Source organism: Geotrypetes seraphini, chromosome 7, assembly GCF_902459505.1.
Source record: "Geotrypetes seraphini chromosome 7, aGeoSer1.1, whole genome shotgun sequence".
NCBI lineage: Eukaryota > Metazoa > Chordata > Amphibia > Gymnophiona > Dermophiidae > Geotrypetes > Geotrypetes seraphini.
The window spans coordinates 75,759,897-75,972,929 of NC_047090.1; the positions used below are offsets into that span (position 1 = coordinate 75,759,897).

At 43.5% G+C, this 213,033-nt stretch overlaps 2 protein-coding genes across 2 annotated transcripts; one reads left to right on the plus strand and one right to left on the minus strand.

Moving 5' to 3' along the window:
* Positions 1–311: 311 nt before the first annotated feature.
* INTS13 (integrator complex subunit 13) lies at positions 312–152,229 on the minus strand. Its single transcript, XM_033951172.1, has 17 exons — positions 151,944–152,229; positions 141,714–141,945; positions 126,661–126,735; positions 119,699–119,901; positions 111,212–111,292; positions 108,932–109,022; positions 98,146–98,274; positions 69,706–69,790; positions 52,661–52,750; positions 47,812–47,901; positions 47,337–47,515; positions 35,506–35,676; positions 33,155–33,309; positions 14,594–14,824; positions 14,354–14,493; positions 7,011–7,146; positions 312–637 (listed from the first exon to the last, which is right to left on the minus strand). The coding sequence occupies exons 2-17, from the start codon at positions 141,936–141,938 to the stop codon at positions 598–600; spliced, it is 2,121 nt and encodes a 706-aa protein (XP_033807063.1). The 5' UTR covers positions 141,939–141,945; positions 151,944–152,229; the 3' UTR covers positions 312–597.
* A 72-nt stretch (positions 152,230–152,301) lies between these two features.
* Positions 152,302–203,400, plus strand: FGFR1OP2 (FGFR1 oncogene partner 2). The gene is made up of 6 exons (XM_033951173.1): positions 152,302–152,500; positions 164,259–164,395; positions 177,981–178,098; positions 190,437–190,579; positions 196,115–196,228; positions 202,344–203,400. Exons 2-6 carry the CDS (start codon positions 164,261–164,263, stop codon positions 202,479–202,481), a joined length of 648 nt encoding a protein of 215 aa, XP_033807064.1. The 5' UTR covers positions 152,302–152,500; positions 164,259–164,260; the 3' UTR covers positions 202,482–203,400.
* Positions 203,401–213,033: the final 9,633 nt, after the last annotated feature.

Genomic DNA, 213,033 nt, shown 5'->3' on the forward strand with positions numbered 1-213,033 from the left:
AAATATTTTGCATCAATTTAAACAGCTGCAGTATACAGTACCTCACAGAAAATGGGATCACAGGGTCATACCATTTCTTCACATTAGATCACTACTACGTACTTTTTGTATAATTAATTTATAAAACATGTATCAATGTTTCCTTCTTTCCTCTCTAACTGCATTTCCTCTTCTAAGTATGATGGTCCACAGACATGAGCTGATATTGTTCAATATATCTTCCAAGCTCTCAAAGGATTATTTTGTCGGCTTAGTCTAATAGTCCGAATAGAGAAATATGAAGACTTAAAAAAACAAAACAAAACCCAAAACACTTTTTCAATCTTAATTTATTTCTGGGAAATAAACGTATTGCAATACATTAGAAGAGTATCTGCTTTATCCTAAAGTAGGTTTGTGGAGAAGAATCCAGCTGAATTCAATTCACCAACGGCACTTTGTGTATATTTGATAGAAAAGACTAAAAGTGGCTTAAAACTAGAAAAATGTAAAAACAAATCCAAGAGAACAACTATACAACCATATTGTGATGTACTAAATGTAAAGTTCAGCATAAGTACTTATTTAATTTGCTAAATCAAGCCCAGGAATTTCTATTTACTGTCTGCTAGCCTTTCCATTTTCTGTTGTTTCCATCCTGAAATATTAAAAAAAAAAAAAGAACAAATTGATTATTTGGCATCAGTGGAGCCACGACACAACTGTAAGACATAACGGTTACTGCAGTTATATTATCTGAAAACAAAATCCCCTATGCCATCATAAACACTGCAAAGTCTCCAATAAGCATCACACTGGACAAGGATCAGAAAGCTCATAATAACATTGGGATAGATATCCAGCCAGTGACAGTCAGTGTTTTGCTGACTGACGATGGCTTTAAAGGCTGACCAAAACAACTTTTTTTCAGTTCCGGCTGGAGTATAGTGCGCTCTTCAGTTTGTACCAAAGTAATTGATATCCACTATAACAGAAGAAAGCAGAAGGAGTGGTATAGGGAACTTCCTCAAAACAATAGTACATTTCTGTTCTGTTCTGTGCACTAACTAACAACATAGGTGTACAAACGAACTACCTTGCTATGTGCAACAAAACACATGGAGCTCAGGCACTCAACAAACTTATGGCTTTATTAGTCATATATGATTATATGTACTTCTAACTGAGAGGAGAAAAATTCCAGTTCTGAAGCATAAGTTTAGTCAAGGAAGAAAGCAGGTGCATTGAAAACTGACAGGGCAGGCCGGACAGACTGTGGAAGATTATCCAGGTAAGAACCTAATCTTCCATTTTGTTACATAAACATATAGTATTTTTTGCTCCATAAAACGCACCCTAAATTTAGAGGAGGAAAACAAGAAAAAACAAATTCTGAACCAAATTCTCCCTGCCAAGCTCTGCACCCAACCCCACACTCATTGCCAGGCTCTGCACCCTGTCCCCCCTCTCTGCCAGGCTCTGCACCCTATCCCCCCTCTGGTGGTCTAGTGGTAGGCTGAGAAAGGGCACAGATGTCAAGGCAGATGAATTTTTTAAATATGCAATGTCATCTCAGTAACAACTATAGAAAAATAGACAAATATAGGACAAAATATAGGCAGCAGATATAAAATTCTCCAAACTGACACATTTTGATTATTAAATTGCAAATAAAATCATCTTTCCTACCTTTGTTGTGTGGTGATTTCTTTCTTTCTATCTTTACTTCCATCCTCAGGCCCAACTATTGTCCCTTATTCCCTCCCTCCTATGTTCCCCTCACTGCCTTGAGGCAGAGGCGGGAGGCGGGAAATTTCATAGCGACATCAGGAAGTATTTCTTCACAGAAAGAGTGGTTGACCGTTGGAATGAGCTTCCAGCGCAGGTGATCGAGGCCAGCAGCGTGCTGGACTTTAAGAATAAATGGGATACCTATGTGGGATCCCTTCGAGGGTCGAACTGGAATATCGGTCGCTAGGTATAGACTTAAGAGGATGGGTCAGTAGGGTTGGCAGACTTGATGGGCTATAGCCCTTTTCTGCCGTCATCTTCTATGTTTCTATGTTTCTATGCCTTTGTCATCTTCCTCCCCCCCTCAGGCCCAACAATTGTCCTTTCCTCCCTCCTATGTTCTTCTCACTGCCTTCCGCCAGCAGTATGATTAGGCATATCTTTGAAATAGTTTATGAAAGTCTTGCCATTCCGGCTTGTCAAATGTGGACCAACATAGGTCTGCATGAACTCCTTCTTCTTTAGAGTTAGAATAAAAGTCCATATTCAATGAGCAAGGTGAACAGGAAGATCTCAGGGATAGTACCTTGGAACTAAAGAAATTAGCAAAGTCATCAGAAGATGGAAGGGGTAACCAAGAAGATTGCATCTTTTTTGTCACATTAAATACATTGTTAACTAACTGAAATAGTTTTTTAACATTAGTACTTGTGACTCCTACTTTAGCTGAATAATATGTTTTTCGTTTGTCCCTTAACATTTGTTTGTAAATTCTAACTTCATGTCTCCATTTTACTTTATCCTCAACTAATTTTGATTTCATCCATTTTTTTCTCAAGGCGACGTACTGAGCGTTTCATTCCAAGCAGTTCAGAATCTTACCATTTTTTAGAGTCATCTAATTGCCTTTTTATGGCATGTTTGGGAGCAATTTCATCTAAAATTGTATTATAGTTGTTTTCCAGTTGAGTAGAAAATCAAGAATATTGTCTACTAAAAATGAATTGGCACGTTTACAGAATTCAATTGGATTGGGAGATTTTCTAAAAAATTTCTTGTTTTTGCTGTAATGAATTTAAGTTTAATTGCTTAGGCCATTCTAAAATGAAGTAGTAAATATAGTGATCAGACCAAGGAATTTGTGACCATCTTCCTCCCTGTAGCTCGAGTTTTGGTGAAAAATCTGATTTAGTAGTTAAGGATACCAAGTCAAGATGGTGACCATCCTTATGAGTTTGTGAAGGTTGTAATGTAGAAAAATCTAAGGAAGCTAAAAAAGTAGTAAGATCAACCACATCATGATTGGATTCTATTTCCAAATGTAAGTTAATATTGCCTAGCAGCAGGCAATGAGGTGCTATAAGTGAATTGTTAAAAATAAATTCATAAAAATGCTGTTTGGCCTGGGGCCAAAATCCAGGAGGCCGATAAAAAATTATGCAGTTTAAGGAATCTATTAGATCTGATCGATTGGGAGTGCAAGAAATTATATCTAAACTATTTTTTATCAAAGAATCTTGTACTGTAAAATTGAAACTCTCGGCAGAGAGGAATGATTTTATAGTGAGGGGGAAGTAAATCATTAATGATAGGATCTTCTTCAGAATGGAGCAAGGTTTTGGAAAGAAATACACAGGTTAAATTCTGATCAGTTATCTAATCCTTAATAATTTGAGCTTTGCCTCTGATGGATCGAGTATTTACCTATGCACAATTGATTTTAATTAGTTCACTGAGTGAAGAAAGATTTAAGTTCTTGGTAATAATTGGTCTTAATAACCGCTCTCTTTTAGGAAAGAATCTTGGGAATCTAAATGAAGTAATGTGGATTTTAATAGAATAGGATGGAAGATCCTCTGAGTTAGAGGATTTTAAGGTTAATTGCTGATTAAGACTGACCTTATCTGTCATTGTTAGCTCTAATGGTAGTGTGTTAACATCCTTTAGTCTACCTAAAAGAGCAATAATATGATAACATTAAAAAAATGCATTTTGCTGTACAAAAATTTTTAAAAGAGTTTTAAAATGTTAAAATAATAATAAAATCTAATTCTAAAAAGATTAGGACCTGAGATGTAAACACCGATGTCATTCAATAGTTTAGCAATCTCTACGGAATGTTTAAAGATATAAAGTTCTGATTCAAATGGCGATCAGATTTGAACAGTTACAAACAGTCCGTTTTAAGCAAGTCTCCTAAGTTCTAAATATCTTAGGTCTTACGTTCTTGGTATTAAATAAGTAAACATTGTCCTCAAAATTTCTAATGTAAGAGGAAATATTTAGCTGCAGTGCTCAAATCCGGTGCTCAAAGCCGCGCTCTCAGGTTTGTGCCTTTAGCATACGCCTTTGGCAGCGCACCGTTGGGTGCTTGGACTTTAAGAAGCCCAGCACTGACGTAAGCAGAGAGGAGCAGGCTCCCACGCTGATTTGGCAGGCAGGCAGTAGTGGATGTTTCAAAAGTTATCCCGCGCTGGGCTTTAACAAGCCCAGCAACTGATGTAGGCAGAGCAGAGCAGGCTCCCACGCTGATTCGGCACAAACTATCTCCCTTCTGTGTTCCTATTTTCCCCATTTCTAATATCTCCCCTCTGTACCTGTATACTCCCTCCTGTGTCCGGCATTGCCCCCCCATGTCCATATACCATTCCCATGTGTCTTCCCTTTATGTCTCTGTCCCTATGCCCCCATGTAAATAATTTCCCCTCTGTTTCTGTTACCTTCCTGTGTCCAGATTTCCCCTCTCTTCCTCTTCCACACCAATGTGTCTCTCTCCTCTCCAACCTCATCTAGCTTCGTTCCCTTTTTCTCCTTCCACTTCCTCTGGCTCACCTGTCTGTCCTTCTCCCCTTTCTCTTTCCTGCTGTAGGTTCAATATTTGTCACTCTCTTACTTCATCCCCTTGGCCCAGCATCTCTTTCCCTTTCACTCACTCCTTCCTAATGTGAGAGAGCAAGCGAGGTCAAGGATCACGTGGTCCAACAGCCCCCACCCAATCACTGCAGTCCCATCTCCCTCCCTTCCCTTCACCTTATGTGGCGAATTTCATTTTTCTTCTCCCAGCGGCACGCTTTCAACAAGTCACGCATGGTTGCTTGAGCTGAATCTTCTCCTCTGATGCAACTTCCTGTTTCCGGTTGCGTCAGAGGAGAAGATTCAACCAAGCAACTGCATGTGACTTATTGAAAGCATGCTGCTGGGAGAAGAAAAATGAAATTCACCACATAAGGTGAGGAGAAGGGAGGGAGATGGCGGGACAGTGGCAATTGGGTGGGAGGGGGCTGCTGGACCGTGAGATCTGTGACCGTGTGTGTTCCCTTATTTCACTGCGGAGACAAGACTATTCACTACTCCACGGGGCGGTGAATGGCCTTGTCCCTGGCCCTGTGGCGACCACTATTTTTATCTCCCTGTTTCGGCGGGTTAGCCACAGGTAACAGCCACCATGTCATTCTCTAGTTCTAACCACTGCACTACACTAATCTCTAGCAGTAACCCCTTATTGCAGGATCCGCTGCTGAATGGCAGGTTTTAGTCACTGTATCATTTAAAGCATGAAGCTCTTGATTTATTCAAAACTTCCTTGTGGATCTCCAGAATGATTTCCAAAGGGTTACACTTACTCTCCCCATCCCAGGACCAGTTTATCTGAACTTTGCTGTATACATGTGGTACTCATTAAAGCTTTGACACAGTTCCACTGTACAGACCCCATCGCTCTCACCCTCTGAAGCAATTTTTACTTTAGAATGAAACTCTGGAAACAGACAATTAGATCCCATGGTCTTTCCAAGCTTCCAAGGGCCCAATACTCTGTGTCTCATCCTGCAAGAGCCAGATTGCCAGGCTTGTCAATATGTCCTCAGCATTTTTACAATCCACTGTTCCAGGCATCTCTTGTACTCTCAGGTTATTCCATCCAGTATAATAAGATGGAAGATATTGAGAATCTAATGGACCAGAATGTAAACTTAGACCTCCTTGAGATTTCACAGTCTACAACCCTCCTTGTCTTATGGCCACAATGATCAAGTACAGTGTCTGCATCTGGAAGTGAGAAACCTCAATGAATCATTTATGTTATTCAGATACAAATTTGGATGAAAGGTGTCAAATGCTTCCAAAATGTTCTGAAGAGGCTTATCCATTAGAAGTCTGTGGGATGACATCATCTAGTTGCAAGGACTTAGGGCTAGATTCTCAACAATCCACGTTAAAAACCGATGGGCCTCTGTCGCAGGCATTATTGTAGGGATTTTTAAAAAGCGAGTCATTCTCCAAACAATGCTCATACAAATGAGGTTAATGGAAGCTACACCAAAGATTTGCTAAATATGCATGTTCCCATCGCTGGTGACATGCACAGAATAAACACACAAAAAAACAAAACCAAATTGAGCCGCTGAAGTCAAGCAACCCCCCACCTGACACCTCCCGGACAGCGGGAGAGATGCCCACACCCTTCCCACTGCCAAGCAACGACCCCCTGAACCCCACCCAGCAGCAGGAGAGATGCCCACTCTTTCCTACCACCAAGCAATGACCCCTCTGACACCCCACCCGGCAGGAGAGATGCCCACTCTCTCCTACCACCAAGCAATGACACCCCTGACACCCCACCCGGCAGCAGGAGAGATGCCCACTCTCTCCTACCACCAAGCAATAACCCCCCTGACACCCCACCTGGCAGTCTCTCCTGCCAAACTTCAATTTGGGTTGGTTTTTTAAAATTATTTTAATTTGTGTGGGGGGTAGCAGTGTCGGGTGATGTGGCAGGAGAGAGTAGGCATCTCTCCTGCTGATCTTCAATTTTTTATTAGCGTTGGGGGGGGTTCTGAGCTGATCAGAATGTAAGGCAACAACAGCTCAGACCTGTCAGTAAATTTTGGCTGCAAATGTGGCAAACGTGCAAATGTGTGCAAACGAGGTTAGAGAAGCACTCGGTGATTATAGAGAATCACTTGGAGAGATCATTTTAATATTAATGACCTCCTTGTATATTACATTTGCACAGCAGTATCGGAGACTGCTAGAAAACTTGGAAAAGACCTCAGTAAGATGTTTTAATAATTTGCCGCTAAAATACATGCATGGTAAACTGGCTGGATTTTAGTTTTGAGAATCTGCCCCTTAATATCCTGTTTGTCTTTAAGAAAACTAAGACTCCTGTTTAAAATAAAACTTAAGCTATTTTGCATTTGTTAATTGTAGGTTGTATGCTTCTCATGACACAATTACTTCCAAGCTCTATATTAAAATCAATGACAAATAAACCAAGGTATAAATTCAGCAATACAAACCCATTTTCTTCCTTAAGATGTTGGTATAAATCAGCTTTATTGTTCACAGAATTCAAACGTCCAACAAATTCTTGGTGCTTTCTTGAATTAGCAGTATTAATTCGAGCACTCCATAAGGAAAGCAAGGACATGGGGCCTGGTGAAAACATTTCAAGATAAAAAGACAAAGATTTGTCAATTCTATTACTATTATGAGTACAGAAGAACATAAAAGGGTCTAATTGAATATTCCAGTGGATTGATATTGTTTAAAGCAAAGAATGCATTGTTTCTTATTTTTAATACAAATAAATAATAAAACACAAATATAAACAAACACATAGATGCTTATTTTAGAGGTGCCAATCACATTTTGGATGTCCATAAACCAACACTTAAAATATCTATCATGCATAGATAGTGTGACCATATGGCTCCAGAAAAAAGGGGACGGATTGAGACATCCGGGTTTTACTTCCATTGAAAGCAACCAAGATGTCTCAATCTGTTCTCCTTACTTCCATTGCTTTCAATGGAAGTAAAACCCAGATGTCTCAATCCGTCCCCTTTTTTCTGGAGCCATAAGGTCACACTATGCATAGACCTCTAAGATCTAATTTTTCAAAGCTGCCCTATGGACATCTAGGAAATGGGGTATGGTCTAGTTATGTTTCTGATGGGACTAGGGCAGGTCCAAAAATAGGTGTTTATTCTCCATTTCAGAAGGAGAATGAACATCTGTCCAAAATGATGGATGTCAAGTTTCAAGTTTATTTTTAACTTATTGAATCGCTTAATTTAATTTGCTAAGCGATTTACAAATAAAAATTAAAACATTAGCTTATTTATAATAGATTACATAAATTTGACATACTGACATATAAACTAACAGATACATAAGGGAAAAAGGGCAGAACTACAATTGTATTTATAAAGCATAAAGGAAACATGAATGGTAAAAACAACAGGTAAGGGAAATAAGATAAAAAAGGAAGGTAATCATTAAGTATGATTATAAATTAAAAGCGTCTTCAAAAAGGAAACTCTTCAGAATGCCTTTAAAATGTTTTAGGTCATTTTCCTCTCTTAGATACTGAGGTAAGGTGTTCCATAATTGTGGGGCCATTACAGAGAAAATATCATGATGACGAGTTCCGATAACTTTCAGTGATGGAACTGTTAAGAGTTTTTGATTAGTGGTACTTAAAGAACGTGATGTACTATGGGGAATAAGTAATTTGTTAATGAATTGGGGTTCGTTTGAGGACAGAGTTTTGAAAACTAAAAGTAAAATTTTAAAGGTAATGCGATGAGCAACAGGAAGCCAATGTGATTCAATCAGGAGCGGAGTAACATGATCAAATTTTTTGCGATTGTGTATTAATTTGATGGCAGTATTTTGAACTATCTGAAAAGTTAATCTGCTACCCCGGATGCCCAGGTTACAGAAAAGTGCTCCACTCGAAGTGATTAGGGGAGGTCACATCCTTCATTGCCCAATTGATCGGTGCCCCTGAAAGTGAATGGGATTATTGGGTTTTTACAAAAGCTTCAGGAGAAATAGCTTCAGGAGAAATACTGTTTTTAAAATAATTGATATGACCTTTTATGTTCCAGCACACAAACATCTATGTGGCCACTTTACAACCCAGATGTTTATATGCTGCCACAGAGTTGTTTGTTTCTGTGTTGCTCCACTGATATTTTAGACATCTATTTTTCTAATAAAACAGATATTCTTGCTGCATGTCACCAGCAAATGAATTATTTCACCATGTATTTTAGAGCAGGCTCTACATCAGCAGATCTTGTTCTAAGATATTAGTAGAACTTCAGACATCCAGGCTTCGATGTCTAAATTCCAATTTGGGTGGCTTCTCTAAAATGTCCCCCGAGGACTTCGAGGTCGAGGGAGACTTGCCCGGGACCGAGGTCATCAAGGCCGATGTCAAGACCGGGGTCGAGGCGTTACCAGCTTCCATGGCGAAGAGGTCAAGGATCTTTGCCCAACGCCAATGGAGAGCCCGAGGCTGAAGGGTGGCACAACGAGGACAAGAGTCCGAAGGGTGATCGACATTGAGGCAAAGGATACACCAACGGTGCGGGTCAGTGATAGAGATAACCCGACCACACTGTGTGCACTTTTTAAACCCGATGAGAGGCCGGGACATAAGTAAGGAGAGAGAGCCGTGGCGCAGACGAGGCCAAGCGGCCACAAAAAGACCGGGGCGCCCCGGTCACGGAGAAACGAAAACAAAAATTTTTTTATTTTTATTTTTTTACTGAAAAAGAAAACAACAAAAGGACAGAGCACAGCGACTTCCTACTCGAAAACGAGAAAGAAGACGCAGTGCAAGAAAGGCACAGGATCGTAGAGAAGAGAGACAGGGCTTTCTGGCTCCGTGGAAAACTAAGAACTGAGGACCACGTTGAGGAGACGTGCCCTCTAGCTGAGCGGGAAGGCACACGCATGCGCGGTGCAGCACTAGCAAACTTGAGATCTTCAATCAAGTTTGCTTGAAAAGCTGTCCGCGACGGGGCTCCGTGGATGACGTCACCCACATGTCGAGAATATGCTGCCTACTTGTCCTGGGATAAGGGGTGCTTCCTGTCCTCTTCTTTGCCCCCCTCTGCCGCACACATGCCTTCCCTTCCCACCACCAGTCCCTCTTTAACTCTTAATTGACATGGGCAGCATCTCCAACCTGCTGCCTGCACCAGCCTCGGCTCTTGCTCTGAGATTACTTCCTGGTCCTGCAACCCAGAAGTGACTTCAGATGGAGAGGCGAGGCTAGTGCGAGCAGCAGGTTGGAGATATTGCTCATGCTGGCAAAAAGCCAAGGAGATTTGGGGGGGGGGGTCAGAAAGAAGGAGAGATGCTGATGCCCCCATCAAGACAGCACCAGGGGCGGAATTAAGTAGGAATTGGTATGTTTAGGTCAGGACAGGCATGATTTCCTGTGTATTTTTGTGAAAGCTTGCTGAACAGAGCCTTTTATAAAACAGGTGTAAGGATGTGAGAAATACACACTTAGGGATGGATTCTGTATAGGACGCCCAGTCTCAGAAGCTGCCAAAGCGGCTTTTGAGAATCGCACATGGGCGTTGTTTAGAGAATCACGTCTAAGCCTGCCTAATTACTTGATTCTCTAACCGACGTTTATTTCACAGGCGTGGTTAGAGAATAGGGTTGCCGCTGAGTTTATCATGGCAAGGGATCTCCCTGCCATAAGTTTAGCAGCAACCTGTCCCCCCCCCCCCTGCAAAGACAACCAGCAGAAGGGATGACCAGTCCCTCTTGCCGGAACACCCCCATACATCATGCGGCAGGAGGGATGCCCAGTCCCTACTGCTGGACACTCCCCTCCCGGTATATCGCACGGCAGGAGGAATGCCCCATCCCTCCTGCCGGAACCCCATGGGAGGTGGGTCTAAGGAATCTGGCCAATTGGAGTATAAGCCCACTCCCAGTGCATCCCAGAATGCACTGCGAATGGGGCCTAAGATTCCAGTTGGCCCAGGTGCCTAAGGCCCCTCCTATGGAAGGGGCCTTAAGCACTTGGGCCAATCAGGGCCTTCCCAGTGCATTCCACGATGCACCGGGAAGGGGTAGGCTCGCCATTCGTGAGATGGTGGGCCAGCCGGCTGGAGGCAGGAAGGATGCCTCCGGCCGGCCAACAATTTAAGGTAGGGGTGGAGGGGGGTCCGAAGGGGTGGACTGGGATGACCGGCGGGTGGATGCCCACGATGTTCAGAGGGATGGGGAGTTCCGGTAGGAGGGACTGGGCATCCCACCTGCCAGCGATGTACAGGGGAACAGGTGGCCACGGCCACTAAACTTATTGCAGCAGGGAGATCCCTTGATGCGATAAGCTCAGTGGCTGTGTCTGCTTAAAATGGAACTTATTGCAGCAGGGAGATCCCTTGTTGCGATAAGCTCAGTGGCTGTGTCTGCTTAAAATGTAGGCCAGCATTTTGCTGGCCTACATTATGCGTGTCTACCGTGGGCCTAGGGAGGCACATACAGGCGCCTAATGCTACTTCCGGGCCAAGGCATGCCCATGCTTAGCCTTAGGCGAGCTTACACGTCTCCCTAGGTTCCCGGAGGCACTTACAATGTAGGCAGCCTGCCTCGGGATGTTTTAAAAAAAAAAAAAAACATGTGTCCCGATTGGCTGGTTAGGCAGCAGTTTGCCACCTACATTCGGAACACCGTTTATAGAATCCAGGCCTTAGTAGCACAGGGAAGCCCCTGTAAATTCTGAGTTGTACTCAGAAATGCCAAATGATAACTATACACCACCCATAGCTAAGCCTAGGCATTTGTCAAAAGATAAACCAGAAGCTGACAGCTTCTATTTCATATCTTTCTAAAGAAGCACTGCAGGCAGGAAAAGTTAAGTCACCAAGTGTGAGACAGAAAGGAGAGGTTAAACCAGACTATTTAGTTCCAAAAGGGAATACAAACTTTAGGCAGAAAACCCTGAAAAGCCAGGTAAACACACCTCCTAGCACTGCACCAATCAGAGGCAAGCAGACCCCTGAGGCTGGCCATAAATATCCCAGCACTACAAGCCAGAAGGGAGGAGTTACAACCAGGTCAGCAGTTTCTAACAGAAGTTGCCAAGCCACACTCCTGAGTTTATGGAGTGCTCTAGCAATGGAGTAGGGTGTGACTGTGGAAATTTAGGAGGCTGAAGACTTGGAGTATACTGGATTGAAATGGGGTTTGAAAAGGCTGTTTAATTGTTATGCTGCATTGCAGTTAAAGCTGCAGGTCAAACCCAGGCAGGACTGAGAGAAAAGCTGCAGCTGTGGAAACTGCTAGAAAGTACAAAAGTTTGATTCAACTTGAAACCAAAAGCTGCCTGGCAGTACCTCCAAAAGGTAACTTTTTTTTTTTTTTTTACAAAAGCAGCTCAGGAAGTTAGCTGAATCTTCTTGGAGAGCTGTGAAGAAATGGAATGAGGTGGCAAAGAAAAGTTCAGCTATGAATTCTGATGAAACCCAGTGAAAGATATTTCTGTATAACCTGAAGGGTACTTGGGCAGGTACAAAAACACCAGAATTATTCTGGGAGACAGAACCCACTCCTTTGAGCTATGCAGTAAGGCTCAAAGGTAGTTTTATAAGGTTTTTTTCTTGCAGGTGAATGGATGGTGAAATTTCTTGAATGTTGACTATATCATTTACCGAAGTGTTGAAGGCCTATGAGTGAAGGCCCTGTATTAGGCCGCAGCCTAAATGTTAAAAGACTGTGAAAATTGAGGCCTGCTTTTAGAGCAGAGGAAGGGCCGGAGATTTTGAGACTGTGCAATTCCTGCCCAGGTGAATATAGGTGCTGGCTTGATAAAGCTATATATTTTGGAGAAAATAATTCTTTTGTTCTTCCTTCCATTTCTGGCTGAATTATTGGGAGCCAATATCCAAACGGATCAGAGACTGGAAGCTTGAGAAATAAGGACCAGTAAAAGGAACTGAAACTAAAAGCACCTAATTGAAGATAAGCAGTTTCACAATGAAAATAGAACTGTTGCATTGTTTGTTCCCTATAAACATACTGGTTTATAGTTTCAATAAAATACTTCATTATTCCAAAGCAGAAGTGAATGGGACTCTTCCTTTTATCTCTTGCATGCCAATTATACTCCACTTGCCTCTAGGACTAACTGCTTTGTCGTATTTACCTGTGGCTAAACCCTAGACTGGGCACCTACTTTGCCTATACCTAGCCACAGTAGATTGCCCTATAAGGATAAAGGTAGATTTCTAATTGTGCAAGGAGAATTTCAGGGGGTGGATATTACTTTGGCTATTGTGTATTCCCTGAATGAAAAAGTGTATTCTCCTTTTTCCATGACCGATTTTTTTTAAAAATTAAGCTATTTATTCACCTGCTGTGTGTTAATAGAAAAAAAAACCCACAGACCAGATATTCAAAAACACTTATCCAGATAGTGGCAGCTGCTATCCAGATGTGCTCTGCTTGAGCCCTATTCATGAATTTTAGCAGCACTACACAGTACCACTGAAAATTGCTATAGACAACCATGGCACTATTCAAATAGGCAAAATGCCTGCGTTCAGCTTTGGCACTAACTCTATGGATAGTTTGTGATATTCAGCTGCTATCTTGAGAGCTACAGTGGTTTAAGTTAGTCTAAGTTTGAACACACAAAGTAATCTTGGAGAGAGCCTGATATGTGTTTGTATAATAACTAAACAGTAAGGAAGTAATTTTATATCATCAAGTCAATGTAAAAAGTCCAAGGGATGTCTATTTTATTTTTTAAAAATTATCATCGCCTATATCTAGGCGGCATTACAATAATGACATGCACAAAATAAAACTAAAGACTTTTACAAACACTAATCTAATGTTTCTCAGCTCCTCAATTAGCTTTATCATGTCCAAAGTGTCCACAGGTAAGGGAGTCTTGGAAGGAGTGAGTTGATCTTCCTTTAATCTTTTTGCCTTCCTACCTGTTTTTGAAGCTGTTTCAGGCTTGGATTGCTTATTAGAAGCCATTATTTGATAAAATTTCAGGCTTTGTGCTTCTAAGGAAATAAATTTTAAAGCTGGAAAACGCCAAAAGAGTGCTTGGGAATGGGAGCTTCACAGCTGCACAGCCATTTCTGCTGCCTCCAAGTTCCGGAATCTCACTGCCTTCTTGGTATGCAAATCTCTCTCATGCATATTCATTGTGGATATCCTGAAAACCTGGCCTGCCAGTTGATCTTAAGGACCGGACTTGGGCAGCCCTGCCATAGAAGTCTGCCTGACACTGGCCTTGCTCTCCAACTACTGAAGATGAATCTGTCCAGCCGTGGTAAGGGCACAGATTGTAGAAGTCTGCTTAGCACTGGCTTTGCTTCTCAATTACTGGTGTTGCCATCTATTCACTGCTTAGCTTGTTTAGTTCCATGTCTTCCATAAAGGTTTCCTTTGCATTTATCTCATACATTTTTGAATTCCATTACTGCTTTCATCTTTACATAGGGAAAATGATTTAAAATACTACCCCCCCAAACAAATTAGGTCATGGGGAGTCAGCTGGCCAGGAATCCTGCTGGTACCATTACATAGTAACATAGTAGATGATGGCAGAAAAAGACCTCCATGGTCCATCCTGTCTGCCCAATAAGATAAACTTAAAGCATGTGTTACAATATAACATATATATTCTTGATCTTTATTTGTTCTTGTCATTTTCAGGGCACAGACTACAGAAATCTACCCAACTACTGGAGTTACCGTTGAAGTCCACTCCAGATGTGTCTAGTCATAATCATCAGGGCACAGACCTTACTAATTTTCTCGTTCATAAATTTAATATAAAAGTAATGTTGATGCTCCAACTTACCTTTGGACTTTTCTACTGGAGCTATTTCCTCCACGCTAACAAGGGGCTTTTTATTGGGTGGCTCTGGGGAATCTGGAGAATCTTTTATAACCTCTACTTCTACTAGTTCCTCCTTCTCACGATCTGTTGTACTTTTTAGTCTACAAAAAGAGAAAACATTTGATTCATGGACAAAAACGTACATATCATAATATAGAATGGGGGATAGGGAAGATGTGTGAACACCTGTAGAAAATGTACCTCTCTGATTCCTGCCATGGCTTCTCTGGCTCATAATCTTTTGCACCTTTCTCAGACTTGTCTTCTTTTTCTTCTCGTTTCCTCCCTCGTTTCTTTCGCTCTTCCTCCTCAGGAGGTTTGCTTCTACAAGCCATTAGGCATTCTAAGACTCGCTGATGTTTTTCAGAATTGCTAGTATGGGCTCTGACTAGCGTCTCCAGTTCATTCCACATAATTCGGTATTGTTCATCCCTGTACACAAGGCCAAAAAAACAAACAGAACTTATTTTTCTTGTGTCCTTTAAAGTACATGAACCACTTATAAGCACAGTTTGAAGGTATCTAGCCTCTGCTGAATTTTTTTAGGGAACACAAACCTATGCAATTTGATAACATCCAGCAGAAGATCAAAACTATATCATGGAGAGGACAAATGAATTCTGATTTATTTCAGACATCAAAAAATCCTATTGAGAGATTTTCTTTCCTCCAAAGTGTTCACAGCCCTATATTATGATGGCATACACACAATGGAATACGTCCCAAGTTTTAATATTGTTTTTTTAAGTTGAATTTAATGAGCGTTTTTCTTTTTTTTTTTTTTTTTAATTCCAATGTATTTTTAATAATATAAACAAACTGACAAACAGCTAATAAATGTGTTTACCAAGACCTCAAACACCCGAGACATTACTTGAACTGATTTTATGTCTTTACTGGGGTGATATATTCATCATTGGTCTTGTTTAATTTTTTTTGCAGACTATGATACCGTATTGTATCTATATGGTGCTGTACATAAAAATGAATAATTTAGAACAGCACTTAGCTTGTGGCCCCAAACGGTATCATAATCTGCAAAAAAATTAAACAAGACCGATGATTGATACGTCACCCCAGTAAAGACATGAAATCAGTTCAAGTAGTGTCTCGGGTGTTTGAGGTCTTGGTAAACACATTTATTAGCTGCTTGTCAGTTTGTTTATATCAAGTTACATGTGGTATGATTAGTTGATCAAGCTGTTTTTTCACTGATCCCTCAGGATTTTTAATAATATGCCATTTTTGTTATAAATGGCTTTAAAACTTCTAGTAAAACTTCTAGTTTCTCAAGCATGGATTCTACAGCAAGGGATATAAAATTCTTTGAGAGGTTTTTCGGTGTTATTTATACTCATTTACATAAGTGCCACCAGACTCAAAGGGGGCAAATCTATAAATGGTGTCCCGATTATAGGCGGCAGTAGCTATCCTACCACTGTCTAACCAGCCAATCGGAATGCATTAAAAAAAAAATAAAACCCTCGAGGCAGGCTGCCTACATTTTAGGCATGTTCGCAAGCCTAAGGAAGCACGTAGGGCTGCCTAAGCTTGCCCAAGGCTAGGCATGGGTGTGGTTTCACCCGGAAGTGTCCTTAGGTGAGCTTAGGCGGCCCTAGACCTACATTTCAAATAGACGTGGCTGCTGAACTGATCGTGGCAAGGGAATCTCCCTGCTGCAATCAGTTTAGCGGCCGCAGCAGGAAACCCATCCCACCGTGAAGTCGGCCGGCAGGAGGGATGCCCAATCCCTCCTGCTCCAAACCTCAAAATGGTCCCCAGCAGGAGCGATGCCCAATTCCTCCTGCCACAAACCCCAAAATAACCACCCCAATTCCCGAATGTCCGCGACAGGAGGAGTGCCCAATTCCTCCTGCCACCACTTCCCCCCCTCGACACATCCCTGATGGTCTGTGCCAGGCTGAAGGACCTTCTGCATCTGCTCAAGGCTTGCTGGACTCCCTTTGAGAATCCCGGAGAGGGCGGAAGCCAGCAGGCCTTGAGCATGCGCAGATGATCAAGACCCTTCAGCCCAACACAGAGCATCGTTGTGAGATGTGTCGAGGGGGGGAGGTGGCGGCAGGATGAATTGGGCACTCCTCCTGTCGTGGACATTTGGGGATTGCGGTGGTTATTTTGGGGTTTGTGGCAGGAGGAATTGGGCATCGCTCCTGCTGGGGACCGTCGGCTTCCCGAGCACTGGGACTGTGTGATGTCAGTCTGGGCAGGGGGAGCGGGTAGTGGAGAATAGGAGTGCCAGTCAATGGGGGGAGGGGGGATAGGAGTGTTGGTCATTGTGGTGGAGGAGGAGATAGCAATGGTCATTAGTGGGGAAAGCAGTGTGGTCACTGGGAAGGGGGAGAAATAGCAGTGCTGGTCATGGGAAAGGAGTGGAGGATAGCCATGCTGGGCATCTGGAGAGGCAGAATGTAACATTGTTGGTTAGCGGGTGGGGAAGGGAGGAAAAAAAGCACCATCACCCAAAGGAGGCTCGAATATAAACCGAGAACCCCATTTTTTGGCCCAAGAATCTCGGTTTATATTCGAGAATACTGTATATGGTAGATGAATGAATGCAATTTTCCTTGGGTAATTTTCTAAGTGAAAAGTATGCACATGCATTCTCTTTGAAACTCCAGCAGAGTTCACATAGTGAAAAGTACATGCATAATCTTGTAACTCCTTAGTGAAAATTATCTCCCCTCACTCCCAGCGCGATAATGTCTGTCATACTATTCATTATCTTTGATTTTGATCTGCAGTGCTGTTAAAAATTATCTTCCTAACTTTATTAGAGTCTCTTACAAGATTTCAACAAGGTTCATGGAAAGTGCCAGCATGAAGAGAGCAAATGCTGACCCTCTGGCAAGGCCTAGAAGAAAAAATACCTCAGTCAGCAACTGCACAGCTATAAGAAATCAGCAACATGCTTGGAACAAATAGTGCAGCTGTGCAGGATACTAAAGAACTCTGAGCATTCACAATGAGATCTCTATATTTTCAGCAAAAATTACTGTATATTCTCAAATATAAACCGAAATAACATTTTTCCTCCCCCCCCAAAAAAAAAAAGGGGGGGGGGGGAAGGTTGACTCGAATATAAACCAAACTCACGTCAGTCTTGTGAGATTACTGTGGGAGTGAGTGGCCTAGTGGTTAGAACTTCTTCCTGAGCATCCTGAGGTAGTGAGTTCAATCCCAGCTTACTCCTTGCAACTCTGGGCAAGTCACTTAATCTTTCCATTGTTCCAGGTAACACAGTTAGATTGTGAGCCTGCAGGGACAGATGGTGAATATACCTAAGAGTATCTGATTACTGTTCAGTGTATTGTAATCACTTTGGATGAATCTCTTCGTGAAAAGGCGGTAAATAAACATAGCAACCACTGTGGGAACTCACGTCAGCCAGTTTGAGTAGTGAGATTGCACGGAGCAGGAGCATAGGAGGAATGCTCATGGCCAGGCTCACCACTGGACCAGCAGGGCTTAAGGAAGGTCTCAGGAAGGGCCTGCGATGGATCTGAGATGGTGAAGACTAAAATATAAATTGATATCTTCATTTTTGGGCCTTTTTTTCACTCAAAAATCTAGGTTCATATTTGAGTATATACAGTAGTCACAAATAAGTGATCTTGAGGATAACCACTAACATGGAGAAGAAATTGAAAGCAGTACTCAAGGTAAGAATGATACTTGAAGAGCTAAGCATATACAATGCCAGAATAAGATTTTGCATTACTGGTCTCTGAGAAAGAGTGGAGAGAGACAACTATGGTTGATTTTATGAAGTGGTCTCTATTAGAGAATGACTCGGTGGTTGTTACCCGCAGCTAGCTGTGTGTAACCTGCCAAAACGGTGAGGGGGAAAAAGTGCTCACTGCGGGTACGGGGACAAGGCCATCCACTGCCCCGTGGAGCTGTGAATGGCCTTGTCCCCACAGTTAAAGGAGAGAACGAGCGTGGTCACCAATTGCGCGCGGCTCCCTCCCTCCTTCCTACCTACCCAAATCTATCTATCTCCCTCCCTCCCCTTACCTTCACGGCGCGTTTTGAGTAATTTCTTCACAAAGCCTTTGGAGCCTGCAAGCAGTAGTGTGCGTGTGTGAGCAGAAGCTTCTCTTCTGACGGAACTTCTGGTTGCATCAGAAGAGAAGCGTCTGCCCACACACGCACGCTACTGCTTGCAGGCTCAGACGGCTTAGAAAAAGTAACTCAAAACGCGCCACAAAGGTAAAAGGGAGGGAGAGAGATAGATAGTTTCGGGTAGGTAAGAAGGAGGGAGGGGGCTGCGCGAGGGGTGTGGAAGGGTGGTGGAGGAAAGGAACAGACGATGAAGGGGGGTGGAGAGAAACAGATACTGAAGGAAAATGGGGAACAGATAATGGGGAGAAGAAACTGAAGGGAAATGGGGAAGACAGAGTGGGGAAAAGACGCTGAAGGGACATGGGGAAGACAGAGTGGGGAGAAGACGCTGAAGGGACATGGGGAAGACAGAGTGTGGAGAAGACGCTGAAGGGACATGGGGAAGACAGAGTGTGGAGAAGACGCTGAAGGGACATGGGGAAGACAGAGTGTGGAGAAGGCGCTGAAGGGACATGGGGAAGACAGAGTGTGGAGAAGGCGCTGAAGGGACATGGGGAAGACAGAGTGTGGAGAAGACGCTGAAGGGACATGGGGAAGACAGAGTGTGGAGAAGACGCTGAAGGGACATGGGGAAGACAGAGTGTGGAGAAGACGCTGAAGGGACATGGGGAAGACAGAGTGTGGAGAAGACGCTGAAGGGACATGGGGAAGACAGAGTGTGGAGAAGACGCTGAAGGGACATGGGGAAGACAGAGTGTGGAGAAGACGCTGAAGGGACATGGGGAAGACAGAGTGTGGAGAAAACGCTGAAGGGACATGGGGAAGACAGAGTGTGGAGAAGACGCTGAAGGGACATGGGGAAGACAGAGTGTGGAGAAGACGCTGAAGGGACATGGGGAAGACAGAGTGTGGAGAAGACGCTGAAGGGACATGGGGAAGACAGAGTGTGGAGAAGACGCTGAAGGGACATGGGGAAGACAGAGTGGGGAGAAGACATTGAAGGGAAATGGGGAAGAGAGACTGGGAGAAGATGCTGAAGGGAAATTGGGAACAGAGAATTGGGAGAAGACGCTGAAGGGAAATGGGGAAGAGAGAGTGGGGAGAAGACGCTGGAAGGGAAGAAGACAGAGATGCCAGACTATGGGGGAAACATAGAAACAGAGTATGACGGCAGAAAAGGGCCAGCGGCCCAACAAGTCTGTCCACTCAAGAACCCTCCCTCAGCAAATTTGCCTCTCCCATGAGTCCGTTTTTTAAGCATGACTCTGTAGCAACCCCACTTGTTTGTCCCAACGTCTCTTGAAGTCAAGCACGTTACTAGCCTCGACCACTTGGCGTGGAAGACCATTCCATCGATCAATCACCCTTTCGGTGAAGAATTATTTCCTGGTGTCCCCATGAAATCTTCCCCCTTTAAGTTTTAGCGGATGCCCTCTTGTCGCCGTGGGACCCTTAAGAAAAAACATTTCCTCCTCCAGTTCAATGAGGGAAGAAGATGGGTGCCAGACCAATTGGGGGCGGGGTGAAGGGAGAGGCACAGTAACAGAACAAATGGAAGACGCATAGAGAAGACAGACAGTGGATGAAAGGAATTGAATGAGAAGATGAGGGTTTGATATAACGGCTAAAGTGGAGAGCGGCCGCACGATACTTAAAGTCCTAGATTTCAAACGTACGGACTTTAATGCAATGGGAAAGTACCTGAAGAAAGAGCTGTTAGGATGGGAGGACATAAGAGAAGTGGAAAGAGTGGTCTAAGCTGAAAGGAGCGATAAAAATGGCTACGGACCTTTATGTGAAGAAAATCAATAAAAACAAGAGAAAAAGGAAGCCGATATGGTTCTCCAACCTAGTGGCTGAGAAAATAAAGGCGAAAGAGTTGGCGTTCATGAAATATAAAAAAACCCAAGAAGAGGAGAGCAGAAAGGACTACAGAGTGAAACTAAAAGAAGCCAAGAGAGAGATACGTTTGGCGAAGGCACAGGCGGAAGAACAAATGGCTAAAAATGTAAAAAAGGGAGATAAAAATTTTTTCTGATATATTAGTGAAAGGAGGAAGATAAAAAATGGAATTGCTAGGCTAAAAGATGCTGGGAACAAATATGTGGAGAGTGATGAGGAGAAAGCAAATGTGCTAAACAAATACTTCTATTCTGTGTTCACAGAAGAAAATCCTGGAGAAGGACCGAGATTGTCTGGCAAAGTTACACGAGAAAATGGAGTAGATTCTGCGCCGTTCACGGAGGAGGGTGTTTATGAGCAACTTGAAAAACTGAATGTGGACAAAGCGATGGGACCAGACGGGATCCATCCCAGGATACTAAGGGAGCTCAGAGAGGTTCTGGCGAGTCCTATTAAAGACTTGTTCAACAAATCTCTGGAGACGGGAGTGATTCCTGGGGATTGGAGGAGAGCGGATGTGGTCCCTATTCATAAAAGTGGTCACAGGGATGAAGCAGGAAACTACAGGCCGGTGAGCCTCACTTCAGTTGTTGGAAAAATAATGGAAGTGTTGCTGAAAGAAAGGATAGTGTATTTCCTTGAATCTAATGGGTTACAGGATCCGAGGCAACATGGCTTTACAAAAGGTAAATCGTGCCAAACGAACTTGATTGAATTTTTTGATTGGGTGACCAGAGAGCTGGATCGAGGACATATGCTAGATGTAATTTACTTGGATTTCAGCAAAGCCTTTGATACAGTTCCTCATAGGAGGCTGATGAACAAACTTGAAGGGCTGAAGTTAGGACTCAAAGTGGTGAACTGGGTCAGAAACTGGCTGTCGGACAGACGCCAGAGGGTGGTGGTTAATGGAAGTCGCTCGAAGGAAGGAAAGGTGACTAGTGGAGTCCCTCAGGGTTCGGTGCTGGGGCCAATCCTGTTCAATATGTATGTAAGTGACATTGCTGAAGGGTTAGAAGGAAAAGTGTGCCTTTTTGCAGATGATACCAAGATTTGTAACAGAGTAGACACCGAAGAGGGAGTGGAAAATATGAAAAAGGATCTGCAAAAGTTAGAGGAATGGTCTAATGCCTGGCAACTAAAATTCAATGCAAAGAAATGCAGAGTAATGCATTTGGGGATTAATAATAGGAAGGAACCGTATATGCTGGGAGGAGAGAAGCTGATATGCACGGATGGGGAGAGGGACCTTGGGGTGATAGTGTCCGAAGATCTAAAGGCGAAAAAACAGTGTGACAAGGCAGTGGCTGCTGCCAGAAGGATTCTGGGCTGTATAAAGAGAGGCGTAGTCAGTAGAAGGAAGAAGGTGTTGATGCCCCTGTACAGGTCATTGGTGAGGCCCCACTTGGAGTACTGTGTTCAGTTTTGGAGACCGTATCTGGCGAAAGACGTAAGAAGACTTGAGGCGGTCCAGAGGAGGGCGACGAAAATGATTAGGAGGCTTGCGCCAGAAGACGTATGAGGAGAGACTGGAAGCCCTGAATATGTATACCCTAGAGGAAAGGAGAGACAGGGGAGATATGATTCAGACGTTCAAATACTTAAAGGGTATTAACGTAGAACAAAATCTTTTCCAGAGAAAGGAAAATGGTAAAACCAGAGGACATAATTTGAGGTTGAGGGGTGGTAGATTCAGGGGCAATGTTAGGAAATTCTACTTTACGGAGAGGGTGGTGGATGCCTGGAATGCGCTACCGAGAGAGGTGGTGGAGAGTAAAACTGTGACTGAGTTCAAAGAAGCGTGGGATGAACACAGAAGATTTAGAATCAGAAAATAATATTAAAGATTGAACTAGGCCAGTTACTGGGCAGACTTGTACGGTTTGCGTCTGTGTATGGCCGTTTGGAGGAGGATGGGCAGGGGAGGGCTTCAATGGCTGGGAGGGTGTAGATGGGCTGGAGTAAGTCTTAACAGAGATTTTGGCAGTTGGAACCCAAGCACAGTACCGGGTAAAGCTTTGGCTTCTCGCCCAGAAATAGCTAAGAAGAAAAAAAAAAAAAAAAAAAATTTAAATTGAATCAGGTTGGGCAGACTGGATGGACCATTCGGGTCTTTATTTGCCGTCATCTACTATGTTACTATGTTACTATGAGGGAAGCAGAAAACAGACAAAAAAGGTAGAAAAAAATATTTTCTATTTATTTATTTATTTTTTGCTTTAGGATAAAGTAGTATATTAGTTGTGTTTATAAAAATTAATAAACAAAGCCCTGCCAGCTGAACATCTCTTTCTTTAGTTCAGCAGCCAGAACTTTGATTTATAAGGAAGGAATAAGCTAAATATTGCAGTACAGAGGCTTGTATGGATGCTGCAGAGATAGTAGTTGCAGGGACGGGGCGGTAACAGTGGTCGCGGGGATAGGGTTGGGACAGTGGCTGCGGGAACGGGGCAGGGCAGGGATGGTGGTCACGGGGACGGGGCAGTGACGGGGACAAATTTTTTCCCCATGTCATTCTCTAGTGTCTATACCTTTTGAATCTTTTTGGTCACCTTTTTAAGCAGAAAGTGCCCACCAGATGTCATATCAGAAGGCAAGCCTCAAGTTGTCCTCTCAACAAGAAGGCAAAATAAATGAGTTTACGTAGCAATCTAATTCAGCAAAAACTATCATCTAAAAGCCTTACATTGATAAAGAGAGCTAAGAGATAATATGAAGAGAAACTTGCAAAAGAGGCAAAAACTCGTAACAATTTTATTAGGTACATCAGAAGCAGAAAACCTGTACTAAGCCAAATAGACAAGTTAAAAAGTGATAAATCACCTGTACATCCCAGGATGCTAAAAGAACACAAACACAAAATTGCTGACCTTCTGTTAGAGATCTGTAACCTGTCACTAAAATCGTCTGTAGTACCTGAAGATTGGAGGGTGGCCAATGTTACGCTGATTTTTAAAAAGGGTTCCAGGGGAGATCCGGGAAATTACAGACCAGTAAACCTGACTTCAGTGCCAGGCAAAATGGTGGAAACAATTATAAAAAATAAAATTGTGGAACACATAGACAAACATGATTTAATGAGACAGTTAGCATGGGTTCAGCCGAGGGAGATCTTGCCTCACCAATTTGCTCGATTTCTTTGAAGGTGTGCATAAACATGTGGATAAAGGTGAGCCAGCTGATGTGTATCCAGATTTTCAGAAAACTTTTGACAAAGTTCCTCATGAGAGACTCCTGAAAAAATTAAAGAATCATGGGCTAGGTGGCAAAGTTCAGCTGTGGATTAGGAATTGGTTATCGGATAGAAAACAGAGGGTAGGGTTAAATAGTCATTTTTCTCAATGGAGGAGAGTAAACAGTTGAGTGCTGCAAGGACCTGTACTGGGTCCGATGCTATTTAACTTAAGTATAAATGATCTGGAAATTGGAACAACGAGCAAGGTGATTAAATTTGCAGATGACACTAAACTGTTCAAAGTTGTTAAACCGCATGCGGATTGTGAAAAATTGCAGGCAGGCCTTAGGAAATTGAAGACTGGGCGTCCGGGGGGCGTGGCTTGGAGCGCGCACAACATGGCAGCTTAACCGCATCGCTCCTCACACCCAGGCAACAAACTCGAGAAAACTAACTGTTTTACTTTGCTCACCCGAGCTAAAAATAATAAAATATAACTAAGGAAATGGCTGCGACGAGACAGGGGAAGCCTGAAAAGCCGTGTACATCGGCGAAGAGGTCAAAGATCACCCCCGTGTCACCGTCGAGTGTGCCGATCCCACTGGAAGCTGAGGAATTAACTGAAACATCGGATATCATGGCTGAACTATTTAAAATTAAACTTATGTTGACAGATAACGCCTGCAAACTTTCAGAGGTCAAGGAAGAACTGCTTAGTCTGAAACAGGAATTTCAAACTGACAGGCAGAGAATATCTGTAATAGAAGAAAAAATCGGGCAGTTGGAAACTTTCACACAAAAGTGTGAAGAAGAAAAAAAAGATGTAACTGCTTTAAAAAATCAACTGATAGATATGGAGAACCGAGGGAAAAGAAAGAACATTAGAATACTAGGTATGGCTGAAAATCTTGAAGGGGGAGACCCTGTACAGTTTCTGGAAAATCTTTTACCTAAACTGCTTCAACTAAATTCTAAATGGCCGTTAGAAATAGAACGTGCCCACAGAATCCCCACAAGAAAATCAGCAAACCAGACTGCTCCTAGACCTTTAATCTTCAAAGTATTAAGATACCAACAAGCCTTGGAAATATTGAAAGTTGCAAAAGCAAATAAAAACCTAAATTATAAAGGATCTAAATTAATCTTGGTTCCAGATTTCGCCAAATACACTGCAAATATAAGGAAACAATTTCTTACATTCAGACAGCAACTAAAAGAAAAAGGCTACATATATGGACTATATTATCCATCTACAATGAGAGTGTCCACTGGGAATAAATCCATTTATTTTCAAGTCCCAGCAAAACTAAAAGAATTTTTGACACAAGATGAACCAATGTTAACATAAAAAACTGATTAAAAGACAACTTTCAACTAAAGAAGAAAGAGAAAATACAAGATAACATAAAAAATAAGAAGATGGATAAAAGAAGAAAAAGACAATGATTTTCAAGATCCTGGAAAACTGAAAAATAAAAGAGAAGATTCATCTGAAGATAAGAGATAAAAATGCAAGATATAAAAAAATGGTTAAAAAGAAAGAAGACAACAATGATTATTAACAAAATGAATTATTTTTAAAAATGTTTGAAAATCTTTGATTTAACAATTTTTAAAATATTTTGGATGTTATGAATTAAATTATTTATAAATTTTATTCCATCCAATTTTAAAACATTGATAAATTTTAATTAAGCTATTATTAATATACTGGATATTATTATATATATTATATTAATAATAGACATCAATTTATTTATAGAATTATTGTTTCTATATTTATTACTGCTAATATTAATTGAGGGGAAAAATTGATTAACTAAGTAGGAAATCACTATAATATAGACATTAAGTATAGAATCTTAAAGATATATTTTATATATTATCTATTTATATTACTATGAATGATATTTAAAAAAAAAAAAAATGGTTTAATAATGATTTTATTTTAATTCTGAATTAATAACAACAAATATATTTAATTATTTATATGAATATTTAATATATATGAATTAGAACTGTATACAAATATTGTATTATTGAAGGATTAACATAATAGTTATATTTAATGATTTCAAAATATTATATGATTTATTCAATTATAATTGATATGAATTATAATATATAATGGGATTATTAATGAAGGGAAAATGAATAATAGGGTGGGTAAAGAAACATAGAATATATTGAATTAGAACTTAATTTTTAAAATAATTTTTGAATGATTAGTTGCCTGGGGGAGGGTATATAGGTTTTGCATGTCCAATGTGTGTTCCAAGTCAAACATTGATAGTGGGAGGGTGGGGTGGGAAAATAAAGGGAGGGAATGGGGATCAATATACATTAATTGTGCTAAGATCTAATCATGTTTATTATCATAGAATATTGCTTAAAATTTTAATTATAAATAGATGGATATAAAAATTTATTCTATGAACGTCAATGGTTTAAATCATCCTATTAAGAAAAAGAAAATATTATCGTTCCTTAAAAATCAAAATGCGGACATCTACTTCATTCAAGAGACCCATCTTTCGGAAATTGAATCTAAAAAATTATCTGGGGGCTGGATTTCTAAATGTTTATTTGCACCGGCTTTAAAGAAAAAAGCTGGAGTGGCTATATTGATAAACAAAAAATGTAATGCAAATTTCAAATTAATAAATTATGACCCCTTAGGTAGATGGGTGCATATCAAAATGGATCTGGGAAATACTACCATGGATTTATTCAATTTATATGCTCCTAATACGAATCAAATGGAGTTTTTCAAACAAATTCAACAATTACTTTTACCACTGGCTACATCTAATTTAATAGTAGCAGGGGATTTCAATGCTGTAATGGATCCAATTTTGGATAAAAAACCAAGTAGAATTATGAAATCATTAGGCTTAGATAATTTGACTCAATCTTGTGATTTAGTAGATATATGGCGTATTCTTCATTTTAATGATCAAGAATTTTCTTTTTGTTCTCAGGTCCACAAATCCTTTTCACGAATTGATTATATATTTGTTTCCAATAACTTAGCGCAGCGTGTATTAAAAGCAGTAATAGATCCTATTATAATTTCGGATCATGCTGGTGTGTGGATTAATCTTCAAAATAATGATATTGAACATTTCAATTCAATTTAGAGATTTTATAATAAATTTTTAGCAGATTCAAATTTTCTGGAAGAATTTAAATTAAAAATACAAGAATTTTTTCAAATTAATGATTCGGATAATATTAATGCTGAAATCTTATGGGATGCTTTTAAAGCAACAATGAGAGGGAATATTATTTCATATTCAGCATATATTAACAAACAACATAAAAAACAGTTTCTTGAATTAGGAAAACAAATTAAAGTATTAGAAAATAAATTAATTGAAAAATGGGAAAATAATACATTACAAGATTTATTAAAACTAAAAGTTAAATATAATGAGATTTCTTCTCAATTTGTGAGGAAAGATTTATTTAATAGACAAGTTCAATTTTACGGAAATTCAAATAAAGCTGGGAAATTATTGGCAAATTTTCTTAAAGCAAAAAAAAGAAAATCCAAGATTATTGCAATAAAAGATATACAAGGTAATACACACACTAATAATAAAGACATTTTAATACAGTTTCTTGATTTTTATAAAGATTTATATTCTTCTGAATCTTATGAAAATAAAGAAAGAGATGGACTAAGTTTTTTAAATTCATTTATTGGACCAAATGTTCCAGATCATATAAAAAGAAGTTTAGAAGAACCTATATCTTTAAAAGAAATAGAATCAGCATTGAAGTCTCTTAGAGCTGGATCCGCTCCGGGTGGTGATGGTTATACGGTTGAATTTTATAAATCATTTCAAAACATTATTTTACCATATCTATTAAAGTTATATCAGTATCAAATGAATAATGGGAATATATCAGGTACAATGGCTGATTCACTAATTATTGTCTTACCAAAACCAAACAAAGATCCTACTTTGGTTTCAAACTACAGGCCTATTTCCTTACTAAATGTAGATGGTAAATTAATTTCTAAAGTACTAGCAATAAGATTGGCTAAAGCTCTTCCTTTCATTATTGATGTACATCAAACAGGATTTATTGCAAAAAGACATTCATCACACAACACTAGATTAGCATTTCATTCTTTAAACCTAGCAAAAACTATGAATGATCCAACTTTTATGCTATCTTTAGATGCAGAAAAAGCATTTGATAGAGTAGAATGGAAATTTATGTATCAAGCTCTAGAATGGTTTGGAATAGGACCCGATTTTATTAAAATGATTCAGACTTTGTATAGCTCTCCTGGTGCAAGATTATATATAAATAACAATTTATCAGATAGATTTAACTTGCAAAGGGGAGTTAGACAAGGATGTCCTTTGTCCCCATTACTGTTTGATATTGTTTTAGAACCCTTGTTAATTGCAATTAATCAAACTAAGGAGATAAAGGGAATCCCATTTTCTTACTGGGAATATAAACTTTCTGCATATGCAGATGATATCTTATTATATTTAAGAGAACCGGGGAATACTATTCCAAATTTACTTAATCTTCTAGAGGAATTTGGAAAATTTTCTGGATATAAAATTAATTGGAGTAAATCAGAAATTCTTCCTATTAATGTTCACTGCACCAAAGGATTATTTGATTCATATTCATTTATTTGGAAAGAGGAAGGAATAAAATATTTAGGAATTATGATCAAAAATACAATAGATGATACAGTCAAAGAAAATGAAAAACTTTTATTGAAAAAAATTACAGAAATGTGTGAACAATGGAATCCTTTACATCTTTCATGGTGGGGAAGAGTTCAAACAATTAAAATGATGATATTGCCTGTGGTTTGTTATCAAATGAGTATGATACCAATATTTTTTCAGGGGTCCTTTTATAAAAAATTAAATAATATTATTACAAAATTTGTTTGGTTTGGGAAAAGACCCAGAATAGCTTTAGTATCTTTACAAAGACCAATTGTGGAGGGAGGGGTAAATTTTCCAAATTTTTATAGGTACCATCAAGCCTATATTCTAAGACAGGGTATGTATTGGATCCTCCCAGATCTCATGGAGAATGTACCAGATTGGCTATATTTAGAAAATCATGTAGGACTCTCATATGACACCATACTATTTGGCACTGCAATGAGAACTCAGAGTCCGATCTCAGCAAATAATAATAAGCTGCTATTAATATTGACAGGAGTCGCCATGCAACAAATAACTCAAAACTGGAAGGACTACACCAAATTAAATTATACATTCTGGTGGAACTCTGTCTGTCATATCTATAAAATGGAAAAAGTAATAGCATTACAACATGGGAATCTTCATAATTTCATGAAAATTTGGCAACCATTGACAAATTATTCTACTGATTAGATTTCTTAGCACATTTATAATAGGTATATAGGAATGGGGAGGGACTTATATAATTTTTGGATTTACTATTTATGATATGATATATAGAATGTAATTACAAATGTTATGAAATAATTAATTATATTATATGTGAATTAATTGATGTAAGAATATAAAATTAATAAATAAATTATCACAAGAAGACTGGGCGTCCAAGATGAAATTTAATGTGGACAAATGCAAAGTGATGCACATTGAGAAGAATAACCCAAACCACAGTTACCGTATGCTAGGGTAAGCCTCACCTCAATAGTGTGTAAACTCATGGAGACACTAGTTAAGTATAGATTGGATACGATCCTAAACGAGGAAAATCTCCGGGATCCCAGTCAACATGGATTCACCAAGGGTAGGTCATGCCAGTCCAATCTTATCAGCTTCTTTGACTGGGTAACAAAAAGACTTGGACGTCGTGTACCTGGACTTCAGCAAAGCGTTTGACAGCGTCCCACACCGCAGGCTGCTGAACAAGATGAAATCAATGGGGTTGGGAGAGACTCTAACTACATGGGTCAAAGATTGGCTTAGTGGCAGACTTCAGAGGGTAGTGGTTAATGGTACTCTCTCTAAAATGTCGGAAGTGACTAGCGGAGTGCCACAGGGTTCAGTCCTGGGTCCTCTCCTCTTCAACATATTCATTAGGGATCTGACTCAAGGGCTTCAAGGCAAGGTAACCTTATTCGCTGATGATGCCAAACTATGCAATATAGTAAATGACTATAATCTAAAGGATGCTATGGAGCAAGACCTGCGTACTTTAGAAAGCTGGTCCTCGATCTGGCAGCTGGGCTTCAACGCCAAGAAATGTAAGGTCATGCATCTCGGAAACAGAAATCCTTGCAGAACTTACACCCTGAATGGAGAAACTTTAACCAGAACTACGGCAGAACGAGACTTAGGAGTAATCATCAGTGCTGATATGAAAGCTGCCACTCAAGTGGAGAAGGCTTCATCTAAAGCACGGCAGATGATAGGTTGTATCAGGAGAAGCTTCGTCAGCAGGAAGCCTGAAGTCATGATGCCATTGTACAGAGCCATGGTGAGACCTCATCTGGAATACTGTGTGCAATTTTGGAGGCCACACTACTGTAAAGATGTGCTCAGAGTTGAATCGGTTCAGCGGATGGCCACCAGGATGGTCTCGGGGCTAAAGGGTCTCCCGTACGAGGAAAGACTGAGCAAGTTACAGCTCTACTCTCTCGAGGAGCGTAGGGAGAGGGGAGACATGATTGAGACATTTAAGTACATCACGGGACGGGTTGAGGTGGAAGATGATATCTTTCTCCTGAAGGGACCCTCGACCACAAGAGGTCATCCGCTCAAACTCAGGGGAGGGAAGTTTCGTGGAGATGCCAGGAAGTACTTCTTCACGGAGAGAGTGATTGAACATTGGAACAAGCTTCCAATGCAGGTGATAGAGGCACACAGCGTCCCAGACTTCAAGAATAAATGGGATACCTATGTAGGATCCCTACGAGGGTCAGCCAAAGGATAGGATCACTAGGGTATAGACTTGAAAGAGCGGGTCAGTAGAATGGCATTCTTACAATTCTACTTAAATGGGACATTAGACTTAAAAGGGAGGGTCGATGGTGTGGGCAGACTTGATGGGCTGTAGCCCTTATCTGCCGTCATCTTTCTATGTTTCTATGTTTCTATGGGTCCGCCTTGGGGGTTAGCGACCAAGAAAAGGATCTGGGTGTCATCGTAGACAATACAATAAAACTTTCCACCCAACATGTGGTGGTGGCCAAAAAAGCAAACAGGATGCTAGGAATTAATTTAAAAGGGATGGTTAACAAGACTAAGAATGTTATAATGCTTGTGTATCACTACATGTTGCAACCTCACCTGGAGTACTGTGTTCAATTCTGGTCTTATCTCAAGAAAGATATAGCGGCACTAGAAAAGGTTCAAAGAATAGCGACCAATACTTATAAAAACTGAGATTCAAGAAGAAAAGAAGGACTTAAAAATGTTAAAGAGCAACCAAGATTTGATTGTGAAAGATAACCTTAATATGAGAAGAAAATTGGAAGTACTTGAAAATAATAGTCGGTTTAATAATTTGCGTTTGATTAATTTTCCGAAGGTTGCGTCAATTCCTCCAGGAGAAATGATAAAACGTTACTTTCTGGAAAATTTAAAAATTCCAGAGGGTTCATTTCCACCATTGTCAAGAGTGTACTATTTGCCTAATAGAAAAAAATCAGGACTCTCAAAAAAAAGATGGTGATGGCAGACCACAGGAAAGTCCTTTGGATGTTACAGCTTTATTGGAACAATCTGATAGAGAGGTGGCTAGTTCAGCCACTCTCTTACTGACTGTAGCTTTGGCTCCGGACAGAGATTGGATTCTTAAACTTTTCTTCAAAAATAGATCCAAGGATTTCCTTGGCTTCCATATTCAAGTTTATCCTGATGTTTCGAGAGAAACTCAGAAAAGAAGGAGGGCATTTTTATTGTTAAAACCTGGTGTGACCCAGATGGGGGGATTATTTTTTCTTAGATATCCTTGTAAGTGTGTAATTAGATATAATTCCCTTAAATATATTTTCTTTGAACCGTCTCATCTGACTGCTTTCCTCTCTATGAAACGCCTAGAAAAAGGAGAAACATCTGTGTCTTAATCAATTAATTAAGCTCTCTCTCAGCATCAGATGACGTGTTTTGGTTAAATTTCTTATTGTACTATATTTACTCCTAATTCCTTAATCTTGGATCCATTGTTGAGGACTAGTGTATGATTAAGTTGGACTTATTACCTTTTATGTAATCTTGATGTAATTTTGATTTATTTTCAAGTTTGAGAATAATCAATGATATGTTTTCTTGATCGTACTTTTCTGTACAAGATTGTAATGCTTGTTAAATTTTTAAAAATTCATAAATAAATAAATAAAAAAAAACCAAAGAATAGCGACCAAGATGATAAAGGAGATGGAACTCCTCTCATTTGAGAAAAGACTAAAAAAGTTGGGGCTCTTCAGCTTGGAAAAGAGATGGGTGAGGGGAGATATGATTGAAATTTACAAAATCCTGAATGGAGTAGAATGGGTACAGGTGGATCGACTTTTCACTCCATCAAAAATTACAAAGACTAGGGGACACTCAAAGTTACAGGGAAATACTTGGAACGCATTGGCAGAGGTTGTGGTAAGAGTGGATAGCATAGCTGGTTTTAAGAAAAGTTTGGACAATTTCCTAGAGGAAAATTCCATAGTCTGTTATTGAGAAAGACATGGGGGACGCCACTGCTTACCCTGGATAGGGTAGCATGGAATGTTGCTGCATCTTGGATTTTGGCTCGGTACTAGGGATCTGGATTGGCCACAGTGAGAATGGGCTACTGGGCTTGATATACCATTGGGTTGGCCCAGTATGGCTATTCTTATGATCTTATGAAGTAACCTCAGAAAACATATTTTTCATGGAAAGGGTAGTGAATACTTGGAATGGCCTCCTGGTAGAGGTGGTGGAGATAAAAAGTGTATCTGAATTTAAGAAAGCTTGGGACAAATACACTGGAACTCTAAGGGAAAGGAGGGAATAGTAGATGGCATAGTTAGGCAGACTATAGCATAATCCATATAATCTATAACGATATTTCCCCACTGCCCTCCAACCCAGCCAGCAGATTAACTGTTCCCCTTAACTGTATCCATGACATCCTATTTGTCTGTTTATATTGTAAGCTCTTTTGAGCAGGGACTGTCTTCTTTATGACTCTGTACAGAGCTGTAGACTTGATAGGCCATATGGTCTTTATCCGCCTTCATTTTTCTCTGTTTAATTTTATTGTGTATCTAACCATACAACTCGCACCACTTCTTCCTTTGTCTCTATAGCAGTAACTAACTGCTATCAGGTGTCCATGTCACAAATAACTATATTAGGGGTCATTAAACTTTATTAAATTGTAAAACACATTAGCAGCAAAATGATTTCCAAATATCCAAATTTAAAATATATCCATACAATTTAATTTTTAGCACCAATTTACTTAATGCTGTTTCTGAAGTTTCTACTACAAGAGACACAATGAGAGTCCTTAAAAACTATATTCAGGTCTTGCATCATAGTTTCAGTATCAATGAATTTCTGATCTCTGTTCTTCAGTGTGTTTCTGACATCTGCTTCTGTACTGAAATATATCAAACATGAACATTAATTTACCGTTTGGGGCCCTTTCCTCTTGTGCCCACTGTTGAAATAGGCAGTGGATCATTTTTTCTCTCCATATCCACTAGATTATATATTGTTTTCTGACAGTTCAGCACATCCTCATCAGTCATACATTCTTTTACAATAACACTGGCTAATGGCACTACCTGTAAAAAAAAAAAAAAAAGAAAAGAAAAAACCTTCAAAAAGCAGAAAGTAAAAGACTGTATGGTATGAAACATTTCTCTATAATCAACATACAAACTGAGGACTGTGGTTGAAATCTTTCTTTTTATCAGATAAGGATGAGCACTGTGGAGTGCTATAAACATATTACTTAGAAAACCTACTGAACTTGTTCTGTTCCTAATCTGTGCATTGGTCAAGTAGTATAGTTTTCCCTGCTTTAGTTCTATACTTCACATAAAGCTTGTCTATGAGAATTGCAAAAAATCTAAAACTGATCTTGGCTATTTGTATTACCGTATATACTCTAATATAAGCTGAGATTTTTGGCCCCAAAAATGGCTCAAAAATGGGGGTCTCAGCTTATATTCGGGTCAGCCCCCCCTGACGGACTTGTTGCAGGCCTCCATCAGGCCTGCTGTATGACCTGGTGGGTTGGGCCAGGACAGGAGGGATCCTTTCTGTGTTTCTACCCCCATGCTGAGCGGGACTCATAAGAACTTGCAGCAGCCATTCAGAGAGCAGCTCAGCACCGGGCAGGAGTACAGAAAGCTCGATCTTGCCCGGTACACTGATGGGCCGCAAGAACTTGAGGCAGCCATTCAGGAAGGGGCTCAGCATGGGACAGGAGCGCGGAAAGCTTGCTCCTGCCCTGTACACTGCTGGACCACCAGGGATTCAAAAAGGTATGCCTGGGAGGTGGGAGGGAGGTAAAAAAAATTATCAGAGTTGTACGAGACAGGAGACGAGAGGGATCCCTCCTGTCCTGGCCAAACAGGTCATACAGTAGGCCCGGTGGAGGCCTGCAGGACATTAGGAGAGAGGGGGTACAGGGTACAGGGCAGAGAGATGGGACAGAATTGAGAGCCTGACAGAAAGGGCGGAGACAGGGTGGAGAGCCTGGCAGGGAGGAACAGGGGCTGGGTGCAGAGCCGGGCAGGGTAGGGAGTAACAGCAGAGATCCTGGCAGGGCACATAAATATTAAACAACCCCCCCACACATCTTATATTCGAGTCAACCCTTTTTCTTCCTTTTTAGGGGGAAAAACGGTACCTCATCTTATACTCAGATCGACTTATACTCGAGTATGTACAGTACCTCTAAATGAATGCAGAGGTTTATTGCATATTTAAAGTACAGGCATAAAACAGCCTTACAGCTGAAGCTTTAGTGAACAGAGAACGTATCCCAAGCTATTAATAAGTCATTCAAAATGTATGCTACTCTGTGTATTTTTTTTTAAATGCTGGCCACCATGGGTTGATTTAGTCCCAGATATTAAGCACTGAGCCATATCCGGCTACCAGCGCTGATTATCAGGATCATCAATGGCCATCGGAAGTTATTTAGGTACCTCCAATATTCAGTGCTGGTAGGCACTGGCACTAAATGCTTGACTCCATAAATGGTGCCTTGGATAGGTGCTTGTAGGCGCCTAAATTGGCGGTGCCTGAATTCTGTGTGGAACTCAAAATTAAATAATGAGCTTAACTGGTATGGTAACTGACCACGCCATTATAAGCTTATTTAAAAAAAATTAAACACATTAAGAGTTCAGCGTAGAACTCAGAGAGACACCTACCTCAAAAGTAGGCATGGTAAGGGGGCGGAGAATAGGCAAGGTTTGACAGGCGCCTGTAAATTAGGCCAGGTAAACCCTGGCATAATATGCCAGTGTTTAAGTCAAGTTAGGCGCTGCTAAGCGCCAATTCTATAAAGGACGCCTAGCGGTTTATTGACAACCATGCTGAATGGTGCCTAGGAGTTAGGCACTGTTAGGCGCCATTTATAGAATCAGGCCCTAAATATTTGCGTTGCCTGGGTAACTCCCAGCTTTGCCTTTGTTCTGCCATTGGCATTAACTGGAGACTGAAGTAGTGGTCTGGGCAGATACCGAGTGGCATTCTGGAGTTAAGTGCTGCTGAAACTCTGTGGTAAACCTGGTCAGTGGGAATTAATCATGCAGAAGCTGCTCTTACCCAGTTAACTCCTGCTGATTATTGACTGGATGGGTGCTATCTACCATATTTTAACACAGGAGTTATGTCCAGTGCTTTACAAAAAAAAAAAGTATTACAATGAATTATCACATATTTGAAATGAAGGTGTGGTACAATAAGAGTATTTATATGATATCATTAACAAAAGTCAAGTTGAAAAAGCCACATAAACTTACAGCTTGCATGTTGAAGATAGTGGTCTGGGAGATAATCATGGGCCAGTAACGAGTATGCTTTTCTAGCTGATCTTTTGCTCGTTCCAGTGGAATCTCCGGGCTTCCGTCTATTTTATATCGTGGCTCTGAAAAAGGGGCCAGCCTATTTTCTCTCATAAACTCTCCAAAATCCTAATAAAAGAAAATAAAATTTGCTTTCTAATAAAGTGACTCAACATTTTAGGGCCTAATATTCAGCTGGCAGCAATCAGCATTTTGCTGACCACCACTGGTGTAAAACTCAGAAATTCAATGCTGGGCTATGTCTGGGCACCAGTATTGAATTTGCAAGTTTCTGGAATTGGCTAACACATATATAGTTAAATGCAATATTAAACACTTAACTTACTATGGATTAATGAATAAAGATAGGACTAATTTTTATGCAGCTCTATTTTTGCAGTTAATCCGGCCGGTTAAGTGCTGAATATCTCCACTTAAATGGCCAAGTGTTGACGCCACCCTGGAACACCCACAAAAGAGTTGTTTATTAGTTTAGTGCTAACTGGTTATTTTCAGCAGCACTAACTGGCTGCTGAAAATTTGCAGTTAGCCCTGAATAAGTGATTTACCTGACCCGAAGTCATTTCTGGCTGGCTAAATCACTTTCAAAATCAACTCCTTATATATTATTAAAGAAGGCAAATCAACAAAAATATATTTCAGATTATTTGGCTAATGGATAAACTTACTAAATCATTATGTTGTGCAATAAAAGGTCTACTGTAATATGGCATGGCATAGGTCATCTAATATAATAAAATGGTAGGACGCGCATGCGCACTAAAAAAAACGTGTTCCCTGATCCGTCGCGTTTTTTTTAGTGCGCATGCGCGGGTTTACGTCACCAAACTCGGCAACTTGGACAACAATCGCGCTTATGCTCAAGCCGCCGCCACGAATCCTCTCTCGAACCGCACCAGGATCGAGAGAGGAGCTGCGGCGGGGGCTTGAGCATAAGCGCCATTGTTGTCCCCCTACCTAGCTGCGAGGCTGCGGCGGCCTTCCTCACGGTTTCACGGTGCTTGGTCCGCCAAACAATTCCTGCCATTGACCAAATTTGCCCCACCGTTCCTTCCCTTCCTCCATCAGGTACAGTTCAGCTCTGCCTATGTTAAAAGCAGCTGCTTTGAAATTGGAGCCCTGCCGCCACCGTAACAAGTTCCCTCTGCCGCGGTCCCATATGTCAGAGAAGGGGCGGGACCAAGGCAGAGGGGAAAGTGCTACGGCAGTGGCAGGGCTCCGATTTCGACGCGGCTGCTTTCAACATTGGTGGAGCTGCACTGCACCTGATGGAGGGAGGGAAGGAAAGGTGGTTGTGCGCTGTTGAGCCCCTCTGTACGGGCCCAAACCAAAAAAGGAGCCAGGACTCTTCCCAACCTGGCGCCGCCAGACCCGACAAAACGGCCCTACACTCACAGACCCGCGAGCAGGGTTGCCATGGAAACCTAACCGGAATTACATGCAGTCGCGCAAGGGTCAGTGAGAGGGGATCAGGAGCTAAAGAGAGATTGAAAAAAACAAACAAACAACAGTGCACAAGTAGAGAGAGACACACAGACAGTCACAGAAGGACAGGGGGCTAAAGACACAGATTGAAAAAATAACAAAACACAGAGGACAAGGAGAGAGAGTGACACAGACACTCACAGAAGGACAGGGGGCTAAAGAGACAGATTGAAAAAATAACAAAACACAGAGGACAAGGAGAGAGAGACACAGGAAAAAAAATGACAAACAGACATACAGCAGCCAAGGAGACAGACATACTTACATACAGCGTCCAAGTAGACAGACAGAGAAACAGCAAAAAAATACAAACAGCCAAGGAGACAAACAGAAAAAAATAAAAATTACAATGCCCAAGGATAAATTCAGGAAAAAAAACCTTCCAGACATACAGTGGCCAAGGAGTTAGACTGAAAAAAAGGCATACAGACATACAGCAGCCAATGAGACAGACAGACTGATAGCGACCAAGTAGACAATCAGCAAAAAAACACAAACAAACACACAAAGCAAAAAATTAGAAACATACAGCGGCCAAGGAGACAGGCATGCAACAAATAGGAAAAATAAAAAAACTTTTAATAAATCAACCATACATGAAGAAGGAATAAAAAAAAAAAAAAAGGGAAAAGACACCTACAGGGAAACACAGGATCAAGAGCATACAGAGAAAACAGAAGTTTGCAGGAATCAGGAACATATAGAGAAAGGAGAGCAGAGACCCCTGCAAGACGAGAAAAATAGCAAAGAGACTGGGGATGAGAAAGAGAGCAGAGATGCTTGCAGGGAGAAAAAGCTAAGCAGTAATGTTACAGCTTGAGAGTGCAGACTGAGGAAGAAAGCAGAGACAGCGCTACACAGGGAAATGGAGGGAGGAAAGAGACAGAAAGAAAAATACAGACAGACATAAATTCTAGCACCCGTTAATGTAACGGGCTTAACGACTAGTAATATATATATAATAGAAAGATTAGGAAAGCAGATTTTCAAAAAATGGTACTGGGGCTAAGCTTGAATCGAGTCATCCCTTCCCCTGGATGGCTGAGGCTGAGGCGGCTGCAGAAGCAGCTCATTTGCCATCTGGGGAGGGGATTATAGTCGTAGTTCACCTTTATTTGATATTCCACCCATCAAAAATATCAAAGTGGTTTATAAGTAGTATTAAAAAGAGGGTAGAATTCAGAATAAACATTAGGACCTAGGATACAAGGCAATAAAATATAACAGAGCCATTATAAAACAATGTAATTAAGACACATTAGAGAGGCAGGATAGTGCCAGCCCAAGACAAAGACAGTGAAGACAAGATAAGTTGCACAGGGAATAAACCACCAGCTCCGCTTAGTCAGTGGAGAATGCTAGAGTGAAATTATCGGTTTTCAGTGTTGCTTTAAAATGTTGAAATGAAATGTCCTGTAAATCACCGATTCTGGTTGGCTGTAATTGGGTTCATGTCTACAGTGTTGGGGTGCAGGGCGAGTGGAACTATGGAGCAATTAGTGCTGGATCTTCCCAGTGACTTACGAGGGCAGAAAAATGTGTTTGGTGTCAAAAAAGTCTATTGCGCTCGTGGATGAGCCTTGATCCTCCCTCTTCATGGCAGTGAAGGATTCAGGTACATGCTCTGGTTCCTGGGAAGCCAGAAAGGCTCTGGGATTTCCTAGTCTTAATAAACATTTTTTTGCTGATTTGGGATGCATATCTACAACAAATGACCCCAAGAGGTAGAATACATTATAACTTACTAGCTGATGCCCTGGCGTTGCACGGGTATTTAATTATAGCAATAACACTGTAAATTGATTCAAATAAAGATACTTTATAGTGGTGAATGAATGCAAGTCTCACTGGAATTAGCAATCTCTTAAACTGAAAAGGAAGATCTGTTGGAATAAGTGGCATACAAAAGTTTCAGTATTGATTTAAACAACTCAATATGTGGAAACTCAGGTTGAAAAGAAACTCCATGCAGTTTTTTCCCGGTTCAAAATGGAACCTGTGTGCCTAGTTCAGCATATGTGAGTACTCATGTAATGTAATAACATTATGAACTGGGGTGCATGAAGGAAACAGTTACAAACACAGTTAGAACATACAAACTCTATATGTATGGTGTCCGTGGTAGAATAGAAAAGATGTCCCTAGTGGTTATAGTGTCATATAAAGTGTTTTATAGTTGGAATTACTGTGAGAATGGCAGCTTTTTACATCCTTTCCATTGACATGAATGGGTGAAATAAGATTTTCTGTTTGTAGCTCCGCCCACGTGTGCAGGTGGGCCGCGAGACCCACAGAACATATCACCCCAGGTAGTGAGGGATCTGCATACCAAGTTTCATTCAAATCGGTCAAGCAGTTTTTTTAAATACTGTGAGAATGGCAGCTGTTTACATTTTTTCCATCGACATGACTGGGTGAAATCTGATTTTCTGTTTGTAGCTCCGCCCACGTGTGCAGGTGGGCCACGAGACCCCCAGAACAAATCACCCCAGGTAGTGAGGGATCTGCATACCAAGTTTCGTTCAAATCGGTCAAGCCGTTTTTGAATTACTGTGAGAATGGCAGCTTTTTACATTTTTTCCATTGACATGAATGGGTGAAATCTGATTTTCTGTTTGTAGCTCCGCCCACGTGTGCAGGTGGGCTGCGAGACCCCCAGAACATATCACCCCAGGAAGTTGGAATTACTGTGAGAATGGCAGCTTTTTACATTTTTTCCATTGACATGAATGGGTGAACTCTGATGTTCTGTTTGTAGCTCCGCCCACGTGTGCAGGTGGGCCGCGAGACCCCCAGAACAAATCACCCCAGGTAGTGAGGGATCTGCATACCAAGTTTCGTTCAAATCGGTCAAGCCGTTTTTGAATTACTGTGAGAATGGCAGCTTTTTACATTTTTTCCATTGACATGAATGGGTGAAAACTGATTTTCTGTTTGTAGCTCCGCCCACGTGTGCAGGTGGGCCGCAAGACCCCCAGAACATATCACTCCAGGTAGTGAGGGATCTGCATACAAAGTTTCGTTCAAATCGGTCAAGCCGTTTGTGAATTACATTGAGAATGGCAGCTTTTTACATTATTTCCATTGACATGAATGGGTGAAATCTGATTTTCTGTTTGTAGCTCCGCCCACGTGTGCAGATGGGCCGCGAGACCCCCAGAACATATCACCCCAGGTAGTGAGGGATCAGCATACCAAGTTTCGGTCAAATCGGTCAAGCCATTTTTGAATTACTGTGAGAATGGCAGCTTTTTACATTTTTTCCATTGACATGAATGGGTGAAATCTGATTTTCTGTTTGTAGCTCCGCCCACGTGTGCAGGTGGGCCGCGAGACCCCCAGAGCATATCACCCCAGGTAGTGAGGGATTTGCATACCAAGTTTCGTTCAAATCGGTCAAGCCGGTTTTGATTTACTGTGAGAATGGCAGCTGTTTACATTTTTTCCATTGACATGACTGGGTGAAATCTGATTTTCTGTTTGTAGCTCCGCCCACGTGTGCAGGTGGGCCGCGAGACCCCCAGAACATATCACCCCAGGTAGTGAGGGATCTGCATACCAAGTTTCGTTCAAATCGGTCAAGCAGTTTTTTTAAATACTGTGAGAATGGCAATTTTTACATTTTTTCCATTGACATGAATGGGTGAAATCTGATTTTCTGTTTGTAGCTCCGCCCACGTGTGCAGGTGGGCCGCGAGACCCCCAGAACATATCATCCCAGGTAGTGAGGGATCTGCATACAAAGTTTTGTTCAAATCGGTCAAGCCGTTTTTGCATGATTGCGGCACATACACACATACATGCATACCTCCGATTTTATATATATAGATTATACTCTTCTAGGTAATGCTCACAGATCAGAAGCTGAACCAAGCTCTGGGTCAGGAAGGCAAAGGGGACAGGAAGCGAGGGGGGGGGAAGAGGTGTACTATGTTGCCATGTTTTTTGTAATGAACAAGAGTCCATTGAACCTTAGATACTTGTTTGGGAAGGTGTTATAATTTGTATTCATACAAAACTATGATTATAATTTTGGATTCTGTATTTTTTTCCTTTTGAAATATCTAATATAATGTTTGAATTAAAATGCTGAAATGAGGGTTCTGAGTGAATATATAAAAGAAGGTACTCATACTGAATAAGCTACTGTGTTGAAACACTGTGAACAGGCCGAAGTATAGGAAATTAGTGTATTGAAGAGGAACTGTAAGGATACAGAAGGAGAAATTAGGTCTTACCTGATAATTTTCCTTCCATTAGTCCCAACAGATCAATCCAGATACTTGTGGGTTGTACCTGTTTACCAGCAGGTGGAGATAAAAAGAATGCCAGAGCTCCGCCATATAGCCTCCCATGCAGCAGCTTCACTGTCAGTATTGTAGCTATCAGAGCAGTAAGACCAAACCATGGACAGAAAAACTTCTGCCTCTGAAAAAGAATAAGGTGAAGAACACCCCAAAAATTGGCATGCCAAAGCTGCAACCTGGATCTTCAAAGAACCACACGCCAAAATGCAGATACAGTAGGCAGGCAGTAGGGCAAGTACCCTCAACACAAACCGGATCACAGAGCTTCATAGAAACATAGAAACATAGAAAGATGACGGCAGAAAAGGGCTATAGCCCATCAAGTCTGCCCACTCTACTGACCCACCCCATTAAGTCCGAGTACTAATGACCTAGTTCCTTAACTCGACCTTCGTAAGGATCCTACTAGGGCATCCCATTTATTCTTAAAGTCAATAACGCTGGTGGCCTTGATCACCTGCTCTGGAAGCTTGTTCCAGTGATCTACAACCCTTTCTGTGAAGAAATACTTCCTTATGTCACTATCGAATTTCCCTCCTCTGAGTTTGAATGGATGCCCCCTTGTGACCGAGGGTCCCCTGAGAAAGAAGATGTCTTCCTCCACCTCGACACGTCCCGTGATGTATTTAAATGTCTCAATCATGTCCCCCCTCTCCCTGCGCTCCTCTAGAGTGTAGAGCTGCAATTTGTTTAGTCTTTCTTCATACGAGAGACCCTTGAGCCCCGAGATCATCCTAGTGGCCATCCGCTGAACCGACTCAACTCTAAGCACGTCTTTACGGTAATGTGGCCTCCAGAATTGCACACAGTACTCCAGATGAGGTCTCACCATGGTTCTGTACAGTGGCATTATGACTTCAGATTTGCGGCTAACGAAGCTTCTATTGATACATCCCATAAGTTGCCTTGCTTTGGATGAGGCCTTCTCTACTTGTTTGGTGGCCTTCATGTCTGCACTGATGATTACTCCCAAGTCTCTTTCCTCTGAAGTCCTAGCTAGTGTTTCTCCATTTAAGGTGTAAGGTTTGCATGGATTTCTGCTACCGAGATGCATAACCTTACATTTCTTAGCGTTGAAGCCCAGCTGCCATGTCGAGGACCAGTTTTCCAACGTAAGCAGATCCTGCGTCATACTATCCTGCAGATTGCTTTCACTTACTATATTACATAGTTTGGCGTCATCAGCGAATAGAGTTACTTTACCCTGAAGCCCTTGGGTCAAGTCTCTTATGAATATGTTAAAAAGGAGTGGACCCAGGACCGAGCCCTGTGGCACTCCGCTGGTCACCTCCGATGTCTCAGAGAGGGTGCCATTGACCACCACCCTCTGACGTCTTCCACTCAGCCAATCTTTGACCCATGCAATTAGTGTCTCACCATAGATTTCATCTTGTTTAATAGTCTCCGGTGTGGGACGCTGTCGAAAGCTTTACTGAAATCTAAGTACACTATGTCTAGAGACTCTCCCGAGTCCAGCTTTCCTGTTACCCAATCAAAGAAGCTGATAAGATTGGATTGGCATGACCTACCCCTAGTGAATCCATGTTGACTAGGATCCCTTAGATTCCCCTCATCCAAAATCGTGTCTAATTTACATTTAAGTAGTGTTTCCATGAGTTTACACACTATTGATGTGAGACTCACTGGTCTGTAATTTGCAGCCTCCGCTCTGCAACCCTTTTTGTGCAGAGGAACGATGTTAGCTGTTTTCCAGTCCAGGGGGACTCTCCCTGTACTCAGGGAGAGATTGAAGAGCATGGTTAACGGTTCCGCCAGGACATCGCACAGCTCCCTGAGTACTCGTGGGTGCAATTTGTCTGGTCCCATGGCTTTGCTCACCTTGAGTCTTGACAGTTCTCTATAAACATCAGCTGGTGAGAACCCAAAATTCTGAAATGGGTCTTCCATGCTTGGCTTTGCTTCCAGCTGTGGCCCGTGTCCAGGTGCCTCACAGGTAAAGACTGAGCAGAAGTAATCGTTCAGTAGTTTGGCTTTTTCGGAATCTGTTTCCACATAAATCCCATCTGCTGTTCTAAGACGTACTATCCCGTTTGTGTTCTTCTGTCTGTCACTAATATACCTGAAGAAGGATTTGTCCCCTTTCTTAATGTTCTTTGCTAGAGTTTCTTCCACTCGTAGTTTGGCCTCCCTGACTGCTGTTTTGACCGCTGCAGACCTTGTCTTGTATTCAATTTTAGCTTCTTTCTCCCCGGTGCGTTTGTATGAAAGAAATGCTCTTTTCTTGTCCTTGACTAGGTGTGAGATCTCATCAGTGAACCAACGGGGTTTCTTCTTTCTTTGTTGTTTATTTACCGATTTTATGTAGCGGATAGTTGCTTCGTGTAGTGTCCTTTTCAGTGTTGACCACATAGCTTCCACATCATCCGTTGTTTCTTGAGCCTGTAGCGTCTGATGGACGAAATCACCCATGCTTGCGAAGTCAGTGCCCCGGAAATTGAGTACCTTCGTTTTTGTTTGTGATCTAGGGAAGCCCTTTCTAAGGTTGAACCATACCATGTTATGGTCACTGGTTGCCAGCGTTTCTCCCACCAAGACTTCCGTGACGCTTTCCCCGTTCGTAAGTATCAGGTCCAGGATGGCCTGGGCCCTAGTGGGCTCTAGTACCATTTGTTTGAGCTGTACTCCCTTCATGGATGTTAATATCCTCTTGCTACTACAAGTTGTTGCTGAGAATGTGTTCCAGTCTACATCAGGCATGTTGAAGTCCCCTAACAGGACAACGTCCCCCCGTAAGGTGATATTCTCAATGTCTTCAATTAATTCTGTGTCTTTGTCCTCCGATTGTCTTGGAGGTCTGTATACCACACCGAGGTATAGGCATTTTTCTCCGCCTCTGGCCAGGTTTACCCAGATGGATTCCCCAGTGTACTTGACATCTGTGATCCTAGTTGTCTTGATGTTCTCTTTGATGTAAAGTGCTACCCCACCTCCCAACTTACCCTCTCTATCTTGGCGAAGCAGGTTATATCCTGGTATAGTTATATCCCACCCATGAGAGTCAGTGAACCATGTTTCGGATATTGCTACCACGTCTAGGTCTGCATTTACTATTTCTGTTTCTAGTTCTAGAAATTTATTCCCTAGGCTGTGTGCATTTACATACATAGCTCTCCACTCTTTGTGTCTAAACTCCTTTAGAGAGTTACCCATCTGAATTAGAGTGTCTCCTAGCGAATCTTTTGCAGCAAGGGTACTTACCTCTGACTTAGAAGTGGAGTTTTGGTTCACCTTATCAGGATTGTTACTTACTGCTCCGGTATATAAATGGGTACCCTCCCCCAACTTACCTAGTTTAAAGCCCTTCGAAGCAGGCGGGCTACTCGGTGTCCGAAGACGTTCTTACCTCTGTTGGTCAGGTGGAGTCCGTCTGATCCCTGGAGTCCCTGTAGTGCCTCCCCGTGATTCAGGAATCCGAAGTTCATTTCCCAGCACCATCGTTGTAGCCACTCATTTGTCTTCAGAATACGTTCATCCCTGTCTCTTCCCTTGCCCCTAACAGGAAGAATTGAAGAGAATACTACCTGTGCTCCTGTCTGCCTCAGCCTCTCCCCCAGAGCTCCGAAGTCTCTAGCTATGCCCTCCTGAGTGTTCTTGGCAGTGTCATTCGTTCCGACGTGGATGAGCAGCATTGGGAAGTGGTCCTTGGGCCTGAGAAGCCTATCAAGACAGGCTGTCACATCTCGTATTCTGGCTCCAGGCAGACAGCAGACCTCCCTCGACTGTCCCTCGACTCCCTTCCTCCAAGTCCTAGTGCTAACCTTTGCCCAAAAAACTCCTTTTTCAGAAACAGGAGAGAAGCATCTCTAAAAAGAACAAACTGAGGGACCAGGCGAGGATGGGGAGGAACCTGGCACCCCCAGGTTTGCACCCCAGGCTAATCTAGGTTCCCTAACTACCCTCAGGCTCAACTACACCTTATAGACAGGCCATGAGTGAAGTTTCAAGTTTATTAAAAACTTGATATACCGTCTATCAGAAAATCTCTAAACAGTTTACAATAAAATTAATAATATAAAAAAAATAAAAACAGCTCTAGTTAAAGATAAAGGGGGAGTACACAGACTAAATGAGACTAACACGAAACCAGGCGGGAAAGAGGGAATGGGAAATATAATTACATCAAAAAAATAGAAAGGAAGGGAAATGGGCAATCACAATGGGGTGGGAGTTGCTTCTTGGGAAAAGTTTGTCAATCCAGAACTGCACAGATTGTGATCATCCACCTGAGAGTGGGGCTGTTGCACAGGAGGCTATATGGCAGAGCTCTAGTGCTCTCTTTATGTCTACCTGCTCGCAGATGGGCGCAATTCACAAGTATCTGGATTGATCTGTGAGACACAGTGGAAAAGCATGGTTGGTTCACAATAATGAGGATCTTTAATAAAATACGAAAAGCCACTGGCTCATCATGAAGTAAAGAATTAACTCATCAAATCTTTTAGCACCACCTAATAGCTTAATTGAAGTACTTTGTACCAGCTCAAATCTAATACTACATACAGAGCGTCAGTCCATTATATGCAGAATTGCAGTTGTCCAAACAAGATTATTTATTTATTCAATTTTCTATACCGTTCTCCCAGGGGAGCTCAGAACGGTTTACATGAGTTTATTTAGGTACTCAAGCATTTTCCCTGTCTGTTCCGGAGGGTTCACAATCTAATGTACCTGGGGCAATGGGAGGATTAAGTGACTTACACAGGGTCACAAGAAGCAGCGTGGGTTTGAATAGAGGAGGAATCTTAGCAATTTTTTTTCATTAAAGGAATGATTGTAAAAATTTGTGTTAGTATGAAGTAGAATTTCTTATGGGAAAAACAGTCATCTTCTAATGTTCATCTTCTAATGTGGTGTATATCATCCAATAGAAAATGTGCAAAGAAGGATGTTACACTGGTGAAACAGACCAGATGAAAGTAAGGAATCTATCTAGAGTGACACCTAAAACTCTTACAGTTTGAAAACCAACTGAATCCCTTGAATCTTAAGTGAGTCTAGTACAGGAGAAAATTTTCCCCAGGTGAAGAGTACTGCTTTCATCTTGCAAAAACTGAGCTTAAATCTCATGCTTGGACACACGCCGAAGTTTACCTGAGTGTTCCTTTTTTCTTGCTATCTCTTTCTTCACGATATTCAGCTTATGGGGAAGCACCTGGCCTGGTTCTCCAGTGGCCAGAAACCCAAGGCGGTTAATTCAAACTACCATCATGGGAGTACCGACGTGCCAAGCGACAAGAGGTAACATCGGATCCGGATGGGACGTCGGATCCAACGGCGAACCTTAGTTCTGACAAGTCTTGCTGAGCTAGGATCAGGGACAGGCTCCTCTCCAACCCAAAAGTAGAAGCCCTGCAGAGACGGAGATAGCACAGTCCTCTCAAAAGGAAAGGATAGTGTCTAGCCCTGGAGGAGCAGCGGGAGAGCTGACAGCTGCTAGAACCCTGACATCAGCACTTTGCATGGAGGTTGGAGAGATTTCGGCCACCGGGGAAGAGAACTTGCAATTTGGAGAGATGGCAAAGTCTGCTATTGTTAATATGGATGCGTTGTAGAGGGCTATCGAAGTCATGGACTCCAATCTTAAAAAAGCAGCAACAATGTTACGAAATGATTGTGGTTGTATCAATTCCTTGGTGCCTTGTGGTTTACATTCAGGTACTCAAACATTTTTCCCTATCTGTCCTGGTGGGCTCAAACTATACCTGAGACAATGGGGGATTATGTGACTTCAAAAGAGAAAGTTTTGTGCACTTTCGTCCCGTTTAACTGATGTAACTTATAGTATGTAAGTATTTAGTGGACAAGTTAGGCAGTCCTTAATAAAATTACCCTCTTCTTAGCTTAAATTATAACATTATATGTTTTATAGCATTACAAATGTATCTTTAATATCACTTTGCAATAAAAACAATCAAAAGGCATAAGTACAAAAATTCAAGGAGTTGAGAATCTTACTGTAATTCTATAATCTGTGACTCTTCCTCCGCATCCTTCACTGATGGATGGGGGATCTTCTAAAATGGAACGGGAGGTGCTTAAGACATGTAGGAAAATCTCTCCTCCGTGACTACTAAGCATGTGGCTAATGACTTTAGAGCCTGATTTGCGAGGCTGCTCCAACAAAACTGAACGACCTGTATAAATTGAGATGAATTCTTTTAGTGGTTTAAAGCAACTAAATTTATGCAGAAAGAAGATGTGGTGTGTGTGTGTGTAAAAACATAATCTTTATTTTACCATATTATTAGGGTTTGTTCTTGATATTCAGACAAACTTACTAAATTGCTGCGATTACTAAAAGGATTTTTCAATTATCATTTTTTTTACATACTATGTACTCTCGTAGAAGTAAACCAATCACACTCAGGTCTGAAATGCAGCATTAAGTAAGAAGTAGATATTAAATGTTTCAAAGTAATATGTAAGTTACCATTTAGAAGAAAGTTTGTGAGACAGGAAGATGGTCTGCTATTTACATCTACTGGGGAGATTCGGTATGCTCCAGTGCAATAATGAAGTTCTGTAAGGAAATAAAATGTGTGTGAACATATATAACTTAGTTGCAAAGACACAGAAAAACCACCATAATGACAGATTAAAAGGACTTATCTGGTTAGAAGCACCTGCTACCGGGATAAGGCCCTACTGAGACAGATATTAAGTAGCACTCTGGCGAGAGCCACTAAATATTTTTAGATTGCCCAGCGTTATCTGGATAGTATAAGGGCAAACAGTGGTGTAGAAAGAGGGGGGGGGGGTGTCCACCCTGGGCGCTATCTTGGTGGGAGCGCCCACCCCCCACTACCGCATACACCCCTTCCCTTCCCCCATACCTCTATAACGATCCTGGCGTAAGCAGAAACCCCAATCAGCTGCTTGCGCCAACCCCAAACCCCAACCAGCTCTTCCTCTAATGTCACTTCCTAGGTGCAGGTCCAGGAAGTGATGTCATAGAAAAAGTCAGTGCTGGTGCGAGCAACAGGTTGAGATTGCTGCTCGTACTGGAAACGTTAAAGAGGTACTGGGGAAGGGAAGGGGGGGCATTTCTGAAAGTCTTCCTGAAATTTTTACAGTCTACATGTGTTTTAATAACTTTGAATAGTTTTGTGCCATCTGCAAATTTAACCACCTCATGTGTCGTCCTGATTTTCTGATCATTCATAAGTATGTTAAATAACATCAGTCCCAGTACAGACGCTTGCAGCACTTCACTATTCACTCTCCTCCACTAAGAAAAATAATCATTTTACTTAAAATATTATATGGCTCAAGTCCCAATTATCCCAATTATCTTAAGAACTTAGGCTGATTATGTCTTCCAAAAGGAACTTGTGGGTTGTGTGTCCATTGACCAGCAGCTAGAAATACAGAGTAGAGAATGACACGGGGACCGTTTACTGCGGTAAACCGTGGGTCACTACAGTAAATCCGCAGGAATGGAGACATTTGCAACTGGTTTACCACAGGAATGGGGACAAGACCTTTTACCATCCCGTAGGAGCGGCGAAAAGTCTTACTCCTGTGGTAAAAAAAATTGTGCCCGTGTCAGACACAGCATCTACTCCCCAGCTCCTCTTGTGCCTATTTTACCTTCAGGAGCCAGCCATGCCACGATGAAGACAGAAGGAACCTAAAACCAAAGCCTGAGACCAATAAAATTACCAGACAACAAAAACTAAAAAAATAAATTTATATTTTGTGATTAGAATATTTCAGATTTGAAATATGTATCCTGCTAGAGCTGGTATTAGACATAACTGGGGACCGCAAAGTCCAGGCTGTGCATCTTTAGCTTCTAGCTGGCTTAGAGCTCTCTCTCTGACCAGGGGGCAATTGCCCTAGTTGCACTCCCCTAACATTATTCTTGCCATGTGTGACTAAAGTATTCTGTTAGCTTGATTTTTCTATGTAGCATTCTGTAGTAATTTGGTTTGTTCAGTTTTCACAATAGTGAAGGGGATATTTGTGAAAGGGAGGGGAGATGGGTTTTGTTGAACCTTGTTCTGTTTTATTTGTGTTTATAAAATGACAAATGTCAGAGGAGAAGCTTCTGCCCACACACACGCGACTGCAGGGTGGCACAGGCAGGCTTCACCGGCATCAGTTTCTTTTCTAAAGCACTGCGAAGGTTGAGGGAGGGAGATAGATTTGGCCGGAGGTAGGAAAGGGACCGCCGCCTTCCCTCCCTTAAGTTTATTTACGCCGCGAAGGTAAGGGGGAGGGAAGGAGATTCTCAGGCCACTGAAGGGTGGTGAGATGGCGAGAGGGAAGGGTGGATGCTGCGGGGACGGGGCAGTGAAGGGGACGGCGGGGATGGGACCATGAAAGGGACAGTGGTCTGGTGACGGGACAGTGACGGGGACAGATTTTTTCCCCCATGTCTATCTCTAATATAGAGTAAAGAATTATGCAGTGCCTTATTAGGAACATGTGTAGCTCAAACAATTCAATATTCTTCTATCTCCAACAGGTGGTAGAGTTCTCACTGTACAGTTCCTGAACTGGTTGGTGACTGGTTCCAGTTGAGCTGGAGGAAGGATATTTTTCTGTATTACTATTAATCCTGAAGTAATACCTGCTGGTAAAAACAAAGTGGTGGAAAAAAGCCACAAAGTATCAGGAGGAGTCCAAGAGTCCATCATAAAAAAGTTTTTTTTATTAAATATAAAATATATATGGCAGCATAGTCCAGATGTTAATAGGTATATAGAGGACCCAATATGGTCCATGCTTCAGTAGTTTCTTCCTTTCTCAGGAGTCCTTATGTCCAATTGTAACCCATCCTGCATGTTCTCACTAAGCTGGTGAATTTAAGTTACTTAAAATAATTTAAAGTTTTCCTCAGAGTGTTAAAAGGTGTTCTCGCTGTGATGCATGAAAAGCAGCTTTGGGAATTTTGTTCTTACACAGTAACATAGATGATGATGGCAGATAAAGACCCGAAAGGTCCTTCCAGTCTGCCCAACCTTACCCACTCTTTAAATTACTGATTTAATTTAAATTTTCCTTCTTCTTAGCTATTTCTGGGCCAGAACCCAAAGTTCTGCCAGGTACTGTGCTTAAGTTCCATCTACTGAAGTCTCTGTTAAAGCTCACTCCAGCCCATCTAAACCATCCCAGCCATCGAAGCCCTCCCCAGCCCATTCTCAACCAAATGGTCATATGAAGACACAGACTGTGAAAGTCTGCCCAATACTGGCCTTAGTTATTCAATATTTACTATTATTTTCCAATTCAAGCAACCTGGTGCAGTCTCTGGCTGAGATCTATCACTGCAATGACTAATTAGTTGAAATGAGAGGAGGTGAGTGTGGAAAAAAATCCTCAGGCAACTGCAAATGATGATTCATGATTCCAATCAAGTTTGAAGTACAAAGAAGCAACAGGAAAATGCCAAGTCAAAAAACAAACCTACCTAGAAAACAAAAATTTGAGGTACACTGTGGTCAAATTATATGAAAAGCACCCCATTAAGTTTTAATTTATTTAGCTAAAGAGCACCGATAAAAAGTTTATAAAGATCTGGGGGCCATTAGAGAATTATTGTAATGAATGAACATCGTTTTCCTTTCTGATGGATGCATGTATTTTATTGGGGGGGGAATTGGATGATTAATATTTTTATTTAATGATTGGATTTCTGTTGTATTATGAAAATTTCATTGAAGAATTGTTGGGTGGGGGGAGAAAGGGTTATAATTTCTACTTTAATGGATTATATGTAGAAGAATGTCAAGTGCTGTATATTTTATTAGTAATGTAATGTTTTAATATTAATCACTTGTTTGTCAGTTTTAAAATGAATAAAGAATTTCAAGAAAAAAAAAAAAGTTTTAACATAACTCTAATTTCTAATCTCAATTTATATTCGAGTTAATATTTTTTTTCCTCCATTTTTGGAGGAAACAATGTTACTTTAGTTTATGTTCGGGCAAGTTTATATTCAAATATAGACAGTAAGTACTGCAAAACAAAAGTAATCTAAGAAGATTAGGTTTTAAAAGCATCTCCTTATGCAAATAATGATATTAGAATATGTAGGTTGTACACACAAATACGAGTAAATGGCAATTTAGAAAGCTTCTATTTACACATGGAGATTCACTAGGATGCAGAGAATTCAAGGTAGTATATCTTGGGTGTGGTTTTAAGCATATCTTAGCAAAAATTTGCAAGTGTATTGCCCATCTTTTAAAAACTTTCCCCATCAGATTTAGCACCATCCTAGAGATACATGTAAAATTTTTTAAAGTGCTTGTTTCATCAGAGCATTACATGAGGGATTAAGGTTCATATTCTATAAATGGCGCTTTAACTTAGGCGCCGGTAAGCGCACTACTTGTGTCTAATTTAAACCCTTGAAAACCCTGGCCTACATTTCCAGTGCCTACTTTTGCCAGAAGCATGATTTTCTAAAACAGTGGTCCCAACCCTGTCCTGGAGGACCACCAGGCCAATCGGGTTTTCAGGCTAGCCCTAATGAATTTGCATGAGAGAGATTTGCATATAATGGAAGTGACAGGCATGCAAATCTGCTCCATGCATATTCATTAGAGTTATCCTGAAAACCCGATTGGCCTGGTGGTCCTCCAGGACAGGGTTCAGAACCACTGCTCTAAACGGTGCCGCTGCATGAATGACATGCAATTGGCAGCAGCTTTTAAGGTGGTCTCCGACAACAGCACCATTTAGAGAATCTGGGCCTAAGTTAATAATTCTCTTTAATCATGATGCTTATTTCTTCCTCAAAAAAAAATAAAAAATTTCTGATCAGGACCAGCAATTTTACAGGGGTCTCAAAGTCCCTCCTTGAGGGCCGCAATCCAGTCGGGTTTTCAGGATTTCCCCAATGAATATGCATGAGATCTATGTGCATGCGCTGCTTTCAATGCATATTCATTCGGGAAATCCTGAAAACCCGACTGGACTGCGGCCTTCAAAGAGGAACTTTGAGATCCCTGAGCAATTACATAGGGAAATGGCAATTTTGCCATTTCCACATGTAACTGCTGGCATTTACATGCAGAAAATGCTGCGCTGATGCTACTCTTTTTGTGCACATGTAAATCTATAAGATGGCTGCTCCCCTTGTATGTGCTGACAAATACATGTGCACTCCTGTACTACTTTTAAGTACTGTATTTTACAGGCAGCTTCATACTCAGTAAAATATTTTTTTTAAATACCACTGGAACTGAGCATGTCCCAAGCTGTACACCTCAGTTCCAGTCTCAATGTCTACTTGAAATGGGTCTTTTCAAACAAGCCTATACACCTACCCACACTATTGGTCCTTGGTGTACACCATTTTAGCGTCACTGTTTCTTTTAGTGTTCCATCTCTGTTATTGCCAACATGAGCATCACCTGCTGCAAAAATGTAAGAAAAGGGGATTAAGCCAACATCTAGCAAACAAACTCACATAGCATTTTAAACTAGGTTGTTCAAGTAGTTGCACATCTTTACAACTGCTCACTTATGTGGCTATTTTTACTGTGTTAAACTACATGCATGCTATTGAAAATGCAAATGTATGTGTGGATGCAAACCCGTTCCTTGAAACTCTTCTCCTCACAGCTGGTAAATGAATACATTAAATAATGCAATTTTATAAGGAGGCGCATACTTTAAGCTTGAAAGCAGGCACCTGCTTAGGTGCTATTTTATAAAGAAAAGTAGGTGCCTATCTTTCTTCATAAAATGCTAGCTATGTAATACTGTATAACCTGCACCTACCTTGCAAGCATGAGCATTTACACCAACCCTAGAACTGATGCAAATGCTGATGCCTAGATTTCTAAAGAATGTGCATAAATTAAAGATGTTTTAATCTACATGCATAATTTTGCACTCTGTCCACATCTACCTGAGATGAAGTTTATATTTGTATTTTAACTTGGCTTTGTGATTTCTAGAATGTTTGTTTCTAGTTTGGTTTTTTATTATTATGCAATCCGCTCTGAACTAATTTTGGAATACAGGATAATGTAATATAATGTATGCACCATTGATTCTTACATGTGTATTTATAAAATCGCAGTGAGTGGAAAAGAGCCCAGTTATGTGTGTGTATGACCATATGCATGCATAGATGACTAGAATACTGCCATCTGTGCTTGTTCTTAGCACTAAAAATTAAACACCTCCTTATGTGTACATTTACTCGTGTATAAAGTGGATACGTTAATAAAATCCCATTTTTGCAGATAATGCACCAATTTACCTATGAAAACAGCATATAAAAATTGTGAATCCTACTATTATTAGATACCTGACAGCAAGTAAGACCTACTTGCAGTATTTTTTAAAAATTAAACCTTAAAAATTAAAAAACACTATGGGCTCCTTTTACTAAGCTGTGGTAGCGTTTTTACCGCACGCTGCAAATTAGCGCGCGCTACCCCCGCGCTACATGGAAAAACTAACACAAGCTCAATAGAGGCATTAGCGTCTAGCGCGCACTAAGACTGCTAGCACAGCTTAATAAAAGGAGCCCTATGTAACACGATTTTTGTTCCTGGGCAGTTAAGTGTAATTTCCCAATTGTTCATGCCTAAAAAGTATAGAAAATGTAGCTTTTATGACCAGGATATCAAAATTTCGTTCCTAATTGTTCTTGCCTAAAAAGTATAAAAAATGCCTTATATTTCCATAAAACTTTGCTTTTGTGACCAGGATAGTCAAACTTTGCAGTTTAATTAAAAAATAAAAATGCCAAATTTCCATCTTTTCATTCTTATAAAGTCATAAAAAGCAACATATGAATCACAATTAACATGTATTTATATTGAAGTTATACAAAGATGACCACAGAAGATTTAGAAGCGAGTAGTTTTTCAAGATTTGTGACTATATTGTAAGTCACTTTAACGAATCAGCCCCCAGATAAACAAGGTCTCCCGTCATGTTCTCATTATATTGTCCTTGGTAGAGGTGTTCAAAATTCAGTATATCCTGGTAGAAACACTCACCTTGCTCCTCTGAGTATGGTCCTATGTTCTCCTTGAATATCTCAAGATAAACATGGACTTTGAGAGAGACATCCCACAGACCATTTTATTGTAATTCTTCACTAGATTCTCAACCAATTCCATGTAGTTTTTGGCCTTGTGATTGCCCAGGAAGTCCCAAACCATTGCGACAAAGCTGTTACAAGCCAATTCTCCTTCCTAGTTAGTTTATTGCGAAATTCCTTGCACTCCAGGATCTTTGTTATCTGTGGTCCAACAAAGACACTAGCTTGCCTCAGACAGATTATGGAAGATGTCTTGAAAGTACCTGAAGGCTGCCGAATCCTTATCTTTAGCTCTGCCAAATTGTTTCATTGATGTGCAGTGGTGGCATCAGCACCTTCTGGGGGTTCACCAGTGGTTCCCATTTGATGTTCTTTCTTCCCACAGAGAACTTGGTCTGCTGTGGCCAGTCCTGCCTTTAGTAGTGTGCCTTTGTGCCCCTGCTGTCCCATAGTCAGAAATAACAAGGAAACTTGGCAAGATAATCTTTGAGACACATTAGGAATGCCACCATTTTGAAGTTGCCAATGACCTCACAGCCCTACTCATCATACTTCAAGGTGCCTTGTAAGATCTCGATGCTGTTGTAATCCTCTTTGAGGTGCTCTTGAGTGAGCCAGTGGAAGAGACGGGTACTTGGTTCCATTAAAGAGCAGCATGGCTTACAGAATGACACGGTGACAGAATTCATCACCGTTCCCATCCCCGTGGATAACCATGGGAAACCATCCCCATGCCATTCTTTAAGGAGAGGGAAGAATCAGAGTATGAATGGGCATAGCCAATGACCCTCAAGACTTGCACTGAAGAATGCTAGTATAGAAGGACTGAGGTGATGCTGCAGGATAGGCTGTCAATGAAGAGATGCCACTTTTCGTGTTACAGGCAATTCCAATTGCCTCAGACTGCTCACATTAAGGCAGAAGCAGAGCCCATCTTGATGGGTGAAGAAGGTGGAAAAAGCTTGGTGATGCTTCCTCTGATCTGTAACTTGCACATTTTCATGCAACAAGTTCCACTGCTTGAGTCTAGACATCAAAGCTCAGCACTGGACTTAGTGACCAAGATCTCTGATCAAGTCTTTGAGGTCTTTTTGGTTTGGATAGTATAGGTTTCTCTTATTGGATGATGTCACCATTGGTGTAGACCAGGGATCTCAAAGTCCTTTCTTGAGGGCCGCAATCCAGTCGGGTTTTCAGGATTTCCCCAATGAATATGCATTGAAAGCAGTGCATGCACATAGATCTCATGCATATTCATTGGGGAAATCCTGAAAACCTGACTGGATTGCGGCCCTCAAGGAGGGATTTTGAGACCCCTGGTGTAGACCAAATGAAAGGAGAAATCACTGTTGTGCATTAAACTCTAGACAAAAACTGTGTCAGTGTGCAAGTGTTAGATACTGAAGCTAGCTTAATCTTTTTACCTTTCCTGGGTGTGGACTAAAAACAGGCCATATGTTTGTGGCACAGAGCAAGGGACTGAAACTTAAGTCCCATGTTTCCTCAAAGTTTTGGGTCTTCTTTTTTGAAAAGGTTTTGCTCTGTGATAAAGCCTTGTGCAGGGACCATGGAACTCTGAAAGCCTCATATTTTTGGGTGGAAAGATCAGTGGGTTGGCTCTATCTCCTGAATGGGTTTGTGCTCTGACCTGACACAAAGCCCTGCCCTGCTAAGGTCAATGCTTTCAGAGAAGAGAAAATACTGTGTTACCTTTTTTTTTTTTAAGAAGCTGTGCTCCTCAGGAGGGGAGGTGCTGTGTGTACTGTGCTCTTACCAGAATTAGAAGAAGCTGAATTGACTGGAATATTTTTTCTTGCTTATTAATTGAACTCTAAAGAGAATAAACTTGTTGCCCTGAAATTCTGGTAAAGAGAAAGGAAGAATCCTAGTTTGTTTTTTTAAGTCAAAGTGGGCAACATTATTGTTTGCTGCAAGATCACTTGTGTTTGTTTTCTTTTCTTTTATGTGTTTTGAAGATCCTGACAATTGCTGTCTTTTGCAAAGGATGGAGAGAAAAATTGTTGTGGGGTTTTTTTGCATTCTCAAATAAGACCAGCCTGATTTTCCTGTCCAAGTGTGCTTTGGAGATTCTGTGGGAAGGGAAATCCTGAGAAAGACCACTTTAATATTCTTGCATTGTGCCCCTGTGACAGGCACTTTCTTTGTCTGTTGCAGAAGAGTGTGAGTGTGAGTGGGTGAGTGAGAGTGTGAGTGTGTGTATTTATCTATAATAATAAAATGCTAAGCGCACATGCGCACTCTCACTGCGTGCTTCCCTGATCCCTGTTCTGTTGCGCTGTGCCGGCAACAGTGCGCATGCGCGCTTACTACGTCACAATGGCAACTCGGAAAAGCAAGGGCCTGAGATGGTGGAAGAACAGCAGCAGCCCCCGAAGCTCCTCACCAGTCCAATCCCTCTCTAACCTCTCCTTCCTCACAGACGCCGAAGAAGCTGCAGCTGGGGCAGTTGGGGCCTCCCTCGCCGCGCCCAACCCGCCCAGGCCCCGCTCCCTCTTGCGGCGCTGGTGGCGGCTGCCGGGAGGAGGGCTCCGAGCCGCTGAAGACTGTCCCCAAAACACCGGCGGAGAGTCGGGTGCTGCCCCCGCACAGGGCTAGCGACCTAAACTTGTTCCGGGCGGTGGCTGGAACCTTCACCGAGGCCAAAGAAGCTGCAACTGGGACGGTCGAGGCCTCCCCCGCCGCGCCCAACACACCCAGGTTCCGCTCCCTCTCGCACTCCAAGCACTCACTCCAGGTAGCTGAGAGGAATGGCTGGAGGGTGTCGTGCCAGTGCTGCAGGTGAAAGGGGGCTGCTTTTGTTGGAGAGGTGTGCTGGGGGGCAGACAGCTTTGCTCGGGGGGGGGGGGGAAGACAGAAGGGGGCCACGGAAAACAGTCAGGGAGAGGGAAAGAGGGTTGATTTGGAGGGAGGGGTGTGCTGGGGGCAGACAGCTTTGCTTGGGGGGGGGAAGACAGTAGGGGCCACGGAAAAACAGTTAGGGAGAGGGAAAGAGGGTTGCTTTGGAGGGAGGGGTGTGCTGGGGGGCAGACAGCTTTGCTCGGGGGGAAGATAGAAGGGGGCCACGGAAAAACAGTCAGGGAGAGGAAAAGAGGCTTGCTTTGGAGGGGGTGTGTTGGGGGGCAGACAGCTTTGCTCGGGGGGGGAGACAGAAGGGGGCCACGGAAAAGCAGTCAGGGAGACAGAACGGGGCCAGGGAAAAACAGACAGCATCCAAGGAGAGAGAAACAAATAAAAATAGACAGACAGACAGCAGCCAAGGGGAGAGAGAAAGATAGACACACATCTATTCTAGCACCCGTTAATGTAACGGGCTTAAAGACTAGTATATATAGATAAATGTAAAAAGAAAAAAAAAAAGTTACAATCGTTCATACATGTAACTTTTTCAGACTACTTATGAACCCATGACATTAATCAACCACTCTCAACATCTTGGATCCACTACTTTAAAGGAAGATTAAGTTCTTACAGCAATAATCTTCTTTCTCGTAGAAAAAGGTATACGAGTCTTGAACCAGTGAGTTATTCTCCTTTACTCATGAGTTTGTAGAAAACATCCTCTACCTTTTCCTTTCAGTTTTGCCTCCTGTATCTCTGGCCTGTGCCCATCTCCTCAGTTCATTTCAAAGCAGTTGACAATTCCTATGAGGAGAGATAAGGAGGCAGGAAACAGGGTACTCCCCAACCAGCCAATTCTGTTCTGATCTGCAACAAATCAATGCCAATATAATTATAAGTGGGAACAAGGTGGAAATGAACAAGCCACCTACCTTAGTGCGATCAGCACTAGCACTTATATAGCTGTCAAGCCTCTTGTTTTTCTCATAGGGACAGAGAGATCAATCAGTACTCTTTGGGACTATCTAACAACAATCACCAAGATATGAAAATACATACATGTCTGTGACAGGAAGCAGGCTATTTGAAATCTGACAGGGCAGGCCTTCAAAACTCATATACCTTTCTACTAGAAAGAAGACTATCAAGGTAAAAACCTAATCTTTCCTTTTAGTGTAAAAGGCATGCAAGTCCTGAACCAGTGGGATGTATCAAAGCAGTCCCCTGAGTCTAGGGTGGGGCAGATGAGCCTGCTGTGAGCACCAAGGACCCAAAAGTGGTGTCCTTTCATGCTACTGTCCCCACTCTGTAAAATCTTGTAAAAGTATTAAAGGTGGACCATGTAGCCACCCTACAAATTTCATCAGGTGACAATGCCTGGGACTCTACCCATGAATCCACAACCCTCAGAATATGTGCTCTCTAATCAATTGGTGTTGATAACCACACCCAATATAGGCTAATCAATAGCTGTGCAAATCCACCTGGAACTTAGGCCTAGATTCACTAACCTGCCCGATTCACTCCGCTCTGTGTCCGATCAGACACAGGCCGACTGATTCACAACAGGCCTGTATTCAAATGGGGGTGATCGGAGGAACACCCCCCACCGACTATATGGATCACTCTCCAGCCATCTAGATGCATGCACAGACCATCTACTTTGCCTGTAGATCATATGTGTCAAACACAAGGCTTGGTGATGAGATGAGATGGGGGGCAGTTGGGAAGAGAAAGGGAGAGAAGTTGGATCTGGAGATGGAAGGGAGGGAGAAATGTTAGGCTTGGTGGTGAAAGGGAGAGAGAGATGCAGCATCTCTTTCTTTTTTTTTCCTTCCATCTCATTGTTCAGCATCAAGGGGGAGGGAAGAAGAACAACAGAAAAGATAGGGAGCAAAATGTTGGACCAAGAGAAGAGAGGAGGAGAGATAGAAAGAAATAGGAGGCTGGGAAAGGAGTGAGATGGGAAATGGAGAGTTACAGAATAAGAGAAGATGGAAAATTGATAGGTAGCTGAAAATTTAAAAAGGAGAAGGATGAGAAAGAGGGAGAGATTTGAGTGGACAGAGGAAGAAAAGAAAAAAGGAGAAAAGTTGAAAGGGAAAAATCAATATGTTGAAGACAGGGACTGGAGCAAGAGAGAAGAGGAGAAAAAAAATGGACAGCAGACACTGGAAAGAGAATTAGAAGACAGACAAAATCAGAAAGAGAACCTGGGACTAAAAGCAAAATGACCAGACAACAAAAGGTAGAAAAATAATTTTATTTTCTATTTTGTGATTACGATATGTCAAATTTAAAATGTATATCCTGCCAGAGCTGGTGTTAGACAGCAAGCGTGAACTAGGACCTAAAAGAGAGGAAAAGTCTTTTTATTTATTTTGTAGCCGGCGAGACTAACCCCCTTCCTTTTCTGGCGTGAGTTTTGGTGGCGGCAATTGATCCGATGTTCACAGAAGTCCTGTGAGCATCGAAGCCGCCACCGGCGCTGGGGTCCACGCTGTGCGTCAGCAAAGGAGGGGGTAAGTATCTTTAAAAAAATCCGGCCCACAACTTAGCCTGTGTTTTAGATTTCAGCCCCTTATGTGATTTCAGTTTGACACCCCTGCTGTAGATGGTCTGCACATGCGTTTGATGTCAGTGTTTTTTTAATTTTAATTTTACTTTTTACTTGCGAGCCCGTAATTTTAACCCGCAGATTTAAAGCAGGTTAAAACCACAGGCTCGTGCTGCAGAGAAAGGCGGAGAATCGGGGCAGGGAAGATCGGGGCAGGAAAGTCGGGGCAGAGCTCAAGGTAGAGAACAGGGCTGGAAAATTGAGGCAGAGCTCGGGGCAGAGAGCAGGGCTGGAAGTTGGCAGGGATTTCAGGGCAGCAATGGAGCAGGAGTCGGCAGGGACGTGTGCGACTGGTCCTCAGCAGTCGCTTGTTTTGGGATCGACCAGCCCAGTCAGCGCACCTCTTTTTTTTTTTTAGTGAATCGCTGCCTGTATACATTTGAATGTTGTTCCCCCTCATTTGCATGCGCAGATCGGAGGATGATTGGGACAGAGACTAGTGGATCGGGTCAGAGGGAAATTGGGTCGTAAAGGGGTCGCTAAGTGGTCGGAACTTGATCGGTGGGCTTAGTGAATCTAGCCCTAGGAGCCTTAGAGGCTGTCTTTCCCAGGCAGTTAGGGCTCGTTAGCACAAAAAGATGATCTTAGAGGTGAAAATCATTTGTCACCTTTAGGTAATGGAGAAAAAAAACTCTTAACACCCAGCAATGCAAAAACTTTGTGTGTGAGTATGTGTGTGAGGTTAAACCTGTGGGAAAGAATGTAGATAGTCAGACTTTCTGATTGATGTGGAAGGCTGAGACCACTTTAGCAGAAGGAAGGAACCATGCAGAGGGAGCCCGTCTCCATAAGCCTAAGGAAAGGCTCACTCCACAACACAGTTTGTAGCTTCAAAACCCTTCTTGCTAGAGCAATAGCTACTAGAAAAACTGTCTTAATGGTACGATCCCTCAGAGACACCTCTTGCAAAGGCTCATACAGAGCCCGAGGACTTACAAAACCAAGTTAAGATCCCACATTGGGAACAGCTGTCGCAGAGAAGGATGCAGCCCCAATCATTTCAAAAATCTGGCAACAACTGGATGAGAGGCCACATCTACTCAAGCCCTAAAACACAAAAGTCTTGCCACTTATACTCTGAAGGAGCCAACTGCCAAACTCCTCTCAAAACAATCCTGCAGAAACGCTAGAACTGCTGACATTAAAGTCTTCACCAGTTCCACATTCTCCTTAGCACATCAGCACTGAAAAGCATAGGCTGCAATAGTCACTGGTTTCTTAGATATGAGAAGAGCAGCAATAACCATCTCAGAGTAGCTCTTCCGCACTAAGGCCGCACACTCAAGAACTACACCAGAAGCCTAAAGCATTCAGGATCCTCCAGGGCAACAGGACCATGCGAAGCAGAGTCGGATGCAGTGGCAGTTTCAGACACTTGTCCCTCTATACACGAACCAGATTCACGTACCATAGCAGATGCGGCCAATCTGGAGCACCCATGATTACCAACCCACCATGACCCAACCCATCATGGGCCATGGGGGAAATATGTACAACAACCCTTTTTTGGGGCAATATTGTACTAGAAGATCCATGCTGGTGCTTTTGTGCTTGAATCATCAGCTGAAGAATCAAAAGACTTATGTGGAATGCTGAGGCCATCAAATCGAATGTTGGATGCCCCCATCAAAGCACAATGCTGTTGAAGGCCCTTTGAGCTAGGGACCACTCTCCTGGGGCCAGGGTCTGCAAGCTGAGATAGGCGGCCTGCACATTGTCCACTCCAGATATGTGTGCTGTTGACAGAGTTTGCGGGTGGGCTACTGCCTAGCGAAACAATAACTTGGTCTCCAGTTTCAAAGGAGCACTCTCAGTGCCTCCCTGCCTGATGACATAGGCCACTGCTGTGGCATTGTCTGAGAAAACCCTGCATCTTCCAAGACTGAGAATTCAGACTGGGGTATTAAGAGCACCGACTCTGATCTCAACTCCTTCCAGTCCTTCACAAACTGGACCGCTCTGTGTCCTGCAGATGACTCTTAGGCAGGAGGACCGCATTCCGAGAGGGCGAACCCACCTGTGCAATCACAGGCGTGACCCCAGAGGGTACCTGCAACTCCTGATAATTTAAATAAGCTACACACATTAAACTCACAAAATCTTGAGTAAACCCCTGAATAGGAAGTCCTGAGGACTCCTGCAGGAACTCACCTTGTCTCTTTGCAGGCCCTGAGGCATCTGCTTATCTGCACTTCACTAAATCTCTCAAGTCTCTATCTGAGGGCTCTAGGGGAGATTTTTGACCACCAAACTGAACCACCTATGAGTTAGATGCCCTAGAGCAGGGGTGCCCACACTTTTTGGGCTTGCGAGCTACTTTTAAAATTACCAAGTCAAAATGATCTACCAACAATAAAATTTTTAAAAAACACAACGCACACTGTACTCATAGAATTGTTAATTATCATTCCTATTCCAGGGTTTTTCAAAGAGGTCAAAGCAGATGACTCTATGCACTATCACCTCAGTAACAACCATACAAAAATAGTCAAATATATCCCCCTCCCTTTTTACTAAACCACGATAGCAGTTTTTAGAGCGCAGGGAGCTGCGCTGAATGCCCAGCGCTGCTCTCGACGCTCATAGGCTCCCTGCGCTAAAAAACTCTATTGCGGTTTAGTAAAAGGGGACCTTAGTGTAAAATATAGACAGCAGATATAAATTCAGACACATTTTGATCACTAAATTTAAAATAAAATCATTTTTCCTACCTTGTCTGGTGATTTCATGAGTCTCTGGTTGCACTTTCTTCTTCTGACTGTGCATCCAATCTTTCTTCCCTTTTAGCCTGTATGCTTCCTCTCCTCCACACCTCATTCCCTCCCCCAACTTTTCCTTCCTCTCTCCCTGCCCTTTCTTTCTCTCTGCCTCCCTTTCCTTTTTTTCTGTTTCTCTTCTTTCCTTCTGTCTCCCTGCCTGCCCTTTTTCTTTCTTTCTCCCTGCCCTCCCCCAAGACACTGCCACTGCGATCGGGGACCAGGACCCAAACTGCCATCGGGGACCAGGACCCAAACCGCCACCAATAACAGGCCCGAAAGCCGATGCCAATAACACGCCCAAAAGCCGACGCCGCCCCAACCTCTCCCTGCTTCGGCCGACCAGCATCGCAAGGAGCTGTTGGGGGAAATGCTGCCGGGTCCTGCCTTCGCGGAAACAGAAAGTAGGCAGGACCCGGCAGCAAGAAGAGGAAATGCTTCACTAACATGTCTCCCGCCTTAGCCCGTAGCGAACGCTTGCTTCAGGGTAGAGAATGACACGGGGAGCGATCCCCGCAGCGAACCGCTGCGTGGCTGCGGTTTGGCTGCGGGTTATGGTGACCTCATTAGCAAATCGCCGCAGACGCGGGGACAAATCCTTTCACCGCCCGCAAAAACGGTGAATAGATTTGTCCCCGCAGGCCAATGTCCCCCCTTCTAGGAACCGCTATTTACCTGTGTTTCACCTGCACGTTGCCGCATTGACTCCGCCCCCCAATATACTGGCTCCTCATTTGTCAGATCAACCCTTCCTGCCAATAGAACCCGCCCCCCCCCCGACGATCGCCGGCAGGAAGGTGCTCAGCCCTTCATGCCGACAGAACCAGCCCTCCCCAACGATCGCGGCAGGAGGGTACCCATCCCCTCCTGCCTACCCCACCCCCCCCCCCCAACGGCCCTCCCGACGATCGCAGCAGGAGGATACCCAACCCCTCCTGCCAGCTCCCCAACAGCCCCCCTATGATCACTGGTAGGAGGGTGCCCAACCCCTCCTGCCGGACCCTCCCCCAACAAACCCCGCCATCCCGAAACACCACCCTTAGTCTTACTTTCCAAGTTGGACCGGACAGCTCCTCGCTCGTCTGGCCAGCAGGCCTGCCTCCGTCCAAATGAGGCGGGCCCGCCCCTCCCCTCCCCTGCCTAACCCACAGGATCCTAGGGCCTGATTGGCCCAAGCACCTAAGGCCCTCCTATAGCGGGAGTGGCTTTAGGTGCCTAGACCAATCAGGCCCTAGGATCCTGTGGGTTGGGCAGGGTAGGGGCGGGCCCGCCTCATTTGGACGGAGGCAAGCCTGCTGGCCATACGTGTGAGGAGCCGTCCGGTCCAACTTGGAAAGTAAGACTAAGGGGGTTCCGGGGTGGGAGGGTTCGTTGGGGGGGGGGGGTCCAGCAGGAGGGGTTGGGTACCCTCCTGCCGGCGATCTTAGGGGAGGCCATTGGGAGGACCGGCAGGAGGGGTTGGGTACCCTTCTGCTGCGATTGTCGGGAGGGCCGTTGGGGGGGGGTCTACAGGAGGGGTTGGGTGCCCTCCTGCTGTGATCGCTGGGGGGAGGGGAGACTTGCAGCCATAGCCGCGGTCACTATGCTAATCACGATTAGCATAGTGACCGCGATTAGGTACACGATTTGGTACACGATTAGGTACACGATTTGCCGCGATTAGGTACAGCGGCCGCGTCTACTTACCATGTAGGCTAACATTGTAAGCATTAAAAGTACATGTCGTGTTTGTTTTTGTATAGTTATCCTATATAATAAAAGGCTAACTCGCGCATGCGCAGTCCTATTTTCGTGTTCCGTGCGCTGTAGGTCTGTGGCCGAAGGAGTGCGCATGCGCGCGAATACGTCACCACCCGATCGCCTCCACAAGCCGGACCGCAGCCAGACGACGTTATCCGTTTCTCCTGTCGCCGCCGCTGATCTCCGTTTCTCCTTTGCCGCCCACCCCCTTCTCTTCCCGCGGGTCCGAATGGCGATTCAAGCAGCGTGTACATCAGTCTCCACACGCTGCTTCGGGCCCTTCTACTGCCCTGATTTGCTCTGCCGCGTCTCTGATGATGTCATCAGGGACGTGCCAGAGTAAATCAGGGCAGAAGGGCCCGAAGCAGCGTGTGGAGACTGATAAAAGCGCTGCTGGAATCACCACCTTTGTAGTCCGGCCCGCGGGAAGGGGAAGGGGAAGGGACAGGGGCGGGTAGAGGAAACGCTAATGCTGCTGCACAGGGAACTGGTGGGGGGGGGAGGGAAATGGAGGGGAAGGGAATGCTGCTTTGGACGGACAGACAGACAGAGAGAGGAAGGGAAACACAAAGAAAATAAGAAATACACAGGGGCAGGTGCTCAGGGAACTGGTGTGGGGGGAGGGAAATGGAGGGGGATGGAATGCTGCTTTGGACAGACAGAGAGAGGAAGGGAAACACAAAGAAAATAAGAAAGACACAGGGGCAGGTGCACAGGGAACTGGTGTGGGGGGAGGGGGATGGAATGCTGCTTTGGACAGACAGACAGAGGGAGGAAGGGAGACAGAAAGGAAAGAAGAAAGACACAGGGTCAGGGAGATACACAGAAAGACAGACAGGCAAAGGGGGCCAGGGACAGAGACAGACAGAAAGGACAGCGGGAGCCGCGTCAGGAGGGGTGCGGGATGCGGCAGTGGGAACTTTTCCAATGGGTGCAACTGGGCAGCTGTCGGGAACCTCTGATCAGGGGCAGAGCAAGGTAAGAGTATCATAGGGATAAGAAGGAGGAGGGAGGATAAAAAAGGAAGGGATGCCTACTGCTGGACAGGGGGAGAAGGAAAGAGATGCTGATGGACAGGGGAGGTGAAGAAAAAATAACGGAGGACTAATGTTGGACAGGGGGAGAAGGAAAGAGGTGCTGCTGGACAGGGGGGAGGTAAAACAAAGGGAGAAGGGCTGCTGCTGCATAAGGAGAGCAGTGAAGGGGTGGTGGTGGACACAGTGGAGGTAAAAGGAAGGGAAAATGGACAGGGGGAGCAGGCAAGGGGTGGTGATGGACAGCCAAGGAAAAAGAAAGGCAGAAAGAAAGAAAGCGGCTAAGGAGAGAGAGAGAAAAAAAGACAGACACACACACATATGTTCTAGCACCCGTTAATCTAACGGGCTTAAAGACTAGTTAACTAATATTTAACTAAGTTTTAAAGAATGTTTCCTTTATACGTAAATAAAGAAAAGTATTTAAAATCGTACCCGTTTGAGGCTTTTATATATGCAGCGGTGACGGGGCGGTGAATGGGGTTGCAGTGGCGGTGACGGGGCGGTGAATGGGGTGGCAGTGGCGGTGACGGGGCGGTGAAGGGAATGGCGGTGACGGGGCGGTGCAGAGGATGGTGAGACGGGGACGGGGCGGTGACGGGGACCAATTTTTTCACCGTGTCATTCTCTACTTCAGGGCTCTCAACATGTGCGTGCCGGCTTCCCTTCTACCCCCCCCCCCCGGACATAACTTCCGGTTTCGGAGGGAAGAGAAGGGAAGCCGGCACGCACACGTTAGAGCCACGGAGCATAAGTTCGCTACGGGCTGAAATCTCCAAGCCGGTTTTTTTTTTGTGTTTTTTTAATTTTCAGCAGTGGCAGCAGCAGCAGATGACAGCTGGGCGGACCGCCCAGCTAAAAGGCCCTAGAGAAAACACTGGAGAGGAAGGCTGATTGGCCCAGTAGATCAGTACGGCAACACGAGTCTATCACGGAGCCCGGGTTGGGCTACTAGTCGATCGCGATCGACGTGTTGGGCACCCCTGCCCTAGAGGGACCTGAGGGAGCTAAGCCAAGCACTCCTGCCCCCCAACAAGTGCTCCGTAGAACGTGGAACATGGATGCTCCTTGGTGGGCATCCAGAACAAATCTGAAATGAATCCACATTAAGACAGCCTGGAGGAGTCCATTTGAAATGATTAAAAAAAACTAACAAAAAACCCAAAAACAAAAAAAAGGTGCTTTGAGGCGGATAGAAGCTTTTAAAATCAAATTGGGAAATCCAAGAAGGCCAACTGCAGCAGTGTTTAAGCACTAAAAAATAGCCAGGAAGAGTTAAATAAAAGCACAGAAATTCAACAAAGGTGAATTTGGAGGTGGGGGACCCAAATACCAGCCCCAGAAACCTCTGAAACTTTGACCACTCCAATGTTTTCCATAGGCTACAATAGCCTGTACTGACACTTGTGCTGGTGCTGTGCAAAGCCCTCAGGACTGACAGGGGGCCACACTACCTGTGCTCAAGCACTTGTAAAAGCCAGGAGTGAGCTCCCAGGGAAATCGTTCCCGAGCCTCCTAAGTGTTAGGACAGGCTGGCCAGGCAGATTCCTTCTAAAAGGGTTGCCCTCCCAGCTACTGAAGCCTGGCCCCAGAATCTGTGTCTTTTTTCAGGCAGAGCTGTCCCAATCTAACTTGGAACCTCTGGAGCATCGCAAACCTCCCAGTTCGAATGAAGACCTGAAAACAAAAAAAATCTAAACCAGATTAGAAAGATAACTTCCATCTTGCTTGTAGAAGGAAAAACTGAGGAGATGGGGTACAGTCCAGAGATGCAGGAAGAGGAACTGAGCGAAAAAGGTAGGTGATGCCTTCTACAAACTCACGAGTAAAGGGGAATGACCCACTGTTTCAAGACTCGTATGCCTTTTGGACTAGTAGTCACCTTTTCCCAGAGATGGACACACATCTTATCACTTTCATAGTTGTTGGGGATTTTTCAATAAGAAGATAACGATGGTTTTTAAATTATAATAGCAAAGCAACAAAGAGTTTTTTGTGGAGATGAGGTAAACTTTGATTCTACTTCTTTATATTTTTGCAGTTATGGAAAGACATTCTGAACTCTCCAGACCCAGGAAACATAAAGGTATACATGATAGAATTAAAAAGGAAATTGGACCAACATGGAATAGCTAATTACCCTGAAGTTAACAACAGAACAATGAGTAGCTCTACTTCAAAAAATTACTGCTTCAGATTAGTGCTGCCCAATTCAGGAAAAAAACAATTTTGATTCGATTCAGCCTATTGAATCGATTTTCGATTCGATTTTCTTGCCCAATTGGGTGGTTTTTTTTTAAGCTTTGCAGTTATGGCACATTAATTGCCAAAATTAATGGGCTGTAACTGTAAAATCATGGTAGTCTGATTGCCATAAATTGTGCATGTCATCTCAGGACTCCTATAATCCTTTTAATTATAGCTCTGCTCATGATAGATTAGGCAAAACTCATTTTGTATACCGGACATGATCAAGGCATGCCAAACAGGGATTAATGCTTACCAGTAACTAGTCTACTATATCTGTGTAAATAATATCATGGCTTAAATGCATCTGGCTACCTACACAAAGCTAGACATTTCAGATAAATAAGCTTACTGACTTCCAAGGAATGCTTATTATTAATTTTATGCTTCTAATTCTATTTCTAATGTTTGTATTCCTATAGCAGACAAACCAGTTCAACTACCTGACTATAACAAGGCACATGGAAAGCATAACTCTCGAATTCTGGTAACAGAGAATTGAGTTATTTTTGGCCTTGGGCCATGTCACGTTTTCCAGTACAAATAACAAGAAAATAATTAATAGGTATAGTAAAAGTTTAAGATAAGCAGGTCTTTAATTGCTCGCTTACTTATACTGTGACTTATTTTGTCTTATTTCCTTTTCTATTTTAATGCCTTATATTACTATTTTTGATTTGTATAACATGCCTACACTCGTACTTCTCCTCCCGATTCTTTTATTCATCCTCTCTTAATGCATCTACTGGCTTTGGAATTTTATATTATTACAGATGCACTTTACATGTGTTAATGCTCATTGTTATTATGTGCCTCCTTTTTGGGAGCACGCATATTGTTGGTATTGTATTGTATTTTTTGCTTATAAAATCAATAAAACTCTTTGAACAGTAAGATAAGCAGGTCAAGATTCCAGTCTAAACAAGTCATAAAAATCAAGCCTGTGCCAAACCAGAAAATCCCTAACTTGTGCCTAAACCTGAAATGGGTAAACTTTCAAACTCCCAAATGCCAAATGCTCACTGAAAACATTGTCAATAGACAATATAAATGTTAACTTTATTCCCCCCCATCCTGCTCCTTCCCCTTACTCTCCCTCGCATCCCATTAGGGACATCAGCGAGTCCTCTCTCAAACTTTCATCTTTTGAAGTCTTAACGCCGTTGCTCAGCTTACTCATTATTTTTTAAAAAAACCTACAAATCCCATCATCCCTAGCACCAGGCTCTGAACATTCCCGGCCAGATCAGCAGTCGGCAATAGAAGGGAGTTAGCTGGGAGGCCCGCAGGTAGCCTGGGATACAGTACACTGGGAGAAGCCTGAAAAGAAGGCCGCAGAGGCTGACAAGCGCAGGAGCAAAAGTTAAGCTGAGGCGCAGACCCTCCCTTTGCCCAATAAACCCTGAACCGAGTAAACACGGGGCCTGAATGCATATGGAGGGCTGCCCGCCTCCTCCCCTCGGACTTACTTAGGGCCACCTCACAGGCTTTGCGCAACTGGGAGTGCTGGGAGTGCTTCACTTCCTTGTCGGCCAGGATCTTCTCCAGGGCCTGTGACAGGAACATGCTTTTGGTCTGGCTCTCCTGCTGCATGACCGCCCCGGCTCCTTAACTCGACCCGCTCTCTCATACCCAGCCATGCAAGAAGGCGGCCCCGAACCCCATCAGGAAGTGACAGCGCTACCTCAGGCCTGCACCCTCCCCCCTCGTCCTCTAAAGGAGGAGCGACAGCAGCCGGCTAGCAAGAGGCAGCGCTGCCAATCCTGCTTTAGGGGCGGGTCAGACAATGAATTGGGAGGCCGATTTTTTTTTGTTTTTGAATTAATTTGAATCGATTCACCCGAAATGAATCGGTGAATTGATTCGAATTGTGAATCGGGCAGCACTACTTCAGATATCAGACAAAGCTATCAGTGGCAAGAGTGCCTCCCTAAGTTGAGGAAAGTGGGCGATGAATCACAAAGCGTACCAACAGATTTTGAACAACTTCCCTGTGGAGTAATGGTCCAATTTGATTCTGTTCTTACACACTGTGGAGAGATATTTATATACTTACCACTTTTCAAGAAGTCTACATGGGCCTCTTTGTGATGAAGAAGCTCCACATCATAATTTGCAGACGTATTAGCATGCTGTTCTTCCTTTGTTTGAAAACAAAAAATATAATATATATGCCTTTTGAGATTACTATAAAGTCACCCAAGCAACATTTTAGCTTAAACAAAGAAATTCTGTTTATGTCCAATTGCAGTAGGATGCAACATTGAAGAAGCTACTCACCCTAAAGATGCAGTAAAGTAAGATTTCTGGAGGAATATGTTCTCTATGTCAAATTTTGTCCAGTAGTGAGTGAATTGAAAATTGTATAGAAATTTTAAAATATTTAGTTAATACTTTTCTAAATTATCTATACTAAATAGAAATATAGGAAAATAAAGGAAAATACAGACCATATGCCCTATCTAATTTGCCTAACCATGCCATCTATCTCAATTTTGCCTCCTTTTCATGTTTTTCCCCCCTGAAAATCCTTGTTGTCTTTACTGTTAGCATGTACTAACACAGTTATGTGTTATCTGCTGAAGGACCCAATGCTTTCCCCGTTTTCTCTTTCCTCTTTCTTATTCCTAGCTTTCTTCTATTTCTCCTCTACAACATGAGTGACCTCTCTCCACAACCTACCTCCTACTTCCTTCTTTCTTCCCTCTAGAACCGCATCTTTCCCATTAGGATCATCCTGGGAGGCCAGTGGAATAATGCAATCTCTGACATTATGACCAATCCTAAGAACTCCCTCTGATGGCTTTAGTGGACTTAGGAATTCTCTCTAAAGGAGGATCACCTGAGCAGTTGGTTCCTCAATGCTTAATGCCTCCTGCACCTGCATAATTATTCCAGAAAGCTTTTCCCTCCTGAAAAAGTGAACCACCAAAGGATCTTGTCTCTTAATAACCAAAATCTCTCCTTCTTCCAATAGTTCAAAGACTAAGATTACCGGATTTACCTGGACATGTCTCTTTTTAGTATTGCTGCCCGATTCACTTCGGGTGAATCGATTCGAATCAGTTCAAAACAACAACAACAACAAAAAAGTCAGCTTCCTGATTCGCCTGACCCTCTCCCCTCGCCCCCTAAAGCAGGAGCGGCAGCGCTGCTCTTATTGACTGGCAGCTGCCCACCTGCTTTAGAGGGCGAGGGTCAGTCGGGAAGTGCTGCTGTCGGCTTCCCCCCCCCCCCGGCGTCCGACTTCCACCCCCTTGGCCTCCCCGCACTGTTTACCTTCCAGGAACAGCCTGATGTCAGAGGAGGAGGGGGGGGGACCGGGACAGAGGAAAAAGCTCCGAAGAAGTACAAAGATCACTAGGCACCGCGATCTTGTTTGCAGGCAGTTCCTGGAAGGTAAACAGTGCGGGGAGACCAGGGGGGAAGCCGGACCCAGTGGGAGGCCAGGGGGAACACGCAGTCCTTCCGGGGGGGGGGGAGTGAGCAGTCCTTTGGGGTGGGACAGGCTGGTCTTCAGGGGTGGGATATGCCTTCAAGGGGGGGGGATAGGCCTTCAAGGGGGGACAGACCTTCAGGTGAGGGGGGCCCTGGTATAGAAGTACATGGAGGGAGGGAAGGGGGGTTCAAAGAGATGTGCATATGCTGGACTTTGGGGAGGAAGAAATGGGTCTGAAAATAGAGGAGAGGGAGAGAGATGATGGACAATGTGATTTAGGGAGGGAAGGAACAGAAAGGGAGAGAAGTTGGATGCAAGGGATGGTGTGGAGGGGGGGATAGAGATACTGGATAGAAGGGTAGTTGGGAAAAGAAAGGGAGAGATGGTGGACCCTGGGGTGGTAGGGAAGGAGGGAGAGATGCTGGATGAAAGGGTAGTTGAGAAAAGGTGGATCTGTGGAGGGAGATGAAAAGAAGGAAAGATGCCAGACTTCCAGGGGAGGGAAGGGGAAATGGAAGGGGAGGCCAGAGATAGAAGATGGATGGTTAGCAGGGAGAAAGAAGAAAGAAGGAGACCCTGGCAAGCAAGTTATCAGAAGACAACCAGAGCCTGAGATCAACAAAATTTGAATGACCAGACAACAAAAGGTAGAAAAACTAATTTTATTTTCTGTTTTGTGATTACAATATGTCAGATTTGAAATGTGTATCCTGCCAGAGCTGGTGTTAGACCGCAAACGTGAGCTAGGATTTAACAGAGAGAGAAAAAGTCTTTTTTGTTTGTTTATTTTGTTTAGAGCACAGTGCCAGTGTGGTTAGGAGAAGGCGAAGGGGGTGAAGAGGATGTAAAATAAACCCACCAGGATGTTTGAAAAAAACCAAACCACCCAATTGGGCAGGAAAATCGAATCGAAAAACCAATTCAATAGGCTGAATCGAATCGAAATGTTTTTCCCCGAATCGGGCAGCATTACTTTTTAGAGGCTTTTCAAAACCTGGCACTTTGTCCGGGTTTTGAAAAGCAGATCACATCGGGAGCGGCATCCACGCATGGGGGATGCCCGTCCAACCGAGACGAGCTGGCTGAGGGGGGCAGGGCTAGGGACGAAGCTGGGGCATGGTATGGGCGTAATGGGTGGATCTTTGGGTCCAGATTTTACATACATATGTAAAATCTGGTAACCCTATCAAAGACCTTTTTCCTAAACCACTGAAATCATGTCTTCTGAAGTGACAGCTTTCAACTAGCACTTGTGACTGCTGCATAAAGAAAGCTTTACACAGGAGTAGAATAAATTCTGGAGAAAACAAATTCCTATACTTTAATGGACACATGATTAGGCTCCAGTGCCATAACTTCATCCTGCAAGTGTGGTGCTGGAAGAGAACAGGCCTTGTCCGAGACCTATGAGAGAAGTGCAGCTGTCAGAAACAGTTTATCAGCACCCTGAGATAAAATAGTTTTTGTCCCACCATCTTCTGTGCACTGGAAACGTTTTTATGAGAAGCAGCAATAAACTCCCCCTCCCCCCCCGATATGTCTGATCTATCTGACTTCTTTGCAGCCATGTTCACAACAGATGAAGCTGTAGACTGATCACACTTCCAGGAGCTGCTGCAGAACAGGGCAAGGCCAGCTTAAGGGACTGTGGCACCATGAGGAAATTCTGACATCAGTGCCCCCCCCCCCTCCACAAACCAGTAGCCTTCCTCCTCTGGTGATAAAAGAATGATAAAATCCCAAATCCTGGTCCAGCATCTCTCGCTCTTCCCCCTCCTGCCAACAGGAGGAGGGAAGAGAGAAGGAGAGGTGCTAGACCAGGATTTTGGTGCCCTCTTTCACCACCATCATCCTGAACCAGCTCCCCACCTGGTCCATAGGTTGAATTAGCCCTGCATTAGGGTCACTGTAAATAATTACTTTAGTAACAGAGTTCTACAGCCCTAAATGCAACAAAACACTCATTCTCTTCTATGCTGGCCGATGCAAAACCAGCTTATAAGTCTGCATCATTTCTAGCACAAAAACCAAACAAGGTGGAAAATATTTCACATGCTGACCCCCTGCAATGAGAGTGCTCTTTCAAAATGTGGTAAAATGCTCTACTCCTCAGTCATAGTAAAAAAAAGCCCTTTCACTAGAAATGTTAGCATTCCTGGAGCCAGGATTGATGGCTGTGGGAACCAAAATAACCACAACTGTCTTCTACAATCATAGCCAAGGAGGGAAGGCGGAGTACTGGAGAAACAAAGTGACTCTTGACTCTACTCTTGGCAAAGTGTGGAGGGGGGCTGGGGATAAAAAAAAGGACTAATTTCATAGTAATTTGTACCTGTATGCTTCTTCTATCTGTAAACTTATTTTTCTTGCTTCATTTTTTTTTCCACTGAGGGGGGGACTAATCAACCCCCAAAAGAAGAATTTGTATTAGGGGAGGGGGTACCTGGACTCCATCAGTTATCTCTAAGGTGTGGTAGTGAAAGCCTTGAATTTTGTTCCAATTGCTAAACTCAGTCAGATGAACATCTTTCCAACTGGGCCCAGAAGATACCACACCAACCCAGAAGTGCACAGGCAGGGCAGGATTAAATCTTCGAGGGCCCCTAGGCACACAAGTACACTGGCGGACTGAATGTTCTGAGCTGTTCTGACGATCATAAGAATTCTATGACCATCGGAGCAGTGCAGAGCATTCCGCATGCTGGCTTGTGCTTCAAACCAAAGGAACGGTACAGTTTAGGGGGTGAAGAAACAGTGGTGCATATCCCCCAATCCTGAACAAAATATAAAGATAGCAGATGTAAATTTGAAAAAAGAGAAATAACAAATCACTTTACAAATTAACAAATAAAAATAAAACAAAAAATGGAAAATAAGATAATACCATTTTATTGGACTAATACACTTTTAGCTTTCAGAGGTCATAACCTCTTTCCTTAGGTCAGTAAAGTATATAGTGATACCTTGGAATACAAACTTAATCCGTTCCAGAACCCCGTTTGAGTTCCAAGAAATTTTTTCCCATTGAAGATAATAGAAACTGGATTAATCTGTTCCTGGGTCCCACAAACTCAAATTTTAATAGGAAATACACTGGATTTTAAGGTAAAATATTAACAAACATTCCAAAGCAGCATTCAGATTCTGGGGCACAAACGCATACATACACTGTGCAGGGTGTTCGGATGCCAAAACAAAATTTACTACAAAAAAAGTTCAGATTCCAAGTCGTTTGAGTTCTGGGGCGTTCGGATTCCGAGATACCACTGTACTTCTATTACAGTATCCTGTCCTGACCTGAGGAAGAATTTGGTCTCTGAAAGTTAATCAAAAATGTATAAAAATTAGTCCAATAAAAGGATCACTATTTTTATTTCTAAACATTTATCAACACAGCTACAATATACTACTTTAGCCTATAGCAAAAAAATAAAAAATAGAATTTTTTTCTACCTTTGTCATGTGGTTTCTACTTTCCTCATCTTCTTGTCATTCTCTTCCTTCCATCCACTGTCTGCCCCTTCCAGAAAATGTCTGCCTCCCGCTGCCATTTCTCCTCCTGCCTCCTCCCCCCCCTCATCCATTATCTTCTCTGTTCCCTTCATGGTCTGGCATCTCTCTGCTTCTATCTCTCCTTCCTTCCCCCCCTGTGGTTTTTAGCATCTCTCTCTCTTCTCATTTCCTCCACTCAGATCTGATCTCTCTGTCTCCTTACCCGTTCTTTGGCATCTCTCTTCCCTTTTCTTTTCTTGTCTTCCTTCTCTATTTTCTGCCTCTGTCTAAATTAAATTCTTTCTTACTATTCAGCCCTCAGTTTCTATTTTTTCACTGTGTCTGCTCACAGCTTGCAATCCCTTTCCTTCACCCTCCACTATCTCATTAACTATCTTCTTCCCCCCCATCCAGCATGTGGGAAAGCAGTAGCAGTGGTGAGGAGGTGAGGGCTGGGCACAAGTTCTCCCCACTTCCATCATCTGCCCTGCCCCTTTCTTCCCACATCTATCATCTTATCTGTTCTGCCTTGTCCCCTTCTCCCTCCACCCCAGGCCCATCTCACCAATCACTCCGATTTTTTTTTTTTAGAATGGTGATGCTCCTCCCCCCCAAGCATCGATCGGCAATGCGGGCCCCCCCATCGACGGACACACCCAGACGGAAACAGGAAGCTGTGTCAGAGGGAAGCTTTGGGCAAGCAGCACCGCTTGCAAAATTACAGCTCTCATTGCCTTTCTTACCTGCATTGCTTGCTTGTCTTACTTTCCGTCAATGGGGGGGGGGGCCCATGTTGCTGATCAGAGGGGGGAGCCTCATTGCAGATTGGGGGGGGGCGGGCGTTGCCGATCAATGCTGGAGGGACCCAACCATTTGGAAAAAAACAATGTTGATGCCCTCCTTCATCGGGCCCCCCTGATCATTTTGGGCCCTAGGCACGTGTCTACTGGGCCTATTGGTTAATCCGGCCCTGTGCATAGGATGAGTGCCACCATCTGCTAGAGTCAGAGAATACTGGAGTGCTGTACCTATACTGTACCTTATAAAGTGGGGCTTACAGCTCTTAATGCTCTCTCAATCTGATGGCTGACGGCAGGGCTGTGAAGTCAGTAGATAAATCTTTCGACTCAGACTCCTCAGTTTCTGATACCCATGGTTCTGACTCCAGGTACCCAAAATTGTCTCCGGCTCCTCGACTCCAACTCCACAGCCCTGGCTGACAGACATACTCCATACATTTTGGCCTGGTCTGGCTGAATGAATAAGAATTACTCCCTTCCTTCTCCATTTTTCATTATCCTTTTTTTTTTTTCTTTTTACAAGGTACCTCTACATATGGACTCCACAGATGTATTACAAAAAACAAAACAACAAAAACCCAACACACTGAAAGATTCCTTGCAAACTAAATTTTTCATTATCAATCTAAAATAGCTGAGGGAGTTTAAGCTCTGAGATCATGGACTTTTTTCTAGGAATCTGAACACTTCTATGAAATAGTAGACTTTTGCAGACACTGTGTTTCAGGTTCAAAACACAAACCATAAGCTAAGTTCATATTGATAACTTATCAAATCAGATCATCTTCTTACTATGAAATACATAGATTATCAGTAAATCTATGAATACTTATCAATGAATGGTATAATTAAAAACAATTAACTATTCATTTTATTCCTTTACACTTATTGCTCTGTCCATAACTTTTCCAGATAACTACCTAGGCAATACAAGATTTTTTTTGTTTGAATTTTTTTTTTGCTGACTGAAGCTAAACAGAAGTCTCCTGATCAATACAATTCCTGTACAAGGGGCCTTTTCTAAAATATGTGGTGAAATGGATGTTTAGGCACTGGTTATGTGCATCAGGAGCATTCATTTTAAAATCATAAAAGTCCAAAAAAATGAATGGGTCAGAATGGGTACATAAACATTTATGAAATTTAAAAAAATATATTTTTAAATGATTTTATGCATTGAAGCTGTTAGGGGTAACTTGATGTGTTTTTAGCTTTGAAAAGCTGATTTGAAAACTGCTTCTATTATTCTTATTAATAGGTATATAAAAATTACAAACTACAAACAAATAGCATATTTCTGTGTTGAAATTTAAAAGTTTATGTTTCCTGAAGCTGTCAAACACCTCAACCACTGGGGGATTAAGATGGCAAGCTTCTTTAATCTCTCCAGTGGAGTCTTGCTCAATAGGAGTACATTTCTGAAATCTAGACCTCTCAGGTAGCAGATATAAATTCCAATATCAATCTTTTTGAGCACACATGTACATTCCCCTTCTGAAATGACAAATATCTGTTTAAGTTTTAGCAGGGTTATCATATTTGAATACAGCCGTCCGTCTCATCTATGGTCTCAAAAAGTTGGACCATGTAAGCCTGTTCTACAGAAAACTTCACTGGTTGCCAATAGAGGCAAGTGTCATCTTCAAGTTTGCCTACCTTTGCTTCAAAACCTTAACAGGCTCATCCCCGATCTACCTATCGCACCATTTTGCATTCCCAGGCACTACCTGCACACGGAATGCCCAACTGTTTACCTTCCCCTCCCCAAAAGGCTGCATCTACAAGAGATTCCTTGATAGAACTCTGTCATTCCAAGCTGGCAAATGGAATAAATGTCTAACCTCCCTCATTTCAAATACACCCTCCTACCAATCCTTCAGGAAATCAATCAAAACCTACCTATTTGACAAATTTATTTGACTCCTTCCCAACTGGTTGCATCTCTGAGAAATTATTGTATATCCGTCACATTCCCGATTACTCCTAACCTCTCTCGGCTCACTAATGTAATTCGAATTATTTTACTAATGTAAATGACAATACCTTCTGTAACATCGCTTTCTATGTACAGTCTCTTCCTCTGTAAACCGCTCTGAACTACTGGTATTGCGGTATACAAAATATAGTTGTTATTATTATTATTATTTGTGAAGTATAAAAAGAGGACACATGCCCCACTTTTCACCCATTTCCTTAGCCCCTTTTCCCATCTTCTGTACCCTTTTAGTGTTTCTCTCCCCCCATCTTCCAGCAGGTGCTTCTCTCTCTCTCTCTCTCTCCCCATCTCCATAGGCACTTCTCTTTCTCCTTCCCTCCAACTCCACTCCCCACGGGTGCTCCCAAGGGATGGTGATTCTCTCTCTCTCTCTAAGGCTCATCCCTGTCCCCCACCTACATCCTTATCAAAATTTAAACTTCAGTCTGGCCGGCAGCAGCAAGATGAGCCTGCTACAATTGGTCTTCCCCAGAAGCCTTCTTTCTGGAGCACCCCACCTAAGCAGGAATAGGAAGTCACTCCAGAAAGAAGGCTTCCGGAACAGGCCGATGGCAGCAGTTTCACCTCGCTGCTGCTGTTGGCCAGCCTGAAGATTAAATTTCAATGGAGCCAGAGGAGGAAGGTGGGGGATGGGGAGAATACACCCAGAGAGTGTAGAAAGCTGTCCGGACACCTGAACAGTCCAATAAAAAAGGACGTGTCTGGGTAAATTCAAATGTCTGGTAACCCTATGTTCCAGGCTTGTCCTAGTCCTGCCCAAAACATACCCAGACCACACCCTCTTACAAGATATGTGCCTTAAAGTATTAGACATATACATTCTAGCTTTGTAAAATTGGGCTTTAGATATTTATGCAAAATAGATGTTTAAATCCAGTTTATTTACATATGAAACCCAAAAATGCTTCTAAAATAACTTCAACTATGAGACTTTAAAAAGGGAAAAATATAACCACCCAATGGATAATGAAAAACAACAAATACACAGGTCCCAAAGAATAATGAGGCAAAAAGATTCTAAACTAAGGCTATCAACAAAGGAGCACCCAACAATTCCACAGGTAAAGATGGGAACCAAAAACAAGACAAAAACTGTGGAGTTGATGTTCTTTTTTAAGTTCAGTAAGTTTTATTAAAGTTTTGTAGAAAAAACATAAGCATAAACAAATAACGCAATCAATACAGTATAGTTCATGTAGAGGAATTACAATTGCATAGACCAAAGCACAGGTTCATGAACACAATATAGTACATATGTCTAGGAACCGAAAGGAGTAGGGAGTAAAAATAAAAGGTAGAATAATCAGGTCATGATACGTTTAAGAAGTACAAAAAAGGTAACATCCGTATACTGTACTATAAGGAAAAGCATTGCATTAAGGTGCATCACTATCACAGAGTGAAGAGGATAAGTAGTTAATACATAACAGTAATCTCAATGAAGTAAAGTCAAAGAGAGAAGATTAACATAAGGTTTACCACTATGAGTTTTGTGAACTAACATTTGGGATGAAGCCAACATGTTGGAGTAATGGGCCCCATAACCTATCAAAGTTGTGCAATCTATCAGATCTTTCAGCAACAATTCTTTCATATTTAATTGTCAAGCAAACAGAGTTCCACCAGTTATCATAACTTACATTATCTAGATTTTTCCAATTGGTGAGTATGATTTTGATAGCTATGAGCAAAAGTATATGGATAAGGCAATCAGAGTCTTTGGCAAAAAGATCAGGTCGATTAATACTTCCAGCGATGATAGTGCGATATGTGTGTGGAATGGGCACCTGTAAGAGGCTATTAATGTCAGCGAGTACTCTAGTCCAGAAGGTGTGGAGTAATGGACAGTCAAACAGCATATGTCTAAGCGTGCCCTGCGAAGAGTCACAGGACCAGCATTTATCTGTTGTACCATGTTGAAAACGAGCCAGACGACTTGGGGTCCAGTAAGCCCTATGCATTAAGAAGAAGGAGGTTTGGAGAAATACCGCAGCTCTGCATATGATATGAGTACGTGACCACAAATATTCCCATTGGTCGTCACTTGGAGTGAATTGTAAGTCTCGTGCCCATTTAAGTTCAGTTTCAAAAGGACGTTGCATTTTGTGTAGACGTAAGAACTTAAACCATTTAGAGGCTTCCTTTTTATGGTTCGCCATTGATTGACAGAGCGCGATTATATCGGGGGTATCCATGATCAGAGGCTTGGTTTTGAATTGGTTGGCCATGGCGTGCCTCAGTTGCAGCCAGCGATATTGTTGAGATCTGGGTAAAGCAACCATGGTACATAACTGATCAAAGGGCAGCCATTCATTGCCATTATATATCTGTTTAATGCAATGCACTCCAGCTATTTGCCACACTTTCCAATCAATGATGGCATTTTGTATGCAAAAGGACTTGTTACGCCAGATGGGAGCATTCAGCGTATCCATCCAGCGAGTGGTTAACATAGATTCCAACTGTTTGAAGACTTGAATCATGGACAGCAATAAGTGATCCCGAATATCCAAAGACGTGTGTGGTATCATAAAGGGGAGCTGCTGTAAGCTATAAGGATGGAATCTAGCCTTTTCAAAAGTGAGCCAGGATGTATTTTGATCAAAAATAGTATCAGATAGCATCCAACGAGTTCCTTGACGTGACAAGAAAGCAAGATGGTAGTCCAGCAAGTCAGGGAATTTCACTCCTCCATACTCTTTGGATTGTTTCAATTTATGTAAAGCAATCCTGGGCGTGTGGTTATTCCATAGGAATTTAACTAAGACAGACTCTAGTCTTTTATAAACGGAGAGATGTAAAAGGGCAGGCAGCATACTCAATGTATACAATATTTTAGGCGTTAGTACCATCTTAATAGATTCTAATCTCCCCCACCACGTGAGATTTAGAGGATGCCATTTATTGATTAGATCTTTGATGATCTGTAGGAGATGAGATGAACAGTTCTCTAGGGTGGAATCTAGCGTTTTACCAAAAGGTATACCTAAGTATTTCAGTGAGGTGTCAGACCATCGGAAACCGTGCTGTTTAAGCAAGCATTGTTGAACTAGAGGATTCAGAGGCATGAGTTCCGTTTTGCTGTTATTAAGTTTATAACCCGAAACCGCTGCGTATTCATCAATAAGCGAGAGCAAAGCAGGAATGGAGTCAGGTGTGATGTATAGAAGGACATCATCCGCATAGGCAGAGAACTTCACTTCACAATCTCTGCATTTAACCCCACGGATATTGTCATTGACCCGGATGGAATGTAGAAAGGGCTCCAGAGCTAGATTGAATAATAGGGGTGAAAGAGGGCACCCTTGTCTCGTGCCTCTGGTGGGTTTGAATTGGGCAGAAGTATGGCCATTAATCCTCACATTGGTTGTAGGAGCCGAATAAAGAACTTTGATCATGCGAATGATAGAGTCTTCAAAGCCAAACCATTTTAGAGTCAGAAAAAGATAGTCCCATTCAACTCTATCAAACGCCTTTTCAGCATCTAAGGCTAGGGCGAGTAATGGAGAGTCAGAGAGATTGGCATGATGAATTACATTTGCAAACATTCGTGAATTGTCACTCGAAAGCCTATTTAACATGAAGCCATTTTGATCAGGTCCAATTAATTTAGGAAGCAAGGTCTGCAGGCGAGTTGCAAATATTTTCGCGTATATTTTCGCGTCCACATTGATCATAGCCAATGGACGGTAATTGGAGACCTGTAAATGATCTTTGCCAGGCTTAGGTATCACAATTATACTCGCTTCTGTGAATGTGCCTTTTACATCTCCAGTTCGAATGAAGTAGTCATATAGTTTAATTAAATGGGGTGATAACACCTCTTGAAAAGTCGAGTAGAATTCCGAAGTGAAGCCATCTGGTCCTGGAGCTTTCCTCTTTGCCATGTGATGTAATACAGTGCAAATGTCCGTTTCAGTGATGTTTGAAGATAGGAGAACGTTGTCTTCTGGTGAGAGAGTAGGATGCAAAGTGTCTGTTAGTATCCTAGAGGGATCAGGCTGGGAAATTTCCGATGTATATAATTTTTCATAAAATTGGCTGAAAGTTTGAGAGATTAATTGAGGGTCAGCCGTAAGTTTACCATTAGTCATGTTGATAGAAGAAATATTTAATCTTTCCTCCTGAATCTTTAAGTAACGAGCTAAGGTACTACCAGCTTTGTTGGAATCGCAATGATAATTTGCTTTTTGCATAAAGATAGCGTTTCCTGCTTTTTTACTGAGTAGTAGATTATAGGACAATCTCTCTTGATGTAATAATTTCAGAGAGTTCATATCTGCTGGATTGGCTTGGTGACGTTTTTCCAAATCTTTAATTGCTTTTTCGTGATCAGTAAGTTGTTTAGTTAACAGCTTGGATTGACGAGCCTGATATGAGATGATAGTCCCTCTAATAGTGGCTTTAAGAGCATCCCATAATAATGGCCAAGCTACATCATCAGGGGAATTAAATTCAAAGAACTCGTTTATCGCTGATTTGATAAGCTTCACAAACTCAGCATCTTGAAGTAGGGAATTATTGAACCGCCAAACCATTCCCTTTTTTGACAGTGTAGAGCCTTCAAAGGTGAGCTCAATGGCAGCATGATCTGATACCGAAATTTCATTAATGACAGAGTGAGAGACACTATTCAAGAGGTTATTGCTGATCAGGAAGTAATCAATCCTCGAGTAGGAGTTGATGTTCTTGATAAAAAGTTAAAAGTTTATTGATGCATATGATTAAACCCAATACAAGGGCTAAAATCCAATATATGTGCAAGTGATGTAAATAATGAACAACAAAAAAGATATAGCAGAATTAGAAAAGGTACAGAGATGATAAAAGGGATGGGATGACTTCCTTATGAGAAAAGGCTAAAGTGGCTAGGGCTCTTCAGCTTGGAGAAGAGACGGCTCAGGGGCCTTATAAAATCTGGGCCAATCAGAGCTTCAGGCCCCTCCCTGGTGCATCCCAGGATGCACCGGGGAGGGGAAGGCCCATTTTGAAACAGCAGGCCAGCAGGCTGGAGGGAATCCGCGTCCCTCTAGTCGGACATCTACATAGAGGTAAGGGGGAAGGGCGTTGGAGACAGGGAGGGTGTTGTATGGCAGCGAGAGAGAGTGGGTATCTCTCCTGCTGTAGGAGTGGCGGGCGGCGGTGGTTGTTTCACTTGGCAACGGGAGTGGGCATCTCTCCCGCTGCAGGGGGTCAGCAGTAGCGGTGGTTTCACTTGGCAGCTGGAGTGGGTCGTCGCCACTGCTGCTTTTCTAGCAGTCTCTGACACTGCCACGCCGGGGTTTAAAGCAGTGCAGTCACTGTACCGGCAGGCCTGGCCCAGTTGCTTATTTTTGTTGCCAAAAGCTGATGCCGCTTTTAGAAAATGGCTCGGTATTTTTTTAAGAATCCACCAGAGTGTTCATTTCAATGTTGAAGAGCCCATTTGTACATCAGTGTCGGAGACTGCTAGAAATGTCGCTAAAGACAGAGATAATCCGTTTTGATAATCCGCAGCTAAAATGCATGCAGGCTAAACCATAGCGTTAAAGGTTTGAGAATCTGCACCTGAGTTCTGCAAAAAAAAAAAAAAAAGGAATTGGGGGGACAGCCAGCATATAGGAGATCATGCACGGCTTCCGAGGCAATTTTCAAATCAGGCTCCATCCAATGACATCATTCATATGTGAAGATTTCTATCTTGCTCCTATGCATGATGGTAGAAGTGTCAGTCAATATCATCCCTTCATTTTATATTACCAAATTGTCATAAAACTAAAATATACTGCAGAATGTTGGGGGTAGGGCGTTAAAAAAAACATATATTCTGATTTTAAATGTTTTATATAGCCCCTTCCAACCTACCAAATGAGTTGACAAATTTTTTGCACTATCCAATACTCAGTTAAACTAGGGGCCACCACGGGAGCGGACTGCTGGGCACGATGGATCACTGCTCTGACCCAGCAACGGCAGTTCTTATGTCCTTATATTATATGTTCCGTTAGTCATAGCACAAGCAGGAATGTCATTCTACCAATGCAAGGGGAGAATTAACAAACAAAAGTGGTTAAAAAATGTCAAACTAGCTGAGTAGAGCCGATACCTTTACAAGTTAACTTGCCAAAACAAAAGATCCGAGATCTCAAAAGTTTGCACTTGAAAAATTCTGTAGCCTTACAGTCATGCTCTACCGACTAATTTTATTTATTTATTTATTTATTTAAAAGATTTGTAACCGGCACTATAATGATGCTAGGTGGTGCACACAATTACAATTTACCGTATTTTCACGCATATAACGCGCGCGTTATACGCGTTTTTACCTACCGCGCATACCCCTCGCGCGTTATATGCGTGAGCGCGGTATACAAAAGTTTTAAAACATAGTTCCCACCCCGCCCGACGCCCGATTCACCCCCCCAGCAGGACCGCTCGCACCCCCACCCCGAACGACCGCTCGCACGCGCTCCCACCCGCACCCGCATCCACGATCGGAGCAAGAGGGAGCCCAAGCCCTCTTGCCCGGCCGACTCCCCGACGTCCGATACACCCCCCCCCCCCCCGGCAGGACCACTCGCACCCCCACCCCGAAGGACCACCGACTTCCCGACAATATCGGGCCAGAAGGGAGCCCAAACCCTCCTGGCCACGGCGACCCCCTAACCCCACCCCGCACTACATTACGGGCAGGAGGGATCCCAGGCCCTCCTGCCCTCGACGCAAACCCCCCTCCCCCCCAACGACTGCCCCCCCCAAGAACCTCCGACCGCCCCCCAGCCGACCCGCGATCCCCCTGGCGACCCCCACGACCCCCCCACCCCCCTTCCCCGTACCTTTGGTAGTTGGCCGGACAGACGGGAGCCAAACCCGCCTGTCCGGCAGGCAGCCAACGAAGGAATGAGGCCGGATTGGCCCATCCATCCTAAAGCTCCGCCTACTGGTGGGGCCTAAGGTGCGTGGGCCAATCAGAATAGGCCCTGGAGCCTTAGGTCCCACCTGGGGGCGCGGCCTGAGGCACATGGGCCCAACCCGACCATGTGCCTCAGGCCGCGCCCCCAGGTGGGACCTAAGGCTCCAGGGCCTATTCTGATTGGCCCACGCGCCTTAGGCCCCACCAGTAGGCGGAGCTTTAGGATGGATGGGCCAATCCGGCCTCATTCCTTCGTTGGCTGCCTGCCGGACAGGCGGGTTTGGCTCCCGTCTGTCCGGCCAACTACCAAAGGTACGGGGAAGGGGGGTGGGGGGGTCGTGGGGGTCGCCAGGGGGGTCGCGGGTCGGCTGGGGGGGCGGTCGGGGGTTCTTGGGGGGGGCGGTCGTTGGGGGGGGGGGGGGTGTGCGTCGAGGGCAGGAGGGCCTGGGATCCCTCCTGCCCGTAATGTAGTGCGGGGTGGGGTTAGGGGGTCGCCGTGGCCAGGAGGGTTTGGGCTCCCTTCTGGCTCAACTACCAAAGGTACGGGGAAGGGGGGTGGGGGGGTCGTGGGGGTCGCCAGGGGGGTCGCGGGTCGGCTGGGGGGGCGGTCGGAGGTTCTTGGGGGGGGCGGTCGTTGGGGGGAGGGGGGTTTGCGTCGAGGGCAGGAGGGCCTGGGATCCCTCCTGCCCGTAATGTAGTGCGGGGTGGGGTTAGGGGGTCGCCGTGGCCAGGAGGATTTGGGCTCCCTCCTGGCCCGATATTGTTGGGCAGTCGGCGGTCCTTCGGGGGGAGGGATGTATCGGACGTCGGGGGGGGGGCATCAGGCTTTCAGGATGGGGACAGACCTTCAAGGGGGAACAGTGCACGGAAGTCAGGGGGGGTGAACGGAGAGTCGGGACAGCGCACGGAAAGTCAGGGCGGGCGAAAGGAGCGTTGGGCAGCATGCGCGGTATACCCGTGAGCGCGGTATACCAAAGTTTTTGTACATATCATCGTGATTTCTGCGCGCTATACCCGTGTGCGCGTTTTATATGGGTGCGCGTTATTTGCGTGAAAATACGGTACATAATTTAAAACATATTAAAATAAACACAAATAATACATAAAAAGCCAAATATAATTTTAGTTCAAGAAAATGCATATAAAATCTTAACACGCTGGTATTATACACCTGAACGGTTACATCTTATGTACCCTTTGGTTCCTAATTCTTGCTGGAGATGTGGTAGGGGACCTGGCTCCTTTTTGCATATTTGGTGGGAGTGTGGGGTGATTCAGAAATTTTGGGTGCTAGTTACTCGCTCTTTGACAGGATGGATTCAGGATCCGATACAACTTGTACCTCAGGTGTGTTTGCTCGGGTTACATAATGTTAGAGAAGCTCCTTGGCAGACAAAATTGGTCCGAATGGGGTTGGCAGCAGCCAAATGTTTGATAGCGCAGTATTGGAAGAAGTTAATTGCTCCACCAGAAGATGAATGGTTGGAAAAATTGCGAAAACTTGCTCAGATGGAATGTTTAGCTGCTAAGCATTATGGTTATTATGACAATCAGAAGCGGACTTGGGACAACATTTTTCATTGTATTTGATCCTATCTTTTTGTAGAGTGGGGGAGGGGGGGATTAGGGGGGAAGGGGTAGGGTGGTTGTTTGGGAGTCTCTTTGGGACTTCCGCATAGTGAGTATTATGTTGATGCTTTTCTTGTTTTCTTTTTATTTTATTTTATTTTATTATATGGTATTATATGATGGGCTGTGGGATTGGGGTATAATTGTGCACTGATTACTCTGTGGGCTATATCGAGTGGTTGTACTATTCTACAGTGGTGTTCTTGTGGTGATTATATTGTTATTGTTTTTATTATAAAATGCTAATAAAAATTGAAAAACAAACAAACAAAAAAGCCAAATATATAAAAATAAACACATAAAAAGATAAACTGCATTCAACAGAAAACAGTACTGCTCATAATTATGAGTCTGATGCCTAAACACCATCGCAACAAAAGAACATTGCATGTATACATTGAATTATTTACAGAAAGGCCTATGAGGAAAAATATGCCTTCAATTGCCTACGAAATGTTGCAAGATGAGCTACAGATCGGTTGGTTGGTTTTCTATAAACTGATTTCATTTTTTGGTGAGCTACCACAGTACTTCCTTTTTACTCTTTGTAACAGAGAGATAAGAAGCTGAATGACACATCATTTCAGTTTCAACAAAATTCAATTATTTTACCTCCATTAAGCAAAAGAAAATCTAGAGAAGGCATATTTAAACAGTGTTTACAGTTGAGCAACACATATGAACTGGAAAACACAACATAACGTAAGAACGCTTTTGGAGCACACAGCACACAGAAAATCTAAGATGTTCTAACAACAAGACAGAGGCAAGAAGAAGAAGCACACCAAAGCAAATAAGTCAGTGAAGTTGAAAACAGAGGGTTTGTGAATGTAAAGAAACACACTTGCGTGCACTGACCTGGTCTAAGGCACGTGTTAAATACTTTCTCAGTCCATAGTTTAAACCATAAAATTTAAACATCAATTAATATCCCAACTATTTACTGAGGATATACAATTTTATATCCTTTCATTTCTATTTATAAACACAACTGCTTTATGATACTGTTTTTCTTGGTTGAAAAATCAAATATTGTGAGTAAAACTATATGATTCAATTGTAACTTTTAATTAATTATTGAAGGACCTGCAAAATCAAATATTTAAAATTAGAAAGTATATATTAACAAAAATTATTAAAGCAGCAGTACTAGATTTTTTTTTTTCTGTTCTTTAACAAATATGTAGCTTCTCTGTACTGTTTCAAATTTTAAAAGTATATAAAGGAAATTGGCAATATACTATCAGGCTCATAATCAAAAAACATAGATGTCCACAAAGCATTCTAAATCGGCACTTGGACATCCCAATCGTTAGGACGTCCAAGTGCTGATAATCAAAACCATCTTTCTGTACTTCTAGCAAGGTGTTCCTGCGTCCAGAGCATGAGATGGGCATGGTGGAGGCATGCTAAGGGCAGGCTTTGGGCGTTTCCAAGGGCAGGTTAGACATGGATGTCTTGCCGGGCCTTGAGAGCCAGAAGGCCTTGAGCATGTGCAAATGCTCAAGGCCCAGCCCAGGCAAGAGGCAGGAACTTGCTTTCACTCTCACAACCAGCAGAAGGGGTAAGGAGCATGTTTGAGAGGCAGGGCGGGCGGATGCCGCTTTCAGCACGGGGGTGCAATGCGGTTCTCGTGGGGGTGGGGCGTTCGCGGGGGGAGTGTTGCGATGCCGGTTCGGGGGGTGCGATGCCGGTTAGAGCGGGGGGGGTGAGGGGGTGATGGAGCAGTGCCGGTAGCCTCGGGTGGGGGGGGGTTTGGTGGAACGAATCAAAGCGAGTTTCCATTCATTCCTATGGGGAAACTCGCTTTGATATACGAGTAACTTGATCTACGAGCATGCTTCTGGAACGAATTATGCTCGTAAACCAAGGTACCACTGTATATGATTATCACTGCAAGACATATATATATATATATGATTATCACTGCAAGACATCCATGTCTAACACATGTATACGTATGTATGTATGTATGTATGTATGTGTATGTGTATGTGTATGTGTATATATCTATATATAGTAACACTTTTACTCTAATTGCTGCATAAATGGCAAGTTCAAAATTAACATGACAGCCCAGGCTCTGCAACGGATTGATAAAGAAGGAAAAAGCCTCAGACAAGGGCCCTCCCACCTCCACCAAAAAGGTGGTTTTTCTTAAGTTTCTTTAAAGGTGGTTGAGCGGTCACCTCATTGGCAAAAAACCTTCCTCAAAATTGAAAAGATTCTGTGCTGTACTATTAATTTTGAACTTGGCATTTATGGTGTACCGATCAGCTAAAGATAACCTGAAACAATTTTCATCTATCTCTTTGTGTCTTCAACAGTACAGCACAGTCTCTTCAATTTTGAGGAAGGTTTTTTGCCAATGAGGTGACCGCTTAACCTTTAAGAAACTTTTAAGAAAAAACACATTTTTGGTGGAGGTGGGAGGGCCCTTGTCTGAGGCTTTTTCCTTCTTTATCAATCCGTTGCAGAGCCTGGGCTGTCCTGTTAATTTTGAACTTGCCATTTATGCAGCAATTAGAGTAAAAGTGTTGCTATATATTACTACTGATATTTCATTATATCCAAGTTATTTTTACAGTGATAATCACACATTTTGCAAGACATCCTGGATGGAACTTATATTTTTGGAACTAGACCAGTTTTAGAAGGGTCTAAGTGCCACAAAGGTATTCAAACTGACCAGATGACCACTGCATACATCAAGGTAAGACACCCCCACACTCCCCCAGTGCTCACTAACTCCCTTCCACCACACAAAAATGAGAACAAACAGGTACATAACCTGTCTAAAACAGCAGTATCTAGTATGGGGAAACCTAGTAGTCTGGCGAGTGAGCTAGTGAATAGAAGAGAGGAGGACCTAAAGCCCTTAAGCCCTCTAACCTAGGGTTACCATATTTTCCAAACGGAATATCCGGACCCCTAGCCCCACCTAGTTCCACCCATTCTCGCCCACAATTCTGCCCTAGCCTCACCCCCCTGCTGCATGCGCGGATGCCCTCCTGCCCGACGGGGATTTGTTGGAAGTTTTTCAAAACCCGGACAAAGTGTCGGGTTTTGAAAAGCTGTCCGGATCCCCAGACATGTCCTTAAAAGGAGGACATGTCTGAGGAAATTTGGATGGCTGGTAACCCTACTCTAACCAATACATTTATGGTAGAATGTGTAAGTCCACCCAAAACCTACTATACTGCCATATTGGTGCCACCTGCATCCATAAATGCTACTGGGGTGGTACACAGGAGGGTATAGTAAGTTTGGGGGAGGGGGTCGGGGGCTCACCCTAAATTATAAGGGGATTATGGTGAGATATACAGCTGGCACCCTTTGGGTGAAGTTCAGAGCAGTACCCTCAAAGGTGTCCCATTACTCTGTCGGTATGTCTATGTGGCCAGTCCATTACTATGCTGGCCCCACCCACATCCAAAAGGTCAGGATTAGGATGTTTTCAACATGGTTCTTTTTCTGATCGAAAATGGGGTATAAAGTTAAATATCCCGGTGACCAAGACATCTAAGTAAACGATTTGCAAAAAAAAACAACAAAAATTATATTTGGATGTCCTGCAGTTTGCCATTCGAAAATGGCCATTTTTGCTCCTCCAACTTTGGGCGTACAGCTGTCAATGTCCAAGTTGGACTTAAGATGTTTTTTTCGAAAAAGCCCCTCCAAATCAGTTAAGAATGAAACTGATGGGCTACTAATTGTGAACATCTATGTTCAGTAGTTACTTTCTGCATTACCCTGGCAATTATTCTTGGCAGGTTAAGGAAGGCAGAGAAAGAAAAATCATGTTTAGATCTAAACAGCCATAATGAGGATATCAATATCCAATTTCAAAAACAATGCAGTTTGTGCTGTCCTTTAGAAATGGATGTTATACAAAAAGGATACTTTTACTTAGGGACAGAAAATGGTCATAAATAAAGCCATATATAGATATACATAGATTGTAACACTGAAAATTTAGAAGAAGCTACTATATTATGTGGATCGGAATGGTACAGACAAGCTTTAATAATAATAATAACAACATCTTATATACCGCAATACCGTTAAGTTCTATGCGGTTTACAATAGATTAAGCGAGGTACAAATTGATTGAATTTAAGAGGGGGGAAGAAGAGAGTTAATAGGATCGGAAATGCGTTGTTGAGAAAGAGATTAATAGGACAGAGGAATCACTATGGAGGAGAAAGAAGATGAGTGGGTTAGTTGTCAGTTTAAAAGGGGGGACTTTTCTTGAAGCAGCCTAAGGGTGAAACATGTCGAAATGACAAGTCCCTTCCCGACGAGATAAAGATTAAAGAAAAAGGACTAAACTAAGATAAGTTTTAAAAGTTATATAAGGATTAAGTTATTAGCTTTTACACGGAGCACTTTAAAGTTTGGTAAAAAAGCAAAAACATGAAAGAAAAAAAAAAAAAAAAAGAGTATAATGGGGCTAGTGAAGAAGCCATAGCCAAAAAATATATGTGGTAACCATGGAAAATGTCTGGTAGCCAATGGCATATCTGAAGCCCTGATAGAATGAAATGAGGAAATTTAGAGGCTAATGGACATTGAATGATATATATTAATGTGAATATTTTACCAACGTCTCACTTTTGGCTGCGGGATATAATATTTATTTTTAAAACATAAGCAAATTCATTGTCTAACAGGACTTTGAAATGGATAACAAGTGCTATTCACACTTCTTAATTTTTATTGTCAAGTACAATTCAGACAGGTGATGTCCTTTAGAGAAGTCTCCCTAATCGGCCCAAAGGATGGCCTCGCAAAAGTAAAAAGATTTATTACATTACATTACATTGGTGTCTTCTATCCTGCCAATACCTTTCAGTTCTAGGCAGTTTACAAAAGAATTGGCCTGGGCATTGCTAATAGTCCGTCTTATAGTTTTTTGCTTTGTATGCCTTTGACTGAGGGGTGGGTAAAGAGTGCCTGTATTCTCCTTAGTCTGGATGTATTATTCCTGATTAGGCGATTGTTTAGATCAGGACTGTCCAAGTCTGGTCCTCGAGATCTACGGGCAGGCCAGGTTTTCAGGATATCCACAATGAATATGCATAAGAGAGATTTCCCTGCACTGCCTTCTTGGTATGCAAATCTCTCTCATGCATGTTCATTGTGGATATCCTGAAAACGAGGACCGGACTTGGGCAGCCCTGGTTTAGATAGCTTGGTCTGTCTCCATTCAGGACTTTGTATAGATGGCACTACTGACTACTGAGGGAGCCATAAATTCTCCACACCATTCAAAAACTGACATCCAGATAAGAGGCCAGAGGATGACCTTAAACATGTTCTCTATCCCAGTGGTTCCCAACCCTTTCCTGGAGGACCACCAGCCAGTCAGGTTTTCAAGATAGCCCTAATGAATATGCATGAAACAGATTTGCAGACTTGTCACCTCCATTATATGCAAATCTCTCTCATGCATATTCATTAGGGTTATCCCAAAAACCCGACTTGCTGGTGGTCCTCCAGGACAGGGTTGGGAACCACTGTTCTATCCTATAGCATATAATGGTCACTACATGAATTTTAATGAATTCAGAGTCTGTTGATCTTGCACATATCCTTTTAATAGTTGCATCCACCTTTTTCTGCTCTATACAGTTACAATTGCTTGTATTCCACTAATTGTCAAATAAGTTCTAAGCGGATCACATCAAGAACAAGTTAGAACATATGTCTCAGAAGTTAACATCATTTCAGCTAATAAACTATAATAAACTAATACAAAAAAATTAAAGCAATATATACTTTTTAAAGAGATAAGTTTTGCTTGCCTTTTTATAATGAGCAAAGGAAGGCAAAAAACTTCTCTCTAATGGGAGCAATGACCAAAAAGAGGGAGCTATATAATAAAAGAAAGACTAAAAACTTTTCTTAAAATAGCACATTTCTAAAACTTGGGAATGATAATAAATTCCAATGGTGAACAAGATGTAATCTGGCAACTGCCAGTCAATTAATCAGCTCCATTAAATATGAGGGACTTAAGTCATATAAAATCTTAAAAATAAACGCCAATTTAAAATATGAACTTCTATCAACAGCCAATATAGGTAGTAAGGAGTAATATGATCATAATTTTCAAGGCGGATTATAGTAAAATAAAAAGAAAAAACAATAAAATCAAGGCAAAACATCTGTGCCAATCTATATATATATATATATATATATATAAAATCGGAGGTATGTATGTGTGTATGTGCCGCGATCACGCAAAAACGGCTTGACCGATTTGAACGAAACTTGGTATGCAGATCCCTCACTACCTGGGATGATATGTTCTGGGGGTCTCGCAGACCACCTGCACACGTGGGCGGAGCTACAAACATAAAATCAGATTTCACCCATTCATGTCAATGGAAAAAATGTAAAAAGCTGCCATTCTCACAGTAATTCAAAACCGGCTTGACCGATTTGAACGAAACTTGGTATGCAGATCCCTCACTACCTGGGGTGATATGTTCTGGGGGTCTCGTGGCCCACCTGCACATGTGGGCGGAGCTACAAACAGAAAATCAGATTTCACCCATTCATGTCAATGGAAAAAATGTAAAAAGCTGCCATTCTCACAGTAATTCAAAAACGGCTTGACCGATTTGAATGAAACTTGGTATGCAGATCCCTCACTACCTGGGGTGATATGTTCTGGGGGTCTCGCGGCCCACCTGCACACGTGGGTGGAGCTACAAACAGAAAATCAGATTTCACCCATTCATGTCAATGGAAAAAATGTAAAAAGCTGCCATTCTCACTGTAATTCAAAAACGGCTTGACCGATTTGAACGAAACTTGGTATGCAGATCCCTCACTACCTGGGGTGATATGTTCTGGGGGTCTTGCGGCCCACAACTCTATGTTGCTTGCTCAAGGGTGGGTTCACCCAAGAATTTATATGTTCTTGCTCCAGGAGGTGAAACTAAAAATGTTGTTTATAATCACGTTTTGCGTTAGTTGTATTGTATTCATTTTGTCAAATATTTCACATTATAATTTGAATATTGTACTTTTTATTAAGCTGTAAAAAAATAATTTCATTCACCACTATAAAGTATCTTTATTTGAATCCATTTACAGTGTTATTGCTATAATTAAATACCCGTGCAACGCCGGGGCATCAGCTAGTGATTTCATAAATTAGTCTAACAATATTAAACAGTCACCATCAAAGCTCAATCTAAACAGAAAATGTTTTTCCATATACAAAAATGCCTTCAATTTTTTCCTAAATACACAATCATTTTCTAATGAAAGGAAAATTATTCCATTCAAACACTTGCCATTGAAAAAGATCATTTATATCTGTAAGTCTGGATGAGATAAAATTCTTGATAATTTCAACTATTTTGAGTTTACTTGACAATTGCAACCTTTTTGAGTTTTCTGACTACAAATCATAGTATCAAAGATTTTATAAAAAAATAAAAAGGAGTATCTCTAGGCAAGGTCTTATTGACCAAACAAAGAATTTTAAATAGGAAGCCAACCCAATGACAACAAAACCAGATCACATGATCTGCAAGAAGTGCAAAATGGTTGTCTTTTTGTTGAAGGGCGTCCATCTTGGGCAACTGAAGCATCTCCTGTTCCTTCACTGGAATTGGGTTCACCTAGCTATGGACTTTCAGGCAGCATCTAGTGCATTCCATCCCACTGTGATATCCTTGATCACCCTAGACTTCTATATCCCTTCCAACATCAGATCCTATGAGGCCTCCCACTCTGGCAATGCTCCTTAGAAATCTTGTGAAATGAGATGTGACAACTCATCCCTTTTAAAAATTTGCATGATGATTGGATCTGCTCTCGAAAAGATCTCTCATTTTTCCCAGAAGCTCCTCCATGAACTCCATCTACCTCATCTTGATCTGCATATGGATCTTTCCTTGGCCTTTTGGAAGCTAGTGACCTTTCCTTAGACTTTACACCAAAAGAGGGATCCTGCAGCAGACCTCCTTTGTCCAGGTCCTTCTTTAAAAAGAAGGCCTGGTGCATAAGGAGTTAAACTCTGGAGAAAGAGCTGAAGAAAAAGGCTCTTTAAACCCTCAATCATTTTGACTCCCCTAAAGATCTCAAAATTAGAGTGCCCTCCATATGCACTTCACCTGGCTCTGTCCCAGACAACATGGTGGTAATTTTCGCTAGGAGTTCTCTGAGTCAGCCTCCGATTCTCTTGAGTTGTCCCAGCTGCAATGTTTGTCCTTTTCAATTCCCCAATGTGGAAAATTCATCTTTGCACCAGTGGCCACTGAGGAATGTTCAATGGAGGCTGCTGTAGTTCACTCATGCTGGCTATGCTTGTCTTGACATGGCGTGTAACTTTAGGGTGCCACCATAATGACACTAGACTTTTAGGCAGCATCTAAAAGTCCTGTACCTCCCCCCTCCCCCGACTGACTAGATCTGAGCCAGAGGCAACTTTTGCTGGTAGAGGCAACAGCGCTGCAGGCGAGGCAGTCCCAGAGCAGAAGAGAAATCATATCTGCCCCAGGTTGTGCCTGTGAGAGAGGATGGAAGAGGTACTGTTCTCCTTCACAGGTACTCCCTAGGGCAGCTATGATCTTTGATTACCACAATGCCATCCCTTTAGGACTACCAAATTATCTGACCAGACAAATTCAGACAGTACAAAACTTTGCAGCAAAATTATTGCTGGGAGAAACACGGCAGAGGAGCACAACACCACTGTTAAAAAAATTACACTGGCTCCTAATTGAAAGAAGGGTGAAATTCAAGACCCTGCTGCTCACATTCTAGGCCTTGCATTCAAAGGAACCTCCATATTTGTTCACCAGACTCTACAAATATGTACCATTAAGGACACTACACTCTGGACAAGAGTCAACAAAGTGTATGTTTTGAAAATATTAAAAGTTATGGACAATTTTGATTTTGCCGATTCAAATTGCTTGTTTCATTATAGATTATAAGTCTTCCTCCTAACAAAGCAACAAAGTGAAACACGATTGGTGTTGAGGAAGGATATGTCATAGAAGGATTTTATACACTTTGTTGACTCTTTTGGAAGATTATTTCGGACATTATAATTGCTTTTAGGAGACACTTTTTTGTTGAGCACGGAAAATACATTGACACTGATATTATTGATTTTGTACACTGGGATCTCCCGGCAACGGCAAAACAGATTTTATGCTGTTCAAAGATCATCTACTCACCTGAAGAAATATCATTCCAAGAATAAGATAAGTGTGATTATTATTTCTAATAGCTGTTGATTTTTCACATACAGTAAAGATATAGGAGGCAGGTGGATGCAATGATGTTGGATATAACACCATCTTGAAACACTGTTGCCGGTGTAGACGTGGTATTTGACTGAGCACTTCATTATATTCATTAGTATTATTTTTGACATCATAAGCACTACAAGGATTCCTTCAGGGTTTTGTTTATTGAAATTAAGAGAATCCTAGTCATTTTGTGACCTTCCGATCTTTTTTCTATTTATAATAACATGATCAACACACTGGAGTTGATGAACCTTCATCTGTCTCTCACCATGTGTGGAATACAGACCATATAAGACTGTCCAGCATCGGGCTTCATTCCCCCATGAAGGATTTGACCACTCTTCTTTGACTCTCATCATATGCAAGATACAGACCGTACAAGTTTGTCCGGCATCAGCTTCCATTCCTTCATGCTAGATTTGGCCACTCTTCTTTGTCTCTTACTATCTGTAAAACAGGCTATTCAAGTTTGTACGGCCTTGGCCTGAGCTCCCACAATTCTTGCTCAAGATAATAGCTTAACAGCCATGTTGCATTTCCATATTCTTTCTATTTAAACAACCCTGTATCTATCCCATGCCTTTTTTAAATTCATTCAGTTTTAGATTCTACCACCTTTCTTAGAAGAGCATTTCATGCATCCATCACCCTCTCTATGAAACAATATTTCCTGATATTTCTCCTGTTCACCTCCCAATCAGCCAGAGACATAAAGAACACCCCCAAACACACACACACTGTACTGAGTATTCTCTGGTTGAGCTGAACTGGAACCTAGTAAAACTAGCTGGTGATTGTTAAGAAATCTAAGTACATGAATGGTTGAATAGAGAATTGTAAAAGATGACAAACAGGAATACTTAAACAGTATACTCTAAAAGTTAGCAACAGAAGTTTGAATATAATGCAGAACTCAACAGGCAGCTAGTGGTGGTGCTTTAAAGAAGGTTTGATATAATCTGATTTCCTTAAGTTATACAACATACATAGCAGTGTTTTGCAGCATTTGAAATTTCTTAAGGGCATGTTTATATGCCCCAAGATAAACAATGTTACAATAGTCTAATCTGGTTGACAAGAAAGAAAGAATGAGCGAGTGATGGTAATTGTCGAAAGACAAAAAAAAAAAAAATCTGATTTACAAATTGCTGAGATTTGAGGGGTAAAGATAACTGGGAATCAAAGAACTGATCTTTTGGACATACAGTAAAACCTTGGATTGCAAGTAACTTGGTTTGCAAGTGTTTTGCAAGACAAGCAAAACATTTGATTAAATTTTAACTTGATATACAAGCAATGTCTTGCAATACAAGTACATACAGTATACACACATCACAACTGAGCCGATGGTTCTTCTCTCTCTGACGCTGCAAGAGTGTAGTGACTGTTCTAAACGAGAAAAGTCTTGCAATACGAGTACATACAGTATACATGCATCGCATCATCACAACTAAGCCGAAGGTTCTCTCTCTGACGCTGCGGGAGTGTAGTGACTGTTCTAAAAGAGCAAGGTCTTGCATTACAAGTACATATAGTATTTTGTATTAAAGTTTTTGGTTTGTAGAACGAATCGTCTGAGTTTCTATTGTTTCCTATGGGAAAATTTGCTTTGATATGCAAGTGCTTTGGATTACAAGCAATGCTTCTGGAACAAATTATGCTCGCAAACCAAGGTTTTACTGTAAATTGAAGCCTTAGTTGACTAGAATCACACTGGTGCTTTGATTCTCTATTATACTTTCACAAAAATGATAGCTTAATAGATAAGACCTTTTGCCTTAAAGGCAATGACTCTGAAGTACTCTGAGTGAAGAGATAATTTTGCCACATCCAGTGTGTGGATGAAGCACTATATTCAGCTGCCAGTTGAGAAAAGGAAACAGAACTTACACAAACACACATTCCTCAACACTTTTGTAAACATACAGATATTTTTTCCCTTATATGTGATTTGAAGACTAGTTGAAGCAATAAAATATTATCTCCTTTCTCTAAACTGACATTTTGAGGATGAAGGCCCTCTGCTATATTCTACATCCAATTCTGCCCTAAGTAAAGCTGTAAGCAGGGACGACAGTTAAATCTGAGAATTTCGTTTCCTAGAGGAGGACTGCTAAACCAAAAAGGTCACATTAAGAGATGTGTCTGAAAAGGTATACAGAGCTTGGTAAGATCACTATTTACTGGCAAGACCTCTGGAAATTTACAAACTCGTGCCAAGTCTTTTGTAGGTTTTGATGGCTGCTGACTTTTGCCTCCTTTTTGTTTTATTCTCAGATACAGAGCAAACTCAAGTCAGCTCCTATCCTCAGACTTTTATTTTTAAATCATCCTCATTAACGGCTAGAGGTCACAGCTGACAGAGTCTTGGGGTGGGGACTGTCCTGTCAAAGGGAGCCTCCTTTGAAAACATCTGGCTCTTGGTGTGTGAATGATTGGTCACTTTGCTCTAGGAAGTTATCGTTTCTACTTATACTAACTAGTACTGCTGCTTAAACAGTTCTGAAGATACACTACATTGTACGCCTATTTCTTTTGGTTAAAATTATGCATATCTTTACGTAGGATAGGTTACCATGAACATGATACGAAGGAAAAAGGTACCAGCAGAGTGCACAAACAAGGGATGTCTACTGCACACAGCTACATTTCAAAGAATCACAAACAAAAAGAAATTGGAGGTAAGCGGATTCTCTAGTTTAAGCATATGAACAGTACCCAATATAATACTTTTGCTGCCTAATCCTAACTGCTGACCAAGCAATGTCAACATTTTGTTGTGTGATCCTTTTTTGGATTGGATTTTTCTTCAGATGTACTAACCTGGTCACAGACATTGAATGTGGGCTAGCAAAAAAACAAAAAATATGATATGTAGAGAAAAAATGTGTAAAGATTCAAATAAATGTTAGAGCTTCAAACACATCTAAAATGATGAAGCTATTGAGGCAAGAGAAAGTAACTTACCTTCATAGGGATATTAGTTATGGTGGTGGAAGCCAGATCAAAGTGCTGCTGTACTAAAACGTTTAGTTTTAAGGCAAGATGCCGTCCAGCACGGACACTGTGAACTTCACTGGTTAATACGGAAGAGAGCTAAAAATTATACAAAAGCATACACTATTATTAAATGGGTTTCTACAAACAATTAAAAATTAGTTCATGTATGAATACGCCAGTTAAATTACTGATGTCTCACAAGCAAAAGAAAAGTTAAATCAGGAGAGGCTGCATTCAGGAATCATAAACCTGAAGAAATACTTCCATGATGTGCTTAGAAATGATTTGGCCTTACTAAAACGTATCATTTGACTAATGTAGTAAACCATCATTCCCTATGGGTAAAACATTTCTTACTTCCTATGTTACAGAACAGAAATATATGTTCACCTGAATGCACAAATAACTATGCAATAACAAAGCAAAATGGGTAACTAGATCTAGGAATTAATTATTTTCATTGATTGAACCCAGAAGAGAAATTCCACAGATATAGCAATGACTGTTTTCAGGGTAAATATGGCCTTGGAGAATGTATACTGCTCATTCTCATAGTCAAAATAGCAATGAGACTACAAACATGAGGAACTGTGGGCATATAGAAAATCGGGCTGTATAAAAGCTGAAGGTCATAGACAACTGAAGATGCAGAAAGAATATTCAGTCCCATGGAAAAAGCATAGTTACTCACCCGTAGCAAGTTTTCTCTGAGAACAGCAGGCATAAATTCTAACAGTTGGTTGGCATAATCTATGGAATCCAGTATGGACAGATACAAAGTGTATTGTTACTTTAAATTTTAACTTAAACAAAGCGGAATGGGGGTAAGATTATAAAGCTACAAAACTACACCAACATCCCATTTAATGGAAAACAAAAAGGACTGGCCAGGCACCTAAGTACTCAATACATGCAAAAGAAAAAGCCTGATATTCTTGGTGAGGTGAAACCATCCTCTACCAATCCAACATCACAGGCTAAAAAAACTTTTGCCAAAATTATAAATAATGAGAGGCTATAAAACATTCAACTCGCTAGTCAAGTTCACTAAATTTATTAAGTAATGCCGACAATCGTTTTGTGGTAAATAACACTACTTCTTCAGGGCTTTGAAATCAACATAGCTATCCTACAAAAAATAAATATATTATAAAGTTTACTAGAACCAACACAATAATTATCAAAGAGCAACTGAACTCCGAACATGTACTCACTACTTGTTGAGCATTTCCTCTGCGTCTTCAATGTGAGCATGGCGCTTGAGCATTCTATAGAGCAGATAAGGACACCAATCCGGGCGAACAAGCCTCTGATTGGTTCACCTCAAAACAACCTAACCAATCATGAAGGGGTAAACTTCTGTACCACACGTGTGCTGATGCCTTCCCACCCTAGCTCAGCTTGCAGTTCAGTAACAAAGCTAAGAAGCCAACTAGGGGAGGAGGGCAAGTTATGAGAATATATGCCTGTTGTCCTAGGAAAACACCTGCTACAGGTAAATAACTATGCTTTCTCCGAGGACAAAAAGGCATAATATTCTCACAGATGGGACTCCCAAGCTGTAAGAATCATACCTCTAGAGACAGAGTTCATAATGAACAAACATGAGCCTGATAATCCTGAAAGGGCTGGAGGGAAGTTGGAATTTAGGATGAGAATACATTTTGCAGGACTTCTTGCCCAAATCAATTGTCTCTTCTGGAGTTTTGCTCTAAACACTAATGGGAAGTAAAATATGTGGATTAAGGACCAAATGGTCGCTTTGCAGATATCCTCAATGGAAGTAGAGTAAAAGTCGGCTACTGAAGTCTCCCTACCCACATACATTTTGAGCAGCATCACACCCTTCAAGTGTCAGCCCAGCCTGAATATATGCATGATAGATCAGTCTATTGAATATTAAATGTACAGCGCTGCATATACCTTTCAGCGCTATAGAAATGATTAGTAGTAGTGATGCAATCTGTGAGCCAAGTAGATATGGTGACAGGAACTCCAAGTTTATTCGGATCAAAAACCACAAAGAATTGAGAGGTACATCTCTGAGTTTTACACAGTTCTATACAGTATGCTAGAGCACATTTACAGTCCAAGGTGTGGAGAGCCATCTCATCTGCATGAAAGATTGGCTTTGGGAAAAAGACAGGCAAAACTATGGACTGGTTGACATGAAATTCAGAGATGACTTTTGGAAGGAATTTTGGATGAGTCCTGAGGACAACACTGCCATGGTAGAATCTTGTATACAGTAGATCTTATAACTTCTTTTTCTTCACACTTTTTTTTTTAATCCCTTCAACCTTTTTTTCCCCCATTTTGGAGTTTTTTTTCCCCTATGATACTGTAAACCTTTCCAGCCCTGGTCTGCCTATTTGTATCCAGTTTGTTAATTTGTCTATGTCTTTTTTTTTACCCTGTTTGTCTTTATTTATTTTTAATCTTTGCCTCCTGTTTTTTATTTTTTGTAAACTGATTTCACTTAACTTTCTTGTTATAAATGGTGGTATATCAAATAAAATAACTATAAACTATGTATAACTATAAAAGTGGTTATAGTTCAAGGGCCAGGAGGAATAACACTTTCCAAGTGAGGTGTTTGAGTGAGGAAGTGGAGATTGATTCAAAGGGAGAATTCATGAATGTAGCAAGGACTACACTGAGGTCCCAAGCAATAGATGGAGACCTGATAGGAGGCTTCGTATGGTAAAATCCTTTCATGAATCTGTAAACCAAGGGATGAATAGATAGTAGTTTCTTTTCTAATGAAGAGTGAAAAGCACTGATGGCTCTGAGATGAATTTGGACTGAGTTAATCTCTAGGCCAGAATTTGAAAGATGAAAGAAGTAGTCTAGAACGGATGGAAGTGGACAAGTGATGGGATCTAGAGCACTGTTCTTCAACTGCCGGTCCGCAGACCGATGTCGGTCCGCAAAAAAATCTTGCCAGTCCGTGAAGGATTTGGGTCCCCGCCACAACGAAAGGTGCCGGCGTCAACTGACTTGCAACTTCCTGTTGCCATCGCTGTGCCAGGACTCCTGCCGCGTATGCTTCCTGCCTGGTCTCCGCATCTCCAGACCAGCAGCGGCAGCTCTGTGTGCTTTTAACTTTGGCACAGAGCTTCCCCTAAGCAGTAGTTTAGCCGCGGTTTCATGAGACAACCTCGGGGCCTTTGCTAGGCTGGCCTGCTTCGATGATGCGATGTGGGCCGGCCTAGCAAAGGCCCCGAGGCTGCCTCATGAAACCGTGGCTAAACTACTGCTTAGGGGCAGCTCTGTGCATAAGTTAAAAGCACAAAAAGCTGCCGCTAGCCTAAAGACTCTTGGGCTGCTGAAGGAGGGCAAAAAGCAGCTGTCCTGGAGGTCTCCCTTCCTCTCACCTTTTCAGGTCCCTTTTTTCCACTTTTTTTTTTTTCTTCAAATGGCAACAGGCCCCAGCATCGACGTCAAGTAAGTTCCACTGTTCCTTGCAAGCGGTTCTGCTCGGCCAAAGCTTCCCCTCTGACATGAGCCACCCTCAGGGGAAAGAAAGTGACCTGCAAAGGTGAGGGGAAGGGGGGGCAGATGATGGAAGTGAGGAGAGGAGAGAGAGAAGGGGACAGATGATGGAAGTGAGAAGAAGGGAGAGAGCAGAAGGCAGATGATGTCAGTTGAGAGGGGAGAGCAGATGCTGAATGGAAGTGGGGAAAGAACACATACTGGATGGAAGGAGGAGATAAATAAAGGGGGAAAAAAATAGAGTTAGTAAGATAATGGAGGGGTGAGGGAAAGGGGTGACAAGCTGTGGGTAGACACAGTGAAAAGAGGGAAACAGGACTAAATAGTAAGAAAGAATTTCATTTAGATGGAGGCAGAAAATAGAGAAGGAAGACCAGAGAAGAAAAGGAAAGGGAGAGGAGAGAACATAAGAATTGCCATCTCCGGATCAGACCCTGGATCCATCAAGTCCGGTGATCCGCACACGTGGAGGCCCCGCCAGGTGTACCATGGCATAGTTTTAGTCCCCATATCACTGTATGCTTCTCAAGGGAGATGTGCATCGAATTTACCCTTACCCGTATCACTCTATTCCACTCTTAAGGAGATGTGCATCTAGTTTACCCTTAAATCCTAGAACGGTGGATTCTGCAATTACTTCCTCTGGGAGAGCATTCCAGGTGTCCATCACTCGTTGCGTGAAACAGAACTTCCTGATATTCGTCCTGGACCTGTCCCCCCTCAGCTTCAGTCTATGTACTCTTGTCCGTGTCACATTAGACATTGTAAATAACTGCTTTCCCTGCTCCATTTTGTCGAATCCTTTCGGTATTTTGAAAGTCTCGATCAGATCCCCTCGTAGTCTCCTCTTCTCAAGGGAGAACAACCCCAGTCTCCTAAGTCATTCCTTGTAGTCCAGGCTCTCCAAACCTTTCACTAGCTTCGTTGCTCGTCTCTGCACCCTCTCTAGCAGTTTTATATCCTTCTTTAGGTATGGAGACCAATGTTGGACACAGTATTCCAGGTGTGGTCTGACCATGGCTCTGTACAGCGGTATTATAACTTTCTCTGATCTACTCATAATTCCCTTCTTTATCATGCCTAGCATTCTATTTGCTTTCTTTGCCGCCGCCACACATTGTGCCGACGGTTTCAGGGTCCTATCTATCAGTACACCCAAGTCCTTTTCCTATTCGGTCTTTCCCAGAGTTACACCTGACATACTACACTTGTGATCTTTATTTTTTCTGCCTAAATGCATCACTTTGCATTTTTCCACATTAAAATTCATCTACCATTTATCTGCCCACTTCTCCAATTGATTCAAGTCGCTCTGGAGTTCCTCGCTGTCCTGTGATCTGATTGCCTGGCAAAGCTTTGTGTCGTCTGCAAACTTGATGATTTCACTGGATGTTCCTTCTTCCAGGTCATTTATGAAAATATTAAATAAGATGGGTCCGTGCCCTTGGGTACCGAGCCCTGGGGTACACCGCTAGTCACTTTTTCCCATTCTGGGAATTTCCCATTTATGCCCACTCTCTGTTTTCTGTTCTCTAGCCATTTGCCTATCCATCTTAGTATATCTCCCTCTATTCCATGGCCTTGTAATTTCCTGAGAAGTCTTACATGTGGAACCTTGTCGAATGCTTTCTGAAAGTCCAAGTATACAATATCCACCGGTTCTTCACTATCAATTTGTTTGTTCACTATCTCAAAAAATTGAAGTAGGTTCGTCAAACATGATTTCCCTTTCCTGAACCCATGTTGACTGGCTCTCATCAGGTCGTGTGTGTCTAGGTGCTGGATTATGCTATCTTTGATCAGCGCCTCAACCATCTTTCCAGGGACAGACGTGAGACTCACAGGTCTGTAGTTGCCTGGCACTCCTCTCAATCCTTTTTTAAATATCGGCGTGATATTCGCTATCTTCCAGTCGTCCGGTATCTGTCCTGTTTTGATTGACAAGTTGCCAAGTTTTTGCACTAGTTCTCCGATTTCAAATTTCAGTTCTTTTAGGACTCTCGGATGAATTCCATCCGGTCCAGGAGATTTATCACTTTTAAGTTTGTTGATCTGGTGGTAAATCTGGTCCAAGTCCACTTCTACTGTGGTGAGACTGTCCTGTACGACTCCCTTGAACACTTTCACTGTGTCAGGTATTGTTGCGGTGTCTTCCTTTGTAAAGACAGATGCAAAGAAGGAATTCAGTCTGTCTGCAATTTGTTTGTCATCCTTGATGCACCCTTTTCCTCCCAGGTCGTCCAGCGGTCCCACTGCCTCCCGTGCAGGTTTTTTCCCTTTTACGTATCTAAAAAAGGGCTTGAAATTTTTGGCCTCTCACGCTATTTTCTCCTCGTAGACCTTTTTGGCAACCCTTACCGCCTTGTGACATTTTTTCTGATCATCTCTATGTTTGTTCCAAGCTTCGGATGTTTTTGTGTGTTTCCACATCTTAAAGGAGTCCTTCTTTTCATTTATGGCTTCCTTCACCTCTTTGGTTAGCCACGCTGGCTCTCTTTTGCCTTTGGCTTTCTTTACTTTGGACATCTGCGGAATGTAGAGGCTTTGTGCTTCCGTGATAGTATTTTTCAGTAGGGACCATGCCTGTTCCACCATTATGACTTTGCCCATCTGAGTGGAGGAAATGAGAAGAGAGAGATGCTAAAAACCACAGTGGGGAGGGATGGAGAGAGATGCCAGACCATGAGGGGAACAAAAGGAAGATGATGGATGCCAGATCAAATGGGGGGAGGGGGCAGGAGGAGAGATGGCAGGGAAAGACAGACAGAGGATGGAAGGGGCGGATGCTGGACTGAAGAGAGTGAAAAGACAATGAAAGCAGAATCCAGAGACGACAAAAGGTAGAAAAAAATAATTTTATTTCTATCTTGTGATTAGAATATATCAGATTTGAAATATGTATCTTGCTAGAGCTGATGTTAGACATAACTGGGGAGTGCAAAGCCCAGGCAGTGCTTCTTTAGCTTCCAGCTGGCTTAGGGCTCTCTCTGATCAGGAGGCAGTTGCCCTAGTTGCACTCCCCTAACACCATTCCTGCCATGTGTGACTGTGGTATTCCGTTACATGATATTTCTGTAGCATTCTGTAATAATTTGGCTTATTCAATTTTCTTGATAGTAGAGGGGATATATGTGAAGGGGGGGTGGGGGAGACAGGGGTTTTGTTGATCTTTGCCTGTATTATTTGTATTTATAAAATGACAATTGTATAGAATATTGTTTCTTTTTATACTTTAATAAAATATGTTCAATATAAAATCATAATTATTTGAGGCTTGTGTGGATGGGATCAGATGGTTTGTGGGACCAAGCTTGCAGGGACGGGACGGCGATGGTTTAAAAAAAAATTTCAGTCTTAGTAGTTTGCCGTTCCACGAAATAATTATTTTATTTCCGCTGGTCCATAGGTGTAAAAAGGTTGAAGAACACTGATCTAGAGTCACACCAGAGTGCAAATCAAGTCCATTTGAAATAGTAGCACTGTTGCACAGAGGTTTTCCTGAACACTTCAATGACAGCTGATAATGGAGTACAAAAGCATAGGTATTTAATTGATTGGCTAGAGATACCATGCTGTGAGCGTTAATGAGTGTAGATTGCATATTCATTGTGGATATTCTGAAAACCTGTCTGGCAAGGGGGTACTCCAGGACCGAGTTGAGAAACACTGATCTAGAGTACCAAACCTTTGGGGGGCAGCATGTAATATCTCTCTTCTCCTCTTTTTCTTACTTTATCCATGCTGCCAGAAGTCTGTCCATGTTGCTACTTCTCCTATCCCTTCTCTCTTTTTAAGGACCTACTGCCTCTCATGCTACTGGTGCCTCTGTCTCCTGTTCTCTTGTTGGTCTTCCCCACTGTCTATGCCATGCCAGACAAAAACACCCTCAGGCCCAACTAACAGTGCCTCTCACAGCTTTCATAATGTTCACATGGATCGAAGAAAACACAATCAGCAGGCCAAGCAACTACTGCTGTCTCCTATCCTATCCTAAACTGCTGGAGCTAGATAAGCCAGCATGCCCCATTCCCCCACCCATGGCCAGCAGATTACCAGCAGAGGATAGGGTATGACCCTTCTAAACCCTGTTTTTCCCATCAGTGTCATTCCTATTCCTCTAGCATTGATCTGAACTACTTAAAAGGGAGAAGATAGGCACTGGTGGCAGAAGGAGCAGTTCTGTAGTTAAAAGGAAGACTGTTCTGCTCTCCTGCTATTAATCTGAATGCATTATGCATGTACCGGTATGTGTGGCCAGGAAGGGAGGAGATGCAAGACTCAAGGTTTGACTAGGGTGCCTAACAGACTTGCACAAGTTTTTGATATATAAATATATAGCCTTTAACTGAAATTAGTTTTAGCGGAAGGGAGAATAAAGATATGAACTGAAATGATGGAAGAAAAGATTATTTCCATGTGTGTCTACAGAACTCCATAATGACACACTGGCATATAGGTCAAATTTCATAAAAAAAAGAAAAGAAGTGAAAGTAATAGTGTATTCCAACAAAGAAAAATGGAGAGACCCAATGATCCACAGTGAAAACAATCCACCGATGAAAACAAAAACTGGATACAGATGTTTTGGAGATAATTTATTAAACACTGACATATAAAACCATGAAAAAGTACGATAAAAAATACTGTGATAAAAATCCAACCGGACCCTACACGGTCCGTGTTTCGGTGAACACGCCTTCCTCAGGGGTACGATGGTTTGCAACCTCACTTATAAAGAATTGGACTGAAAACAGTCTATTGTCTTTAAACATGTGAGCAAAGAACACCGCAGACAAGCTGAAGTAGCAAAAAAATGCATTGTCCAAGTGTTATTACATTGGTTCAACATTTCAGTTATGTTTCAGTTTTAGAGAGGTATAACTACAATAATGCATGCAGAAGATAAGGACTAAAAGTCTTGTCATGTAAGATTATGGGACTCGTTTTCAAAAGAGAAAAATGTCCAGAAAACGGCATAAAGGGGCAGATGGATATTTTACTTGCCAAATCCTTCCAATTTGGTATATTCAAAACCTATTTTCTAGATGCCGTCCTAATGCAGTTTCTATTTAATGCACTTAAATTTCAAGGGGGTGTGTTCGAAGCATGATTAGGGCAGGACTAGGGTGGGTTTATGACTTGGATGTTTTTGTGAAATAATCGAACATTTTAGAAAACATCCAGGGCCTAATGTAAACATTTGAGGCTAGACCTGTTTCAATAATGAATAGAAGGCAAAAAAGTGTCCAAACTGATCAGGTGACCACTGGAGGGATGAAGGCATGGTCCCCTTTACTCCCCCCAGTGGTCACTGACCCCCTCCCTCCCATCCCCGAAAGATGTGAAAGACCTGGACTTTAGCAAAGCATTCGATAGCGTACCACACCGCAGGTTACTGAGCAAGATGAGTTCTATAGGATTAGGTAACACATTGACGAAATGGGTTGGGAGCTGGCTTGGAGGTAGGCTCCAAAGGGTGGTGGTGAACGGCACCCCCTCCGAAATGACGGAGGTGATTAGTGGAGTACCACAGGGCTCAGTCTTGGGCCCAATCCTATTCAACATCTTTATAAGAGACTTGGCAGAAGGGCTTCGAGGTAAAATAACATTATTCGCCGATGACGCCAAACTGAGTAATGTAGTGGGCAAATGCACAACAGACGAAGATTCAGTGCCCGACAACATGATGCACGACCTACTCCTACTGGAGCGATGGTCTAGGACATGGCAACTCAACTTCAATGCCAAAAAATGCAAAGTTATGCACCTGGGCAGCCAGAATCCATGCAAGTCTTATACCCTTAATGGCGAGATCCTAGCAAAAACGGTAGCAGAACGAGACTTGGGGTACTCGTCAGTGAGGACATGAAGTCTGCCAATCAAGTGGAGCAGGCTTCGTCCAAGGCAAGACAAATCATGGGCTGCATACGAAGGGGTTTCGTCAGTCGTAAGGCGGAAGTCATTATGCCATTGTATAGATCCATGGTGAGGCCCCACCTGGAATACTGTGTGCAATTCTGGAGGCCGCATTATCGCAAGGATGTGCTGAGACTGGAGTCGGTGCAAAGAATGGCCACCCGGATGGTCTCGGGACTCAAGGATCTACCATACGAAAAACAGTTTGACAAATTACAGCTATACTCGCTCGAGGAGCGCAGAGAGAGGGGGGACATGATCGAGACGTTCAAGTATCTTACGGGCCGCATTGAGGCGGAGGAAGATATCTTCTTTTTCAAGGGTCCCACGACAACAAGAGGGCATCCGTTGAAAATCAGGGGCGGGAAACTACGTGGTGACACCAGGAAATTCTTTTTCACTGAAAGAGTGGTTGATCGCTGGAATAGTCTTCCACTACAGGTGATTGAGGCCAGCAGCGTGCCTGATTTTAAGGCCAAATGGGATCGGCACATGGGATCTCTTCACAGGGCAAAGGTAGGGGAGGGACATTAAGGTGGGCAGACTAGATGGGCCGTGGGCCCTTATCTGCCGTCTATTTCTATGTTTCTATGACACAGGACATACTTGCTTGTATGACAGTTTCAGATGTTACGGCCAATCCTATTATAGCAGGAAGCACTGGTGGTCAGTGCAGTGGACTCCAGAGAAGGGGATCCAGCCCCATATGACACCCTAGACACCTGCAGGAATAAGGGCTATTGGGATGATAAATAGTTGGGTACATAAGGTTGTGGGGGTGTTATGGAGGACTCCCCATACAATGTAAGGGGGTTCTGGTGACATGTGTTCCTGTGACCCCCCCCCTTCTGTGAGTATCACTGCAATGCTCCCTAAGATGCCTCACAGCTCTGCTAGGATGTTTGTGTGGCCAGTCTGTTACAAATGCTGGCCCCTCCTACATTTCAATGGTGGTGTTATATGCATTTTTCAGCTGGACAATTTTTTCTTGAAAATAGCTTAAAAAGAAAAACAGAGGAAAAATGGTCATTTCAAAAAAACAAACAAACAAAAAAACCCCACCCAAAATCCCTGACATTTTGCTTTTTCAAAAATGGTCATTTTCTCTACCTAATATTTGGACGTTTTTCACAAAATGTCTAAACCTGGGTTTAGATGTTATATTGACAATACCCTTCTAAATTACATAGTCATAACTGAGACGGGTCCCTTTTACTAAAGCTTAGCTTTGTGGCCTATTTTATATCTATGGCCCACGTTAATGTCTGTTAGCGCGCTAAGCTTTAATAAAAGGGCTCCACGGTTAACATTACCATCTGACCAGCATATGTGTGCCTCTTACCTCCTTCTTAGGACGATCTGAGACAAGGCTATCTTCTCCCACTGGGTAAGTATGAATTAAGACTAGGTCACATTTCTGAATCTGCATGAGACTTGGATATAAAAATCTCTGCTTAATACACAGTACCAGCAATTTAACTACTACTACAATCAAACTGCTTGACAATGAATTATTTTAAAGCAGCTGTGCTTCATAAATACTACGAAATATTAATCTGAAAGTAGATGCTAAATGCAGCGTACAAAAAAAGGAAACATGCAAAAGTGCTTTAATTAGGCACAACCACAAAGCAACAAATAATGAAAAAAGTTTCTCCAGATTATGCATGTCTTAATCAACAATTTCAAATCAAAGTACCAGTTTTGTGTGTCACTTGATCTGCGTTTCCTTTCCATCTCAGGTGTCTTGTTAAAAGACAAATGCTGGCTTTTACTAAACTACGGTAGAGCTTCTTACAGTGGGCTGGTGATGTAAATGCTCCAAAGCTCATAGGAATTGAATGAGCATTTGAGCATCCGAATATCCTGATGCATAGAAAAAGAGTGGGAAGCAGCGCGGTTCCCCTAAGAAGAGGGTCCCCCACATGCAGGGCCTCTGGTGGCGCCTCTTCAAAACGCAGCACCGAGGAGACCTGCTGAGTCAAGTCAGGAAGCTCATCCCTCTGAAAAAGGTGCACCATGGACGCCTCATCGCTGGAAGATAGGAAAACTGATGTCCTGCCACCAGCGGCCGTTCCCTCGAGAGGATCATGGAATTCCTCAAAAGGATCCAGGTCCTTATCCAGGCCGACACACACCTCTGACCACAAATCCTTATCCCAAGCCACCCTCGGGCACTTGGACAAGGAAGAGGAGACATCAAAGGTGTAGAGGGAGGCATAGCCACAGGGGGTGAGGAGGGACCCCCCTCCCCGAAACCCTGGATGGATGCAGGACCCCCAGCCACCTGACAATAGGATCTACACAAAGCAAAAATTAAATCAGGGGAAACACCCCCTGGGGGTCCCATGGGACTCCCTGACACAGCAGGACACCCAGCAGAAGCCAGCCTCTGTTTTTCTAATACATGGGGAAGATCATCTGACGTTGTAGAGAAGATGGAGGGACCTGCTGCCAAAAATGGCAAGATCCTGCCAAAAATAACCCCTCCAGGGCCTGTAGCAGCTGGGAAGCCTGAACTGTCCCAGCCGCTAAAGCAGGCAAGCCGGCATCAACTGTGAGGGAATCCCCAGCCGCATCAGCAGTAAGGGAATCCTTTTTACTCTTACCATCGGCGGCTAAGGATATCCCTCCATGGGCAGTGGCGGAAGACCGGGCTTCCCCACTGCTCCCAGCTGACTCGCAAGGCACTTGCGGTGGGGTTCCATGGCCGCCAGCACCCACTGCTGATGAAGAACTTCCACCACACCAGCCTGCACACTGCTTGCACAGGCTGGCCACTAGTGCCTTGCATCTGGAGCACAATGAGCACTTTTTCCCCTGAAAAAGTGCTCATTGCTCCATATGCGACCTAGCAAGAAGAAAAGTGCAGGTTAGTTAAGAAATACAGTAAAATACAGCAAATTTAAAGGGAAAGCAACCCTTCAGACTGGCACTACCTCAGGATTATTTTTTTCCACAGAACAGACTCCATTTGGCTCTCAAAGCAATATGCATTACCCGAACTAGGGACAAGGCACTTCTACATAAATGTTGGGAAGGTGGAGGAAAAGGGAGGAGGGACCCAGCATGAGACCTGCCGGATGTGACACCCCCAAGGTCAGACAGACCCCCAAAACAGGGCCCACCGAAGTTCAATCCAGGACAAAAACGGGGACCAGGATCCCTACACAAAGCTCACTCACACCTGCTGGAGACTGAAAGAAGACTGATAGGAATAAGGACAGTCACCTATTATGTACTATTCCAGAGTTTTGTTTCAGTCTCTACCTGCTGGTCATGATGAGATATAACCCGCTTGTAAGAGTACCTATACCGGTCTGGAGAGTTGCTAAAGAAATAGAGATTCATACGGGAAAACATGAAAATGACAATATTGTAACAGGAAGCCTATGCTGAAAGCCCTGTTCTTATCTCTGTTTTATAAAGGTTACATATTTGTCTATATGCCTTTATAAAACAGCCACATAGAACCAGCCCCAATAGTGTACAATTGGTTTCCAAATCCCTATTTCAGTACGAAAGATCAGGCCCGATTTGTCAAATTTTTTCCCCCCTTCTTTGTGCAAAGAAAAATTCATGGACAGACCAGGCATACTGTGCCTGTGATCAGCACACTCACTGATCTGAACCAGCAGCAAGTTTGTTATGCTCATGAATACTTTCGTTGACGCACTCCTCCAGCATCCTCACATGGCTATCGCTAAGGAAGAAAAAAAAAAGGCGACATCAGAAAAACAGTAAATTCGAAAGGGCTTTTGCTGAAAAAAAGAGGTAGTTTGCACACATATTGTAAGATATGGAAACCTCTCATAAAATATTGTGACGTAACAGATTTATTTTGTTGAAATTTATTAATGCACATCCATGCTGTTAATGATATGTTGATTATTGTTATTATCTATTGGTAGTTGCTACCTTTATTTGTGCTTTGTTTTAATTGTGTTAATTAATCCTTTTTTTCTGATGTATTATATAACTGTTATTGTATAGAGCGATTGTTGGTTCCTATGTATAATGTAAATCTGTTATGACTTGGTTGTATCTATAAGTATTATATAATAAAATTTATTGAATTTAAAAAAGAAAACAGTAGAGACTTTCTTTCTATTGCAAAACACAAAATATTACTTTATATACTTATTTAAGAACATAAGTATTGTCATACTAGGACAGCTGGTCCCTCAAGCCCAGTATACCGTTTCCAACAGTGGCCAACCCAGGTCACAAGTACCTGGTAAGATCCCAAAGAGTAAAAAGCACAGTTACTTACCGTAACAGGTGTTATCCAGGGACAGCAGGCAGATATTCTTGACTGATGGGTGACGGCACCGACGGAGCCCCGGTACGGACAATTTTAGAGTGATTGCACTCTAAGAACTTGGAAAGTTCTGGCATGCCGCACCGCGCACGCGCGAGTGCCTTCCCGCCCGACAGAGGCGCGCGGTCCCCAGTTATGATAAGCCAGCTAAGAAGCCAACCCGGGGAGGTGGGAGGGACGCAAGAATATCTGCCTGCTGTCCCTGGATAACACCTGTTACGGTAAGTAACTGTGCTTTATCCCAGGACAAGCAGGCAGCATATTCTTGACTGATGGGTGACCTCCAAGCTAACAAAAAGAGGGATGGAGGGAAGGTTGGCCATTAGGAAAACAAATTTTGCAACACAGATTGGCCGAAGTGTCCATCCCGTCTGGAGAATGCATCCAGACAATAATGAGATGTAAAAGTATGAACTGAGGACCAAGTAGCAGCCTTGCAGATTTCCTCAATAGGAGTGGAACAGAGGAAAGCTACAGATGCTGCCATTGCTCGGACTCTATGGGCCGTGACAGAACCTTCCAGTGTCAGTCCGGTCTGAGCATAACAGAATGAAATGCACGCTGCCAGCCAATTAGACAACGTACGTTTAGAAACAGGGCGTCCCAATTTATTCGGATCAAAGGACAGAAAGAGTTGGGGAACTGATCTGTGGGGTTTCGTACGCTCTAGATAGTAAGCAAGAGCCCTTTTACAATCCAAAGTATGCAGAGCTTGTTCCCCAGAATGAGAATGAGGTTTTGGAAAGAAAACAGGCAGAACAATGGATTGGTTGAGATGGAATTCAGAGACAACCTTAGGGAGAAACTTTGGATGTGTACGCAGAACCACCTTGTCATGGTGAAAGACCGTAAAAGGTGGATTTGCAACCAGTGCATGAAGCTCACTGACCCTCCTGGCAGAGGTAAGAGCAATAAGGAAAAGTACCTTCCAAGTGAGAAACTTGAAAGGAGTGGAAGCCAAAGGTTCAAATGGAGGCTTCATTAAGGCGGAAAGAACCACATTGAGATCCCAGATAACAGGAGGGGCTTTAAGAGGTGGTTTCACATTGAAAAGACCCCGCATGAACCTGGACACCAGGGGATGAGCTGATAGAAGTTTTCCATGGATCGGCTCATGAAAAGCAGCAATGGCACTGAGGTGGACTCTGATGGAAGAAGACTTAAGGCCAGAGTCAGACAAAGAAAGCAAATAATCCAACAACGTCTCCACTGCCAGGGAAGTTGGATCCAGATGATGAAGAAGACACCAGGAAGAAAATCTTGTCCACTTCTGATGGTAACATTGTAGAGTGGCTGGTTTCCTGGAGGCATCTAGAATGGAACGAACAGGCTGAGACAAAAGAGTATCATGAGAGGTCAGCCCGAGAGATACCAAGCTGTCAGGTGCAGAGACTGGAGGTTGGGATGTAGAAGGGTCTCTTGATGCTGTGTAAGCAGAGAAGGATACAGTGGAAGAAGAAAAGGTTCCCTGGAACTGAGTTGAAGTAGAAGGGAGAACCAATGTTGCCTGGGCCACCTCGGAGCAATCAGAATCATGGTGGCTCGTTCCCTCTTGAGCTTGAATAAGGTTCTCAACATGAGAGGCAGAGGAGGGAAAGCGTACAGGAACAAATTTGACCAGTCGAGGAGAAATGCATCCGCTGCCAGACGGTGAGGAGAGTATATTCTGGAGCAGAATAGGGGCAGCTGGTGATTGTGAGGAGCTGCAAAGAGGTCTATCTGAGGAGTGCCCCACTGGGCGAAGATAGACTGTAGAGTTACAGGATCGAGTGTCCACTCATGAGGCTGGAGAATTCTGCTGAGCTTGTCCGCTAAGGAATTCTGTTCTCCCTGAATGTAGATAGCTTTCAGGAAGAGATGGTGATCTATGGCCCAAGTCCAGATCTTCTGGGCTTCCTGGCACAAGAGGCGAGAGCCTGTCCCCCCTTGCTTGTTGATGTAGTACATGGCCACTTGATTGTCTGTGCACAGCAGAAGGACCTGAGGAAAGAGAAGATGTTGGAAGGCCTTGAGGGCATAAAACATCGCTCTGAGTTCCAGGAAATTGATGTGATACTTCTTTTCCTGGGCTGTCCAAAGACCTTGAGTCTGGAACTCGTTCAAATGAGCTCCCCATGCATAAGGAGAGGCGTCGGTGGTGATGACTAGTTGATGAGGAGGTTGATGAAACAGAAGACCTCTGGATAGATTTGAGGATACCAACCACCATTGTAGAGATTGACGAAGAGATGATGTCACAGATATGTGTTGTGAGCAAGGATCCGTCGCTTGGGACCACTGAGTAGCAAGGGTCCATTGAGGAGTGCGCAGGTGAAGACGTACGAGGGGTGTGACATGGACTGTGGATGCCATGTGACCCAAGAGTATCATCATTTGTTTGGCAGAGATGGAATGTTGAGGAAGCACCTGCTGACATAGAGACTGAAGGGTCTGAAGACGGTTGGATGGTAGGAATGCTCTCATGAGGAGTGTGTCTAGTATCGCTCCAATGAATTGAAGTCTTTGAGTGGGAATGAGATGAGACTTGGGTAGATTGATCTCGAATCCCAGTATTTGTAGAAATAGGATGGTTTGGTTGGTGGCCAAGAGAACTGCTTGAGCGGATGTGGCCTTGATTAACCAGTCGTCCAGGTAAGGAAATACCTGAAGGTGGTGAGAGCGTAGAAAAGCGGCTACCACAATAAGACATTTGGTGAACACCCTTGGAGAGGAAGCCAGACCGAAAGGCAGCACCTTGTATTGGTAATGACAATGATTGATCATGAAGCGGAGATACCGTCTTGAGGTTATGTTGATCGGTATGTGAGTGTATGCCTCTTTGAGATCGAGGGAGCATAGCCAGTCGTCTTGATTGAGAAGAGGATAAAGAATGGCTAAGGAAAGCATCTTGAATTTTTCCTTTACCAGATGTTTGTTGAGATCGCGAAGATCCAAAATTGGTCTGAGATCTCCTGTTTTTTTGGGTACTAGAAAATAACGGGAGTAGAATCCCTGCCCCTTTTGATCTAGAGGAACCTCTTCTATAGCGTTTAGAAGGAGGAGGGATTGGACTTCCTGGATCAGGAGGGTAGATTGAGGACTGTTCAAAGCAGACTCTTTTGGCAGGCTTTGGGGCGGAAGAGTCTGAAAGTTGAGAGAGTAGCCGTGGCGGATGATGTTGAGGACCCATTGGTCCGAAGTGATAACTTCCCACCGGCTGAGGAACAGAGAGAGACGACCTCCTATAGGTTGAGGCAGGAGAGCAGATATAGGGGTACTGGCTATACTTTGGAGAATTAAGTCAAAAGGGCTGTGCCTTCTGCTGTGGAGGTGGCTTCACAGGCTGCTGTTGCTGCTGCTGTCTGGGAGGTTGACGTTGTTGCTGCCGCTGACGCCTGGGTTGCTGAGCTGTTGCTGGCAATGGGCGAGCTGTGAAGCGGCGTTGATAGGCTGACTGTTGTCTAAAAGGCCTTGTAGGGGGAGGCTTTTTCTTATTTTTAAGCAGGGTATCCCAGCGTGTCTCATGAGCCGAGAGCTTTTGAGTGGTCGAGTCCATGGATTCCCCAAAGAGCTCATCCCCTAGGCACGGGGCGTTGGCTAACCGATCTTGATGATTAACATCAAGCTCGGACACCCGAAGCCAGGCCAGGCGACGCATTGCCACAGACATTGCTGTTGCTCTGGATGTAAGTTCGAAGGTATCGTAAATGGACCTAACCATGAACTTACGCAGTTGAAACAGAGACGACAAGCAATGGTGAAATGATTGTTGTTTACGTTGAGGAAGGTACTTCTCAAATGAAGCCATGGTGGTAAGGAGATGTTTAAGGTAGAAAGAAAAATGAAAAGCATAATTACCAGCTCTATTTGCCAACATTGCATTTTGGTAGAGCCTTTTACCAAATTTATCCATGGCTTTACCCTCTCTGCCAGGAGGAACAGAAGCATATACACTGGCTCCTGAAGATTTTTTAAGGGTGGATTCGACAAGTAAAGATTCGTATGGAAGTTGAGGTTTGTCGAATCCAGGAATGGGAATTACTTTATATAGAGAGTCTAACTTACGTGGGGCCCCTGGAACCGTTAAGGGAGTCTCTAAATTCTTGTAGAAAGTCTCCCTCAAGATGTCGTGAAGAGGGAGCTTCAAAAATTCCTTTGGAGGTTGGTCAAAGTCAAGGGCATCCAAAAAAGCTTTAGACTTTTTGGACTCAGCCTCTAAAGGGATGGACAAAGAATCACACATATCTTTCAGGAAACTGGAGAAAGATGAAGTGTCATGCCTAGAGGAAGGGTCATGTACAGCAGACTCTTCCTCATCTGAGGAACATTCTCCTTCAGAGAGAAAGGGTTCCTCTGAATCTCCCCACAGATCAGGATCCCTGACATGGGGAGAACGGTCCCGAGACTCTGGTGTAGATGGTTCTACATGTCGGGTTTTGCGCACCGATTTACCCGATCTCATCGATACCAAACCAGGTGATGTAATCGGTGGCACCGGTGCCGAAGTCTGCACCGACTGATTTTGAGCTCTCGGTTCCGGTGCAAGGACTGGCATCGATACCGATGAGGTGGAGTGAATCGGTACCGAGGGAGTGGATACAGACAATACAGGTTGTTCCACTATCGGTACCGGCTCAGTGCGGACCGGCACCGGAAGGTTCGGTGCCAGGATAGCTGGAAGGAGCTGTTGTAATTGCTCCTTGAGCTGCGCCTGGAGAATGGCCGTAATACGGTCATCAAGGGATGGCACCGGTACCGCTTTTTTCTTCTGCGGTACCTGCGGTGCCGCTCGACGCCCCGGAGATGAGGAGCCCGATGTCGAGGGACTCACCTCGATAGGGGCGGAGCGCTTCCGCTGGCGCCTCACAGTTGGCAGGATTGGACTCACTGCACTCGAGACCAGAGGACGCTCCAGCGGGGAAGGCTTCTTAGCCGGCTTACCTGCATGCTGGGACGCCGGTGCGGTGTTGCGCGGCGTCGAAGAAGAGGGTGCCGACTGAACTGGTGCCGAAGTCGGAGTCGATGGAACGGGATCGGACATCTCTGCACCGAACAGTAATCGCTGTTGTATTTGGCGATTTTTTAACGTTCGTTTTTTAAGTGTGGCACAGCGGGTGCAGGTGGAGGCCTGATGCTCAGGACCCAAACACTGTAAGCACCAGTTGTGTGGGTCCGTGAGAGATATAGGCCGAGCACACCGCTGGCACTTTTTAAACCCTGGCTGAGGGGGCATGAAAGTAAAAACGGCTTCAGCCAAATCGAAGGCCGAGGCTTCGATGATGGCAGAAGGCCCCGCAGGGGAAAAGCCAAATTGACTAAAAAAGAAAAAGATTTTTTTTTTTTTTTTTTTACAAAAAGTAAAGAAAAAGGAAAAAGGCAAAAGCCAAAAAGGTTTACGCGAGCGGGAAGGCAAGTCAAAAAAATTTTCAACAGTCGTTGAAAAAACGCGTCTTCTTAGCTCCGCGGAAACTAAGAAACTGGGGACCGCGCGCCTCTGTCGGGCGGGAAGGCACTCGCGCGTGCGCGGTGCGGCATGCCAGAACTTTCCAAGTTCTTAGAGTGCAATCACTCTAAAATTGTCCGTACCGGGGCTCCGTCGGTGCCGTCACCCATCAGTCAAGAATATGCTGCCTGCTTGTCCTGGGATAATGTATTTTATGCTAAGAGTAAGCAGTGGATTTCCCTACATCCATCTTAATAATGGCTTATGGACTTCTCTTTTAGGAGTTATCCAAACCTTTTTTAAATCTTGCTTTCACATCAAGTTTCCAAATTTATTTAAAATTTGATAAAATCGCCTTTTCAGAATTTCAAAGCGATGTTACATTTAAAAATGGGGGGGACAAACAATTTACTGGGGGAAACTCTGGCTTACTTCAAACAAAAGGAAAGAATGGGGAAGAACTACAATCAGTATAGAATAGAAAAGGAGTAAGGGAAAAATGAAAGGGAGTTACGCTGATCATTGCACTAAGATGGGTTATTCAAAAGCATCCCTAAATAGATAACTTTTTAGTTTCCCTTTAAACTTGTCAAGGGATTTTTCTTCCCATACCTGGGCTGGTAATAGATTCTAAATTTGAGGAGTAGTGCCTGAAAAAAGTGTATTAAGCCTAGTGTTTATTATATGCAAGGATGGAACTGCAAGAAGATTTTTATCTTCTGATCGTAGAGTATGAAATGGACTTTTAAAAAACTTTTAAAAACATTTTTATATAATGATGCTTTTACTAACTAATCATTCAAGCCTGTGCTCATTTTTATAAACTATTTTTTTTTTCTTTTTCCCCCCTCCCTTGTGTTTTTACCCTTTTTATGTTTTTTTTTCCAGACTGAGATAATTGTAACTTTTCCCTTTTCCCTTGTGTATCCTGTTTGTCACTAAACTATATACATAAAGAAACCTTATGTGTTTTAATAATGTTTGTTTTCTATACTAATGTTTTTAAAATTTGTTTTAAGATTGTCTGTTCCCCCATAAGCTGTTTTTAAACTGTGCATCGCTTAGAATATTTTATATAGGCGATTTATCAAATAAACTTGAACTTGACTGTAAGGGGTAATAACTATCCAGTAATAGCGGGGCTTTAGATGTTTGCACATTCTCCGGCAACAAATTCCAGAGTTTAATTACACATTGAGGCCTGGATAGAGGTCTATAAAATGCTGAGTGGAGTGGAGCAGGTAGATGCAAGTCGCTTATTTACTCTTTCCAAAAATAATGAGACTAGAGGGCATGTGCTGAAGCCACTAAGTAGTAGATTTAAAACAAACAGGAGAAAATATTTATTCACGGAGGCCCAGATTCTGTAACCGGCGCCATGATCAGTGACTGCCTTAAAAGCAGCCACTGATCAAATGCCAATCATGTGACCGCGCCGGGTACAGAAACAAGCCTCTGGCAAAGATAGGCACCAGAAATGAAGGCCAGGGTTTTCCTGGCCTACATTTCTGGCATCTATCTATGATGCGACTCATGCCTATGGAGGCGCTTTAGGCTGCCAAAAGCCACTTCTGGTGTTAGCCACACCCATAGTGGCATTCGGCATCCTAAAGTGCTTCCTTAAAAAAGGACCCTAGGCACCGGAAATGCACACCAGAATTTTACAGGCCTACATTTCTGGCGCTTAGATATCCTTTTAGAATCATGGCCAACAGCACCTAGTGATGCCAAAGTCTGGCGCTGCCCCTAAACATGCCCACTTTCGGGCTTTGGCATCACTAGGCACCATGAACCCAGGTGCCAGTCCTGGAGGGCACCTATCTAATGTACCTGGGGCAATGGGGGGATTAAGTGACTTGCCAGGGTCACTAGGAGCTCCCAGCATGAGTTTGAACCCACAACCTCAGGGTGCCGAGGCTGTAGCTTTAACTACTGTGCCACACACTCCCCATCAGGTAAGCTATCGCTTCTTCCTGGAAATATGATAATGACCTACTGTTTGGTATCTGTTTGATACTTGTAGCCTTGACTAGCTACTGCTAGAGACAGGATATGGGGCTTAGACAACCTTGATCTGACCCAACATAACTTAAGTTCTTAGGTTAGTTTTTTGGAAAGATCATCTCAATTTCTCTTCTACCATACGCTAGATGCAAGACAGGGTCCTTTTCCACAAAAGCCTTCAAAAGGTTCATTTTTCACAAAAAAAGAAAGACAGCTTGTAATATTATGAAGAAGAAAATTTCTTTAATTCATAAATGATAAAGAGTTTCGTTGAACACAAAAGGTAATGTTTACCAATTATACTATAGTTAGTTCTGTATGTTAACAGTGTGGCATAAGTACACATAAATAAATGGAAACACCTTTTTGCATTAGTGAGACAAATAATTCGTCCTCTGTTTCCAACACAGTCTGCATTCTCCATTAAGATGGTTCGAGCCTCATGCTGGTAATCTGTTATTTTGCAGAGTGATTCAACAGCTGCCACTAGACCATGTAATATGCTGCAACTCTCGGGGTCTGCGCGAGGATTGGGGGGACCAACTACTGCTAAAGCTGCCATCAACTGAATGAAAGAAGCAAAAACATGAGTTGGTATTTTACATATACCTAGAGTAATGCAAATACCGTAAGTTTTGTTCCTCCCCCACCTAATATTCCCTATTATGGCATGCTCATCTCAATGCATGGTTTCTGATCTTGAAACAAAATGTTAAAACTGTGTTAAACAAAAGGGAACTTGACTAAGCACAACACAGATATGGACTTCCACCATACTGCAGCAGTCATTTACATCAGAGAATTGAGTTAAAATTTATATCTGGTTTGATTTCTTTCTTTTATTTTTAAGAATTCAGATTCCACCTTTTTTGAAGTGCTGATGAAAATATGTGGCTTGTTAGACCCTTAAGTGTGGTTTTCAACAGGCAACAAAAGGTGGGTTTCTTTTTATTTATTTGTGATTTACTATACTGCTTCAACTAGCAGGGTAAGCAGTTTACAGACTAAGACAAATCAAGAAAAGAACTACAAAAGTGAATAGGAAAGACATTTATTGTGTAAAATCAGCCAAAAACTAAAAGTTATATACCGTATTTTTCGCTCCATAAGACGTAGTTTTACCACCCCAAAAAAGGGGGTGGAAAAGTGGGTGCGTCTTATGGAGCGAATATAACTCCCCCCCCCCCCGAATACACCTTTCCCCCCACCTCGATACCTTTTTAAAAGTTGCGGTGCTCTCCTGCCGGACGGCTGTCTTTGTAAGCAGAGCAGAGTGCTACGGCGCAGGAGAATGACCTTTGCGCTTCCTGCCTTGTCCCGCGCCGCTCAGTGAATGGCTGAGGTCAGTTCTCATTGAGAACTGAAATCAGCCAATCACTGAGCAGCGTGGGACCAGGCAGGAAACAAAGGTTGCGCTCCTGCGTCACGCCGCACTGCTTACAAAGACAGCCCAGGAGAGCACCGCAGCTTTAAAAAGATACTGGGGCGGCTTTGGGCTGGTGGCTTCAGGTGCAGGCAGCTTCAGGCAGGTTTCATCACTGCAGGCAGCTTCGGGTGCGGGCAGCTTCGGTCAGGTTCCTTCAGCTGTAGGCAGCTTCGGGTGAGGGTGGCTTTAGGCTGTTGGGGGGCTGCTTCATGATGTTTAGCACCAGACGCATCCCCCTGTAGATGAGGAAATTTTTTTCCTTGGTTTTTCCTCCTCTACAGGGGGTGCATCTTATAGACCGAAAAATACGGTAATATTGATAAAATCATATATGTCAATTGGACAGGGAATGGTGCACAATACTGTCTAAATTCTACCACAAAACCAAGTAGGGTAAAGCTTGTTGGAAAAGTCACATTTGTATTGATTTGAAATGCTTCAAAAATAATTCACTACAAATGTATAAACATCTGCTCCAATCCAGCTCCAGTGCACACCATCAGGGGCTGATTCTGTAAGCAGCGCCTGCCTTAGGAGCTTAGAAAATAGGCACTCACAGTGTGTCAATCATGGACAGACACCACTTACAGAATCGCAGCTAACAAGAACCCTAGGCACCAGAAATGTACACCAGAATTTTACAGGCCTACATTTCTGGTGCTTAGATATCCTTTTAGAATCATGGCCAACAGCACCTAGTGATGCCAAAGTCTGGCGCTGCTCCTAAGCATGCCCACTTTTGGGCTTTGGCATCACTAGGCACCATGAACCCAGGTGCCAGTCCTGGCGGGAACCTAATTTTTTTAAAAAAATGTTTCTAATTGGTTTTTAATGGTGCCACCAATTATTACGCCACTTAAAATCAATTAAAACAATTAAGTTAGATGCCGGTAGGCACGATCTTGGCGTCTAAATGGTACCTAACTTTCGGTGACCTTTTGAGAATCTGGCCCTCAAGCTTCATTCTTATCATGGTGCTGCAAAATTGATAAGGCACATCTGGGAGATGATATTGGTCTCCCTGTTTTGTAAAAGGTTCAAAATTTGCCTATAGCAGAAGGCAACATTTTAAAGAACTTTTGGTCCGTTGGAGCTACTTGTGAAGAAAGTGGAAATTGACAGGGAAGATCACTTTATTAGAAAGACTTAGGGCTCCTTTTACCAAGGTGCGCTAGCATTTTTAGCGCACGCAGGATTTTAGCACACGCTAAACCCACGCTATGCTTCTAGAACTAACGCCAGCTCAATGCTGGCGTTAAGGTCTAGTGCACGCGGCAATTCAGCTCGCGCTATTCCGCGCATTAAAGCCCTAACGCACCTTTGTAAATGGAGTCCTTTATACTTATGGTGCTTGTTCAAAATGTGGTGTTATTTTGGAGATAAATAAAATTTGAAAATCCATCTGATGGTACTAAAGACTAGTTGAAATCTTATACCATCTGTCCAAATGATTACATAAATCAAAAAGTAATAGCTTTAACATTTAATGGCTTTAATAGAAGTAACTGTGAGCAATTGAACATTTCACTTTTCCACATAGTCCCCATGCAAGACGATGCATTTGTTGCATTGTTCAACTAGCTTCTGCATTCCTACAGAGAAGACGACCAAAGCCAGGTGAGCACCACTTCCTTTACTTCATCATGCTTTGTCTTTTGCTCTCCAGGTCACAGTGATGCACCCATGTCTCGTCACCAGTGACAATTCTCTCCAGAATACTCGGATCGTCTTCATACCGTCTCAGGAAATGGGTCACAACCTCCACATGTACTTGCTTCTGCTTATCAGTAAGCTGTTTGGGAACCCATCGTGCATGCATTATGGCAAATGCAGATCCATAGCCGATATCCAAATCTGCAGCCAACTGAGGCACCATTATCCATCCGTCTTCTCTAATTAAGGCATCCACCCTGTCAATGTGCTCTTGTGTGTGTCGGTTACACCTGTTCTTCCCGTTTTAAACCTTTTTACCCACTCGTAAACCTTTTATTGATTCATGGTGCTACGTCAATACTGAGTCAATATCCAATGGTGAATTTCCATAGGTTTCACTCCCTCTGCCCAAAGAAACATAGAAACATAGAAATAGACGGCAGATAAGGGCCACGGCCCATCTAGTCTGCCCACCCCAATGACCCTCCCCTACCTTTCTCTGTGAATAGATCCCACGTGTCTATCCCATTTGGCCTTAAAATCAAGCACGCTGCTGGCCTCAATAACCTGAAGTGGAAGACTATTCCAGCGATCAACCACCCTTTCAGTGAAAAAGAATTTCCTGGTGTCCTCGTGCAGTTTCCCACCCCTGATTTTCCACGGATGCCCCCTTGTTGCCGCGGGACCCTTGAAAAAGAAGATATCTTCTTCCACCTCGATGCAGCCCGTGAGATACTTGAACGTCTCGATCATGTCACCCCTCTCTCTGCGTTCCTCAAGTGAGTACAGCTGCAACTTATCCAGCCGTTCCTCGTATGGGAGATCCTTGAGTCCCGAGACCATCCGGGTGCCCATTCTCTGGACCGACTCCAGTCTCAGCACATCCTTACGGTAATGCGGCCTCCAGAATTGCACACAGTATTCCAGGTGGGGCCTCACCATGGATCTATACAGTGGCATAATGACTTCTGGCTTATGGCTGACAAAACTCCTGCGTATGCAACCTATGATTTGCCTTGCCTTGGATGAAGCTTGCTCCACTTGATTGGCAGTCTTCATGTTCTCACTGACGATCACCCCTAAGTCTCGTTCTGCTTCAGTTCTTGTTAGGATCTCGCCATTAAGGGTGTAAGTCTTGCATGGATTTTGGCTGCCCAGGTGCATGACTTTGCATTTTTTGGCATTGAAGCTGAGTTGCCAGGACCTAGACCTGAGTAGGTCGTGCATCATGTTGTCGGACATTGAATTTATGTCTGTTGTGCTTTTGCCCACTACATTGCTTAGTTTGGCGTCATCGGCGAATAATGTTATTTTACCTCTCAGCCCTTCTGCCAAGTTCTTATAAAGATGTTGAATAGGATCAGGCCCAGGACCGAGCCCTGCGGCACTCCACTGATTACCTACATTTCGGAGGGGGTGCCGTTCACCACTACCCTCTGAAGCCTACCTCCAAGCCAGTTCCCAACCCATTTCGTCAATGTGTCACCCAATCCTATAGAACTCATCTTGCTCAGCAACCTGGGTGTGATATGCTATCAAATGCTTTACTGAAGTCCAGGTATACGATGTCCAGGGACTCCCCAACATCCAGCTTCCTCGTCACCCAGTCAAAGAAGCTGATCAGGTTGGATTGGCAGGATCTCCCCTTAGTAAATCCATGTTGACAGGGATCCCGTAGATTCTCCTCGTTCAGGATCATATCCAATTGGCATTTGATTAGAGTTTCCATTAGTTTGCACACTATTGATGTGAGACTCACCGGTCTGTAGTTTGCTGTCTCCATCTTGGAGCCTTTCTTGTGGAGTGGAATGACGTTAGCCGTCTTCCAGTCCAATGGGACATTACCCGTACTAAGGGAGAGATTGAAGAGCGTGGATAGCGGTTCCGCCAAGACATCACACAACTCCCTGAGCACCCTGGGGTGTAGGTTGTCAGACCCCATTGCCTGGATAACCTTAAGCTTTGACAGCTCGCAGTAGAAGCACTATTGCACGTTATTCTTCGATGATGCAATCTTGTAATAGTATCCTCATGTTTCTGACCTTGTAGCTGCCACATGACTAAAGACTGATCGCTACACTGTGTATGGATGAATTATCCAACAGGCAATGTACAAGTACATATGATGCATTTCGCTAGCTCTGTTCCGATTATCGCGTAATTTAACAGTTGCCTTTAATTTTTGATTCACCCTTGTATATTATATCTTTGTGAGTAGATTTATATAAGACAAACCAAGAAAATTTTGAAAACAAATGATTGAACATAAAAACACTATATTAACTCAAAAGGAAAATTCACCCCTAGCAGAGTAAAAGAATCATGGTTTTGCCTTGCTCTGATGTTTTGTTCTAGAGTGGATCCACCTTTTTGGCAGGGAGATAATAGATGGAAGAGACTCTTGCAGCAATATCACATGCAAAGGGTGCTTCTACTGTCAAACCAAGACACTCTCCCACTTCCCCATTGTTCCTGAGTTTGCTTCAAAGGGGGCTGCATACCTCAACTCTTGCAGGATCTTTTCAATGAGTCTCTAGAGTAGGGAGTGGTACTGGAGGCCTGGAAAAGGGCGGATGTGGTCATTCTCCATAAAAGTGGAAGTAAGGAAAAAGTAGAGAATTACAGGCCGGTAAATCTGACTTCTGTGGTAAGCAAATTAATGGACACACTTTTAAAACAGAGAATGGTCAAGTTTCTGGAATCCTGTGGATTACAGGACTGGAGGCAACATGGATTCACTAGAGGTAGGTCTTGTCAGCCAAATCTGATCAATTTCTTTGACTGGGTGACCAGAGAATTGGATAGAGGATGTGCGCTGTATTCAGATTTTAGCAAAGCCTTTGACAGTGTTCCACACAGATGTCTGATAAATAAACTGAGTGCCCTTGTGATGGGTCAGGAACTGGTTGAGTGGAAGGCGACAGAGGGTAGTGATCAATGGAGATTGCTCTGAGGAAAGGGATGTTACCAGTGGTGTGCCTCAAGGTTCTGTTCTTGGGCCTGTTCTTTTTAACATTTTTATATTATATTTGCCTCTTTGCGGATGATATCAAAATCTGCAATAGAGCAGACACGCCGGATGGTTAAGAAAGACCTGGCGAAGCTTGAAGAATGGTCTGAAATTTGGCAGCTAAAATTTAATGCTAAGAAATGCAAGATCATGTATAAACCGAGGGAATGGTATAGATTAGGGGGTGAAGAATTTATGTACACGACGGAAGAGCTGGTGTAATTGTATGTGATGATCTTAAGGTGGCCAAACAGGTTGAAAAGGTGACGGTGAAAGCTATAAGGATGCTAGGTTGCATAAGGAGAGGTATGGTCAGTAGAAAAAAGGAGGTATTGATTCCTCTGTATAAGACTCTGGTGAGACCTCATTTAGAATATTGTGTACAATTCTGGAGGCCGCACCTTCAAAAAGTTATAAAATGGATGGAGCTGGTCCAGAGGAAGGCTACTAAAATGGTGTGTGGTCTTCGTGATAAGGCGTATGGGGACAGACTTAAAGATCTCAATCTGTATACTTTGTAGGAAAGGCGGGAGAGGGGAGATATGATAGAGTCGTTTAAATACCTACATAATATAAATGTGCATGAGTCAAGTCTCTTTCATTTGAAAGGAAACTGCAATGAGAGGGCATAGGATGAAGTTAAGAGGTGATAGGCTCCGGAGTAAGCTAAGGAAATACTTTTTTACGGAAAGGGTGGTAGATGCGTGGAACAGTCTCCTGTAAAAGGTGGTGGAAACAGAGACTGTGTCTGAATTCAAGAGGGCTTGGTTTAGGCACGTGGGATCTCTCAGAGTGAAAAAGTGGATGGGCAGACTAGATGGGCCATTTGGCCTTTATCTGCCATCATGTTTCTATGTTTCTAGTGACAAGACAGCACCAGATGATGGTACTCAGCACTGCAGAGATGGATAGTCCCAAAAAGCCACTCCTACTTGCTCTAACATGCCATGTATTGGGTAAAAGTTAGCAATCCTCCCCCATCCAAAATTTTCAAAGTGAAAGTTTGCCCATGCTTCAGCTTTGAAAACCAGCGCAAAGTCCATAGGTAAAAAGTACTAGTACACTTTGCAGTTAAATTCAACAGCATGACAATTGTCCCCTATATAAATGTACTGGCACAATATCAACACAATACAAAATCGTTGTAACAATATTTGTAGGTTGGTCAGAATAAGAGGTATGATTTTACTTATCATGAATCTAAAACATTTTCCCTTTGCAATTATTAAACTTACCTCTTGCAAGCTCTGTTCTTCTTGTGTCCATGAATTTAAAACATGAGAACCAGAATCACTCACAATAAAATTCACCTAAAAAAAAAATTATAAAAGCAAAACTAAAGCTCAAAGTTAAGCACCACAGCTGATCAAATATATAATCTACAGCATTTTTCTTATGCTGCTAAAGATGTATTTGTTTCATATTCAGTCTGTTACATGGACACTTACAATTATGCATAAAACAATGTTACTCACCTTTAATAGATGTTTTCCACAGACAGGCGGATTGATAAGACACACAAATGGGTGACATTGAAGGCATCAAGACAGTTCTGAGAACTAGGAGATCTGTCCTAAGTGTAACATTTTGAGCATAGGTGGCCCTTCCTGTGCACAGTGGTCTTAACTCACCTCCTCAGTTAGTTCCAAAGCCTGAAATAGTGAAATAACTTTCGGGGAGGTAGGAGAGACTGTATACTAGAGAATGACAGGGGGACTATTTACCACAGTAAATCCACAGGAACGGGAAAATTTGCTGTGCGATTCATATTCCATGACAGCCGCTATTCTCACATTACCCCTCTCCTCAAGTCACTTTATTGCCTCCCCGTCCATTTCCGAATACAGTTTAAACTCCTCTTGCTGACTTACAAGTGTATTCGCTCTGAAGCCCCCCAGTATCTCCCCCTATGCTCCCCCCCTTTGATCTCCATTCATCGGGCAAGCCCCTCTTATCTATACCCTTCTCTTCCACTGCCAACTCCAGACTCTGTCCGTTCTTTCTTGCGGCACCGTATGCCTGGAACAGGCTGCCTGAATCAATACATCATGCTCCAGCCCTGGCAGTGTTGAAATCCAAGCTAAAAGCCCACTTTTTTGAATTTGTTTTCAGCTCTTAACTGCCACTCACTGCTGTCAGATACACTTCCCCCTCCCTATTCGCAGTTTCGAAGTTCGTGGTTTAGATTATTCGCAAATTTTTTTCCCCAGCCCCCCCTGAAGAATCGCTCATTGGCAGTCCACATCGAAAAAAATGGCCCCGGGCCTTGGATCGGAGGAGGAGGGGGGGGCGATCAGAGGAGGAGGGGGGCGATCAGAGGAAGAGGGGGGGCGATCAGAGGAGGAGGGGGGGCGATCAGAGGAGGAGGGGGGGCGATCAGAGGAGGAGGGGGGGCGATCAGAGGCGGAGGGGGGGCAATCAGAGGCGGAGGGGGGGCAATCAGAGGCGGAGGGGGGGCAATCAGAGGCGGAGGGGGGGCAATCAGAGGCGGAGGGGGGGCAATCAGAGGCGGAGGGGGGGCAATCAGAGGCGGAGGGGGGGCAATCAGAGGCGGAGGGGGGGCAATCAGAGGCGGAGGGGGGGCAATCAGAGGCGGAGGGGGGCGATCAGAGGCGGAGGGGGGCGATCAGAGGCGGAGGGGGGCGATCAGAGGCGGAGGGGGGCAATCAGAGGCGGAGGGGGGCAATCAGAGGCGGAGGGGGGGCAATCAGAGGCGGAGGGGGGCGATCAGAGGCGGAGGGGGGCAGCCTCCCCAGGAGCATAGACCTTACCTGGTGGTTTAGCGGTGACACGGGGCAGGAGCGATCTTCCTACACTCCCCATGCAGAGCCATGCTGCGAGTTCCCGTGGACTCACGAGACTATAACAGTTAGTTCCTGTTGTAGTCTCATGAGACCACGGGAACTCACAGCATGGCTCTGCATGGGGCAGAAGTGTAGGGAGTTCGCTCCTGCTCCTCGTTACCACTAGACCACCAGGTAAGGTCCGGGGGGTGGGTCAGAGCCGGCCTAAAAGTTATTCACGAATTTTCCCTATTTGCGGGCCAGCTCTGCCCCTAACCCCCGCGAATAGGGAGGGAGAAGTGTACCTATACCCACTGTATAATTTCTCTACTATAATTTCCCCAACCCTGAAATGTCCTGTCTAAATTAGATTGTAAGCTCTTCTGAGCAAGGACTGGTTATTGTATATTAAAATGTACAGCGCTGCATACGCCTTTCAGCGCTAAAGAAATAATAAATAGTAGCAGTACTATAGGAACGGGGACAAGACCTTTTACCACAATGCAGGGATGAGAACAAGATCTTTTACTGCCCCGCAGGAGCGGTAAAAAGTCTTGCTCCTATGATAAAAAACAATTGAACACGAGTCGGACTTGGCATTTCCTCCCCAGCTCCTCTTGTTCCTATTTTACCTTCAGGAGCCAGCCATGCCACGATAAAGACAGAAGGAAACCAAAACCAGAGCCTGAGACCAATGTGATTTTGTGAAATGTGTATCCTGGATATAACTGGGGACCACAACGCCCACCACCTGGCCATATTTCTTTAGCTTCCAACAGGCTTAAGGCTCTCTCTGGTCAGGGTGCAGTTGCCCTAGTTGCGCACTCCCTAACACTATTCCTGCCATGAGTGACTTAAGGTATTTTGTTAGCATGATTTTTCTTTTTTTTTTTTTAATCTGGTTCTAGAGACTGTGATTCCACTATCTTATGATTTGTGGGACATTATTATCCCCTAAGCCACCAATCAATAGACACAAAAATAGATTGTTAGGCATTATGACTGGGATAACCATCCAAATGATCACAAATAATTGGAAAAACTTTGATCGGCTAAATTTTACTTTTTGGTGGCAAATGTTATCTGATCAAAGGGGTAATAATAAATCATTTCAACTGACCTGGGATCCGTTGACTAATTTTATTAATAATAATTAACTGGTATACTAATTTACACCTGACTATAACTTACACATCCAAAGGGGGGTGGTGGGAGGGTTGGGAATATCTTAAATTTTTACATATGCTAAATTTGGGAAAGGTTATTGAAGGAATATATAGATATAGATATATATATAGCTAGATAGATATAGACTAGATAGATAGATAGATTTCATGTTTTTCTTGAGTAATCAATTGGTGGGTGGGCGGAAGGGGGTTAAAAAATGATTGTTCATGTATTAATGAAAGATGATTGTGCTTTTCTTGAAATATTTTATGTACATATCATTGTTTTATTGCACTGTTGACCATTTGGAAAATCAATAAAGAATATTAAAAAAAAGATTTTTCAATGTAGCATTCTGTAGTAATTTGGCTTGTTCAGTTTTCTTGATAGTGGAGGGGGAGGGGAGATGGGTTTTGTTGATCCTTGTTCTATACTTCTGATTTATAAAATGACAATTGTACAGAATATTGTTTCTTTTTTTTTTAATAAATATTTATTCATTTTAAAACTTACAATAAGTGTGACAGCAAGTTAAAACTTTTTAACATTAAATATATCACTTAATACTCAGCAATAATTCAAATCATATAACATTATCTCCCTCCCTCCCCACCCTTTCATAACAAATATAAAATATAAATACCATATGATAAAAATTTTTCATATCATTCCTATATAGTTAGATGATATTCTAAAAATTTCCTTAATAAAATGATTTCAATATAAAATCATAACTATTCAAGATTTGTGCAGATGGGATCAGACAGATATTGCGGGGACAGGGCAGGCAGGGACCAAGCTCACAGAGGCGGGGGCTGAGCTCATGGGGACAGGGACAAAGTTTAACCTCGTGACATTCTCTACTGTATGCCATATATGCCTTATCAATCTTGTTGTCTACATAAAATACATGTTAAAGTAAGCAGCACTGATCACTCCATTGACAAGGAGGTTTAAGTTGGGCACAAAAATGGATGATTCCCATGTTTACATCTGTTCTGTATTGAGTCATCTTAGTTTTTGGAGCCACTTTTTATAGGAATAAAATCTTATTTTTCTAAAACATGGCCTGGTTTATTGCGTGTTGGTATTGGACTATGCAAGGTTAGAACTTAGATCTTTGGGGAATGTAAACAGTTCAGAGTCCTACATATACCACCATTACACATATATTTTGCTCCCTGTGTACTGGTTCTCTTCCCCTTCACTAGTGACCCACAGAAACACACTTACAAGAGAACAGGATCTAAGTTAAGTTGCCCTCTGTTCAGCAATAAGACCAGAAAAGTTAAGTCTTCTGAAGAAAAAGTGTGAGAATGCCCTCGAAGCTGGAAGACATAAACAAGGAAGACTCATCTGCCATTCTAACCAAAACTGGCATAGCAGAAATAAACCTCAAAGGACTGTGCAATGGTAGATCTGTGCTGTGTCTTTTGTAATGTTGGGTAACTGGGTTGATGCAAGCAGCCTCTGCTCAAGCTTCTACAGACATTTTAGAAATGGTTGTGGTGTGAGCAGGGATACCTCAAAGGATGATTCCCTTTGGGTCACTGGACCCTTAAGGTAATTGTACCTAGAAGAAGATGGCTTCTCCATGGAAAACAGTTGACTGGTCTGCACAGGAGTAGATATTTTCTGTGATGTGGTCTTCTTACGAGATTTTTCTAGAGGTAACTTCGCAGCATCTAAATCTCTTCCTGCCCTGGGTAACATTTATACACTTTATATTTGAGATGATATAAAGTGTAAAGCAGGTTCTTATCTGCTAATTTTCTTTTTTAAAATGTATTATATTTTCAAATTAAACAGCACATACATGCATCAGGAAATAGAATTCAATTGCATCAAATAGTTAAGTTATCCATAAAAGGGAAAGGAAAAAATTTTTTCCAGATAAAATCTGAATCAAATTGTTAACAAAACAATTCCCTATAAGCCCACAATACAATGGGAGGAAATTTAAGGAAAAGAGGCATCAATTGAACATAAATCAGCAATAACAAAATAAATCAGGTGAACATAGAAGATATATACTATTACATCTTCCCTTTTTAAAGCTTACAGACATTTAAGTGTCTACACTCAATTCCCTCACATCTGCACTTGGGACCGTTACTACTCGTTTGTTTTCCAAAAAAGCCTTTAGCTGTTTCGGTTCATAGAAATAGTATCTATTTGATTCAAAATAAATTAAACATTTACATGGAAAACATAAGAAAAACTAGGCCCCCAAAGATAAAACCTGTGGACGAAGCAATAAGAATTGTTTTCTTGTGTGTCAATGCACACATCAGGAAAAGTCCATCCTTCCCTCCCATAAACTGCTTATTCTGATTTCAAAAATATTGTCTTAACACCCAGTCCTTATCAGACTCAAAGACAAAAGTCACTAAGAGGGTAATCTTTCATTTCATTCTTCTTCCATTGATATTTCCAGGAACTGCATCAAATTCAGGCTATCCACAGATAGCTCCTCTTGTCTCGATAGTTGTTGCTTTTTCGTTGATAAGTATGCACTGGAAAGGGGTGGGAAGGCTTCTTTAGGTACCCCTAGAGTTTCCAACAGGTTTTTCCTGAGCATCTCAATAGGGGCAATCCTTTTAGATTGTGGAAAATTAACAAAACGGAGGTTTAATCTCCGTGTGTAATTTTCCAACTTCTCTACCTTGTTCTTTAACCCCTCATATCCCCTTCCAGACACTAAGGAATTGGTTTTCAAGACTTTCAAATCTTGTTGCACCTCTCCCATACTCCTTTCCAATTCAAAGTTCTTTGCCTCCTGAGTTACTAGGCGTGACTTACATTCTTGTATGGAAAAGTCCACCAGCATTTTATTCCCCTAAAATAATTTCTCCAAATGAGCAACTGCGTCCCAGATAGAATCTAATGTAACGTGGTTGGTTTTATCATAGGAGAAAAAGAGGGCTCATCCCTTCCTTGTTTCTTCAATTCTTCGTCTGAAGAATCAACAGGTCCTTGTCCACCCATTGCTCCAGACAACCAACCAAGTCTCTGGAGACAATCTCCAGGCAATTCCCTACAATGGCAGTTCCTCCCTCAGCAACTCCTTCCTGGCTCCAATCATCCCCTCCGTTTAATGCTTTGTCAGCCTCACTGCTGAGTAGCTCCATCGATGATTCAGGGTGCCTCTCTACACCTGGACATGCAGGCAGAAGTCTCTCCTCCAGGCTTAAAGATGTGTTCAGCCCCAGCATGGCCGCCTCTCGATGGAAGTCACAGGGAAAGCAGCAGACCCCGAAGGAAAAGTCCTTACTTTCCCCTTCCTTCTCCCCATCTTGTGGTAAATCTCGTGGCAATAGAGAGCAGGAAAAACTTTCAGACTACAGAGCTCTGCTCAACACATCTGCCTAGGTCGCCATCTTAATTTCCTCCCTCCTGCTAATTTTCTTTCTGTTGGCCTGTAGACCACTAGTTTTTTACTGATGGGTTATATCTCACTATAACCAGCAGGTGGAGACTGAGACCAAAACTTTTGGTTATAGTATATTAGCTGAGGCTTCCCCCTCCTAACCCAGTCTGCCGAATAGTCAAGCAAAACTAAGGAAAAACTAATGTAACGTTAACAACACTCCGAACAGAAGAACAAAACAACAAACATGTATGAACAACTGTTGGAAAATGCACAGAACTAAATCCTGCAGTGAAAATGTTCCCACAGCTCACCAGCTATGCCAGCTGAGCCATAGCCGCTGTTCTTGTATCTCCCTAAGGAAAAATACCTTTCTACAGGTTACAGGTTTTATTTATTTAATATACTTCTATATCACTTTACAGCAAATTTAGTCATAGGAAAAGAACTCCATAATTAGACAGATAAAAGCCCATAAAATCATTCTTAGTGAAATATAATCCAAATCATCTAGTACAATCCAGTACAACCCAATTAAATGTGTACAATTCAATACAGTCCAATAAAATTCAGTCCAATAATCTCTGCAATTGCAATCCTCTAAAAATTATTTTCAGTTCTCATCTAGCCCAGTCCCATAGCTGCTGAAACACACAGGCTTTTAAACCCTTTTTAAATCAAAGTAAGGTAATTCTTCCCTCAAAAACTTGTGGGAGGAAATTCTAGGTAATTAAGGCTTGCATAAATAAATATGTTTTCAAGTGTTTCTTAAACTGTTGAAGCGTGTACACTTTCACAAAGTACTTGGGAGAGTATTCCATAATTGTGGCCCTGAATTTGAAAATGCACCATTAATAGTGATAGTGTCGCATTTTCTTTTTGTCATTGACCTGTAAGGATCTTCTAGAAACAACTCGTTTGAAGTAAAAAGGCATTGTGCAATGCAAACTCTGAAAGAGGAAACACAGCACCTAAACTGAATTCTAAATTTTACAGGTGGTCGATGTAGCTTCTTCAAAACTGGACTAATATGACTTCTTTGAAGGTGTGCATAAACACGTGGATAAAAGTGAGCCGGTTGATATAGTGTATCTAGATTTTCAGAAAGCTTTTTATAAAGTTCCTCATGAGAGGCTCCTGAGAAAATTAAAGTGTCATGGGATAGGTGGCAAAGTTCAGTTGTGGATTACGAATTGGTTATTGGATAGAAAACAGAGGGTAGAGTTAAATGGTCATTTTTCTCAATGGAGGAGAGTCAACAGTGGAGTGCCGCAGGGGTCTGTACTGGGACCGGTGCTATTTAAATTATTTATAAATGATCAGGAAATTGGAATGACGAGTGAGGTAATTAAGGGCTCCTTTTATTAAGGTGCGCTAGCGTTTTTAGCGCACGCAGTATTTTAGCATACGCTAAACCCGCGCTACACTTCTAGAACTAATGCCAGCTCAATGCTGGCATTAAGGTCTACCGCACGTGGCAATTTAGTGCACGCTATTCTGCACATTAAGGCACTTACATACCTTTGTAAAAGGAGCCCTAAATTTGCAAATGACACTAAACTGTTCAAAGTTGTTAAAATGTATGTGGATTGTGAAAAATTGCAGGCAGACCTTAGGAAATTGGAAGACTGGGCGTCCAAATGGCAAATGAAATTTAATTTGGACAAATGCAAAGTGATGCACATTGGGAAGAATAACCTGAATCACAGTTACCGGGTGCTAGGGTCCACCTTGGGGATTAGGGCCCAAGAAAAGGATCTGGGTGTCACCATAGACAATACGAAGAAATCTTCCGCCCAATGTGCGGCAGTGGCAAAAAAAGCGAATAGGATGCTAGGAATTATTAAAAAAAGGGATGGTTAAGAAGACTAAGAATGTTATAATGCCCCTGTATCGCTCCATGGTGCAACCTCATCTGGAGTATTGCATTCAATTCTGGTCTCCTTATCTCAAGAAAGATATAGTAGCACTAGAAAAGGTTCAAAGAAGAGCGCCCAAGATGGTACAGGGGATGGAACTCCTCTCGCATGAGGAAAGACTAAAACGGTTAGGGCTCTTCAGCATGGAAAAGAGATGGCTGAGGGGACATATGATTGAAGTCTACAAAATCCTGAGTGGAGTAGAACGGATATAAGTGGATCGATTTTTCACTCCATCAAAAATTACAAAGACTAGGGGATACTTGGTGAAGTTACAGAGAAATACTTTTAAAACCAATTGGAGGAAATTTTTTTTCACTCAGAGAATAGTTAAGCTCTGGAACTCGGATAGCATAGCTGGTTTTAAGAATGGTTTGGACAAGTTCCTGGAGGAAAAGTCCATAGACTTGTTATTGAGAAAGACATGAGAGAAGCCATTGCTTGCCCTGTATTGGTAGCATGGAAACCCAAGTAAAATTGCTATACCTTGGGTTTTGGCCAGGCACTGGTGACCTGGATTGGCCACTGTGGGAAAGGGCCACTGGACTTGATGGTCCATTGGTCGGACCCAATGAGGCTATTCTTATGTTCTTATGATAGCACAAAACTTTGTACAACTGCTCAAAAATCAGAAGCTTGCGCAGGTTTCAATTTACTAACTCATCTTAGATAGTAAAAAAAAATCACATGAGTAATTTGGTTCTGAAACGACAAGTCGGATCAAGCATGCATCCCAAATTTCTTATCATAGGTTTCACCACCAATGACCCAGAAAAGATCTTCAAGAAAAGTTCAAATGGTACCACCTAACATCTGCGTATCATTAACATTTCCGATTTATCAACATTCAATAGCTTATTATATATCATCCACTCACTTACATCTTCCATACATTTAGACATTTTTACATAAAATCATCTCTCATTCACAAAAAAAAAAAAAAATTGAATGTCATCTGTGTACATACGATAACTGACCTGTAGATTTTCAAATACAGACCCTAATGGTGCTATTTATCTATAATAATAAAATGTTAGCCGCGCATGCGCACTCTAAAGCCGTGTTCCCTGATCCGTCACAGCCATGAGAGTGTGCATGCGCGCTTACACGCATCGGGCTTACCACCGCTGCCGCCAGCCGAGGTCTGCGCATCGGGCTTATGCTCAAGCCGCTGCCTGAACTAAAAAATGCTTTGCAATTGTTAATAAAGATAATTTTAAAAAAAATAAAAAAAGAAGGGTAAGCCGCAAGGCTGCGGCGGCCTTCCTCACCTGGCTCTCATGGTGCGGCTGAGCGCTGACGGCCGGCGAAACCCTAAATGTTGACACTGAATCCAAGCTGAGGTCTATTAAATTCTGGGCGCATCAGGCTTATGCTCAAGCTGCCGCCACAGCTCCTCTCTCGAACCGCACCAGGCGGGGATCGAGAGAGGAGCTGCAACGGCAGCTTTGAACTTAAAAATGAGCCTCTCACGGTGCGGCTGAGCGCTGGCGACCGGCGAAACACTAATGCTGACCAAGGCTGCCTAAAGAAAGTTAGGATAAACGCTAACAACTCCCCACCCTAAAAATCGCCAGGGGTGCAGCTCTACCCAGATAAACCATCAAACAGGCTGCGGCGGCCTTCCTTTCCTGCCTCTCCCACGGTGCGGCTGAACGCTGGCGGCTGGCGATCCACCTCTAATGCTCCCTCTCAGCTACTCCCGCTGCCAAATAAAGGCTGTTCATACATGGAGGCGCGGAGCCGCGACGACAGGTTTGAACTCAAAAAAATAATTATAAAAATAACTAAGGGAGCCGTTAGCCTTTAAGCAGCTCCCTCTTAATTTAAGGTAAGTCTAAAAAAACGTTGCCAAAGTTAAACTAAATTTGCGGATCTGTACTGAAGGAGTTTAAGCAACTGTGCCATGTATTTTTTTAAATAGCAGGTGCGTTAGACGGTCGCCATGCACAGGGAAGTGGGGAGGGGGGAAATGCTGCTGCACAGGGAAATGGAGGGGGAGGGAATGCTGATATGCTGTACAGGGAAGTGGGGGGGAGTGAGGAAAATGATGCACAGGAAGTGGGGAGAGGGGAAATGCTGCTGCACAGGGAAATGGAGGGGGAGGGTGGCCAGCTCTCTTAATTCCTTGCCGGCCCCCCCACCTTCCCTTCTCGCGGTCTCAAAAAAATATAAACTGCTGCACAGGAAAATGGACAGGGGAAGGAATGCTGCTGCAGCTGCTGCACAGGGAAGTGGAGAGGGAGGAAAATGCTGCACAGGGAAATGGGGAGGGGGGAAATGCTGCTGCACAGGTAAATGGAGGGGGAGGGAATGCTGATATGGCTACTGTACAGGAAAGTGGAGAGGGGGAGATAAATTCTGCATAGGGGGCAGGAAGAAAGACAGATAGAAACAAAGACAAATAGTAGGAGGGAGGGAGACAGAAAGAAAAGAAGAAAGACACAAGAACAGGGAGAGAGACAGAAAGAAAGAAAGACAGACATACATATATTCTAGCACCCGTTAATGTAATGGGCTTAAAGACTAGTAGGTTAAATAATATGGCAGACAATACTGACCCCTGTAGCCAGTGGCGTACCAAGGGGGGGGCGGGAGGAGCGGTCCGCCCCGGGTGCCAGCCCTGAAGGGGTGCTCCCGGCCTTGCCGTTCAGTCCCCCCACACCCCCGAAGGACCGCTCGCCCCACTGACCTTCCTGCACCACCTGTGAAGCAGCAAGCAGCAGGATCGCGAGGTCAGCTATCCCTAAGCTGCTTGGGCGCTGCTTCCTGCGCCGCGGTCCCGCCCCACCTCTGACGTCAGAGGAAGGGCGGGAACACGGCGCAGGAAGTAGCGCAGGGATAGCTGACGTCGCGATCCTGCTGCGGCTGCTTCATAGGTGGTGCAGGAAGGTCAGTGGGGCGAGCGGTCCTTCGGGGTGGTGGTGGTGGTGGTGGGGACTGAACGGCAAGACCGGGAGCATAGGTAGTGCTGCTTCATAGGTGGTGCGGGGAGGCCAGGGGGGCGAGCGGTCCTTCGGGGTGGGGTGGGTGGGCAGGCAGGCAGGCATTCAAGGGGGCGGGGGGTGACAGGCAGGCAGGCCTTCGGGGGGGGGTGTGCAGACCTTCAAGGGGGAGGGACAGGCCTTCAAGGGGGGGGCAGGCAGGCCTTCAAGGGGGGACAGGTCTACAAGGGGGGACAGGCCTACAAGGGGGTGGGCAGGCCTACAAGGGGTGGGACAGGCCTTCAGGGGGGGTGCAGGCCTTCAGGGGGGGTGCAGGACTTCGGGGGGGTGCAGGCCTTCAAGGGGGGGACAGGCCTTCAAGGGGGGGACAGGCAGGCAGGTCTTCAAGGTGGGGGGACAGGCCTACAAGGGGGTGGGACAGGCCTTCAAGGGGGGGGGGAGGCCTTCAAGGGGGGGACAGGCCTTCAAGGGGGGGACAGGCCTTCAAGGGGGGGACAGGCCTTCAGGGGGGGACAGGCCTTCAGGGGGGTGCAGGCCTTCAGGGGGGTGCAGGCCTTCAAGGGGGGACAGGCAGGCAGGTCTTCAAGGTGGGGGGACAGGCCTAAAAGGGGGAGGGACAGGCCTTCAAGGGGGTGGGCAGGCCTACAAGGGGGTGGGCAAGGCCTTCAGGGGGGGTGCAGGCCTTCAGGGGGGGTGCAGGACTTCGGGGGGGTGCAGGCCTTCAAGGGGGGGACAGGCCTTCAAGGGGGGGACAGGCCTTCAAGGGGGGGACAGGCCTTCAAGGGGGGGACAGGCCTTCAAGGGGGGGGACAGGCCTTCAAGGGGGGGACAGGCCTTCAAGGGGGGGACAGGCAGGCAGGTCTTCAAGGTGGGGGGACAGGCCTACAAGGGGGTGGGACATGCCTTCAAGGGGGGTGCAGGCCTTCAAGGGGGGACAGGCCTTTGGGGGGGACCCTGGTTTAGAAGTACACAGAGGGAAGGGGGTGTTCAAAGAGACGTGCATATGCCAAACTTTGGGGGGGGATGAAGAAATAATGGGTCTGAAAATAGAGGAGAGGGAGAGAAATGATGGACCATGGGATTTAGGGAGGGAAGGAACTGAAAGGGAGAGAAATTGGACACAAGGGATGGTGTGGAGGAGGGATAGAGATACTGGATAGGAGGGTAATTGGGAAAAGAAAGGGAGAGATGGTGGACTCTGGGGTGGTGGGGAAGGAGGGAGAGATGCCAGATGAAAGGGTAGTTAAGAAAAGGTGGATCTGTGGAGGGAAATGAAAAAAAAGGAAAGATACCAGACTTCCTGGGGAGGGAAGGGAAATGGAAAGGGAGGACAGAGTTGGCAGATGGATGGTTAGCACGCAGAAAGAAGAAAGAAGGAGACCCTGGCAAGCAAGTTATTAGAAGAAAACCAGAGCCTTGGACCAACAAGATTTGAAATATAACCAGACAACAAAAGGTAGAAAAATTAATTTTATTTTCTGTTTTGTGATTATAATATGTCAGATTTGAAATGTATATCCTGACAGAGCTGGTGTTGGACTGCAAACGTGAGCTAGGATTTAACAGAGAGAGGAAAAGTCCTTTTTGTTTCTTTATTTTATTTACACCACAGCGCCAGTGTGGTTAGGAGAAGCCAAAGGGGGTGAAAAAGCTATAAAACCCACCAGGAGTTTTGAAAAAAATCACCCAACTGGGCAGGAAAATCGAATTGAAAAACCAATTCAATAGGCTGAATCGAATCGAAATTTTTTTTCCTGAATCTGGCAGCATTAGTTTGCGCTACTGTCTTAGACTTTAGGACCTGGGATTGGGGAGAGATGGCATCCTCAGTACTTTATAATGCAAGTGAAACGAGGATTTGGTCAGACTTTTGAAGGGTCTGCAGAAAAAAAATATTGTATAGGCCGGGGACATGAAACAGCAGGAAATGGGAACTTTTCTTCCTTCTATTTTTGTGAATGGAAAGGCTGAGGATGTCAGAGAGTTCAGTTAAAATATGTGCTTTATAAGAAAATATAATAATGTGTTTTATAAAGTTTATAGCATAGCTGGCCTACCCAGTGAGGTGTTTCTAGTGGTGGTGGTGGCAGCGTGTCAATGTGTTGAGAGGAAGAGGTGGTCTGGGAAATTCTGCTGAGCAAACTCCGGGCCCATTTCCACCCCCCAGTTAGTCCACTCCACTCAACTGGTTCACACACTGAGTGGGTCATTGGGTGTTGTGTTGGGATCTCTTCCAGTGGTTTATCAGTATCTCCTTCTGGTCCAAGGAAGGAAACTTTGTTATCCTTAGCATTGACCTACAGAATATGTTTGTAACAGCGCTGCTTGTGTGGCATTAGGCTATGTAGTGATCGAAAGAAAAAAACAGACCTTTGCACATTTTTGCACTATATGGTGGGTGTATGAGGAGATTCACATTTCCTGCACAGCTAAATCCATGTGAAGTTACCTTGTGCTGTATTTGACATCTAGCAAGGTCTCTGTTTGAAAGGAAAGATCTAAACTTAAAAATGAAGTGGCCAGAAGTTATGGTAAAAGCAGATAGTGTAGCTGGTTTTAAGAAAGATTTGGACAAATTCCTGGAGGAAAAGTCCATAATCTGTTATTAAGACATGGGGGAAGTGTCTGCTTGCCCTGGATCGGTAGCATGGAATGTTGCTACTCTTTGGGTTTTGACCAGGTATTAGTATCCTGGATTGGCTACCATGAGAATGGGCTACTGGGCATGATGGACCATTGGTCTGACCCAGTTAGGCTATTCTTATGTTATGTTCTCATCTGTAGGGGCCTTTGTTTTCACTTCTTATTTTAATGTATTTTTTTTCTGGGAACTTATCAGTGTTTTTTATAATGGGAACAAAAATGGAAGAGAATTAATGTGTGTGGGATGAGGGGGTAACTAATTTCTTCAGCTAAATAATTCAATCCACTTCAAACAGACATAGGAGAACTCACGCACCATTCACACACCCTCCAACCAAAAACGTCAAAAGGAAAAAAACTGTTCGACAACCTCCTAGCCATTCGAGCTGCAACACTCGACCCCCAACCCTACAACCAATTGACATCGACCACATACTGCAAAACCTTCAAAAAGAAATAAAAACCCTTCTATTCAAAAAACACATAAAACCGAACTAACACAATCAGAACTGTCCCAAGCATCACCTGCAACTACTCCATATGTACTTCTGATGTCATGACAATTCAGACATAATTTATGTTATGTTTGGAATATAAGAAAATTTTCACTGCCTGTTTCTATTCTGACCATTTATTCCGTTTCATGGTCATTACAAAAAATATTTTTTTACATGGGGGGGGTGTCAAAAAATGATGGGCCCCGGGTGCCACATACCCTAGGTACGCCACTGCCTGTAGCATGCCTGCCGAATAGTCAAGCAAAACTAAGGAAAAACTAATGTAACGTTAACAACACTCCGAACAGAAGAACAAAACTGTTGGAAAATGCACAGAACTAAATCCTGCAGTGAAAATGTTCCCACAGCTCACCAGCTATGCCAGCTGAGCCATAGCCGCTGTTCTTGTATCTCCCTAAGGAAAAATACCTTTCTACAGGTTACAGGTTTTAGTTATTTAATATACTTCTATATCACTTTACAGCAAATTTAGTCATATTTAGTCATAGGAAAAGAACTCCATAATTAGACAGATAAAAGCCCATAAAATCATTCTTAGTGAAATATAATCGACATCACATATTTATCTAAGATTTTTCCATAAAAGACTGAAACCATTCATAAACAGCCCTTTTTACACCCAGTTTTATCAATTTCTGCAATATCAAATCAATTTTCACAGTGTCAAATGCTGACAACACATCTAAGGACACCAAATGATAGATGGTATATCTATCAATTCTAATCTCATCAATTGTTGAAACTTAATGGGGTTTCAACCCCATGTCCTTTTCAATTTTTTTCTATTCCGCATTTACCTATTCAGTTCAAGGTCGGATTACCCAGTAAGTTACAATGAACAATTTGACATGGACATTCAGTAGGGTTGCTAGTACAGGTAGATCAGTATATTTCAATTTTGCCTTTAAGTGATTATTTCAATTTCTTAAAACATTTTGCTTACCAATTTCTTGAAGGGAAATATATCATACATTATTCGACAGTATTCCATACATGATTCCACAGCACAGGTCCACAGTGATTTAGATATAGGCGCTAGAGGTATGATTCCTTGGGTTCGGTTCTTTGTTAGCATATCAAACTCGACATGTTGTCTACAGGACTCTGCCATATAAGGACAGTGATCCACAACAAATACAGTTTTATGAGACTCTGAGAAAATTTTCATTGTTTTCCTGAAATTAAAAACAGAAAATGATTCCATTAACTTTTGTGTACATGGTGGAATAAAATCTAAAATCTGAAGTAAACTAAAAGATCACATGAGTTGATGAATTTGCAATCTGCAAACCTACTGATCTGAGATTTTTATTCTCAATCAGCCCTCTAACTACAATGTAGACTGATTACTTACTGTATTTCAGATGAGACAGATTTTTTTCCTCATGTATAAGACTTTAACCTTCTGCTCTACCCTTCACAAATAATTAAAGTATGTCAATTAAAAAAAAAAAAAAAATATATATATATATATATATATGTATATATAAAAATAAATATATATGTATATATCTAGATTTCCAAAAAGCCTTTGACAAGGTGCCTCATGAACGTCTATTCCGGAAACTGAAGAACCATGGGGTGGAAGGAGACGTACATAGATGGATCAGAAACTGGTTGGAGGGTAGGAAGCAGAGGGTAGGAGTGAAGGGCCACTACTCGGACTAGAGGAGGGTTATGAGTGGTGTCCCGCAGGGCTCGGTGCTCGGGCTGCTACTATTTAATATATTCATAAATGATCTAGAAAAGTGTGAGATAATAAAATTTGCAGACGACACCAAACTATTTAGTGGTGCTCGGACTATAGAGGAATGTGAAGAATTGCAAAGGGACTTGAACAAACTAGGGGAATGGGCGACGAGGTGGCAGATGAAGTTCAACGTTGAGAAATGTAAAGTATTACATATGGGAAGCAGAAACTTGAGGTACAAATATACGATGGGAGGGATATTATTGAATGAGAGTACACAAGAAAGGGACTTGGGGGTAATGGTGGACATGACAATGAAGCCGATGGCACAGTGCGCAGCGGCCGCTATGAGAGCGAATAGAATGCTTGGTATAATCAAGAAGGGTATTGCGACCAGAACGAAAGAAGTTATCTTGCTGTTGTATCGGGCGATGGTGCGTCCGCATCTGGAGTACTGCGTCCAATTTTGGTCGCCGTACCTTAAGAAGGATATGGCGTTACTCGAAAGGGTTCAGAGGAGAGCGACACATCTGATAAAAGGTATGGAAAACCTTTCATACGCTGAGAGATCGGAGAAATTGGAGAAGAGGAGACTTAGAGGGGATATGATAGAAACTTACAAGATCATGAAGGGCATAGAGAAAGTGGAGAGAGACAGATTCTTCAAACTTTCAAAAAATAAAAGAACAAGAGGGCATTCGGAAAAGTTGAAAGGGGGCAGATTCAAAACGAATGCTAGGAAGTTCTTCTTTACCCAGCGTGTGGTGGACACCTGGAATGCGCTTCCAGAGGACGTAATAGGGCAGATTACGGTAACGGGGTTTAAGAAAGGATTGGACAATTTCTTGTTGAAGAAGGGGATAGAGGGGTATATAGATAGAGGATTACTACACAAGCCCAGGACTTGTTGGGCTGCCGCGAGAGCGGACTGTTGGGCACGAAGGACTTCAAGTCTGACCCAGCAGAGGCATTGCTTATGTTCTTATATATATATATATATATATATATATATATATATATATATATAATTAAAGTATGTCAATTAAAAAAAAAATATATAGATATATATGAATATATAAAAATAAATATATATATATATATATATATATATATAGGATGTCCCAAAAGTCACTGCACACTTTTTTTTCTATTTCGTTCTAGGTATCATTTGCAGAGACTTGAGGCCATCAACAAAAGAATAAGTCCTGTAAAATAATAATAATAATAACTTTATTTTTGTATACCGCATTACCATGGAAGTTCTATGCGGTTAACAGATGAAGAGACTGTACATTACAGCGAAGTTACACATTTTTTTTTGGGCATAGCTACATTTACATTTTTGGCGACGCTACATTTGCAGTGAAGTTATTTTCAAGTCGGTTACTATTGCAGAGAAGTTACATTTGTTGTAAGTTGCATATATATAGCGGAGTTCATACAGTAGTGTTACATACAGCGGTGATATATACTGCGGAGTTCGATAAAGCCGAGCAGAGGCATTAAGTAAGGGGGGTAATGAAGAAGGGGTGATTAGTTGGATAGGGTGATCCATTTTGTTAAGCCGTTTGGTGGCTGACAGGATTGGAGGAGTCGAGAGACTGAGGTAAGTATCACAGCTTGAGGAAAGAATATGCACGGCCTGCAGCGAGGTCAGGAAAGAGATACTGCAAAACGTTTGAGAAGCTTGCATCTGAAGGTGGCTGAAAGTTATCAAAAATGGAGGTGCTCATGTGGATGTATACAACTAGTCTTCGAGGCGTTGGAACGTGATGGCAACCCTAGCAAGTAAAATTGCAATGACTCTTTTGTTAATGCTAAGAATATAAATAAACTCAGTTTCTTGTGTAATCTTTAAGGATGTATTAAGAACATAAGATTTGCCGCTGCTGGGTCAGACCACTGGTCCATCATGCCCAGCAGTCCGCTTCACGCGGCGGCTCTTAAGTCAAAGACCAGTGCCCTATTTGAGTCTAGCCTTACCTGCGTATGTTTTGTTCCAATAGGAACTTATCTAACCTTTTCTTGAATCCCTGAAGGGTGCTTTCCCCTATAACAGCCTCTGGAAGAGCGTTCCATATTTCTACCACTCTCTGGGTGAAGAAGAATTTCCTTATGTTTCTACGGAATCTATTCCTTTCTAACTTTAGTGAGTGCCCTCTCCTTCTCTTCACCTTGGAGAGGGTGAACAATCTCTCTCTCTACTAAGTCAATTCCCTTCAATATCTTGAATGTTTCGATCATGTCCCTCCTCAGTCTCCTCTTTTCAAGGGAGAAGAGGCCCAGTTTCTCCTCCTCCTCTATTAAAAGTGTGTAGTGATTGGGACACCCTTTATAAATACACACACACACACACATATATATATATATATATATATACACACATATATACACACATACATGCTAGTAGATACATAAAATACACTGTTTCACCATTTTTCAAATTGTATTGCGTCAGTGCATCAGACTTGCATGTCTCTCCCCAGAGGTTACATAGTAACATAGTAGATGACGGCAGATAAAGACCCGAATGGTCCATCTAGTCTGCCCAACCTGATTCAATGTAAAAATTTGTTGGGGGGTTTTCTTCTTCTTCTTCTCCTTAGCTGTTTATGGGCTAGGATCTAAAGTTCTGCCTGATACAGTTCTTAGGTTCCAACTACTGAAGTCTCCATCAAAGCTCACTCCAGTCCATCTACACCAGTGGTCTCAAACTCAAACCCTTTACAGGACCACATTTTGGATTTGTAGGTACTTGGAGGGCCTCAGAAAAAATTGTTAATGTCTTATTAAAGAAATGACAATTTTGCATGAGGTAAAACTCTTTATAGTTTATAAATCTTTCCTTTTGGCTAAATCTTAATAATAATATTGTCATTTATAGCAAAAGAGACATATGATCAAGAAACTGTTTTATTTTACTTTAGTGATTATGATAAACATACCGAAGGCCTCAAAATAGTTCCTGGCGGGCCGCATGTGGCCCCCGGGCCGCAAGTTTGAGACCACTGATTTATACCCTCCCAGCCACTGGAGCCCTCCCCAGCCCATCCTCCCCCAAACGGCCTCATACAGACACAGACCGTGCAAGGTTAATGTTTCAGAGGTCGAGCTGCCAGCCTCGACTTATGTGCCAGAGATTGATCAGGCTGAAGTCGACCTACCAGCACTGAAATCTTCATCTTCTACTCTCATTCTGGAATAACAAAGGCTGTCCATCTCTAGTGACTGATCTGATAGAAGTTGACCTTGCATGAAACAGTACAGAATACATCTCTAATTGTTATATAAAACTTTTCTTTCAAGCAATGTTTTCATAATGGTACCATTTCTTTATATATTTTCATCTCCCAGTCTGCGCTGTAGCATTCTAGTTCTGCACGATTTTGTCCTAATGGTGCAAAAACCATGGTACATTATATTGGTTGATAAGCACACTAACTGCTTACTGTGGTTATGTAATATTGTACATTATTTATTTTTCCAGCACTGTTTTGTGCAACTTTTTTTCCTTAAGAATGTTACTTCTATAACCAGCAGTGCAAATAAAAAATATATGTTCTTCTACGGTTTTGGCAATTGTTGTCCCTTGCAGAACCTAACTCTGTTTTTCCTATAGGATCCATTATTCATTTTCCATGGTTTTGAGGAACCACCTGTTTGGCTAGAATCTAACATTTATTTTCCCATAGACGCAGTGTTTCGTTATTCACGATTCACAAACCTCCCTCTTCTACGAAACTGCACTAGCAGTTTCTAGCGCGGGGAGCCGCACTGAATGGCTCTCGCTTCTCCCGACGCTCATAGGAACTCTATAAGCGTCGGGAGCAGCACGGACCATTCAGTGTGACTCCCCGTGCTAGAAACTGCTAGCACAGTTTCATAGAAGAAGGAGAAAGATTTTCGGGAACCATACTGCCATGAATAGCGAGAATGGACCGTACTTGCACACCTTACAGAATACAATAAATTATGTGCTTTGCATAGTGTTGTTTGGTGCACCCATTTATGCATGTCACTGACCTGGAATAAAAACCTATATCTTAATTTAAGCACATCAATTCAGTTTTCCGCTAGAATTTTATTAACAGCATCTTTGTAAACAGAAAAGACTAGGGGGTATGCAATGAAGCTACTAAAAAGTAGATTTAAAACAAATCAGAGAAAATATTTCATTACTCAACATATAATTAAACTGTGGAATTCATTAAGAGATAATGTGGTGAAAGCAATTAGCTTAGCAGGGCTTAAAAAAGGTTTAGATAATTTCCTAAAACAAAAGTCCAAAAGCCATTATTAAGACGGACTTGGGGAAATTCACTGCTTATTCCTAGAATAAGCAGCTTAAGATCTGTTTTACTCTTTGGGATCTTGCCAGGTACTTGTGACCTGGGTTGGCCACTGTTGGTCCATCAAGCCGAGTATCCTGTTTCCTTTCATTTGTGCCAGAAGGGCAACTCTTATGTTCTTACACTATTATAGAATTGGCACCTTCATTCAGGTGTTCCGATGGCACATCTATCCATCCATCTCATGCCATCCCGCTACTGCCTTGCACTGAACTGAGCCAAATTGAACTTTTATTTTGCATCATCTTTATTTTTCCTTACATTCTGTTATTTCTCTTTTATTGGGATTTAATATTGTTTCTTTTTTCCCCTCAACATTCTTGGAATGTTGTTATTAAAAAAATATATATATATATCCTCTATAATAAAACCCTAAGCGTGCATGCGCACTTAAGGTTTTCTGATTCCTGCAGCGTGCTGTGTCCTTCCCTGGCCGTATTCCATTTTGGAACACGGAGGCAGGGAACACGCCGGCGACTCCCCCCTCCCACCTTCACTCACCAACCGCTGCCGCATTACTGCTCCTCTTCAAAGCAGCCTGTTGAGGTTTGCCGGCCGGCTGTAGCGAACCTCACAGGCCACTCTCCACCTCGGTAGCACGTTCCCTCTGACGCGATCGTGTCAGAGGGAACGTGCTACTGATGTGGAGAGTGGCCTGCAAGGTTCGCTACAGCCAGCCAGCGAACCTCAGCAGGCTGCTTTGTTGAAGAGGAACAGCAGTGGTGGCAGCAGTTCGTGTCGGTGGGCCAAAGATACCAGGAACCATGGATGGAGGGAGGGAAAGAATGGGAGGCAGGAAAAACAGAAGGGGGCCACGGAGCAGGCAGGCACAACAGGGGACCAGGGGAAGAGGGAAAGGGGGATGCTTTGGGGGGAGAGGTGTGCTGGAGGACAGACAGCAATCATGGGGGGGGGGGGGTGGAAACAGAAGGGAGCCACGGAGCAGGCAGGCATGGCACAACAGGGGGCCAGGGAAAGGGGGCTGCTTTGGGGGGAGGGGAGTGCTGGCAGCAGACAGCAATCATGGGGGGGAACAGAAGGGGGCCACGGAGCAGGCAGGCATGGCACAACAGGGGGCCAGGGGAGAGGGAAAGGGGGCTGTTTTGGGGGGAGGGGTGTGCTGGGGGGGTAGACAGCAATCATGCTTTGCTCTGGGAGGGGGGGACAGAAAGAAGCCACGGATCAGGCAGGCATGGCACAACAGGGGGCAGGGGGAGAGGGAAAGGGGACTGCTTTGGGGGGAGGGGTGTGCTGAGGGGGAAGACAGCAATCATGCTTTGCTCTGGGAGGGGGGAAACAGAAGGGGGCCACGGAGAGACAGGCAGGTATGGTGCAACAGAGAAATATAGGCAGGCAGGGGCCCAGGGAGACAGACAGACAGACAGAAAGAAATACAGACAGACAAGGGGCCAGGGAGAGACACAGACAGCCAGCGTCCAAAGAGAAAGAGACAAAGAAAAAAAAAAACAGACAGACATCGACTCTAGCACCCGTTAATATAACGGGCTTAAACACTAATCCTATATAATAAAAGGCTAACTCGCGCATGCGCATTCCTATTTGCGTGTTCCGTGCGCTGTAGGTCTGTGGCCTAAGGAGTGCGCATGCGCGCTAATACGTCACCAGCCTATCGCCTCCACAAGCCGGACCGCAGCCAGACGACGTTCTCCGTTTCTCCTGCCGCCACTGCCGCCGATCTCCGTTTCTCCTTTGCCGCCCACCCCTTCTTTTCCCGCGGGCCCGAATGGCGATTCCAGCAGCGTGTTCATCAGTCTCCACACGCTGCTTCGGGCCCTTCTACTGCCCTGATTTGCTCTGCCGCGTCTCTGATGATGTCATCAGGGACGTGCCAGAGTAAATCAGGGCAGTAGAAGGGCCCGAAGCAGCGTGTGGAGACTGATGAACACGCTGCTGGAATCGCCATTCGGGCCCGCGGGAAGGGAAAGGGGGGGGGGGGGGTAGAGGAAACGCTAATGCTGCTGCACAGGGAACTGGTGGGGGGGGGGGAGGGAAATGGAGGGGAAGGGAATGCTGCTTTGGACGGACAGAGAGAGGAAGGGAAACACAAAGAAAATAAGAAATACACAGGGGCAGGTGCTCAGGGAATTGGTGTGGGGGGAGGGAAATGGAGGGGGATGGAATGCTGCTTTGGACAGACAGACAGAGGGAGGAAGGGAGACAGAAAGGAAAGAAGAAAGACACAGAGTCAGGGAGATACACAGAAAGACAGACAGGCAAAGGAGGCCAGGGACAGAGACAGACAGAAAGGACAGCGGGAGCCGCGTCAGGAGGGGTGCGGGATGCGGCAGTGGGAACTTTTCCAATGGGTGCAACTGGGCAGCTGTCGGGAACCTTTGATCAGGGGCAGAGCAAGGTAAGAGTATCATAGGGATAAGAAGGAGGAGGGAGGATAAAAAAGGAAGGGATGCCTACTGCTGGACAGGGGGGAGAAGGAAAGAGATGCTGATGGACAGGGGAGGTGAAGAAAAAGGAACGGAGGACTAATGTTGGACAGAGGGAGAAGGAAAGAGGTGCTGCTGGACAGGGGGGAGGTAAAACAAAGGGAGAAGGGCTGCTGCTGCATAAGGAGAGCAGTGAAGGGGTGGTGGTGGACACAGTGGAGGTAAAAGGGAAAATGGACAGGGGGAGCAGGCAAGGGGTGGTGATGGACAGCCAAGGAAAAATAAAGGCAGAAAGAAAGAAAGCGGCTAAGGAGAGAGAGAGAAAAAAAGACAGACACACACACATATGTTCTAGCACCCGTTAATGTAACGGGCTTAAAGACTAGTATATATATATATGTTTACTCAAGTACTTTAGCTAGATTGTGAGCCTTAGGGACAGATAGGTAAGTCTTAAGCACCTGTATTTTATTGTATCCCTTAGATCTGTAATATGCTTGCAGTATATCAAATATTAATAAAACAAAACACAAAGGGCTCCTTTTACAAAGGTGTGTTAAGGCCTTAACGTGCGGAATAGTGCACGCTAAAATGCCACGCGCGCTAGCCGCTACCGCCTCCTTTTATGCAGGCGGTAATTTTTCAGCTTGCGCTCACTAAAAACGTTAGCGCACCTTAGTGAAAGGAGCCCAACATTATAGAATTACTCTCTAAAATTGTGCACAATGACATAAAATCTTGCATATTTCTAAAACATTAACTTTTGATGAATTAGTTACATTTCTTTGACTAGTTGATACCTATAATTACTGTACACTAATCTTGACTTTCAAAATCACAAATAACTCACACCTCTAAAACTATTTTGTACAGATAGGAGCTAGTATTCTTGACTGGTCATATATAGCATAATTTTTTTATATTACATTCATCCAATAAAACAGAATCACAATCTATGTAACACAGTAAAAAGAAAGAGTCCCATGTATAGTATCAAGTGACAAGAATCAATAAAAAGTACAGTGAAGTGTATGGTGCTACAACATAAATTTTAACATTAAGAGATCCCATTACTAAAGCCCTCTTTTATGAAGCCGCGTTAGGCTTTTTTTTAATCGCTGGTGGTGGCGGTATTAGCTCCGATGCTCATAAGAATTCTAGGAGCATCGGAGCTAATACTGCCATATCCGGCAATAAAAAAGCCTAATGCGGCTTCATAAAAGTGTGTGTATGTGTGTGTGTGGTAAACGCAGTAAGTTTCCCTTACTGTGCATTAAGGGGAAAAAATTAATGCCCGATAAGTGCAGAGGCTCTGCACTAAATGAAGGATGGTCCACAGGGAAGACACTTACCAGATAGGACCTGCATTATATGCAGAGCTAGATAACACAGGAGCACCCATGTTATTTGGCACTGCATGTATTCAATGCAGGTCCATTCATAAATATAATTGAAAAATATCACTGCCACACTCCCCCCTCCCTGACATCACATAGCCCTTCTATCCCTCCCCCATATCCATCTGATCCTGCTCCCTGTGTGCAAACTCTGCCATCCCACCTCTCACTGCACCATTTGGGGTTCCAGCACAGACCCAAGCAAGAGTACAGGGGGCTTGCTTCCACCTGAGCCCACTGAACCACTAATGTCGATTCCCCTCCCCAGGTTGGCAGGGGTGGTTTCTGGAGGCGGAGCTTATTTTCACGAGAGGAGGAGAGTTTGTGGAAGCAGAGGGGGGTCAGAATGGCTATATGATGTTGGAGGGGGGAAGTTGCGCTGCTCTAGCAGGCCCTTTAGATGTGACATTAAGTGCAGCCACGCTACTGACATTTGTGACAGCTAGCACAAAATACTGCTCTGCACACTAGCTGTCAATACTGGTTACTCTCTGCACCATCCTGGTCATATCCATACACTGTCCATTCCCACATTAAGGGAATAGCATGGATTTTTTTTTTTTTTTTTGCTATGCTGGCTGTTTTACACATTAGATATTAATGCAAATTCAAACTAATGTTTAACACACAGTACTACTGCTTAGTAAAATAGCCCCTTATTTCTACATCAGACTGCCAGACTATGCAGCTTTTGGTACTAACTGATTTAGACAAATTCCAGACAGAAATCTCAGATTACAAACCAACAAACAAGTGCAGCAATTGAAATATAGTGATTAAAGGCAAAATAATTTGGCCACTAGTTTTTCTTATTATACAGTTAAATAACTGCTATACTGTCAAAGTAATTGACAAGAAAAAGACTTTGGCAGATAGTTACTAACATGTATTAAAGTTTTGCATCCAAAGATGCATTAATATTTTTTTTAAGATGCCTTAAGTGTAAAACCACTGCAGTGACAGCTAGGGGTTTCCCCTGCACTTTGAAGAAGGCAATCCTACAGTATAGTCAGAAGAGAGTAATGGTTGCTTAACTGCACAGCCCCTAAAGTGGAAAATTGTGTTTTGGGCAAGTCACTTATATAACCCTCCATTGCCTCAGGTATAAACTTTGTGCGACAGGAACTTACCTACTGTGCCTGCTAACTCACCTTAAGGTGAGGAGAGTGTGGTGTAGTGGTTAGAGCTACAGCTAAGATTGTGGGTTCAAACCCTGTGCTGCTCCTTGTGACCCTGGGCAAAGTCACTTAATCCTCCATTACCCCAGTTACATTAGACAGTGAGCCTGCAGGGACAAATAGAGAAATCGAAATAAATAAGTAAGAAGATACATACTTTTTCCCAGGTGTAGGTGTGTTGAGGATCTGTGATGTACCAAGGGCGGGGTGGTGGGGGCGTTGCGCCCCAGGTGCAAACCATAAGTGGGGGCTCCGGTTTTGCACCCGGGGGTCTCCACGCTGCAGGGCCCGATGTAAAAGTCGGATCTGGTGGATCCGCTGGATCTCCCACGCTGCAGTTAAAACCTTCGGCCGTCGGCAGCGTCAGTGAGCTCAACACGCTGCCTTCAGCGGACCGGAAGTTTGCCTTCAGCTTTAGCGTCCTGCTGCCTGAGAACCGGAAATTGAAGCAGAGGGAAAGCTTCCGGGTCGCGGAAGACAGTGTACTAACGGATCCACCAGATCCGACTTTTACGTCAGGCCCTGCAGCGTGGAGAAGCCCAAGTGCAAAACCGGAGGACCCCCCCCCCCCTCTCTTATGATTTGCACCCAAAGCGGAACGTTAGCTGTACTATTACTACTAGAAGTCTTGGTGGCCATTTTGATGGATAGCAGGGATATAAGGCGAGAGTGAGTGGGCATCGCTCCTGCTCCACTGGACACTTGGGATCCCTGGTAAGTCCGGAGAATGGGTTAGAAAGATGGGCGGGGAGAATTTGCAACCCAAGGGGGCTGCTTTTACGAGTCCTGAGAGCCGAGGAGGCTTCCACGTGTGGGGCTCTTGTTTCCACATGGGGACCTTCCCGAGGGGAGGGGAGGGGAGGGGGGTGTCATCCTGGCAAGGATGGGGGGTGATGCCGGGATGTGCTTTTTTGGGGAGGGAGGAGATGCATGGAAATCATAGGATCTGAATTGTCAGGATTTACTACTGTTCCTAAAGCAGACATTTATATATGGCTCAAAACAGATATAAATATCAACGTATGGTTTTTACACTGCAGATGTGCGTCCTCTATGTGAAATGTAATGTAACGTTATATGGTAAATAAATAGCTATCCCGCCAAATCCTCGCCAAGTGGAGCTCGAGACGGGGTTACAATCAATTATATTTTGTACTTACAATATAATAAGATAACATGTTGGTAAACTAGTCACAATTTGAACATTTCTAACTTACTGTATTTCTAAGATGTTTGGTTGCAATGTGACATTTTATAGACAACTCAATATTTCTAACATTTTCTATGATTTCTGGTTATAGTAGTCTTTACAATAAAGTAATTGGGCATAGGTTTAGGGTTAAGTTTTGTCCATACTAAAGGTTGGTTGGAAAAGTCAGTCCCTGTCTTTGTGAAATTCCATAATTCCTATTGGGAGTGCTGTTCCAAATTTTTGTAGTTTGATAGTTTAATGATTTGTAGTGAATTGATTGATTTGTATTTTGCCTTTCACAGATGGAAAGGCAAAGCCAGATGATCTATGTTGTGATGTTCTGCAGCTCTGCCCAGTAATGAGGAATCTGGAGAAATTATAAGAAGCATCTCTCCCTATAGGATCTTGAATGTTAGGCAGCATAATTTAAATTCAATTACCCTCCATTTTACAAACCCCCAGAAACGGTTTATAGCGCAGGCTGATGCTGTGAATGCTCTGCGCTGCTCCTTATGCTCATAAGAACGCTAAGGGGTCCTTTTATCAAACCGCGCTAGCGGGGTTAGCGCGTTGGACATTTCATCATGCGCTAACCCCCACGGCTGGCTAAAAAATTAATGCCTGCTCAATGCAGGCGTTAGCGGCTAGTGCGGCAGGTGGTTTAACGCGTGGTATTACGCGCATTAAACCCCTACCGCAGCTTGATAAAAGGACCCCTAAGTGTTGGGAGCAGAGCATTTAGCGTGCCAGCCAGTGCTAAAAACCACTTTCAAGGTTTTGTAAAAGGTGGGGGGGTTAGCTTCTCTACAGCAGACATGTCAAACTCTGGCCCGAGAGCCAAATCTGGCCCACGGGGTACCGAAATTTGGCCCGCCAGCCAATTTCAAATTTCCCCCAAAGCCGGCCCGCTGGAACAAGCGTCGCATAATTTGTAGGTAGGTGCTGCATCATCTGTAGGGTCGCACGGCCTGCAGAGGATCCTAGCAGTCTGCAGTAGCCTCAGCTGCACGTTCCCTCTGGCGCAGTCTTGCCCCTCCTTTGATGTATGGGACCACTGGCGGGACTGTGCCAGAGGGAACGTACAGCCGAGGCTACAACGGCCTGCTAGTATCGCTATTGCCGACCCGCGATCCTCTGCAGGCTGCGTGAACCTACAGATGATGCAGCGTGAACCTGCAGAGTCGGGTCCCAAGCAGACACAGAAATATCTTCCACTGCCCTTCTGATCCCCAGTGCTGTCGAGCTCTCATATACACACATTGCTGCATGGGGCAAGCAGAAGAAGAAATGAGCCTGGCACTGCTCAATCCATCCCTCAGACTCCAGAAAAGAAAGGGAAGAAGAAAGAAGGAGAGCTGGTGTTAGACAGCGAGCATGAGAGAAAAAGTCTTTTTTTAATTTACTGTATTTTGTTTGCATCACAGAGCCGGCATGGGGTTGGAGAGGTTGAACATAAGCAGTGCCTCTGCTGGGTCAGACCAGAGGTCTATCATGTCCAGCAGTCCGCTCACGCGGCGGCCCATCAGGTCCAGGACCTGTATAGTAGCCCTCTATCTATACCCTGCTATCCCCTTTCCCTTCTTTCCTCTTTCTCCGTGCTAACCATCCATCTTCTATCTCTGTCCTCCCCTTCCGTTTCCCTTCCCTCCCCTGGAAGTCTGGCATCTTTCCTTTTTTTTCGTCTCCATCCACAGATCCACCTTTTCTCAACTACCCTTTCATCCAGCATCTCTCCCTCCTTTCCCACCATCCCAGGGTCCACCATATCTCCCTTTCTTTTCCCAACTACCCTCCTATCCAGTATCTCTATCCCCCCTCCACACCATCCCTTGTATACAACTTGTCTCCCTTTCTGTTCCTTCCCTCCCTATATCCCATTGTCCACCATCTCTCTCCCACTCCTCTGTTTTTAGACCCATTATTTCTTCCCCCCAGTCCAGCATATGCAGGGGTCCTTTTATTAAGGTGTGCATTTAGTGCGAGTTAAATCGGTTAGCATACCTTAACAAAAGGACCTCTAAGTATCTAAAAAAAAAAAAAAATTCAGCCCATGACTTAGCCTTTTTTTCAGATTTTGGCCCCTTATGCAATTGATTTACAGGGAGCTAATGTAGTTCCATGAGCAATGGTGTGACATGATCAATTTTTAATTTATAAAATATTAGTCTTGCAGTAGTGCTCTCTATTAACTGGAGTTTTTTCATTAGTTTCATTAAGATTCCTGAGAGCAATGCATTGTAGTAATTTAGTAGTGATAGAATAGTCAACTGGATCAGTATTCTGTAGTATTGATGGAAAAAATAAGGTCTAACTCTTCATAGTTGCTGTAGCTTAAAGATTTTCAGATTGTTGTTAATATATTTTTCAAATCTTAATGAGCTATGTAGAGTGACTCCCAGGACTTTGGAAGCTAGTTCTGTTTTCTGGCCATTTGTTTGATGGGAGCCAATACAAGACCTAGAAGACCTGTGTGTCACGATAACTGATGAGATCAAAAACAACAACATGGGGACATTAAAAAGTAGGCTTAGGGAGGGTGCCCTCAGTCCCCATTGTCATGGTATTACCGTGGCAACGTTTCCCATTCCCATGGAACGGTCAATCATTGTTGCGGTAATACTGAGCAAAATTGGCAATGTTTCCCTGTTACCATGGGAATTCCTGTGGTAATTGCAGAATTCCCGCAGTAACGGTTACTGTGTCACTCTCTTAATTTTGAGTGGTCATGAAGATTGGTGATCCTTTTAGTACTTCGCAAGATGGAGTCTAATAATCTGAGTAGAATCCATTTTTTAGTACTCTGTATTTTAGTACTCTGTTTACCAGGAAACCTCAGAGCCATTTTGGAACTATTCCTGAGATTCCTACTAGTTCAGATAGTCTGTTTAATAGTATGTGGTTTACTGTGTCAAAGGCTGCAGAGACGTTGAATTGTAATAGTATTTGTTCCCCCATACTTAGTGATGATCTTACTCTGGATGTCAGGTCAGTCATGCAAGTACTATGTGAGCTAAACCCGAGTTGAGTGGGTAGCAGTAGATTCCATTGCATGATATAATTTTTCAGTTGTGAAGCGACTACAAACTCAATTAGTTTGGTTATAAAGGGTATACTTGCTGTCAGTCTGTAGCTAGTGGGTTGGGACATTTCGAAGTCTGCTCCTTTAGGGATCGGTGTAAGTAGAATTTCACCAAATGCCATTGTGTGAGAACCATCCTTATTTTAGAGTAGCAGATAATAGATTTCCAGATAGTCTATTTACCAGTGGTTTTAGTTGCATGTCTGTTGGTGGGGGAGGGGGATATGTCTTTAAATTATTATTTGATTATAATTTGTTTGGTCTTGATCATTTGTATTACTTTTACTTATCTTTATAATATATGAAAGGGTGGGTGGGTGGGGGAAAGGATATGTATTTATTATATCATTTGATGGAATTAAATGCTCTTTATTTTGTATATTGTTCGATAATATGTTGCACTTGATGTTGATTTTTAAAACTGAATAAAGATGTGGAAAAAAAAGCTGTTCATATTCTGTTGGTAAATTTATTGGGTTATCCTTATTTCTGGATAACATAAGAACATTAGCAATGCCTCCGCTGGGTCAGACCTGAGGTCCATCGTGCCCAGCAGTCCGCTCACGCGGCGGCCCAACAGGTCCAGGACCTGTGCAGTAATCCTCTATCTATACCCCTCTATCCCCTTTTCCAGCAGGAAATTGTCCAATCCTTTCTTGAACCCCAGTACCGTACTCTGCCCTATTACGTCCTCTGGAAGCGCATTCCAGGTGTCCACCACACGTTGGGTAAAGAAGAACTTCCTTTTGAATCTGTCCCATTCAACTTTTCCAAATGTCCTCTTGTTCTTTTATTTTTCGAAAGTTTGAAGAATCTGTCCCTCTCCACTCTCTCTATGGTGCTGGCACTAGAAAGGTGGAATTGGGAAAAACTTAGCGACACGGTTACTGTTTTGGCTTAATACCAAAATACAATACTACCCAGGACCCTGGGAAAAATGCGTCTGGTCAGACCACTTCATTGGCAAATTCAATCTACACTGGCTAAAACAGAACACACAACAAAAACACAAAAACGTCAACACGAACACAATTACCAGCCGGGGCATTATCAACCCAACAGAATTCTGGACCCACTATGAGTTACATCCCATAACCAACGAAACTCAGTATTTCCCTACAAGATGGGAAACTTACAGCAAAGATCTCCTAGACCAAATAGCACCATATAAAACATACAAAAAGAAAAATAGACCACCAAATGAATGGTTCGACTGCGAACTACTAACCACCAAACAGGAACTAAGAAAAATGGAGAGAATCTGGCAAAAAACAAACAATGAGTCAGACAGGACAAACTGGAAACAAAAAATGAAAACATACAAAAATATGATCAAAGAAAAACGCACCAAGCACTATGCAAAAAAAATTGGTACATCAAAAATAAACAGCAAAGAGTTGTTCAAACTAGTAAAAACAATAACCGATACAACACAAATACTGAAAAAGGACAATGAACCCACCCCTTCAGCACAAACCCTAGCCAACTTCTTTCAAAATAAAATTGCTGACCTAAGAGCAACTCTACCCACTACCATAACAAATGCTCTTCAATACCTCGAACCTCACGACCAAGACACCAGAGTCGACATGATATGGGACCACCTTGAGTACCCAGATTGGCATCAGTTCCTAAACCTATTCAACAAATACACTAAATCTAACTGTCTACTTGATGCATGTCCCCCTAAAATAATGATAGTTGCTCCTCCAAAATTTAAAAAGGAACTATTTGAATGGCTAACTTCCACCCTCACAAGTGGAACACTAAACAAAAAACTGGGACACATACTAATCACCCCAATCCCCAAAGATCACAAAACCTCTTCAGCTCTGACATCCAATTTCAGACCCATAGCAAGCATTCCTCTTTTCACAAAGATACAGGAAGGATTGGTCAACCTTCAACTAGTAAACTACCTAGACAAATTCAACATCCTTAGTGAACACCAATCAGGATTCAGGAAAGGATACAACACAGAAACTGTCCTAGCCTCCTTACTAAACCACCTTTATGACCTCTTTAGCAAAGGCAAAAGCGCACTAATCCTACAATTAGACCTTAGCAGCGCGTTCGACCTGGTAGATCATGAAATCATGCTACTGTGCCTTGAAGTGATGGGAATCTCTGGAAAAGCAAAGAACTGGTTCAAAGAATTCCTAACAAACAGATCCTATCAAGTAATCAGCAATGGTAATTATTCCAAACCATGGAAAAACCCTTCAGGCGTGCCTCAAGGTTCCCCACTATCTCCCACCCTTTTCAATATTTATATCGCCTCCTTAAGTCACCTCCTACAAAAACTAAATTTAATACACTACATTTACGCAGACGACATATCCATTCTAATCCCCTTAAATGACATCACAAAAGAAATTGTAGACAAGCTCTCAAACGTAATGACCGAAATCGATAAATGGACCATTAATTTCAAACTAAAACTAAACGCAGAAAAAACAAAAGTCTTTCTGGCTAGCCCTAATGACAAAATTACAAGAACATCGATAAAAATAAACAATCACGAGTACCCAATTTCCAAAAACATAAAAATACTCGGTATCACTCTAGACACACACCTAACTATGACTGACCACACAAACGCACTAGTGAAAAAAATGTTTCTACACGCTATGGAAACTAAGGACCATAAAAAAATACTTTGACCCAACATCATTCAGGTTGTTGGTACAGGCACTGATCTTATCCATCCTTGACTACTGCAACATCATCTACCTGGGCATACCACAAAAAACAATAAAAAAACTGAGATTATTACAAAACACCGCCGTTCGTCTAATCTTCGGACTAAGAAAAAACGACCACATCAGCCCCTACTATAAAAAGTTGCATTGGCTTCCAATTGAAGCACGAATACTATTCAAATTTGCCTGCACCTGTTTCAGACAAGCCTGGGGACTAGCACCTTCATACCTACAAACCCACTTCATCCTTCACAACCCCACACGAGTGACCAGAAACAAAAACATCTTTGCATACCCAAAGATTACTGGCTGCAGATACAAATCATTCCTGGATAGAACCTTTAAGTTCCAAGCAAACAGACAGCAAGTCTGGCTGAAAAACTACATAAACAAACCCAATCTGTCTTACAGTGCATTCCGCAAATCGATCAAAACCGCCCTATTCGCAAAATTCACTGACTAAAATTGTCCCCTCCCTCTCTAGGACTCCCCTCCCTGAAAACGCCTTTCTTTCTCTCCCTCAAGAAGCTCCTCATGTACTCATATATTCGCTGTTCCTAGAACTCCAATTCAAATGGAAGTTCTAAAAAAAAAAAAAAAAAATACTCAGATATTCTTTACCCTCTGAACACCAATCTGTACGTAACTTTCCCTTCTACACTATTGTATTATATTTAGACTCATTGTATGGTATTGTATTAAGACTTATCAAGACTTAAGTATTGTATTGTATTTAGATCTATTATATTGTATTGTATCTAGACTTGTTGCATTACATTGTACTGTATTGTACATAGACTCATTGTACTGTATTATATGTTGACCTATTGTACTGTATTGAGACCTCTTGTTATTCGCTGAATGTCCAGCCTTCTTGCAATGTAAACCGCCTAGAAGTCGCCTGACTATGGCGGTATAGAAAAATAAAGTTATTATTATTATTATTATATTAGAAAAATATTGTAAGGCCTGGCAAATGGATTCATCACACAGCGGGATCTTGTGATGTGCACAGCTGCTTCTGGTCGCCAGCAAATAAGGCATGCATTTTTGCCATGAGAAACCAGTTCAAGCGGTGGCCAAGAGCAAACTTTTTTCCTGCTTTTTCAGCTTTGGAGAAAAGCCATTTCAAAATCTAAAGCCGTAAATGCCTCACTTTTATGCTAACAGTTTTTAAAGCATTATCTGTATTACTTATATCGCCTTGACTGACAGCATACATCATCCCATTAAACAAAAATGAGATGTACTTCCCATAGCAACTAAGAGAAAACAACCAAAACTTCAAGATTAAAAAAAAACAAAAAAAAAAAAACCTTCTAAAGATTCAATGCAAGTTCAAGCCATATTTAATACATTTTCAAAATTCCTGTCCAGGGTAAATATATGGTGAACAAAAGGTTAAGCAGGAATTTTTTAAACCTGTCAGCAGGTGCAAGGCCTATAGGTATTTCTCCCCAGTTCTCACATGGACAATGTATGCAAAGCTTTCCTTTTGACAACTAGGAAGCAATATTCACAGAGGTCTGTATCTGCAGATCCTTTTTCCATGAAAAATAGTGTGCATAGTTTTGAAAATGTGTGTTACAGCTGCCCCAAGCTCACCTTCAGCATCCTTTGGGTAGATAAGCACTTATGATTCCTGCACACACCTTTACCTAGAGCAAGGGTGGGAAATTTTCAGTTTAGATATCCCAGATAAATAGCTTTAGAAAACAAATGTGAGAGCTGGTCTGCTTTCTGTGGCTTTGCAACTCTAGTTTAAATATAGTCTAAATTTTATTTGAGAAGGCCAATGCTAGTGTTTTTGATGTAGGAGAGACTCCATTTGGAGAGTTTACTGAGATACAGTCAATTAAAGTTATTAAAGTTTTAAATAGTTTTCTTAGATCTGGTTTGTCTGCTCCATTAATCTATTTATTTCTAGCCTGCTTAAACCTAAGCGGTTTAAATAAAAATAAACATAATCAGCATGTAACTAATACAGACAAAGATAAATAGATAAACACATCTGAAGCAATTAGGTTTGACCTCAATTAGGTTTGAGAAGTATTTGCATTTGTGTAGTTTGATTTGGCTATTGTAATATGAATATGAGAATGATTTCTTCTATGTATCTCTTAAGTATTTGCTCCTCAGACCTACTCCAACCTCATTCTAACATTCTCTTTTCAGAATTCTTAGTTCTGTTGAGAACCATGGTCTTTTTTTGCATTTAGATATTTTCCTTTCCACTAAAGTGATCATGGAGTCTAGCATAGTCTCCAGGGATTCCATCCATTTGGTAAGGCTGAGGTCTGGATTTGAATTGATTTTTTTTTAATATTCTTTATTCATTTTAAAACATATACAATAAGTGAAATACAGAGTAAATTATTAATTTTACAATATAGACATCACTTAAAATTTTTCAAATATTCATACTTATTAATAACCACCCCTCCCCCCACCAAAACTTTTCCAACAATTTTTCCAACCTTATTTATTTCCCATCCCTCCCCCCTCCCTGGATGTGCATATTATCTAATAACAAACCATAACTATAGAGATTCTACAAAGGACGTCAATGGGCCCCAAATTAATTTAAAATTTTCATTATTCCCTAATATAGCAGCATTCATTGTCTCATATTTATATATTAGACATAAACTTGCCCACCAAAATGTATTTGAATTGATTTGATTGTAGTGTGGATCCCAACTTTTCCCAAAACAATTTTAAAATCTATTTTCCCTTGTGTTTTGATTAATGTTCATGGGTGTCATTTTAGGCAATATGATGAAACCTTCTACCCAGTGTGTAGTGGCGGCCAAAAAAGCAAACATGATGCTAGGAATTATTAAAAAGGAATGGTTAACAAGACTAAGAATGTTATAATGCCTCTGTATCGCTCAATGGTGTGACCTCACCTGGAGTATTGCATTAAATTATGGTCGCCTTATCTCAAGAAGGATAGAGCGGAACTAGAAAAGGTTCAAAGAAGAGCGACCAAGATGAAAAGTAGGATGGAATTCCTCTTGTATAAGGAAAGACTAAAAAGGTTGCTAAGGCTCTTCAGCTTAGAAAAGAGAGCTGAGGGGAGATAAAATTTAAGTCTACAAAATCCTGAATGGAGTAGAACACGTACAAGTGGATCGATTTTTCACTCCATCAAAAATTACAAAGACTATGGGACACTCAGTGAAGTTACAGAGAAATGCTTTAAAACCAATAGGAGGAAATATTTTTTTCACTCTGAGAATAGTTAAGCTCTGGAATGCATTGCCAGAGGTTGTGGTTAATGTAGCTGGTATTAAGACAGGTTTGGACAATTTCCTGGAAGAAAAGTCCATAGTCTGTTGTTGAGACAGACTTGGGGGAAGCCACTACTTGCCCTGAATTAGTAGCAAGGAATGTTGCTACTATTTGGGTTTTTGCCAGGTACTAGTGACCTGGATTGGCCACCTTGAGGATGGGCTACTGGGCTAGATGGACCATTGTTCTGACCCAATAAGGCTGTTCTTATTTTCATAGTTTGATCTATAATTTAGAGTGAATTTTCATAGATAGTGGTCTGACCAAACTAATAGTGTCCATTTGTTGACAGATAGTAGATCTGGTTCACTTGTTATAACCATACCTAGTTAATGATCTTTTTCATGGATGGGGTCTGCTATTATATGTGAGAAGGAAATGTCTTGAGGAATTGAGTGAACTTGTTCACGTTCTCATCTAGATTTGTTTTCTAGAAGTAAGTTGAAATCTCCTAATAGCATCATGGAGGAACATAATAGTGCAGCATTAGATATAAACTTTGACCTAACTAAGAGGGTCTGTAACACAGCATGAGGCCTAGAGGTTGTTGTGTAGGATTTCTTATCTATTTTATCTATTTCTAGAAAATTCTTATATATTATTGCTACACCTCCTCCTTTTTTTTCTCTATTGATTTGTACTATTTTGTAGCCCACTGGGTATATTTCTAAAGTTTCAAGATTGTAGTTACTTTCACAATAAATACAATTCCATATTGAGATTTCATGATCATATCTCAAATTAGCGTTGTTTTATTGCAGACCGATCTTGTGTGCTTTCCACATTCGATGGTTTTCAAGTTCCTATTGTTAACTTGTTACAGAAACAACAATTATTTCTTACTTTGTGAAGTGACCACCTCGATATTGTGTTGCATCTTATCCGCACAGTGTATCAATACTCTCTGTGATGGCTTGTCTAGTGTGATTGGTCGTAATCTTTTAATGTCGGATATGGTTATGGGAATGGAATTTTTGAAACTTGGCTCAGGTTGTAGGGATGCTAGGCCCTTTTACAGCCGTTAACCATGTGCTTGTAAATATTAGCCACAGTATATTGGTCCAGTTGCTGTACACTTTATATGCAGAATCGGGCTTAGGCAGATACTCTATACTTTAGTGTGACCAAGAAAGACTCAGATGATTGGAGGCCCATCCTGGATCTGAAGTTTGTCAATGTGGCACTAAAGGTGCCCAGATTCCAAATGGAGACCATGTGTTTAGTCATAACCTTGGTGACGCCGGGGGAATTCCTAGCCTTGCTGGATTTGACAGAGGCTTACTTACATTTTCTCATTTTCCTTGAACACAAGAGAATTCCTCAGGTTCCATGTACTAGAGAGGCATATTTACAGTTTTCAGCACTCCGTTTCGGGTTAACAGTGCTTTGCACCTTCCCTTCTTAGCTTCAGCTGCAGCATACTTGTGCAAAACAGGGATTCAGATTCATCCAGACTTGGACAATTGGCTGATCAGGACACTATTCAAAGCTGAAGGTCACCAGGCAGTGGCACAAGTTGTCCAGCTCCTGCAGGACCTGGGATGGATTATCAATTTCTGGAAGAGTCACCTGAACCCAATCCAATCTCTGGAGTACCTGGAGATTCTTTTCAACATGGCACACTTTCATAGACAAAACTTTAGGGGGACTATAGGAGTTGCATAGATGTTAGTGCTGGCTGTAGTCAGGTAGGTGGCTTTTTTGGTTCCACCTTGTTTAGGCTACATGTCTAATTTGTTTGATTCAATGTTATTGTTGCAGAGCAGAAAAGACTTGATTTGTCAGGGAGTTCCCCGTACCCTCCTTGTTAATTCTCCTTAGGGATTATCCATTGTTTTGGAATTGAAAAATATAGATGATTCCTTCTGCAATCTTTGCGGGTGAAGGGAAGAAACCCACTTGTCAAGACACATCTCTTTATACTGGAAAGAAGATTATCAAGGTAAGAGCCTAATATTTCCTTAGTGCACATTATTCAAGGTTAGTTTAATTGTGAGTTTGATATAGTACCTTGTTTGCTAGTCTGGGTCCATGCATTCAAGTGAACTACATCAACTACCGCTTGCTTTACCGAATTATGCTCATAATTGCATTCCTGACAAACACAATGTTTTAGCAGTGACCTGATGTCTTATAACATATTCTGCTATAAGCAATAATCCCGTGACAATCTCCATAACCACAAGTTTCATTTTATTTTCATAGAAATGAGTTGTACAATTGAGAATGTACTTGCTGATGCTAAAGCATTGGTGGAAAGACTGAGAGAGCATGACAATGCTGCAGAAGCTCTTATTGAACAGACTACAGCTCTCAACAAACGAGTGGAAGCAATGAAACAGGTTGGTCATCATAGTTGATTTTGTAAGACCATAAGAATTGTCATACTGGGACAAACTGGAGGTCCATCAAGCCCAATATCCTGTTTCCAACAGTGGCCAACCCAGGTCCCAAGTACCTAACCAGATTCTAAGTAGATCAGATTTTTTTTGCTGCTTATCCTAGGAATAAGCAGTGAATTTCACCAAGCCATCTCAATAATGGCCTATGGACTTCTCTTTTAGGAAATTATCCAAACTTTTTTTTAAACCTTCCTAAGCTAACTGATTTTACCACATTCTACAGCAAGAAATTACAGAGTTTAATTACACGTGTAAAGAAATATTTTCTGTGGTTTGTTTTAAATCTACTACTTAGTAGCTTCATCGCATGGCCCCTAGTCCTAGTATTTTTTGAAAGAGTTAACCTGCGATTCACATTTACCCTTTCTACTCCACTTTCCAGTATTTTATAGGCCTCTATCATTATCACTGCTGAACTTTCTCCAAGCTGAAGAGCCTTTGCTGCTTTAGCCTTTTCTCATAGGGAAGTTGTCCCGTCCTTTTTATCATTTTCATATCTCTTCTCTGTACCTTTTCTAATTCTGCTATATTTCTTTTTGAACAGATTTGTACACAGTTTGAGGTGCAGCCATGGAGTGATACAAGGGCATTATAACATTTTTATTTTTGTTTTCAATTCCTTTCCTGATAATTCTTAACATTTTATTTGTTATCTTAGCCGAGGATTTCAATGTTTTCTCAATGATGACACCTAGATCCTTTTCCTGGGCAGTGTCTCCCAACATGAATCCCTGCTTCACCTACCCTGTTTCCCCGATGGTAAGACACTGTCTTATTTTTTTTGGAAGGCCAAAATATGCTCTAGGGCTTATTTTCGGGGGGATGCCTTATTTACATTTTTTTCTAAAAAGGGGGGGCTGTCTTATTTGACGGCTGAAGAATCGGTCGGCTGAAAAATCGTACCGTGTATGGCCAGCTTTATCCATCATACCATATATTGTACCATTTAATGTCCCCAATGTTCTCCATCAGGGAAACACAGTAAAGAGATTATTCTGTAGTGCAGCATCAGAGGGGACTTGACAATGTGAAACCATTGTTTATATACCGTATGCATTTTAAACAGGCTTTATATACAGTAAGTGGTATTGCTCACAGCAAAAGAAACCTGTCTGCGTGTCTCACTTTTGGATGTTCTGGCTGTGAACAAACTCCTGCAGTCTCCGTTAGGGAGGGATGAGGGAAGCTGCCTGTGTTTCCTTGCGCGGAGTCACGTGCGCGCGCTGCAGTCCTGTCACTTCCTCCTCTTCACTTCATGACGAGGCGTGGCACGCAGCCATGGAGGCAAATACGGTAGACGGAGGGACCACACGGAGTCACCCACTGTACCACCCGATTTGGGTAAGTGCAGGTATCGGTTGGTGGCTTATATGCGGGGGGGTGCCTTATTTTACATTTTTTTCTAAAAAGGGGGGGCTGTCTTATTTGATGGCCCTGCCTTATCATCGGGGAAACAGGGTAGTTATAGTTCAGGTTCCTCTTTCCCACATGCATCACGTTGCACTTGCTCACATTAAATGTCATCTGCCATTTTGATGCTCAGTCACTCATTATTACAAGGTCCTCATGCAATTTTTCATAGTCCTCTTGCGATTTAACAACTTTGAACAACTTTGTGTCATCAGCTGGAATGCTCTTCCCCTATGTTGTAGGGGAAAACACCCTCCAGGGTTTCAAGACTAAGTTGGACAAGTTCCTGCTAAACTGGGACATACGTAGGTGAGGCTGGACTCATTTAGAGCACTGGTCTTTGACTTGGAGGCCGCCGCGTGAGCGGACTTCTGGGCAGGATGGTCCACTGGTCTGATCCAGCAGCAGCAATTCTTATGTTCTTATCAGCAAATTTAATTCTCATTTGTTATTCCCATCTCTAGATCATTGATGGGGAGGTCAGCAATGGGAACTCTACTAATTTGGAACTTGAAGATGTTACTGGCCATACCTTATGGTAGATATCCTGCAAACAGGATGGTTGGATAGGCTGGAGTGAGCTTGGACGGCAACTTCAGCTTTTGGAACCTAGACAATACCAGGTGGACTTTATATAGTCTATGATCTATGATTCAGAAATATCAAAGAAAAGACAAGTTGATTTAATCATGTATTTGTAATGGGTATAACTAATGGGCACACTGGATGGACCGTTCAGGTCTTTATCTGCCTTCATTTACTATATTATATGTTACTATGTTAAAAAGCAGAGATCCCTGCACAGACCCTTGGGGAACACCACTATTTCCCCTTACCATTTAATCCTACTCTGTTTCTGTCTTTCAACCAGTTCTTAATCCATAATAGGACATTACCTCCTATGCAATGACTTTCTAATTTCCTCAGAAGTTTTTCTTGAGGTACTTTGTCAAACGCCTTTTGAAAATCAAAATATACAATATCAACCGGCTCACCACTACATGTTCATTCTCCCCTTCAAAAAAATGCAATAGATTGGTGAGACATATCCTTTGACTAAATCCAAGTTGACTTTTTCTCATTAATCCATGCTTATGTATATGTTCTGTTATTTTGTACTTCTTTGCCTGGCACCAACATCAGACTTACCGGTCTATAATTTCCCGGATACACCTCTAGAACCCTTTTTAAAAATTGGCATCACGTTGATCACCCTCCAGTCTTCCGGTATTATGCTGGGTTTTAAAGAAAAATTACAAAAGAAAAAAAGACTTCTGGTGGTGCTGCACAGATGAGCAGGAGGGTAGCTCCCTGGTCTTTCCCCATTCCTCTTCAACTAACTTGCTTCTTTACAGCCTGCCCGCAGCTATTTGTGGATCTCCTGGTATGCTGTTTCATGGGGCACCTTCTGGGAGCAGTGGTATTTATAGTAGAGAATGACACGGGGAGCGATCCCCGCAGGGAGCCGCAGCGTGGCTGCGGGTTATGGAGACTCCATAGCCAAATCGCCGCAGACACGGGGACAAAAGTTTTCACCGCCCGCAAAAACGGTGAAAAGATTTGTCCCCGCAGGCAAATATACCCCCTTCTATGTACCACTATTTACCTTGTCTTCACCGTGTGTCTTTGGTTCGGGACCGGGTGTCAGATTTTTTCCGGCGGCCATGTTTGTCTCCGCCATGTGGTCTGTCTCCTCCAACTCTCTACCCGACTTGTACGTTGCCGCATTGACTCCGCCCCCTAATATACAGGCTCTTCATTGGTCAGTTCTTTTTGCTCGATTGGATTCACTTTTCACTCATTTCACTGGGAGGAGCTGAAAGCCTGAAAACTTCATCAGGTACAAGTAAGTGTTCTCCCCGGCTGATTTAGATGACCGCCCAGCTAATCCTGCTCCTTCCCGGGCTGACTCGCCGCCGAAAATTTTGTTTGACGCCTGCCTTTTTTTTTTTTTTTGCCAGCATGCTTTTACTTGCTTCGGTCCTTCCTCGTTGCCGGATCCTGCCTACTTTCTGTTTCCACGAAAGCAGGACCCGGCAGCGAGGAAGGCCCAAAGCAAGTAAAAGCAGCAAGTTGTAAGCTTCCCTCCGGGGCTCTATCGTGTGCGTGCCGGCTTCCCTTCTCTCTCCCCCCCCCCCCCGGGACGCTACTTCTGGTTTCGGAGGGAAGAGAAGGGAAGCCAGCACGCACACAATAGGACCCCGGAGGGAAGCTTACAACTTGCTGCTTTTACTTGCTTCGGGCCTTCCTTGTTGCCGGATCCTGCCTACTTTCTGTTTCCGCGAAGGCAGGACCCGGCAGTGAGGAAGGCCCGAAGCAAGTAAAAGCAGCAAGTTGTAAGCTTCACTCCGGGGCTCTATCGTGTGCGTGCCGGCTTCCCTTCTCTCCCCCCCCCCCCGGGACGCTACTTCTGGTTTCGGAGGGAAGAGAAGGGAAGCCAGCACGCACACAATAGAGCCCCGGAGGGAAGCTTACAACTTGCTGCTTTTACTTGCTTCGGGCCTTCCTCGCTGCTGCCGGGTCCTGCCTTCGCGGAAACAGAAAGTAGGCAGGATCCGGCAACGAGGAAGGCCCGAAGCAAGTAAAAGCAGCAAGTGTAGTGGTATACCATTTGAGGAAAAAAAAACGCACGGACATCGGACCTGATTCTGCTTGCTCTTTTTAAAGCTCCGATCCAAGCAACCTTGGTGCTTATTGTGGTCAGCCAGGAAGAATGAAATCAAAAAAGTTCAAGTTTAGTCAAGCTGTGATTTGAACTTTATAGGCTTTTTTTTTTTTTTCATACTTTAACTGGCAGGCAGAAGAATGCTCCATTTATTAATCTTGCAAAGTCTGATACAGGAAAACCTAGAAGTGCATCAGGATTTAAGGAGCTTGGGGTGTGCAAATCTACTTAATGCAGAGATTACAGTAAAACAAAAAGCACAGTTACTTACCGTAACAGGTGTTATCCAGGGACAGCAGGCATATATTCTCACATGTGGGTGACGTCATCTACGGAGCCCCGATGCGGAAGCATTTTCAAGCTAACTTGATTGAAGATTTAAGTTTGCTCTGCTGCTCCACGCATGTGTGCCTTCCTGCTCCACTAGGGGGCGCATCCCCTCGTGGTCTCCAGTTCACTTAACTAGCAAAGAAGCCAACCTCGGGGAGGTGGGCGGGTTGTGAGAATATATGCCTGCTGTCCCTGGATAACACCTGTTACGGTAAGTAACTGTGCTTTATCCCAGGACAAGCAGGCATGATATTCTCACATGTGGGTGACCTCCAAGCTAACTGAAAAGGGATGGAGGGAAGTTGGCAATTTAAGCAAATAGATTTCGCAAAACCGATTGGCCGAACCGGCCATCACTCCTGGACAGTGAGTCCAGACAGTAGTGGGAGGTGAAAGTATGAACCGAAGACCACGTGGCAGACTTGCAGATTTCCTCAATAGGTGTGGACCTGAGGAACGCTACGGAGGCTGCCATCACTCGGACCTTGTGTCCCGTTACTCGACCATGCAGTGTGAGACCAGCCTGAGCGTAGCAGAAGGAGATGCAATCGGCCAACCAGTTGGACAAGGTGCGCTTGGAGACTGGGTGACCTAACCGGTTTGGGTCGAAGGACAAAAACAATTGTGGGACTTTCCGGTGTGACTGAGTGCATTGGAGGTAGAAGGCCAACGCTCTCTTACAGTCAAGAGTATGGAGCGCCACCTCTCCGGGGTGAGAGTGGGGCTTGGGAAAAAATACAGGCAAGACAATGGACTGATTGAGGTGAAAATCAGACACTACTTTAGGCAAGAACTTTGGATGGGTGCGGAGTACCACCTTGTCGTGATGGAATACCGTGAAGGGTGGGTCCGCTACCAGAGCTTGTAACTCACTAACCCGTCGGGCGGAAGTGAGCGCGAGCAGGAAAATTACCTTCCAAGTGAGGAATTTTGGATGGCATTTGTCTAGGGGCTCAAATGGAGGTTTCATTAGTTGAGCCAGAACCACGTTAAGGTCCCAAACCTCCGGAGGGGGTTTGAGAGGAGGGTGGACATTCAGAAGACCCTTCATGAAGCGAGAGACTAAGGGATGGAGCGAGGGGCTGATGAAAGGCCGCAATTGCACTGAGGTGTACTCGAATGGAGTTGGTCTTTAGGCCGGAATGAGATAATTGAAGTAAATAGTCAAGGACCAGAGGGACGGGGACCGACACCGGGTCCTGGCTGTGGGCGGAGCACCAGGTTGAGAATCTGGTCCACTTTTGGGAGTAGCAGGTTCTCGTCGAGGTCTTTCTAGAGGCCTCCAATATCTCCTTGACTGATTGAGACATGGGGAGAGCAGTCAGGGGGAAAGAAACCAAGCATTCAGATGAAGAGATTGAAGATTGGGATGTAACAGCGAACCCTGACCTTGTGACAGTAGAGAGGGAAACAGAGGCAGAGGCAGTGGATCTCTGACACTGAGTTGAAGTAGAAGGGAAAACCAAGGCTGGCGTGGCCAGCGATGAGCAATCAGGATCAGGGTGGCTTGTACTGTTTTCAGGTGGACAAGCGTCCGCAGGATCAGAGGAAACGGCGGAAACGCGTACAGGAACCTTCCCTCCCAGTCTAGGAGGAAGGCGTCGGCCTCGAGCCGTTCCGGGGAGTACATCCGGGAGCAGAAGAGAGGCAGTTTGTGATTGTGGGGGGATGCAAACAGATCTATTTGAGGTGTCCCCCACTGTTTGAACACCTGTCGTAGGGTTTGAGAGTGCAGTGACCACTCATGTGGCTGGAGGAGGCGGCTGAGTCTGTCCACCAGGCAGTTTTGTTCTCCTTGTATGTACACCGCTCGAAGGAAGGTGTTGTTGGAGATTGCCCATTTCCAGAGGCGCAGGGCTTCCCGACAGAGGGACCAAGACCCTGTTCCTCCTTGTTTGTTTACATAGTACATTGCTACCTGGTTGTCGGTTCGGATGAGGACAACCCGGTCGTGGAGCAGGTGTTGAAAGGCTACAGCTGCGAGATAGATGGCCCGGAGCTCTAGCACGTCGATGTGACAGCGGCGGTCTACCGCTGACCACATCCCCTGCGTGCGTAGGCCGTCCAGATGGGCTCCCCAAGCGTACTCTGACGAGTCCGTGGTGAGTACCTTGCTATGATGAGGGGCGAGGAAGAGTAAACCTTTGGAAAGATTTGAAGAGTCGGCCCACCAGCGGAGCGATCTCTGCAAGAAAGGAGTCACTGTCACGGGACGGTCGATCGGGTCCCAGTCTTGACGCCATTGAGAGGCCAGGGTCCATTGAGGGATTCTCAGATGGAGGCGGGCGAAGGGTGTGACATGGACGGTGGAGGCCATGTGCCCTAGGAGAGTCACCATCTGTCGAGCTGATACCGAGGTCAGCAGAGAGATCCTTCGACTCAGACTTACTAACGCCTCTAGGCGCGGAGGGGGGAGGAAGGAACGGAGGCGAACCGTATCCAACGTGGCCCCTATGAACTGTAGGGACTGCGAGGGGCGTAGTTGGGATTTTGGGAAGTTTATTTCGAACCCCAGACTTTGTAGGTAGGTAACAGTCTGTTGGGTCGCTGAGATAACCCCTTCCCTGGACGGGGCTTTGATCAGCCAGTCGTCCAGGTAGGGGAATACCTGGAGGCCCTGGGAACGTAAGGTTGCTGCGACCACCACAAGGCACTTGGTGAAGACCCGAGGTGATGATGCTAGGCTGAAGGGGAGGACTCGGTATTGTAGGTGCCAGTCCCCCACCTGAAAACGCAAGAACTTGCGGTGAGCAGGGTGTACTGGGACATGTGTGTACGCCTCCTTCAGATCGAGGGAGCAGAGCCAGTCGCCCTCGTCGATCAGGGGGTAGAGGGTCGGTAGGGAAAGCATCCGAAATTTTTCCCGTACTAGGAATTTGTTGAGGCGTCTCAAGTCTAGTATTGGGCGTAGGTCTCCCGTTTTTTTCGGTACCAGGAAGTAACGGGAGTAGAAGCCCTTCCCCCGTTGGTCGGGGGGAACCTCCTCCACTGCCCTGTGGCGAAGCAGGTCTCGAGCCTCGGATAGGAGCAGGGGTAGCTGTGTCCGGTTGGGTGGGCAATTCCTTGGGGGGTTGTCTGGAGGAATGGCCCGAAAGTTGAGAGAGTATCCTGATGAGATCACGCCAAGGACCCATGCGTCCGACGTGACTTGTTCCCAGCGAGGGTAAAAGGCTTTGAGGCGACCCCCGATGGGAAGGAGGCCTGGGACTATGGCGGAGGGGGCCCGCCCCCTTCCGCGTATCCCGTCAAAAGGACGAGGATGGTTTGGTAGTCGCAGGCGGTTGGGACTTGGGCATGGCCCGGTGGTGGGCTTGCGGACGCCTGGGTGAGGCCGCGAGAAGGCAGGAGTGGATTTTTGTGGGTAGCGGCGCGGAGGGTCCCTATACGGCCTGGACGCGGGCGGTTTGGGCTTTTGTCGGACAAGGGAGGCAAACGAGCGTTCGTGTTCGGAGAGGCGTTTTGTAGCCGCCTCGATAGTGTCATCGAACAGTTCTTTTCCCATGCAGGGGAGGTTAGCCAACCGGTCCTGTAAGTTGGGGTCCATGTCGACCAGGCGTAGCCAAGCTAGTCGGCACATGGCGATAGCAAAAGCTGCCTCTCTGGAGGAGAGTTCGAAGCCATCGTAGGCCGCGTGGAATAAATGGAGGCGTAGGTTGGAGAGGGATTCCAAAAGTAGGCTAAAGACTCCTTGGCGGGAGGCCGGTAGGTCAGTCTCAAAGGCTCTCAGTAGTCCAATGAGGTGTTTGAGGTAGGATGTGAAGGTGAAAGTATAGCTTTGCACCCTAGAGGCCATCATCGCATTTTGATATAGTCTCCTGCCGAACTTGTCTAGGGTTCGGCCTTCTCGGCCTGGGGGGACCGCCGCTGAGACCCGGGAGGGGTGAGCCTTTTTTAAGGAGGATTCTACTAACAGCGACTGGTGGGAGAGCTGTGGTTGTTCAAATCCCGGAAAGGGTACTGTACGGTACTTGGCCTCCATTTTGGAGGGCACGGCTGTGACCATATAGGGGGTCTCCAGGTTCCTGAAGAGAGCCTGTTGGAGTATCGGGTTAGGCGGTAAGCGAAGGGACTCTCTGGGTAGTGATGGCATATCCAGTTCCGCTAGGTACTCTTTAGAGTATCTGGAGTCGGACTGGAGGTCTAAATTCAAAGCGTGGCCCATGTCCTGGACAAAGCGTGAGAAGGATGGTCGGGATGTTCCCGAGGCCCCGTGGGGGGTCGGTGAACGAGACCTCCGTCGGGTGGAGAAGGAAGGGGAGGCTTCCCTCGAGTAGCGAGGTTCCTGTTCCGATCCCAGCTCTGAGACCGGGGAAGTACTGTGAAAGCGTTCCGGGGTCGTGGATCTCCGACGTCTCGAGGAGCCTCTCGGAGACGATGCCGGGGTTCAGGGTACCGATCGATGTCGAATCGGTGACCTCGACCCGGATTCCCTTGGTGAAAGCCCGAAACCTCGGATCGGGGCCCCGGTCCGAGGGGGAGTTCGGAGGATGCGTGGGTTGGAGAGTGATAACTCTGCCACCTTCAGCGGTCCCGTACGAGGTGTAGGTGAACGGCCTCGTAGAGTGGGGGAACCCCGGGCCTTCTTAGAGGTACGGCGGTTCGAGGTTTCTGTTGGTTTAGCCCGACGTTTTGCCCTGTGGCGGTCTGTGGAGGGAGAGCGCCTCGGGTGCCTCGGCGAGGAGTCCGAGGAGGATGAGATGCGGCGAAGTTTGCGCACTTTTCCCCGAGGTGGCTCGACTCGAGGCTCAGGCTGGTCTGGCACATGCGGGGTCGAGGTCGAGGCAGAGGCCGGTTGTAGATGGGCCATTGCAGCGGACAGCTCCGACGAGATCATTGCTCGGAGTAAGTCCTGGAAGACGGGCACGGACAGCATTGAAGGCATGTCACCTGCCTCGGTGCACTCCACCGGGGGCGACCTCGTATCAGAGTATTCCCGTGTGGTGGAGGCACGGCCCGAAGGCTTGGAGGGCTTCGTCGGGGCTGTAAGCATGGGGCTTCCGCCATGCGTCGCCGGTGTCCCCGAGGTTGGTTTCTTCGCTGGTACAGAACCTGAAGAGGGGACTTACCCGGAGCCGAGGCTTTCTGTTGTCCCGAGGACTTCGGAGTCGAGTCTCGAGGCGATGCCGAGGTAGTCGGGGCCGAGGTCAAGGCCGGGGCCGACCTCGAGGCCGAGGTAGAAGGTTGGTCTGGGGCGAAAAGATCCGCCATGCGGGCTTTCCTTCGACGGAGGGCCCGGTTCTGGAAAGTAGCGCACTGGGGACAGGAGTCGGTTGGATGAGCGGCCCCCAGGCAGAGGATGCACCGGCGATGCGGGTCTGTGATGGAAAGAAGCCGCTCGCACCGGGTGCACTTTTTAAAGCCGGTCATAGGCTGGGACATAGAATCGAAAGTGGCCGCGGCTCGAGTAGCCACGCGGCCACGGGGACCCGGAAGCCTCCGGGTCGGTCAAACGAAGCAGGAATCAAGTTGAAGAAGAAAAAATTTTTGTGCACAGCGACTTAAACGATGAAAAACAAGAAATTCGTGGTGCTAGAAGGCAGTTGGGGCAGAGCCTGAAAAAACACGACTTCTAGGCTCAGCGGAAAATTTTGAACTGGAGACCACGAGGGGATGCGCCCCCTAGTGGAGCAGGAAGGCACGCATGCGTGGAGCAGCAGAGCAAACTTAAATCTTCAATCAAGTTTGCTTGAAAATGCTTCCGCATCGGGGCTCCGTAGATGACGTCACCCACATGTGAGAATATCATGCCTGCTTGTCCTGGGATAATCACTTTTCTATTTCACTGCAGCTCTACGAGGTTCTTTTGCCCTTAGCTATAGTCAAATGATGGATAGGAATATGTTTATTTCATTTAAGTTAAGGGAAAACAATATTTTTTCTGAGTATCCTTTAAATAATGGTTCACAAATTAATTCAGCCTGTTTTAAGGCTGGGTTTTGTTTTTCACATTATTGCTTCTGTTTTTATAATCCTTAAAAAAAATAAGGGGCAATTCTCAAAGTGGGTTCTTCCTCGTAGGCACCCTGAAACTGTACAGGGAACGCCTATTCTATAGCAGTGAATGGGCTCCCAGGTTCCATTACAGAATGATAGCATATAGCCTTAGATTCAGGCACCTTACAGTTAAAGCAGCCATAGAGCTGACGTAACTAAGCATGTCCACTTGTGGGAGAAATGATTTTATTTTCAGTTTAGTGATCAAAATGTGTCTGTTTTGAGAATTTATATCTGCTGTCTATATTTTGCACGATGGCCCCCTTTTACTAAATCGCAATAGCTGTTTTTAGCGCAGGGAGCCTATGAGCATCGAAAGCAGTGCAGGGCATTCAGCGCATCTCCCTGCGCTAAAAACCGCTATTGCGATTTAGTAAAAGAGGAGGGGGTATATTTGTCTATTTTTGTATAGTTGTTCCTGAGGTGACATTGCATAAAATCATCTGCCTTGACCTCTTTGAAAACCTGCAGAATATATATGGGGTGGGGAAGATTAGTGATAGAAAAATTGTATGAAAAATGACTATTTTCAATTTAGTGATCAAAATGTGTCAGTTTTGAGAATTTATATCAGTTATCTATATTTTGCATTATATTTGTCTATTTTTCTATAGTTGTTTCTGAAGTGACATTGCATATTTTAGTCATCTGTCTTGACCTCTTTGAAAAATGAAACAAATATTAATTAATATTTTCTCTGCTTACAGTGTGCTTTGTGTTTCTTTTAATTTTGTGGTTACCATAATGAATTAATATTATATACAGTAGTGTACATGAAAAATGAAAGGAAGAAATTGCATTACAATTAGTACTATTTACTATTATGATGGGGATGGGAGTTAGGGGTGTGCATTCCAGCTACTAGCACATCTTCAGAGAGGGCATTCTCTATTGCAGGAAGGACTGTGGAAGAAAGGAACTAGACTGAATCCAGAGATTGTGGATGATTTGTTGTTCATCCACGGGTTAAAAAATAAGGACAATTAAAAGTACAGGTTGTGTTTTGTTTTTGTATAGTTAACTAAGTTGTAAATTTGTAAAGAATGTTTCCTTTATACGTTAATAAATATAAGTATATAAAATCATACCTGTTTGAGGCTTTTATGCATGCTGCGGTGACGGTGACGGGGCGGTGAATGGGATGGCAGTGGCGGTGACGGGGCGGTGAAAGGGATGACGGTGACGGGGCGGTAAAGGGAATGGCGGTGACAAGGAGGTGCAGAGGATAGTCGGCCGGGGACGGGGCAGTGATGGGGACAAATTTTTTCCCCGTGTCATTCTCTAATTTATAGCATGGCCTCCACGTTGCCAAAGAAAGACAGAAATAATTGTGAGTGCCGGAGCCCAAGATGGCAGAGGCTGCGTCAACCACAGAGCCTTCAGTAGGCTCGGTGTGGACTTAGGAGGTATCTAAAGAAGTGGCAGTGTTATTGGAAACTTCTTGGGACACTAAATTTCAGAAGCTATTTGATTAAATTAGAGGCAGTCGACCATCACATGGAAAATCTTAGAATGGAGGGCGCTTTTCAAGTCTGCTTATCCAACACGGAGGATATGATACATGATTTCACCTGGGGCCAAGAGGAGCACGTCTGGAAAAATTGAGGAGTGCTTAGAAGACCTTGAAAACTGTTCCAGGTGAATAACCTACGACTCATCGGTATCCTCGAATTGATCCTTGACTCCGATCTGGGCAGTTTTTTGGAAGATTTGTTTTCCCGTTTTTTGAATCTACCTGCCTCAGATGGACCTTTTCAGATAGAAACGGCGCATCGGATGGGAATTAAGACTAGCCAGTGACCTCGAGTGGTAATTTTGCAGCTATTAAACTAAACTTTTCCTGTAGGGAAAAACTTTCTAAGCTTTCAGGATTATTCAGTGAAGAGTGTGGCACAGAAGCAGGAGTTCTCACCAATTTGTTCACAGCTTTTTCAACGGAAAATTAAGTTTGTTCTCTTATACCCAGCCAAACTGAGAGTTACTGACAATGGTCAGGTTCGTTGGTTTGACACACCTGCAGCTGCCAAGGATAACTTAGCTCCAATGTCTAATTCTTGATTGCTGCTGACCTCTAGTGACCACAGTGCTGTGAACCTGAGGCTTTGACATAGGGCATACAGTTCCCTTTGGGGTTCTTATATGTATTACCATTATACAAGGCACACTGTTCCTAGTGATGTGCTTGTGCATCGCAAGATCAGAGCAAGAAAAGTTTTTTTGGGGTTTTCTTATTATTTATTTGCTTTTTTTAGGAGCATGTATTTTTCTAATTTTGGAATGTTTACTTAAAGTTGATTGACTCCCAGAGATTTTACCTGAAATTGCAAGTGGTTTCTAATTGCTAAATGACCGGGAAATTTGCCCCTCTTTTTTTTTTTTTTTTTTTTTTCATTTTTATTTCCTTTTGTTCAACTCTACTTATGGGAGTTGGTATATTCTAGGGGGACTGCTACTTGTATAAAGTAGATGAGTTTACTAGATTTTTGCCTTTGGTCCCCTTCAGCTTTATTTGAGTGGGACTTAGTGCTGTTTTTTTCTGGGAGCTGTGAAGCTTTATTGATCTGCTGTAGGGAATGGGGGAATGATCCTCACCACTAGAGGTATTCTAGAAGGATGTTAGGTAGGGGGGTATAGGATAGGGGAAGGGCTAACACTCACGATTATAGTGTTAGGGGGTAAGAATGGGTTTGTGATGGGTGGGCTTAGGGGGGCTTCTGTCCGCTACAACTCTGTCACTTTGCTGGGAGAAACTTAACCTCGACGTATCTTTTTCAAAATGGCTGTACTTGTGACTGATCTCTTTGCTCAAGCTGATTTTCTATGGTGGAGGGGATGGAAAGCTGGGATGTCCACCCACCACTCAGTTTTCTTCTATGATTTGATTTCACGTTGGTTTTGTAAAAGGGGAGGTTAATGTCATTTCATGAACTTTTTTTTATCCTTCACCAATGTGGAATATTTGTGGTGATGTCCACTTTTTATGGGTTGTACTTAAAGCAAAAAATTTTTGCAAGGCAGTAGAAATGGAAGGTTAGCAGTCCTTATTCAAATCATAGTCACCTTGGCACTGAACTGCAAGGTAGTTGCGGTATATAAATGAATTGTTATAATTTTATTTCATTTCAGTACCAAGAAGAAATTCAAGAGCTAAATGAAGTGGCAAGACATCGACCTAGGTCCACACTGGTTTTAGGTATTCAGCAAGAAAATAGGCAAATTCGGGAACTGCAACAAGAAAACAAAGGTGAACATATGTCATAATGTTGATTATGTTTCCAATCGTTTCTTCTAGTATATCTACTACAATCTCCTATACAAAGGCTCACTTTAGATCAAGAAGATCTTTACTTAGTAATATCAGGAATAAAGAAACAGGTCTCAAGTGCCCACGGTCAGTTACCAGAATTAATCTTGGTTAATTGGCCCTTCGTGTGGACTATTATTGATCTGAGTCTTTCCCTTTTATTCGTAAATTTTTCATGTTTATTTTATTGCTGTTTAAACCACTATTTTGTTACTATTCTTTATATTCGATAGTGCTGTATAATATTGCTATATAATACTTAGCTCAGTCCTTAGCATAATACAACGCTCAGTCCTGAAGAAGCTCTCAGTACTATACGAGAGCGAAATGGAGACCCTCCGTCACATGGAGCAAGCCGGGCGATACATAACACCCGAGCTAAGTATTATATAGCAATATTATACAGCACTATTGAATATAAAGAACAACAGTAACAAAACAGTGATTTAAACAGCAATAAAATAAACATGAAAAATGTACGAATAAAAGGGAAAGATTCAGATCATTGATAGTCCACACGAAGGGCCAATTAACCAAGATTAGTTCTGGTAACTGACCGTGGGCACTTGAGACCTGTAGTCTTTATTCCTGATATTACTAAGTAAAGATCTTCTTGATCTAAAGTTAGCCTTTGTATAGGAGATTGTAGTAGATATAATGTTGATTATGTTACCATAAAATATGTTTGATAAAAGAAATGGTTCTTCCATTAGATTTTTGATGCTTTCAGAGGTGTGTTTATTAATATGAACTACTATTAAAGATGTGTTATTTGACTGTGAACCACAGTTATTAATAAGTAGGTCAAATTGGACCTGTGGTAAGATAGCACATTAGCAGTAAAATAACACGTGTTAACAGTAGCACATATTACTAGCACATAGCACACCTCAGTCTCAACTTATTCTGCAATATAGGATGAATAGAGTTTGAGCTGTGAAAGGCTGTGTTTTTTTTTTTTAATGAAATGAGGCATTGCATTGTATTTTCCGACTCCAACAAACATTAACAAAATTAAACAAGACAGATCTGCATAGAGGTGCACTCCAACTGCACATTAGAAACTGTGGAAAACATTTCTGTAATAGATGAGAACAAGGAATGGACAAATATGCAGTGTACACATAAGACTAAAATAACACTGTCTTCTCTATTGAGCAGGGTAGCCCTAGTAGTTAAAATGATTATGCTTCCAGAACTGTTGTACTCTTTACAAATGGTAAAATTTTGAATTACCAGGAAAGATGAAGCTTCATAATGGAGAGCCAAGCAGGCATAAATAAGTTTTATATAAAGCTAACAAAGAATCAACATTGGGGGTGGGGGGGGCAGCTTCCCAATATGCAGTTGTACAGTGTGGCTACTTTGGTTAGGTGGATCGATGAAATGCTACCACTAGACATACACAGCACTGTATATCAAAACATAGAAGAGAGAATCCCTGTTCAAAAGAGCTTATAATCTAGTCAAGACAGACAAACTAGAAAAGATGTGTCGATACACAATGCTCAGGGACCTACAAGTATGCACCCGAATTTCTTTGGTTAGACTGTGCGCCTCTCTTCTCATTTTTTTAATGCACTTCATTTTTATTCTAAACAGAATGTTTTTTTTTTTTATTCCTTAGGAATGGCATGGGTTCCAAACTAGGTGGGGAAAAATGGGTATATTCTATAAAAATAAAGAACAACCCCAATTCTATAGTAGGTCACGGAGGCATGATTCAGAGATGAAAGGACAAAGGCTGTCGCTTTATATAGGACAGCTTGCAGAATCAGAACAAAGAAGGTTCCTTTCATTCCAACAGGTTAAACAGAGATGGGACCTGCTCAATCATTGCTTGTTTCAATATTTTCAAGTTTCATTACTTTACTTTTTCTGTAAAAAGTACACAGGCAAAGTCTATGTTCACTTTGTAGATAAATTGTTCATGAAGGTACAGTTAGCTAAATGGCATAAACTAAAATCAGAACTATGGCCCACACCTTATTTGAGTGGACTACCAAAGTTCTGGGAAACAGTTGTAGAAGATAGCATGTACTGAAATGAGTGATTTCTTTTTGATGTACAGCTCTCCCTAGAATGGATATAAAGTGTACGTAATGGCCCTATTTAGACTGCGGGAGGCAGCCTGGCTAATGTTTCATAGTTTTATTTAAATTTTGATTAAACGCTTATCCAAAGGTACAAAGCGTTGCACATAATAATTTAAAATAGCTGGGGAACAAACATTTTAGATAATAAACATGAACAAACATTACAAACATACTAGTAACATGAAAACATTGGGTAAAAAATGGGAGAACCACAATTTTTTTTTTTTTTAAAAAGAAAACAAATAAGGAAAGTACAATAGGGAAGGGAAATGATTTAATTCATGAAAAAGTAAGTAAGATCAGTTAAAGGCATCTTTTTAAGAAGCAAGCATTATCCCAGGACAAGCAGGCAGCATATTCTTTACTCATGGGTGACGTCACCGACGGAGCCCTCGGTACGGACCTTTTTAACTAGAAAGTTCTAGTTGGCCGCACCACGCGTGCGCGAGTGCTTTCCCGCCCGACGGAGGAGTGCGTGGTCCCCAGTTTCTTCGTTTCCGCGGAGCGAAGAAGACGCGTGTGTTTTTCAACGGCCATTGAACTCACTTTTTTGCCTTCCCGCTCGCGAAATTTTTTCCATTTTCTTTTCATTTTACCTTCGGGTTTCTTTTTCTTTGATTTATCAAAAAAAAAAAAAAAACCTTTATTTTTTTAACCTTTTTTCGTCTTTGCCCCGGCGGGGCCTGTTGCCATTATACAGGCCTCGGGGTTTGATTTTGCGGAGGCTGTTTTTCCCTTCATGCCCCCGCAAGCCGGTTTTAAGAAGTGCAAGGAAAGTACAATAGGGAAGGGAAATGATTTAATTCATGAAAAAGTAAGTAAGATCAGTTAAAGGCATCTTTTTAAGAAGCAAGCATTTTAGGCTATTCTCTGCAAGTTTTGTTTGGCTCTGAGGAATAGGGGGAGAAAATTCCAGATTAATGGGGCAGTGACTGGAAAAAAGAGAGTACGATGAGTACCAATTATCTTTAAGGATGGAACATTGAGGGAATGTTTTGAGGCAGATCTTAAGGTTCTGGGAGGGTAATACGGAATTAATAATCTGTCTAGAAATGCAGGAGTATTGGTCTGTTCAATGTTAAAAGTCAAAAGTGCAATTTTGTAGGTGATCCGCTGTAAGACAGGTAACCAATGAGCTTTTTGTAATAAAGGGGTGACGTGATCAAATTTTCTGGAACCTGAAATAATTTTGACAGCAGTATTTTGTATGAGTTGAAGACGTTTTATATCTTTTAGACACAGCTCTTTATATAGTGAGTTGCAATAATCCATTTTAGATATAACAAGAGAATGAGTTAATACTGTAAGAGAATTTACATCAAGAAGGGGGACCAGGGATCTAATCATCCTAAGTTTATAGAAACAGTTTTTGATCAATGCACTAATCTGGGGACGAAATGAAAGTTTGTTATCGATAAGGACACCTAATATTTTAGTAGAAGTAGTTGATTTCAGTGGGACGTTGTCAATAGAAACCGGAGTGATTAATTCTAAACCTTCTTTCCATGGAAAAAAAACTACTTGTTTTGGAAATGCTTAGTGAAAGCATGTTCACGTTTAGCCAATCATTAATTTTTGCCAATTTAAGATCAATGGTGGAAATATCATTATCCCAGGACAAGCAGGCAGGTATTCTCACATATGGGCGACATCATCGACGGAACCCGGATGCGGACGCCTCGCAAGCAGACTTACTTGAAGAAACTCAAAGTTTCAAGTTGCCCGCACCGCGCATGCGCGAGTGCCTTCCCACCCAGCATAGGGCGCGTCTCCTCAGTTCTCAGTTTTCCGCGGAGCCGAGAAGTCCATCTTTGACTCTCTGCATTTAACTTTGTTCACTTTGTGCCTTCTCTCAACCGCGGTTTGTGTTTTTTTCTTCACGAATCGCTGTTTTATTTTAGTTAAAAAAATTTTTCTTCTTCCGTTCGTTTTCCGGGATGCAGCCCGAGGGCTTTGATTTTGCGGTGGATATTTTTCCATCTATGTCCCGGCCTGCTACAGGCTTCAAGAGGTGTAGCAAGTGTCAGCGCGCGATCTCTCTTATGGACCCTCATGGACGCTGCCTCAAGTGCCTTGGGCCGAAACATCATCCTAGTTCGTGTCTACCTTGCCAAACACTTTAGCCTCGTGCTTTCAAGCGTTGTTGCATTCTGGTGGACAAGCTTTTCAAGATGGAGTCTCCTACTGATCCCTCGACTTCGAAGGTGTCTTCGGCCTCGACTTCCATCGAGGCTCCTTCTGCGCCTACTGCTTCCACCTCGAGCCTCATCAGACCTTCCGCGTTTGTAGCGGCTCTTGCTTCGACGTCATCTGCTGTATCTTCCCCTGTTTCCTTAGGTCAGATAGCTCAGCAGTCGGTTCCGCTAGTGGTGATTAAAGTGTCCAAGACTCCTAAGTCAAAACACACTCACACTACCTCGAAGGAACCTCCAGCCAAAGCAGGTGGTCTGGTTTCAGACGCGGATCCATCCTTGCCGGCTTCTTTCCAGACCATGTTAGAGAAGTAGTTTATTCAGTTCCTTACTAATATGGGACCCAAACTGCTTCCTCTTATCCAGCCTGGGCATTCAGCAGACTCCTGCGAGGTTGAGCCGCTTCCTTTGCCCCAGTCTGAACTTACACACTCTTTGCAGGGAGCAGAGTCTCTGCGAGTGTCTGGTCTGCCATCCAAGGACGAAAAGCAAGGAGTAGATTCTTTGTGAGTGCCTCAACGAGAATCCTCACACAAGGAGCAGAGTCTTTGAGAGTGCAAATATATAACTGACCTTTTCGTCTTCTCAGCCAACAGACACAAGAGAAGCTCACATTCCAACTTCGTTTCCCCCCCAGTGAGAGGTTATAAACTGAAAAAACACCATGAACATCTTCTCTCGCACCAAGCAGCATCATGGGGTAAAGACCTAGAACAATTGCTTTCGACCACTACTTATGAGGAATTTAGGAAACGTCTGAAAACACACCTGTTCCTAAAGTATCTAGACAACTGATCCTCTCTTCTCTCTCCCCTCTATAGTGATTAACTTGTTCTATTGATCACTCTCTCCTCAAAAATGGATTTCCTGTTCTATTAACCCTCTTTCTTCATCCCCTCTTAAAATCAATCAATTTTTACCTTTGCGTAATCTTTGTAAACCGCATAGAACTTCACGGCTTTGCGGTATATAAGCTGTTGTTGTTGTTGTTATTATTATTATCTGGTTTTAAATCTGTTGGAACTCAAAGTGATTTTCAAGGCTCTCAACGCTTTTCAACATCTTCCCGACCAGGTAGTCCTCATCCGGACGGACAACCAAGTCGCCATGCATTATGTCAACAAACAAGGAGGGACGGGATCTGCCTCCCTTTGTCAAGAAGCTCAGAAGGTTTGGGACTGGGCAATCCGCCACAACACCTTCCTCAAAGCTGTCTACATTCAAGGGGTGAAGAATTGCTTGGTGGACAACTTGAGTCATCTTCTGCAACCTCACGAATGGACTCTCCATTCCTCGCCTCTTCATCACATTTTTTCACAATGGGAATAGACCTCTTTGGGACTCCCCACAACTTCAAACTGCCTCAGTTCTGCTCCAGAATATATTCTCCTCACTGCCTCAAGGCAGATGCTTTTCTTCTGGAATGGACGAATCTCTTCCTCTACGCATTCCCTCCATTCATTCTCATTCTCAAGACTCTGGTCAAGTTGAAGAACGATCATGCCACCATGATTCTGATCGCTCCTTGGTGGCCTAGACCACAGTTCTTCAACCGCCGGTCTGCAGGAAATTTTTGCCGGTCAGCGCAGGGCCGGCAAAATTGACTTACTTCAACTTCCTGCCGGTCCGCGCAGGGCCAGCAAGATCAACATCTGAAGTCTGCGCTAGAGAGCTGCACGGGAACGGGGACGACGGGCATCCCGCGGGTTCCCCCTTCGGGTCACGGGAATCCTGTGGGGACGCCTCCGAGGGTTGCGGGGTTCCTGCGGGGCTGGATGTACTCAGTCGCGCGGCTCTTCTCCCTACCTGCTCTGCTTGCAGCACAGAGTCAAACGGAAGTCTTCCCATGTCGGCGCTAAAGTCGGAGGGGAGGGAGGGCTTAAACAAAGCCCTCCTTCCCTCCCTCCAACGTCAGCGCTGACGTCGGGAAGCTTCCGTTCGGCTCTGTGCTGCAGGCAGGGCAGGAAAGGAGAAGAAGAGTAGCCTCGCGGCTCGAGTGGCGTACCAAGGGAGGGGGGGCGGTCCGCCCCAGGTGCAGCACAGTCGGCCAGGTCCCCTTACTTTTGTGGCGCTTCCCCGACTGACAACAGCCCCGGTCCGACAAACCTCCCTGCCCTGTAGCCGCAAATCTAAATTACCTTCTTACAGCAGCTTTAAGAAGGTAATTTAGATCCGCGGCTACAGGGCAGGGAGGTTTGTCCGACCGGGCCTGTTCTGTTGTCGGTTGGGTGGGGAAGAAGCGCCACAAAGGTAAGGGGTAGGGAGGAAAGGTGGAGTGGAGAAGAAAAGACGCTTAAGGGAAATGGGTAAAACTGAGGGGGGAGAAGGACGCTGAAAGCACTGGGGAAGACAAAGGGGTGGAGAAGGACGCTGAAAGGCCATGGGGAAGGCGGGGTGGGAGAAGGACGCTGAAAGGCCATGGGGAAGACGGGGTGGGGGGAGAAGGACCCTGAAAGGACATGGGGAAGACAGAGGGGGGGAGAAGGACACTGAAAGCACATGGGGAAGACAGAGGGGGGAGAAGGACACTGAAAGGACATGGGGAAGACAGAGGGGGGAGAAGGACACTGAAAGCACATGTGGAAGACAGAGGGGGGAGAAGGACACTGACAGGACATGGGGAAGATGGGGGGGAGAAGGACGCTGAAAGGAAATGGGGAAGAGAGAGTGGGGAGAAGACGCTGGCAGGGAAGAAGACAGAGATGCCAGACTATGGGGGGAGCGGAGGGAAGAAGATGGGTGCCAGACCAATTTGGAAGGGGGGAGAAAGGGAGAGGCACAGTAACAGAGCAAATGGAAGACGCAGAAGGAAGAGAGACAGTGGAAGGAAGGAATTGAATGAGAACATGAGGAAAGCAGAAACCAGGCAACAAAGGTAGGAAAAGAATTCTATTTCTTTTTTTTTTTTTTTTTGCTTCAGGATAAAGTAGCATATTAGTTGTGTTGATAAAAATTTATACACATTAGAGGCTCTGGTAGAAACCCGTTTCCAAAGTATGTATTCTTCCCAATTAATATTTCCAAATTAATAAAGTCTTTTTGCTTATTTGTAAATGGGTTTCTACCAGAGCCTTTAATTCAGTAGCTTAATTAAATGAAATAACTTTCTGAAGTTTATAGGGACGGGCGGGGATGGAGGGGATTTCTCGCGGGGACGGGTGGGGACGGAGGGATTCCTCACAGGGACGGGTGGGACTTTGGCGGGGACCGGTGGGATTTCTGGGTGGGATTTCTGTCCCCGTGCAACTCTCCAGTCTGCGCTGGGCCGGAGAGATCTTGGGGAGCCTCCGACAGTGGCTTTCTCCCCTCTCTGCAGCTCTCCTTTACTTCCCAGCGCAGCGATTCACGAAGGCAGCCTCGGGGCTTTTGCTGAGTCGCGGCTGCCTCTGATGATGCAACTTCCTCTTTCCTCAGAGGCGGCGCGACCCAACAAAGGACCTGAGGCTGCCTTCCTGAATCGCTGCGCTGGGAAGTAAGAAGAGCTGCTGGGAGAGGAGCAAGCCACTATCAGAAGCTGCTGGGCAAGGGAAAAAAAGGGCTGCTACTGGAGAGGGAGAAGGAGAAGAAGAGATGCTTCTGGGAGGGGAGGAGGGAAAGGAATCTGGGAAGCTGCTGGGCAAGGAAAAAAAGGGACAGCTGCTACTGGAGAGGGAGAAGAAGGAGAGATGCTTTTGGGAGGGGAGGAGGGAAAGGAATCTGGGAAACTGCTGGGCAAGGGAAAAAAGGGACAGCTGCTACTGGAGAGGGAGAAGGAGAGATGCTGCTGGGAGGGGAGGAGGGAAAGGAATCTGGGAAGCTGCTGGGCAAGGGAAAAAAGGGACAGCTGCTACTGGAGAGGGAGAAAGAGAGATGCTTTTGGGAGGGGAGGAGGGAAAGGAATCTGGGAAACTGCTGGGCAAGGAAAAAAAGGGACAGCTGCTACTGGAGAGGGAGAAGGAGTGATTCTGCTGGGAGGGGAGGAGGGAAATGAATCTGGGAAGCTGCTGGGCAAGGGAAAAAAAGAGACAGCTGCTACTGGACCTGGAGGGAAGGAGAAGGAGAGATGCTGCTGGGAGGGGAGGAGGGAAAGGAGTCTGGGAAGCTGCTGGGCAAGGGAAAAAAGGGACAGCTGCTACTGGAGAGGGAGAAGGAGAGATGCTGCTGGGAGGGGAAGAAGGGAAGAGAGTTATTGCTGGACAAGAGGAGGGAAGGGAGAATGAAAAAAGGAAGGAAAAAGCTGGCAGAGAGATTAGAGGAGGGGAAGGGGAGACACAGGCATGAGAAAGTAGAGAGATTGATGATAGGAAGGGGTCAGCAGAAAAATAAGCAGAGAGGGACAACGATGATAGATCTGGTGTAAGAGATAAAAATGAAGAGAGCAATTATTAGGATTAGGATTTTTATATACCGCCTATCAAGGTTATCTAAGCGGTTTTTACAATCAGGTACTCAAGCATCTTCCCTCTCTGTCCCGGTGGGCTCACAATCTATCTAACATACCTGGAGCTACGGAGGATTAAGTGACTTGCCCAGGGTCACAAGAAGCAGCGCGGGGTTTGAACCCACAACCCCAGGGTGCTGAGGCTGTAGATCCAACCACTGCGCCACACACACTGGAATGAATCATGTAAAAAGGAGAGAGGGGTACAAGCTGGATGGAAAGGGGAGAGGGGCATAGAAAGAAGACAGATCCTATATGGAAGGGGGAGAGGACAGACAGTGGATGAAAGGGGCAGATGCTGGATTGAAGAGACAGAGAGGGCAGACGCTGGAAGGAAGAGAGTGAAAAGAAGATTGAAAGCAGAAACCAGAGACGACAAAAGGTAGAAAAAATAATTTTATTTCTATTTTGTGATTAGAATATATCAGATTTGAAATATATATCCTGCTAAAGCTGGTGTTAGACATAACTGGGGACTGCAAAACCCAGGAAGTGCTTCTTTAGCTTCCAGCTGGCTTAGGGCACTATCTGACCAGGGGGCAGTTGCCCTAGTTGCATGATATTTCTGTGTAGCATTCTGTAATAATTTGGCTTGTTCAGTTTTCTTGATAGTAGAGGGGATATTTGTGAAGGGGAGGGCAGACAGAGGTTTTGTTGATCCTTGCTCTGAATTATTTGTATTTATAAAATGACAATTGTACAGAATATTGTTTTTTTTTATACTTTAATAAAATACATTCAATATAAAATCATAACTATCTTTTTCCTTCTGCATTTCTCTGATTGTTGAGATTTTTTGCCTTGAGGAAGATTCACTCATTCCAACCATACCTTAATTCCAAAGCTTCAGGAAAAAAGAAAAATAGTAGAAACCATTATAAAAAAATAAAATTACAGAACACGTAAACAAACATGATTTAATGGGACAGAGTCGGTATGGGTTCAGCTAGGGGAGGTCTTGCCTCACCAATTTGCTGTATTTCTTTGAAGGTGTGAATAAACTTGTGGATAAAGGTGAGCCAGTTAATGTAGTTTATCTAGATTTTCAGAAAGCTTTTGACAAAGTTCCTCATGAGAGGCTCCTGAGAAAATTAGATTAGAGTGAAATAAGAGGCAGTGTTTTGTTGTGGATTAGGAATTGGTTATCAGACCTAAAACAGAGAGTAGGGTTATGTAAATGGCCATTTCTCTCGATGGAAAAGGGGAAATAGTAGAGTGCCAAAGGGAATTGTACTGGGGCTGGTGATTTTTAACCTATTTATAAATGATTTGGAAATTGGAATGACGAGTGAGGTGATTGAATAGTGTATTGTCATCTTCAAATTTAAAGTTGTTAAAACACATGCGGAATGTGAAAAATTGCAGGCAGCCCTTAAGAAATTGGGGAAACTGGGCATCTAAATGGCAGTTGAAATTTAGTGTGGACAAATGCAAAGTAATGCACATTGGGGAGAATAATCCAAATCATAGTAACCAAATGCTAGGGTCCATCTTAAGGCTCAGTGCCCAAGAAAAAGATCTAAGTGTCATTGTAGACAATACGCTGAAACCTTCCACCCAGTGTGCAGCAGGACGCTAAAAAGCAAACAAGGTGCTAGGAATTATTAGAAAAGGGATGGAAAATAAGATTAAGAATGTTGGAATGCAATGGTGTGACCTCACTTTGAGTATTGCATTCAAATCTGTCGTCGTATCTCAAAAAAGATATAGCAGAATTTTAAAAAAGCTCGGAGAAGAGCGACCAAGATGATAAAGGGGCTGGAACTCCTCATATGAGGAAAGATAAAAAGGTTAGGGTTCTTCAACTTGGAAAAGAGATGGCTGAGGGGAGAAACAATTGAAGTCTACAAATTCCTGAGTGGTATAGAATGAGTATTTCCAGTGCAGGAGGGACAGGAGTCCTGACTAATAGTAACATAGTAGATGACGGCATATAACGACCCGAATGGTCCATCCAGTCTGCCCAACCTGATTCAATTAAAATTTTTTTAATTTTTTCTTCTTAGCTATTTCTGGGCAAGAATCCAAAGCTCTACCCGGTACTGTGCTTGGGTTCCAACTGCCGAAATCTCTGTCAAAACCCATCTACACCCTCCCAGCCATTGAAGCCTGGAAGCCCACTTATTGTTCCAGTAGGCAGAGCTACACCTACAGGCGATCTCCTCAGCACACGTAGTAGGAGTGGACAATGTCTAAGCCGATTACCTCAGCAGGCAGACCTTAGACCTAGGACAGTGGATGTTATTTGCAGCAGCATTCCAGTCCATTATGCTTCGATGTCTAGGTCAATGGGGTTGGCCAACTTTTGATCTGTTGGCTACAGCGAGGAACAAGAAGTGAACCGGTTCTTCATTTGAAGATCTGAGGCTGGAAGTGAAGGCCTAGACACCCTAGTCCAACCTATGGTGTCTATGGTGCATCCCACTGTATGCAAACATATCTCAAATATATTCATTAGTGATGTCCTGAAAACTGACCAGTTTGCAGCTCTTCGTGTCTGTTTGATACCCTTGGTTAAGATAATGCTAAAAAAATGTATTTTATTTAACTTGAAATTCCATAAATCTACTAAATGTAGATGCATGAAAAGTTATAGTTAACAAAAAGTTAAATATGTTTACTTCTTAGGAAAGGGGGTGGGTTTGATATCAGTTTTGTGGTCACAATCGACATGGTTTACATATTAAACTCGTACTAGTTTTATAGCACATTAACGGGTGCTAGAATAGATTTGTAGACTTAGGCATTTCTTTCTGTCTGTCTGTCCCCCCTGTCCTGCAGCACCCCTTTCCTGCTCCCCCTGTCCAGCAGTAGCTCTTCTGAAGCCCCACCAGGCCCAATGGGGGGGGGAGATCCGTGGCCGGCTCTCGTGCCATTTACACCCTCTTGTGCGGAAAGTTTGCTCCCAGGTTTGTTTGGATTTTTTTACCTTTCCCTGTCCTCCCAGCGCTGTGAACTTTTTTGTCTGAACTGTCCATCTTTAGCACTGCCGGGGCGGTCGCACTCCCCCCCCTCGCAGCGTCACCGAGGGAGGGCAATGTTGAAACTGCTTTAGGCAGAGTTCTACTCTACTGCACATGCGACGACACGGATCACAGAGCACAGTGCACGGAGGCACGAAGATTTAAGTGTGCATGCGTGCTAAGAGTTTTATTATAGCAGATACAAGTTCTTATGTACCTGGGGCAAAGGAGGGTTAAGTGATTTGCTCACAGTCACAATTTGTTGCAATGGGAATCGAATCCCGTTCCCCTTGTTCTCAGACCACTGCACTAACCGTTAGGCTACTCCTCTCTTACAGTGGCCCAGATCATAGTAGTTCATTCCGATAGTGTCTCACTCTGCCAGAGGCTTTCTAACACCTCCAATTTTGGTCTTGCACCCTAGTATTACAAAACTGCAACTACTTCTATGTCGAAAAAATTAATTTTTGAATCGTGTATGTGAGATTTGGTGTATACATTTAAATTTGAAGATTTAAGTGTTAACATTTTCAATATTGCATCTGTGTTTTTGCTTCAAATTCACATAGATATATGTATGATGTAAAATTTTATTTCTTAAAATTAGAATTGCGAACATCTCTTGAAGAACATCAGTCTGCTTTGGAGCTCATAATGAGCAAATACAGAGAACAAATGTTCAGGTTGCTTATGGCTACCAAAAAAGATGACCCAGGTATACTTATGAAGTTAAAGGATCATCATTCCAAGGTAAATCCTTTTTTTTGCCTTTAAAAAAAAAATGTATAAAGGTATTAGATTATCACTGTGTTGTGATGAAGATAGTCAATCAAATGATAACCATATTTTTCGCTCCATAAGACGCACTTTTTTTTCCTCCAAAAAGTGGGGGAAATAAGGGTGCGTCTTATGGAGTGAATATCCCCCCCTCCCCCTGTACCTTTTTTTTTAACTTCTGTTGATCCAGCGCTGTATTGGCAGGAGCTTTCCTTGCTCCTGCCACTCCCTCGCTGGACTGCTGTCCTCTCTTCTGGCAGAGCGGCGCACAAGGCAGGCGTGAGCTTTTCGCGTTCCTTTCTGGTCACGCGCCGCTCCCTGAATGGCTGCCATCAGTTCTGCCGGAAGAGAGGACAGCTGTCCATCGTACCCAGCAAGTCCGCTCACGCGGCAGCCCTTAAGTCAAAGACCAGTGCCCTATTTGAGTCTAGCCTTACCTGTGTATTCTCTGGTCCAGCAGGAACTTATCTAACTTTGTCTTGAATCCCTGGAGGGTGTTTTCCCCTATAACAGCCTCCGGAAGAGCGTTCCAGTTTTGTACCACTTTCTGGGTGAAGAAGAACTTCCTTACATTTGTACATTTGCAGGGAGATTAGAGGAAGGGAAGGGGAGAGATAGGAATGAGATGGGAAGGGGGGTCAGCAGAGAAATTGAGAGGGACAAATATGCTAGATCTGGTGTAGGAGAGATAAAAATGAAGAGAGCAGTGAAGCTGGAGTGAATTGTGTAAAAAGGAGAGAGGGGCATAGGCTGGATGGAAAGGGGAGAGGGGCATAGAAAGAAGACAAATACCATATGGAAGGGGGAGAGGTCAGACAGTAGATGGAAGGGGCAGATGCTGGATTGAAGAGACAGAGAGGGCAGATGCTGGAAGGAAGAGAGTGAAAAGTAGATGAAAGCAGAAACCAGAGACAACAAAAGGTAGAAACAAATAATTTTATTTCTATTTTGTGATTAGAATATATCAGATTTGAAATATATATCCTGCTAGAGACATAACTGGGGACTGCAGTATTCTGTTAGCATGATATTTCTATGAACTTGGCTTGTTCAGTTTTCTTGATAGTAGAGGGGATATATGTGAAGGGGAGGGAAGACAGGGGTTTTGTTGGTCCGTGCTCTGTATATTTGTATTTATAAAATCACAATTGTTCAGAATATTGTTTCTTTTTATACTTTAATAAAATACGTTCAATATAAAATCATAATTGCGGCTTGTGCAGATGTGATCAGATGGTTTGCGGGGACCGAGCTCGCGGAGATGGAGAATAAATGGGGTTTTTAAATTTTAGTCCTATTAGTTTGCCGGTCCACAAAATAATTTTTTTTATTTCTGCCGGTCCACGGGTGTAAAAAGGTTGAAGAACACTTCTCTAGACCCTTTCGAGTAGTACAATGTCTTTTTTATGTACGGCGACCAGTGTTGGACACAGTATTCCAGATGGGGGGCGTACCATTGCCTGGTACAGCGGCATGATAACCTTGTCAGATCTGTTTGTGATCCCCTTCTTAATCATTCCTAGCATTCTGTTTGCCCTTTTTGCCACCGCCGCACATTGCGCAGACAGTTTCATTGACTTGTCTACAAATACTCCCAAGTCTTACCTACGGGCTCTCTCTGAGTATAGCACTGGACATCCTGTATTCGTGCATATGATTTTTGTTACCGACATGCATCACCCTGCACGCTTCAGGGCAGAATCCCGAGCAGTTCCACCTGAGGAGAGTTGTAGGGCAGCTATATGGTCCACTCCTCTATACTTTCACAAAGGTTTTACAGAGTAGATGTAAAGGCACAAATGGATGCCACTTTTGGGTCCTTGGTGCTAGCAGCAGGCTCATCTGCCCTGTCCTAGACTCAGGGGACAGCTTTGGTATGTCCCACTGGTCAAGACTCCAGTTACTTTTGAACTGGAAAGGAAGATTAGGTTCTTACCTTGATAATCTTCGTTGCCTTGGTCGTCTTTGTCTTCAACTTCGTCATCTTGGTCGTCTTTTTCTTTGATTTGGTCATCTTTGGTATCTTCTTATCTACTACTACTACTACTACTATTTATCATGTATATAGCGCTGAAAGGCATACGCAGCACTGTACATTTTGACATTTAATAGATGGTCCCTGCTAAGAAGAGCTTACAATCTAACTTGGACATGACATATAGGGTTAAGGATGCAGAATCCAAGGTGGGAGGAGTTAGAAGTTGAAAGCAGTCTTGAAGAGGTAGGCTTTTAACTGGGCCTTAGACATTCAAACTACTATAAAACGTTGTTATAGTCGGGCATCTTCATCATCCTCTAGACCTGGTCAGCCTTCCCATGCAAAACAATAAAAGACACAAAAGCCTCAGTCATTCACAACAGATCAATGGGTGCTCCAAATCACCAAGCGAGTCTCTCTTCAACTCCCTCCAGAAATCCTTTCTTCTTCAGGAACTCTCAGCCCTTCTCCAGCGAAATTCAATTGTACTTTTTCCAATGCAGGAGAGGGGTCAGGGACTCCCAAGTATTTCCTGATACCAAAAAAAGACCAAATTTTTCTGAAGGAGACATTTTGCAGAGTGTCTATGAGAACCCTTCTACGCCTGCTAGAAAAGGAGACTGGCTTTGCTCTCTAGATCTCAAAGAAGCCAACACTTGCATATCCATCTTACCTGCTCACAGGAAGTATCTCCACTTCCACATAGGTCCTCAGCACTGAAATGAACGGGGTCCGTTTCTTGGTCCCGAAACCGCCCTGCACACACCCTGTCGCCTTTTCAGATATTGGAGGCAGTCCCCTTAGGAAGGAAGGATTTTCAGACAGTGTCCTAAGGAATTGCCTGTTTATTATTAGTCTTACATCCAGTTTTATACCTTTTTACATGGGTCAGTGATATTAGCAGATGACGTGAGTACAAACCATATCTGGTGACAGGATACATAAACTTCAAAGAAGTAATCTACACAAGAAAGGGGGGTAGGGTGGGTAATTCCTGTACAAGGTCTTGCTCCGCAGACTAGCCTCTGCTCCTCATATCTTCATGAAATGGGTTGTAATAGTTGTGGCAACCTTTCTCTCATGGAGGTTTCATGTATTTCCCTACTTAGATGATTAGTACATCAAGGCTTCATCATAGCAAGCAGTACAGCATATCAAAACCTCAACAATTCCTTGAGCTTCTAGAGTTTGCCATTAACTACCAAAAGTCACATCCAAGTCTCAAACCTTGGAGTTCATAGCACTCTTGAACACCATTCAAGTTCAGGCGTTTCTACCTTAGCAGAAAGTTGGACAATCTCATTCACTTGTGTCAAAAATCTCCATCCTCAAGTGTGCTTCTGCACACCAGATGTTACGCCTGCTTGATCTTATAGCATTGACGGTTTATTGCATGCCTTCTCTTCAGAATGCCACAGTGGACCTTATCAACACAATGGTGTGGAGGCAGTCGAGATTTGTAATTGGGCCACTTCTCATACGATACTTCTCAGGGTGGGTTACTTGGTGGGGAAGCAGAATGTGTTGGTAGACAAGCTGAGCAGACTTCTTCAACCTCATGCATGGTTATCTCAGCATGAAAGACTTAACATCCTCTATTCTCTTGATGGAGAGCACCGGACATAGAGTAGATCTCTTTGCTTCCTCTCAGCAAATTTTCACAATCCTGTTCCAGGCTCTTTGCCCCCCCCCAATCGCATTGTGTTGGATGCCTTTCTACTTCACTGGGGGGGGGGGCAAGGTTCTCTACGCATTTTCACCAATCTCTCTTATTGGGAAAACTCTACTAAAACTTTGCCAAAATCAGGGCACCATGAGCCTCATAGCACCTCTTTGACCACACTAGATTTGGTTTTCACTTCTCTTAAAGCTCTTGATTAGGAAACTGTGGAAACTGCAATCATTTTCAACATTACTAACTCAGAACGAAGGGCCCCTATTTCATCCCAACCCCTGATCTTTCTATCACAGAACAGGTAAATACTTTCTGCCTCTCAGCTGCAGTATTTGCTGTCATTGAAGCGTCTAGGAAACCTTCCACTCAGCGCAGTTATCACTTCAAGTTGATATGCTTCTTTTCCGGGTGTGCATTACATTATCTGGAGCCTATCTCATGTCCACTTCCATCCATCTATCCATCCTCGACTTCCTGTTATACTTTTCTACTTCTGATTTAAAAACTAATTCAGTTAGAGTTCATCTCGGTACTATCGGTGCATTTCATTCCTGCCCAGACAACAAACAATTTCTGTACATTCCTTAGTAGCCCGTTTCATGAAAGACCTATTCCACACAAAAACCATCTATCAAGCCTCCTCCTGTTGCTTGTGATCTTAACGTGATTCTCTCTGCTCATATGAAATCTCCCTTTGAGCCGCTTATATCTTCATCTCTCAAACTGTTCACTTTGGAAGTTGTTTTCCTTGTAATTCTCATATCTGCATGCCAGATGAATGAACTTCAAGCCCTTGGATCCTCCCTACACAAGATTCTATCACAACAGGTTAGCCTTTTGAATACATCCAAAATTCCTCCCTAAAGTAGTTTCAGAATTCTACCTCAACCAATCCATCCTTTTGCCTGTTTTTCTTTCCAAAACCACATTCTCATCCTGGAGAAGCAGCCCTTCACACCTTAGACTGCAAACTACCTGGACCACTCTAAGTCATATAGAGGGTCCTCTCAGCTATTTGTCGCCATTGATCTTAATTGGCTAGGAGTTGCTGTATCCAAAAGAACCATCTCCACTTGGCTAGCAAGACTGTATCTCCTTTGTGTATATTTAGGCTGGGTTGATACTATAAGGCCATGTTAACAGCCCACAATGTATAGGCTAAGGCTGCCTTGGTCATTTATTTTTGCTCTACATCTATTGAAGACATCTGCAAAGCAACTACTTGGTCCTCAATCCATACATTTACTTCCCACTACTGTTCAGAACACAACTCCAGAAGAGACAGTCGGTTTAGAAAAGCAGTTCTGTAAAATCTATTCTCTAGTTAAATCTAACTTTCCCTTCAACCCTATAGGATTTCCTGTATATTCAATATATAACCTCCTCTTCCAGAGACATGATACTGGCAGGTTGGGAGTCCCATGTGTGAGCATATTATCCCTCTTGTCGTCGGAGAAAGCAAATATACTTATCTGTAGCAGGTGTTATCTGAGGATTGCAGGCATATATTCTCACAACCCGCCCACCTCCTGTAGCTGGCTGCTTAGCTTTCTTATTTAACTGATGGTCCCGTGAGCCATTGTCAGGCACTGGAACACGCACAGTATGGGCACTGCTTAAAGATTTTAAGTGACAGTTGTTCTGTAGATGTCGCCCACATATGAGAATATATGCCTGCTGTCCTTGGAGAACACCTGCTAGGTATCTTTGCTTTACAGGTTATAAGAGCACCTTAACTGATTTTAATGATTTGTACCAAAAGTGGGTTTGAAAGAAAGGATAAGTACTGGACATGCTTTGTCCCTTGTAAGTAATTACATCTGTAAGTTGCTAATTTAAATTTCTTTTTGCTTAGGAACTACAGGTCCATGTTGACAAAATCAGTGAAATGACAGCAGTCATAAGAAGAGCCATTGAAATTGATGAGCAACGAGGTTCCAAAGAGCAGGAGCGTATAATTCAGCTTGAAGTAAGTATGGAATTATGCTCCATAGAAGGAGGCAGAGCTTGCTTTAGGGTACACTGTGTAGGGCAGTTGCCCAGAATGCCAATGAGAGCCCAGGCAGGTGCAACCCAGGAGCATGTCTTAGCCTTCATCCAACCCAACTCAATCCCTCTAGAACAGGGGTAAGCAGTTCCAGTCCTTCAGAGCCACAAGCAGATCAGGTTTTCAGGATATTCACAATAAATATGCATGAGATGGATTTACATCTCAAGGAGGCAGTGTATGCAAATCCATCTCATACATATTCATTGTGGATATCCTGAAAACCTAACCTGCCTGTGGCTCTCGAGGACCGAAATAGCCTACCCCTGCTCTAGAAGATGGTGCACACGAACCAGGAATGCCACCGAGTGTCCTGGATGACCATCCTGCATGCCTTGTGTTGTGGAAGGGGAAGGGATATCATCTGTAATCTAACCCAGGGTGCCACTTTCTCCAGAGCCAGGTCTGAAAAGCGAAGAAGGTGTTTATTATATTACTAGTCTTTAAGCCCGTTGCATTAACGGGTGCTAGAGTAGATGTCTGTCTGTCTGGGTATTTTTTTTCTTTGTCTCTCTCTCCTTGCACGCTGCCTGTCTGTCATTTTTTCTGTCTGTGAATCTCCCTGTGTCCTTAGTGCCCTCAGTGCCTCCTTCCTATGTCCTTAGTGCCCCTTCCTATGTCCATAGTGCCCCCACTGCCTCTTTCTATGTCCCAGTGTCTCCTTCCCCCCTCCAATGCCAGCCTGCCTGCCTCCCATCCCCTTCCATTGAAACCCCCCCCCCAATGCCAGCCTGCCTGCCTCCCATCCCCCTGACGGGGGGAGTCACTGCGTGTTAGTGGTGTGCCTAAGGTCGGGGGGGGAAGGGGGAGTTGCGGCGTGTTAGTGGTGTGCCTAGGGTCGGCGCAGGGTGGGGTTTAAAAACATGCTACTCAGGGGGATGGAAGGCAAGCAGGCAGACTGGCATTTGAGGGTGGGGTAGGGGGGTTTCAGTGGAAGGGGGATGGGAGGCAGGCAGGCTGGCATCGGAGGAGGGTGGGGGGTTCAATGGAAGGCAGGATGGCATCGGGGGGTGGTTTCCATGGAAACATGCTGCTTAGGGGGATGGGAGGCAGGCAGGCGAACTGGCATTGGGGGTGGGGTGGGGGGGTTTCAGTGGAAGGGGGATGGGAGGCAGGCAGGCTGGCATCGGAGGGGGTGGGGGGGTCAATGGAAAGCAGGATGGCATCGGGGGGTGGTTTCCATGGAAACATGCTGCTCAGGGGGATGGAAGGCAGGCAAGCTGGCATGGGGGGGTTTCACTGGAAGGGGTTGGGAGGCAGGCAGGCTGGCATCGGAGGGGGGGTAGGGGGGTTCAATGGAAGGAAGGATGGCATTGGGGGTGGTTTCCATGGAAACATGCTGCTCAGGGGGATGGAAGGCAGGCAGGCTGGCATAGGGGGGTTTCAATGGAAGGGGGATGGGAGGCAGGCAGGGAGGCTGGCATCGGAGGAGGGTGGGGGGTTCATGGAAACATGCTGCGGGCAAGCAGGCAGACTGGCATCGGGGGGTTCAATGGAAGGGGATGCAGGCAACGGAGGGGGTGGGGGGTTTCAATGGAAGGCAGGCAGGCTGGCATCGGGGGGATGGGGTGGTTTCCATGGAAAAATGCTGCTCAGGGGGATGGGAGGCAGGCTGGCATCGGGGTGGGTTCAATGGAAGAGGAATGGGAGGCAGGCAGGCTGGCATCGGAGGGGGGGTGGGGGGTTTCAATGACAAGAAGGCAGGCTGCCATCGGAGGGGGGGTGGGGGGTTTCATTGGCAGGTAGGCATCGGGGGGGGTGGGGGAGTTTCCATGGAAACATGCTGCTTGGGATGGGAGGCAGGCAGGCTGGCATCGGGTGGGGGGGTTTTCAATGGAAGGGGGATGGGAGGCAGGCAGGCAGGCTGGTATCGGAGGGGGGATGAGGGGAGGAAGGAGGTACTGGGGGCACTATGGACATAGGAAGGGGCACTATGGACATAGGAAGGGGCACTATGGACATAGGAAGGGGCACTAAGGACATAGGAAGGATGTGTCCTTAATGCACTGTGTCCCTGTGTCCTTAATGCACTGAGGGCATTAAGGACACAGGGAGATTCACAGACAGAAAAAAAGACAGACAGGCAGCATGCAAGGAGAGAGAGAGAGTCAAAGAAAAAAAATACCCAGACAGACATCTACTCTAGCACCCGTTAATGTATAGAGCTAGCAAGAACATTTAGTGAAAGTTTTATTAGTAGTATGCACACTTTTGTAAGTATAAGCATTTGCCTGGAACATTTACTAGGGTTTCAAAAAATGCACTGCCTTGCTTGCCAGGAAGGGGGAAGTCGACAGAAATTGCCTGGCGCTTTGTTCTGCAAAGGCTTATTGTTCTGAGACTTTATCACACTTTCTGTAACATCTTATCTTTTTCCCTAGTCAGTGCCTGTCCATGTTGGTTCTTGTGTGGGTAGCAGTAGAAGTTAAAATTTATAGATTATGCATCCGTACAATTCTGAATGTATACAGCAGAAAAAAATTAAGGATACTGCAAGGGCATGTCCTCGGACACACTGGTATGTCACTAAAAATTTGATACACAAACCAAGTCCATGCTTTCCTTAACAACTATATTTGCCTGCAGGCTGAGGAAAGCAGAGAGCTAAGAAGTTGTGTATTTGAAATCCCTATAATCTGCCCCTTTTTTTGTGTCTCTGGTACCCCCCAATTTTTGAGAACCACTACCCTACGAGGAACATTCCTGACATTATTTCTATGGCAGATCAAATCATTCTCTTACTAAAAAAAAATGTTTTTCTAAGATATGGTAGATAAGAACCATACGACCATCTTTGGATTCTTCTAGTTTTCTGATTATATCTCAAGCTATCTTAATACTTCATTTAGATTACTGTAATTCTTTGTATGAAGGTGTTGCTCTGAAAGTCCAAAGAAAACTGCACTTGCAGCAGAATACGGCAGTGAGGTTAATTTGTGAGGCAAAGTTTAAACGAGTCTCCCCTCTTTTGAGAGACCTTCATTTGTTGTCAATTCAGTTTAGAGTAACATTTATTTTTATTTTATTTATTTATTTAAAAAATTTCTATACCATTTAAATCCTAAATGGTTTACATAATGTTACATACATAATTCTATAAAACAAATAAAATAAGACAAGCATAAATAAATAATCCTCAGAGAATCAGCAGTGAAAGGATGAAAACCAGAAAAGGCTTATACAAAGAATCATGAAAAAATTTTCAAAACTCAGCAGTTATGAGAGATCAATATCTAGAAAAAGGCATTTACAATAACTGCTTGCCATTTTTCCTTCCGTGTCCTATAAATTTCCACCAAGCACTGTTCCTGGTGTAATAGGACCATCTCTGGGGCTGACATTCCTAATGTATCCAGTGTTCAGGGTTAGACCATAACCATCTAAACTGTGTCCTTTGCATATGCAAAAAAAAACGCTTAGAAATTCAGAAAAGCTCAAAAAGAGATCATTAACGTCAGCATTGGTAGATCTTTGGCGTCTGCACTGGCATCTGAAGCATCGATCCCTATGGTTTCTAGACCATTATCAGACACTGGGAGGAGCAGAGTATCAAGTGGATCGTCACCTGCTTCGGTGCCAGCTGCTGTGTGTGTGAGGGGGCCCCTAGACCAGTCAGCAACAGACTCGACACCAGGGAGATGTGTGAATTCAACGCCAGGACTGAAGAACATTGATGCTTTGCATCGGGCAAAGGCCAAGCAGCACAAGCATCGGTCCCCCTCGACACAGTGCTGGGAGCTTTGGGGCATCAAAGTGCCGTGTCAGAAGCTGCAGTATCCCACTTGAAGTCGACCTCCTTTGAAGAGATTTGCAAGACTGCAATGTGGTCTTCAGGCCACACTTTCAAATCCCACTACTACCTTGAGCAGAGCACCTGACATGACAGCCAGTTTGGTCAGACAGTCCTGCAGAATTTGTTTGGGGTCTAGAATCCAACCCAACCTTCCTGTGCCCATTTTATTCTGTTCCAGGTTGCACCTTCACAACAATGTATATATGTTTTCATCTTTTTATCTTGGATTCACCGTTGTGAGTACTTATTGTCTCACGTGATCTGAATCCTACAGAACCTAGGTTTGATAGTGAATTTCTGAAAGAGCCATCTGACTCCATCACAGTCTCTGGAATACCTGGGTGTCTTATTCAACACGGCATAAGGCCGTGTGTATCTTCCAGAGACACACAGACAGAAGCTTTGTGCTCGGATAACAAGCTTGCTATCGAAGCCAGCTCCGTCTGTGTGGCACTACCTCCAAGAGCTGGGTTTCATGGCAGCCACAATAGACATGGTTCCCTGGGCAAAAGCTCATGTGTCCTCTCCAAAATGCATTATCTCCAAAATCAACGTGGAGAAGTGTAAAGTGATGCATGTAGGTAACAAAAATCTCATGTATGAATACAGGATGTCCGGGGCAGTACTTGGAGAGACCTCCCAGGAAAGAGACTTGGGAGTTATGATCGAAGAAGCTGTCCATGCAATGTGCGGCAGTGGTGAAAAGGGCGAACAGAATGCTAGAAGTGATAAAGGGATCACGAATAGATCGGAGAAGGTTATCATGTTGCTGTACCGGGCCATGGTGCGCCCTCACCTGGAGTACTGCATCCATCACTGGTTGCCATACATGAAGAAGGACACAGTACTACTCAGAAGGATCCAGAGAAGAGTGACTAAAATGGTTAAGGGGCTGGAGGAGTTGCTGTACAGTGAGAGATTGGAGAAACTGGGCCTCTTCTCCCTTGAAAAGAGGAGACTGAGGGGACATGATCGAAACATTCAAGATAATGAAGGGAATAGACTTAGTAGATAAAGACAGGTTGTTCACCCTCTCCAAGGTAGAGAGAACAAGAGGGCACTCTCTAAAATTAAAAGGGGACAGATTCCGAACAAACGTAAGGAAGTTCTTCTTCACCCAGAGAGTGGTAGAAAATTGGAATGCTCTTCCGGAGTCTGTCATAGGGGAAAACACCCTCCAGGGATTCAAGACAAAATTAGACAAGTTCCTGCTGAACCAGAACGTATGCAGGTAGGGCTAGTCGCAGGGCGCTGATCTTTGACCAGAGGGCTGCCACGTGAGCGGACTGCTGGGCACGATGGAGCACTGGTCTGACCCAGCAACGGCAATTCTTATGTTCTTATGTTCACTCCACTGTTTTCTCTCCTCCATTGAGAAAAATAATCATTTAACCCTGCCCTCTGTTTTCTATCCGATAACCAAGTCCTAATCCACAACTGAACTTTGCCACCTATGCCATGACACTTTTTAATTTTCTCAGGAGCCTCTCGTGAGGAGCTTTTATCAAAAGCTTTCTGAAAATCTAGATACACTATATCAACCAGCTCACCTTTATTCACACCTTCAAAGAAGTCAAGCAAATTTGTGAGGCAAGATCTCCCTTGGCTGAACCCATGTTCACTCCATCTCATTAAATCATGTTTTTCTATGTGTACCACAATTTTATTTTTTATAATTGTTTCCACCATTTTGCCTGGCACTGAAGTGAGGCTTGCCGGTCTGTAATTTCCCGGTAGACTTTTCTATAGGGGTATTATTTGAGATCCATAAAGGTTTGTTTGCCATGTTTGTTTTAATTGTTCAGTGGCAGCGTTTACCATGTCCATTATGTTTTCAGAACAGAATTGTTCTTTGGTTAGTTTCCCCATATCCCTCCTTCACAAGTGTTTCTAGAGGGGGCTATCGCCTGCTTTGGAACAAACTGAAGGGGGCAGCAGCGCCCTCTGTTGAAGTAGGAGGGATTCAAAAGCTGGAGTGGATTCCTTCTGTACGGTTCCCGAGCACTGGGATATTACCCGCTCGTCCAGAATGACATACCTATCTACTAGAAAAGATATTAGCAAGGTAAAAACCTAATCTCTTTATTATCAAGAATGCATGGAAATTTGTCAATATGTTGTATTTGAATGGATCCCCCCATGCATTTTAGCATAACCAGCTTATGTGAGCTCTGTTGAAACTGCATGTTTTTTTCTCCACATATAGCATTCTTAAATGTTGCTTTTTAAAAAATTTTCTTGTAGCAGGAGAACAAAGGCTTACGAGAAATCCTACAAATAACCAGAGAATCATTCTTGAATCTCAAGAAAGAAGATGCCCTTGAGAATACATCACTGTCTGCCTTAGTAACCAGCAATGATCTGAGGCTGCGGAAGAGCTGAAGAGAGAGAGCAGGGACCTTCATTTATATTACTTTATGCTTATCTACCTGGCCAGGATAATGGGCCTTTATTCTGAAGCAGCGATTGCAACTGAGGGCACAGGCAAACTTCTACCATCACAAGTTGCAAGACTCTCTTAATTTAATTCTTTTGGTACTCTGTGAAGCACATTGAAAAAACTGACATTTCAGATGAATAACATATTCTTTCTAGTCATGGGGATGACAATAGAAATTGTTGGCATGTATAAGGCCTGTTATTTGCTAGTCTATATTGTCAGAATAACAACAGTTTTGAAAGCTATCTAGGTGTCTTGATCTTTGAATTGGAAAATTGCCCTGAACAGAAAGGTCACTTAAAAAGAAAGTGTCCCAAAAGAGATTTTTGGAAGAGCAGAGGGGGAAAATGCATGTCTATATATAATTTTGAAATATACATGCATATTTCCTAGTGCATAGGGGGCCACAGATATAGTAAGCACATGGTACACCTCTAGCTAATACTTAAGGCAACACTCTTGGTACTTAGCTCCAAGGCTCACATGTATAAAAAAAATAACTGTATATCTTGCATCTAAACTACTTGGTAAAAATTGCCAGAATCTAGCTATTAGAATCCTGTGCTGTGGAGAAGCTGAAAGGCTATGTTCAAGATATTATACAGTTTGTCTCACATTGAGAATTCAATATTATACAGTGGTGCAGTCAATACTGTTATGAAAAAAGTAACAACATAGATAACCACGTACTGTACATGTTTTATTCATATTTAGAATATTATTTTAATACAATGAGAGTCTTTAGTAAAATCCTATTTTTTCAGTCACTTTAGTATATAAGTTTTTATCATTTGTTGTTGTAGTTTATTATCTTTAAGGTGTATCTGAATCAGAAATAAATGTTATATTGTTTACTTGGTATTTTGGTAAAAAAAAGTCTTTTGCCTTCAAGTGAGTATTATGATTATAAAAAATAAATAAAACTGTTTTTCATTTCTCCTATTCTCTACAAGCCCTATAAAGTTGCCCATCTCATCTGGAATTTCAAAATATGCAACACCTATAACTAACCAGTCAAATACACATTTTTGTGTTTACCTGACCATTAAGTTCTCTGATCCATACATTTTTTTTTCATCCAATCCCTATTAACAAAGTGCTTGAATTTATGCCTTTATTACAGTGTTACATATCAGTTGTTACATCAAATTTGTTTGCTGGGAAGATCTGAATATAGCGAGAATACAGTTTGAGGTGCTTTTTCAGTTATGTTGAAGTTCTGAGAGGTGGCATATGTGCTTGTGGAAGATTTAAGTTAAAAAAAAAATGATTATTTGATCAGAATTGAAAGCTTACTGGCTAAGGATTTAAGTACATAATCCTGGTAGTCTTAACATTATACAGTAATAAACATTTGTTTGAAAACAAAGTTAATTGTATTGTTAAAAAATATTAATCACCAAATTGTGTTCCTACCTGATTGCAAGGACTTAATTTGATTTCAGCATTATTTTTCAGAATATTTCACCTACTCCAGACAGTCACAAAGCAGTTAACAATGCTATTATAAAATATGCCTATACACTGTGAACTGGTAATACAAATATCTGTCTGTTTAGGATCAAGGAGGATTATAAAGAGCATATCTAATTCAGGCTCTTGAATTGAATATAGAATACACAAACAATGCCAAACTCTCCTCTGGACAAGCAGGATGAATAATGTAACAATACTGATGTGGAGTATCTTCCAGATAGTTGTTTTAAAAAAATAAAAAAACACAAAAAACACAAAACAAACCCTTTAAAAGTTTGTCATAAGTATGTTTCTAGTGCAACGTGTCTAGTAGTCCTGAATGCTAGGTCTTGTATCTGAGCTAGCAGGTTGTTTGCAGAAAACTGTCAATCATGTTTTCACTCCTCCTCCTTTCCAGGGAGCTGCTCCTGCTCCCTAAGTTTGTTTTCTGCAAGCAAGTTGTTCAAAAGTATTTTTGATCTGCTCTGCAGTTTTTTATTATTTACAGGTATTTTTTGTCAGTATTCTTTGGAGGCTCAGTGCCCGGGAGAAGACACAGACTCACATAGCGGACGTTTGCTGCTAACAGGATCAGCCTTTGGGGAACACTTAGCTAGCCAGCCTGCTTTTATATTTTGAGCTCAGGGGCTTCCCCCTGCATAGCTGTTCGCATCCCTGATTAAATCAGGAGCTTAAGTGCAGGCTGTTTGGCTTCTTCCCAGTTCGGCTGGGACTAACGGTGAGCCACCTACATGGTACTACCCCTTTTTGCGGCAAATTTTTCCAGGGGTTGATTTCAGTCCGACCGGCAGAAGATCAGATTCATCCAGTGAATCTGTTAATTAGATTTCTTCTCCCTTGATTTCAGGCAGGCACCACATGTCACAGTGAGTAAGGCTATTGAAACCTGTGGAAAAAATCAGGGGGAAGGGGTGTCCCTAAAAGTTGAATTTGAGGATTTCTGACCCCATGGCCCATTTTCCTGTGATTTCTTTCCTTCAGAGAGGTTTCCATGGGCTGTTTTTGGCACAATTTTTCTGGCGGCAGTCATCTTGGATTTTAAACAATCTTTTTTTTCCTTTGCTTCCATCTGCCTCAAAACTCCTTGATTTTACTCAAAATTGACTGGGATGGACTTCTTAGCCCTTTTTACTCATATATCATACCAAGTTTGCACTGGATGGCCAGCCAAGGAGCTTTCATGTCCCGCGTGTGATGGAGTATGCGGGGAAGGAACTGGAGCCTTGGGCTCAGCCTCCCAAGTCCTCCAGGGTTTGGGATCTACAGGCACGTCCCCAGAGGGAGAGACCCTTCCCAGGACCCTCCAAAACTGTATTGGCCAAGCACAGTCGCATGGGGGCCGCAGAGCCCAGGGGTCTTTGCCGGGCTCAGTGAGACCCCCCAGTACAAGCTTCACCCTGGAGTTTTTGAGCCTTGTGTGGAATGTTTGAACTGCCCAGGGTCCTCAGTGGCTATTGGCAGCGCACCAATGGAGGTGGCGCAGGGGTTCTTTCCTCATGCGCTCTGACTAGACGAGGATGCAGACTTGGACCAGGATGAAGTCTCCCTGGCAGAGTCTGCATCAGTGCAGGAGGACAGAGGAGGGCGACGAAAATGATAGCAGGTTTGAGCCAGAAGACGTATGAGGAGAGACTGGAAGCCCTATGTATACCCTAGAAGAAAGGAGGGACAGGGGAGATATGATTCAGACATTCAAATAGTTGAAAGGTATTAATGTAGAACAAAATCGTTTCCAGAGAAAGGAAAATGGTAAAACCAGAGGACATAATTTGAGTTTGAGAGATGGTAGATACAAGAGCAATGTTAGGAAATTCTACTTTACGGAAAGGGTGGTGGATGCCTTCCCGTGGAATGCGCTCCCAAGTGGAATGCGCTCCCAAGAGAGGTGGTGGAGAGGAAAACAGTGACAGGATCAAAGAAGCATAGGATCTAGAATCAGAAAATAGTAGTAAATATTGAAGAACTAAGGCCAGTACTGGGCGGACCTGCACAGTATGTGTCTGTATATGGCCTTTTGGTTGAGGATGGGCGGGGGAGGGCTTCAATGGCTGGGATGGGCTGGAGTGAGCTTTGACAGAGACTTCAGTAGTTGGAGCCCAAGCACAGTAAGGGGTAGAGCTTTGGATTCTTGCCCAAAAATAGCTGTTCAGGGCCTCTGCGTTCAAACATTATTTCCACCTTGCTGCAAGAGTTAAAGCCGGAAGTCCCACCAGCGTCCTGTTCTCAGTGCTCCGTTATGAGCAGTTCTGTGGCTTCAACCACACTTTTTTCCTCGTATCCGGATACAACTAAGCTGGTCACAGACCAATGGGAGTCCACCCGATGGACACCTTCGAATGGCTAAAACTATGGCCAAGCTGTTTCTGTTGGTGCCAGATTTCCATTAGCTGTTTGTTCAGCTGAAAGTTAATTTGCTGGTGGTACAGGTTACTAAATGAACCTCCCTGCCTATTGAAGGAGGAGTAATGTTAAAGGATCCTCGGGACCGCAAAGTGGACTTGCTCCTCACATGTCAGTTTGAAGTTTTGTTCCTAGGGATTAAGGTGGCAGATGCGTCTTTGCGGCACATGCTATTCACACTTGCCTGTCTCAAGTCTCAGACCTGACAGATGGGGAAGATCTCCAAATGCTCCTAACTAGGGTGAATTATACTGCAGATGCTGTGTATGATCTTATAAGAGTTATGAGCACGTTCTTGGCATATGCTATCTCTGCTCGACAGATATTCTAGATCAGATAGTGGGCAGGAGATGCTACCTTTAAAGCTATGCTTAAGTAGGCTTCCCTTTCAGGGGCAGATTCTCTTTGGTAATGGCCTAGTTGACCTGATGGCTAGTTTGACGGACCATTCCACCAAGTCCTTACCAGATAGCATATCCCAGACCACCTGGAGTTCAGGTTGGGGTAATTTTCAAGGCTCCCAAAGATTTTGTATGTATTTGGCCAGACAATGCACAGACCCTTTTGGGGATCATATCAAGAGATTCAACGGGTACAGGAGACAACAAGCCTTGGGTTCTCGCCCCTCACCAGCCACTAAGAAAGATCAATGACGTGAGGCCAGGGACTGAGTTCCCCCAGATGGGGGCAGACTGTCGACGTTTTGTCGGTCTGGTCTCAGATTGGTGCAGACCATTGGATTCTAGACTCTATCTGGGAGGGAAACAAAATTGAGTTCAGGCTAAGGTAAAAAGGCTGCTGACTCTTCAAGCCATACAGCCAGTCCCTGATGTGGACTAGGGCTCGGGCAGATACTGCATATACTTCATCGTGCCAAAGAAAGGCTCAGATGACTGCAAACTGATTCTAGACCTCAAGTTGGTCAATGCAGCTTAGAAGGTACCGCACATCTGCATGGAGACTATTCATTTGGCTATAGCGGCAGTAGTGCCAGGGGAATTTCTTGCCTCCCTTGGCCTATTGTCACATTCCCATTTCCCCAGCCCACAGGAGGTACTTATGATTTCATGTACTGGAGCAGAATTTCCCGTTCTTCACGCTGCCCTTCAGCCTGGCCTCGACACCTCACACCTTTACCAAGAAGGTAGTGGTAACAGTGCACCTCCACAAAATTGGGATTCAAGTGCACCCATATTTGGACGATTGGCTTATCAGAGCTCCATCCAAAGAGGAAGGCGAATTGGTGTTTTTGAGAGTGGTGCAACTTTTCCAGGACTTGGGCTTGATTAGTCAATCTCAAGAAGAGTCGGCTGGAACCGACAGCATCTGGAGTACCTGGGACTCTTGTTCGACATGGCCTTGGGCCAAGTGTTTCTTTCAGAGCCATGCATACTGAAGCTCCAGAAGCAGATTTCAGAGCTCCTCCAGAGATCGGCTCCCACGTTGTGGCATTATCTGCAGGTCCTGGGATTGATGGCAATGACCATAGAGGTGGTTCCTTGGGCCAGAATGCACATGAGACCTCTCAAAGACTCTCTCCTCTCATGTTGATCCCTTCAGTTGGACTTGCTACAACAGCCACTCCCCTGACTATCTACATCAAAGAGCAGCCTGCGGTGGTGGCTATGGTCAGCTGCCCTTTCCAGGGGCATGTCTCTTTGCGTCTCCTCCTAGGAAATACTAACAACCAGTGCCAGCCTTTCAGGTTGTGTTGGTCACTTCAACAGACACCCAGTCCAGGGGTGTTGGACTCTGGCTCAGTAGAAGTGATCCATAAATCGTCTGGAACTCAGAGCCATTTGTCTAGTGCTTCAGGCCCTAGAGAAGTCTCTGGAAGGCAAGGCAGTCAGAGTCTTCTTGGACAATGTGACAGTGGTAGCATATGTGAACAGGCAAGGAGCCACCAGAAGTTCTCCATTGCTCCTAGAAACTCAACTCTTCTTCCGGTGGGCAGAAGCTCACTTGCATGTTCTCTCAGCCGTGCATGTAGCAGGAGTGGAAAATGTGCAGGCTGATTTTCTCAGCAAACTCTTAACTCGGAGGAATGGTCACTGTCTCCACGGGTATTCAACGCCATAGTTTGACAGTGGGGGCCTCCACAGATGGATCTGATGGCCTTGGTGGTGAGCTCAAAGACACCTTGTTTTTACAGCGGAAAATGCAAGCTCATAAGAGGGGTTGAACGCGTTAGTTCAACTGTGGCCAGAAAACAAGCTCACGTACATGTTTCCCCCGTGGCCCATGTTGAGTCAATCCATCCTGGCATGGTAGTCCTAGTGGCGCCTGATTGCTCTTTCAGACCATGGTATGCGGACCTAGTCCATCTCCAAAAGGACAATGGCCTCAGATTACCAGTCCAAGTGGATCTTCTTACTCAGGGACCAGTTCTTATCAAGAATCCAGAACACTGTGGGCTTATGGCATGGCTCTGGAGTAGGTGGCCCTGACAATCAAGTGTTGTTTGGATGTGGTCGTTACCACGTTGCTCGGAACTAAGAAGCTGTCCATGATAGCAGTCTATGCTAAGGCCTGAAAGTCCTTTCAGCGTAGTTGTGCGGTGAAGGAGGTAGAGCCCTGGCGATCTCTGATTTTCGATAGTCCTTGACTTTTTGCAAGAGGGACTTCAGAAGGGGCTGTCGGTAGGTTCTCTGAAAGTGCTGATAGCAGGCCTTTCCTGTTTCCAAGCTCATAGGGAAAGAGGCTTCTTGGCCTCTCAACTCAGATGTTGCCCAGTTCATTAAAGGGGCTCTGCAATTGCAGCCTCTGGTGCATTCCCCTTTTTCCTTCCTGGAACCTTAACATGGTTTTGCAAGGTCTCAGCACTGCTCTGTATGAACCCTTATAGGAGACTTCTCTTTTGAATTTTACAGTCAAGACAGGTTTCTGAGTTACAAGGGCTTTCCTGCAGGATCACTGAAGCAGGGCTCTCCTTATGCATGGTTCCATCCTTGCCGAAAGTAGTTTCGTCCTTTTCATATCAATCAGGAACTCTGTTTGCCTTCTTTCCGCCCTATGGAGTCTAAGTAAAAGGATAAAATGTTGCATTTGCTGGATAACAAGCAAGTGCTTCTTTGGTACCTTGAAGTTACCAGTGGATTTTGCCTTTTGGATCAACTTTTTGTTCTGAACAGTCATGCTAAGAAAGGAAGGCTAGTATCTGGACTCTCAATTTCCAGATGGATTAAAATGGTAATTTCCTCCACAAATGTGGGCTGTGGTAAACAGTCACCGATTGCATTGAAGGTGTACTCCACTAGAAGGGTTGCTGCCTCTTGGGCAGATACTAGGGCTGTCTCACTTGAGATTTTGTAGAGTGGCTATATGGTCTACCATTCATACCTTTACTAGGTTCTATAGGATGGATGTAGCAGCCAGGAAAAATGCTGCTTTCAGGTCCTCTGTTTTGAAGTAGAGAATTACACGGGGGAAAAATTTGTCCCTGTCTTGTCCCCACCCCCACATACCATTTGATCCCATCTGCACAATCCTCAAATAGTTTTATGCTGAACTTATTTTATTAAAGAATAAAAAGAAACAATATTCTGTACAATTGTCATTTTATAAATCAGAGTTCTGGCTGCCAAACTAGAGGAAGACATCTTCAGCTGACATCTTCAGTGTTTATAAACGTTTATCAACACAGCTACAAAACTACTTTATCCTAAAGTGAAAATAATTGAATTTTTTTTGTTTTCAACCATTGTTGTCTGGTTTCTGCTTTACTCATCTCATCATTCTCTTCCTTCCATCCACTGTCTGCTTTCTCTCTGCCTCTTCCATATGGCACCTGCTCTATTTCTATGCCTCTACCAGAAACTCCCTTCCATCTCTCCTCCTCCCCCATTGGTCTAGCACCCATCTTCTTCCCTCCACTCCCTCATGGTCTGGCATCTCAGTCTTCTTCCCATCTTTCACTCCCCTCCAGGTGTTTTTTAGAATCTCATCCTTTCCTTCTGATCTGGTCCTGTCTCCTCTCCCACCCCCAATCTTTTTCTCCTCTCCCTTTCTTTTCTTATTTTCCTTCTCAATTTTTCTACTTATCTACTTTCTTACTTTCCAGTCCTCAATTTCCTTTTCATTGTATCTACCTACAGCTTGCCACCTCTTTCCCTCACCTCTTCCAATATCTCACTAACTCTGTCCTCTTCCCCCAATTCAGCATGTGCCTTTTTCTTTATCCCCTCCTTCCATCCAGTATGTGCACCACTCTTTCCCTCCTCACCACTTCCCTTCAGCGTCTGTTCCCCTCTCGCCCCTCTCCACTTCCATCCAGCGTCTGCTCCTCTCTCTCACTCTCCTCCCCACTTCTTTTCAGCATCTGCTCCTCTCTCTCTCCTTCCCACTTTCCTTCAGCATCTGTTCCACTCACCCCCTCCCTTCAGCGCCACTCAACCTCATTCCCATTTGCCATCTCCTGTCTCTTCCCGTCACCCTCACGGTGCTTTTCAGAATCAAAGTTTTCTCTCTCTGAGCAGTCCGGACAGTGCAGCCTTCTCAAAAGTCACGCATGGCTGCCCTGAAACTTCTCCTCTGATACAACTTCCTGTTTCTGCCTGGGCGGCTCGCTTCAGTGGAGAAGTTTCAGAGCAGGCCCGTACAACTTGTGAGAAGGCTGCAGTGTCTGGGTCGCTCAAAGAGAGAAAAGTGCAAGCGAAGATGAGGGGAAGGGAGGGAGATGGCCCAACGAGGGGAAGAGATGCCCAGACCGCGCTAAGAACCTAATCTTTCATTCAATTTGTCCATTTCTACATCTTCAGCAATTAATGTTTTGGTTCATTCTCTTATAATTGGTTAACTCGACTGCTGTAATTCTTTATACAAAGGTTTTCGGATAAAAGAGCTAAAACGATTACAATTGGTTCAAAATACTGCTATCAAGTTGATTACAGGTCATAGGAAATTTGATCACATTACATCTGTTAAAATCAGCATAATGGTTACCCATCTCTCACCGTATTATTTATAAAATACTTTTATTAGTTTTTAAAATTCGTGCTGCATATGTTTCTTCTTATCTTAGTAAATATTTAACTACTTACGTTCCCTGCAGAACTTTAAGATCTAATAATCAAAATCATTTGGTGGTCCCTACATTTTGAGAACTTTATTTAGATACTGTGTGCTGGATTCTGTAAATAGCGTCCCAATTATAGACAGCAGTAGGCATCCTACTGCTGTCTAACCAGCCAATCGGGATGCACGTTAAAAAAAAAATAAAAAGAAGCTTCTGAGGCAGGCCGCCTACATTGGCAGCACCTCCAGGAACCTAGGGAGGCCTGCAAGCCCACCTAAGTTCCCCTAAAGCTAGGCGTGGGCATGGTTTGCGCCGGAATTAGCCTTAGGTGGCTGTACGTGTCTCCCTAGGCCAGCGGGAGATGCATACAATGTAGGCCAGCAAAATGCTGGCCTACATTGTAAGTAGACGTAGCCGCTAAGCTTATCACGGCAAGGGATCTCCCTGCTGTGATGTTTGGCTGCTGCCCGAACAAACGCAGCAAGAGGGATACCCAATTCCTCCTGCCAGAATCCCTCACCCCCTGTGTAGATTGCCGGCAGGAGGGATGCCCAATTCCTCCTGCTGGAACACCTCCCTCCCCCCCCCCCCGTAGATTTTGCAGCGCCCTATCTGACCACTCCACCTCCACTAGAACTCCTAAATCCCCCCTCTAACCTGTTAGGATGGCTGGACGAACAGGTCTTCCCTCTGGCCAATCGGCAGGCTCTCTGTCGGAATGAGTTGGACATGCCCCTTCCCGGTGCCAATCTTAGGGAGGGGACTTAGTTATTGGAGCCACAGGTTTTTTGTTTTTAATGTTTTTGAAGTGGCTTTAAGTGCACCTACACTATAAATTACCATTCTGTAATGTACAGTACTGTGTGCTTTCTATGTTGTTCACATTTGTCTGCCAACACATTAAGCAGTTAACAGTATTTATAAAAGGCTGGGTTTTTAAAAAATGCACTTAACACACTGTACTATGGCACACAATCCTCTGGCTTTTGGACCTCCTCAGCTGGGTTTTCTTTTTTTGCTTATTCCTTTAAGGGTATTTCTACTATAAACAAATTTCTAATTCCCTACACCCCAGCTAGAACACTGAAATCACAATCACAAAATCTTCTAATGGTTCCATCTCTCCATATTATTAGCACTAAACGAACAACAAACTTCTCCGTCACAGCCCCATCTCTTTGGAACTCATTACCCCGGATTTATGAGATTAACCCATGCTAGATCGTTTCAAAGGAAAACTAAAAACGTTTCTTTTTATAGTTGCATTCAACCTCTAATGCACTTACCTTATGAAACATCTTCATTTCTGCTTTGGTTATCAGATGGGATCTCCCTTCCTTTTGCCTATATGGCTCTCTTTCCTATTTTATAATTAATTTTTTATCTTAATCCTATTGTTCCAGTAGGTTTTGTATGTTACCCTATTTTATTATGTACAAACCGCTTAGAAGACTGATAGACAGTATACAAATTTTTTATTAAACATGAAACTTGAAACATAGAAGATGACGGCAGATAAGGGCCATAGCCCATCAGGTCTGCCCACTCTACTGACCCACCCCCAAGTCTATTATCCTAGGGATCCCACTCCCGGTGACAGGTTC

Excerpts from the sequence above, each read along its gene's own strand:
- FGFR1OP2 (XM_033951173.1), top strand. The coding sequence starts at position 164,261 with ATGAGTTGTACAATTGAGAATGTACTTGCTGATGCTAAAGCATTGGTG. Across the intron at positions 178,099-190,436 it reads ACTGCAACAAGAAAACAAAG|AATTGCGAACATCTCTTGAA; the intron begins GTGAACATATGT and ends TCTTAAAATTAG. Across the intron at positions 190,580-196,114 it reads TAAAGGATCATCATTCCAAG|GAACTACAGGTCCATGTTGA; the intron begins GTAAATCCTTTT and ends CTTTTTGCTTAG.
- INTS13 (XM_033951172.1), bottom strand. The coding sequence starts at position 141,938 with ATGAAAATTTTCTCAGAGTCTCATAAAACTGTATTTGTTGTGGATCAC. Across the intron at positions 126,736-141,713 it reads TATTTCCCTTCAAGAAATTG|GTGAATTTTATTGTGAGTGA; the intron begins GTAAGCAAAATG and ends TTTTTTTTTTAG. Across the intron at positions 52,751-69,705 it reads TGTAGACTTCTTGAAAAGTG|CAGGTGATGCTCATGTTGGC; the intron begins GTAAGTATATAA and ends ACATTTTTGCAG.